General features: G+C 42.8%; 2 protein-coding genes and 1 non-coding gene across 7 annotated transcripts; 1 reads left to right on the top strand and 2 right to left on the bottom strand.

The window, feature by feature from the left end:
* Nucleotides 1-11097: 11097 nt before the first annotated feature.
* SLC1A2 (solute carrier family 1 member 2) lies at nucleotides 11098-143608 on the bottom strand. 3 transcript variants are annotated; one of them, XM_029059466.2, is made up of 11 exons: nucleotides 143071-143608; nucleotides 67499-67638; nucleotides 64709-64861; nucleotides 62540-62790; nucleotides 59666-59831; nucleotides 56457-56583; nucleotides 47736-47969; nucleotides 43792-43986; nucleotides 35519-35653; nucleotides 23904-24135; nucleotides 11098-20728 (listed from the first exon to the last, which is right to left on the bottom strand). In XM_029059466.2, exons 1-11 carry the CDS (start codon nucleotides 143085-143087, stop codon nucleotides 20654-20656), a joined length of 1725 nt encoding a protein of 574 aa, XP_028915299.1. In that variant the 5' UTR covers nucleotides 143088-143608; the 3' UTR covers nucleotides 11098-20653. The 3 variants fall into 3 exon arrangements, with proteins under 3 accessions (XP_028915299.1, XP_007656958.1, XP_007656955.1); XM_007658768.3 differs by lacking the exon at nucleotides 143071-143608 and adding an exon at nucleotides 139150-139222; XM_007658765.3 differs by lacking the exon at nucleotides 143071-143608 and adding an exon at nucleotides 96071-96153.
* Nucleotides 82891-83028, top strand: LOC114810665. Its single transcript, XR_003758360.1, has one exon. It is a non-coding gene; the product is annotated as a small nucleolar RNA SNORA7 (small nucleolar RNA).
* Nucleotides 143609-160678: 17070 nt separating the features above from the next.
* Nucleotides 160679-231380, bottom strand: PAMR1 (peptidase domain containing associated with muscle regeneration 1). Of its 3 annotated transcripts, none has more exons than XM_029061621.2 (11): nucleotides 231054-231376; nucleotides 214440-214616; nucleotides 210252-210380; nucleotides 197708-197822; nucleotides 193119-193336; nucleotides 189629-189736; nucleotides 168930-169142; nucleotides 166913-166979; nucleotides 163633-163865; nucleotides 162131-162426; nucleotides 160679-161237 (listed from the first exon to the last, which is right to left on the bottom strand). In XM_029061621.2, exons 1-11 carry the CDS (start codon nucleotides 231124-231126, stop codon nucleotides 160701-160703), a joined length of 2166 nt encoding a protein of 721 aa, XP_028917454.1. In that variant the 5' UTR covers nucleotides 231127-231376; the 3' UTR covers nucleotides 160679-160700. The 3 variants fall into 3 exon arrangements, with proteins under 3 accessions (XP_028917454.1, XP_028917457.1, XP_028917456.1); XM_029061624.2 differs by having other exon boundaries at nucleotides 214440-214630; nucleotides 231054-231153; XM_029061623.2 differs by lacking the exon at nucleotides 168930-169142 and having other exon boundaries at nucleotides 231054-231380.
* Between the last annotated feature and the right edge of the window lie 2815 nt (nucleotides 231381-234195).

Genomic DNA, 234195 nt, shown 5'->3' with positions numbered 1-234195 from the left:
TCATTAGACAAGCTTACACTTTGGCCTTTTGATTAGACCTATCATCAGGAAGGAGGGTGGGGTGGGGACAATGCAATATACATGATGTACACTGGAGATTTCTTCTTTTACTTTAATTAATATATCTAAGGACTGCCTTAAAAAAGCCTGAAAACTCTGTTGTACTCTTCTCACTGCTTAGTACAATGCTCTGCACACAGTAAGTGCTCAATAAATATGATTGATTAACTGAAGCATTTAGATTGTGAATAAAATGAATTGGTGGGAACCAAGAAGTAAATGGCACAGACTAGAATATTTCCAAAACTAAGCATTTGAAGAAAGAACTTTAAACTTTATATTTAAAGTTAACGATCTTTAGAAAATGCAGTTGATGCCGGTGATTAGTAGGCAACTAAACTTACACAAAAATGGTATGAGATGAGAACAGTAGTAGTTATGGAATAATGGAAGCCTAAGACTATTTTGGGAATTCAACAGCTGAGGGGCCAAACCAGATCTCTAAATGAATAAAGGGTTAAGTTCACGTCATTATTTTGCAGTTGATGTTTAAACACTAAACTTCCCATAACTAAACCAGAAATACAACAATGACCTAAGATCTTCAGGGAACAGGAAGTGGTGTCATAACAGTTGTAGTGTGTAGGGCATCTTCTTTCCTTCAGTACAAGTTCCCTTGTTGTAAATGACATTGTCTTTTTCCTGGCTTTGAAACTGCTTAGGTCATATTTCTTCAAATGTTGTTATTCCTTTGAAACATCCAGCCCAAGTTGTCTCCTGTTATTTTTTTTTCTTTTGCTCTCTTCCTGGGACTTGATGGCATTAACCTGGGCTTTTCCTAAGCCTTAAACTCTTCCCTTAATCCTGATTCTGGGTCTCTTCTCTTGGCAGATTCCAGTAAACAGAATCGGAGAAAGGGAAGGAGGGAGAGAGGAACTGAGGGTGGGAGGGATAAGAATGTAGGAGGTAGGGAGGGGGGGATGACAGAGGGACCCTTGCTTTCAATACCAAACCTAGGGGTGAAGGTGCTGAACCTTTTAGGAACCCAGAGAAAAGTGGGGGGGAACCCAGGGAAAACTGGGAAGCCTCCACACTGACAGGCTCCAACACTTCCCATGCAGCTTGTCCATCAGTTAGGAGAGGCACTAGGTAAGTCACTCCCCCTCCACCAAACTGACTTATCCCAGCCAAAGGCAAGAGAAATAGAAGGGAAGCTTGTCATGGCCTGTGGACACAACCTAAGCCTGACTGGCAGTTACTAGAGTCCAGCCAATTGAGGTCCTCCTTTAGGCTGATGCTCCCTCATCCTGGCAGACAGATCTCTTGGAAAGTCTACTATAGGTGGCTGCCAGCCTGAAGAATCAATGTACTTTGGTGGGGGGCTTTTTCTTCTTAATTTTGAAAATTTCTTCAGGATTCAAAGACCACTCCAATTTACCTCTTAGATCTCAGAAGGGAGTTTGGGTTGGGAGAGAAAGCTCAGTGTCTACCAAGTGTCCTTTAAACATCAGGTATTCCTTGGGCAGGGTGAAAGGGACTGGATAAAGTACTTAGTGGAGGTGACAGATTTGCTCAAGGTTTCAAGTTCTAACACCAATGGAAATAAGGAGAAGACTCCTGCTCCAGCCCTTAAATATAACACCACCTGAGAGCCTCATGCAGGAGAAATGAATATATAGAGTCCCTCTCCAAGGTTACCCAAAAAGAGAAAAATGCATCAATGGCAGGTTCATGGGTCCTGTTGACTGGGCTACAAACAGTTCCCAAAGCCTCAGTAGGGCAATGGTTCTGATCACACCAGCTTGGCAAGTGGTGGGTGTGGCTTGAGGAACCTTAGGAGGTCAAGAGGCTCTCTGACTCCAAGAGAAGAGGGGTCAGTGGCTAACAGGGAGGATGGAGGAGAGGGTGATGGGAAGGAAAACTCCCAGAATAGAATTTTCCAAGGGAATCCTGGTACTTCCCGTACGGCTGTACATTCCACAAAAGCCTTTCTCACGACACTTTGGCACTTCCCCCTTGTGATGCTGGAATCCCGTGACTTCCATTAAAACAGAGATTCAAAAAAATGTTTGGGTTCCATATCTGGTTATAATCAGCAATTCAGATCCAGTTGCAGAGTACTCTGAGGTTAGCTCTTAATTTCTCTGCCTTCCACTCCGTGTCTTTTGAAACTCCTGATGTTAGACTCTTCTCAGGGCAAGAAAGGGCAGAGAGGTGCCCTGCTACTCAAGTAGCAACAGACTTCTCCCAGGGAGTGTTTGGCTTCTTGGAAGCTGCATTAAACTCAATCATTCATTCAATCATATTTATTGCACACTTACTGTGCACAAATCACTATACTAAACTCTTGGGAGAGCATAATATAACAATAAATAGATAGACAGACACATTCCCTGCCCACAGTAAGCTCCTTCAGTCTTCTGGGTGGCCAAGTAACTCCGAGTTTACACACTTGGAAAATCTAGTTCAACAGCTAGATTCCTGAATTATTATATGATTGTGGTGTTTGTTAAGTGCTTACTATGTGTTAAGCACTGTTCTAAGTGTTGGGGTAGATACAAGTTCATCAAGTTGGACACAGTCCCTGTACCGTATGTGGCTCATAGTCTAAGTAGGAACAAGAACAGCTATTTAATCCCCATTTTACAGTTGAGGAAACTGAGGTGCCAAGAAGTCCAAGGTTACACCACAAGCAATTGGCGAAGCCAAGATTAAAACCCAGGTCCTCGGATTTCCAGACCTGTGCTCTTTCCACTAGGCCATGCAGCTTCTTGATTTGCTTAGTGGTCTAGGCCACTAGGCTATTGTTGCTATGATTATTTTGTTCACTGAAATTCATGGTGAAGCTTAAGGTGAGGAACAATAGCTAAAAGAGGAATTATATAAATGAACGCCGAGCACTGATGACATTTTTGAAGACATTTTAGAGACCTCTGTCTCTTCGCTGGGTGAACACCATATTGGCCAAATATTTAGCAGAACAGATTTGGGAGTCCAAGATTCTCTGGCTCTGCTAACTATCCCAACAGGATGCCTAGTGGCTGGTAAACTCTGCTCTGCTTTTTGCACTTTTTCAGAAGTGGGTGATGGTAAAGAACAGCAACATTTCTGACTTGCCCCACTTCCTGGGGATGCCACATGGGACATTTAGAAGCTTTGTCCATGGTAGTTTTTGCCAGTGAATTGGAATCCTGGGAATTTGGTCTGTTGGGTGGAGGAAGTCTAAAGTTGTCCCCAGATCCAAAAATGTGATTACTCTTATCTATGCTATGGTACTTCCTCTCATTATTCTGAGGGGTTGATTTGACCCAGAAATAAAAAGCTTCAGAACTGAAGGGGCTGTGTTGAATAACACAGAAAAAAATTGGGAGTTTGTTTAAGAAACAAGGGTTCCCCCAGTGATACAGGATATGGGACCAAGAAGAATTATTGGGTAAATCTGATCTCAAAGAAGTCATCATGAAAACCTAAGGGGTAAACACAATATTGACTTTTTCAATTATTATTATTATTACTACGATTATTAGTTGTAACAATAGTAATAGTAGCAATAAAAGTAGCACTATTACTACTTTTAAACTGGTAACATGAACCAGGAGGCCAGGCAACTAAATTCCAGTTTCAGTTCTCCTGCTGCTTCTGATTCCAGAATTAGTGGCTTCTTCCAGGCCACTCTGTTTCCCAGGTTCCCTTTACACATCAATCAATCAATCAATCTTTTTTCATTCATTCATTCATCAATCAATCTTTTTTCATTCATTCATTCAATCATATTTATTAAGCACTTACTGTGTTCAGAGCACTGTACTAAGCACTTGGAAGAGTACAATATAACAACAGACACGGTCCCTGCTCCCAGTGAACTTTTTCAAGAACTTACTGTGTGTAGAGCACTGTACCAAGTGCTTGGGAGAGTAAAATATAGCAGAGTTGCAAATAATAATAATAATGGCATTTGTTAAGTGATTACTGTATATTGAACACAGCTCTAAACACTGGGGTAGACAAACTAATTGCACTGGACACAGTACCTGCTCACAGTCTTAATCCCCATTTTACAGATGAGGTAACTGAGGCATTGAGGAGTTAAGTGACTTACCCAAGGTCACACAGTCGACACGTGGTAGAGCAGGATTAGAACCCAGGTTCTTCTGATTCCCAGTCTTGTGTTCTATCCATTGGGCCAATTTGTGCTAATTTTACACTAACATTGGCAAAACTCCCTGCAAGATAATGGAGAGAGAAAGAGAGAGGCAGAGAAAGAGAAAAAGAGAGAGAGAGAGTGCGTCCATTTGTGTTTGGTGGGAAGGGGGCAATTTTGGTGTTTGGGCCCTAGATGGCTATTCCTATTTGCTAAGTGATTTTCTTCGCTGCCCCAGGCACCATTCTCTCATCCATCAGCCCTAACCCCTAACCAGATTAATAGACACGACCAACTCACCTCTTCCTGCTGTTATGAACATATCTCTAATCCTGCTAAGGATATATATCAGGTCTCCAGTTTTCTTTTGTGGTCATGAATGGTTCTTTCAGTTATGAAGTGCTAACTTCCTGTTTATCCCATTAGCACAACAGGAGGTGGGGGAGGGGAGAGAGAGAGAAAGCGAGAAGAGGATAGGAAGAAGAGAGGTGGGAGAGTGGGGAGAGAGGAGAGAAAAGAGGAGAGAGGGAGAGAGGAGAGGGAGGGAGAAAGGGGAAAGGGGAGAGAAGAGGAGGAAGAGAGAAGGGAGAGCGGTAGAGAGGAGAGAGAGGAGAGGGGGAGAGAGGGGAGAGAAGGGGTGTGGGGTAGGGGAGAGAGGGGAGAGAAGGGGTGCGGTGTGGAGGGAGAAGAGAGAGGGGGGAGGGGGGAGAAATGGGGGAGGAGGGAGGCGAGAGAGAAAGAAAAACACTCACAGTGAGACTTCAGGCCTGACTGCCTGCCACTTCATTTTCAGAGATACTACTGGGGTTGTTTGCCACTCCCTCTGCAGGACATTTGAGGAAGGGCACATAGAGGAAGCAAGACATCTCCTTAAAGCAAAATATCTGGAGTCCGATCAGTCACTCAATCAATCAATCATATTTACTGGGTGCTTTCTGTGTGTAGAGCCCCGTACTAAGCGCTTGGGAGCATTCAATATAACAGAGTAGGTAGACATGTTCCCTGCTTATAAGGAGCTTTCAGTATCACTAATCTCTCACCTGTTGTCTAAAATTTCCTACTTGAGATTTCCAACCACCTACCCCCTCAATCGCCGAAAAACCTCACTAGAGATAGGATTAGGGATTATTTTTCCAAAATCGTTCAATCCATGTTTCCCCACTCTTCAAGAACGTCCATTGGTTGCCCATACTACTACTACTACTACTACTACTAACTACTACTACTACTACTACTATACTAATAGTATTTGTTAAGTGCTTACTATGTGCAGAGCACTGTTCTAAACGCTGGGGTAGATACAGGGTAATCAGATTGTCCCACGTGAGGCTCACAGTTAATCTCCATTTTTCAGATGAGGTAACTGAGGCACAGAGAAGTTAAGTGACTTGCCTACAGTCACACAGCTGACAAGTGGCAGGGCAGGGATTCAAACCCATGACCTCTGACTCCCAAGCCTGGGCTTTTTCCACTGAGCCACGCTGCTGCTCATCAACTCCACATCAAACAGAAGCTCCTTACCATAGGCGTTAAAGCACTCAATCACTCCTCCCTCTCCTACCTTCCTTCCTTGATTTACTACTACAACCCAGCCCACACACGTTGCTTCTCTAAGGCCAATCTACTCACTATCCCTCGATCTTGTCTATCTTGCCCCGACCCCTCGTCCACATCCTGTCCCTGGCCTGGAACACCCTCCCTCTTCATATCAGACAGAAAAACATTCTTCCCAACTTCAAAGCCTTTTTAAAAGCACATCTCCATGAAGCCTTTCCAAACAAAACCTTCATTTTTTCTTCTGCAGTCCCTTCTGCATCACCCTTGCATTTGGATTTTCACCCTTTATTCACCCCTTCCTCAGTCCTACAGAAGTTTTATACATATCTATAATTTAATTTATATTAATGTCTGTCTCCTCCTCCAGATAGTAAGCTTGTTTTGGGCAGCTAGCATTCAATCATACTATCTGAAGTACTTAGTACAATGCTCTGCACACAGTAAGGGCTCAATAAATTTGACTGATTGGAAAGCATTATGAAAAAATGTCAGTGATTGCTTTTTTTGTCATCAGTTGACTGTCATCAATTAGACTCTGATCTCCATGCACGACTGTGACTACATCCCACCTAATTAAATTGTATTTAGCCCAGTGCTTAAAACAGTGTTTGACACGCAGTAAGCACTTAATAATAATAATGTTGGTATTTGTTAAGCGCTTACTATGTGCAGAGCACTGTTCTAAGCGCTGGGGTAGATACAGGGTAATCAGGTTGTCCCACGTGAGGCTCACAGTCTTAATCCCCATTTTACAGATGAGGGAACTGAGGTACAGAGAAGTTAAGTGGCTTGCCTAAGGTCACACAGCTGACAAGTGGCAGAGGCGGGATTCGAACCATGACCTCTGACTCCGAAGCCCGTGCTCTTTCCACTGAGCCACACTAAGTACCATAAAAAAATTGATGAAAGCTAAAATGTCCTCAGTTGAATTTGTCCTAAACCAGCTACAGTTTTGGTTCTTGTCATCTTTTTTCAGTGCCAGTGCCCTTACTTCTTTTCTGATTGGCATAGGCTCGATTAAGCCTAATTGGTTGTGTCCATTTCCTCAAAGGTAAAAGTAGTCCTGTACCCACCAAATAGTGATGCTGATTGTTCTTAACTTTCCTCACATTTGTACTCAGGGGACCTTATCTACCTGGGCCAGTGAGAATCGAAAGTTAAGGCTTAAGGATTTCTTTCTCTACGGTGTTTGATCCAGAGTTTCCAACCTTGACTTTCCTCTTTCTAGCAGGTTTGGAAACCAGCCCAGCACATATGATTTCACAAAACATCGAAGAGATGGGGTAAGACTAGAAAATATAATGTGATGATTTTGTAAATGATAATATGCTTGTCTACAGAGCCTGCAAGGTAAAGTTTTCCTTTGGTCACAGTAAACTTTTTTTGTGATAATCCTGATAAAATTATCCAACGGGGTGAAAGGCTCCCAGTAGATGGTAACCTGCTTCTGCAATCTTTCAACTTACCAGCTGACATTCTGCCGGGGAATCACTCCAAGTAGGTACCTAGCAAAAAATAAATTGATTTATGAATGGCATTTATTGAATATTTACTGAGTGCAGAGCACTGTATAAAGCACTTAGGAGTGTACAGTACAACAGAATTGGTAGACATGTTCCCTGCCCAAAACGAGCTTGTAGTCTAAAGCGGGAGATAGACATTAATATAAAAATATAAATTCCAGATAAGTACATAAGTGCTGTGGAGTTGAGGGTGGGTTGAATTTCAAGTGCCCCAAAAGTGCAGATCCAAGTTTATAGACAAAATAGAGTGCATAGATAATGTTGGAATACCTTGCTGAGGCAGAAGAGAACCTGAATATTTTTGAGCTTTTGTTCTTTCAATGATATGAATTTGGGGCAAGTAGATAAGATCTACCCTAAGGGGATCATATATGATTGTCTCTGCCTAGGCCAAGCTAAGGAAAATTACTTTTTTGTCTCTGCATAGGACAAGTCTAACAGAGCAGGTACTGCCCAGTGTAGGCAAAATGTTTATGGAGTTGTTCTTGTCTAACAGCATCCACATTAGTGACTGGGTCAGGAGTACTTGCGTGGTAGTAGGGAAATATGGGCTCTAGAAAAAGTGGAAGGTTGAAAAAAGCTTGCTCAGGTTTCCACTTCTTGAGGTCCATTACAGTCTCAATTGGCACTCCTATTAGGGCTGAAATAGTAATAATGACTATAATTGTAATTACTGAAAATAATAATGATATAAGCAGCATGGCTTAATGGAAAAAGCAAGGGCCTTGGAGTCAGAAGACCTGGGTTCTAATCCCAGCTCCACCATTTGTCCCTGGGTGACCTTGGACAAGTCACTTAACTTCTCTGTGTCTCAGTTTCCTCATCTGTAAAATGTGGATTAAATCCTATTCCCTCCTATTTAAACTATGACCCCCCTGTGGGACAGGGACTGTGTCCAATCTGATCATTTTGAATCTACCCCATTGCTTAGGACATTACTTAGTGCACAGTAAGCATTTAACAAGTACATAATGAATTAATTATGGGAGCCACTTTAAGAACATTGATGGAGAAAGAGAGTGCATTTGAGCTCCTCCCATAGCACTCTTCCTGTAAACTCTTCCTGTAAACTGTAAGCACCTGGAGGACAGGGATAGTTTCTACCATCCTTATTGAATTATATTATCCCAAGCATTTAATACAGTGCTCTGTATACAATAAGCACTCAATACATACCACTGATTAATTTCTTCTTTCACCCCTCATCTCCTGATGTTCAGCATATCAGCTCGAATCTAGCAAATGCCTCTCTATCCTGCTCAAGAATAAGTTGAGAATTTGGTAAATGAAATTATATCTCAGGGGATAGTGGTAGAGACCCTGGGAAATTGTCCATATGAAGAGTAAAACCAATCCATCCACTCCTGTCACCTGTGATTGGAGGTGAGGAGTGGCTTAAAGAATGGAGAGGAGAAAATGACTTCTGGCTGGCTGCTCAATCAATCATTCATATATACTGACAACTTACTGCTCAAAATAATGCTTGGGATAATATAATACAAAAGAATTGGTAGAAGCAATCCCTACCCACAATACATTCCCATCTTTGTGAGGCTTCCAACTTAGCTTACTTTTCAAAAACCTATAGCAGTAGGGAGAGGCTGCTTTGCAAGTATTCTTCATTGCACTGGGTCTGCTCTTTTTAAATGGGCAGGGTAATAGGAGAAATGGGGAGAAGAAACAGTTGCTCATTATGCAGTGCTAAATAGCTGTGTTCAGGTTTGCGTTTGTTTTTTTTTGAAATCTGGGATCTGTCAGTTTAACTAGAGAGAATATATAAGTGCATGAAGGGAGAATTGAACCACATGTATGAACTTTAAAATCTGAATGGATTTCCCCTGACTTTGTTTACAAGATAGCTGATTTTCAACTTCCTGGCTAAGCTAAACACTTGAGGAATTGTTATGGGTGACCTCACTTTTTCTCTCCTCAGAATCTCTTCATGCCCCTTTTCCCTAACAATTATTTTTTCCTTTCCTTTTCATCCTGTCCAATCCAGACTCCTTTCAGCTCCTAATTCATTTCATTTTTCAATGTACTTAACTTTGCTTTTTCATCCATGGCATCCACTGGACCTGATACAATCCCAAATAATTTTTCTTCTTTATTTTAATGGTATTTTTTAACTGTTCACTACATGCCAAGAACTCTACTAAGTGCTAGGGTAGATATAAGTTAATCAGGTTGGACACAGATCATGTCTCACATGGGGCTCACAATCTTTATCCTCATTTTACAGATGAGGTAACTGAGGCACAGAGAAGTTAAATGACTTGTCCAAGGTCAAACAGCAAATAAGTGGTGTTCAGGATTAAAACCTAGGTCCTTCTGCTTTCCAGGACTGTGCTCTCTCCACTAAGACAGAAAGCAAAGTTGGGAGCCAGTCTGATCCAGGGGAGCTTCTCCATCTGCCTTGTAATTGCAAATAAAGACCACTTGATCCCCAGAGTAGTGTTAGTGAAGATGTGAGTAGCATGTGCTCCAAAAATGAGGTTTTATGCTGGGTTTTACTGGAAGTCAGTTAAAGTAGGAAAATAGAAGGGATAGCACTCAATAAATACTATTGAATGAATCTCTGTAAAAGCAGATGTTGTGCAGGTTCCACAACAGTGTGGCACACTTTGTCCTGAGAAATATTATTCTGGCAAAATCTTTCAAGACGATATGACAAACCTGCATTTTTTTAATGACTGATTTTCTCAGAGTTTGAATGACCAGTTCACCGGACCTATCAAGCAATGCAGTGAAGGGGAAGACAGAGGCAGGACTTTTCATGAAGCTGCGGAGGAAGGAACTCAGGCTGACTGTGGGGGTGTGTACAGTTTCCGATGAAATTGAAGTGTGTGTGTGTTTGTGTGTGTGCATGTATTGTATGTGAAGCTGGAGCTGCCTTCCTGACAAGGGGGCTCGAAGTCTGGGTCATCACAGCTGAGAGTCTTCCAGCTTTTTGGGAGAGTGCATGCTGTCCAGTAGTCATCAATCAATTGCATGTATTGAGAGCTTATTGTATGCAGAAAACTATACTAAATACTTGGCAGAGTACAACACAACAGGATAACAGACACATTCCCTGTCCACATTGAGATTACAGTTTAATGAGGGGAGAGGGAGACAGACATTAATATGAATAAATAAATTATGGGTATGTACCAAATGTTGTGCGGCCCTGTTGTTAGGGAGTGAGTGGTGGTGAATAAAGGGATCAAGTCAGGGAGACGCAGAAGGGAATGGAAATAGAGGAAATGAGGTCTTAGTCAGGGAAAGCCTCTTGGAGGAGAGGTGCAGTCAGTGTAATTGTTTATCTTGCCACTTATCTGCCGGGTCCACGAAAGCCCTGAAGAGAGGGAGCCGGAGCTTACAGAGAGCTGCTGATGCTGCTGTCACTACCAGACTGTGTGGGTGACCCGCCATGTGCACACATGCAGGAGGAGGTAAGGTCCTTTTCCCTTACCTCAAACCAGGAAAACAGTGTAAACCGAAGTGAAAAGCACCTGTGAAAAGCCTCATTTTTTAAAATAAATCAATAAATCTCCCAGGTCCAGAGAGAGTCCGAGGCAGAGGTGAGTCTCCAGAACGGTGAGAGCTGGGACCATTGCCTAGCCCTGCAGGGCTTTGCATAGGCCAAGGCTGGCATCAAGTGGACTGGGAAGAACCATATTGGACCTTAGTTCAAATCCCTTCACCTTGGGATTGGTACAATTGGTAGGCCATCCAGACAACTCTGTAAACTAACCAAAAGCCTCTATGCAAATCATACCTCCATTATGGACTTGTGCATTCACCCTCAAAATACCAGTTGCAGTCAAACAAAATGGATTCTTGCAACACACACACACACACACACTCTCATACACACAGTAACATCAGGCAAGAAAATTATGAATCAACATTTATTGATGATATATACATGAAAGATACAACATTTAGTGAAATATTGGATTCACTGATTATTTTCAGTATACAAAGAATGTCAGGTTTTATAGCAGTTACAGAAATCAGTCCACATAGTAAGAGAAAATTTGAAAACAAACATCTATAATAAAATGAATATATAAATTACTAAAAAGGACAGTTAGTCAAGAAGGCATTTCCTACAAAACAATATACAAGAAAAAAACCTCAGAGTTAGTTGAAGTTTCATTTTCTGCATTCATTTGTCTTTTAACATCAAGTGCTACAAATACTGTACAGTACATTACTTCAAATCATTGATTGATATTTTGAATCTAAGGAAAAGATCAATCTCAATTTTTTTTCTGCTTGTACAAGAAAGCTCCCTGAAAAGATCTCACCAAAACAATTGGCTCTGGACAGTGACGGTTCCCACCCAAGAATTTGGCAGAAACTGGAGAAGGGGAAGCGATATCTTAAAAACACCCCTGAAGAGCTCTTGAATTCCACTTCAGTGTAATGATAAGGTCCTCAATCTTACCCTCTAACGGTTAGTCTTTCTGGACAGAAGCCACGTTTTTATCAATTCCTATAGGTAGTATAGTTCTCACAGTATCTAATTCAATGATAATTTAAAGAGTGCTATTTCCAGAGGCAAATAGATATTGGAAGTCGTAAAGGCGAAACAAAATTTATACCACCAAAAATATTTTTTTGCCTTTTCCCAATACTATCATTCTTGGTTTTGTGCATCATTCTTCTCCATTCTTACACCAATGCAGCATTCTGGACTCTCTGTGCTTCTGTTTCTGCCTCCCCCCATCCCCCACCCCACCCCACCCCCAGCTGATTTGGACGATGAAAACTGCTGCAGTGTCAGCTTTGAGAGGACATGGCAAAGATGTGCTTTTGGAGGCCTGGGTTCAAGGAAGGCTTTAGTCATAGATCCAGAAATCAGTGACTTCCCTTCACCCTGCCACTAACTGGCAACTGGAGGCAGTCCAGGGAGCCAGGTGGCCTGTAAATCTCTGAGAAGTGAGCATGGCATTTCAAGTTCAATCACCTCAGAGCAAGGTTGAAGTTTTCCTTATGACCCTTGTGCTAATTTACCTAGTAACTGACTAATCTTACGTCACTACAAGTCAAACATGCCAAGTGAACAAGACACCTAGGTTAATGTCATCGTTCTACAGCTAATTAATGCTCATGGTAGTATAAGTGCCACAGTTACACTTAACAGTGCATTAGATGAGTAGTGTGATGCTTTTCACTAAGAACAAGGAAACTTGACACGTGCACACCCACACACTCCATCCATCCACATGGACTATGCTGGTTAGGTAGCTCCTTATTAAGTATTTACAAACATCTTGGCTGCATATTTAATTTTGAAAATTGTGAGTACAGGCAAGATATTTATCTATGTGTTTACATACATAGAAAATTTACATTACTAAGAGAGAGATTCATAGTAACACAACTAAAAGTGTTTTCAAAATACAAACATCTATTCCAGTTCACAGCCAAAGAAATAAAAATTATTAAATTAAAATACATCTATACATCATTTCACTGAAATTACACACAGATACCTATATTATCTACACAAAGTGCGAAGAGGCACTGTTCTTCATGCTGAAACAAAGTAAAAACTTAAGAACTTCATACTTTGACAGTACACAGAGAAAAAAATATGTGTTCAACTTCAGTTAAGAGAATACCTGATATTTCAGCTTCGAAGTAAAGTACATATAAAGAAAACCTCTGTGTCCATGTATCTTAAGGAAACTTCTGAATATCTCACGGACAAATAACCACCTTAAACACTGGCCCTATAATCAGATTCAAAAAGTGTGACTGTTGTGATAACAAAAGTCCCTTTCCTTGAAGGGTCTACTTCACAGTTTGTGATAAATTTACAATTTGTGGAAGAAAGAGTATTCACAACACAGGGTTAGATTTTACCCCAAAGTGCTTCTGGTTAAATCCCAATGGGAGAGGAGACTTACTTACCCATAATGGAATTTATGACCCAGTTTGTATCTTGTTTATTCTAGCACTCATTTCAATTTTAATTCTAAATGTGCTTAAATAAGGTGAGGCTCAACAGGTATTTTCTTAACAGCAATTAACCACAAGAACGCTCCCCTTCCCATCACTTTTCCCCCATTTATATTTCCCTAAACACAGCTATGCAGTTTGTTTTCCTTATAGACAGTTTTGAAAGTGTGGGGGGGAGTTCTGATATGTGTTTCTCAGTAAAAACAATTCCACTTCTATAACCTTGATCACATATATAAAGGCAAAGTTACACTCTTAGCCATGGATGACTGGATTCAGTGCTAAAAATAGGGATCAGAAAGCTTCTAGACTAGAGACAGTCAGTCTAAAAGAATATTTTGTCATAATATTAGGTTTTCTACAGAATTCTTTTTTCCTCTTGGTAGTTATGTTCTTTGCTTCATTAGGTACTTTATTCTGAAATTTCTCAAATGCTGCTTTATGTTACAGAAAAATGTCACTACTCTAAAAATCCTTATAAAAATTGTTTTGCTCTAGATAGAATTATTTCCCTATTGTTTGTGGTCATATAGAAAATACTATAAGAATATATCTGTGTCTGTAAATTACATATGCTAAATAGTTTCCTTCTGTTTACACTGTAGTTCTCTATGGTTTCTGAATAGGTTCAAACCCATAAAATCAGTATAAAGGTTAAATTAGTAATGACTATATATTCTCTGAGACGTATAAATACATATTGCCATGCATTCTATAAATAAAAATTTGTAGTAAGAGTACAAACTGCCTGATAGTGCAGGGGATCATTGGGGGAAAAACTGGAAAAAGGCTAGTGGAAATCTGTGGATTTTGCCTCAAAACTCATTTCCAAAAACAGTCTACTTGCTGCTCATGAGACTATATGGCCCTAAAGAGAAACCTAGAATTGTACTGCTGGCAGAAAAATCAAATTATAAACACATTTTGCAAGCTGTCTTCCCTGGCTGTAGAAAACAAATTATAAAATACAATACAAAAAATCCCAGCGAAGGTATCCTCTTGTATACAAATCTCGAGCAGACAGCCGGGGCTTTATTATGTTACCTAGAAACCCAATGTTTATTTTTTCCTGGAGGAGTTTAAAGTTATTTTAGAAAATCTGGAACCCATTGTCTGTTAAAAAAAATCAGAGTACTAAAGATCTGAAGAGCAATTCTTCTCATGCGGATGAGACAGTACCATAGAAAATCAGAAAATGTCTTCATAGGCCACTTTCCTGGAGGCCTGTATTGTTTCTTATCTCAGTGGGTATGCCCTCCTGTAGAAGCACACTCTCAGTGTTGCTTGGAGTTCTCACAGAGGGGTTCACAGCACCACAACCATCTCCATTAGGAATCATTTTTGTGGCAAACCAAAATTATGTTCCGATGTTTCTAACTCCTGAGAAAACAGGGGAGCCTGAGGGATGATTTAAAAGACCAAATCTCAGAAGAGAAGCTTGCATGGGCTGGGATTTATTGAGAAATGAGCATCACTGCAGCCTACTTCCCCTAGCTGGTTTTGCCATTAATACCTCAGCAGAACAGGACTGACTCAAGGTCCTCAAAACCATCACTAGGAAAGGAGATATGTGGTTAAAGGGGTTAAGGAGGAGGAGGAAGAGGAGGAGAGGCAGGGTAATATGCAAGGAAGATTAACATGTTAATATTATAATTATATTGAGGGTCAACCAAGAACTTTAGTGATTTCATGTTTGAGAGAGATATCCTTGATATAATTATAATTCATCTTCCTCCGGCCTTATTGCTATTTGATGCTTTACTGTCATGCCATTTAATAAACAAAGACTTCGATAGGAAAACTGCACTAGAGAAAAGTAGGGAAAATGGAAGGGATTCTTTCCTCACCCTTATCTACTCCATCTTTATTTTACCAGGGTTCTTTACTAACATATTCTTTATAGTCCGAAATACAGCCTATATTCATTAGCAGTTTAAACACAGAGTAAGGTAGTTAAAAACAATTATCCCATTGTAGCTTTAGCAGAAATAATAGTACATTTGAACAGGAAGGACATGCTGAAGGCATTACTTTACAGTACAATATTGTTTCATGAAATCACAATTGTTGCCAAAAGGTAATTATCATTATGCAAAACTCAAGCATTTTGAACTATCACTATGTGCAATTACTAGCCTATTTATGCTAATTATTTGCTTTGGGGTGAGATCAAGACATATTCCACAGTAAAGATCAAGTTAAGAGATTTGATTTAAGACAACTATTCACAGCTCTTTGAAGATATGGATGTATCTATCCTCATAGCTAGAGATACCTCCGTTTAAATGTGCAAATGTAGGTCCATTTATTTAGGTCCATATGTATGTATGTTTCTTCTTGTGTCTATATATATAGACACAAGAACAAACAGAAAGGAGAAAAAGAAAAGTTATTTACAAATAATTTAAAATAAAGTGGTGTAAATTCTGCACAAAGTCTTATCCAAGGGTTGCTTATTCTCTCTGCAAATGGCTCCTGCAATCCCCAACTGGATTAGTAATTAATGCTCTTTTGAGAAAACTCCCCAAAATGGGCATTCTGAGCAGCTCTGCATTGTGTTGCTACAACAAGAATGATGCAGTAATGCAGGTAAAGTGGAAGAGCACAGATGTCAAAATGGTTGTGCAATTTCCCCTGAGCCATATGACTCTGCTATTTGTAAAATTAGTTTAAAGGACATTCACCTTGCAAAGGATTCATCTAGAAGTGATCCCCACCTGAGGCCTAATGCCAGCTTCAAGGAAGAGCACAGCCATACCTTAATCAAATTCTGAAAAGCCTAAAAGTGAGATATATTGGATTTTTCTTCCCTTACAGAAGATGGCCCAAAAGATAAGTATTTACTTGTAATTCATCCCACATAGAGAAAAGAGAGGACTCACAATGAACACGAACACAGCATAGACATCTCTGCTAACAAGAGAAAGAGACTTTCTCTGTGTGGTCAGCCCCTGTGGTATTGCACTTAGCAATAAGGCATGTAATATTGCTTTCAGCACACAAATCCCATAGAGTCCACTGAAAGGCTGTGGAGCAGGAAAAAGTTTAGATTTTCATCTCCCCAATTCCCAAATAATGATTCTCTGACCTAAATGCCTGCACACTGTTTTTTCTTTTCAGGAAGGATTCTTCTTTCTACCCTCCAACACAAGAAAGCAAAACTCAGGACCAGTATTGTGGACCCTGAAACCTAGGGCCCAGACAGGACAGAAGAGGACAAGGAGCTTACCAAAAAGTAAAAGGTTCAAGTGATCAACTTATTTGAAGAACTCTAAATGATGAATTACAAATATGACTCAAGAAGCATTTGCCCAAGCAATCATTTCTCAAATTAGGTCATTAAGAAGTAACATGGCTTAACGGAGAATGAAGAAATGGATTCAAGCTGGCTCATATTTTCCAGGGAAATTCAGTGAAATGCAGTTGGGTCAGAGAAATTCCATACCTTAAGCAATTCCAAAATCACTAAAATCTGATGAGTTTAGTTACGTTGTGGGCCAGAAATGGAAGACACTTGTCACTCATGGGCTAGCAGTTACCTCAGATTGTGAATTCATGATCTTTTCTGACAAAGACATCTCTAAAAATCTTGCTATTCATTGTTCTTGCTTGAAATTGTTTTCTGTAAGGTCCCAAATGCCAGTTTAAAGGCATGGATTGAGTCTTAATGGGAATGGGACCACTGTAGCCGTGAAAGAAACTGTGTTTAAGTTCAGGCCTTTATTTTTGGCTTTGGAGAATTTTGTAAAAGAACAAAAATGAGGCCAAAAGAGGATACATAAGAGGAGGAGGAGAATTTTGTAAAAGAACAAAAATGAGGCCAAAAGAGGATACATAAGAGGAGGAGAGTCATCAAAGTGGGAGAAGTAAATTACATTTGAGTGTGATTTAGGAACAATTTATTCCCCAAACCAAACAATAACTACAGAGATTTGATTTCCTAAACTACAATCTGTGAAGAAGGACTTTATTGTTTATTGCTGTAGCTGAAAATATCAGAAAGCCAATAGCCTTGGCCCAGAAAAATGCCTCTAGACAACTTGTATATTGACGAAGTTAAGTGAATTATAGCATTGTACTTGTAGAAGCAACAAAATTGTGGTGCTTTCTGTACTGGCTGAGCAGATTATTTGCAAATCATTGTTAAGTAGCTATTTAGTACAATAAGAATATTTATCAGTGTTTTTGCAAACGATTGGGTGTGCCTGAGTTTTTATAATAATACACTTCCCTTTGACAAAAAACAACCCAAATCTCATCCAACATGAATGGGATTTTTGGTTTCCCAAAACTAGGCTGCAAATCTCCTACAGCTAAGCTGTTCTACAAGCATTCCAGCATTCTTGGCTTCTATTTATCCCAGAAAGTACAGGGCTTCAGACATTCCCAGGGTTTTTTGGCACCTCTACTTTAGGGCTTAGCTAAGGAGATGTAGCATCCAATGTGTGTGCCCACTGAGAAAGGTAACGACAGTTCTTTTCCCGGAAGCAGGGTAACTCAGACTCTGCTAAGGAGTTTCCTGCCCTGGAGTCTATAATTTACTCTTGGTTGGAAAAAACTACTGCATTTCCATTTACTCCATTTTCCCAGGCTACCTCAAACTTAATATTTTCTAGAAAATAATCAAATGCTTCTTCAAATCTGCCTCTATATATGAGCAAAGGTAAAGGGCAAGTGCTGGCTGTGTTTCTTCCTCAATGACTCATTGGTTCCTAAAAAGAGACCTAAGAAACAGTGAAGATCAAGTATATAACACATGATGCCAAAACACTGACACAAAGACTGACTTTTTCTGTTCATGGGCTTAGTGGATTTGGCCTATATGTAATGTAAATATATTTCTATTTATAAAATCTTATTAAAATGTCACAGGAGGGTCACAACAGTTTCACATACATTAGACTATCTAAAAAAATAACAGAAATATCATAAATGTCATATTTAGAAAAGGATATGTTAAACATTTACTTGGAAACCATTTGTCTTCTTATGGCACATACACTGGGCTAAGCAAGCCCAAAATGGGCAGAAAGGGGAAAATAATTACAACTGGGAAACTGAGAATGGGCCAGACCTGAGCTAGACCTGGACCAGACCCCATTCAGCATAGGGTAAAGTGAACAGGTAGGAGGGTTGAGAAGGGTTGGGAAGGATATGTTTCAACATTCTGTGTGGAAAAGCCCCAAAGTCATAAGACAATGAGCTCAAGGGAGGAGTGTGGGGCTCAGATTGACCTCTCAGGGAGATTCAGGGCAAAACTTTGAGTAGGAAGGTGGGATGGCATGGCAAAATCGAAGGCTCTAAATCACTTTCCCCTTCAGTGCTAAGGATTTTCCTTCTCCCTTACCTATCTACATACAGAAATACTCTGTGAGGCTTACATGGTGAAGTACAGATCTCAGCTCTGTGCCAGGCCACAGAATATATCAGCCTGGGACTTTGAACTCTTCTATTTCACCATGGGGAAGTTGACTGTCCAACTTGCAGTAGGAAGTAGAAGATGATCCACCTCAGCATTTCCTTAGCTGTCCTGATTCCTATAAACCTAGGGGTGCCATTTGCAAAATATGATCTTGCTTAATACTGCTCTTTGTCCAACAACTCCTGCTCTCCAAGATAAAAGAATGGATAGTATCCCACATTTCTTCTAAGCTGGAGCAGTTCTTGATTTGGAAGAGGAGGGTTGCAGAAAGCCAATGAAAATAAGAATGGGATAGACGTCCATAAAAATATCCCAACATCAAAAATAGCTGGAAGCTAAGATTGTACAGTCTTTCAAACTCTCCATGAACACTTCTTAATCCACAGTGTATCCTGGATCCTCACACCATCTGTACAGGGGTGCCTGAGGACTTAACTTTATCATTACTCTTAGTCACTGAAAAATTTTGAACCTAGGCCTTCTGGGGAAATACTGTGATGCTTACCAAATATAAATGAATGACAAGGACAGTTTAAAAACAAGTTTGCTCTTGTATAGGCTTACTCAAATACTCCTTTCTCTACTCTAAAGCTGTGTTAATATCATTAGAGTTCACCCAAACTTTCATATATCAAAAGGAATGCATTCCTTAAAGTCTCTAGGATTGACCATTCTCTTGCCATTCATGGTTTAAGGCTTGATGAATCGACTACATTACAGGAACGATGTATTTTCTTCTCCTTATGATAATTACCTGGTTTTTTTCGCTTCCCTGTCATAGGGGAAGGTAGGGCCAGAAAAAATTGATGTGAGCTTTAATGTAAATGTATGATAAAGAAGGTGCTTCAAATTAAGTCTCTTTCCTATCTTTGTAAATTAAACAAATACAACTTGATTATAAAGAATTGTTAAAAGTGACACAGTCAACTAAACTCCAAGAATTAAGAAAAATGGATGTGCTTGGGTCAAGGCTATTTGACAGAAAGTATCTGATTAGGGCAGAATGTCCCCCAAAATGTTTTGACTCTAAATCACAAGGCTGTTATTCATCACAGGTACTCAAAAACTTACAACCTAAGGAAAAGTCAACCTTCTGTCATTAATCACCCTGATAGAGAAAGGTCCAAACATTCGCTATATCTTCACTCACACAGCTGAACACAAAGTAAATATGAACAAATTGTCTTATTTATGAAGCATGATGAGATTTGGGTTGATTGTGTCCCTTTTACATTTCCTCAATTATTATAAACATAAAAATGTGTGTATTTCTTCTACACCAACAATGAAATTAACTTACTAAATAAAAAAATACATCTAGTTTGAATAATGCAGCATTATATACTAAACACATACACGTTACTAAACATACCTTTGAATTTCAAGAACGATTTCACGTCTTTCACAGTGACAATGAAATTCAGGGTGTCTAATAATCAACTGATTTCAGTGAGTATAACAGTTTAGTTTAATCCGAAGAAAAAACTATTTGAGACGCTTAATTTAAAGGGTAACTTAAAAGTGGATATTCAGCATCCCCAGTAGCAGATGCTTACTTTTAATCAAGCACATGTGAAAATAATATAAAGAATTTAAAGAAGAATTCTAGCTACATGATGAGAGTGGATTCTCTTGTGATTAACCAGATGAGGAAGTGAGAATACTTTAAAGAATAGTATATATTGTGTGTTTCTTTGTTGCCCTGAGTCCTTGGAGCAAGTCTCACTCACTTAGCAATGTTTTCATCTTTCCTCTGTGGAAATAGACTCTACATTCTGCATCTTGAGGGAAAGGGAAGCCTGGTGAGATTTTGCCTTTAATTCAAACCATATCCTCCAGTTGCATCCATTCAAACAGTAATACAAGGGAGATAGTTAGGGGTTATAAACCGTTATTTGGCAAAGACAATGTACCTACAGTGACTACTTTTTCATAATTCCTCTACATCTCAGGTAAGTAGGATTGCTTTTTTAAGAAGGTTTGTTTAATCTTTACATCATCTTTTACCATAGGATAGCTTCAGGGAGTTTATTAAAGATGTAGCTGGGAGTCTTTCTCCTAGTTTTCCCGCTTCCAGGGCTCTTCTTCAACAACATTGAAGTCTGCCGATTTGCCATTGGTTGCCAGTGTTACCTGAAAACAATTTATCATCAATATCCTTCATAAAGACAAAGCACTTTCCCAATAAATTTAATAGGCTTTGTGGAGAAGCACTACTTTTTGACTCAAAAAGTATTATTATTGAATGGCTTTATACTTATTTTCTTTCAATTTAATGGAGAGTCTTTTGGCTTTTAATTTGTTTTGTAAATTTGGTGAATTAGTGACTGAGGCTTTTGAGGAGGTGATCTTTCGCTTGAAAATTTAGCAATCAACCATACAACCTGCACATTTATAGGAGTGGGTGTGTGTTTCATTACACATACACACACCAGTACAAAACTGAACAATTGCAAAGAAAATGGCAGGTGAGCTACTCCACACAACCAGATTTTAAAGAAAAGCACAACCATAACTGAACAACTATTTCTATTCATGCATATCAAAGGTTCAGTTCCAATCAGACCAGTCTTGTTTAGTCAATATACCACACCTCTAAACCACAAATTGGCTCCATTCATTTGCAAGAGGAGCTGGAAGATCAAAATTCATTAAATAACAAAAGTAAAATAACCACTTCTTGATCATTCCAGTGTTCGCATAAATACCACTGAAAGCCCTATATAAGGAGGGCATATTTTCTAAGTAACAAAACAACAACTAAATTTCATATTTTCCTGGCAAAACTGAACTGGACCTTTTCCTAATAAGACAGCCTTTCAGCTATATACTGCTAATTAAATGTCAATTTTTGCCTAAGCTTACCTTCTGCTTTTATGTCCTCAAGTCATGTGAAAACTTAAACCCAGGACTGATATTCCACATGATGCAGAGACTGGATTTATGGAAGCATTGGGACACGAAGACACGACAAAATGCACCAGTATATGAAACAAATCCGACCACCTTCTTACACAGTTGGGAGGTGCATGCATTACAAGAATGTGCAACATAACAGAAACATAAAGCCATGTGACTTTCACAAATCAAGCAGATGAAATGTACTGATACAAAATTACAAAACCATCATGCGGGAACCACTAGGACACCCTCGTAAAGGTTAGTTTACTTAAAAGCGGTACATGGTTATTGCAAAGTTATGAATTAATGGTGTTAGCCAGAGTGCTTTATCTCAGGGAAAGAGAAATGACACATTAAAAACATTAGTCTGTGACAATTTTGATCAGAGATGCAGCAAAATTGCCCTTCCCTTTAGTGCAATGTGGAGAAAGAGGACTGACCCTTCAAAGGTAACTGGCTCAGAGGAAGTTGTCTGTACACAGAGTTGTCAGTCGTATGTGTCACTTAGAGATTCTGTGGATGTGGGGGATGTTTCTCTCAACATGACAGGGGACTTTCAATGAGGCTAAGGTTGCCACTTAAATGGAATTTTTTTCCTAAACCTGGGGTGAGCTAAAATCAGAAGTCTCTCTGTGGTGAAAGGAGAGGAGCTGCAACAGATTTCTAGACTTTCACTTTCAAATAAATATTTGAAAAAGAGGCTTGGACAAGGATTGGGAGCTGAAATTGTTGAGCCAAAGGACCTTATAAAGCTCTTGGGAGATTATGAGAAGGAGAATAAGTTTGTCTTCAGAGGTTTTCCTGTTGTCTTTCCTCATGTGTCAGCAACCCTAAGGGAACCACCTCCAAAAAGCAAATTAAAAAAAGAACACTCTCTTCTGGACACTGCAGAAACATTTCCCTTTCTGTTTCCTTAATAACTTCATGCCTGGGACATGATGTAATCTCCAGGCCTGCCCCATGTCTTCTCAAAGAAAGTTCTTGAGCAAGTATGAAAGCCTTTCCTCCATTTGAGTGCCATCTTCCATTGAATCATAAATGCCTTGAAGGCAGGGATCATGCCTTTTAAGTTGTCTTGTGTGCTCCCACTACTGAGCACAGGGCAGTACACGTGCTCAATAAACACTACTGATTGATCCAAATCCACCTCACCCAAGCTTTCCTCCAAATCCACTTCACCCCAAGCCTTTCTCAGAAGCTGGAAATCATTTGAAGTGGGATATGGGCCTACTGAAGGAAATGACTTTTACAAAATTCTTTAAAATGACATAGTTCAAAGCCCTGAACATGTCATGAGAGAGTAAATTCCTCAAGCCAAATTAGTGATCCGATAGCCCTTTCTGTCTTTAATTTCTACAATAATAATATCTTTAGATTATCCTATAGTATATTATTTTGTACACATTCTATATATCATATTATGAGGATGGCTTAGAAAAGGAGCAATGGAGAAATAAGAAGGGTGTTCTCAACAAAAACCTCCAATTCATTCCTCATTCTCTCCTGCCATCATCTCTGTTTGGGAACAAATGGCGGTGGCTAGAAAAGATGGACTTTTTTACTAATCTGGAAACGTCTGTGTACTTGCCAGTGCCCTGACCAGAGTTCATTAGTTTTCTTCAGGATGGACTGGGAGAAGAAATAATTCAGAAAGAATTGAACCATTGCGGGAGGAGTCTTATGGATCCTGGCTCAATATTCACTGTTGCCTGAAACCTGTCTTGGGAAGGCTTTTGCTGATTCCTGGGAAATACTTTGCAAATCAAACCCAAGATAAATCCTTTGTCACCTGCTGCGGGGCTTCATGTTTGCTTCATTCTGATCATGACATTTCTCATTGAATTACAAGTTGGTTACAATGAGCCTTCGATAGAAACAATTCAGTTTCTATTTTTATGTTCCATTAGTTAGGACGAAAGCATAAGACAGTTGGTTTGGGAGAGATGGAGAGAGAACCACAGGGTGGGGTGTTAACTCATGCCTCTCTATAGGGTATCATGTAAAAATGCCCTCACATTCACAAATACTCTGGATTTGAATTTAGTCAATTCCTTTTACTTAGCAGCAAAGAAGGTGTCTACACTAAAAAAGCACCTTCCCAGAAGTCAGCAATATGCAAGGAATACAGTGTGGAACTGTTTACTAATCCATGATACACTATAGTGAGGTAAAGCGTCTGCAACATAAATAAGATTCACGTGTTCTGATCTCAACCTTGCTTTTAACATTTAAAGTAAAAAAAATTCAGTAACAACTGAGGGTCACTTAGACTATCTGGGATTCACTGATACTTTGTCACATCAGTATTGAAAAAAACACACTTTAGAAAAATACATGCAAGTAAAAAAAAGAAAATGAACAAGCAATACTATATGCATGTCTCAATATCCATAAATGTGAACGGTACCTTGCACTCATCTACTATGACAGAGTTGTGTGCCGCATAAACACATTGATTAGAGTTGTTTTCCCTATGGTTTTTCATGTCATCAAAAATTGACTGTGTCTTGGTCATTTCGATGTCTTCTTGGCCTTTGTGATGGGCATCAATGCTGTCCAACTCTGCCTTGGATAGATGGTAGACAATGCCAGCGCCAAAGGAGTCGCCCACCACATTCACCGAGGTTCTCATTCTGTCCCTGGGGAGGAGGAAACAGGTTGCAAGAAAAAGTAATTCTGTGACCAGAAATGTTTATACTGTGAACCAAGACACAGAAAACCCCAATTTGTGAAAAGTATTTTCTTCTATTTCAAAATACTCTCTTAGAAGGGGACAGACTTTTCACTTTTGTAATGATCCAAAAAATGCAAATCCCTTGGGAGCCTTGGTCTATCTCACCTTCTTTATATCGGACAGACGGTCATTCTCCCAAACTTCAAGCACTTATTAAAAGCATATCTCCTCCAAGAGGCTTCCTCCAACTAAGCCCTCATTTCCTCTTCTCCCACTCCCTTCTCATCACCTTGGCACTTGGATTTGCACCCTTTATTCATCCCTCCCTCGGCCCACAGCACATACGTACATATGTATAATTTATTTATTAATACTAATATCTGTAGACTGTAAGCTTGCTGTGGGCAGGAAACATGTCCACCAACTCTATTATAGTGTACTCTCCCAAGCACTTAGTTCAGTGATCTGCACACAGTAAGTGCTCAATAAATATAACTGATAGATTGACCTTCTGAAATAGAAATCTTGGACAACAGTAATGGTACAGCTACCTAGAATCCTAGGATACGGTTCCCCTTTTGGAAGGGCTGGAAAAAAAGCAGCAGCTGCAGCAAGTTTCAGCTATCTTCTGCCTTGAAATTGATTCATCATCATCATCATCCCTGAGGCTACAGGGAGCCAGGGAGATCAATTCACTTTCTGGGACACACCATTCACCCACAAGGGTGAAGCAGATGCTGGACAGCTGCTTTGCTTCCCCCTCATTCAGTTAGAGAAGTGAATTTGGCAAATAATAGATGTGTTCAGTTTCCCTCACTCTAAGGAATAGTCTTTGATACTCATCCCATTCTTTCTAGACATACCACATATTGGAAATTTCTTTATGAGTAAAAACTCCAAATTCTATTCTATAATGTCTTCTATCTGTAATTTATTTTGATATTTCTCTCCCCCTGTAGACTGTAAGCTTCTCATGAGCCTGGATCAAATCTCCCAACTCTGCTTTACTTTCCCAAGAGTACAGTGAACACAATAAGTGCTCAAAAAGTACTACTGATGGAGTGACTGATCAATCTAATTCATTTCTTGATATTTTGCCCAAGTTGACATTGGTGTTCAGTAAATAATTTCTTGATGATGATGATCATAAAAATGCTTTCCATACTCAAAACACACAAAGAAACCATTCTTGCCTTGGAGGCACAAGGTATTTTCCTCATTCCTAGATCTCAGGTAAGATTAAGGGGAATCCGAGTATGGTATCCAACTTCACTTCTAATTCTTTCAAAATTTTAAGCAAGCCACTGAATTTCTTTGGAACCGCTCTGAAATAGGTGTTGTGATCATTATTTAGGTAATCAGCAAATTCAATCATATTCAGTTGTTTTTTGTAAGTGCTTGGAGAGTCTCTGGAGTGGTCTGCCTAAAATCCTTAAAAGGTCTTGTGAAACCCTCTTTGTAAAGGAAGAAGATTTGGGCAAGCCACTGCTGGAATCTTTCCACCCCAATAGTCAAATCTTTAATAGTACCTAGTGGAATGTCATGATTGAGAGTTTATAGCCTAGGGGAAAGAGCATAGGACTGGAAGTCAGAAGACCTTGGTTCATGTTGCAACTCTTCCACTGCTCTATTGTGTGTGTCTCTGAGCAGGGCAATTAACCATTTTGGGCCTCAGTTTTCTCACCTGTATTGGGGACAAAAAATACATTGTGAGACCCTTTGTGGGAAAGAGACTGTGTTCAAATATAACCTTGACTTTACTCCACAGCCTAGCACATAATAAGCACTTAATATGGGCTATAATTGTTATTATTACAGGGGATTTGAAAATTTGACAACTCTGCCATTTGGCAAAGTGCAATGAACAGGTCACGGGTTAGAAGAGAAGCAGTGAAAATCCTTATGTAGGCAGGTTAATTTAATGAAGTTATTTTCATGTGCACATGTTAGGTGCTCAATTTAATTGTCATCCATTCCTACTGGAGAAGGAATGATGAGCTGGAGCAAAGAGTTCATAATTCTGGGGCAGTTACTCTTCATAAAGTGTCATAGTCCAGTTGGGAGAATCAAGGCAAAGGAAAATTAGCACCCCATTTTCGCTTCTCTTCAAACCGTCTCAGTTTATTGTGGTTAAACTGTAATGCCTTTCTTGTCTCTGTTATGTCTCTTCAGCAATTTAGGCCAATTGCTGTTACTCCTCCCTAGGCTCTCCTCTAATCATGGCTACCTGTGGTGCAGCTAGAGTAAGTAGGTACATTGGGAAACTGCATGAATCATTTAATAACCATCACTTCAGGGCACTACACATTGCCGTCATGGAGAGGGAGAAATCTTGCAGCTATGCAGAATCTCGATGTTACACCAACAAGATAATTTATACACTAAGGGAATTTGATTCAACATGACATGTCCTGTCCTCACATTATACTGATACAAACAGCCAGTGAAGCCATTACCCTTTCTTATTCCCCCATTAAATTTTCAGCAAGGCAATGGTATAGAAGTAGGTTTTGTGAATGGCATTTGTGGACTACCAATGTATAGACCACCAACTTCAAAGGGAACTCTGCCTAAGAAAAGACCGTACAGGAAAATTGGTAGGGATGAGATTTTAGTAGGGGTTTAAGTGGGACTTCAGCTGCATATAGCTTTCAATTGTGGAATTCATTCTTCCTCATCTATTTACTCATACAAGGGCAGAACTTACTTATGCACATGCAGCTATTTATGCTCTACAACCCAGCCTGCACACTTCATCCTCTAATACTAACCTACTCTCTGTTCCTCTCTTTCATCTCTCTCCCTCTTGACTCCTTGCTCAAGACTTCCCTCCTGTATGGAACTCCCTCACCCTTCATATCTGACAGGCCACTACACTCCCAATCTCAAAGCCCTACCAAAATCACATCTCTTCCAAGAAAACTTCCTTGACTAATCTCTCTTCACCCCATTCTATTTTCCCTCCCTAATGCACTTCAGTCTATAACTCCTAACCCCACCTTTCACCGCCTAAATGCTTATGTTCTTACCTTTATAATGTGTTGCTTCCCCCTACCCAAAAATTATTTTAATGTCTGTCTTCCCTGCAAGACTGTAAATTCTGGGAAGGTATAGACCCTATCTATTGTAGCCTCCCAAGTACTTAGTACAGTGCTTTGCATAAAGTAAGCACTCAATAAATACCATTAATTGATCTGTTAGATTTAAGTGTCTTTTCATTATCATGGCAGTTTTGGTTTTTTTAAGGCAATGATCACTCTTCATTTTAGCTTCACACAGCATCTTGGGAGTCCTGTTCTCATACTGCAGTTCTCCAGCCAAAAACAAGTCACAGAAGCACTCTGGAAAAATAAACCGAATGAACAGGCTGGCCTCTGGTGAAACTTTTTTAGGAACCTTATGCGATGCTCAGATCCCTTGGTTACTTTCATCAAAGGGTCTTTAAATCCTAAGAAGAGTCACTACTGCCATCTCTGGTTGGGATGAGCTAGATGGGTGGGGAGCCAAAAAGAGGTGGAGATTAAAATACGCTAATACAGTTACAGAGGATTATTTTTAACCGAGCTACTTGAGAAGACATGTCTACCCATCTGGCTTTGCCGGGAGCAAAGGAAAATGAGAAAGCCTTGACTGAGCAACGCCTCAGCCTGAGTCACTGGTTCCAGGGCTAGTACAGCTTCCCTGAAATGAAAGGAAGTGAGAAACTATCACACTTTCTCACTTCGTCATCAAAATGTCCAATCAGGGGCGTCTGAAAGAAACAGGATAAAGAAAGCAAAGTCACACTCAGCTGAAAATGAACCTGATTTTTTGCCGAGAGATAAGACTTTTTTTTAATACAGTGGAAACATTCATCTTCCCATCTTCCCACCAGACTCGAAAATCAAGATTAGTTTTGAAAAATTTCCTAGCAAGTGCGCAGACCTCACCCACGGGGCATTTTATAGAAAGCAGAGACTTTCAGAACCTGAAATTATCTTCGAACAGTGTGCCAATTTCATCTCTTTCCTATTTCCAGTAACTAGCTAAGCCACTTTCTACTTCTCTTTCTTCTCCTTTGTTTTACACTGCTTATTCACTGAGTGGGGGCAGCATGGATGTGAAGCCATGGTTTCTACTAGTCCATTTAGCAAAGTACAGTCCACCACCAACCTAACTTGGACATTTCACTAGACCCCCTAAATTGGAGTTAAAGAGATACGTTTACAGAATTTACTAGTCTCGTCATTGAAATACCCCTAGCATAGCTTCGTCTAATGATCCTGAAAGGTTTCTGGTGGTTGGTGAAATTGAAGCATCAATAAATTGATCATTACATTGATCTGTGTGGACTTCAGTATCCACATAGATGTTCTTGCCCATCCTCTGCTGCTTGCTTTCTATCACTCCTCAACTCCACCCTACTCCACCTTAGCTGTCCCACTCACCAACTTGAACTCACACTTGATCTCATCACCTCTAGTCACTGTAAAAGCTCTACCCTCACCAACTCTGAAATCCCTCTATCTGACCACAGCCTCCTCACCTGTCTCTTCTCCCACACACCTCTTCCCCTCAAATCTTCCCTGTTTCCCTGCAGAGACCTCCGATCTTTTGTCCTCATCCAATTTTCTCAACTCATGCCCCATTTAGCCTCCGTGCCCAAACTACCTTCCCTTGATGACCAAATTGATTCCCTCAACACCACCCTCTCTACTGAAGTCAACACACTCATTTCCCTATCCCTTTGTCAATCTCATACCACTAACACTCAGCCCTGGATCACCTACACAGTCTACTTCTTTCTCTTCTGTGCATGAGCCGCAGAGTGCTGCTGGTGGAAATCTAGACATCAGGCTGATCTCGTCCACCTCAAGTTCATCCTTGCATGCTTCAATTCTGCTCTCTCCTCTGCCCAGAAAAATTATTTCTCCATCCTTATTGACACCCATGCCCATTACCCTTTCCAGTTGTTCCAAATGTTTAATTCCCTTCTCAAACCCACTGCACAGCTACCAACCCCATACCTTGTCCCTAATGATATGGTACCTACTTTACTGAAAAAATTGAAACCATCAGGCATGATTTTCCTAAAAGTTCCCCTGCTCCTCTTCAGTTCCTCCCTCATCCTGCCCCTTCTTCAACTTTCCCATCCTTCCCAGCAGTATCTCAAGAGGAGATCTGCCTTATCTCAATATCCACCCCCTCCACCAGTGCATCTGACCTCATCCCTTCGAACCTTATCAAAACATGTGCCCTCTACCTTCTTTCTTCCCTGACTGCAATCTTCAATCGTTCACACTCAAATGGCTTCTTCCCTGCTGCTTTCAAACATGCTCATGTCTCCCCTATCTTAAATAATTATGGTACTTATTAATAATAATTATGGTACTTGTTAAGAGCTTACTATGTGCCAAGCACTGTTCTAAGAGCTGTGTAGATACAAGTTAATCAGGTTGGACGCAGTTCCTATCCCACATGGGGCTCACAGTCTTAAACCCCATTTTACAGATGAAGGACCTGACACCAAGAAAAGTTATGTGACTTGCCCAAGGCCACACAGCAGCCAAGTGGCAGAGTCGGTACAAGAACCCATGTCCTTCTGACTCCCAGAACTTGCGCTCTATCCACTGAAACATGCTGCATCTCTGGTAAAAAAAACCTCCTCCCTTGACCCTACTCCTCCCTCTGGTTAGCACTCCATCTCCCTCTACCATTCTTTTCCAAACTCCTTGAGTGATTTGTGGATGTAAACACTCAAGGTGTACCCACTCTCAAGGTCCCCTCTCCATTTCTCTCTTGATCCCCTCCATTCTGCCTTTCATCTCCTTCACTTTGAGAAACCACCCTCTCAAAGATCACCAACGATCTCCTTCTTGCCAAATTCGGAGACCTCTCCTCCACCCTGATCCTCCTCGACCTCTCACCTGCCTTTGACATGGTCGACCATCCCCTTCCCCTAGAAACTTTATCCAGCCTTGACTTCATTGACTGTCCTCTTCTGGTTCTCCTTTTATCTCTCTGTATCAAACAGAAACTCATCATTGGCTTTAAAGCTCTCAGTCACCTTGTCCCTGCCTACCTCACCTCACTATTCTCCTCCTACAACCCAGCTGGCACACTTCACTCTTCTAATGCCAACCTACTCGCTGTACGTCAAAGTTGTCTATCTCACTGCTTACTTCTCACCCATGTCCCTCCTCTGCCTGGAATGCCCTTTCTTTTCATTTTCAGTCTCTTTCACAAGCTCCTTCTCTGTCTCCCACCCCACCCCAACTATGGAGGTTCCTCAAGGTTCAGGTCTAGGTCCCCTTCTATTCTCCATCTACCCTCATTCCCTTGCAGAATTTATTCATTCCCATGGATTAAACTACTACCTCTATGCATATGATTCCCAAATCTACAACTCCAGCTCTAATCTCTCTCCCTCTCTTCAGTCTTACATTTCCTCCTGCCTTCAATACATCTCTACTTCAATATCCTGTCATCACCTCAAACTTAACATGTCAAAAATAGAACTCCTACCTTCCCAACCAAACCCTGACCCTCCCTGACTTTCCCATCTTTGTAGACAGCACCACCATCCTTCTTGTCTCACAAGCCCATAATTTTGGCATTATCCTTGACACCTCTCTCTCATTCAACCCACAAATTCAATCTATCACTAAATCCTGTCATTTCAACCTTCACAACATAGCTAAAATCCATCCTTTCCTCTCCATCCAAACTGCTACTTCATTCTGCTGCCTAAATTGCTTTTCTACAGAAACATTCAGGCCACATTTCCCCACTCTTCAGGGACCTCCAGTTGTTGCCCATCTGTCTCTGTATCAAACAGAAACTCCCTCCTTATCATTGGCTTTAAAGCACTCAGTCATCTTGCTACTCTCCTACTACAACCCAGCCCACACACTTCACTCGTCTAATACCAACTATGCTTAGAATTCCTTAACTCCCATTCTCTCCTAGATCCCCTCCATTCTGGCTTCCGTCCCCTCCACTCTACTGAGACTGCTCTCTCTAAGGTCACCCATGACCTCCTTCTTGCCAAATCCAATGGCTCCTACTCCATTCTAATCCTCCTTGACCTCTCTGCTGCCTTTGACACTGTCGACCATCCCCTCCTCCTCCATACCTTATCTCACCTTGGCTTCATGGACTCCGTCCTCTCCCGGTTCTCCTCTTACCTCTCTGGCCGGTCATTCTTGGTCTCCTTTGCTGGCGCCTCCTCCCCCTCCCATCCTTTAACTGTTGGAGTTCCTCAAGGGTCAGTTCTTGGCCCTCTTCTGTTCTCCATTTACACTCACTCCCTCGGTGAACTCATTCGCTCTCACGGCTTTGACTACCATCTCTACGCAGATGACACGCAGATCTACATCTCTGCCCCTGTCCTCTCCCCCTCCCTTCAGGCTCGCATCTCCTCCTGCCTCCAGCACGTCTCCACCTGGATGTCGGCCCGCCACCTAAAAACTCAACATGAGCAAGACTGAGCTCCTCATCTTCCCTCCCAAACCCGGTCCTCTCCCAGACTTCTCTATCACCGTGGATAGCACAACCACCCTTCCCGTCTCTCGGGCCCGCAATCTCGGTGTCATCCTTGACTCGTCTCTCTCGTTCACCCCACATATCCTATCCGTTACCGAGACCTGCCAGTTTCACCTTTACAATATCGCCAAGATCCGCCCTTTCCTCTCCACCCAAACGGCTACCTTACTGTTACGGGCTCTCGTTATATCCCGGCTAGACTACTGTGTCAGCCTTCTCTCTGACCTCCCTTCCTCCTCTCTCGCCCCGCTCCGGTCTATTCTTCACTCCGCTGCCCGGCTCATCTTCCTGCAGAAACGATCTGGGCATGTCACTCCCCTTCTTAAACAACTCCAGTGGTTGCCTATCGACCTCCGCTCCAAACAAAAACTCCTCACTCTAGGCTTCAAGGCTCTACATCACCTTGCCCCTTCCTACCTCTCCTCCCTTCTCTCTTTCTACCGCCCACCCTGCACGCTCCGCTCCTCTGCCGCCCACCTCCTCACCGTCCCTCGGTCTCGCCTATCCCGCCATCGACCCCTGGGCCACATCCTCCCGCGGTCCTGGAATTCCCTCCCTCCTCACCTCCGCCAAACTGATTCTCTTCCCCTCTTCAAAACCCTACTTAAAACTCACCTCCTCCAAGAGGCCTTCCCAGACTGAGCTCCTCTTCTCCCTCTACTCCCTCTACCACCTCCCCTTCACCTCTCCGCAGCTTAACCCTCTTTTCCCCCCATTTCCCTCTGCTCCTCCCCCTCTCCCTTCCCATCCCCTCAGCACTGTACTCGTCTGCTCAACTGTATATATTTTCATTACCCTATTTATTTTGTTAATGAAATGTACATCGCCTCGATTCTATTTAGTTGCCATTGTTTTTATGAGATGTTCTTCCCCTTGACTCTTAATTGCCATCGTTCTTGTCTGTCTGTCTCCCCCGATTAGACTGTAAGCCCGTCAAACGGCAGGGACTGTCTCTATCTGCTGCCGACTTGTTCATTCCAAGCACTTAGTACAGTGCTCTGCACATAGTAAGCGCTCAATAAATACTATTGAATGAATGAATGAATGAATGAATGAATGAATGAATGAATGAATGAATGAACAACCAACTCACTGTACTTCAATTTTGTCTATCTCACTGCTGACCTCTCACCCATGTCTCTCCTCTGACCTGGAATGCACTCCCTTTTCATAACCAACAGACATTAACTCTCTCCACCTACAAAGTCTTATTGAAGGTACATCTCTTCCATAAGGCCTTCTCTGCTTAAGCCCTCATTTCCTCTTTTCCCATTCCCTTCTGCGTTTCCCTGACTTACTCCCTTTATTCACCACCCCCACCTCTAGCTCACTGGACTTAAGTACATATCTGTAATTTATTTATATCAGTGTCTCTCTCCCCCTCTAGACTGTAAGCTCATTGTGGGCAGGAAATGTGTCTATTGTTGTTTGTGCTCTCTTAAGTGCTTGTACTCACTCCTTGCACACAGTAAGTGCTCAATAAATATGACCAATTGATTAAGTGTCATTGAAGAATTTTTTTCTTATTTTAAATTGGAAAATGGGCAAAAGCTATAAAAATTAGCAAAGCTGGGTAGAGAAGCTCTATCACTTTAACCTTTTTCTATGTCATCCTGTCTCTGGCATGGTCTCTTTTTTAAAGCCCTCTATTCCAGCATCTCTTCCTCTCCTACTCCATCCTTCCCATAGCTAACAGGGCACCGAGCAAGTACTGGCTCCCTGCCCAAGTTTTTGTTTCCAACACCCCCACTGCTGGCTGGGGAGAACTTGATGCAGTTACTAATACATAACATGCCTGTCCCAGCCTCAGGCTCCTGGTACTTTTTTCTTCCTCATTCAGTTTTCTTTCTCCCCTAAAATGAATTGCCTGATCCAGCCCACATTATTCCCATCAGTACAGTTTGGAGCACCAGTATAAAAAATATATTAAATATAGAAAAACAAACTCCCTCATCTCCCTCTGCCCTTTATCTCCCAGCTGCAGATTGTTATCCCACTTTCCCATTTCTGAGCTATGATTTCATAAATATATTTAAACACACCATATCATCATTTTCCTTCTGCCAGGTCCCTTCTGACCATAGATTTCCACCCAAATGTGTACTCTGAGCCATGTATGAATAAGTACTTCCAGTAACATTAAAAAAAAATCTCTTTTCCTTAATCCATTTTCCCTGAAATTTGGGGTGAACTAGCACAAGTTCCCAAGAATTATTCACAAAGTGACTCTCGTCCATCCTCAATTGAAAAGGCATTGCTTCTCTGAAGAACATTAGGATTTATCATAAGAGCTGGAAGCATTATATGAATGGCTGAGATCCTACTTGTCTCCTAACAATCCCCATTAAGTTATTAAACAATCAGGGAACAAACTGGTTGTACAGGACATTGGCAGACTAAAAGAGGAATTTCCACTGGGCAGATTCTCACACCATAAACTCTTTATTTGGGGAGTGTCTAGGGACAGGGAGTTGGTAAATGAAAATGCAGCTGGCAAGATAGAAGAGGATCCATTTTCATTGTCTTTCCTATATAATCCTGGTTGAAGGGAGAGAGGATTGTTTTATACTGTGTCCCTTCGTTCAAGAGGTGGATTGTGAATACAGGGAAAAAGAAGTGGGATTAGGTTAGTTTGGGGCAAGAAGGCCTCTTTGAGTCTATCAGTAACAAATAGAGGCACCTGGAAGTCGAACTGCATAAAAGCAGGAAACAGACACTAAAAATCATGGATTCTTTGAAGACTAGAGATTAGAGTGGCCATTTGTCCATTTTTTTTTTTTACTGGACAGTCTGGGTTTCAGTGTGTCTGTCCCCTGTCTATCAATCAGTGGCATTTATTGAGCACTTACTGTGTGCAGATTACTGTACAAAGTGCCTGAGCCCTGTAATAAGCACTTGTCCAGTACTGATTTGGCAGTATATTTGTATTTCAGGCCCAGCCATGTTTCCTATTCCTGAGTCCTGCAGCACCAAAGTGATGCTCTAGTCTACGGAGATCTCAGAAGGAAACTCAGAAACTCAGGGAAAATGGGGAGGGTCAAGAGTCATCCATTCACATGTTCAGCAAAGGACCTTTTCATATACTCCATTCTAATGCCCTGACTTAGTAACATAACACAAGCCAGTTTTGTTGCTTTCACCTTGATGAACTAGGAAGCTGTTGTTTTTTTATCAGTTTCAAATTAGAAAATGATGCATGTTGCCCAGAATGGAAAGAAATCCCCATTAGTTGTATGCACAAGCTAAATGAATATTGGTTTTTATTTGGGGTATTTTAATAGTTATTATTTGTATATTCATTTAAATAAAAGTGTGAGGAAGAGGCAAAAGGATGTCTTGAATTTTTTAGGGCCATCAGTAGTTACCCCACTAAAGATGAAGAGGCAGAATTCTACACATATCTAAGCATTTTTAAAGCCTGGGATAATGCCATATCCTCCAACTTTAATCAACCTAGAGTCCTTCTAATCTAACTTAGGTCACTCATTTTACAGTGTAAACTCAAGGTCTCCTGTTCTCTCTGTCCCAGAGACAGAAGGGAGGGTCCTCCACCCTCCCTATAGCAGCTCTTCAAAGATATGAAGGCAATTCAGCCTTCTCACAATTAAGAATTTCTAGTTCCCTCAACATATTTTCATGTGCCTTGTTTCTCAAGTCTTTAACAAACTTTCCTGTATATTTTTTTTACCATGAAGTGGTATTACTGATAGATTAGAGATCACAGTTGCATACAAAGTTATTTTTATATAATTCATTGCTACTTTTCCTCAGAAGCAAAATTATTTTTATGCAGTAGGAAAGAGGCCAGTTGTTAGCTTACTTACAGCAGCCAATCAACAGCAACAAGCAAACTGATATCCTGAGTAGGGAGGCCCACTGCTGTAAGAATTAGAAGCATGGTGACCAGTCCAGCACTAGGTATGCTGGCAGCTCCAACGCTGGCCAGGGTGGCTGTCAAACTAGAAGAAAAAGAAATAGGATATACATAGTTGGAGAGAAACTTTTTCAACACCAGTTCATTCAATTATAAGATTTATTTTTCACTTCGTTCTTGACATTTCCCAGGCAAACATGGAGTTCTTTAGCTTTATCAAGAAATGCTGGTTTATTTGGATTCCACTCAACTCTGATTTGAATCTCTGCAATTCAAGGGTTGGCGATATAGTCACTATTAGGGGTCTCTCGTAAGTCTTACATACAAATAGTTTGGACTGAGGGAGAATGTTTTGGGAAAATCATTTGCCAAAGTTAATCTGAAAATCCAGCCCAGGCTCGAGACAAAGGACTTCCAACCCCCAACCCCTTCCTTCCCTGCCAACTCAAAAACCCATATTTAAACAACATTGAACATTAAGCATTCCTATATAGAATGTAAAAATATATTATTCAAAGAGAGAGCCAAGAAATAGCAATGCATTTTTCTTTCTGAGGTATCCAAAAAAAGTGCTTCTAAATTAACAATGCTGAGGGACAATATAAATGTTTCTTACCAATGGCTATCTTACTGTTACAGGCTCTCGTAATATCCCGGCTAGATTACTGTGTCAGCCTGCTCTCTGATCTCCCTTCCTCCTCTCTCTCCCCGCTCCAGTCTATTCTTTACTCCACTCCCCTGCTCCTCTTCCTGCAGAAACGCTCTGGGCATGTCACTCCCCTTCTTAAAAACCTCCAACCTGCCTATCAACCTCCGCACAAAACAAAAACTCACTCTAGGCTTCAAGGTTCTCCATCACCTTGTCCCCTCCTACCTCTCCTCCCTTATCTCTTTCCACTGCCCACCCCGCACGCTCCGCTCCTCTGCCGCCCACCTCCTCATCGTCCCCCATTCTCGCCTATCCCGTCATCGACCCCTGGGCCACGTCCTCCCACAGTCCTGGAATGCCCTCCCTCCCCACCTCCGCCAAACTAATTCTCTTCCCCTCTTCAAAACCCTACTTAAAGCTCACCTCCTCCAAGAGGCCTTCCCAGACTGAGCTCCCCTTTTCCCTCTGCTCCCTCTACCCCTCCCTTCACCTCTTCTCAGCTAAGCCCACTTTCCCCCTTTCCTTCTGCTCCTCCCCCTCTCCTTTCCCATCCCCTCAGCACTGAACTCCTCCGCTCAACTGTATATATTTTCATTACCCTATTTATTTTGTTAATGAGATGTACATCACCTTGATTCTATTTATTTGCTATTGTTTTAATGAGATGTTCATCCCCTTGATTCTATTTATTGCTATTGTTCTTGTCTGTCTGTCTCCCCCAATAAGACTGTAAGCCCTTCAAAGGGCAGGGACTGTCTCTATCTGTTACCGATTTGCACATTCCAAGCGCTTAGTACAGTGCTCTGCACATAGTAAGCGCTCAATAAATACTATTGAATGAATGAATTAATTAATGCCATCTAGGGTATGTTAAAGTAACCAACTGGGTATGCAAATTTTGTGGAGGAACCTCACTTTTCCCCAACTGCTATTTCTAAAAGCACCAGTGATATTTCTGAACATGATTTCCAACTAGTTTCAATGGATGCTGTTAGATTAGATCCAACCAGAGTTGCAGTAATGGTTGATTAGGTAGATCATCCAGGATTTGTGCCATGTTTGTCCATCAACTGCATTCTCCTTCCTCATTGCTGGGCTAGGAGAACACTTAGGAAGCTGATGGACCCTTCCCTCCTTTAACACAAAAGTACCTGCCCTCAATTTAGTCCACACCACCAATCTCAACTTCCTGGCCCTTCTGCCCCTATAACATTCCCACCACAAATCCCCAGCCCTGGAACATCCACACAGTTCACTTTTTTTCACTCCTGTGCCCACACAACTCAATGCACCTGATGGAAATCCAGTCGACTTCCACCATGACAAATTCACTCTAACCTCCTTGAACCCAGCAACTCTTCTATTCTTCCTTTGTTGCCTCCTGTTCCCCCAACTTTTCTAAATCTTGAAACTCTCTCCTGAAGTCCTCAGTTCTGCCACCATCTCTCTCCTTAACTCCCGATGATCCACCCAACTACTTTTAGAATGTCATACCTGATTGTTTCAATTTCCCCAAAATGTCCCATCATTTCCCCTCCATGTGCTGCACAGTCCTCATCCTTGTCCTGCTTCTCTGCTAGTTCTCAAGGGGGAAAGGGGGAGTCTCCTATAAGTCCTCTAAACCACTCCCTCCATCTGTACCCCTGACCCTATCCACTCCCACCTAACACCTTCTAAAAGCAACAGTTCACTCCTGATAGTTTCTTCCTTTTTGCCTTCTAGGACACACTCATCTCCCCCACACTTTTTCTTGAGTCCACATGTTCTTCCTGCCACTCTTCCATCTGCCTGCTCCCATTCCTATTCAAACTCTTGAAATGTGTTCTATGCACCCTCTGCAATCAATACTTTTCCATTAAATATTTTTTTGACCTGCTTCCATTAGGTTTTCAGTCTCTTCATTCCACTGAAAATAGAGAAGCAGCGTGGCTCAGTGGAAAGAGCACGGGCTTGGGAGTCAGAGGTCACGGGTTCTAATCCCGGTTCTGCAGCTAGTCAGCTGTGTGACCTTGGGCAAGTCACTTAACTTCTCTGTGCCTCAGTTACTTCATCTGTCAAATGGGGATAAAAAAACTGTGATCCTCCACGTGGGACAACTTGATCACCTTGTATCCCCCAGTAATTAGAACAGTGCTTTGCACATAGTAAGCACTTAACAAATACCACAATTTTATTTTATTTATTTTCTCTCTTAGATCTCTCCCCAACCTAATCTGACAGACCACAGCTCACCCCATCTTCAAAACCATCATAAAACCCCACCTCCTCCAAGTCTCCCCAGCTATCTCACAAAATCCAAGTCACATCAACCCATCAGCTACTTCTAGCACTTGCACATTTATTTATACCCATCCTCAGAATTTATGAACATATGAGCAATTATAGTCAACTTATTTATTCTAATTACCCCATTCATAACTATTTTATGTCTGTCTCCCCTTTTAAAGTGTAAACTTCTGTGGGCAGGGAACATATAGGATGCTTTTGTTGCCCTTAGAATCAATCATAGCTCCCACTGGATGCTCTAACACTAGCACCCACTACTGCTTATGACCATTTTCTCTAAATCTTTGGCAGAGTATAGGAATTCTCAATCTTTTCCTGATGATGAATAGTTAACTAACAGAAATGAGGGACAAGGAATGTTAACCTTCTTAAATGCCAGTGCTCTTGGCTTTTTTCTTTGCATTTGCGTAATCATTCACTTATGTGAGCTCGTTATGGGCAGGAAATATGTCTGCAAATTCTGTCGGGTCTGCTAATTCTGTTGCATTGTGCTCACCCAATTGCTTAGTAAGTGCTCCACGCATAGTAAGTGCACAATAAATGTGATTGATTGATTGATATTTAGGTGTCAGCCTTATTCTGCTGCCTTTAGACCAATTTTTTAAATGGTAATTAAAATTTAATTTGTTGCTTATCATGTTCCTGGCACTCTACGAAGCACTGGGGTAGATACAAGAAAATTGGGTTCAACAATGTCCCTGTCACCATGGTGTAGTGGATAGAGCAGGGACCTGGGAGTCAGAAGGTCATGGGTTCTAATCCACACTCTGCCACTTGTCTGCTTTGTGGCTTGGGCAAGCCACTTCACTTCTCTGTGCCTCAGTTCCCTCATCTGTAAAATGGGAAGTAAGACTGTGAGCCCCATGTGGGACAGGGACTGTGTCCAACCTAATTAGCTTGTATCCACCCCAGCACTTAGCCTGACACGAAGTAAGCACTTAACAAATGACACAATTATTACTATTAATTATTGTTCCTCTTTTAAAATAGTAATTTCTTGACTGTTTTTGCTTTCTACTGTTTCTTCTCACTGTTTCTCCAGCCTCTCACTTATCTTCCCAGTTCCTTTGCAAGCACTGCCTTCTCTCAAGAACCATTTCCCTGACCTTGAGCACTGTAGCACTCTTAACCAAAAGGACTCTAGGGTAGAGGTGGGAGGGTGCTATCACTCTCATCTTGCAGATCAGGAAACAAGGCAGGAAGAAATCAATTCTCTGGCCAACCAATAATGTATAAATATAACTTGAACATAAATTTACATGACACTCTCACAGTGTGAGTAATGCTCTATAATGAAATAAACCGAATTGCTTTGTGTAAGCACAGCATTTACAGTTCAAAAACCAACCCCAAACCCTGACTAATGAGCAATTTTACCAACTCTAAGGTCTCCACAAAATGTTGTAAACTTGCCTTGAGGTACAGGGAATAAATTTTGTTGGTGACATGAAGACTGACTAGCAATTTGGAGGCTGGAACACAACACGCAAGAGAAATTCTGAAGTTTTCATTCTGCAGAGGGTTAAACCTTTTTTTCTCTTTGTAATCGAAGTCAGATCGTTGGCAAACTTGGCATCATTAACATGTGGTTTGCATTGACCTAATTCAGAATTCCTGACTTTAAGTTGTCAGGTTTTCCATTGTAAAAGCATCAAGAGCACAGACTATAGCTCTGTTTTTGCCTCCATAGTATGAAATGCGACACTACGGGAAACAATTTGTATGTTTTCATGACTGTTATGGAACAATTATAATTTAAAATTCTGACATATGTCAAACTCATCATCAAGGGGAATCTTAATGCACGTATAGGCAGCATTGCTGAAATGTGAAGAAAATTGCAGAAAGCCTGGGTTTGGAAGCTAAATAAGGATGGTGTTTGGGCAGGGCTCTAGCTTGAAATAATCAACACAATCTTCCATTTGCTAAATAAGGGAAAAGTATCGAGGGTAACCCTAGATCTAATCAGGGGCATCTTATGTAGTTTTTCAACAGAAATCTGGAGATATGAAATACTGTAATAGTACATCCAGTGAATCACAAAATGACATCCAAGCCATTAAAGCATCTTACAATCAAATTCCTGGAAAAATGACAGCATTTGCCTTGTCACTTGACATCAACTGCTTTGCAGCAAATAAAGCAATTTTTTATTAACATTATAAAAAGTAAATAGGTTTTCCTACAAGATGCATGGCTCTAAGTCCACATCCCCCAAATTGGTTTTATGAGAACTACTCAAAGCTCACCAAAATTTTGGCCACAAAGCTAGCAATGTGGCATTAAGAGAAGACAGGTGGTTCCTCGTGCTGCCAATAATAGATACCTGTGACACACCCGAGTGATGATGGAGATTTCCACTGACAACAAAAAATGCACCTCAGTCCTGAGAATTCAGGGTTGAGAATATGCACAAAAGAATGAATTAGGGTGCTAGGGGTTTGGACATTGCCACTGCAGTTTCTCATCCCTCCCAGTTGAGTTCCCACTGAGACATGGATTGCAATGAGCAAGTAGATGGAACATGTGCAAAAAGTGATGGGATGTCAAGGCAACAAAACTCTGATGATTTACAAATCACTCCTAAACCAAGTGTATCCTATCCATCTTCTGACTGACTATCAGGGCCCACATCCTCCCTGTGTGGTTCACCACACTATTCAGCATTTCTGAAACAGATTGGCAACCTTCTCTTATCACAGGTAAGAGGTTTCACCTCTACAATATTGCCAAGATCCGCCCTTTCCTCTCCACCCAAACGGCTACCTTACTATTACGGGCTCTCGTTATATCCCGGCTAGACTACTGTGTCAGCCTTCTCTCTGACCTCCCTTCCTCCTCTCTCGCCCCGCTCCGGTCTATTCTTCACTCCGCTGCCCGGCTCATCTTCCTGCAGAAACGATCTGGGCATGTCACTCCCCTTCTTAAACAACTCCAGTGGTTGCCTATCGACCTCCGCTCCAAACAAAAACTCCTCACTCTAGGCTTTAAGGCTCTCCATCACCTTGCCCCTTCCTACCTCTCCTCCCTTCTCTCTTTCTACCGCCCACCCCGCACGCTCCGTTCCTCTGCCACCCACCTCCTCACCGTCCCTCGGTCTCGCCTATCCCGCCGTCGACCCCTGGGTCACGTCCTCCCACGGTCCTGGAACGCCCTCCCTCTTCACCTCCGCCAAACTGATTCTCTTTCCCTCTTCAAAACCCTACTTAAAAATCACCTCCTCCAAGAGGCGTTCCCAGACTGAGCTCCTCTTCCCCCTCTACTCCCTCTGCCATCCCCCCTTTACCTCTCCGCAGCTAAAGCCTCATTTTCCCCTTTTCCCTCTGCTCCTCCACCTCTCCCTTCCCATCCCCACAGCACTGTACTCGTTCGCTCAACTGTATATATTTTCGCTACCCTATTTATTCTGTTAATGAATTGTACATCGCCTTGATTCTATTTAGTTGCCATTGTTTTTACGAGATGTTCTTCCCCTTGACGCTGTTTATTCCCATTGTTCTTGTCTGTCCGTCTCCCCCGATCAGACTGTAAGCCCGTCAAACGGCAGGGACTGTCTCTATCTGTTGCCGACTTGTTCATCCCAAGCGCTTAGTACAGTGCTCTGCACATAGTAAGCGCTCAATAAATACTATTGAATGAATGAATGAATGAAAGGAATCCGTTGACATTGACACTAGTATTCTTCACAGTCTTCTTTATAAACCAACCACCCATGAGGATGATGTTCTACGAAAGAAAAATTTTCTCTGTTACAACCCCCATAATTTTATAACAGTTGGGCAGGTAGTTTCTGCTGGGGAAGGACTCATTTCAATGGAGGGCAGCAGGAGGGAAAAGGCCCTAAACCTCAAGCCACTTCCTCTGGACCATGGATATCCAATGGCTGAGGAGCTCTGGGCCAGGGGCTTCTGCTGACACTTCATCCCTCCAGGGGATAGGGCTAGTCTGCTGACCAGAGGCACTTGGACTCTAATAGCTAATCAGAAAATTTACTTTCTCTAAAAGATTATTAGGATTCCAAAAATACTTCACAGTAAAGTGTTTGATCTTGTCAGAACTGAAAACTTCTCACTCTTTTTCCATTACCAATAAATCAGAGGGCCGGAAGTAACACTGTCAATCTTGGTTCTTTTTCAAACTTCACATGTTGGGGTAGGCTAGCTACAGATACCATCTCCCTGCCCCCAAATCTCTAGGGATGAAGCTAAGGATTCTAAGTTCCTGGAGCTATCACCCCCATCAAGGGGGTAAATATGAGTTGTGGTTTCCCACCTCCTCTATCACTGGGAGACCTCCACTCTCCACAGGTACTACATCTAGTTTCTTTTGTATCCCAGTATTATTTCTGTTTCAAGAGTGACAGCCACTGGCAAGTAGGACAAGGTCTGGGATGAAGCAAGTGATCAGTGCAAAAAGAAATGCTCATGATAACTCAGTTGTAGTGGGGTATAGAGGATGGATGACATCAGCTACCAAGCAATTACTATTTGGTAAATAAGTCTGTGGAAACCCTAAACATCTTGGAAAAAGCATGATTGGATGGGCTTCCAGAGGGAAGAGGGAGCCCTCAGGATTCTTAGGAAATGTACTTGGACTGCAGCAATAGAGTGGTCCCCAGGCAAATATCTATAGATTAATCCAACACCAGAGAGATGCTGTTAAAAAATCAGGGCACTTGTTATTCTCTGGGTATTGAAGACAGAGAAAGGGAAGCAAGGGACTGTATGTACCTTCTTGGGACCCCAACCTATCCTTATAATTTAAAAATAAGAACTGCACCAGATGTTTATCTATGTAAAAGTATAGCAAAAGAACAATCTAAGAACTTCCAGTGCCTAAACTACACCACAAACTTTCCAGGCACATTTAGAAATTGCAGTAACTCCTTCACTCCACAAGGATGACATTCAGTAAATTTCTAATTCATGCCTTAATTAATATCCTAAAAACCCTATTCTAAAAAGGTCCAAAGAAGTCAGGGGAGAATTTAGGTAATGGAAAAATGTTTCAGTGTTGATGATGTGCTTCAGTTGGTAGGTAAAAGATCATAATGTAATACTCAACGCTCTTGCCATTAGCAAATGCATGTATTTGAAAGAGTTCCTCATGGTCCTTAAGTTTATTATACATATCCATTGCATCCCCTTAATGGCCTTATAATTCTTGCCAGAGAACCAACCAAAATTGCCGCTTCATTTTCTAATAATGACATAGGTAAGGATAAGCAGATGATAATAAGTTAATTCTCTCTCTTTGCCTGAAACTGCACACAAATACACTCTACCAACCTTACGGTCACGATTTGTCCACCGTCCAGTACCACTCCATTCATCTGGGCAATAAAGATGGCTGCCACAGCCTCATAAAGAGCTGTTCCGTCCATGTTAATGGTAGCTCCAACTGGGAGGACAAATCTGGTTACCCGCTTGTCAATTCCCAGGTTTTCCTCCAGGCAGCGAAAGGTGACAGGTAAGGTTCCAGCACTAGGAAACAACCATACAAAGAGAGATATGCCGTATGAGTACTTTTCAAAGGACAGGAAAGAGTTGAAATTCTCTAGTGCTTCTAACATGTCTCAAGTAATCATGTGTGCTCTGAGAAAAGTGGTCCCAGACCAGTGAAATGCAGTGACAATCCTGGGGCCTAATTCAATTATTTATTTTTTTAGCTCAGAGCTAGAGAACATCATAAAATCCTAGATCTGGAAAGCATTTTGGGCCTAGTTTGCATGATATGCTTAAAGACCATTTCCTCAGAACCCTCTCCTCTCTCCATCAGCCTTTACCCCAATTAAAACCACATTTCCAGAGTAATTTCTCCTTCAATGGCACAATGTTTTATGGTTTAGCAACACAACTGGTAACATGGTACTCCAAATTAATTGGACTTTAACAGGTTCTAATCCAAATAGTGTAAAATGTGAAACTGCTCCTACGGCTTTTACAGAGAAGGGTAAATCGAGACCAGAAGACTTGGGTTGTGCAAGCTGAGCACAGTTCTGAGGGTTAATTCCTCAGTTTTCCTGACTCTACCCAGGCTGCTGATTCATGAGCAAAAAGAAAAACAACTTTCACCATGGGGTAAAAAGGAGAGCTGCCCTAGGCCCACTGCCATTCGGGGGACTCCTGCAGCTATCTCAAGAACAAGACTCACTCTCCTTCCCTGATCTGTATCTCTGTCACTCCTGGGCAAAAATTAAACCTGGAAGCATAGGAAAGTGAGTATGAAACCAGCTACCTGGGCATATGAGAACTGTAGGAAGGTCAAAATGTCCTGGAAGGGGAGGGCAAATGTTTCTCCTTACACTTCCACTGCTTGAGAACAGCAGAAATTTCATATGACTTTGAAAATGTTTATTTAAAATGAGTCTGAACTGGGAAAAATAATTTGGAAGATATTGGATGACAGCTGACCTAATGAAAAATATGCTTCAACAAAGGCTGTTTGCTGAGGGATTGAAAAGGAACAAAATTTCCTCACTTCCATCAATAGGAGTAGGGATAAAGCTCACAGAAGATGCTCAAGAAATATCAACCAAGAGTTGACATCAATATTGAGCAACTGTCAAACTCAGAGGAGCAAATGTGTTGGTTAGGAAAAACATACTGGAGGAAGTAAGTTTCTGCCACCAAACAACCATTCATAATCCCCATTTACCTACTCTACGGGCAGCATCATTGAAGAACATTACCATTCACCAAGACCAATCCTTGATCATACAATTATCTTCAGTCTACTCAAAAGACCCTTCCCACATAGCCATTCTCTCCCTAGCTAATCAAAAGACATAAAATCAGGTAGTTAAATTCACATTATCTACCCCAGAACAGAGCTGAGGTCTAATGAATCTCCACTAATTCTGTAGTAATATACTCTCCCAAGCACTTGATACAGTCCTTTGAACATAGTAAGCACTTAATAAATACCATTTGTTCCTTTTTCCTACTTGGTTTAGATTGCCCTGAGCAGACACAGATATTGCGTGCTTCTTTCTTTTTTGTTAAGAAAAAAACAGGGGCCTGGAAGTCAGGAAACCCACTCCAAGTCTGGCCTGCTTGTTTGACTTTGGGCAAGTCACTTAAAAAAACTCCATGAACCTCATTTCACTAATATGAAAAATGGGGAGGAAATAGAGATATAGGGTGAGAAAGGACTTTGCATTAGAGTCTACAGCCAGAGATCTTATTGTGCTCATCCATTTGTCTTTGGCTTAATTAATAATATAGGCTATATCACTGTTAATATTTACTTCTACCAAAAAGGCTAGAATCTCATGGCAGGAGGCAATCAATCAATCAACCAACTATATTTACTGAAAGCTACTGTGTGCAGAGCACTATACTAAGCACTTGGAAGAGTACATCGTAACAGAGTTGGCAGACACATATCCTACCCAAATTGAGCTTTCAGTCTAGAGGGGTAGACAGACATTAATATAAATAAATTATGTATATGTACAGAAATGCTATGGCTCTGAGGGAGAGGTGAAAGGGTACAAATCCAAGTAAAAAGACAGTACAGAAAAGAGTGGAAGAAAAGGAAAAGGGCTTAGTCAGGGAAGGCTTCTTGGAGATGTGCTTTAAATTAGACTTTGAAGGTGGGTAGAATGATCATCTGTCAGATATAAAGAGGAAAGGCATTCCAGGCCATGGGCAGTATGTGGGTGAGAAGTTGGCGGTGAGATAGACAAGATCGATGTACAGTGAATAGGTTGGCATTAGAGGAGTGAAGTGTGTGGTCTGGGTTGTAGTAGTAGAGCAGAGAGGTAAGGTAGAAGAGCAAGGTGATTTAGTGCTTTAAAGCTGATAGTAAAGAGTTTCTGTTTGATATGGAGGTGGATGGGCAACCACTAGAGGTTCTTGAGGAGTGGAGAAACATGGACTGAATCTTTTTTGTAGAAAAACGATCTAGGCAACAGAGTGAAATGTGGACTGGAGTGGGAGGGACTGGAGGAAGAGAGCTGATACAGTAATCAAGGTGGGATAGGATAAGTACTTGGATTAAGGTAGTTGCAGTTTGGATAGAGGCACAATAGAAATTCATAGGGCAAAAAAGGACAAAGAGAGAGACAGAGAGACAGAGAATAAGAGAGAGACACAGAGAAAGAGTCTGCTTATTAACTTAAAATAATGACATAGTAATTGTAATTCTGAAATTTAGCTCAATAGGCCAACTTTCCTTGCCCTTTCCAACCCATCTCTTTCCACTGACTCCAAAAATATGTATGTGGAGATGGAATGAATACACAGCCCACTAAGCAATTTCTTTTTTCATCAAAACACTTGACAGAATGGGTTACTTAACTGGAGCTGTATGAAAGAACACACACTTAACAACATTAAAGGCAGCATAGTGTTGGTGCAGACTGTTTTTACCCTCTATGTGGCAATAACCCAAATCTCCAGGTCTCTGGGTGAGCAATGCACCAATGAAAGGTAGTTGGCAGAGCTAAAAAACTATCACAATCTTGAAAAACTGACCAGAGGAAGAAATTTGACAATTGGGATTTATAATTCAGCCTGGGAAATGTTCTTGAAAATTACTTCCCTTAGCCCCTGGTTGGAATATTCATGGGACTGATGGCAAGAAAGAAATAGTTACTGTCAGCGGAGATCACAGATTCCTGTGAAAACCTAGACCCCATTATAAATCCATATGTGGTCCAGGAGACCATTAAAGGTATGTCTATTAGACTCTTGCCAAGGTTTAGTCTGCAAAACTCATCAATTCTCTTTTTCACTTCAAGCCATGAAGCCCATTACAAAACTCCTTCTTTGATAATATTTTCCATGTCATTTGTGTTTTTTGCTCATAGCTGGGAAAAATTTTGTGTTAAGAAAATCATGGAATCATAATGATTAATTAGGCAAAAACCTTACCCTTCTTAGGGGAAACTCTCAAAATACAAAAATCACATTTCATTTTGAAATCCAAGTACATCTGTTTCTAGAATATTGAATTTTGTACTGTCACTTGCATTCACATATAGCATGGAAGACTAAAGCAACTATTATCTGGAACTCCAGGAATAATTTTGTTTTCTCTATCTAATTTCTTTATCTTCAAGTGGAAAAGTGTTGGAGGTCTTGACTTTCACAAGTGAGGTAGTCTGTGAAAAATACCTGCTTGACCTTTTTGTTTAAAGTATTTAAGAGGGAGTTCTATGCAGAAAAAGGAGAAGAGGCAATGGAAGGAGGAGGGGGTAAAAGAGATGACCATTAATGTCCAGTACCTGGAAGCGGTGCCCAGAGCAGTGATCCATGCCTGGAAAATGCCAGCAAGGAAGGTAAAAGGGCTTTTTCTAGTCACTACGAAGTAAAGTAAGGGCAGGAAGATGCCTCCATGGATGATGAGACCCACGATGACTGTTACCATGTACATGCCTAGTTGCCTAGCAACCACTTCTAAGTCCTTGATTGCAATGATTTTTCCACAGATGAGGCAGGCAATACCCAAGGGAGAATACCTGAAAAGCAGAAAACAGCAGCCATCACAAGTCCTTGAAATTGAACTTCCATTTACCCAGAAGCCCTCTGTGTCTTCACTACTGCATGCTTTTAGGCACAGAAAATTTGTCTTGCTGAAAGCAGCTTGCAAGACTCAGTAGTGATGATTCAGCAGAATCTATGTATATTTCTTATGAAGGCCAGTACTACTAATTGAAATTATTGAGGTTATAAAATATGTAAGTCTCTTGTGTCTGAATTATTTTTAAGATAATTAAATCAGGTCTATACTTAGGGTGGACATTTGTCTGGTTTTAAATCGGACTGTCATACTTTCAGCTGGTCTGTGTTCTCTTTCTGGTTCTGATATGGCTGGTTTCCACTCCCTTCACTCCACGGAAACTGACTAAGATCACTAATGAACTCCCTGCCAAATCCATCCATGTTCTCTAGTCCATTCTGATTCTCCTCAACCTTTCAGTTGCCTTGGACACGGTTGACCATGTCATTCTTCTCCTGGAAACATTATCTAACCTTGGTTTCACTGACACTGTTCTACCTTGGTTCTCCACCTATCTCTGGCTAGTCCTGTCTCAGTTTCTCTTGCAGGCTCCTTGTCTGCTTCCCACCCTTTAACTGGGAGTACCTCACGGCTCAGTTCTGGGTCCCCTTCAATTTTCCATTTACACCTTTTCCCTTGAAAAACTCAATTGCTCCCATGGCTTCAACTACCATTTCCACACAAATGATTCCCAAATTTACCTCTCCAGGCCTGACCTCTCTCCTCAATAGTCTTGCATTTCCTTCTGCCTTCAAAACAGCTTTACTTAATTGTCCTGCTGACCTCTCAAACTTAAACATGGCCAAAACCAAACTCTTCATCTTCCCACCCAAACTCTGTCCTCCCTTTGTCTTTCCCATCACTCTAGACAACACGACTATCCTCCCTTCTGCACAAGCCCATTACTCTGGCAATACCTTAGACTCATCTCTCATTCAACCCATATATTCAATCTGTCACCAAATCCTGTCTGTTCTACTTTCACAACATCACTAAAATTTGCCTTTTTCTCTCATTCCAAACTGTTATCATGCTCATCCATGCATTTATCTTATCTCTCATTGATTACTGCATCAGCTTCTTTGTTGGCCATCCTGTATCCTGTCTTTCCCCACTCCAGTCCTTACTTGCCTCTGCTGACCAAATCATTTTTCTAAAAAAAGTTCATTTCACATCTCGCCACTCCTCAAAAACCTCCGATAGTTGTCCATCCACCCCCACATAAAGCAGAAATCCTTTACTATTGGTTTTAAAGCATTCAATCAGTTTGTCCCTTCCTATCTTACCTCAATGATTTCCTACCACAACCCATCTCACACACTTAGATCCTCCAATGCCTACCTTCTCACTGTACTTTCACCTTGTCTTTCTCAACACCAACCCCTTGGCCACATCTTCTCTCTTTCCTGGAATTCCCTTCCCCTCCATATACAATAGATCACCACTCTCCCCACCTTCGAAGCCTTATTAAAATCCCATTTCCTCCAAGTGGCCTTTTCCAACTAGATCCTCATTTCTCCTATTTTCCCTCTCTTCTGTGTCATCCTTGCACATGGATCTCTACCCTTTATGCACTTGGTATTCACCCCCCCTCAGTCCCACAGCACTTAATGTATATTTCCATAATTTATTTTAATGGCTGTCTCTTCCTCTTGACTTTAAGTTCCATGTGAGGGAACATCTCTACCATCTCTGCTGTACTGTACTCTCCAAAGCGCTTCATAAGAGCTCTGCATACAACTGCTCAGTAAGTACCATTGATTGATTGGGTACCCTCATGTTCACTATTTATTTTCAGGGCTCATCCTCCCTCCACCTTGGTTCTTGTCCCCAAGTTACACAACTCGGAACATGGGAGGGGAATATAATGACTCTGGAGTAAGTGGGTGGGGAGCGGATGACGGGGAAATGTCCCTGTTCTTACACATGTGTAGAGTAATGAGTGGAATATCATGTGGGTCTAGGTATCTGACTTCTAGACAGTAAGCTCTTTGTGGGCAGGGAATGTGTCTGCTTGCAGCAAATTTCTTGAGAAGCAGCATGGATTTGGATTAGTTGAAAGAGCATGGCCTTGGGAGTCAGAGATAGTGGGTTCTAATCCCAGCTGTGTGACCTTGGGCAAGTCACTTAACTTCTCTGTGCCTCAGTTACCTCATCTATAAAATGGGGATTAAGACTGTCAACCCCACGTGGGACAACCCGATTACCTTGTATCTATCCCAGAGCTTAGAAAAGTGCTTGGCACATAGTAAGTACCTTACAAATCCTATCATTGGCATCAGCATCATCGTCTGTTTATTGTTGTATTGTACTCTCCCAAGTGCTTAGTACAGTGCTCTGCACACAGTAAGTGCTCAATATATATGATTAAATGAATGAATGAATATCCATGAGGACTGAAGAGACCACCCAAGTGGTTCACTTGGCTGGTGTAGTCCCCTTTATCACTGAGCGTTGCCTTGAGTAACTGGTAGTGAACTGGAGGTTCATAAGGCAAAAAGGAAAAAACCTATGACACTATCCAGTGACAATAGAAAAGAGAAGTAGTCTTCTAATAATAATAATCATGATGATGGTATTCTCTAGAATTCTCTCAAGAATAGAATGCTAGACTGAAAGTTTCATTTTGGATTGCTCAAAAGTCCATGCTACAGGGCTTAGGGAATGTTATTTAATGTCTCTGTATTTCAGTGCTTCCATTTATAAAATGAGAAAATGCTCTAGGTACCTGAACATCTTCTAGTCTTAAAGAGATTTTAACCAGAATCAATTAACTAATAGTGGCATAAAGGTATCAAGCAAAATACTCATGTTATGAATCATAGATATTCCCCATTGCACGGAACTCGGCAATTCTTTAAAACTAAGGCTTCATGTGAGAAAAGTTTTTACTATTAGAGATAGATTTTAAATGACACTAACATTAGAATATTTCCTCTAACATGCAGATTTTTGTTTGTTTGTTTTTGGACTCAAAGCATTCATTTATAATTTTCTAGGAGCTTTGCTGGAAAGTCTAGGTAATCCTAAAGAATTACACCCTTGATTTTTGTTATTTCTTAGTATTCTTATGACATGCTGCTCCACACAATGTCATAAATCATGGCAGCCATCTCACTGAGAAATGGCAAAAACTGAGGAGAACACAACTTCAGATATTTTATGTTATCTCTCTCAGCACAAAAATGCTATCCTTTCCCAAGCCACAGTGGTCTTTAAAAATTCTAGACAAACTAATAAGAATTGTCCTGGGTACCATTCACTCTTCCTTTCTTCCCCTGCAAGCAGGAGGAAATGTTTTCAGTTTCAGTACAAAGCTTGTGACTTTCATAACAAGCACAGCTCACATAAAGCCACATCTATCAGTGAAATAGCAAGTTATGTGCTGTGTGTACTGTTCTGTGCATAGATAAGTAGGTTTCTGATCAATACAGGACTCCTAGAGTATGCGAAGAACAGTATTCTTCGCTTCTCAATACAAGTGAGAGCAGTATCTTAGAAAAAATACTGTCCTGTGATCAATTGACCTTTGTTAACTAACCAAAGCAGCTCACTTCCTGTAAATTCCTTGATTCAGAGTTAGAGACCAAAATAAAAGGAAAAGCTCAGTGAAAACACAATGCTGGGGCTATTTCCGATCCGGATTTTAACATAATATTGCATGTACTGTCTAGGCAAGAGGACATAAGGGAACTTGTTTTATCCTCACTGCAATGAAAAGTGAATCAAAAGTTAGTGAGAGGCCACAGGGCTAACTTTCCCTAGATTCTGTGATGTTCCCCTCTAAATTCTGCCAGACACTTGGGGTTTGGAGGGTGCTAGGCCTGCGTTCTCCATTCAAAGTTATAAAATGGAACCACAAATCAAGAATCAAAGAGCAAAATTGAGAGGGAGTCAGCAGCCCTAACATTCAATGGGCACTTGCCTACCAACTCTGTTATACCGTACTCTCTCAAGCGTTTATACGCAGAAAGCACTCAGTAAATATGACTGATTGACAAATAGCCAGAAGGTAACAAATAGTACACTGAAATTGTAATTTTCCCAATGGTGTCCTATTGCCTTAAATTAACAGAGTTTCCAAAAATGCCTAACTGACTCCCAAAGAGGAGCTTCGCGAGAATAAGAGGAAGGTTCTTGGAACATACAGTTGTTAGAGTTTTAATGGATTACAGAAATGTTTTTACCAAGACTGAGCGCACTGCTTTTGGAAGGCAGACAGATCACAAATGGCTATTGATCTAATAGCAGTTTTAAAAAAAAGGTGAAAATTCAGTGCAACAGAATCAAAGAAATAATGACATTTTTATCACTGTGCTTTTCTTAAACCTTAATTCCAAAGTGATCAGGATAGTGGTAGGATTCTAACCCTTAATCCATTTCTTTATGGACCTTCTTCACTACTCCTATGGCCCATTCTCACAATAGTTCTTTTAAAAAACTTCTGATCAATCAATCAATCGTATTTACTGAGTGTCTTTTGTGTGCAGAGCACTATGCTAAGCAGACAGTAGAATACACTACAACAATATAACAGAGTTGGTTGACATGTTCCCTGGCCATAATGAGCTTACAGTCTGGGGGGAAAGACAGACATTAATATAAATAAATTATAGATATGTACATAAATGTTTGGGACTGAGGGAGGGGTGAATAAAGGGAGCAGATCAAGTGCACACCCAATCCACAAATTCTGGAAACTTAGCCTGTGATCCAGGATGAAGTTAATGGCTTCCCTACATTTAGACTTTATAACAATCTGTTCCTCTTGTAACCTGGACATTGTGAGAACAAGTAGGCTGGCCTGGTTCAGTACTGTATCTATTTGCCTGTGTAGGCAAATAATGCAGTTAGATCATTCAGACTAGGTGACAAGCCCATCTCCCTGTTAGAGGAATGGCACTGTGAAGCAGGACAGGTTCCTTGGAGAGAAGGGGTGACTTCTTCATTGGGACATTGGCTTCCATACACTAGCCATTTCATACAATAGCCTACATTTTATAGTATACAGGTGCAGTATAACCAAACCTAAAATCACCTTATATTAGATGACTTTTCATTTAACTCAAGTCTTAAGTTCACCTTGCTCTCCCTCAAGAGTGTCTGATTCCTGAAAAATTGGCTGCCTTTGTTTCACAATCATTTCTTTCCAGGAAGCCCCAAAGTAGAAAATTTTTATTCCTTTGCTTAGGTGATATTTGTTAAGTGATTACTATGTGCCAGGCACCTTACTAAGCACTGGAATAGATACAAGCTAATCAGGTTAGACACTGTACCTGTCCCTCAAGGGGCTCACAGGCTAAGCCAGAGAAAGGAGAATTCAAACACAATTTTAAATGAGGAAGCTGAAGCACAGAGAAGTTAAGTGACTTGCCTAAGAGAATAAGCCAACTCTCTTTCTGGGATCCAGTATCCTCCAGAGAGTCTCTCTGCTTGCAACCTAACCAATTTCCCCTCTTGTGTGAAGTTGGTCACGTCATTTAACTTCTCTGTGCCTCAGTTTCCTCATCTGTAAAATGGGGATTAAAATTATGAACCCCATGTGGGACATGAGCTAGGTCCAACCTGATTAGTTTATATCTATCCTAGCACTGAATATGGTGCCTGGCACATAACATTATTATTAATATCCGTTCCCTCCTCCCTTCTCTCCTTCTCCACCCCGTACACTCCGCTCCTCTGCCGCTCACCTCCTCCCTGTCCCCCGTTCTCGCCTGTCCCTCCATCGACCCCTGGCCCACGTCCTCCTTCTGACTTGGAATGCCCTCCCTCCTCACCTCCGCCAAACTAACTCTCTTCCTCTCTTCAAAGCCCTCTTGAGAGCTCACCTCCTCCAAGAGGCCTTCCCAGACTGATCCCCCCTTTCCCTCCGCCCCTCCTCCCCATTACCCCCTCCCTCCCTCTGCTCTACCCCCTCCCCCCAGCACTTGTGCATATTTCTACATATTATTTATTCTATTTATTTTATTAGTGATGTTTTGTTTTGCTCTGTTTTGCTTTGCTGTCCCCCGTTTAGACTGTTGAGTCCGTTGTTCGGCCGGGATTGTCTCTAAGCGTTGCCCAATTGTTCATTCAATTCATTCAACAGTATTTACTGAGTGCCTACTATGTGCAGACCACTGGACTAAGCGCTTGGAATGCACAAATCGGCAACAGATAGAAACAGTCTCTGCCCTTTGACGAGCTTACAGTCTAATCGGGGGAGACAGACGAGAACGATGGCAATAAATAGGATCAAGGGGAAGAATTGTCCATTCCAAGCGCTTAGTACAGTGCTCTGCACATAGTAAGCGCTCGATAAATCCCATTAATTAAATGAATAATCTATGATTCTATTTATCTATTTTGATGGTATTGATGCCTGACTTCTTGTTTTGTTTTGTTGTCTATTTCCCCCTTCTAGACTGTGAGCCTGTTGTTGGGTAGGGATTGTCTCTATCTGTTGCCGAATTGTCCATTCCTAGCGCTTAGTACAGTGTTGTGCTCACAGTAAGCGCTCGATAAATACGATTAATTGAATGAATGAATGATCTATGATTCTATTTATCTATTTTGATGGTATTGGTGCCTGACTCCTTGTTTTGTTTTGTTGTCTATTTCCCCCTTCTAGACTGTGAGCCTGTTGTTGGGCAGAGATTGTCTCCATCTACTGTAAATTCCAACCGCTTAGTACAGTGCTCTGCTCACAGTAAGCGCTCCCCCTCCCATCCTTTAACTGTTGGAGTTCCTCAAGGGTCAGTTCTTGGCCCTCTTCTGTTCTCCATTTACACTCACTCCCTCGGTGAACTCATTCGCTCTCACGGCTTTGACTACCATCTCTACGCAGATGACACGCAGATCTACATCTCCGCCCCTGTCCTCTCCCCCTCCCTTCAGGCTCGCATCTCCTCCTGCCTCCGGCACGTCTCCACCTGGATGTCGGCCCGCCACCTAAAAACTCAACATGAGCAAGACTGAGCTCCTCATCTTCCCTCCCAAACCCGGTCCTCTCCCAGACTTCTCTATCACCGTGGATAGCACAACCACCCTTCCCGTCTCTCGGGCCCGCAATCTCGGTGTCATCCTTGACTCGTCTCTCTCGTTCACCCCACATATCCTATCCGTTACCGAGACCTGCCAGTTTCACCTTTACAATATCGCCAAGATCCGCCCTTTCCTCTCCACCCAAACGGCTACCTTACTGTTACGGGCTCTCGTTATATCCCGGCTAGACTACTGTGTCAGCCTTCTCTCTGACCTCCCTTCCTCCTCTCTCGCCCCGCTCCGGTCTATTCTTCACTCCGCTGCCCGGCTCATCTTCCTGCAGAAACGATCTGGGCATGTCACTCCCCTTCTTAAACAACTCCAGTGGTTGCCTATCGACCTCCGCTCCAAACAAAAACTCCTCACTCTAGGCTTCAAGGCTCTACATCACCTTGCCCCTTCCTACCTCTCCTCCCTTCTCTCTTTCTACCGCCCACCCTGCACGCTCCGCTCCTCTGCCGCCCACCTCCTCACCGTCCCTCGGTCTCGCCTATCCCGCCATCGACCCCTGGGCCACGTCCTCCCGCGGTCCTGGAACGCCCTCCCTCCTCACCTCCGCCAAACTGATTCTCTTCCCCTCTTCAAAACCCTACTTAAAACTCACCTTCTCAAGAGGCCTTCCCAGACTAAGCTCCTCTTCTCCCTCTACTCCCTCTACCACCCCCCCTTTACCTCTCCGCAGCTAAACCCTCTTTTCCCCCTTTCCCTCTGCTCCTCCACCTCTCCCTTCCCATCCCCACAGCACTGTACTCGTCCGCTCAACTATATATATTTCCATTACCCTATTTATTTTGTTAATGAATTGTACATCGCCTTGATTCTATTTAGTTGCCATTGTTTTTACGAGATGTTCTTCCCCTTGACTCTATTTATCGCCATTGTTCTCATCTGTCCGTCTCCCCCGATTAGACTGTAAACCCGTCAAACGGCAGGGACCGTCTCTATCTGTTGCCGACTTGTTCATCCCAAGCGCTTAGTACAGTGCTCTGCACATAGTAAGCGCTCAATAAATACTATTGAAATAGTAAGTGCTTAACAAATATTATTGCCTTTTTTATTAATAATAATGATAATATTTATTGAGGACTTACTGTATGCAGAGCACTGTATTAAGCACTTGGGAGAGCAAAACAGAGTTGGTAAACATGTCCCCTGTCCACAAGGAGCTCAGAGTATAAAGGGGTAAATTTCATCATTGAAATCTCACAGTGTAGTATACATGCCTTGACTAATGCTGCGTGTCTGTAAAAATCACTCATCTGATGCCACACTGCATCAGACATTTGGTAAGGATTTTTTGTAGCTCTTCAACAGTATCTTAGCCTCCTAATGAGAACATGTGCAATGGCAGAAATGCCTACTATGCTACTATGTATACACATTTTTAAGCTGCAATAATGATGTAGCACTGTGTCACACTTACCACATGATCATAGTCACTAACTTCATTACAATCTCATTCAGGATGTTGAAGAATTCCACCATTAGCTTGGCTTGTTCCCCCATCTTTCCCATGGCAATGCCAAAAGCAATGAAAAAACCTATCAAGCCTGTTAAATGAAATCACATAGAAGAGCAAAGTATGAAAAGCATTTGCCTTTTCCTGTTTCATTGAAGTTCCAGAAAATGATGCCAAGATCTTGCTGTTACCTTATTAATTATGCACTAAAAATAAACACACTACATTTCAAAATGAAAATGTTTTCTCCCAGGATAATTGTATCTTCCTATTATACTTTCATAAATACATTTGATTTGAAAATAAATGTAAGTAGATATTCTAAATTAGGATCACTTCTTCCCAGATGTGACTTTCCTGAAATTATTTTCAAGATGATAAAAATCATCACAATGGTCTGAGTAAAATCCTTTCTGTAACTGAGGGATTTGGAATTATTCAGTATACTGAGGTGACTGGATGAAGGTGAGGCTATAAGGTTATACTAGGTAAATAACACTAGGATTAATTGGGAAATGTGTTAAATTCAAGAGTGGGTCAGCACTACCAAGTACTAATGAACTTCTGGATAAGGCATCTAGAGGAAAGCCCCACTGGTTTCCTACAGCTGAAGAGATGGAACAGTCAAGCAAGAGATCGATATAAAATAATAGATCCAGAAGAAGGTCATCCAGTTTCAAGATCTCTCCTCTATATGACCCTTAATCCCATTTCCCCACAGTTCACAATCCCTTCCATCAGATTTATTTGTAATTCATTGGCCCAGGTGTACAATTGAATAAGAAACTTAGCAATTGTAATTTCTGTAAGATGGGAACAGTGACACGTAATCAAACATAAGGAAGATCTTGCCAAAGTTTAGGGGGATCGTCCTAGAACTGGTTCTGAGGGAAGCTTTGGAATCCCCTATGCTGGAGGCCTTTCAAAAAAGGATCAGGATAAGTGGGAAGTCAGCTGGGCTCCTCAATACTAAATGCTGAATTCCTTTGAACAACATCCTCCAGACTTTAGGTGTCGGAAGGGAGAGTACTCACTAGCTGTTACCTATCTAAACAGCAAACTCATTTCTTCTCTGCACTTGTTTCCCCCGATCTATCTCACTGACCCTGGCCTGCCAGCCTGCCATTGTAAAAAAAACTTGCCCTTCCCCCATGGCTTTGAGGAACTCTCATCTTTCTCCTTCTGCCCCTCCCCATCTTCTATGATAGTCTCCTACAGGGTATGGGAGGGTGTAGAATTGGCCTGGCAGCAGAGGAGAAAGCAAGAGTTAGGAAAAATCCCTTCAAAACCATGAGATCAATCTATCAATCAATCCATCGTATTTACTGAGCGCTTACTTGTGTGCAGAGCACTCTACTAAGTGCTTGGGAGAATACAATATAAATGAGCTGGTAGACACATTCTTTGGCAAGGTTTAGAGAATAACCATAGACCAGAGACTTGTATGGGTCAGGGCGGGGGCAGAAAGAGAGAAAAGAGTGGGACAAAGTAAAACAAAAAAAAATCTGTTGCCAGCTGCCTACAACCAAATAGTTCACGCTGGGAATGACAGCAACGGATAACAGACATGGCCTTCTGACGCGGGGCCTCTCACAGCAATGAGTTAGAGGGGCTGGGGAATCCATAGAGATTCAAACGTGTCTTAGAAGTGGTGAAGACCTAGAGATTGGAGCTATCAAGATTCAGTGTTCATTTAAGGGAAAAGCTTTCTAGTCAAACAAACTACTGTGTCTAGTCTTGGGAGACAAGATCAGAGAGAAAATAGGGTTTCAGTTGTGACTGGTAAATGGTGAGTTTCTTGGCAATTTGGCAGTCAGTTGTTCTCCAGAGTCTTTCCCTGCATTTTAAATAATCCAACCCTTTTCCTTTCCTCTATAAACATCGCATAATTAAACCCACTCTTTTGTTTGGGGGTGTTTTATTTGCACAATTCATCTCAGACTTGGCCAGAGGGGGCTGTGGGATGTGGGGCGGTGGATTGTGTTGAAATTCTCCAACCCTGTTAAAGGTCAGGAGATTGTTCCAGAATCCACAGTGAGTATTGGGAACACAGTTTCACAGTGATTGGTTTCAAGATTGTTACATCATTATTCAGATAATAGGTGGGAAACTGAATTTTCTTTGGGGTGAATAGGAAACTGCCAAGCTTGCATTCAAATGGTGCTTCTCTGAGCTTTTCTACCAGCTCTTTCAAAATGTCTGCCTTTGGCAGTAGAGGTGATTAATGTGTCTGGAATTTTTCAATCTGCTTCAGTGGCTATCCTCAAATGCCCTCCTTCCTAAGCCCATTCCTTTCTCTGGGGTATATCTGCATCAACTGGGTTCAGTAAGTGGTAGGTGGAACTTGAGAGACGTTTAGCCACCTTCATACTGACCATAATATTCTCAAATGCAGATCACCACCCATCCAACCTCCTAGTGCAGAAGTAGACAAGTGGAGCCAGAAGAGGAACTGAGGCATGACTGAGTCTTGACTGAATGAGGAGCTTCATGACAATTTATTAGATATGAGCTATCTGAACTGGGAAAAATGGGCTTCCCAAGCAGGCTGAGAAGCAGCATGGCCTGTGGAAAAAGAGTCAGAGGACTTGGGTTCTAATCCTAGCTCTATCAGTTGGCTTCTGCATGACTTTGAAAAGTTAATTATCTTATTATCTGTGTCTCAGTTTCCTCATCTGTAAAATGGGGATTAAGACTGTGAGCTCCCCCTAGGACATGAACTGTGTCCAACCTGCTTAACTTGTATCTATCCTAGCTATCCTAGCATTTAGTATAGGGTCTGATATATAATAACTGTTTAACAAATATCATAAAAAAAGGCTTAGAGTGTTTTTTACATAGGCCTTACCCAGTGGTGAGAATCTGAACACTGTTTTTGTTATAAACCCAGGCAGAGATTTCATCTCTTGATAATAAGGTCAGTTTGGTACTGCCCTTACCACGAAAGGGGTGATAATGCTTTTTTAAGAGAAAAGAATAATAGGGATGATTGGTCCAGGGAAGGCAGAATGGGAAGAATGATGATCAGTATGAGTCTGATTCCTCTTCAATAGTATATGTTGCTTTCATCTTCCAGAAACTGTACAGTTTGATTCACGAGTTACCTCAACTCCTGAAGATAGCAAGGCCAAATCTCTGGGCTAAAAGCTGATGGCGTGAGAACCACTCCCTACCTAAGACATTCATCCCATCCTTAAACTCGAGTCCCTTCTTGATCATCATCCGGGCTTCCTCTGGGGCTTCAGTTGCTGTCTCGTTCAGCAGGGAAATGATGGAGCTGGTAGCATTAGCCTCCTCAGGCTCAGGAGCAGCCAGAACTTTCTTCGTCACTGTCTGGATCTGAGAAGGAATGACAAGAATGAGCAGAGTGAGTTTGTGTCATTTCAAATGTGCAATCCTGAAAGCCAGATATATCTTTGTTTACTGAAAAGTGGGAGAAGGACTCTACTAGGGGAACAATAAGTTTCCTTGCTGAACAATAAGGCATTTGGAATGGGTAGCTGTAATGATGATAATAGAATCTTGTGAGTTTGTTCCAGCTCTGAAAAAGGCTGAAGCTGAGCAACAACACCTTTCATTTTGTAGTGATGCAATCATTTACTTACTGCTTAGAAAACTTCTCATTCGCAAGTGTTCCCTAGGTACTGCATAAACTAAGTCTAGGACAATCAGCCCCATTTTTCAACTGGACAGATATCTTTGCTAAAAATGTTGCACTTTATATAGGCACTTGGAGACGGATTATAGGGGATAGGATATTCTTATAAGATCAAGAGGTCATACTTTCAAGTATCTAATAAGAATTAATGCTATCTCCTGCAAACTCAATGAAAACCCCTGATAAGGACATTGTCCCATGAACGGAGTCTTAAATGAATCCTAAATTTGGATAGTAAGCAGTACTACTGAATAGTGCTGACCAATTACCTTGTTTCACAAGAAAAAAAAAAAACCAAAACAACTGAAACCCTCACCTTAAGATAAATGAGTGTTACTAGGACATGATCAAGTTGCAGTTCTGGGGAAACCAGTGTAGGTTTTCCAAGTACTAGGCCAAAATTTGTGCATCAGGATAAGAGCCCTGTACAAGGCCCCGCCTAGTTCACAAGCTCCAAGCAGGCAGGGCTGGGTCAAACTGGGCTTTCTCTCAAAACCAGGCAGATTTGAATGGGCTTGGATAGTCTTCTGGCCCCAGAAGGCTCCATCACAAACTGGGGTTTTCAGGCTGGAGGAAGGGGTCGGGGAGGGGAGAGCAGAGCACACTAGCTGGGCAACTATGATCCTCGTGCAGGCCCGTGTGTGGTAGTCATAGTAGCAGCATTAATTTTGCATCTAGTTGGTACAGTGCTCGGTACTAAATTATTGGGAAGGGCAGAATAACAAAGGGATGTATTCCCTACCTAAAAGAAGTTTATAATAATAATGTTGGTATTTGTTAAGCGCTTACTATGTGCAGCGCTGTTCTAAGCACTGGGGGAGATACAGGGTAATCAGGTTGTCCCACATGAGGCACACAGTTAATCCCCATTTTACAGATGAGGTAACTGAGACATAGAGAAGTTAAGTGACTTTCCCACACTCACACATCTGACAAGTGGAAGAACCGGGAGATGAACCCATGACCTCTGATTCCAAAGCCCAGGCTCTTTCCACTGAGCCACACTGTTTCCAGGGGAGACAAACACAAAGATGTTCAGTGATTGCTTGTTTGTATGATTGTCTCTAGGGTTGCTGAAACTATAAGACCACTTGGGCAAAAAGACACAAATATATGGTTGCATCTGATTTGCCTTCTGATTTCTCCTGGACTCACTTTTGCACTGGCTTGGCACTTCAATTCCAGCTACTAAAAAGCTGTAGATTCACTTGTACTAGGAAGTGGAAAACTTCTAAATCGATTGATTCTAGAGTGATCTTTTAGTCCTTCAGATATTCTCCTCAAGGGATAAATTTGAGTACCCCAACAGCTCCCAGCAGCCAATCTGGGAATTGCAGCACTCTAGACTGTCTTCCCCTGAATTTATATATCTACAACTAAATGGGAATACTTATTTTGCCCCCCGTTCCATCAGCCTTATTGTCTTTTTAGACCCAAAAGATGTGTAAGTTCATGTTGGGAAGACTAGACCTCCCCTTTCCTCTTCTGCCGCCTTCAGAACTTTCCACCCAGCCTGGTTGCAATTAGCCACAATCCCAGAAAGCATACTACTTCAGATGAGACAATTTGGGAATTAGCTTAGAATGGGTTTGGCAGCAACTTGTGTTTAGTACAACAAACTAAGCTGTGTGGCTGCCCACTAATTTATCTTTCAGGGCAGACCTGCTCAGAAGCCAGTCAACTCTTCATGGGGATAGGTTGGCTGGCACCCTCTCAGAGCCACAGTTGCCAAAGAAACCTTGTGAAAGCCGACTGAAGAGTCAAATGAATTGACTGATAAATAAAACTGGAGAATGATTCATCTCAGAAATAGAATCTAAAAAGAAGCAGCTGCCAGAAAACAGAAAAGACTGTATCCTCTCCCTACTTGTCTATACCTCCAGAATTTAGGGATTCATGTTTCCCTAGCAACGGCTGACCTCTTAATTGTTTCACTCTTATCTACACCCTTAGTCAGCACACAGTGGCAGTGGCAAAATAGTGACAGGTGATAATCAGGCTAAAAATAAGATAGAAAAATTAACCTTTTCCCCTTCTCTCTAGACTACTGAGAGTGCATTTTCTGACTCCCTCCTTCCAGCTAGAATATTCTCAGCTGGGCAGCAGAGGTGAGAAACAGAGATGAGGAAGGGGGGCATGAGTAGATTTTATTCCACACAAGGTCTGGCCCTCCAATTCTACGCAAAAAAAAAAAACCAGCATCTAAAATTTAAAAAGATCCAAATCTAAGATCCTGACCAATGTAGTCTCTGACACTAGACGAAAGAGAATAGTTAAGGGAGAAGCCCAGACTGCTGAAGATTCAGCTCCGAGGAGCAAATTAACCATCTCTTTCTATTCCTAAAAAATATTGGGAGAAGGAAGGAGTGAGATGAGAATGCTTTGTTACCTGTTGGAAACAAGCTTGAACAAGATTTTCTGGGAACAAGTTTCGGATAAGGTCCAGAAAGGCATCCAAACTGGATACTTCATCATTCTTCTTCCCTGGTCCCAGCTGCTTCTTGAGTTTGGGGTTTCCTGGGTGAATGGCTAATACCAGAATAACCCCCAGCACAGCAGCAATGATAGTGGTAGACATATAGTAAACCATGGCTCTCGTTCCCAACCGACCACTTGCTTTAGCATCCAAGCCTGAGAGTCCTATAATGAAACATTTCAGAAGGCACAGTTAGTATCCAATCCAGCCCCCAGTGACCAGTACCTGCATAGCAGTGTGGCTCAGTGGAAAGAGCCCAGGCTTGGGAGTCAGAGGTCATGGGTTAGAATTCCGGCTCTGCCACTATAAAATGGAGATTAACTGTGAGCCTCACATGGGACAACCTGATTACCCTGTGTCTACCCCAGGGCTTAGAACAGTGCTCTGCACATAGTAAGCGCTTAACAAATACCAACATTATTATAACCATGGCATCCATCTCCAACTGGGCTCACTTCCTTTCCTACACCTACTGATGTCAGCTCTCAGCATATGGAATATTGGCTTTGGGACTGCCCTGAGATTCTTTTTCCAAATAAAGGCATTAAAGCACAATGAGATTAAGTGTCTTTTGAATCTTTAACCATAAATATTTAACTGAACTTTAAGTAAGGAGCAACTACTTACAGATAGGACTGAGAGCTCACCTCTTCCAGGAGGTCTTCCCAGACTGAGCCCCCCTTTCCCTCTGCTCCTCCTCCCCTCCCCATTCCCCCTTCTCTTGCCCTCTGCTCTTCCTCTTTCCCTTCCCCTCAGCACTGTGCATATTTGTATATATTATTTCTCTTTTTATTTTGTTATTGATGTGTATATGTCTACGATTCTATTTATCTTGATGATGTTGTTTTGTTTTGTTTTGTTCTGTTCTGCTTTGCTTTCTGTCTCCCCCATTTAGACTGTGAGCCCGTTATTGGGCAGGGATTGCCTCTATCTGTTGCCGAATTGTACATTTCAAGCACTTAGTACAGTGTTCTGCACATAGTAAGCACTCAATAAATACTAATGAATGAATGACTGATTCCTAGTCCAGGACTCTCCAGTAGACCATGTGCAAATTAAATCATCTATTTTATGAGGGAAATACAACCAAGGTATCCCATGAACCTTTTGTTTCTTCAAGACCAAATAAAGCATGCTCCTAACCAATAGTAAAGTAATATATTGCATTTAGAAGGACATTTTCCCCAAAAAAGGTCAAAGGAGAAGAGTGGTCTAGTGCACAGGACTATGCATGAAGAGACCTGGACTCTAATCCTGACCCTACCACTTGCCTGCTGTGTGACCTTGAGCAAATCACATGATTTCTCTGCAACAGTTTACTCATTTGTAAAATGGGGATTAAATATCGGTTCCTCCTCCCCCGTAGACTGTACCAAGTAATATAGGGATTGTGTCCAGTATGATTATGGTATTTCTACCCCAGCACTTAGTACAGGGCTTGGCACCTAGTAAGCCCTTGAATAAATATAAAAATAATTATATCTTTCATGTTTCATCTTCCCAACAGTCCCTTGTGAGTTGGGAAAAACTTATTTTATAATTCCCATTTGCTGAATCAGGAATTAAGTCTTGGGAAGGTTAAATCATCAGTGGCATGTATTAAGCACCCACTATGCACAGAGCACACTACTAGAAAAGCAGCAGGGCTTAATGGATAGAGCATAGGCCTGGAAGTCAGAAGGACCTGGGTTCTAATCTCAGCTCTGTCACAGGTCTGCTATGTGAGCAAATCACTTAACTTCTCTGTGCCTCATCTGTGAAATGGGGATTAAGAGTGTGAGTCCCATCTGGGACAGGGACTGTATCCAACCTGATTTATTTGTATCTATCCCTATGTTTAGAACAGTGCTTGGCACATAGTAATGCTTAACAAGTACTATGATTATGATTATTATTATGAGTATTATTACTAAACACTTGGGAGTGTGCAGTACAACAGAGTTAACAGAAACATTCCCTCCCTACAGTGAGTTTAAACTTATCTGAAGTCATATAGCTAGTCCTGGCAAAAGTAGAATTGGAAAAATAATCCCCTGCTATTATTCCAGCCCACCAACTAGATTTACACTATAGTTGACTCACCTGTGATTAAACTGGAGATGATTAAGGGGAGAATCAACATTTTTAGCATCCTCATGAGGATGTCTCCAGGGAAGGCTATTAACATGACTACATCTGGGTGAATAGGAGTTGCCAAGCGAAGAAGACCACCACACACTGCTCCCAGAATGACTCCTACGGAAGAGACCAGGAGAGGAAACAGAAACTTTCATGTCTTAGAAAAACAATGCAAATCCCAAGGAAAGTGTTGCAACATTTCCTTGACCTGTACAAAACCGTATCATGGTACAGATAAATGGAGTGAATAAGAGCCCAGTTACATAAACAAGAGTGACAACATCAAGACCTTATTCTAGCTCAAATTACTAAAGAAACCAAAGCTGGAGGCCTCAAGGAGAGAATCCTCAAGGTTCTCTGATGTGACGAAATGAGCACTCCGCATTAACATGCGTTAGCTCTGCTTGGAGCAGCATTGTCAGCTTAAAAGATCCAAGACAGTTAAATGGAAAAAAATTCTCAGGACCAGGTGCTAGCCCCCTAAAGAGATCAGTTCTGAGCACCTGGGAGTAGCTGCAGACTGAAAATTTAAGGTTGTTTCTGCCATTTTTTTAAATAGGACATCATTCCGAGATTGGAATACATCTTAGCACAATTTAATAAAGATTTCCTGATAAACACTCTTTCCATTACTTTATTTTCATACCATTTAAATATCCCCAGACTCCTTAGGCAGGACCAGAGTCTCTGTTGCTTTCAGAGGCTTGCGGGTTGGTGCCTTAGTGTGAAAAGCATTGCCAGATGTGTGGCCTTTTTTCAAATAAGCATTAGTAAACTGGAGACTAATTTCAGTCAACCCAAACTCAGATCAGAATGTCAGAACCACAAGAAAATGTCAGATTTCTTTAAGGGAATGAGACCAAACCTTGTTGAATCTACAAACTAGGTCATAGCAACCTGGCAAGTTCTAGGGAGTGTGAGTGGGAGCATGAATATTAGAAGGGCCAAGTGAAAGGCCCAAACAGTCCTCAAGAATGTTTTCTCTCCCAAAACTTAGAAGTTGGAAGTCTTCCCTAGTTCAGAGTCAATGGATGCCTCAGCATATTAAGTAAATGGCTCTGTTTTTCAGAAAGCACACTTCTAAGCGGAATGAATTATGGCCAAGTATTCATGGGATAGGATCATGTCTTAGGGGAATGTTTCCTTTGGAAGAATTCATCTTTTGCTCATTATGTACTAGAGCAAATCTAATCTTCTGAGCCACAAAAACATTAGCATATATTCCTCTCCACAGAAAAAGTAAAGAAATGCCCTGGTCCCCAGTCTTACAGAAAAACATAACCCTGTGTGTAAGCCTCTTAACCCAATATATTTCAACATTTTCTTGTGAACTGGTGACAAACCAATCAATCAATCATATTTATTGAGCACTTACTGTGTGCAGAGCACTGAACTAAGTGCTTGGGTTAGTACACTATGAAAATATAACAGTTGGTAGACATATTCCTTACCCTCTCGGGATGGCACCTGGAGAGTTTCCAGTAATCTACCAGTTTCGGCTACAAGAGGAAGAGTCAAGCAGAGTCATACCCATGCTATTCCTAGCTTGGGCAGTGGTTAGCGAGTGGAAAGCAAACTGTTATAAGTCAAAGGTCCCCTGTGCTGGGCAGCACCGGCACAGGAGAGAGTCGAGGGTGGAGACTCAGGTTTACAGTGCAGAAGGAGGCAATTGTAAGCCACTTCCAGATTTTTACCAAGAAAACTCTTTAGACACTACCAGAACACTTGCAGTTGGAGGTGGGGTGTTTTGGGAGAGAAATGTCCATGGAGTCACTATGGGTTGGAGGCAACTCAACAGCATAAGACAAGATACATTCCCTGCCCAGAACAGGCTTACAAGAACACCAGTTTCCTCATTGGTTTAGTTAAAATCAAGGTTGCAAATATCTAGCCAACTGCATGTTTATTCTGCATTTTTATTTTCCTAACAGAAAATCGCCTGGTCACCTGCAGGTTCAGCTAACTTATTCCAAGCGAGTCCCTTTCGCATGTCTCCCACTGCCATCAACACTCATTAGCTTCCAAAAGCTTCCTAAAGTTTGGTCAGTGAAGAGTTCAAGGTTATTATATTGGATCCCCACTTAGATTGTAAGTTTTGTGAGATCAAGGATAGCTACTTCCACTCTTATAATTTCCCCAGTGTCCAGACAGGGCTCTACACAGTAGGTGTCTGCTTATATTGATGATGATTATGATGATGATGATGATGATGATGGAGAAGTAAATGAAAAAGTAATCTTGTTGTCTTTTTATCTTTCTGTGAAAATCCTTCCAGACAAGAGCTGAACCCCTGAAGGAAATTAAACTGCAACATGAATTGACTAGAAATATGAAATGATTAGAAAGGGAAGGGACCAAAGATATAGAAAGGAAAATGGTGTAAATCATTAGTCAAAAGGAGAGTTCACCAAACCATAGACTAGGGTTGTAGGAATCACTCCCAAAATGTTGAAGTAGCATAGTTGAAGAGGCAGTAATGTAAATCCCTTTCACATCGACCCTGCCCATGCAGTCAACTCTAAATCCTGGCTCAAACTGAGAAGAAAGTTTGGTCTACATCATGGTTATATAGCCCACACTAAAGAGGCCAAAATATAATAATGTATTCCAGATCTAATACAGAATACACTAGACCTTTGTATAGAACATACCAAAGGCATACCCCTCCAGTAGCTTGTAGCACCAGATACATGATGATAACAGAGAAATGAATAAGCAATAAATAAGGGTTGCAGCAAAGTGTGGCCAGCTTACCAAATACTGTGAGAGAAAGTAGGAGATTTCTTCGGAGAGTGTCACAAAACCTTAAGCACAGGTTTTTGCGCTTCGGCTCCTCAGATATCAGGTGGCTTTCGAGCATTCGCACCTCAACCTGCTTAGGCATATTGTTGGCACTGAAACATAAAGAGAAACTAGAGTCAAAAGGAGAAGAAAATGGCCCCTAACCTCCCAAGAGTAGAAACAGGACTCCATAAAAGAGAGCTTAGGGTCTACTGCTGGCAATAATACAGAGGTGAAAAGCCCAGGACAGAACTTGAGAGATGAAAATCTCTTGTTTGCTCAACACTGATTTTACTATTTACCAGTCAATCATGATTTATTGAGCACTTAATATCTGCAGAGCACTGTACTAAGCTCTTGGTAGAAGACAATATAACAGAGTTGGTAGACGCATTCCCTGCCCTCAACCCATGCCTGGTCCTGGCCCTCTTCCTCAACCTGGTCCTGGTCCTCTTTCTCCCACATGACCTTCCTCCCCCACCTGATCCTGGCCCTCCTCCTCCACCCAGTACTGGCCCTCCTCACCAACCCAGTCCTGACCCGCCTCCTCCTCCTGGTCCTGGCCCTAATGGCCTTTTCTTACTTTTCTTTAGCATGCCTTAGTGTTACATGAGGCTGAAGCAGGGAAGCCATAACTGGAGAAAGGCATTGAAAGTCAAGTACCACTGTGGTGCTAAAGGATGAAGAAGCATAGTTTAGCCATTAGCACTCATTTAATGTCTAAGGTGTCTAAGTTGAGAAAGTGCCGAACACTTTAGAAAAATTATCCAGGCAGTAGAGTGGAGTATGGATAGGACAGAGGCGAGGGACAAATAGGGAGGTGATATAGTTCCCATCTACTGCCAACTTCCCTTGGAATTTTCTTGATTCCATTCTCTCTTTCAATATTTACATTCAATTTCTTACTAAATCCTGTGGATTTCTCTACACAATATTTCCTAGATCTGCCCCTTTCTCCCCATGTAATTGGTCACCACTCTGCTCCAGATATTTATCACATCTCACTAGATTATAATAGGACTGAATTTGGCAGGAAAGATGAGGAGTTCAATTTTTGATATTTTGAATTAAAACTGCTAAAATTGCTAAAAAAATACCAAATGTAAGCTCTTAGAAAATTCTTGTTTATATTCTGTGTGGTCTATGAATGATTAATTATCTCTCCTCTCCAGGCAGAAATACCCAGGAAAGCCATGCCATTTTTTTATGGTATTAGTTAAGCACTTATTATGCACCATGTTCTGTTCTAAGCACACTATTTGCTCTCAAACACCCCACTATTTTAGACTCATTCAAAACAAACTATTTCATGGTAATTACATTCTAAAGGTAATCAATCGTGATTGACTTCACCCCTGGCTAAAATATCGCAATTGTATGTGGAACCCAACAAAATGTGCTCTTCATGCAGTGGTGAATCAGAGTATAATTTGGATAACATTCTTCCTGGAAAACTAAGTCTTGGTGAATTCATGAAAAATTCACTGTTGTGAGTGACTGTCACTCCCCTGATGGAAAAATGGCTATTACTGGGATGTGACTGTGCTAATGACAGAGTCAGCTAGCACTGGGCTGGAGGCAGATGCTGGTCAACAGTAGGTGTCAGGGATAATTGGTGGAGAAGCAAAAAAAAGAAGATTCCCAGGCTGCAGCTTTAACACCTCCCCACACACTCCCTTCACAAAAGTCCTGTAAAATGAAATTTAAAAGAGAATAAAGGTGGAAAAAGCTGGATTGTTTAGAAATTTGAATATGATAATGGTTGGGATATATCTACTTCTAAATAATCTAATTAAAATAATGTATCACCTCTGTTTTTACTTTAACATCAACTAAAGGAGATTTGGAAATATGTGTTAGAAGTCCCTGAAAACCCAAATAAGTCTCTACTATTAGACATCAAAAGAAAGCCACAGGAGAGTAGTTTAAATAATTAAAAACTTGAACACATTGATCATTTACTTAACCTTCAAACTCTCAGTTGCATTATTTTAACAGTTGTCGTTTTTTAAATAAACTTTACACTCTTCTCTTTAAGAATTCCTATTTGATCCCTTTTTATTGCAAACTCTTTCCCAAGGAGCACAGGTCCTGCATGAAGCTTTATGCCTAGGCTGACCAAACATGTTATTTTAACCAGGACAGTCCTAGGTTTTCATACACTGGGCAATTTTAGGAAAGTGGACAAGTGTCCAGGTGTTGAGGTTGTCCCAGCTAAACTGTTTGTTTTCTGTAAATTATTGGACTTGCACTTCCAGGTTGAAGCTTAGCATGGCAGCAGATTTGTAGTATGGCAATCCTAATATACAAAAGGACTTCAACCTCAGGTTTCTACCTTTTCTCCTATAACATCAATGTCAGAGAAGAAAGGGAAAGGTGTGCTAGGTTAAATTGGTGACCCGACCTCTCAATGTGTGTGTGTGTGTATGTATATGTTTGTATACACCCAGTGTTTTAGACCTGAAATAGGGAATGTGTAATAGGTTGTGTTAACTTTTAAACTATTTGTGGCTCTGCTCAAGAAACCTGTTTTTTATTAACATTCGATTTGCAACTTTCTGCCAAGTGCCTCTAATAATAGGCTCATTGGATGCAGTGCTTCATTAAGAGTTCCTGCCAGCACACTCAGCCTTGTCTTATTTGACATTGATTTTGCTCTCTGCAACCTGTCTCCATGAAGTGCAAGAGAACATTTCCCTTGGAAATCTAAGAGTATCTAGTGAACTTGCTTTCTAAAAGCAAGACCTTGCAGCACAAATGACCCAACTCAATTAATGCCTTCCCAGCTTATGGGAGCCTGATGAAGTAAAACGCCTTTGGGTTGCATGTTTCTTGACCTGAATGCCAGGGGAACCAGCATTCTTGGAATCCCAAGGAAAAAATTGCCCAGTGATTAAGCAGGAGTTTCCAGGCAAGGGCAAAGTAGGGCTGGATGGCAAATGTCTGAAGGAGCCCTTGGTCTAGCTAAAATCTGTGAATCAGCAAGCACCCTGGTCCTCTGATGGAATATAATGCTCCCAGTAGCTGTAACCTTTTGACCTGGGCACTTTCCATCCTGCCTGAAGAATTTCAGGTTTCATTCCATTTTGTATAGGGCCAGTGTATTCATAATTGCAGGGTTGCTTCACATTGACCAGCTTTTCTGTTCCTCTTCCTACTTAGCTTCCAATTTGGCTATATTTCCTGGCTTTATAGGATTGCCATTTGTGAGGACCTATTAGCCTGGTAGGTAGGGGAGAATGCTGAATGTGGAAAAACTGGAAGTTTAAAGAGCAGAAGTTGCACTTTTAACTCTTCTCTTCCTCCAATTTGACCTAGTTCAGTGGTGGAACTCAAAAGAATCTGCAGCTGCTACCTTCTTCAGCCCAAGGAGTCCAGCCTCATAGCGAGCAGGACTCCAGGTAGCTGCCTCGACAAAAAGTGGCTGTCCAGGATTTGCAGGAACAGGGGGTTCTGGTCACTTGGGAGCCCATCACTCTCACCACCACTTGGGGAACACTCTTTAGAGTTCTACCAGAAGACAGAGTCTTGGCCCCCTTAGGCCCAGATCTGGATCTTTACACAACCTTTCAGATTAGAGACCCAGGCAATAGTCTCAGCAGTTTGCTAACGTTATCCTAGAAGGGCTTCATCATTTGCAAAACTTGCCCTCAGAGAAATCATCCCCTTCATCTTGGGAAAATCACCACATCTGAGTTGCCATTATGCAGGTGTAATAGCCACAATCTCCTAAGATTTAAGCCCTGGAGAAAACAAAAAGCATATATCCAAGTTAATTTCCCCATACCCTTCTGTAACACAGCAACGAGCAGCGTGGCCTTGTAGGACAAGAATAGGCCTGGGAGTCAGAGGACCTGCATCCTAAACCCAACTCTGTCAGGTCTACTGTGTGACCTTGGGTACGTCATTTCCCTTGTCCGTGTCTCAGTTACCTCATCTGTAAAATGGGGATTTCTACTGTGAGCCTCACCTGAAATCTGGACTGTGTCCTACCTGATTAGTTTATATCTATCCAAGCGCTTAGTACATTGTCTGGCACAGGCTTCTTCCCCTCTGCCTTCAAACATGCCCATGTCTCCCCCAGCCTAAAAAAACCCTCTCTTGACCCCACTTCCCCTTCCAGTTGTCCTATTTCCTTCCTGCCCTTCCTTTACAAACTCCTAGAATATGCCATCTACACATGCTGCCTTGAATTCTTTAACTCCAACTCTCTCCTGAACCCCCTCCAATCTGGCTTCCATCTCCTCCACCCCAGCGAAACTACCTTCTCAAAGGTGAACAATGACCTCCTTCTTGCCAAATCCAATGACTCTTACTCTGTCTTAATCCTCCTCGACCTCTCAGCTGCCTTTGACACTGTCGACCATCCCCTCCTCCTCCATACCTTATCTCACCTTGGCTTCACAGACTCCAACCTCTCCTGGTTCTCCTCATCTCTCTGGCTGCTCATTCTCGGTCTCCTTCATGGGCTCCTCCTCTCCCTCCCATCCACTAACTGTAGGGGTTCCTCAAGGGTCAGTTCTTGTCTCTCTTCTGTTCTCCATCTATACTCACTCCCTTGGTGAACTCATTTGTTCCCACAGCTCCAACTATCATCTCTACGCAGATGACACCTAAATCTATATCCCCTCCCCTGCTTTCTCCCCCTCCCTCCAGGCTCATAACTCCTGCCTCCAAAACATCTCCACCTGGATGTCTGCCTGCCAACTAAAACTCAACATGTCCCAAACCCTGTCCTTTCCCTGACTTACCTGTCACTGTGGACGGCACTACCATCCTTTCTGTCTCACAGGCCCGCAAACTTGGTGTCATCCTTGACTCTGCTCTCTCATTCACGCCACACATCCAATCTGTCAGCAAAACCTGCCGGTCTCACTTTCACAATATCGCCAAGATCTGTCTTTTCCTCCCCATCCAAACTGCTATCTTGCTGGTACAAGCTCTCATAATATACCAACTGGATTATTGTGTCAGCCTCCTCTCTGATCTCCCATTTTCCTATCTCTCCCCACTCCAGTCTACTCTTCATTCCGCTGCCCAGATCACCTTTCTACAGAAATGCTTTGGGGATGTCACTCTCCTCCTCAAAAATCTCCAGTAGCTGCCTATCACCCTTCGCATGAAACAAAAACTCCTCACTCTTGACTTCAAAGCTCTCCATCACCTTGCCCCCTCCTACCTCACCTCCCTTCTCTCCTTCTACAGCCCACCCCATACACTCCACTCCTCTGCCGCTAACCTCCTCGCGCCTGTCCCACCGTCGACCCCTGGCCCTATCACTAACCTGGAATGCCCTCCCTCCCCACCTCTGCCAAACTAACTCTCTTCCCCTCTTCAAAGCCCTACTGAGAGCTCACCTCCTCCAGGAGGCCTTCTCAGACTGAGCTCTCTCTTTCCCTCTGCTCCTCTTCCCTTCCCCATTCCCCCTACTTCCTCCCTCTGCGCTTCCCCTTTCCCCTCCCCACAGCACTTGTGCATTTTTGTATATATCATTTATTAGTCTACTAATTTTGTTATGTGTATATCTATGATTCTATTTATCTTGATGATATTGACTCTAGACTACTTGTTTTGTTTTTTTCTGTTTTGTTGTCTGTCTCCCCCTTTTAGACTGTGAGCCCGTTGTTGGGCAGGGACTGTCTCTATTGGTTGCTGAATTGTACATTCCAAGCGCTTAGTACAGTGCTCTGCACGTAGTAAGTGCTCAATAAATACAATTGAATGAATGAACCAATACCATTAAAAACAAGCAAAACAAAACAAAAATGGTTAAAATACAAATTGTAGTATATAGAGACCAAAAAAGACCATAAATTCCCATTATTATACTTTAAATACACTTGCAGAAAAAAAGTTTTCCTTGTGTATGTGGTCTGTCTAGTCATCTGGATTATGAAGTAAAAGGACCAAGGTCAAAACTGAACAGTTTGCATTTTCAAATAGAACCTACACCAAACTGGAGAAGCAGCATGGCCAAGAGGAAAGAGCAAGGGCCTGGGAGTCAGAGGACTTGAGTTATAATTCTGGCTCTGCCTAGTGCTTGCTGCATGACCTTGGGTAAGTCGCTCAACTTCTCTGTGCCTCAGTTCTCTCTGCTGTAAAATGGGGATTAAATACCTGTTCTCCCCCCAATTTATACTGTGATCCCCATGCGGGACAGGGACTGTGTCCTACCTAATTAACCTTCACCTACCTCCGCACTTGGTGTTTGATACATAGTAATTGCTTAACAAATACCACAAAAAAATTTTCACATAAAAAAGAGAAGCCTTCCCTGAAAAGAAGACTAAGATTTCTTTCAGGGCTGCCCACATACTTTTTATATTGAATCTTTAAGAAAACGGCCTAATGCAATTTCTTTGAAGTGTTTTTGTTTGGTTAATCAATAAAATTTGATACTGTATTTAGGATTTGGGATTGAAGACAAAGGAAAAATAAGTTTCTACAAAGTCATGTGAACTTTGAGTTAACATTGGTGTTATAAAAATCTCCTATATGCCCTTTTCAAAGTTGTGTTCACTTGAATAGAACGTGAAGAAGGTCTTTAAGGAGAAGCAGGAGGGAAAATCAGGGAGAATTCAAGCTCTTGAAGAAAAATAACTTGTCTTTCCCTAGAAAAAGAACATGTTCAAAAAAACAGCTACAAACTAATGGATGAAGTCATCAGAATGTTCATATAAAGTCTATTTGCAGCTAGCAAAGGTTCTAGTTACAACTTTAAAATAACATTAACCACCACCTCTTTCTAGAAGAGGAAAAGAACTAAAAAGAATTGCGTGAGAGTGTGGATTTAGAAGTTCTCTTACTGTTGATTTAGCCTGGAGTTGCTGGATTTACCCTCAAAGCTGCATCCCTGGATATGATGAACTCTGAACTTGATATTTGGTTACTGCGGGAAAGGGGTAAGCCAACCACAAGCTAAGACTTTGTTTGAAGAGGTCAGCAGCCTAACACACAAACGTAACATCACATAGCAGAGAACTCCTGAGCCATGAGGAGAAGAGGGTGAGGTTGAAAGATTGAAGGCCGCAAGGTGGGAGTCCTTCTAAAATAGAGATTGCATTATGGAAAGAAAATGTTCCTGAGATCCATCCACAATGGAATTTCCATTTCAGAAATAATATCTACTCAACTTCTGTCGATGGAACAGTTAGAAAATAAATTTGAGGACTTGCAAAATCTACTCCAACTGGAAAAGTTTGACCTGAAGTATATATTTGAATTTAAATCTCTGTGAATTTGGCAAATGGGAAAGGTAAATGAACACACCCATGATTCAGGTTCTCTCTGGTTTTCATTCTAATAAAGACTGTAGCCTAAAAACTGTGGGAAATGGGAGAAGAAAAAGGGGGTTGGGGAAGCAGCAAAAGACTTGAATCAAGGGTGGCACCTTCTGGAGGTGTCTTGCCGTGAAATCCAAAAAAGTATGAGCTAGTTTGCAGTGTAAACTCTGTGGGGTGTGAGTGGGAACAGAAAAGGTTGACTCATCTGAGTAGCTGACAGAATTGTCAGCCATTTGACAGAATAGGTCAGGGGGATCCACTTCATTCATTCATTCATTCAGTAGCATTTATTGAGCACTTACTATGTGCAGAGCACTTACTAAGCATTTGGAATGTACACATCGACAACAGACAGAGACAGTCCCTGCCCATTGGCGGGCTTACAGTCTAATGAGGGGAGACACACAGACAAAAACAATAGCAATGAATAGAATCAAGGGGATGTACATCTCATTAAAACAATAGCAATAAATAGAATCAAGGGGATGTACAACTCACTAACAAAATAAATAGGGTAATAAAAATATATACAAATGAGCGGACGAGCACAGTGCTGAGGGGAGGGGAAGGCAGAGGGGGCGGAGCAGAGGGAAAGCGTGGGGGCGTGGGGAGGAAGGGCTTAGCTGAGGGGAGGTGAAGGGGAGTAAGAGAGACAGTAGAGGGAGCAGAGGGAAAAGGGGAAGCTCAGTCTGGGAAGGCCTCTTGGAGGAGATGAGCTCTCAGTAGGGCTTTGAAGAAGGGAAGAGAATTAGTTTGGTGGAGGTGAGGAGGGAGGGCATTCCAGGACAGCCAGAGGACATGGCCCAGGGGTCAACGGTGGGATAGGCGAGAATGGGGGATTGTGAGGAGGTGGGCGGCAGAGGAGTGGAGCCTATGGGGTGGGCAGTAGAAAGAGAGAAGGGAGGAGAGGTAGGAGGGGGCAAGGTGATGGAGAGCCTTGTAGCCTAGAGTGAGAAGCTTTTGTTTCGTGCGGAAGTTGATAGGCAACCACTGGAGGTTTTTGAGAAGGGGAGTGAGTTGTCCAGAGTGTTTCTGCAGGAAGATTAGCTGGACAGCGGAATGAAGAAACGATGGGAGTGGGAAGAGACAGGAGAAAGGGAGATCAGAGAGAAGGCTGACACAATAATCCAGCCGGGATATTATGAGAGCCTGTATCAGTAAGATAGCAGTGTGCCTCAGTGGAAAGAGCCTGGGCTTCGGAGTCAGAGGTCATGGGTTCGACTCCCGGCTCTGCCACTTGTCAGCTGTGTGACTGTGGGCAAGTCACTTAACTTCTCTGTGCCTATTATCTCATCTGTAAAATGGGGATTAACTGTGAGCCTCACGTGGGACAACCTGATTACTCTGTATCTACCCCAGCGCTTAGAACAGCGCTCTGCACATAGTAAGCGCTTAACAAATACCAACATTATTATTATTATTAGGTGGAGAGGAAAGGGCGGATTTTGGTGATATTATAAAGGTGAGACCAGCAGGTCTTGGTGACAGATTGGATGTGTGGGGTGAATGAGAGAGCCGAGTCAAGGATGACACCAAGGTTGCGGGCTTGAGAGACGGGAAGGATGGTCGTATCATCCACAGTGATAGGGAAGTCAGGAAGAGGGCAGGGCTTGGGAGGGAAGATAAGGAGCTCAGTTTTGGACATGTTGAGTTTCAGGTGGCGGGCAGACATCCAGGTAGAGACGTCCTGGAGGCAGGAGGAGATACGAGCCTGAAGGCGGGGGGCCGGGGGAGAGGACAGGGGCAGAGATGTAGATCTGTGTGTCATCTGCATAGAGATGATAGTTGAAGCCGTGAGAGCGAATGAGTTCACCAAGGGAGTGAGTGTAGATGGAGAACAGAAGAGGGCCAAGAACTGACCCTTGAGGAACTCCTACAGTTAGAGGATGGGAGGGGGAGGAGGAGCCTGTGAAGGAGACCGAGAATGAACGGCTAGAAAGATATGAAGAGAACCAGGAGAGGACGGAGTCTGTGAAGCCAACTCTAGACTGTAAGCTCATTATGAGTGGGGAACAGGTCTACCAAATCCGCACACAGTAAGTGCTCAATAAATATTATTGATTGATAGATTGATTCCACAGATATTGCAGTGGTCAAATGTCCCCCAGCAATGACAGCTCTGGCCAAACAGCAGTGCCCCCTTGACAGATGGAACTGTGTCCGAGGAATGGTGTACTCCACTGGCTCACATCCAGGTTTAGAAAAATAACCAGATGCTGTTAGCTGTTGCTGGAGGCAAGTTAACAACTTCTCTGGATCTCCTGAGGCCATATATAATCTTTAAATCCAAGTCCTTTAATATGCCTTTCTCCAACTCAGAGTATATGTGTTTGCCCCCTTGGAAAGGAGACAGTAATTAACTTCAGCCAAGTGTTTCGTGAGCTCTCAATCCTAAAGGTAGTCTCAGAATTGGGCTGCTTGGTTGATGAAGTTTCACTTTCTTCTCCTGGAACTGGGGCACCCTGCTATTCAGATGAAGCTAACCTCCTTCTTTGTTCCCCTTAATGTTGCCTAAATGCGCCAATAAGCAATTCTCCCTGCTCCAGGCCAAAGCTGGGCCCAGAAGAGCTTGGGCCTTATGGGTACTTTGAACACCTCTGACATAGTTCTGCCATAATGGAATTAACTGTATATCTCTCTCCAAAAGTTCTGCCTTCTGATATCATTGATTGATATGGAATCTGGACAAAGATCAGCACAAAGCATGTCTTCTTTTCTCTGCCAAGATGCTTCAACATTAGATAGGCCCACCCATGAGAGCAGGGGGAAAGAAAGATAGGGTTAAAATTTCCTGCATTCTGGGACATCTATACTGAAAGTCCCATATGCTGAATACATACGGAGCATACTGCAGGCCGGATGAAGAAGCCCAAGCATGGTTACTGAGCAAGAGCAGCAGTGCAATCAATATGAGATGCCTGATATTGCCACAGCATCTTCAATTCTGGGACAATTGTATGTTTTTCTAAAGCTGTTTAAGACATAGGAAGCAAATCAGACCAGGACATTTGCTCTGCCTAGGCAGGTGATAGCATGTAAGCCTTTAACCCAAGACTTCAGGACCTAGAAACTGCAAGAAGGAGCAAGAAGGAATTAACATGCTGATAGACCCATTTTCACTTTCTTTCCTGACAGTCATGTTCCCACCGGGACACCTAGTTCAATTAGCAAGCAGATGGGCAGAGTCACAGCACACTGCCAAGTGAATACACAAAGCTATCCGAGGTCCAAGTGACCACAGAGTAATGAAAATGCTGGGCTATAGCACCACAGAAAAGCATTGTCGTCTTGTGGATAGAGCACAGGCCTGGGAGTTAGAAGGACCTGAGATCTAATCCTGACTCTGCCACTTGTCTGCTGTGTGACTTTGGGCCAGTCATTTCACTTCTCTGTGCCTCAATTTCTTCATCCATAAAATGGGGTTAAGACTCTGAGCTCAATATGGGACAGGTACTGTGTCTAACCTAATCTGCTTGTAAGTGCTGGGGTAGCCCAGCACTTAGTACAATGCCTAACACATGGTAAACACTTAACAAATACTATTATTATTATTATTATGACCCAGTAGAGGGTTGCCTAATTAGCCGCTGTAGTCTTTTTTCTCCACACTGGCCAACTATCTTTCTGGATTCCTACTAGACCTGCCTACTTCCCAGAATACCCTAAGTTGGTTTCTTCCAACAGATACATTTACCATTAATATTATAACCCCAAAAGGCAGAACCAAGACCAGAACCCAGGTATCCTGATTCCCAGTGAAGTCCTTTCCATCTGATCAACAGCAAGGCTTAGAGAACACCAGAGAGGGTTAAAGCTCTGAAGTCTTTCAAACCATCTGATCCATAATGTGGATAGAGGCCTCATCCTATAGTACACTCAGAGCTGGCAGTTACTGATTCCAAGACTTTTAGGAATGGAAAATCCTTGAATTGTAAGTCTTTCCCTGAAGCTGGGGAAGGGATAACCAATCTGCTATTTTTGACAATATTCTTTCCAATATTGCATTCAATAAGTGGATCTTGTCTTTGACTTCCTATGTTACTCAGACAGAAATTACCAATGCAAATCAGGAGTATTATCACGAGTTGGCCAACACATCTGAAAAAGCATTGAAGAAAGGGAAAGATAACTCCCCTTGTTGCCAGATGAGAGTGTGTTTCCTCACTTTCCCCTTTAAGGACATCAAAGCGAACGCCATACCTGAGACCTAAGATCATCATCCTTCAGAGAAGTTAAATTATATACTAACATTGTGAGAACATGCTAAATTTTAGGCCTAGTGAAATCTGGTTATGTTCCCCTTGAACCAAACATTTTAGCATTTTAACATTTTAGCTTGCCCTTACAATGGTATACCCTCTCTGGGAAAATATAATAATAATTGTGGTATTTGTTAAGCGCTTACTATGTGTAAGGCACTGTATTTAGCACTGGAGTGGATATAAGCAAATTGAGTTGATCACAGTCCCTGTCCCAAGTGGGGCTCACAGTCTCGATCCCCATTTTACAGATGAGAGAACTAAGGCCCAGAGAAGTGAAGTGACTTACCCATGAGGGAAAGAATTTGAATTGACAATTGGAAATACCATTAACCTTCAACAAAAAATTCCTCTGTTAAATGCTATACACTGAAAAGGTTTAGTAATTGTAGCTTCCAAATATCCTTTTACACTACATACTACACTTCTGAACTAAGTGGATTTTCTTCCTTTGAGTTTTGCATCTTTCCCTTTTTCATATATTCATTATGCAATAGACAGTTGCCTAATCAAATAATAATGGCAGTATTTCTTAAGCACTTACTACGTGCCAAGCACTGTTCATAGTTTATTCAACTATGTCAATATCATTTAATGGACTGTTAGGGGGAAAAAGCAAATGGTTCTTGTATCGTCCTTATTGAGGACTTACTGTGTGCAGAGCGTGGTACTAAGTGTTTGGGAGACTACAATACGACAATAGACACAATCCCTGCCCACAACAAACTTACAGTCTAGAGTCGGGGAGAGAGACATTAATAAATAAATAAATGGACAGAAGTGCTATGGGGCTGGGAGGGAGGATAAATAAATGGTGCATGTCAGGGTGATGCAGAAGGGAGTGGGAAAAGAGGAAAGGAGGAGTTAGTTATGGAAGGCCTCTTGGAGGAGATGTGCCTGAAATAAGACTTTCAATGTGAGGAGAGTAATTATCTGTCAGATATGAGGAGGAAGGGCAATCCAGGCCAGGGGCACAATGTGGGTGAGAGGTCTGCAGCGAGACAGACAAAATCGAGGTACCATGAGAAGATTAGTATTAGAGGAATGAAGTGAGCGGTATGGGTTGTAGTAGGGGAGTCGCAAGGTGAGGTAGGAGGGGACAAGGTGATTGAGTGCTTTAAAGCCAGTGGTGAGGAGTTTTTGTTTGATGTGGAGGTGGATGAGCAACCACTGGAGTTTCTTGAGGAGCGGGGAAACATGGTATGAACGTTTTTGAAGTAAAATGATCTGGGCAGCAGAGTGAAGAATGGACTGGAGTGGGGAGAGACAGGATTGGGGAGGTCAGCAAGGAGGCTGATACAGTAAGCAAGGTAGGGAAAGAATAAGTGCTTGGATTAATGTGGTAGTAGTTTGGATGGAGGGGAAGGGGAGGATTTTAGCGATTTTGTGAAGATGGAACCTACAGGATAGCATATATGGGTTAATAAAAGTTTCACTTAGAGAAATGATTACCTTCAATGATACTTCAAATAGTTCTGTTTATGCCAGAAAGAAGCATTTGAAAGATTTCAAATTTATAAGAAGGAACTGGGTAATACGCTATTTAACAGTTTTTCATTTTTCTCTACTATAAATATTTTAGATGTGCAGTGACTTTTTTAGACTTACATGGACTCCTTTAAGGGCTTTTTTTGATTGGCATACTTGAGAATTACACTTTTGGGTCTTATATGATCTTATGGGTCTTATATGCATTGATTGTTCTTTTCTTCTTAGACCAAACTTTGCCATAGGTAACCACAGCTTGTTTACACATTACCCTTCTCACCCAGAGACTGAAGAAGCTTTTTCAGCAAAACTATTCTAGTCATACCTGAGACAACCAAATTTTAATAGCTGCAGTGCATTCTGCTTTAGGAGGAAAAATGAAAAAATGCAATAAGGAATGAAGGCAGGAAGTATATCATTTCTCACATTGGAATTTCACCTGAACGTCAAGATTTATATACCCCTCCCTTACCAGCAACTTGTAATTTTCATGATCTAAACAATCAGGGCCTCATTTTTATAACTTATAAAGATACATCTGATTCCCTGAAATCTCTTTAGGTATTGAAGAGGGACTGACCTGGGACTCAAAGTACTACTGAATACCAATGCCTCCTCTTCCCAGCAAGGCAGCTGAATGAAAAGAGTCCCCTTAGTAGAATAATTAGTAACCTTCTCTAGAAGCTAACTGTGGGAAGGGAATGCATCTATCAACTCTGTTATATTGTACTCTACCAGGCATTCAGTAAAGTGCCCTGCATACAGTTAGTGCTCAATAAATACCACTGAATGATTGATTATGGATTTTTCCCTCAGTGGACTTTCATGTTGATGCCTGAGATTGTTTGGAGGAACCAGAGTATTGTAATCATCAGAGGAAGGAATGTGTCTAACCAACAACACATAAAAGAAAACAATTAATCAATCAGTGGTACTTATTTTACTATGTGCTGATCTTGGGAGAGTACAATACAGCAGAATTAGCAGGCATGTTCCCTGTCCATAATGAACAGAGTCTAGAGGGACAAAACAATAAGTGAGAAAATTAATAAGAAAAATTGCTGCTAAGTTTTTCAAAGTAAGAGTTCTCCTCTGAGACTGGAGACATATGTTTAACCTCCTCCAAGAAGTTTCATTTGCTCTTTTCCCCTTTCAACTTAACCCACAGACTAGTCACCCTCCCTTCTACCTGCTGCAGGGAACAATTAGCTACAAACAAGATTTATTATAGATGGCCATAACACTTTCCTTTTATCTTCTCTCCATATATTCTGATCAGTCCATCTCATAGGCCTGGCAATCAGAGACCCTTGGTTCTAAACCCAGCTCTGCCACTTCTTCATCATCAATGACATTTATTGAGCATTTATTATGTGCAGAGCACTGTATTCAGCTCTTGAGAGAATACAAACAACAGAGTTGGCAGACATGTTCCCTGCCAACAACAAGCTTACAGTCTAAAGCCACTTGCTTGGTATGTGACCTTGGGCACACTTCACTTCACTTTGAACTTCTGTTTCTTCATTTGGAAAATGGGGATTTAGTACTTTTTCTCCCTTCTCCTAAGACTGTGAGCCCTATGTGGGACAGGGATTGGGTCCCACGTGGTTTTCTTGTATTTATCTCAACACTTAGTACAGTGATTGGCATATTGCAAACTCTTAGCAAATACTACAATCATTAGTTTGGTTCTGAGACTTGATATTCAGAATATAAACCTCAGAAAAATATAAAAATTTCAATGTCGAGGGATCCTGAGCACATTTGGTATGACAGAAGCATAGGTCCGGTTATCATCTATAGGTCCTGGAAGCAGCATAGCCTAGTGGAAAGAGCTCGAACCCAGGAGTCAGAGGACTTAGATTTTAATCCTGGCTTTGTCAGTGGTCTGCTATGTGACCTTAGGCAAGTCACCTAACTTCTCTGGGCCCCAGTACCCATTCTCCCTTCTACTTAGACTATGAGCCCCTTGGGGGACACAGACTGTGTCCACCCTGATTACCTTTTATCCTCTCCAGCTCTTAGATCAGTGTACAACACATAGTCAGCACTTAAATACCATAATTAGTATTATATTAGATGTCATGGCTAGTGATTCAGTTATATGTATGAAAATTGAGAGGCAAATGAAGTTGAGATCTTGCCTTTCCTAGGAAGAAAGGGAAGGTAATAATCTATATAGTAACTAAGCTCCAAGCATGGAGAATGATCAAGCAGCTCACAGTTCATTCCAAAGAGGATCAGATTTCATCTTCTTTTCTCTGTACTGGCTGTTGCAGTGGTCCAAGAGGCAGCACTCTCCAGAGCAATGATTTAGCACATTAACCCACTGACACACCTCTCAGGGTCACACCTGGAGAGTTTCCAGTACCCTCCCAGTCTTGGCTATGGGAGGGAGAGTCAAGCAGAGGCCTAACCATTCCATTCCTAGCTTGGACAGTGGCTAGCAAGTGAAAGGCAATCTGCTACAAGTCAAAACTCACCTGTGCTGGGCAGCAGCGCCATGGAAGAGAGTCGAGGGTGGAGACTCGAGTTTACTGCGCGAAAGGCGGCAATGGTAAACCACTTCTGGATTTTTACCAAGAAAACTCTTTAGATACACTACCAGAATGTTTGCAGATGGAAGTGGGTTGTTCTGGGAGACATGTGTCCATGGAGTCCCTGTGGGTTGGAGATAACTTGGCGGCATAAGGCAAGACAAGAACTCACTGAGTAGTGAGTTTGAGTCTTCCTTAGAGAATGAAATTTAGCTTCAGCCATCTAACGGAAGCCATGAGTGTCTTTTAAAGGGGGTGCTTGAATGTGAATTGTTATCCAGATGAATCTTTGTAGTAGCTGACATTTTACAAGATTTAGCAAGTCCCCAGTGAAGGAACAAGCAGCAAGAATGCTACTCAAAGCCTTTAATAATTTTATCATCATATGAAGCAGCCACCTGGGGCACCCACTAGCAATCCAGTGGAAAGTTAAATTTTAATTGATATATATAAAAGCTTTATTCAAAAATGAGCCATTTAGTCTGATTTAAAGCTAGAGAAGCCAAAAGATGATATTTCACACTTCAAAATTTGAAGTTTGAAAATAGAAGTTTTCTCCAAATGACCTTCCACAGCAAAAACTATCTTCAGACAGCTTCAGGATGACCTAGTCTTACCCTCATCCTGTCCCAACTGTAAAGATAATAATAGTAATAATGTTGGTATTTGTTAAACACTTACTAGGTGCAGAGCACTGTTCTAAGTGCTGGGGTAGATACAGGGTAATCAGGTTGTCCCACGTGAGGCTCACAGTCTTAATCCCCATTTTACAGATGAGATAACTGAGGCACAGAGAAGTTAAGTGACTTGTCCACAGTCACACAGCTGCCAAGTAGCAGAGCCAGGATTTAAACCCATGACCTCTGACTCCCAAGCCCTTGCTCTTTCCACTGAGCTATGCTGCTTCTCTGTTGAAGTTACCCAGGGCAGATGGAAGTCACTCTGGGCAGATGAAGGGAGGTAAGCTAACATACATAACATACATAAACATACATAAAATTTAACATACATAAAATTACTCACTGTTATTTATACAGGTTAGCCAGAGGGGCATCTTTGCTTTCTGTTGGCAAAAACAACATAAATCCACCCTCTTATTACTATTCTTCACCTAAATAAACCATCTTCCTAACTCCCATCACCCCTGTCTCTATTTTCCCTGCCCTCCTTTCATCCTTTAAATATATGTTCCTGCCGGTCCTCTGCACACTCCCCACCTCTCAAGCTGGAATCCCAAACCCTGATCCCACCTTCACCTCTGCTCTCCTTTCCACCACTCAGCCATGGTGACTGCAGTCCTCAGATTCACCCAGAATCCCAAGCCATGAAATAAAGCCCAGGGTGGTGAGATGGGACTGAGGTTGTGTGAGAGAGAAGGAGAGTGGTAGCGGGTCTCTCCCAAGCCTTCCCAGGACAGGACAAACTGGGGCAATTTTTTAAAAAAGTGCATGGGGCAGATTCAGGCTTTCCAGGTGTGGAACTAGTACATCTGGAAGTGGGGAATAATGGAGTCAGGTTTGGAGTGCTGGCATGAGGTGGTGGGAGAGCAGAGATGCTATGGGGACAAAAATGTTAAGGAGGTTGGAGAAATAATAATAATAATTACGGTATTAGTTCAGCACTTGATATGAGCCAAGCACTGTACCTAGCACTGGAGGAGATGCAGGATAATTAGGTTGAATTGGTACCTGTCCCACATGAGGCTTGCAGTCTAGGTAGAAAGTAGAACTGATATTAAATCTCCATTTTATGGATGAGGAAACTGAGGTACAGAGAAGTTAAATGACTTGCTGAAGGTCTCACAGCAAATGGCAGAATATGGTTAGAATCCAGGTTCTCTGACTTCCAGGGCTGTGCTCTTTCCACTAGACCATGTTGCTCTTCAAAGTGAGGTAGCAGAAGGGAGAGTGGTGCCAGTAAGGGGGGGGGAAAGTAATTGTCTTACCTGGTGATGGGGACAGGATGATTTCCACTGGGTTTGCCTACTACTGTGCACTAAAGATGACAAGTTGCCAGAGAACCATTTAAACTTAGCTACCGGTAAGCTAAGAAGCACCCAACTGAGCAAAGAAAATCTCTTGAAGTTTAACTTAATTAAAGGGCAGAATAATGAAAAATTCACAACAGACAAAGGGAGATCACCTCACTTTTAGAGAAATGACTCTTTATAGACTATAACGGGAATTTTTAATGGTCCGGGCTACATATGTATTATATACATCTCCTTTGTGTACTCCATGAGAAGTAGCATGGCCTAGTAGAGTTAGAAGGTCCTGGGTTCAAATCCTAAGCCACTTGTCTGCTATGTTACCGTGGACAATTCACTTTTCTTTGTGCCTCAATTCCCTCATCTGTAGAATGGGGACTAAGACTGTGTGGGACAGGGACTGTGTCCAACCTGATTATTTTGTACCTACCCCAGCTTTTAGAACAGTCCCTGGCACATGGTAAGCACTTAATAATGCCACAATTATTATTATTATTAATCTTCCTTTATCTTCAAAAGGTAAGTAAAAAATACCATCCCTGAAAATCTTTTCAGTTGTATTATCAGAGGCTTTGATTGAAAGCCTTCCAGTCTGTGTGTCTATATAATACATGTATATTAAATTGTACCTTCAATTATTCATTCTTTTTCCACTCTTTGTTCATATTTGTATATGTCTTTCAGCAGGAGTGGAAGCAGCTTGTGAACAGGGAAGGTATCTCATGCATCTGCCGTACTTTCCTAAATGTTTAGTACAGTGCATTATACCCACTGGGTGCTCAATAAATATTGTTGCTACTACTACTTCTTCATAGTCTCTGGACATGTCTCTACCTAGGAAAAGTAGCATTAGTAACATTGACCTAATTGTAGATAGATCTGTGAAATATTTCTGGAACTTATTAATTAGAAATGATCTAATCTCCCACACGGTCATTCTGGATGACTTTCACCAAATCAAAATCAGTAAGATCAAAGGCTGGCACTTGAAGAGAGAGAAGTTTTCATATTCCTTCCCTGCCAAAGCAAGATGGATTGCTAAAAATAATGGGAAACATCATAGAACCCCCTTTTGTCAAAATATTTGAGGTCCCAAAGTGACTCCTGGGCCAAGGTATCTCTTCTCGCAGCCATTGCTCCCAGAAGTGCTTATTTTCCAACCTGGTGATCCTTAGATCACCTATATGCCATGTTGGAGTGGAAAAAGTTGACTAGAGGAAATCCCCAGATCAGTGTTTGTTTCACCAAACATGAAGCATTTGGGGCAGATAGAATTTACTGCATCAACTGGAATGATTCTTGTTCCTTCCTGCCAAACTGAATGGTCTTACTCTTGCGGCTCATGAATGGGAAACAAAGAAAAGGTAACCAAGGTTACATGAAAAGGGTTATGGTTGTGAAATCCAATTTTCCATGCTAGGGGGATTGCTCTCCTGAATAGCTAACTGGGTTTCCAAACAGACTGAATCAATCTAGCAGAGAAAGAGTGTGGCAAACAAGGGTAGAGATTCTTTGTATTATTCAGGTCACTGCAGAGACAGCCATTTTGCGAAACCAATGAAGAAAGTGTAAAGATGTCAAATAGTTTTGAAATAATGAAATGACCAGGCATTTTGGGGGACAAAGCCCAACTACTTGAAGCTTGTTGTCTCTACACTGTAAGCTCATTGTGCACAGGGAAGGTGTCCACAAACTCTGTTATATTGTACTATCTCAAGTGCTTAGTACAGTGCTCTGCACTCAATAAGCACTCAATAAATACAATTAATTGATTGACTGAGGTCCATGGACAAACAGTAAAAGAACGAAAAAAGAGCTTGCTAATTGAACACATACAATAAAACCCACCTGCTGAACTGAGAGACTGTTGATAACAATAATCAAATTGATCTAAAATCCTGAAATTGAAGATGAAAGAATAATCGTTCCTTGAATTTGTATAGAACTTGCTTTTCCACAGCATTCCCACTAAATTTTCTCATAATCTCCCTTTGAGGCAGGAAGATGTGGCTATTATTATTCCCAATTTACAGATGAGAAAACGAGGCACAGAGAGACTAAATATCTTGTTTGAGATCACAGAGCGGAGGTAAGAATAAAGCCTAGGACTCCTAGGTCTCTACTCTTCCTGAGGGACCACAGTGATTCTTAAAGGAGAGGCCACTTAACCTGTTTACTAGCATAACTTCTGTTGCCTAGTGAGCAAAGAATTCTTTTGAATAACCAGTCCCACAGTTGTAAATTAAATTGAACATTTGTTGGTTGGTCACAGTTAAGCTAGGATTTGGTTGTCAAAAAGAATATATCATAGTCATTCATTCATTCAATTGGATTTATTGAGCACTTAATATGTGCAGAGCACTGTATTAAACCCTTGGGAAAGTACAGTATAACAAATAGGCACATTTCCTGCCCACAACAAACTTACAGAGTGGGGGAGACAGACATCAAATAGCAAGGCTTTTCCAATCCATCTTTCCTTTGGTATTTTTTGTACTTTCCACTAAACCCCAGGGAGTCAAATACCTAGAACCTTATGAGAAAAATGTTAATACTTTAAGGACCAGTTCTAGAGGGTGCCATTTGCCCAATTGGTTGGATGTTACCTTGCTGAATAGATCCTGAGTACTACAGATTTCCTTCAGAACTCAGAGCAGTTACTCCAACAGATTCACTTTCTCCATAATGACCCTAAGAGATGTAAACTTTGGTCCTAGGGCAGATCTCCAAGACAGTACTCCTGAACCAAGTCAATCAAACTCTAAAGAAAACTGCACTGTACAGGTTAGTTATTTTTATCTCTGGACATGCATACTTCTTATTTTGGGACATGCATCCTTTTCAGCTGGGATCAAAGCCAGGTCAAAAGTAGCAAATACTATTCTTTTTATCTGGACAACTCTATAATCTTTCCAACCAGATAAATTTAGACCACCTTCTTGAGTGGATTATTCCTGCTCAGAGAACAGAGCTAGTGAGTTGAAAAGGTTGAAGCCCTTTCTGTTGGTCAGAGAGGCTGACATTAGGATTCTGCTGCAGGGAGGGGAGATCAGATTAGGGTTACATGACTCCGAAAAGATCAGTCCTGTCTGCGCAGTGAAATAAAGGTTCTGGTTAAATTAGTACTGGCAGTAAAGTTACCAGGCATAACTATGGCCTATTGAAATGAGCACTGGCCTGGGAGTCAGAAGACACAGTTTTTCCCTTAGATATCAGTTTTCTCTCCCCCTTAGACTCCAAGCCCCATATGGAACAAGGATTATGAGCCCAGGAGCCAATTTGAATACTTTTTATCTACTGTAATGCTTGGTACAAAGTGCTTAATAAATACCGTAATCATTATTATAATTAGATTCAAGCAATAAATAATTTTGTGCAGGAATATTCTGTGCAGTTCAGAATTTAGACATAAACCTGTCTCATCATGAGTTTAAGAACCTTTCCCCCACCATAATTCATCACTATTGGTCTCCAGTTGGTCTCCCCGTCCTGGGGAGGGTCCATTTGAGTCTTAGGCCTCTAAAAAGTGATAAGGAAATAAGACTATTTATTTCAAATCTGTGCTTTTCCCCCAATTCAAAGAAAATCAGCTCAGCCACAGGTTGAATGCCTAAGACCTAAAAAGCTGAAATAAGCAGGCTGGGCTTATTTCATTTATATGTCTCATGCTGATTTTAAGTTATTGCATTCTAAGCTCAAATTGCTATTTATGTTCAATATCACTTAGGCATTCAATATCCCTTAGGCTGCTACACCCCACAAAGCCTTCCTAGTTTTAAGGCTGTCACACCTAATAACTCTTACCGAAAACCGAGGCTCAAATTACAGGTTTACCATAAAACACTTCATAAAATGGACCATGTCTGCTGCTTTTCAAACAACCTCATCTTTCTTCACTTGACACAACTCTTGCTCTCAGCCTCTCTTCTCTCCAAGTTGTCTCACATGTGTGGTCTAAAATCTTGTCTTGCATTTCTCCTAGCATGTTATCTGATGGTTACCCAATGATTCCCTCAAGACAGGATGCAGCTTCATTTCTTGTCCATGTCAGCCACCCACCTGCAGAACCAACTATTCAGTCAATCAGTCAGTCGTATGTATTGAGCTCTTACTGTGTGGGGAGAGGACTGTACTAAGCTCTTGGGAGCATACAATATAACAATTATAACCAAGAGTCCCTTCCCACAACGAGCTTACAGTCTAGATGGGGAGACAGACATTAATATAAATAAATAAATTACAGTTATGTACATAACTGCTGTGGGATTGGGATGGGGGAATGAATAAAAGGAGCAAGTCAGGGCAACATAGAAAGGAGTTGAAGAAAAGGAAAAGAGAAACTAGTAAGGAACAGGCCTCTGGAGGAGGAGCTGTGCCTTCGATAACGCTTTGAATGTGGGGAGAGTAATTGTCTATTGCATATGAGGAGGGAGGGCATTCCAGGCCAGAGGCAGGATGTGGGCAAGAGGTCAGTGGAGAGATAGATGAGATCAAGGTACCGTGAGAAGGTTAGCATTAGAGGATTGAAGAGTGCGGGCTGCATTGTAGTAGGAGAGTAGTGACTATTGCAAGTGCTGGGATCGTGTGGCCTGTGTTGAAAAGGTTGGTCATTACCACTGGGGTAGGGGACCCAGGAAGCAAGCACGCCTTCCCACTCCCTCCAATGCTCCATCGCTGCATCCCAGATGAACATTCGAGACCTTTCACTTTCTCTTTTTCTCAATGTTTTCAGCTATTTTTCCAGCTGCAAGAGCTGACATCAGAATTTGGCTTGAAAGTTATGCTGGGATTTGGAGAGTCACTATTTTCTAAATGTGAGAATTCAGCAATCACCCTTGGATTATTCCTGCCATTATCAAAAAGTTTTCCCAAGTTGGACAATAAAGTAAGACACAGAGGCAAGGGGCCAAACATGGCAGGAACTTTTTTTCTTCATCCTGAAGAAAGAAAAATCCTTGTCTTGCCAAACTCACTTGACCTTTCCAAGGTACTGGGAGGGAAATAACAGCTTGTTTCAGTTGAGTCTTATTCAAGTTCCTCACTTGTTGCAGTGTATTTCACACTTACTGTAACAAGTAATGAACTTGACTTGATTTTCCTACTCCTCCCCATTATTCCAGCTACAGATCATAGTAGCAGAAGCAGTAACCATTTTTATTGAGCCTCTCCTGGGTGTGATGCACTTCATTAAGTGCTTAAGAAAATACATCGGAAACATGTGATGCATTTCCTGTCAACGGAGAACTTACACTCTAACCAGCTCAAGTGGGAAATGAACCTCTCACCTGGGAAATTCCCTTCCCATTCATAAACCCCAATTGTTTCAATCAAGGGAAGTGATTGGTGTACTTTCAGCCTTCTCTATTCACCAACCCTAACCTTAAGAGCAAGGTGACATAGGAAAAATTGTCCATGCTTCCAACCTACAGAATTCAGGTTCATAAAAGTAACATTCTATGATGTCACTGAGCTGCATCCCTTCCTACTTTCATCTAATACATCAATAAATCAATTATATTTATTGAGCACTTATTGTGTGCAAAGCACTGTACTTAACATTTTGGAAGAGTACCCTATAACAGAGTTATACACTATAACACATGGTGAGATATTAGTAATGGCCAACAAACAATTCATTTGTCATAAAAAACAGATTCAATATTCAAACGAACAACGAAGAGTATTATTCCTTTCTCTTGTTTTACTTGTTTCATTTTCAAAAGGAGTAGAATTTCTAGGATGCTGGCAGAGCTGACTTTGATAGAACAAAAGAGTGGATGAGCCTATACAGTTTGGGGATCTACCATCTTAATCTAGAGCATGACTGTTTAGCATTTGAGATAGCTATTATAAGTTTTTCAAGAGTTGTGAAATAATCCTTTGAAAGAATTCTGCCTCTCATTGCATTGTTGTTGAAGAAGCTGAAATACAGAAATTAATATCAGGTCAGAAGGGTTGAAAATCATCCCTTCAGGAGATAGTATGCCAGGCATCCCCAGGGTTAAGAACTGAAGTTTACTTAGAAACCCAGCTTGGCCTAGTGGAAAGTGCATGGGTTTGAGAGGCAGATGACCTGGGATCAATGCCCACTATGCCAATTGCTTGTCATGTGAGCTTGGGAAAGGCACTTAACTGCTTTTACCTCCATTTCCTCAACTGTAAAATGGGGATTAAATACCTGTTCTCCCTCCTTGGGACAGGGACTGCATCCAATCTAATTAACCTATACCTACTACAGTGCTTAGAACAGTGACACATAGTAAGCACTTAACAAATATCATGAAAAAAAGTAATGTAGACTTTCAAAGAAGCTAAGACAAGATATTTCCTGAATAAATTCCTCTGTTTTGTTCCATTCATTCAAATCTTCATTTTCTCCCAGAATCAAAAAATAAAGTAGGCAATGCCCCGGATCATGGGTGGAAATGAGAGAAACAATCATCAGCCTACATTTCTCATCCTCAAAGGAGAGGGTCCAGAGAGAAGAGCAGAGGAGTCTCAGACTGAGAATGGTATAAATGAACAACAAACCATTTTGGAATTGAACGTGGTAGAGTGAGAGGGGGAGGTTAACAGGAAACTGGCTCTAAATCCAGAGAAATGCTTGAGTAATTCTGGATTCTAGCAGCCATCAGTAGTAGTTACCGAGTGCCTACTGCAGGCACAAAACTATACTAAGCACTTAGAGTATAATAGAGACAAAAGGTACAATCCCTGCATAATAAAAACTTGATGCACCCATGTTCTAAATGACTAGTAAAGACTAACGAATCAGTTTCAAGATGATTTTACATAGCCCTTAGAAGCTTGGATGATCATGTCACCAGTGAGACTGCAGAACAATTACGCTGAAAACCACTTTCCCCAGAGGCTGATTACCTACGTAGAGGCCAACAGTAAGGAGTCTATAAGCAGAACTTTGGGTAGGGTGATTATATGAGGTGGCAGCTTGAGGAAATAAAGACCTATACCTAGTTCACAACAGTTAGAGCCTGACATTTCTAGGTTTTTAATGTACTTTTCCATCTCTGTGAATCAACTGGAACCAAACAGATGTTCAAAGAAATGCTTACAGAGAAAGGATGATTTGGTTTTCCTATACATCATTGGCTTTCAACAAATATCTAGAATGTACAGTTTCTGCTTACTGCAATGACACTGCCATCTGCTCTCCAGCCACAGGACAGCAGATGGGGGAGTGGGCAGGGTAAGGGTGGGATTGGGGCTGAGCTAGTTTTACATTGCTCAAAAGGAAAGGAGTCAGATATGTGACTAGATCGTAAGCTATTTCTAGGTAAATAACTTGCCTTGTGTCTCTACATAATACTCAAGTACATAATATTACACTATATGTCTCAAGTACATAATACTCAGATAAGCACTCAACAAATACCATTACTATGCTTAATATTACTACTCCTACAAAATCTCTGATGGGTAACCTCGGCATTAAATGGACCCCAAGGAATCTGAAAGTGATCTGAAAGAATAAATGCTCCTCTTAAATGCTAACATTTAAATAAATGCTAGCAAGGAGTGAGTTCAAGCACTGCGAGAACTGGGCTTATTCAATCCAACTTTGATTTCACAAGCTATTTGGAAATATCTGAAAAAGCCAGATCACAGATATATGTCATCCAAATAATAATAATAATAATTATGGTGTTTGTTAAATGCTTACTATGTGCCAGGTACTGTACTAAGCTCTGGGGAGGATGCAAGCAAATCGGGTTGGACACAGTCCCTGTCCCACATGGGACTCACAGTCTTAATCCCCATTTTACAGATGAGGTAATTTAGGCCCAGAGAAGTGAAGTGATTTGTTCAAGGTCACACAGCAGATACGTGGTGGAGCCAGAATTAGAACCCATGACCTCAGATCCATGCTCTATCCACTGTGCCATGCTACTTCCCCAAAGGTAATATCCTCCAGAATTTCTGATCAGGAACAATGAGAAGTCTGTTTCAGGGCCTTGAGGAAGATGTTAGGATTCAGCAGGAGAGGGAGGAAAGCGGAGCAATTTTACCTCTCAGATAATGCCTCATTTGTTTTGATTCATTTGTCTGGTGGAACTCCTTTATTTAGGAGGCAGGGAGTGATGGAGTGAAGCTGCAGTAGACCTTGAGGTCCCCATTGCAGAAGGAACATACATTTTCCCCACATACAGTCATGAACATGAAGAGGGAAGAGATAAAGGCACTAAACCTCAGTGAATGCTGGGATATTAAACAGATGCCAAAGGGCTTCTCAGTTAAATATGTTAACTCAGTTAAATCTGAAACCATTTCTCTAGATTATGATACTGGATTTTTCCTTCCTGCAGCCACCCGTCATCTTTAAGTCTGACCCGGAATACACTCTTAGAGAGGTAGAATCTAAAACTAAATCCTGAAAGTCTAAGTAGGAATGGTAAATGTTAGTATATTTTTTTTCCAACTCACTCATGGCCATGTGCCCATCTATGGGAATCTGTTCTGCGGATGTAAGGTTTAGGTACAGAAAGCTCTGTGACGCAGCTAGCTCTATTCTTGGCTGACAGGTGGGTTGGTTTAGCTGCTTATCGACCAATGCTTTGGAAAGGCCAAAAGAGGTCATGAACTGGAGAATTCCCATTTGGGTCTCTCTCCAGACTACCTAGAAATACATCTAAGACTTCCTCCCCAGAAAGCAGCTAGGTCCATGGGATTCCCTGCCTGCTTATATACTTTTCTTCTCTATTACTCTGCCCAGAAACAGAATTCCAATCGCACCATGGCTAGCAACATTTTATTATGCTTTTCTAAGCAAAATTCAGTTGTGTGGGTGGGGCAATGAGGGGAGAAGGGTGTTCATGTTTCTCTTAGCTCACATGCCCCTTGAAGCACCTAAGGTTTTTCACTTTTTTTTTTGGTTCTCCCTTTACACAAATGGAAGCACACAAGCCAACGGACTTCTGGCCATCCATTCCCCTAACAAGCAACTGAGCTCTACTTAGGGACAAGCAAAAATAAATTTTACCAACTTCCCAGAGACAACAGTTACTAAATCCAGGGAAATGGCAGTTCTGAGGACAGCCATCAATTCTGCTTTGGTTTTGGAGAAGGGCTAGCCATAAGCATTCTCACCATCACAGTTAATATTTATTCCCATTAGGAGCATAAGATTATATTTTGACTTAAGAATTTATCATCTTTCAGCATTTAGTCTCACTGCCAACCCAGCACTGCACAGTATGTGTTCTGAAATGAAACCACTGGAATTCCTGTCAGCCATAGTTCAGAGGAAACAGGCCCTACAGCTAAGACTTCTAGGAAGTAAAAGTCTTGCATTCTATGGATTGGGTAGGAGACCCAGTTTCTACTTCGTTGATGTGATCTTAGGTTAGGTCTCTCTCCTTTCGGCGTCACTCTCTGGAGAAAATATTGGTGACAACCTCACACATAAGGATACTAGAAAATGACTTTAAGGAATATTTTGCATCTATATATCTAATATATCTAATATATATTATGCATATATATTATATATTTTAAGGTTTTGCAGTCCTGAATTTATAAGGTTCTGTTATTACAGGCCTTGTTGATGAATAATTTATCACTATTTGTGTGGGCTGTAACCTTTCTAGCAAAGGTGCAAGATATCAAGTAAACACTACCCTGACTAAACAGCTATTTAAAAAACAAAACCGTTATCTTTCATGAGGGTCACCTGATTTGAGCATAAGGTGGAATAGCAAACAGCCCCTTCTTTCTGCATATTTTTTTCAAGACTGCCTCTGAAGTCAGGACCAGAAATAAAGCTCTTTATGTTCATTAATGATTTCATGCAAAAATCCACAACTGTATTATAGATCTGGACATAGTCTTTTTGCAGGATCAATATCCCAGTCTTTAGCCTGGATATAATGTTCAGGAGAATCCACCACACAAAGAATCAATATCTCTAAATTTCAACTCTTGTCTCTGGTTCTCTAAGGAGGTTGTCACATATTATCCTTTTCTAAGGAAATCCTTGAGAAGTAGTTTGACCTAGTGGAAAGAGCATGGACCTGGGAGTTAGAGGATCTGGGTTCTAATCACAGTTCTGTCAATTGCTTGCTGTGACCTTGGGCAAGTCACGTATATTATCTGTGCCTCAGTTCTCCTGTTCTTCCTCCTATTTAGACTGAGCCCTATGCAGGGACTGTGCCCACTTTAATTAATTTCTATCTACCTCAACATTTGAAACAGTGTTTGACACATAGTAAGTGCTTAACAAACACCATAAAAAACTTGCTCAAAGCTCAAGTGTCTCTATGGGCAGAATGGAGATGGTTTACTGAGGCTGTATTCTGAGGGTCTCCTTGAGTCTGAAATTAGGCTGCTGAGGACAGGTTTAGGAGTGGGAATTGAGGCAGGACCCCCACCCTCACCACACTTTCTCTACTCTCTTTCTTAGTTGTGCAGGGGCTTGAGTGACTGCCCCAACTGCCTTAAATGCTGCTTCTGCTCATTAATCTCTCTGAAGTTTATTCTAGAATTTTTCCAGGAAAATTGGTCTTTGCAAATGAAATCATTATTCAATCACTTGTTATAGGAATTTCTCTGAGGTAACTCTCTATTCCTTGAATTTTCCAAGCTTTTAAGCTTATGTTACTGCCATTAACTGCTACCAAAGGAAGGTGAATCCTGGGAAGTTTTCTGAATATTTCAGGCAATGAAAAATGCATTTTGGTCTTAGTTATCCTGATTTCATAAAAGATATTGCTTGAGAGTAACAGAAAAAAATATCTTCGCCATGAATTATTCAGAAAAGCATACTAGTAGAACTTGACTATGGTCCTTCTTTCATAGCTGTTTCAAGTCAAGGTCCATGTCACATTTCACTGCCTCCTTACCACTGTTAAACAGAGATGTCCTTCTGTCTTAATACTATGCCTTCGATTCCCACTCCAACTCTGCAAATCTTCCAAAATAAGTTCCCCCAATACCCCCTCATTTAAACAACCCACAAAAGTCCACAGATATCTGACCTGATCTCTGGAACTCCCTTCATTTTCTATGGTCCCTCCATACACTGGTTAGGTGGTGGTTTGGCCGTGCTTGTCTTTCATCAATGCCCCATTTGACAGTGGAGGAAGCTTTGAAGTGGATTTCTGTCAGGTGTCTAAAGTTTATTCAGTTCAGTGTTTGATGTCAAAGAAATAACAAACTGTTCCTATCGATCACTCTCCTGGCTCTAGAACTCAAGGTTGCTAAGTGTTTATTTGAGCATTGTGTAATTATGAGAGCTAAGCATCTCATCAAGATAATCTTACTCCTTTGATGTCTTTCCCTCTCCCCGACCCCTACCCTAAGAGGATCGAGACCTTCAAATTCTCAGTGAATTCCCAACCCTTAATCTGGTCATAGTCCACCTGCTGGGCTTTGGTGGATCTTTACCCTGATGCTGTCCTTCTATCTCTCCATAATCATTACCCTTTTCAAGCCCAGGATTATTGTGAGTTGACTTTTAACCTCTCTATCTGTGAGATTCAGTTATCAAAATACTTTGCCAGGCCATCAGCTTCCGTATCCAAAGAAATGTCCATATTTGACTAAAAAATAATGTTTGGATTTCTCCTGTCCCATTAAAAAAAAGTTCTATACACAACTTGGTTTACCTATTAAACTAAAATTTTTATTAACAAAATAGACTGTTACACACAAAACTAAAATCTTCAAGTTAGGGCTCAGTTCATCACTGAGAAAAATGTATATGGCATCAATAAAGTAACTATATTCCTTATGCCAGATAAGCTTTTATTTTAAGAAGTGTGTGCATTTCATCATTCTCCCATTCCCCACATCCAAGCTGTAAGGAGATTAGACTATTTTCCCTAAATAAGGGTGAGTTGAATTGTGTTTGTGCTTATGACCTTGTGATGTATGCTAGAACTCTGACACCTGGGCCTTTAACTGAATGGAAATCTAACAGAGTCCAGGCCCAGTTGTAAACGTGTGAATGTGGAGGAAAGGGACGAGGGAAGGCACATGCTCGCTAACCTATAATCTGAATTGTTCACTATGACCTTGATTTTGTACAGAAGTAGGTATTTTGAGCTTAAATATCCCAGGCTCACAGCACTTACATAGGTAGCTTTATATTCCATTATTTCCCCTATCTATAATTTATTTTAATGTTTGTCTCCCCAGGGACTGTAAGCTCCTTGTGGGCCGGGATGATATCTACCAACTTTACCTTCCCAAATGCTTAGTACAGTGTTCTGCGCAACCTCTCCCAGCCCCACATTACTTATGTACATATCTGAAATTGTATTTATTTATATTAATGTCTGCTTTCCTCTCTAGACTGTAAGGTTACTGTGGGCAGGGAATGTGTCTGTTATATTGTTATAATGCACTCTTCAAAGCTCTTAGTACAGTGCTCTGCACACAGTAAGAGATCAATAAATACGATTGACTGACTGAATAAATGACACTGATTAGTTGATTGAAATATTTGGATAACAACCCAAAATGTATTTGGGGGCCAGAATTATCCAAATAATTTTCTAGTACAGATACATTTTTAATGAACATATGACAATTTTTTTATTGTTTGTACCCTGATGATAAAAACAGGCCCTCTCTTAACAAATGAAAACTTTTTAAGAATACTAGCAGTCTCCAGGCTTATGAATAAAATTGGTGTATACTGTAAATTCCTTGGGAGTAGGAATTGTGTCTACAAACTCGATTGTGCTGCATATTCCCACAGCATATTCCCAGTACTCTTTAGGAATTCAATGTTTCTTTAGGGAATGCTCTACCCACAGTAAGCACTCAATAAATGTCACTGATTGACTGATTAAAAACTGCATCTTAAGAGAAGCAGCATGGCCCAGAGCAAGAGCACAGGTTTGGGAGTCAGAGGTCGTGGGTTCCAATCCCAGTTCTGCCACTTATCTACAGTGTGAGCTTGGGCAAATCACTTAACTTCTCTGTACCTCAGTTACCTCATTTGTAAAATGGGGATTGAGACTGTGAGCCCCATGTAGGACAGGGACTGTGTACAACTTGATTAACTTGTATCTACCCCAGCACTTAGTACAGGGCTTGGCATACAGTGCTTAGCAAATACCATTATTATTATTATTAAAACACTGAAATTTGGATCCAATTGTCTCAGAGTGTCATTTGTTCTTTTGCCAAATATTGTAAGATGAGAACTGTCTGTAATGATATTTGTCATCCACTTAACCTTCCCCATCAAGAGGAAAGGAAAACCCTACAGATACCGAACATATATTAGGAAATTGCTCTAAGATCCTCAGAAGGCAGGAATATGTAAACATTGTCCTAAACACTTTGGTATTGTTCCTATGATGCTAAGAAGAAAGGGAAGCAGTGTGGCTTAATGGAAAGAACACAGGCCTGGGAGTCAAAGGACTTGGGTTCTAATTCCACCAAGTGTCTTAACTTCTGTGGGTCTCAGTTTCCTCAATTCTAAAATGGGGATTCATACCTATTCTCTCTCCTACTTAGATTGTGACCCTCATGTGGCACAGGGATTGCGTCCAACCTGATTAACTTGTATCTATCCCAGCTCTTAGAACAGCTGACAGAGTACATGCTCAACGAATCCTACTATCATCATAATTGTTATTTTCTAATTAGTAGCAGCATCATTATTAATGCTGCTAATAATAATAAGATGTCTGTTGTAGTACAGGGAGAAATTATTCCTGAAAGAAGGGTCAAACTCAATAAGTCATCCAAAGATTTCCTCTTTCCTATAGGAAATACAAAATCTCATTCAGGAATAGCATTTAGTTCTTTGTTGCTGTTGAGAATCTTTAGCTATGTGCAGGATTTTCCAGGTATAGGCTGATACCATTGATTGAGTCTTCATGCACGTTATCAGTCCAAAGCAATAACCATTTGCCTATCTTCAAGGGTGTGTGTGCCTTAAGAGAACAGCTAACTGAACATCACAGTTCCTGCATCACTGACTGAAAGTTTCTCTCGAGCTGGAAGAGTTTGCTTATAGCTCAAAAGCACATTCCAGTTTCCAGCTCTCTCATGTAGCCTCAAACCCACTAGAATAGAAGTGAACCCTTCTGAATTAGATTCCTTTCATGGGATCCTCCACTGCTTCCCACCCACTAACTGTGGGAGTCTCTCAAGGTTCACTTCTGAGTCCCCTTCTAGTCTCCATTCACTTCCACTCACTTAGAGAACTTTGCTCCCATGGTTTTTGTTCCCACAGCTTCAACTACCATCTCTATATGGATGATTTCTTTATCTACTTCTCCCTTCTGATCTCTCTCCTTCTCTGCAAGCTCACACTTATTCCTACCTTCAAGACATTTCTACTTGAAAGTCCCGCTGACACCTCAAACTTAATATGTCCAAAACAGAACTCCTTATCTTCCACTCCTGGCCTCCCCATGACTTTCCACTATCCTTCTTGTCTCACATGCCTGTAATGTTGGTGTTATCCTCAACTCAACGTATTCAGTCTGTCATTAAATCCTGTCAGTTCAACCTTCACAACATCACTAAACTCTGCCCTTTCCTCTCCACCTAAACTGCTACCATGTTGATCCAAGCACTTTTCCTATCCTGCCTTTATTACTTTAACAGCCTCCTTACTGATCTTCCAACGTCCTGTCTCTCCCCACTCCAGTCCATACTTCACTCTGCTACCCAGATCATTTTTCTATAAAAATGTTCAGTCCACACTTTCCTGCTCTTCAAGAATCTCCAGTGGTTGCCCATCTACCTCCGCATCAAACAGAAATTCCTTATTATTGGCTGTAGATTGCCCTCTTCTACCTTACCTAGTTTGTTCTCCCACTACAACCCAGAACACACACTTAGCTCCACTAACCTTCTCACTATACCTAATTTTTTTCTATCTCACCACTGCCAATGTCCTACAATGCCCTCCCTCTTCATATACAACAGACAATTATTCTCCCCAACTTCAAAGCCTTATTGAAGGCACATCTCCAAGAGGCCTTCCCTGACTAAGACCTCATTTCCCTTTCTCCCACTTCCTTCTACATCACTTTGGTACTTGGATTTGCTCTCTCTATTCGCCTCTCAGCCCCATAACACTATATGTATGTATGTATATATCCATAATTTATTTATTCATATTAATAATAATAATGTTGGTATTTGTTAAGCGCTTACTATGTGCAGAGCACTGTTCTAAGCTCTGGGGTAGATACAGGGTAATCAGGTTGACCCACGTGAGGCTCACAGTTAATCCCCATTTTACAGATAGGTAACTGAGGCACAGAGAAGTTAAGTGACTTGCCCACAGTCACACAGCTGACAAGTGGCAGAGCCTGGATTCGAACCCATGATCTCTGATTCACAAGCCCGTGCTCTTTCCACTGAGTCATGCTGCTTCTCTAATGTCTGTTTCCCTTTCTAGACTCTAAGCTAGAGCCTAAGCTCACTGTGGGTACCAACTCTGCCATATTGTACTCTTTCACGAGCTTAATACAGTACTCTGCACAAAGTAAGTGCTCAATAAATATGATTGATTGATTCATGGGTCTATTCCCTCTCTTCCTCTATCAGATAAGCAGGGCCCTTTGTTAACCTTTATCAGTGGTGCCTGTTCCTTGTCAAAAGAACAAAAATAAATGTGAAACTCGTTCGCTCTCGTGGGGAGGCACATTAGCACTATTTTCTAATGACGCAGAATAGAAGAAAAATAAATAGGGGTAAATGAAAATAGAATAATATTTTTCATGTCTGTGTCTTCTCTAATGCTTGCAGATCAGAAGGTATTTTATGATAATAAAATATAATAAATTATCTTCACCTGGAGTGTAGCCCTAACGTTGATAACTTGATCCCTCTACTCTTCAGAGGTTGCTCTGAGATTTATGATATTTACGCACCTCCTTTGATAACATCTGTGTCCAGATTTAAAGTTGAAATCATTCCAATGGGAGACTTTCAGACAGGGCATGACCAACCACAAATTTTACAATGTGCCAGAAACACAGTGTATGTACTTATTTTAACATGTGTTCATTATATTTGCTCGCTTTGGAATGAAGCAGTAAAGCATGCTGCTAATCTCATGCCATCCCATGTGAGCTCATCAGGCCTTTTCAAAGTTTCCAGTGTTATCTCATTTTCTTATGGGATTTCACTTGTGCATTAAAAATACAACTCAATTCCCATTATGTTAAAATAATACCTGGGTGGAAATTGTGTGGTCAGGCTTGATAGTATCAGATGGAGGGCAGGAGGAGCCTGGAAACCAAAAACCTCTTTTTTTTGGTGTTTGTTAAGTATTTACTATGTTCCAGGCACTGTACTAAGCGCTGAGGTAGATGCAAGCTAATCAGGTCAGATGCAGTCTATGCCCAATGTGGGGCTCACAGCCTTAATACCCATTTTTACATTTGAAGTAACTGAGGCACAGAGAAGTGAAGTGACTGGCCCAAGGTTACACAGCAAATGCAGAGTGGGCTAGGATTAGAACCCAGGTCCTTCTGACTCCCAGCCCTGGGCTCTATTTATTCATTCATTCATTCAATAGTATTTATTGAGCGCTTACTATGTGCAGAGCACTGTACTAAGCGCTTGAAATGAACAAGTCGGCAACAGATAGAGACAGTCCCTGCCGTTTAACGGGCTTACAGTCTAATCGGGGGAGACGGACAGACAAGAACAATGGCAATAAATAGAGTCAAGGGGGATCCACTAGACCATGCTGCTTCTCTTGTTGTGGAATTCCCAAGGGAAAAGAGGGCCCTGGGGGAAAGGAATTGGACAAGAGAAGAGCCAGAATGCAGACCTTCAAGCAAGTGAACCTCACCTCTACCCTATGAACAAGCCCATCACAGATTCCTCCCCAGCCTGCAGTTCAGCCCTCTGTCATTCTCAGTGGGCCCTGCTGCTTTGCAGAAGGAAAGAAACTGAATGGCAGAGGCTGGGGGAGCAACAGAAGGCAGAGCTGATACCTAGATTGAAGAAAAGCAGCATGGCCTAGTGGACTCTGAAGTCCACTACTGGACTGGGACTCTGAAGGACCTAGGTCCTAATCTTAGCTCTGCCACTTGTCTGCTCTGTGACCTCGGCTGAGTCACTTCACTGTGCCTCAGTTACCTCATCTGTAAAATGGGGATTGACTGTGAGCCCCATGTTGGACATGGACTGTTTCCAATCTGTCTGGTATCTACTCCAGCATTTAGTACAGTGCCTGGCACATACTAAGCACTTACAAATAGCATTTACAGCTACCACATTTGAGGGTAGCCAATGCCAAAACCTCATCACAGCTATGGGACATGATGGGAGGAAGGAATGGGTGAGGAACAGGCAGGGCCAATACAGAAGGATACTGAGAATTAACATAGGACACAACCACAAAAATTAAAGCATTTGCTGCTGCTGTCCTATTTCATTAGTTACTAAAGGGCACTGCAGTGAAGATGGAAAAACCCTCTCATGCAGTTAACATTTGCTAGGGGGTTTTGCAGGGTATTAGCTGATAATAATGATGGTGTTTGTTAAGTGCATACTATGTACGAAGCACTGTTCTAAATACTGGCTGGGGTACAAGGTGATCAGGTTGTTCCATGTGGGGCTCACAGTCTTCATCCCCATTTTACAGATGAGGTAACTGAGGCCCTGAGAAGTTAAGTGACTTGCCCAAAGTCACACAGCTGACAAGCTGTGGATCTGGGATTAGAACCCACAACCTCTGATTCCCAAGCCCGGGCTCTTTCCACTGAGCCACGCTGCTTCTGCCTACTTTGCAACTAATTGTAAGATCCACTGTCTGCCTCTGCTCTCGATTAGACTGTAAGCCCGTCAAACGGCAGGGACTGTCTCTATCTGTTGCCGACTTGTTCATCCCAAGCGCTTAGTACAGTGCTCTGCACATAGTAAGCGCTCAATAAATACTATTGAATAAAGGAGAGATTATTTCAGAGGCAGGGACCACTTCATCAACTGGCATGGAAGATAAAATCAGTAGTGTGGCTCAGCTTTAAACAAGCTCCAAAAATGACAGATTCAATTGCTGTGGCAAGTCACGCTTACATTTAGCATAAAAGGTTTGTCTCTGCTACTGACTCACTGTGTGACCTTGGGCAAGTCACTTAATTTCTCTGAACCTTAATTTCCCCACCTGCAAAATAGGAGATAATAATAGCCTCCCCTCCTCCCCAACCAGGACAAATGAGATAATTGATGTTAAAGCACTTTGAAAATAAAAGTGAGGTACAAGTGTAGAGTGATACTGTTGTGTTATTACTGTCTACTGGCATTCTCCCATCCCAAGGGTGCAGCTATGGACCCTCAAGGGTTGCAGATGGTAAAGTAACCTCCCTTGGCCACCTTCCCTCTTTTTTGTTTGAAGCAGGCCCCTGATGGCAGGCAACCACTACCATTCTGCCCTCTCTTCTCCAGAAAGAGAGGCTTTGTTCTGGGAGAATCAGAACAATTGTCACCTCTGTGCCAGCAGAATCACCAGCAACAGCCCCTCACCACCCTTTCCCCAACAGTGCTGGGTGCCTCAGCAGTGTCCTATCCTTGCACTGTGCCCTGGGTGTGGACACATCCCTAATCTCCTTGAACTTGGGTCATTCATTCATTCAGTCGTATTTATTGAGCATTCACTGTGTGCAGAGCACCTGTACTAAATGTTTGGGAGAGCACAAAATAACAATAAGCAGACACATTCCCTGCCCACAGCAAATTTACAGTCTAGAGGGGGAGAACTACCTGGTTGTCCCTGCAAGGACTCTTCCATCACCACTGAGAAAAGCACCAACAATACTACCACCTTCCCCTCCCACCACTGTGTGTCCCCACTTGGCATGCCTGGGCACACCGAACTGAGGATAAAAGCTGTTCCCATGGACTCTTAGACTCTCATCCCAGAGGAGGCTTTGAGTCTATTTTCCGTATTTGCTAGTGCCTTGTTTTAGTTTCATCATTCCTGATGTGTCTGTCTCCAATCCCTTCTCCACACCTAAACTCTTAGAGGAATGAGGACCAGACCTAATTCCCACCACTGTATTCTCTCAGTACAGTGCTCTCATACAGCAACCACTACTACTATGACAACTACTACTGTTACTACTATACAGGACAACCCACCATCCCCCATCTCTTGCTCCATGTTATCATTTCAGTACTCGAGGTAATCCGAAGATCCCAAAAGTGCTCACCCACCTCAGCGGGTGACCATTATGCCAGACTTAAGGATATTCCTGCTGGCTCACCCCGCACTCAGAGCAGGTATGATCAACAGCCAACAACTGGAATGGGGAAGCCCACCATGGTGTCAATGGGCCCGGTGGCATCAGTGGGGGCAGATTGCATCATTGTTATTCCATAGGGCTTCCATGCACCAGCCTCCTAACCTCCCTGCCTCCTATATCTCCCCAATCTGGTCCATATTTCACTCTGCTGCCCGGATCATTTTTCTACATGTTCAAGCCATGTTTTCCCACTCCTCAAGGACCTCCAGTGGTTGCCCACTACCTCCGCATCAAACAGAAACTCCTTATAATAATGGGTGGTTACCCCTTAGTCACCTTACCCCCTCCTACCTTATCTCCATGATTTCCTATGAAACCTAGACCACACACTTCGATCTTCTAATGCCAACTCATTCACTGTACCTTGACCTCATCTATCTCACCCATGTCCTGCCTCTGACCTGGAACTCCCTCCCTCTTCATAACCGACAGATGGATCACTCTCCACACTTTCAAAACTTTATTAAAAGCATCTTTCCTCTTCTCCCATTCCCTTCCGCGTTACCTTTGCACTTGGAGTTGCACCCGGTATCCACCCCACCCTCTGCCCCACAACCCTCATTTACATATCCAAAATTCATTTATCCATATTAATGTCTGTCTCCCTTTCTAGACTTTAAGCTCGCTGTGGTCAGGGAACCTGTCTACCAACTCTTATGTTGTACTCACCCAAGGACTTAGTGCAGTGTTCTGCACACAGTAAGCTCTCAGTAAATACAGTTGATTGATTGACTGAGCATCATTCTCAGTAAGAAAAAGGAAAGACCTGAGAATATGTGGTTCAAACCTGGACTTCATCCAGTTAACAAACCCATTCCATCTCAATGGAGAAAGACAGAAGGGAGGGGGTAGCTGTCATCACAGACCCACAAAACTGAAAACTGACAGAGTCATTGTCCCTCAATTGTCATGTGCAGCAGTGTTGTCCTAATGGCCACGTAGATAATCTGACTCATTTTTCTTGCCTCCAAATTTGCTTTCAATGGATCCCTCTCTGAAGACACTTTTTTAATATGACACATTTTGGTTTCAACTTAAAGGAAGCTTTTCCAAGCCAAGCTTAGCTATTTTATTTGGTTTTTAAAACCTGTTTTTGAATATGTATTAATGGAAGTCTCAGCTTCTCACCCTCTCAGTTCCCTGGAGCAATTATTCAATTTGTAACATCCCTAGTAATCTGAATTTCCTTTGCAATCTGAATTTCCAGGCCCTAAACTTCCTTATTGTTATTATTTTAAAATTTAGCCACCTATGCCGCACTTAGCTCTTCCCTGGGCTTCAGCATTCTCCAATCTAATCTACCTTCCTCTGTGCTTTATTTCTACATCATCAATTACCAAAATATCAAGATATTATGATAAGGGAGAGATTAATTAAACTAAAGATAGAACTCTCCTCCCCTGAATCAGAATTTTCCTTAGTAGTAATAGTTGGTATTTACTCTATTTCCCTTATCTGTAGTTTATTTAAATGTCTGTGTCCCTCTGGTAGACTTGTAAGCTCCTTGAGGGCAGGGATCTTATCTACCACCTCGATTGTATTGTACTTTCCCAAGAACTTAGTCCAGTCCTCTGAGTACAAAAAACGCTCAATCAATACCATTGATTGATTGGTAGAGCAGAAGGCAACTCAGGTCCCTTGTGGAGGGGTTCTGAGAAAGGTAATCTATGCTCTCAGAGGTATAAAATATTTTTGACTAGGTTTTAATCATTTTTAAATGCCCACTCAAAGATGGTTTTACAGCTTAGTAAAAGATGGGCTGATAGGCTATAACCAATGTAATATTTTCCTGCCCCAGTTCACTATGCATCTTAATTCTCATTCCTAGACTAAGATAAGAAAGTGTGACTATACTGGATGTTTTTACATTTATAATAAAATATCCACCCACACCCCGACTTCCTTTCCTTGATGCTTCAGTGTTACCTAGTGGAAAGGACACAAGACTGAGAATCAGGGGACCTGAACTATAATCCTTGAATTTGCTCCTCTAGCACCAGCTTTCTCATTGTGCCTCAATCTTGTCTATCTTGCCGCTGACTCCTTTCCTCATTTTCCCTCTGACCTGGAACTCCTGCTCCATCCATAAATACAAGACCATCTTTCTCCCCATCTTTAAAGCCTTATTAAAAATCAATTAAGTCCTCTTTTCCCAGACCCTTATGCACTTGGATCTGTACCCTTTGAGCATTTGATATTCACTCCACTCTCAGCCCCACAGCACTTATGTACATAGCCATGATTTATTTATTGATAATAATTCTGTCTCCACCTCTAGAATATAAGCTTTTTGTAGACAGGGCTATGTCTGTCAACTGTTATACTACACTCTCCCAAGTGCTTAGTACAGCACTCTGCATACTATACACATTCAGTAAATACCACTGGTTGATTAGTAGACAAGTAGAGAAAAGAAACACCATTTTGAAAAGCCTCCTCCAAAACAATCAATCTTGGGGATTTGCCACACATGAAAATTCTCTGTCTATGAATTTGGAATAACTTTATGGTACTTTTGGATGAAGGAGGGCTCAAGAAAAAGCCACAGCATGACTAATTAATTTGAATACTCATCTTTCAATTCTGCAGTGTGAAAATTTCTTATATGTAAAGAGCACAAGACTGACTTCTCACAGCTTTCTCTGTCTATGTATCAAGATGACTTTTCCTAGTTTTCCTAGTCCCCTGTTGTCATCTTCTGACCATTGCCACCAATCCTTAACTAAAGTCCCCTACTGAGCTGTAGTGCTGAGTAGGTACTAAACATGGAGTTTTGTCCCAGGTAATGAGCTCAGCAAACTGATATTTGTTCTAGGTGCACCTCCTGACCCACCTCTTGAGCAAGAATGGTTAAGGGGCAGTGAATAAGTACCAAAATGTGACATTCCTCCTGGTGACCACTGAACAGTGAACCTAAAATATCAGCAGAATCCAAGCAACCAGACCTGTTTGTTTGAGAAGTCATTTTGTTTAGAGCAGTTTCATGAGGCAGATCAGGGCTTTGTTGAACTTCAAAAAATATGTTAGGGAATGGTGTTAAAGTAATTAAGTCATGTTGAATAAAACACAAACCCCTGGAAGTCTGAACATCTCAAGTTGGCTACAAGCTTCTACATGCAATGAGCTTAAACCACAAAAACTTTTCCTAGATGTGAGGATGAGCTGAGTTTCAAGTCAAAATCCTTTTTACTTTTCAACATACCCAAGTGGAATGGAAGAGGCACTGGGAAATTAGTAAAAATAAAGGAAAAATTGACAAATTCCTCCTAGTACCTACTCACCACCACGCTCTTAGGCTTCAGAACCAAGAGACTAAACTCTCTGTTATTTTCATTCTGAAGTGTTAAATAAAACCCAAGGGACGTTATCTATGAAGAGATGCAGTGGTGTGGGTAGGACTAACAGTGTGTACTACCCATTTCAGAGGTCAGACACAAAGGCAAACCATGTTTATGACTTGCTACTATACCATCCGGCATCAGTTTCAATGTCCTTGTCACTGCATACTAAGACTGATTTATTCAGTTCTTATCTCTGTGGGATGCACGCCTTCCTGCCCCAACCAGTGGTTCCTGTTTTATTGCTTGCGGGGAACTTGAAAAGTCAACTGCATTCATTTTCCATGAACTTTAACCACCTACAGTATTAAGAACTTTTTACAATTTCTTGGAAACACAAGGAAATTTTTTTTAAAAATGGGTCACTGGCCTGTAACCCTATCTATTGACTAGATTCACAGTTCGTGTCCTAAGCACTCATTCAGCTTGCCTCCTCTTACCTCACCTTGCTACTCTCCTACTACAACCCAGCTTGCACACTTCGCCCCTCAAATGCCAACCTTCTCACTCTACCTCCATCTCGTCTATCTCGCTGCCAACCTCTCAACCATGTCCTACCTCTGGCTTGGAACGCCCTCCCTCTTCATATCTGCCAGACATTTACTTTTCCCTCCTTCAAAGCCTTGCTGAAGACATATCTCCTCCGAGAGAACTCCTAAACTAAGCCCTCCTTTCCTCTTCTCCAACTCCCTTCTGTGCTTCCTTGACTTGCTCCCTTTATTCACCCTCCCTCCTAGCCCTACAACACTTACATACATATCTGCAATTTTATTTATTTATATTAATGTCTGTCCCCCTCTCTATACATGTGTCTGTTACATTGTTATATTGTACTGTCTCCAGTGCTTAGTACAGTGTTCTGCATACAGTAAGTGTTCAATAAATATGATTGACAAACTGACTAGGCTAACCAGCTCATAAATCTAGGAAAAGTAGAAAGAGAAGTCTCTGAATGCCCCTACAGTCCTCAATTCATTTTAAGCATTTTAACAAACAGCATGGCCTACTGAAAAGAGTACAAGCCTGGGAGTCAGAGGACCTGGGTTCTAATCTCTGCTCCACCACTTGTCTGCTGTGTGACCCTGGGCTAGTCACTTAGTTTCTCTGTCTCAGTTACTTCACCTGTAAAATGGGGATTAAGACGGTGAGCTCCATGTGGGACATGGACTGTGTCCAATCTTGTATCTCCCCCCAGCACTTAGTAAAGTGTCTGGCACAGAGTATTCACTTTAAAAATATCATTAGGGAAAAAAAGAAAAAGACTCTCACAAAATCCAGACCTTTGTAGGTCAGAGGGTGCAATGGGTTAGCAATTATCTGGGGAATTTGGAAAAAGTAGAATATAGATACTTCTGGCTCAACTGAGGGAAGTAGAGTCCCCAAATTACCTAGTATAGTAGCAGTTTTAGGCCTGAAGAGAAAGGTAGTCCCTGAATTGTTTATTTTGGTATGTTTTGCTTAGATCTCAGCTTCATTCCCAAGTTTTTAATCAATCAATCAATGGTATTTTTTGAGTCATTACTATACATACCGATCGTACCTATTGAGTGCTTACTGTATGCAGAGCACTGTATTAAGCTATTGGGAAAGTACAATACAACAATAAACATTAACATTCCCTGCCCACAGCAAGCTACTATTTACAGAGCACTGTGCAAAGCTCTTGGGAGGCAATAATTCAACAGAATTAGCAGACATGTTTCCTGCCCACTCCACGTTGTGATAGATAGGGCAAAGGAAAGCCAGTTTTAACAGGTGGAATTCATGTCTTGCTGACATGTTCCTAAGTGGAGAACTGTCCCAGCAAATTGAGAGATTAGAGTGCTACACTGGAGCTTGAAAAGGAGCCAAGGACTTTCCATGAGAGCTAAAGCAAAGAATATATTTGATTGCATTTTCCAATGAAAAACATATGTCTGAGGTACGTAATCCTCACTACTTTCACGTATGGAAAAATATTTAAGTACATTCCGTCCAAAGAACTCATTTGTGCTTAACCTTCAGATTCAATTTCATTATTTAAATCCTCGAATTCCAGAGAGAATTAGACACTGAGAAAGTTTCTCGAAAAACTGCAACTGTGGTATCTGGGCAATCTAAGAATTTCCAGGTGATAACATAAATATTTTATTAATAAGGACTAATGGGCCCAGAGTTCAAGGGATTTTTTTTCCTATGTTCAACTAGCATCCAGCTAAATCTTTAATACTTTAAACATGTTAACAACAATAGCAAAAGGTTTTATGTGATTCCACTGAACCACCTCAATCCTTAGTTTGTTAAACAGAGCCTTTGTTTAAGCATTCATTGAACCAGTGAAGTATCAGACCCACTGTGATATGGAAAGGTAGCTTATATGTTTGTGCAACTCACTCCACTATGAGACCCTTTAAAATCCTGATGATGATCCAGAAAATCAAAGGAGCACCCAAAGAGTCTCACTCTCCATAATTATTGGCACTAAAACTAACCTCTTTCTTTTGAATTGCTCATTTAATTGTACCCAAGCTATAAGCCACTCTTCCCCAAATTCTCCAAAGGGGAATTGATAAAGTCAAAGAACCTGAGAGTTGCCTGAATACACAGCCTACCCCTGCAAAAGAGTTTTCTCTCATTTTTAAGTATCCAAGAGAATGACTTCTGTGGGTGTTTGTCACTAACCTCCATTTAAGATCCTGTGCCTCTTCGTGGATGTGTGCATGATCAGTAATCTAAGAATAAATCATTTTTTAAGAGTTTTATTTTAAAGCCAGCTAATCTTTGCTGCTCCTTGGACTGGGCTGATCTCTTGATACGTTTCAGCTTAGATGTGTGCCAAGCTGAAAGAAGACACCAAATGCTTTCCTCAAATAATCCTCTTTCTATCAGTCCCTCTCCTTGAAGCGAGAAACATATGTAGGCCAAAAAAATGAAAAGACAAAACTTCAAAAAGATAGCAATGGAGAATTGAGTGCTTCCTTTTTGATGGTCCTAGGGCAGGGTGGTATTAATGCCTGCATGTTGCTTTGTTGTTTTCTTTTGCTTCTCAGGATATTTATAGAGCCATTAGGAAAAGAAACCACATAGTGCAACTGTTCTGCCTTTAATTGCTCCCTGAGTTTCAAGAGGCAGGATTCTCAGCAATCTCAGATTTTTCATGTGATGGGAAGCAGCACTTGATTTGAAAATTGCACACACATACACTATACAATCTTCTATGTCCCTGGAGCTGAAATAATGTGAAATGTTGAATCTAGATGAGAGTCACTCAATAGTTAACAAATTATCTATTTCCAAAGGGGATGAAGAGAAAACAACCTATGAATGTTGAAGATCCTTGAAGGAAAGTAGGTCTTGCTTCCCTAACACTTTCCCAAACACTTTGGACAGAGTTGTGCTCTGCATTCACTCGGTAAATGCCAGTGTATTTATAGCTGGAGTAGTAACTGTCAATAAGACATCACCCAAAGACAAACACATGAACAAAAATCTTACAAAAACAAGCCCTTCTGAGAAATCTTGACCTTTTATTTGTCAAATATTACTATTCTGAGTGTGAACAAGAACTATTAGATGTCAATTCCTAGGTCAAAGAAGGACTAATGATCCAGGTACCATTAAACTCTACTAAAATTCAGGCAGATTCCTTTAACCTTTTTCATCAGTGCTTTTGTTTGCCCCACTCTGACTAATAAGAGTCTAATGTGAACATAAAAGAGGAATTTCACTCTGATATCACTTTACCTGTCTAAAGGATAAAGTAAAAGAGCAACTTGCCCTAATTATAGATTAAAAATAACTATGGTACTTGTTAAGTGCTTATTGTGTGTCAAGCACTGTACTAAGCATTGGGGTAGATATAAGATAGTTGGGTTGGACAGAGTCCCTGGGACTCCCAGTTTAAGTAGGAAGGAGTAAGATTTAATCCCTATTTTATAGTTGACAAAATAGGTATTGAGGAGTTAAGTGATTTTCCCAAGATCAACAGCAGGCAAGTGGCAGGGCCAAATTAGAACCCAGGTCCTCTGACTCCCAGGTTTGTGCTCTTTCCACAATAAAGAATTAGTTACTCTGACCTTCTTCAAATTCTACCCCAGTCTGATATATTATTGGACTCCCATCACATCTGACAGAAAAGCTTCATGGAAGGAAGCAGTACTTTACCATTTCATCCACTATCTCCCTGGCCCTCATATGTACACCTGCATTTTCCCTAAACTTGCCCGTGAAGTCCAGCTAATATATGTCATTTTAAATCTTTCAACCTCATGTCCTCCTAATTCTATTTTTCATTGTCTTTGATCATTCAGACTGAATAAGGAGTCCAAGATAAGGAGGAGATACAGCCAAGAAACTGGCAAACTGGCAAAGATTAATCTAACACAATACCTTATCGGTTAAAAGGGCCATAATAGCCTGGGGCTTTTACTGCATTCCATTCCTTTGCAGCTGATGGTCTTGTAAAGGTCTATGAGGGACTTAGAGGTTCCTCTTGAACCTAGAATACTACATTGCCAGTAATTTTCGAGCTCATTAAGACTATATGATATTCATTTGGTAGACTCTCTCAGGTTCCTCCCTATCAAAGACCAGAATCCCAAACAAAAAGGTGGGAATGAGAAGAGGTTTAGTTATCCAGTAGCTATAGGAAAAGTACTGATGGAGAAAGCAAGGAAATTAAGCAGCATGTGGAAGTATTTACCTTTTTAAAGGGACTCTGATGATGAGACAGAGAATGTGTCCTGTCTCTTAAAAAAGAATAAGGCTCCTGACAGTGAGCTCCTACTCCAGCTAGCAAGAAGTGGCTGAAAAGACCTTTGAGACAATTAACCAAAGTCCTCAGTCATCAATTGAGTAACTTGATTCATCTCAATCTGGTCATTTGCTTCTGCCTAAGGGAGATTTATCACTGCAAGGGAAAAAAAAAAAACTTTGTTTCAAACAGCTATGTTCAGTTTCTGAATATTATCAAGAGGATGGAGCATAAATAAGAAAATCTTAAAATCAAATATATGTGGCTAATAAATTTTCCTCTATTTGGCCTATCATACTTTCATTTATCAACATAGGGATGAAAGTTCCACATTCCACTTGGATCAATTTTGTAAAAACCATGGTCAAGGAGGACTGCACAGTTCACTTTATTTCCTATTAACAATAATAAAAAATAATATTAATTACGGTATTTGTTAAGCCCTTACTATGTTCCAGGCACCATACTAAGCACTGGGGTGTATATAGCAAAACAGGTTGGACACAGTCCCTGTCCCATGTGGGACTCACAGTCTCTATCCCCATTTTACAGATGAGGTAACTGAGGCACAGAGAATTGAAGTGACTTGCTCAAGATCACAAAACAGATAAGTGCTGGAGCCAGGATTAGAACCCATTACCTTCTTATTAATTATTATTATTATGGTACTTGTTCAGCACTTACTATGCGCCATACACTGTTCTAAGCATTGGGGGAGATACAAGGTAGTCAAGTTGGACTCCATCTCTGTCCTACAGTGGGCTCACAGTTCTAAACCACATTTTACAGATGAGGTAACCGAGACCCAGAGAAGTGAAGCGACTTGACCAAGGTCACACAGCAGATGTGGTGGAGCAGGGATTAGAACCCATGACCTTCTGACTCCCAGGCCCCTGCTCTATCTACTAAGCCAAGAGATGTGTAGCACTGGTTGAGTAATGGAACAATTGCTACTTCTACACCAAGAATTTTACTGTTCAGCAGGGCCACTCACCATTCATGGTCTCTGCTGGCATTTCTGCACAGTTGGCTTTCCTCACTTTCGATCCTTTGCTTCCCACAGCACCACTCTCTCTTCTGTTCCTCTAAGCCCTGACCCTTGAAGCCCGACCACTAGCTTGTGTGATCAGGAACCAACTGAATACCCAGGTTTCAAATACTTACAACATCTAGTGAGTCATTGTAGGGAAGTGCAAACATGTTAGAAAAAAAATGGTATCTCCATTTGGTTTAGTACACCAGAAAAATGCTAGGCCAAAAGGTCAAAAAGTGGCTAGAGGATCCAGCTTTTGTGACCCTAAAACTGCATAGATAGGAAAAGCTAAGTGGATTAGGGTATACATAGAATTCTTCAAGAATCTGAATAGTCCACACAGAAAATAAGGCAACTCAGATATCAATGTGGCTCCTCCAACTACAGAAGGGTAAATATTCTTTTCAATATCAGGACTCACTTCTTCTTTGCCAGAAAGCAGAAGGGAGTGATAGTGATGGTAGAATATCAAAACTGCCTGTTCTCTTACTAACCACCTGGAGTCTCTAACAAGCTGAACTAGCAATACTAACTGCCCAATTCAGCAAAACAGGAGTAATTCAGACACGTTAAGCCTCGAACATCTACTTTCTTGAGTTTCCATCTTTTAAAGGGCTCATTAGAGATCTTTTACTGACAGTCTAGTCATTAAGGTTCATATCTATCGGGCCAACAAAGGCAGGTTGCCTGTTTCCTTAGTCAGTGCACATGTAACTGATTTTTATATTAACTAGCTAGACTGAGGAAAGTTAACATTTACTCGAATTTAGAGAATGTTTGATAGACAGGCACTAAATTCAAACTCTCTTTGAGTATTAATAACCTTAAGGGTTCCATGAGGAAGGGGAAGTTGGGAGGGGGAGAAGGGAGGAAGCTTCACTTCAAGGAGGCATTAGCTAAGATGGGGGTGGGGTAATAGCTGGCTAGAGAGAGCCAGCTGGTGGGAGTTTGAACCCTGGGGCAGAAAAAATGAATGAATAAAACTACAACTCTACTTGCAAGAATCCCACTGGGTGGATTTGCCACCAGTGGGACAGGTGGGAAAAATAGCCTCATTGAAATGGAAGCCAAGGATTTTTAAATGTCTTTTGGGGAAAATGTATCTGCAGCCACAGGAAGTCACAGCTAGATAGGAAAGGTTTGAGGAAGAATAAATGCAGAGTGAGCCCCTTCTTGCCACTGGAGTCCAGAAAACTACTACTGCAGAACAATAGGGGTGTTCATTCAGACTTTAGCTGATGGAATTCATTAACAGTCCATTTATGAAAAACTCTTGGAATAGTTGGGAGTCTATTAGAAAAAAAAAAGTGCCCTGGCCATTTTTCATCAATTTTACATTCTAGGCAGGAGTTGATTTGTGTGTTTATTAGTAGAATGGAGGGTGGAGTGAAGATGACTCAAAATATGTAGTCTGTAAATATGTAGTCTGTAAATCATTAAAGGCTCCTCTATATAAACATAAGCAAAATAAATGTCTTTCTACTGAACACTACCCCCTTCTGGAAAGTCAGAGACTATGCTTTATTTTGCCTTTGTTCTAGCCAACATTTTCATCAGCATTTACTGAGCTCATGTCAGGTTAAAGTACTGTTCTAGAGCATGTTCCCAAGTCCCTAAAAGCACCTGATTCCCAGGAACTGCTGGATGTCTTGGCTGGCTACCTTATTTCCTGCCCTCAAACATATGGTTAAATAATGACAACATTTGGTTCTTCAACAGCCTTCCCAACTCTCTCACTTAATACTAACAACTCCAAATATATTGAATACTTTGTGTGGCTTTGTAATCTGTAAGACCAACTCCTCAGGTAGTGAAATCCACCCCATGTAAAATTCAGGTCTTAATCTGATCTTTGGATAACGGAAGTTTATTCATTCATTCATTCATCCAATAGTATTTATTGAGCACTTACTATGTGCAGAGCACTATACTAAGCACTTGGAATGTACAAATCGGCAACAAATACAGTCTCTGCCCTTTGATGGGCTTACAGTCTAATCGGGGGAGACAGACAGACAAGAACAATAGCAATAAACAGAATCAAGGGGAAGAACATCTCATTAAAACAATAGTAAATAAATAAAATCAAGGTGATGTACATCTCATTAACAAAATAAAGGGTATTGAAGATATATACAGTTGAGTGGATGAGTACAGTACTGAGGGGATGGGAAGGGAGAGGGGGAGGAGCAGAGGGAAAGGGGGGAGAAAAGGGTTTACCTGCAGAGAGGCGAAGAGGTGCGGGGGGTAGAGGGAGAAGAGGGAAAAGGGGAGCTCAGTCTGGGAAGGCCTCTTGGAGGAGGTGAGCTTTAAGTAGAGTTTTGAAGAGGGAAAGAGAATTAGTTTGGAGGAGGTGAGGAGGCAGGGCGTTCCAGGAGCGCGGGAGGACCTGGCCCAGGGGTCGACGGCAGGATAGGTGAGAATGGGGGACCGTGAGGAGGTGGACGGCAGAGGAGCGGAGCGTGCGGGTTGGGCAGTGGAAAGAGATAAAGGAGGAGAGGAAGGAGGGGGCAAGGTGATGGAGAGCCTTGAAGCCTAGAGTGAGAAGTTTTTGTTTTGTGCGGAGGTCGATAGGCAACCACTGGAGGTTTTTAAGAAGGGGAGTGACATGCCCAAAGCGTTTCTGCAGGAAGATGAGCCAGGCAGCGGAGTGAAGAATAGACTGGAGCAGGGAGAGAGAGGAGGAAGGGAGATCAGAGAGCAGGCTGACATAGTAATCTAGCCAGGATATAACGAGAGCCTGTAACAGTAAGATAGCCGTTTGGGTGGAGAGGAATTGCAGATATTGGTGATATTATAAAGGTGAGACCGGCAGGTTTTGGTGACGGATTGGATGTGTGGGGTGAACGAGAGAGCCGAGTCAAAGATAACACCGAGGTTGTGGGCCTGAGAGACGGGAAGGATGGTCGTACCATCCACGGTGATAGGGAAGTCAGGGAGAGGACAGGGCTTGGGAGGGAAGATGAGGAGCTCAGTTTTGGTCATGTTGAGTTTCAGGTGGTGGGCAGACATCCAGGTAGAGATGTCTTGGAGGCAGGAGGAGATACGCGCCTGAAGGGAGGGGGAGAGGATAGGGCCAGAGATGTAGATCTGTGTGTCATCTGCATAGAGATGATAGTTGAAGTCATGAGAGCGAATGAGTTCACTGAGGGAGTGAGTGAATATGGAGAACAGAAGAGGGCCAAGAACTGACCCTTGAGGAACCCCAACAGTAAGAGGATGGGAGGGGGAGGAGGTGCCTGTGAATGGGACTGAGAATGACTAGCCAGAGAGATAAGAGGAGAACCAGGAGAGGACGGAGTCCGTGAAACCAAGGTGAGATAAGGTGTGGAGGAGAAGGGGATGGTCGACAGTGTCAAAGGCAGTTGAGAGGTCAAGGAGGATTAGAATAGAGTAGGAGCCATTGGATTTGGCAAAAAGGAGGTCATGGGTGACCTTAGAGAGAGCAGTGTCGATAGAGTGGAGGGGACGGAAGCCAGATCGGAGTGGGTCCAGGAGAGAATGGGAGTTAAGGAATTCTAAGCAGCTAGTGTAGATGACTCATTCTAGGATCTTGGAAAGGAAGGGTAGTAGGGAGATAGGGTGATAACTGGAGGGGGAAGTGGGGTCGAGAGAGGGATTTTTTAGGATGGGGGAGACATGGGCATGTTTGAAGGCAGAGGGGAAGAAGCCACTGGAGAGTGAGTGGTTAAAGATAGAAGTTAGGGAGGGGAGGAGGGCAGGGGTGATGGCTTTTATAAGGTGAGAGGGAATGGGGTCCAAGGCACAGGTGGAGGGAGTGGCGCTTGCGAGGAGGGAGGAGATTTCCTCTGAGGATACTGCAGGGAAGGATGGGAAAGTAGGGGAGAGGGTTGGAAGGGGCGAGGCAAGAGGGGAAGGGGTGACTTGGGGGAGCTCAGACCTGACTGTGTTAATTTTTGTGATGAAGTAGGTGGCCAGATCATTGGGGGTGAGGGATGAGGGAGGGGGAGGAACAGGGGGCCTAAGGAGAGTTAAAGGTCTGGAACACTTGGCGAGGGTGACGCGCATGGGTGTCGATGAGGGAGGAGAAGAAGTTTACCTAAACTCTGCAGAGGACTAGATGATAGAACAGCTTTAGTTCAAGATATTTGCTCTGAAGACTTCCAACTTCCTTGACCTTCCAAAGTACAGTACAGCCCAGGATGTTGAAAAAGTGAATGAAGTGATATAGGTGAAGTAAAGCTGCTAGAATGGGTCAGCATCATTCAAATCCACCACCCTGGGCTGAAGAGCCACTGTGCTTCTGGTCACTAAACATGAAACTTGAAACAACTCTTCAACTATGAAGCAGTGTGGCCTAGTGGAAGAAGCAAGCCCCTGGGAGTGGGACGATCTGTGTTCTAATTTTGACTCTGCCTCTTGTCTGGTGACCTGGGGCAGGTCACTTAACTTCTCTGGGCCTCAATTACCTTCATCTGTAAAATGGGGATTAAGATTGTGAGCTTATGTGAGATCATGCAACCAACCTGACTAGCTTGTATCTATTCCAGAACTTAATATAGTTCCTGGCACATAGTAAGCACTTAAATACCATTAAAAAAGAAAATTGTGGTCTTAATAGTTCTCTGCTGATAGGGGCTTGGGTAAACTCCAATTTCCTGATCTAAATCCCTCCTGCATAGATGTGATACTCTGCCCTTCTTGACATTCTTTTTCCTGGGTGGTGCCTGTACAGTAGTAGTAGTAGTACTAGTAGTCCTCTTCTCCCATCCCAAGGCACTATGTACACCCCATGGATCAGAGCCTTGACCCAGCAGGAAGTAACAACCATAATCGCTGTGGTATTTGTTAAGTGCTTATTATGCACCAACCAAGCACTAGAATAGGTACAAGGTAATTAAGTTGGGCACAGTTGCTGTCCCACTTGAGGCTCACATTTTATTTAGGAAGAAGGAGAAATGTTGAATTTTATAGATGAGGAAACCTAGCCAGGGTGAAGTTAAGTAACCTGCCCAAAATCACACAGCAGGTAAGCAGTGGAGCTGGGAGTAAAACACAGGTCCTCTAACTCCCAGGCCCATGCTTCTTCCACTAGGCCAAGATTAGAGATTAGACTCATGTTTGCCTCAGAAGTTTAGCCCTTCCTCTAGAAATGGTACTACTGAATATTGCTAAAGCTGTTCTCCTTTATTAAACCAGTTCTTCAGGATTTTACAAGCCTCTTGAATAGGTTAATTACATCTTGGTTTTAGCCAGGATAGTCCAAGATTATTTATAGGCAGACCCATGCAATTTTCAAAAGTAGTTGGGACAACCCTGGTTAACTGGGCAACCTAACTGCTATCATTTGGGAAATTGATCTCATCACTTGAACTGTATTGATTTCCACATCCAGGTTGCAGCATGCTCAACAAATATTCAGTGTGTCACCCAGCATCATGGGAACCTTAGTTCAAATGCCCAAGAACCCTGGGTCGACCTAGCCTTGGGAAAGCACATTACCAAGCACTTAATATAATGTTCCAAACTGAAGACATTCAATAAATACTCATACTGATTGGCTGATGTGGCAAGTCAGTCATTAAATCTTAAACCAGGTGGAAACTAAGATGAGAAGGAGGAACTAGATTAGGCCCTCCATAGCTGGTTCTCTTTCTTTTAAAGCAGTTTTGTAATCTGGAAAAGTGTGATTCTCTTCTATGCAACTAGGCCCCAATGGTTGATATTCCAACAGCAGACTTCTCCCTTCAAGTAACTGGCATGATTCTCCTTATATATCTATCACCAGGCCCCTCTCCCCATTTATATTTTCAGATTTGACCCAACCGAGGGACAGTGGACATGTCCAATCCCCTTCCCTCCCCCAACCCGCCATGTATCCTTTCCCAGTGTTTGGTAGTATGCTCTGTATACAGTAGACATTTAATAAATACTATGACTATTGGCCTTGATTGTTTTAATGGGTCAATTCTGGTTCAGAACATCAGGATACAGTGAACAAGACCCAGTATTGAGTATTTGTGGTTTCTATTGGCAAGGACCTGCCTTAAATTAATTGTGCTCTCAGCTAGTTATTTATAACTTTTTATGGTTCAAACTATCATAATACTTTCTGAACTCTAGCTAGAAAAATTCCACTCTTGATATGTTGCAATCTTCTGAATAATGTGAAACCAGCAACTCAAGAGTTTTCCTTGTAAATTTCCTTCCTACATTTAGAGCACGCTGAAACCTGCTTTGCTGGTGAGAGCTAGCCAGACCATAACCCAAGATGAAATAGCTGTGGGCAATTCTCTTGAGGAGATTTAAAAGCATAAATTCTATGTGTTACATCAGACATGTAAATAAGAATGGGCCCACAAGCCAGGAACCCAAAAGAAATTATGTTGGACCTTAGGGAAATCTGGCATTGACCAATTATTTTTTATTTTAGTGAAAATAACCCATAGCACTAATATTTTTCTTCTTTAATCTGTAGCAGCAAATGACCAAGAGGAACGTTAGAGAACATCTGTCCCTGTGTCCCATGGAGAAAATTGATACTAGATTTGGATTGCGGTACTCTTACGCGACATAAAATAGTGGCTTCTTTTTCTTTTCTCAAAAGAATAAAGCTGGCTTTCACTTAGTTGTCCTCAAGAAACAGAAGGAGTTGCTAGTATGCATAAGAAAAAACGGGGAACAGTTATTCATAATGAGGCATTTGATGCCATTATAACCACCCAGTCAGGGCAAAAAAAATGGAAGAAAAGCCACAACAGACCAGTGCTATTCTACAGGCCAAGCATGGGGCAGGATTGAAGGAAGTGGATTGCAGCACCTCTGTGCATCCCAACCCATGACAGCCGGCTAGCCAAGGGACTCCCTGGGCTGCCTGGGTCTCCAATGGGAAAGGGCATGGGAGCTCTAGGTAAGCCCAGCCAGCAACCATAGTCATTAGGAAGTAATTATGTTATCATTCAATGCCCTGTTGCATCAAGCTATATCTATTTACTCTGTCTACTAAGTCTTATCTTTACATGATCAAGGACAACCTTAGGTACAGCTCAGGCTGCAAATCTCAGCTCAACAGTCCCAGAGAAGTGGCTCTGTATGTACCAGTGGCAGCACTGGCTTAGGGAACACCTGACTTTGGGGTCCAATTGTACTAGCTGGCAGACTGGGTCCAGCCCCCCTACACTATAGGGACCTGTACTTCAGGAACCTTGGAACCTTCAGGAACTAGTCAACCATGTTGACTAGTGGAAAGAGCAAGGGCCTGGGAGTCAGAGGACCTGGATTCTAATTCTGGCTCTGTCAGTTACCTGCTGTGTGTTCTTAGGCAAGTCACTTCTCTGGGCAACTTCTTTGTGCCTCAGTTCACTCATCTGCAAAATGGGGATTCAAGACCTGCTCTTCCTCTTGACTATTCTGTTAGCCCCATCCAGGACCTGATTATCCTTTATCAACCCAAGCACTCAGTACAGGGCTTGGCATATAGTGAAGGGCTTAACAAATGCCATAATTATCATTATTAACTAACCTATTTCCTGTCTCCCAGAAGGCCAGGACCTTCACTACTTGCTTTGAGAAGTACTTTCTTTGGAGTAAGACTCAAGTCAGGTCCTGAGAAGGCCTAGGACAGCAGTCTTCCCCTTGCCCATTGGCTCCCCAGAGTCAGGAGTGATTAGGCATTCAAGCAGGAGGAAGAAGGTATGGTGAGAGGGAAGAGACAGAAAGAAGCGGGGAATGGACTGTGCTTTAAGAGAAAGACAATGAGAGACAGCAGCCTACTAAAATCATGGTCAAAGATGTGCAATGAAGACATAAGGGTCAAAAATGAAAAATTAAGAACTGCATTAAGTTTCTTTAAAACAGAATGGGCAGAAAAGAGGGTTCCCCAGTAGGGAAAAAAATATCATTCATTTTATTTAGGTCTTTCAGCCTCTTTCTCTGGGGTCAGGTATAAATCACTCAAACACTAGCAAGTAAAAGTGATGATATACTAAAGCTAAACAGTTCCTGGCTCATAGCTCATGGTTCCCTGTGTGACAGGAAAAACTTTAAAAATCAATAAGAAGCAAATTTAAATTTAAAAAATCACAGGTTTAGTCTTTTAAGGAGATATAGGTATAAAGCACTTGGTTGTCCCTTCCCCCACCCCCTGTAAAGCAGTGGTGCTGATTCCAGTTCTCTAAATTCCATAGAAATTTGTACTTAACAGCATTTGGGACAAGAACAACCCCCACACAGCCTTTTGGAAGGTCTCCAGCCTGTCTCACAAGGGAAACAGCACTCAGATTTTTTTCTACTCAAGCCACATCCTTAAAGTCACACATGCTTTTCTGTTCTTCTTCCCTTTGTCAGTACAAGCCCTTAGTACAGTGCTTTGCACACAAAAAGTTCTCAGTAAATGCAATTGAATTAGTATAATTGTATTGCAGTGGAAGAAATGGGAATGGGGAACTCTGAAACCATGAATCCCTCCCAAAGCACAAAGATTACTGCCTGTACAGAGATAACCAGCTCAGCCTGGGCAGCGCAAGTTCAGCTATTTCTTACTCACCTCTTTGATTGGGTTGTTTTTAATGATTACATGGTATGATCCTGAGATTCCCCACTCCGTTCCCTACACACCCTCTATAGGGTGTGGGTTAACCACACCACACATCAAACCAGGTCATCAGCAAGCCAAGGCCTGCTGTTCTGACACATACAGCAGAACTGCCATGCCTTTCCCCGTTCACCTGATTCAAATGGACTAGGGCACTAGACTCTCACTCAGCAAGTCTGAGCCTGCTGGCATAAAAAGATGGCTCCTTGTGCCAATTAGGGATTGGATAAGCCAAATCAACTTACCTATTGAGCAGAGCTCCCCATTCTTGCAGTTCTTTTCACTAGGCTCAGTGACTTCACCTAAGAGCCCAAAGTTTCTGATTCCTCAAGACATCCAACAAATGACACCAGTCTGAACTGCCCTTGTCCCATCCCTGTAGTTCTTTTTTCCTGTTGTGATATTTTGCTATCTAATAATTGTGGTATTTGTTACATGTTTACTATGTGCTAGGGACTGTACTAAAAACTGGGATGGATTTAAGCAAATCGGGTTGGACATAGTCCCTGTCCTACATAGGGCTCACACTCTTAATCCCCATTATACAAATGAGGTAACTGAAGCACAGAGAAGTAAAATGACTTGCCCAAGGCCACACACCAGAAAAGTGATGGAGCTGGGATTAGAACCTGTGACTTTCTGAATCCCAGGCCCCTGTTCTATCAACTACATGATGCTTTAGAGATGAACACAAAATTCATAGAAATGCCAGGAGTCAGATCAGCAGTCTAGCCAATGCAGGACTCTGAATCAGCATTGATGATAGGATGCTTGATAGAGCAGTTGCCCTCCTTGATATCTATTTGGAAAATCTGATAACAAAAGTCTCCCTTGTCTCTGGGCCTGACAGCCTCCTGCAGCATATATCCATGATAGGCAATTGGCATCTGAAGAGAAACTCTAACAACCCTCAGTGCAATTCATGGCTGATTTGGCTGCTTTAAAATAAGCCTCTAAGCAGGTGGTTCATGACAGTAGGGAGTTGGCACTAATTCTAATAGGTGTTAAGATATTCTTATTCACCAGGCTTACTACAGAGGTGATAGTGTGATATAATCAAAATAAATTTCTTCCTCTAAGACTCAGAGGCTGGTTACAGATGTGGCTGGGTTTTACCTGCTGGTGAGTTTAAAGGCATCTGAGTGAAATAAATAAAACCTGTTCTTAGTTTTTCCCAGTTTAACTCTGCCACTGACCTTCCATGAAGCTTATACTGGTCAATTACTTAAATTTTCCAGCTCTCAGTTTATCCAAATATAAAATAGGAACTCTAATACCAGCCTACCTCAGAGAGGTGATGCAAGGTACCTAAGCTTAAGAAGGCTAAAGAAAAGCAAAGTATTACTATAAGCAGCAAAAGGTTTATCTCATTCATTCTTGATTCTCAGTGGCACCGACAGCCAAGTTAGCCAAGAGAAGGCTTTTTGTGTCTGAGGAAAAAAGTGTTGAGCCCGGTCAAGAGGGAAATATCGTCCTCGACAAAGAATGGCAACACACTGTGACTATTAAAGGCCCTCCTTTTGTCTTTTTTTAAAAATATTTGTTAAGTGCGTAGTATGTGCCAGGCACTGTAATAAGCAGTGGGTAGACACAAGCTAATCAGGTTGGATTGATTAATCTGAGTAATCAGATTGAGACTGTGAGCCCCACGTGGGACAGGGACTGTGTCCAACCCAATTTCCTTGTAACCACTCCAGAACTTAGTACAGTGCCTAGCATATAGTAAGCACTTAACAAATACCATCATAATTATTATTATCAATCCCCATTTTACAAATGAGGTAACTGAGAGAAGTTAAGTGACTTGCCCAAGATCACACAGCAGACAAATATGGGAGCTGGGATAAGAACTCAGGTCATCTGACTACCAGGCTCTTTCCACAATGACATACAGCATCTAGTGTGCCTTCAATTCTGAATTGATTGCAGGCCTCCTGAGCATTATATTGACATCAGCCTTGAGCTGATTTCAAAATAAAATCTTTCAGGCCAGCAAATAGGCTTCTTCAGTTTGTAAAACTTGTATTAGTCTTGACCACAGTTTCAGGGATAAGCAGCCCAACTCGTCCTAATCCTTGTGTGTCAGCCAGTCAGTTGTATTTATTGAGCACTTATTCTGCGCAGAGCACTGTACTAATCGATTGGAAGACTACAATATAACAATAATCAGACACATTCCCTGCCCACAGCACAGTTAGAGTCAGTGTAGAGGGATTATTTCACAAGAAGAAGAGAACACAAGCATTGGAATGTACAAAACACAAGGTCCCATGAAAACCTACTAAATGCAAAAGGTGCAGAATTTATTTCAATTGTTTGATTTCCCTTAAAACCGAAGCCTGATTTCTTTCAGGCCTCAGCACGGGCTAATTGTGTTGGTTAATCAGATTAGGAATGTGGCAGAAAAACCACAGAGTTCTCATCTATTTCTGCTCTCACCTGATATACTTAACCCTCTCTCCCCAGCCCACAGGATCGGCCTCCTCATTTACTTTGGTTTTCCTACATGAATTCACTGATAATCCTCCCCTCTGTGTCGATCACCCAGATGGAACCGTTTTGAAAAGATCTCCACCACCTCCTTCTAGCACATTTCTAAATGCTGGAAATCTTGAACTAGGTATAATGCAATGACCCTCAATTATTATTGAGGAGAAATATTCCTCATGAAAAGGCAGGTTACTTGCTTGGGGAGGATGCTGAGTCACTGACACTAGAAGGACTCAGAGATTGGTCAGGTAAAGCTTTTAGTTTAATACTGAGAACAGTACCTCTGTGAATGCATTCTCTCCAGGAAGGAGAGAATGGCCCAGAAAATACTGCCCAATCTTTACCTCCTGTGTCCTAAAATTTGTAATACCATAATTTCCCCTTGACATTTAAGCCCCAGAAAGTGCTTTGACATTTATGAAGCACCAGAGAGGAAAGAGCACAAGGGACAACCCAGTCCTAATCCAAAAGGGTGACAGTGGTAAAATGGCACTCTGTAGCATCTTTTTCTTCCAAAAAGTTCAAAGCACCCCATATAAGGAACTCATCCCCAGCATAGCTCATTCCCCATGAGGAAGGGGACAACCATTTTATAGATCATGGCAGCAAGACCAACGTGCTCCCTTGAGTGTGACACTGTGCAAGGGATTAAAATGGACTCCTAGTAGGAGAAATAGTCACCTAAAGTAATCTGATGTTGGGGGTCAAGGGTTCAGGTGAATTTAAAGGAAATGATGAATAAGTTCTTCCAATATGGAACCTGGGTTCCCAACCCCATCATATCACTGAGGCAAGCTTAAAAACCAACTCGGCCTTCAACGCACAATTTGAGTGGTGCCCAAGTAGTTCTAGGGCAGGGCCCACTGAGTAATCCACTTGCCATTCTTGAGCCAAACCATTTGGCTTAAACAGATAGCCCCCACACTACCAGCTGAGCCGATTAAGGTTAGTTCCCGTATTTTTTTTTTGTTCGTCTCCCACACTCACCCTTTCCCTGTATTAATGCCAAGGTATTAGTCCCATCCAAAGCAAAAGTTAAGTAAGACACTCTCCAAATCAACCATTATTTTTCATCTAGAGTTTAAATGTGTGTTCTCCTGCCGGAAACACAAAGCAGACATTCGCCCAGAAATTGGGGTTCTGATAATAGCATTTATTTTCCTTCTTCCTTTTTTCAGATGTTTATTCTGGGACTTTTCCCAGTTCTTGAGAAATTCACTTAATCAATCCTTCAAGATCATTTTCCTCTCTCTTTCGGAGCCTATTGTTTCCCATCAGCCCTTTCAACTTCAAAAGATCACCACTGATGATAGCCCAAGAGAAAACATGTTTGGACATACCCAGTAGATCAAATTCTGCAGTGAGAAAGTCCTGACAATGATAGATACTGCATGTTAGCAGGACAGGGCTGAGGTTTTCAGGTTAATAACAAGGCCGGTAGTGATTACCTAGCTCTACAAACCCCCTACCGCCCAGCCTTCAGGAGCAGCTCTAAAATTCCAGGTTGCCTTGTTATTCCATATTGATTTAACAACCCAGGGGCATTTGGAACATAAACAGCCACTGTGGCGGTACCTCCCTTCTGCGACTGTTACTCTTGCTGCTAGTCTGAAAAAAGCTTGAGCTCAGACCTGATAACCGGGCCACTCTACCAGCTTTTTGCCGCCAGAGCTCAAAATCTATGCTCAAGAATGAGGAGGAGGAGGAGAAAGCAGCCAGTGAGCAGATCGTGTGATTCCACTGTGCCCCCTTCTGGCTAATCTAGCTGTGGCTCCTTTCTGGGTTCCATGCTCCCTTCTCAGGGAGGAAGGAGGGTGGAAAGAGGCATGGGATGGGGCCTGTTGGAATCACAGGGGAAAATCAGAAGAAAGGGAAGCGGAGGGAAAGAAAAGACCAATCATTCATAAACTACAAATGGGTTTTCTGCCTCTGACTTTAATTCACCCCCTGATGAAAATATAATAATAGAGGATAGTGAATATCTGAGAAGGCAATTTTCAAAATAGGGCCTTAAATGTGTTACATTTATGACGGTAATTTATTCAGACCACGCTGTTAAGGGTGGTTACAGTGGAAATTTCTGGGATGAAGTCTAAAAAGAAGCAAAGCCAAGTGCAAAAGATGAGGGTGGCTAGCAAATTTAAAGAGGCTGAGTCCTCTAATTAGTTCCAGGCTGTCTGCTCCCCTAGCCCAGGGCTGGATTAACCAAAGCTGCAGCTCTGAGCTAAAAAGTCTTATAAAGGCCACTAACTTGATGGTGTGATGCAGATTCCTTCATACATAGCATGAACAATAACAGGGAAGTAGCATGGCCTAGTGGAGAGAGTATGAGCCTGGTAATCAGAAAGACCTGGGTTCTAATCCCTATTCCACCACTTGTCTGCTGTGTGACCTTAGGCAAATCTTTTAACTTCTCTGTGACTCAGTTACCTCATCTGTAAAATGGGGATTAAGGTTGTGAGCCCCATGTGAGACAGGGACTGTGTCCAACCTGATTAGCTTGTATCTACCCCAGAGCTCAGAAAAGGGCTTGACACGTAGTAACTGCTTAACCAACACCATCATCTTTCTGTAGCACCATGCCTCACTAGCCAGCCCTCTCCCCATGTTCCCTAGCCCTAGCCCCCTCCCTCCTCCCTTGTGTCCCACGAGTGTCCCAACCATCAATTCTTGGTGATTCCTGCTCATGTGACCCATCCACAACCCAGGATTCAGGCCCTCACAGCGCCAGGCCAGGCTGATTGGTTCAGAGACCCAGCCAGCCACCTGCGTGGCACCCAGGCAGGCCTAGTGCAGTGAAAGCACATAAATAATAACAATAATAATAATGGTATTTGTTAAGTGCTTATTATGTGCCAGGTACTGTTCTTAACACTGGGGTAGATATGAGCTAATCAGGTTGGACACAGTCCCTGCCCCATATGGGGTTCACAGGCTTAATCCCCATTTTACAAATGAGGAAACCGGAGCACAGAGATGTTAAGTGACTTGTCTATGGCCACACAGCAGACAAGTGGCAGATCCAGGTTAGAACCCAGGTCCTTTGGATTCCCAGGCTCATGCTCTATCCACTTGGCCAGTGAAGCGAGGGGTGGCCAGAGCAGCTCGGAAGGACACTGCTTTCCTGAGCACAGCCAGACCCAGAACTTTGGTTTCTGCTCCTCCAGCGGCCTAGGCTCTGTGGCTGTTATAGTACCTACTCTCATCCCCCTCCAACCAGGGCTTCTCCCCTCCCCAGCAGACATTATAGGAACACAGGGTGAGGAGGGGAAAGCAGAGGGCAACCCAGTCATACCTCTCCTGTGGGTCCAGAATGTGCAGGCTCCTCTCTTAAGCTGCCCATCCCCTTACTGCCCCACACCAGGGCTAAGCCCCTTAAAGAGCAACATCCCCTCTACCAGTCAGCTATGGAAAAGCTTCGGACGTGGTAGGCAGAGGTGGATCAGCCCCTGGGGCTGTGCTCAACTGGGAAGATATGGGGAGGTGGTCGCAGAACTGCAGAAGAGCCAGGGCAGCACTGGAGGACCGGAGGCTTGGCTCCGAGTATGCAATCCCACACAGTCCCACTCCCCTGGCTCCTTCCTCCTTGCCCTTCGCACCCCATCACTCCCTCCCTCACCACAACCCACCCATTCCTTTCTCTTTCATCAGCCGTCTTCTCCTTTATAGATAAGAAAAATTTTAACTGCAAGCACAGCCCTGTCTGGGAATGGGATCTGCAACTCCTGCTCCCTTCCCCCTCCCTTACTGCACGTGTGCAGTGACCATCTAAAAACAGATGATTTAGGATATTTTCTTCATGTTTCAAGCAGCCATGTTGGGAGATGTTGCTAGGGGTTAGGAAGGGGTCTAGTGCTGATTCCCTTTATCTTAGAGTCCAGGGCTGAAACCCCTTTGAACCTCTGCAGCAATCCAATGCTGTTCTGCCCTGCCCTTCCTCTACCCAATCTCTTCCCTTCATTAACTTTGTCAAAGAAACGGAAAAAAAAATAGTTCAGAGGTTGAAATACAGGTGCAATAAGGAAAGACTAAAGATACCCAGGTATACAGTCTAGAGAACAAATTAAGGAGGATTTCAATGACCACTGGTAAGTGAAAGAAGACAGAAGTTGTTTTTTTCTCTTCCTCTGAATATAGGACATAATATCATAAGCTGTTCCAAACTGGGTTAAATCAACAACCCATCCAACTCAGTACTCTGTCTCCAACTTTGGTGTCGAAGGACGGTTGTCATCCTGAGCACCCAACTGCCTCATTAGAGATGTACCATCCAACATCCCTATCTTTTCCCTCTAATGATCTATTATGGACCTCTCTTCCATTAATGTAACCCAACCTTTAAGCATACTGTTATTTTCTTCCAGGACATCTAGACTGTAAGCTCCTTGTGGTCAGGTAATGTGTCTGCCAATTCTGTTACATTGTACTCTCCCAAGCATTTAGTACAGTTCTCTGCACATAGCAAGCACTCAATTGATACCACTGATTAACTGATTGAACACAACTTCCTATGGTAATGCAAATCCCCTACCACCACTGAGGAAAGCAGTGTGTTGGGTTTTTTTTTTTTGGAACCTACCACCTTCAAGCTTCAATAAATGTCCCTACCCCTACCCCCATCCAGGTATAGAGAAATTTGGAGAGCAACAATTCTATGTTCACCTTGTCCACTCCTTCCATGAATTTTTAGACTTCAATCATGCCCCACCCTCTTTCCCCTTTGTCTGGAAAGACAAGACAAAAATAATTCTAATCTTTTCAAACTATGGTGTGTCCTCTTATACCCCCAGCTCCAGAGGGACCATGACTGGGAGGATTGAGAGCACGAATGGCACTGGTCATGCCAGTAGCACTATAATTAACTCCTCTGCAAAGGTTCCGAGTCTCAGGATGGAGGCTCGTCCTTCAGCTCCAATAACCGGCACCAACGCTTCTCCTGTAATGTGTATTTCACCATCTTTTGGATGGAAAACTGTTATGGAATTTGGTTGCACTCTTCCAAAAACACATATTTGCCTGAACATGTTTATGTTCTTTTTTTTTTAATGTAAATTTGTTAACTGCTTACTATATGTCAACGACTGTTCTAAGCACTGGGGTAGATACAAGTTAATCAGATCAGACATAGTCCTGTCCCAAACAGGGCTCAGTCTAAATAGGCAGGAGTACAGGTATTTCATCTTGCTTTTGCAGTTAAGAAAACTAATGAATGAGAAATTGTGATTTGCTCTAGGTCATACAGCAGCCAAGTGGCAGAGCTGGGATTAGAACAAAGGTCTTCTGACTCCCAGGCTTGAGCTTTATCCCCTAGGCCACACTGCTTCCCAAGCATTAGGAAGCAACAGTCGAAGCAGGCATTGTTATAGCACAATTTCTCCTTAACATAAGTCTCTTCAAGAATGCAACTCCCTAGCTTTAGGAGAACCAACCCGTATCCTCAAATGGAAGAAGTTCCACTCACTGCACATCTATTTGGTCTTTCTTTACATCTTTTCCAGCTTGACGATGTCCTTAGTAAGATGCAGCATTCAGCAGACACCAATATTTGAGGTGAAAACCCCCATTAGTTTTATGGGCTTTGTTTGGCTCTGTTTAGCCTTCATCATCATCAACCCAGTGTACAGGCCACTGGACTAGCCATTGCTGCTAATGTCCCAAGTTTTGTTGGTGTTTTTTTGGCTACCATCACACAGTAAACCTGCATTTTTGAGGGAGGATGAGGGATGATGGGTTTCTATTGTATGATGGGGAGTTTAGGTTGGATATGAAGAAGTTTTTTCTCTAAAGGGTTGGGCAGCTCCACAAGGCACTACAGCAGAGGTTATAAATGGATCATGGTAATAATAACAATAATAATAATTTTGGTACTTATTGAGCACTTATTATGTGCCAAGCATTGGGTTAGATACAACTCCAACAGATAAGATGAAGCCCCTTTCCCACATGGGACTCTGGTCTGAGAGGGAGGGAAAGTGGGTATTAAATCTCCATTTTACACATGAGGAAACCAAGGCACAGAAAAGTCAAGCGATTTAATAATAATAATAATAATGTTGGTATTTGTTAAGCGCTTACTATGTGCAGAGCACTGTTCTAAGCGCTGGGGGAGATACAGGGTAATCGGGTTGTCCCACGTGAGGCTCACAGTTAATCCCCATTTTACAGATGAGGGAACTGAGGCACAGAGAAGTTAAGTGACTTGCCCACAGTCACACAGCTGAAAAGTGGCAGAGCCGGGAGTCGAACTCATGACCTCTGACTCCGAAGCCCAGGCTCTTTTCCACTGAGCCACGCTGCTTCCCAAGATTTGCCCAAGGTCAAACTGTAGGCAAGTGGTTGAGCCTATATTACAATCCAAATCTCCTGACTCCCAGTTCTGTCCTCTTTCCACTGGGCCACACTGCTTTCTTCCAGACAATAGAGCTCTGTGAGCCTGAAACTCTGGGCTCTGTGAGCTCCATGAGGTCAAAAGCTAAAGTTTTCCTTCATCCTTTCTCTGCTCTCCCAACCCCACCCCTGCCCCCATCTTCTTTGTGTAGCTATGCCTCTGGGCACACTTTAGCCCACCCTAACAGGGGCTTGACTTCCCCCCAGAAGTTCAGAGTAGGAGGGAAGAAAATGGAGGAAAGAGGAATGTGCTGTAAATGGCTCTGAGGTCATGAGTGTCGGAGGGTCCCCTCCTCTTCCCTCCCAGGACAGTGGACTGTGACTGGCTCAAGAGGCTCTGACTAGGGCTGGTGAAGATTGTGCTTCTGGAGTGATTCAGAACAAGTCCTCCTTAGACAGAGGGACTAAATGATCTCTTGAGGTTCCTTGTGACACTACAATGCTCTGAATCACTAAGAGACCTGAAGATACCCCAGGAACATGTCCCCATCATTCAGCCCACATAATTCAATAATGCAGACATTTAGGATGCTATATTTTGGGGCTTCTCAATTTTTTGATTAATCAACTTGGATCATGCAGTTAAAATTCCCAGAGATCTGAGGTTGGAATATTGGAAATCTGTTATGACTGGCTGAAATCATCAGGGGTTAAGAATCTAGCAACAGTTCTAAAATACCAAAAGTAATTAGTGTTTTCCTGTCAGCACATAATGAGTCTACTTTAATCAGTTTTCTAAGCAACAGCTTCAACTGAACAAAGCTCAAAGCATGGAAATGGCCTGTGAAACTCAGCTTTGCTATTAACTGAAAATGTATCCAAGATGTCTTTACTTCCTCCATCATTCTGAGAAAGAAGTATCTACTGACCCATCTAGAATAACTTCATTACACTTTAAAATTACTTCAGGTTGGGGTGTTTCAAACATCTTCCAGGTACCCAGAGTGTATTAAGTGACTGACCATGACAAACAAGTGACCGGCTTATTAAATGATCTATTTTCCAAATAACAACAAATGAAACCTACAAACGGGAGAAGCAACATAGCCTAGTGGGTAGAGCTCGGGCCTGGAAATCAGAAGGTCATGGGTTCTACTCCACTTGTCTGTTGTGTGACCTTGGGCAAGTCACTTAACTTCTCTGTGTCTTAGTGTCCTCATCTGTGAACCCCATGTGGGACAGGGACTGTATTCCACCCAAGTATCATATACCTACCCCAGCGATTAGAGCAGTGCCTGACACATAGTAAGCATTTAGCAAATACCATAAGTGCCTAGTACAGTGTTCTGCACACAGTAAGTGTTCAATAAATATGACTGAATGATTGGCTTGGCTTGGCTGAACCCTCATCACCCTGAGGAATCAGAAGTTACTGAAATGGCTGTTAGACATTTAGATGAAAACTTCAGTAAATGCCACAGTTGTCATTTTCTAGAGGTGCCTATGTGCTGCCAGGAGAAAAGAAGAGAGTGAGAGGTGTCTAAGTGCCATCAGCAGAGGAGTCACTGGATTAAAAGGTGCACTGAGTGAATCTTGGTCCCTGCCAATCTTGGAGGTGGACAGAGGGAATTAGGGAGTAGAAGTTCAGCCCTTAAATCTTTATCCCTCCTTCCCCCTAGTTTATGTTGTACAGCACTTAACTCCTTCTATCAACCAATGGTATTGATTGACCACTTACTGTGTGTGGAATAATGTACTAAATGTTTGAGCGCTACTAAGCACTGATAATGATACCTGAGCCTTTATTTAGCACTTTCACATTACTAACCTCAAATTTGCCCTCATGACAAGTTGCGAGGTAGGATACAGGGCCAGGTATTATTATCCCCACTTTTCAGAGGAAGAAACTGAGGTAAAGAGAGGTTAAGTGACCTGTCCAAGGTTACACAGCAGATTGGTAGCAGAGCTCAGAAATGAACTCAAGTCCTTCGGCTTCCAGAGCAGCCCTCTTCCAGACTACACCCTACTGCCTCCCGCACCCTACCCACTGCCTCTCACCCACCAAACTGCCTCTCACAGCCCTCACTGCCTTCCACACACCACACTGACTTCCACAAACACTCACACTGCCTCCCACAGCCCATACTGTCTCTCACAGACCATACTGCCTTCTGGCAGCATTGTAGATAACCCTGGAGCCCACACCAAGAGTCTTGGCCAATGAGTGGAACTCCAGCGAAATGCCCCCATGGGGTTCAGGTGCCTGAGCCTAAGTCAGCCACATAAGTGTAAGATCCTCCCAGAGTGACCCACCAGTCCGCACCACCTGTCTTCCCCTCTGGCTCTGACTAGTGTCCCCATACTGGGCAGTGTCATAAAAAGCAGGAAGAGAAAGGGGGAAATGAGCAAATGGGAGAGATCATGGAAAGGAGAATGGGGAAGGAACCAAACAATAGATCTATAGCATTTCCTGAGCACACATTCTGTGCAGCATATTGGATTAGCACTTGGGACAGTAAAATTAAGTTAGTAGGCCCAATCCCAGCCCTCAAGGAGCTTACAAAGGGGAAAGAAGAGTAGGAGGTAAGAGCACAAATGGAAAGAGGAGGTTATGTGGGAAAGATAGGAGGGAAAAGAAGGGAGGCCATCCTTTCCAATGAGACTCATAAGGTGGTCAGGCTACTATCCCATAATGCCTTAGCTGGCCCCACCCCCGGGCCCTTTCTTGCTTTTCAGTTCTCCTCACTATATGTTAGTTTCCCCATGATGACAATAAGGAGAGTAAAAGTGTTGTGGGAAAGAAGATGGTACCAATTTTAAGAAGATTTTCAATGGATTTTTTAATGGCTTTCATAAATTACTTACTATGTGCCAGAGACTGTACTAAGTGCTGGGGTAGATACAAGATAATCAGGTTAGACACTTTGTCCCACCCGCATGGGGTTCAAAGTCTTAGTAGTCCCCATTTTACAGATGAGGAAACTGAGGCACAGAGAAGAAAGTGACTTGTCCAAGGTCACCCAGCAGACAATCGGTAGAGCCAGTATTAGAAGCCAGGCTTGTGCTTTCGTCACTAGGCCATGCTGCTTCTCTTAAAAAAAAAAGGTCTATTTCATCCCTTTGCTTCCAGATTACACTTCCATCTTAATCATGAAAGATGTCCCTATTTTTGACAGTGCCCAAGGCCAACAGAAGTCTCAGTTTGGCTTGACTTGCTTTATCCATCTAGACAATCCATCACTCCATCTGAGGAAATTAGGATAGAGCCATGATAGACTCAGTTTTAGAGGACAGTTCTGATTTCATCCCTGGATCCCCAGGTACAACTTGCCCTCAGAGATTTTTGTCTCTAGGTATAGAGATCAAGACAAGGAAGTGGACTGCTCTACACACAGTAAGCACTTAATAAACAAGATCGAATGAATGACTGTCTGTTGCTTCCACCTCCCCTCAGAGGAAGGAGGAGCAGAATGGAGTTTCCACAGCAGCCTGAGGCTCAGGACCATAACCAAGAGGGACGGTGTCCTGGGCCGCAGCCCAGAATGAACAGCTGAAGGGTCAGAACAACTGTCATTTCAGGCCAACCCAGAGCTGAGGGGATTAAACTTCTCAAGGCTCTCCCTTTCCCATTTGACCACCAACCAAAGAATCTCAGTCCCAATCCAGGAAAAGGGAAGTCCAGAGGGCTGAATTACTTTAGTGGCAGGTAGATCCCTTCTTTAAATCAAACAATCAATAGTATTTATTGAGCATTTACTATGGGCAGAGCACTCTACTAATCACCTGGAAGAGTACAATACAACAAGTTGGTAAACACATTCTCTGCCAACACTGGATTTACAGGTTAGAGACAGCTTATCGTCTAGAAGTCTCCATCCTCTATCTATCCTCTCCTTTCCCTAATAATAGCAACAATGATATTTTTAAGTGCTTACTAGATTCCAAACACTGTACTAAGCACTGGGGGATGATACTAGAAAGTTGGCTCGAAGTCCCTGTCCCACAGTCAAAGGAGTGGCTCTCTCATGACTGCCAATATGCCTCGATAAAGAGCTCTGGTGGGTAGCCCAAATTTTCTCTTTCGATGTGAGCACTAAGATGCCTATTTATGTTGGCCCTGGGTTCTGATGGGTGTTTGGAACACAATGAGAGAGGGAGAAGACAATCCAACCAAACTCCACTATGCCTCCCTTCATTATAACTTAAAGGACTAAATTCCTGTATGTTATACAGTGAATATTGTGCTGAATATAGCCACAGTAGGTGACTAAATTTATTTTACACATTCGGCGTTAGGATTATCTGACTGCAAGGTGCAAATTTTTAAAGTCCAAATATATGTAAAATTCTGGGACCCTCCAAATTAACTGGACAAATCTTCCAGCATGGCTTTCTCAGTTGTTCTTTATGTGTTGCTTAAAAATTGTTCCTTCAGTTGCCTCTTTCATGTTTGCGGGAGTCCTTCCCATCCCCCAGACATAATACAAAACAGTTAATTGTTCCGTCAACCCTCTAATATTCTAGTGCTATTGCTGCTGGGCTTGCTTATTTGAACTTAGTCACCTATTAAATACAAGCTTTAGTCTTCTCCTTCCCTACCCAATTTATCTGTTATCACAGATGGCACATGACATCTGATCCCAATTGTCCTGGATTGTGAAAAAACCAAAGATAGAGATCCAAAAGAAAAAGGATAAAATGTTTTTCTTGGCATTCTCTTCGTATCTGATGCATTTAAATTCGTTTTCTATCTTTTAAGTCCCATGAAAATGGCCTCTTTTTTTTTCAATATGACTTTCCTGCTTTCATTCCTGCAAACTTGGGCTTTGTACTCATCTCCCAGTTTTCACCTAATGAAATGTTCCTATTTGAGTTTCAGAATAGCATATAGCTCTAGGTTACTTTGGTGACCATCTCTATCCTGTTTATAGTTTTCTCTTGAAGTCTTTGTCAAAATATTTTCCTTAGGAAGACAACCTTCTTGCACTTCTTCCTCTCCCAGATTTGATTTCCATTAGTATTTTGCTTCTTTTGTGGTCTGCTTGTTAAATTTAAATAGATTTTAATGAAGGGCACAAGAACACCAAAAACACATAAAGTGAGCTCCCAGCATATGCATAAAACTAAAGCTATAATATAAAACCAATGTCATTCCATCAAAGGCTAAGGTGGTGATGCTTAAATTGATAATCATGCAAATACCAAGAGATTGTCCATATTTTAAACTCTATTAATTATAAACATGGTGGTGCTTAAATTAACAGTCATGCAAATACCAAGAGATTGTCCATTCTTTAAACTAATGAAAGCAGAAAGCTCTGAAACTGAATAGAAAAACAAAAAATTTCCAGTGGGTGCTACAAAATTGACTGAAAATAGATGTGCTTTGAATATACAAAGGCAAGCCCTTGATCTAAAAAGAGAAAATGTTAGCATTTACTGCCACCTGTTGGGAAAGGGAAAAAAAATGTTTCTCTTTTTCAATTCTTGGAAATCAGGCTACCCTTATCAAGAAAGCCCATCTCCTTTGGGTGTGCATATGCTGTTAATTTGGTGACAGAGATAACCCCTTTAAAAATTCAACCTCAGTAAGGCGGATAGATGTGAAAAACAAAATGAAATCAGGCGACTGTGATCTCACAGCAACAGATAATCCCATAAATCAGTTGAATACTTAGGAGGGTACCCGATACATTATGCTTTTAAGACCCATGTACATTCTTAAATAGCCCCTGAAGCTGAATTTTGGAAGAGCGATTTGCCTTCTAAGTGACATGACAAAAGCCTTACAGTAATGGGAGCATTTTAGACCTCCAAATCAGGGCCACTTATATTAGCAAATGGAATTGGCCTCTTGTTACCATCAGAGAACTCATCCCTATGATCTGTGAGCAAAGACAGTTAAGAAAAAATAAGGTGGAATGAGGCCTATGATAAGGTGGAGACTATGCCATCCAAAAGAACTTTGATTCATAGAAAAATTTTCCTCTCAAGCGCCGAAAATTAGTTTTAATTAACCATAACATTTCTGTAGCCAAAGTCTTGGGGTTATTAGAAACTTCCACTCATGGTAAGTATTTCAGACCTGTCTGGCATCCTGAAAGATTGACCCAGGAAAATCCTAAGTAGCAACCGCTGCTCAAGGAGGATCCTCATCTTGGAAAGCCAGGGGAAAGGTGGAGATACTGACTCCCAGCTGCTAGCTTGCACACTGGTAGTAATAATACTAATAATAATAATTAGTCAATGGTGGAACTTGGGGTATTTGGGGTCCTTCTGCTTTGCCTCCGTGAGACTCCTCAGAGTTAATTCTCTTCCGTTGTCTCCCTAACCATGACTCCTTCCACTACCAAGTGGATTCTCCCCTCTCTCTCTCATCTCCACCAGTTGCCATCTCCCCTCCCCATCTGCTTCCTCCATCCTCTCCAGCCACCACAGCTCCTGCCATTGCCCCTATGACATTAAGTCATTGCCCCCACCATTTGGCACAGCTATTCACTAGTGGGCTTGTAAATGCATGTTGTAATAAAATTATCCAGGGCTAAGTAAAACCATGGTTGATAAAAGTCTCCAAGTATTTTTCTCAAGTGTAAAATTTTGCAATCTTGCACAAGATCCTGTCCTAATTCCAACATGGGAAACAACATTCTTCAGCTCAAATGCCTTTCTCAAGTTCAAATGCATTTGGTGGTTTTGTTCCTTCCTGTCCCTGTCCTGTTTTGCCATGTCTTTGCTGTTCTGTTCAACAGCTACTATCTACGGCCACAAAAGGATTGCTAGAGGTCACAGATGTATTCTGTTCACCTGAACAATTCCTTGGGATTTGACCCTGGGAAAATGGCTCAACATGAATAAAAACAGTAGATCCTCTCTAGACTCTAAGTTCCTAATGGGCAGGGAACGCACCTACCAAATCTGTTATATTGTACTCTCCCAATTGCTTAGTACAGTGCTGTACACACAGTAAGCACTCAATGAATATGATTGATTGATGTTGGGGCTGGGGCATTCTCTCCAGTAGTTATCATAAAACAAGTAGACACAATTTTAATGAAATCTTGGTTCACTTCAAATCAATTGACAAGTATGCATTCCCTCTGCCTCTTATCAATAACAATGCTGCTGGATGTAGAACTGTGTGATATTTTTAAATGCTCCTTTAATTAATTCATTTCCAAGATCTTGGCACTTAAAATGATAGAGAAATAAAGAAAAGGAGAGATTCTTATTTTGAAAACCCTTTCTATGAAACATTCTTTTCTGCTTCCATCAAGAGATTCAGGGAATAAAGAGAATGCTGATTGTGAAAGAAGGTGCTCTGTGCTTGGTTAGGTTTAGCAATCTGCCAGAAGAGTGAATCAAAAGCAAACAAAACTTGAACTTGATATTGAAAATGAAGCTTCCGCCTGCTAGTGTCGCAATTTTAAATGATCTCTGACCAAGCAACGAAAGAAAATCCAACAAAAAAGATAACCATCAAAAGGAAGATGTGTGTTGGGCTACAGGATGAAAAAATTAGAATCTGCATGAGTGTGTGTGTGAGTGTGTGTGTATTTTCTTGTGTATAATGCAGATATACCCCCCTTATATTGAGCTCCCTTACAACATATATCTTAGGCTTACATAGTAGTCTGTGGTTTAATTCTAGATTAACTGAATCTAGAGCAAACAAAATACAATTTATTTAAACGGTAAATTGCAAAGATCATTTACTACTTGTTTTATACCCTGTGTCATATGTCTTTTGTATTTCACAGATTTCCTTTGGACCTATTATTTTGGTGGAAAAAAGTGCAGAAGATTCTAAAAGATCTTGTCTAGAACTTTTGTAGGAGATTTATACCGATATATGAAATGGCTTTTCTGAATATCAGTTAATACTTATGTTGCCAAAAGCGGGATATTTTTTACAAGTGAGAGTTAAAAAACTAGAAATGAAACATCAGTAGAAGCAAAATGCAAGTGAACTGTGTTGTTATGCTTTAGGGGTTTTCCTTATATTTTGCTTTTCACACTTTCACAAAAAAAACAAACCAAAAAGATCCCTTTGACCTTTAATAGATTACTCTGAGAATCATACTTGGAGTTGGCTTACCGAATAAATGAGGGCACAAAAGTATTCATTGCAGTTGAGGTCTCAAGACATAGTCTGTTCTGTGAGAACAGACTAATTTCTATTCCCCCTTCCAGCTATCTTGCTATGCTTGCTCCTGGGACCAGAGGGGTCTTGGGTGAGAGAGAGTGTGAATGGTTCAGTGCAAATCATCACCACTACTGCAAAAGCAACTGTCCTGCTGTTGAAAGGCATATCTCTCCCCTCTTAACCACTCATGTTTAAGCAATGCTCACCTGAATGGCCAGGGCCCAGAAAAGGCACACTACTCCACTGTCAGGGACAAAGTGTGTAACGGATTCTCTCTCCAAGACACCCATCCTCATGGATGCAGTTTCACCCTCAGAAGCATCATCTTCAAATGGAAGAACAACTCTAATGACTACACTTTCGATCTCCTAGGGCAGGTGGACCATTCCACCATCTATCCATGGAGACTTTCCTTCAGTTCCTGGGGCCCCAACAGGAGACAGAATGGAAAAAATCTAATAATTATGTTGGTATTTGTTAAGCACTTACTATATGCAGAGCACTGTTCTAAGCGCTGGGGTAAATACAGGGTAATTAGGTTGTCCCACGGGAGGCTCACAGTTAATCCCCATTTTACAGATGAGGTAACTGAGGCACAGAGAAGTTAAGTGACTTGCCCACAGTCACACAGCTGACAAGTGGCAGAGCCGGAAGTCGAACCCATGACTTCTGACTCCGAAGCCCAGGCTCTTTCCACTGAGCCACGCTGCTTCTAAATCTGGGTAATACTGTACTGCTCCCCACTCCCCTCAAGACTGTATTTCTAAAGTGCTTTTCCCTGCAGCAGCTGGGCGCTCACCAAAGTAAAGTCAATAAATGACGCTAACCTTTCTCCCCTTAACTACTTATAATCGCTTTCCAATTGGAGCTACAGGCCTAAAAGCTGCTCAGTAATTCAAACCATGTCAGGGGACACAGGGAAAGGGAATCTCAGCTATCCGAGGTTGCTGTTGCTCTGCCAAAAAGATAACTCAGTGACTAGTTGGAGACTCTAGGGCACTAAATCCTTCACGTACAAGGACATCATTACAATAATGTATAGGGATGTAAAAGTCATATAGAAATGACCTGCTGGAAAACAATGACTTTCATTTGCATCTTCAGTTCAAGCCTAGCGCATTTTACTTTCGACTCCCATCCTTTTATAGCATCATAGACCCTTCACTCATAATAATTATACTGGAGGTTTTCTTCTATGGAGATTTAAATCCAAGGGGTTTAGCCAAGGTGACAGAGAATACATGGTGAAAAGATCCCAAGATGCTGTGTACGCAATATGCAAAATACCATCTTCCAAGAAAGTGACACTCTGCATCCTGATCCAGAGAAGGAAACCTGAGACATCCAAAAGGCCACCAGTGACTGAGATGGGATTGAATATGGGGGGAAACCATTAATTAGCCATTCTTTTATCCTTTCTGCTATCTCCCCTTGCCTTTAAGTTCACCATTTGCCTCTGCTCTTTCACTTCTGAAATGAAAACTCCTTGGGGACAGGGAGGAAGTCTTTCAGAAACCCCACATGCATCTTTTAATGGTAAGTGTTTAGCACTTGCTATGTACCAGGCACTGTTCTAAGCACTCGCAGCAATTACACTGCAACACTATCTAAGCCAATATGAACAGGAAGCCCTGAAGGCTCAGAAAAGTCGATGCCTGTGGACCAATATAGTTCAGCTTTGCCTAGCAGAACCTCATCCCTCCTGGATTTAGTAGTGAACTTTCTGTTTTTTAGATCGAGAAATGACTGTTGGAAGGTATGTGTAGGAATGGGGTAGGGCAAGGTGATGTAGGAAAGAAAGGTTAAGAGTGGAATTGATTATTTTTATTTTTATTTTACAGTTCAACAGAGTCCTGTGGCCCCAGAGTGGCCTGCCTAGCTTTCTCAGGACTCTTCTTCCCACAGCTAAATAAAATTTTCAGAGGAGGTCTTGAACAACTCTCTGTAAATCAGCTCTTGTCCACCTTGGTGGTTGGCAGGGCTCTGACCATGGGGAAAGGATTGGGAGCAAAGCTGGTCAAGAAGCAGGGGAATCCCCCTCACCAGGCTCGGGACTGAGGTTTGGTCAGGGTGTTTCTTTCTGCTTCTACTTTATGGCCAGTAGAGCCATTTCTGCAAAAGTTGTTTCTTTTTTTTTCCAACCCCAGCTCTCAGTTTGGGATGTAGCACATTCCCTAAGTAACGATGCTTTGTTTCTTTCTCCCATGGAAATCATCCAGGTGCCCATAACAGAATGGCACCCCAAACTCTGCTCCCCTGGGCCCAGAGGGGGCTACCTGGGGCAGAAACCCAATCTGCCTGGGGTCCTTCCCAAACCCCAGCCCTGCCCCTGCCCCTGTCTCAGCCTTTCCCGGGGAGACTCGACTAGGGAGGTTCAGCGAGGGACCGGGGTCGGGGACCGGGGGCAGGATGGGGAGAGGACAGGGTTCTTTTCCTCGGTCCCTTTTCCCCTGGAGAATCTATTGATCTGTTTACAAGGACATCTAACGAATCCGTCCTCCGAGCCTGAAAGCAGCAATGACATCTGCAGCGTGGCTCAGTGGAAAGAGCATGGGCTTTGGAGTCAGGGCTCATGAGTTCGAATCCCAGCTCTGCCACTTATCGGCTGTGTGACTGTGGGCAAGTCACTTCACTTCTCTGTGCCTCAGTTCCCTCATCTGTAAAATGGGGATTAAGACTGTGAGCCCCACGTGGGACAACCTGATTCCCCTATGTCTACCCCAGCGCTTAGAACAGTGCTCGGCACATAGTAAGCGCTTAACAAATACCAACATTATTATTATTATTATCTCCCTGAGATGAGGTGAGAAGAAGGAGAAGCAGCCTGGCTTAGTGGAAGGAGAAAGGGCTTGGGAGTCAGAGGACGTGGGTTCTAATCGTGGCTCCGCCACTTGTCTGCTGTGTGACCTGGGGCAAGCCACTTAACTTCTCTGGCCCTCGGTTGTCTCATCTGTAAAATGGGGATGGAGACCCTGAGCCCCACGTGGGACAACCCGATTACCTTGCCTCTACCCCAGCCAGCGCCTAGAACAGTGCTTGGCACATAGTAATCGATGAACAAATACCTTTATTATTATTATTATTATCTCGCCGATAATAATCTGCTCGGGGGCGGTTTGGGGGCGATGCTCGGGCTGCGGGGGAGGGGTGGCCTGGGCTCTGTTTCCCAAGAGCGTTGGGAGGCGGGGGGCGTGGAGGACCATCTGCTGGAGAGAGGAGCATCACGCTGCGGGCTGCGCCCCGCTCTGCCCGCTCCGGGACCCGAGCCCTCTCCAGGCCGCAGCCCTCCCCGGCCCCCGGCCCCCGGCCCCCGGCCCCCGGCCCCCGGCCGCCGGCTCCCAGCCCTCAGCCCCGGACAGATCACGCTAATGCCGCTCGGCAGGCCGGACGATTAGAACAGTGCTTGGCACCCAGTAAGCCCTTAACATATGCCATCATCATCATCATCCTAACGAGGAGGCTGTCCGCCCCGCGGGGTGGATACTGGCCGACTGCCGTGGCCCTCGGGCCGCCGCCTCCGCCCTCCGCCCCGGAGCCGGTCCGGGGAGTCTCCCGCTTTTCGGTTCCCACGGGGTTGGAGCCCCGCACGCCCCCCGCGCCGGGATGGCCGTCCTCTCCTCCCCCGAGCCTCCCCGGCCGGCCGCTCCCTGGGCACCCGAGCCTTTCCCCTGCCGGCTTCCCCAGCGGACCCTCCTCGCCGTCCCGCTGCCCGGGGCCTTGCTCTCCCCACGGCCGGGAACTTCCCAGCGTCTTCTCCCCGCCCACCCTCCCCCCGCTTCTTTGTCCGCCGCTTCCAAGAAGCTTCCCTTTGTCCCGCCGCCGGCAGGAGAGGGTTAAAGAGAAAAGCTTCCCCGGGAAAGCAAATCCCCTAAAGCGCTTCCTTTTCCTCCTCTGCCCCTGTCTACGCTCGGCTCGGTTCGGTTCGGCTCGACCTGCCACCCACTCCTCTCCCAGGCTGCGGGGGGGTAACGGGGTGAGGGGGATGAGGGCGAGGAGGGAGACACACCGGGAAGAGGCGCACCAGGGAAAACCACCGGGAGAGACAAGGACCAAACCGGCACCCTCCCTCTCCCCCCCCCCCACTCCCACCCACTTTCCCAAGGGAAGCGAGAAAAATCCCCCCTCACCCTTCCGGAGATGCCATGCTCTCGAAACTCCCCCTTCCTCTTCTCAAGAATCCAAGGGATATTTTTTGTATGTGCACAGTGGTACTCAAATGGGATTCTTCCCCCACACTTTAGATAAGCGCTTTTAGCGTCTAAATAGTAGCATAGGATTCCTGGGTGTATAATCCTCGGGACTCCGAATGGCAAGGATCCTTGACACTGCTTTTCGGATGGCCCCCACCTCCACCACCACCTCCTCCTCCTCCTCTACTGCTGCTGCTGCTGCTGCTGCTGCAGGGGAGATTCTTGGAGGCTGAAGTGTCTTCAGGGGAGGAGGAAGAGGAGGAAGAGGAGAAGAAAAAGGAGAAGAAAGAGAAGGAGAATGCCGCTATGCCGGCTGGCAGGAGGCTCAGCGGGATGGCAGAGTACGACAGTGGCCACCTGGGCTTTGATCCTTTGCTTTCTCTCCCTTGGAGTGCTGCTGGTGGTGATGGTGGTGGTGGTGGTGGTGGGATAAGTGTGTGTGTCTGGGTATGAGTGCGTGCGTGGATGTGTGTGTGTGTCAGTGTGCGTGTGTGTGTGTGTGTGTGCTGGGGGGGGGGAGGAGGGCTGACTTCACACTGACATGGTGTTGGCTGAGGCTGGATTGGAAGGTTTTAGCCTCCGAGCTGTGGATTTGCAGTCTCTATCCCTCTCTATTTTAGTCACCGGCTGACATCACCGCCTGTGGTTACTCCTTTAAATCCCCTTCCCTTCTCCCTCCCCCACCCCGCTTCTTGCAATAAATAAATAACGACCCCGCCGCCGCACGGCTCGGTCGGAATGATGGCCCGGTCCTTGGCGGCAGGTCGGTGGCAGATTGTCCGGGGAACGAGGGCTCCTCCTATTGTTTTCCCGCCCCAGCCACGCCACGCCTCGCACCTCTCCGCACCCCGTGCCCCGCAGCTCAACCGGGAGCCGGGGTCCCGGGCCAGGTTCCACGAAAGCAACCGGGAAATGACAGCAATCTGAAACACACGCAGGCACACACACTCACGCACACACTTATACACTCTTTTTGCCCAGCTTACTGTCTCATCCCCCCATTCCCCCCCGCGGGCGTCCCCCCTTGGGTTGTTTCTGTTGTCTGATCTCGGGGTGTTGGGCTTCTTTTGTTTGGTTTTGTGATCTCCCGCCCAGCTTGCCGGTTTAGAAATCCTATTTTTCGTTAGCGCACACGCACTCACACAAACACACGCGCGCTTCCCTTTCTTGGGGCTCCCCTTTAGCAGAATTTTCTCAGCAGTTTTTGCCCCCCAGCCCCCTTCCGTGCATGGGCTGCGGTTTCGCCTCTGGGGAGGCTGAAGTTCCGACAGTTTAAGGGCAAGATGGAGAATTGCGTGAATGGCCACTTCATTGAAGACCCCCCCTGCCCCGTTCCCTGTTCTCCCTTTCCTTCACCAGCACCAAGATCACCGTCACCCCCACTTCCCCACTCTCCAGGCCAAACAGAGACAAAAGTCAGGAGGAGGAGAAAGCGAGGGAAAGGGATTCATTCAGTAGAATTTATTGAGCCCCTTCTGAAGGGGGGTTGGAGGGGAAGGACAGTGAGAAAGATAAAGAGAGACAGAGACAGATGGAGACAGAGGGAAAGACTCTGGGGGTCCCCTCTCGTTCAGAACTGCCTGCAATATTTGATGCTTCTTGGAGTGGTGAGGGACAGCTGTCAGGCTCCGGTCTTGACAGAAGCAGCCGGACGATCCAATCGGGCTGAATCGGGGCTCCCCGGAGATTGAGGGAAACGAATCAAACCAAATGCAAAGGGACAGGAGAGGGTAAGGGGGTACCAGGGAGGAGAAAACCCGGCATAAAAGTCAGACGCAGCCAGCGATGTAAGCCGCCCTTCTTTCTGAAGCCCGAATAAATGACCGGTCTTCCATTATTAATGGGCCTGGAATTCACATTGATGAAACTCTCCAGAGAGGGAGCAGGATATAAAAGATGCCGGGTTGCGAGTTGCGGGTTGCGGGACCCTCCAGGGAGAGCTGGGGGTTGAGGGCGGGGGGTGGAAGGGAAGGGGGCACCTTCGATTAGAAAGAAGCTCCACCTGAGGCAGGGATTGAGTCTCACCTGAACTGAATATCTTGTGTCTGCCTCAGTCCTTAGTTCAGAGATTGCCTTGTCCTATTATTATTATTATAGGGCCTCACTAAGTGCACATTCAGCTCGCAGACTAGCTGGGAGAAGAGAGAGGCAGAGCCAGGAGTAAGGGGGAGGTAGGGGACTTTCTTCGGGAGTCAGGGGGAGTCAGGGGGAGTCAGCGGAGCCCGAGAAGCCAGCAGAATTCAGGGGAACCAGAGGAGACAGGGGGAGCTGGGGAGCCCGGGGGAATCAGAGGAGCCTTTGGGGAGCCAGAGGAACCCAGGGGGGAGCTAGAGGAGCATAGGGAAGTTAGAGGAGCCCAGGGGGCACCTTTTCGGGTCTGTTCTTGGCTAGAAAAATATCAACTGACCAGGGGACCCGAAATCTAGGGACTGGGCGGGAGAGGGGCTTTGGCAAAAGGGAGTCCGGGGGAAGGACTGTCAAATTGGGGGGCGGGGGCGGGCAGGAGGGGCGGAAGGGGGAATAGATGGGCTGGGGGAGAGGGGAGAGGGGTGGGAGTGACAGAGGAGCCTCTGGCTTGGACGAGGAGCGTAGAAACAGCTGTGGGGCTGCCAGGGCCTGTATTGGGGTAGGATGGTAAGTAAGGTTAGGGTTTCTTTACCCACTTCCTCCTCTCTGTCCCTCTTCCCTTTCTCCCGCTCCCCTCCCCTCCCCCGCCACACACACACTCATACACATGCACACCAGGGATAGGGTCAAAAATTGCCTGCCGGCAAAGATTCGGATATGGGGAGAGCTTCCCAGAGAGACAGGATGAAGGAAAGAGACAGGAAGAAACAAAGAATAAGAAAACGAGGAGGAGAGGAGGGGAGGATGATAGAGCGATGCCGTGAAACAAAGAAGGGGAGAGCCACACGCCCCCACCGGGACACACAAAGCAAGATAGAGATTCGGGGGAGGGGGGAGGTGTAAGACACGCCGTTGGGTGCCAGGAACCTCCGGTTGGTTAGAGTCTTCTCGTCCATCACTCTGCGCTGCACGTAGTCTACCCCTTACCTCTCTCCCTCCTCACTCCCCTCCATCCCTGAACACACCTGCACTTAGGCCCGCGCACAAACATTCACATCACACACACGTTCACACACACACACACATACATGCACACACATACACACACAGAGTTTTGTTCTGTTTTGCTTTGCTGTCTGTCTCCCCCGTTTGGATTGTGAGCCCGTTACTGGGCAGGGATTGTCTCTCTTGCTGAATTTTACATTCCAAGCGCTTAGTACAGTGCTCTGCTCATAGTAAGCGCTCAATAAACATGAATGAATGAATGAATGAATGAATGAATGAATGAATGAATGAGAGGATTGGTCCCCAGAGGACAAGGTGTCTACCCGGGTTGGAAGGGACTTAAATATTTCTGGGAGTGCTGCGGGGGGGGGGGGGGAGGGGAGGTAGCCCGTGCATGGATTTCCTTCAGAGCAGTCGCCCTTCTCCGCTTCCTCGCAGCCTTTCCTTCTAAGCCGCGGGGAGACAGGAGGATTTGTCCCTGGAGAAATAATATTGTTCGTAATAATAATAAAGCACAATTTCAAACGTGTACAGGTCTTTATTTTTTCCCAAGTGCTTTCACGCGACCGTATTTAGTCCTCACTCTTTCCCCATTTTCGAGTTGAGGACCTGAGGCCCAGAGAGGTTAAAAGTGTCTTGCCCAAGATCACACAGCAGGCTGGTGGCACAGATCCCTTGTCTCCCAGACTCGCTCTCTATGCCCTCCGCCCTGACTCTGGGCGGCACTAATCGCTCTGGTTTATGATGGGGAACTGTGGTGCTGAAGATGCAAGCAGCGCGCACGTTGCTCCCGCGGGCTAGGCTGCCCTGCCTCGGGGGGCAACCTGCAAAATTCCTCGAAGGTCGGGAAGGGACGGGACACGGTCCGCCGGCAGAGGAGCTCCGGTCGATTCGGCTCCCGGACCGAGCTCCATTCGGCCCGTCCCGCCCCACCCCGCACACCCTCACTCCGCCCCGCCCCGCTCTTCAGCGGCAGCGGCCAACCCTTGGCCGTCCGACCCCTCCTGGCCCCGGATCCCTCGCCAACCCCAGCTGGCTCCCCCGAACTCCTCTGCTTCCCCTGGGCTCCTCTAACTCCCCCGGGGTCCCCTAGCTCCTCCTGTCTCCTCTGGTTCCCCTGGATTCTTCTGGCTTCCCCGGACTCCTCTGACTCCCCTGGGCTTCTCTGGTTCCCTTGGGCTCCTCTAGCTCCCCGCTGGATTCCTCTGGCTCCCCAAGGGCTCCTCTGATTCCCCCGAGCTCCCCTAGCTCCTCCTGTCTCCTCTGGTTCCCCTGGATTCTTCTGGCTCCCCCGGCCTCCTCTGGTTCCCCTGGGCTCCTCTAACTCCCCTATGCTCCTCTAACTCACCTCCGGTTTCCTCTGGCTCCCCAAAGGCACCTCTGATTTCCCCGGGCTCCTCTAGCTCCTGTGTCCTCTGGTTCCCCTGGATTCTTATGGTTCCCCCTGAATTCCTCTGGCTCCCCCCGGGCTCCTCTGATTCCCCCGGGCTCCTCTAGCTCCCCTTGTTTCCTCTGGTTCCCCTAGAATTTGCTGGTTCCCCCGGGGTCCTGTGGCTCCCCCCGGGCTTCTGTGGTTCCTCCGGGCTCCCCTAGCTCCCTTTGTTTCCTCTGCTTCCCCTAGATTCTTCTGGTTTCCCCTGAATTCCTCTGGCTCCCCCCGGGCTCCTCTGATTGCCCCGGACTCCCCTAACTCCCCCTGTTTCCTCTGGTTTCCCTAGATTTTCTGGTTCCCCTGGGGTCCTGTGGCTCCCCGGGCTTCTGTGGTTCCCCCGGGCTCCCTAGCTCCCCTGAGCTCCAGCTCCGGACCCAGCAGTCCAGCCGTAGGGCTCTGCTGACCTCTGTTGGAGGTGCGAGGAACCAGAGCGGAGAAACAGCTGGGCGGCCGAGTCACTCCATGTCACCCCGGCCCCCCGCTTTAGGTTCAGAGACTGAAGCAGCTCCGGACTTGCCTCCGTCCCCTGCCATTCGAGAGGTCTTTTCCTTTTCTTTTCCCTCCCCCTTCCCCGCCCCCTCCAACCCGGATCAGAGATCATGGGAAATCCTGGACCTTTCCGTGGTTTCGGATCCTGGTTTTCCTCTTCTCCGGAGTTTTCCACGGATGACACTTGGTTGGGTCCTCAGATTCCCAGTCGCCCTTCTTCCCTGGAGCAAAACCCTTTGAGAAACGATAGCAGTAGGGGGGAGGGAAGGAATACGAAGGACGACGAGGTGGTAATGCCTCCACCACTCCACCTCTGTCCGAGTTCAACTCTCCTCTCTCCACCTTGCCCTCCCGTCCTCAACCCTCCCTCTCCACTCCCTACACCCAGGAATCAGGACTAAATGAAGTCAGGGAGTCCCACAGCACCCCTAGGCAGAAACACTGAGGAAGCAGCTTGGTTTGTTGGAACTAACTCTAGGAGTCAGGGGACCTGGGTTCTAATCCTAATTCTGCAGCCTAATGGAAAGGGCAAGGGCATGGGAGGTCAGAGGACCTCTTGGGTTCTAATCCCAGCTCCACCATTTTCTACTGTGTAACCCTGGGTAAATGACTTAATTTATCTGTGCTCCAGTCCATTCTGTCCCCCTGCCCTGTAAATGTGATTTGATACCTTTGCTTCTTCCTACTTAGAATTCAAGCTCCATGTGGGAGCTGATTATCTTGTATCTATCTCAGTGCTTAGTAAGTGCTTAACGAATTCCACAATTATTATTATTACTAATCTCTGTGGCTCAGTTTCCTCATCTGTAAAAATGGGGAAAGATGCCTCTTTTCCCTCCACTTTAGATTGTGATCCTCCTTAGGGCAGGGACTGTGTTATTTATACTCTGTTTACTCAGAACTTGGCACATAGTAAGCACTTAATTATTGTTATTATTATTATCAGTGATCCCCAAAATTTGAGACTTCAAATCTGTTTAGAATTTCTAAATCTTGTCTTTCTTTTAACCCAAACCCCTTCAAAAGCTAAGAGACATCAAAATAATTCTAATGAAAAATGTTTACTGCAATTTTTGCAGGTTAATATCAAGAGGTAACCTGAAAAGTGCCAAGTGGAAATTCCATAACTCTTGAAAGATAATAGCACCTAGGCCTGGACCAGAATGAGTTGAAGATTATCAGCATAATAGTTGTGGCATTTATGTCATTTATTAAAAGCTTACTATAGATACAAGATAATCACCTCCTGCCTCTTCCCACTCCAGTCCACACTTCACTCCTCTTCCCAGATCATCTTTCTACAGAAACGTTCAGGACATGTCACCCTCCCTCCTCAAAAATCTCCAGTGGTTGCCTATCCACCTCCATATCAAACAAAAACTCCTCACCATTGGCTTTAAAGCACTCCATCACCTTGCCCCTCCTACCTCACCTCACTTCTCTCCTTCTACAATCCAGCCTGCACACCACACTTGGCTCCTCTGGTGCTAACTTTCTCCACTGTGCGTCAATCTCACCTGACTCACTGCCGACACTGGCCCACATCCTACCTCTAGCCTGGAATGCCCTCCCTCCTCAAATCTGCCAATTACTCACCCCTCAAAGCCTTACTTCAAGCCTTACTGAAGGCCTATCTCGTCCAGAGACCTTCCCAGACTAAGCCCCACTTTCTTCATTTCCCATTCCCTTCTGCGTAGCACTGACTTGCTCCCTTTGCTCTTCCCCCCTCCCAGCCCCACAGCACTTATGCATGTATCTGTAATTTTAATTTGTTTGCATTGATGCTTGTTTAATTCCTATTGATGTCTCCTCTCCCCTGCCACCCCCAGACTGTGAGCTCTTTGTTGGCAGGGATTGATACTCTTTATTGTTGTATTGTACTTTCTCAAGCACTTAATACAGTGCTCTGCACATACGATTGAATCAAAGATAAGATGCTCTTTCAGTGCCAAGTTTAGATAATTTTACCCAATAGGAAATCTAGAAAATGTATTGGTACAGTAGATGCATAAGGGAGGACAAATATTAGAGCCATTTCTTGTTTATAACAGCTGTCCTTCACCAATACATAGTATTATCCCATTTCATAGAAGGATAATTTTACTCCATAGAAGTTGAAAAATTCATTTTAAAAGCCATGGTCACAGAGGCCTTGTATTCTACTAAGATCAGTTCACTAAAGGAATGGAATGGGCGAACCTGACATCAAAAGTGAAGACCTCATTAGAGCTGTAGGATCCTTCTTGAACATATAAACAGTCCAAGGTACTTTACAATTCACTGCTATTTCTTTCAGAAGGTTACTACTTCAAAGAATAAAAGCTTTAAATAAGGTAATGCTGGTGAATGTTGGAGCAGTATAGAGAATACACTAAACAAACCATATTTTCCAGGGATTGTTACTGAAATTTGTAGTTTATAATGCACACCCCTCTCCTTTTTTCACATTATATTTCTTTTTAAACTCTTTAATGCGTTCATTTCTATTTGTCTCCTGGCAGGCTTTTAATCCATGTTCACAATTTTCAAATTGAATCTTTTTGGCATGATTTTGCTTATCCTTCTCATTGGCTTATGTGATCATTTCTAATCATGGCCTTAATAAATGCTTCTTTTCACATATATAATGTCTGATATGTTTAATTCTTCTGAATACTGGTAAGTTGAATATTTTAATTTTCTTTTTCTATTTTGCACTGATTTCTCTTCTTCCTTAAAGGAGACATTGTTTAACCCAATGGTTTCATGTAGAAGCTGCTATTTTTTAAAAATTGAAAAGGTTCAAAAAGTGAGTTTCTTAATTTTTAAAATGAGAAGGAAAGTATTGGATTCCTTACCTCATCTAGCAACTACACAGAATGTTTTGAATACTCTTTAAACTTAAAAAACTCCATTACCCACATTTATTTGAATTCTTCTGTGAGAGTTACAGCATCAAAAATGGAGAATTTTCTTTTGCTGAGGTGGCTATTACTTTAAAAAAAGCTACCTAATTCCTTCCTTGGCCTGTATCATAATGACTTTAACAGAATTATATTGCTGCCAACATCCACTTCATCACTGGCATGCCTGGACTATTAAATCTTAATTCTGTGATAATTTTCACTGCCTGCCTACAGGTAAATCATACCATCCATTTCAGTCATATCAGGAGACAGTCAATCTATGCTAAATAAATATGAACCTGATAGTGGGCTTTTCCTACAATATTTGCTAAATCTGCAGAAATTCTAGTAATACTGTTGGCATTCAGTATTTCTAAGTCAAAGCTTCAGAGAAGCAGTGTGCCTAGCAGACAGAGCATGGGCCTAAGAATCAGAAAGATCTTTTTTTAAAATGGTATTTGTTAAGTGCTTACTTTATGCCAGGCACTGTACTAAGCCCTGGGGTAGGTACAAGATAATCAGGTTGAACATAGTCCCTGTCCCAGACAGGGCTCACGGTCTTAATCTCTATTTTGCAGATGAGGTAACTAAGGCACAGAAAAGTGAAGTGACTTGCCCCAGGTCACACAACAAAGTGACAGAGCCAGGATTAGAACCCAGGTCCTTCTGACACACAGGCCAATGCTGTATCCACTAGAGCATGCTGACCCATGTTCTAAACCTGGCTTCACCAGTTGTCTGCTATATGATCTTGGGCAAGTCACTTAACTACTCTGGGCCTCAGTTATTTCATCTGTAAAATGGGGATTAAAACTGTGAGCCCCATGCGGGACATGGGCTGCATCCAACCTGATTATCTTTTATCTACCTCAGTGCTTAGTACAGTGCTTGGCACATAGTCAGCACTGAACAAATACCATTAAAAAAAGAGATCTTGAAGTATAAAAGCAGTCACAGATGATTGCCCCCTTTTCCAGATGACAAAACTGAGGACTGAGGTCAGAGCATTTCAGAAAATTTTATCTTATAAGATTATTTCTAAAAAGATTTCTGGGGTGAAAAGGGTAAAGTCTTTTGACTTTTGAATCAAGATATTACCACAAATATGTGTTGCCATGTTGACTAGAGTATGTTTATCTTCCCCAAGGTGGGATAGCACAGTTCACTGGGGAAAAGATGCATATAATTCCCTAAGAATTTCAGTGATTCAGTGGGATGAGTTGATTCATCAGATATGGAATGAAAGGATATTCTCACCATCCATCTTCCTCCACATAGGTGTACTTTTTCTGATGATATTGCAGAAATTAAAATAAAAAACAGAAAAGGTAGGTACAAGTCTCTTTGAATGAGACACATGTTCTTTTTGTTTTCTTTTGTTTTTCTAGTGGACCTGGAATGCTATACCAGTGTCTTTTAGTGAACTGGTAGTGAAAATAAATAAAAAGCTATTTTTATTTTTTAAAATTGCTCTTCTGATAAGATCATATTGCTTTATTCATGCATTTTGCCATACATTACTTATGTCATCAAGTGCATTAAGGCCAATTTGGCAGTAAGGAAACCAATGGGAAAACAGAGCAGAATGAACAGCGGACCCAAAAATGCAAATGCAGACCATTGTCAACTAGCCAGAAGAATGCTCTCGTCTTTCCCTCAATTTCTTTCTCATCTGTTTGCTTTTGCTAGTAATTGGTTTTTAGCAGGCTGAGTTCAGACTCTGAAATGATTGAAGGGAGTATGTCTACTTAGGGTTTTTTGTGGTGTGTGAAGTTTGTAATCATATGGTGTTTATTTTCAATTTTTAAGCTTTGTTTTTCTTGTAATTTACCCATGAGGTTCAAGAGCAATGTTTAGTAATTGGTAATTATATCTATAATTTATTATGCCCATAATTTATTATATCTGTAATTTATTCAGTGTACCTGTAATTCATTTATTTATATTAATGTCTGTCCCTCCCTCTAGACTGTAAGCTTGTTGGGGGCAGGGGATATGTCTGTTATATTGTTGTGTTGTACTCTTCCAAGTGCTTAGTACAGTGTTCTCCACACAGTAAGCACTCAATAAATGTGACTGATTGAGTGAATGAGTAGTGTATGGCCACTATTAAAAGATATACTTCAATAGATTCTACTATGCCCCTGTACCAATCTTAGGTTAGAGATCTTTTTTGCAAATACCATAAAAGTTGTAAAGAATAGATGCAGATCTCTCTTAGATGAATGAAATGTATTTACTATACACATTTTGTTTTTTTAAAGAGGTATTCTCCTCTGGGTTGGGATGGCCACCAGGAGAGGTAAGATATCAAAAATGAAAAAAAAATCCACAACTATCATTTCTCAGGAAAAGAGCACTGGTTGTAGGTAGTCTCCTATTACCATGGCAAATCTAGGGAATTTATACCCTATCATGGCTTGAAGTACATCTCCAAGTAGTTCATGAATTCCTAATATAGCAAAAAGACCTTTTCCTATAAAGAGGAGCTTGCTAACAGTGAAGAAATGTTTTCTCATTCAAACTTATCAGATAAAAATGGTCTGGGAAAAGGAATGCCAGCCAAGCAATCAGCAAGGCACCCCCACAGGGACTACTTTCACACTGTAATGCAGAGCCTGAGAAATATGAACTTAACAAGTTAAATACATTAAATGAAAATGGTTATGTCACTTCTTTAAAAAAAAAAAAAAGCTGGCTTGCTAGAGATCAGTGACAAAGGAATTGCCTGCTATCAAATCACTGAATATTCTGACCTTAGATTCATGGATACATACTAGGCTCCATATAGCACAAGTTAAATAGGTATGCTATATGTCCCCTTGGAGTTTCTATTTATTCATATAATACAGAAAGAACTTGATGATCTGCCCCCTGTATTTCTGGTCCTCTGGTTGGTTTGAATTTGTGGAAAGAGCCTGGATTTAGGAGTCAGAGGTCGTGGGTTCTAATCCCAGCTCCACCGCCTGTCAGCTGTGTGACTTTGGGCAAGTCACTTTACTTCTTGGTGCCTCAGTTACCTCATCTGTAAAATGGGGATTAGGACTGTGAGGCTCATGTGGGACAATCTGATTAGCCTGTACCTACCCCAGTGCTTAGAACAGTGCTCTGCATATAGTAAGCGCTTAACAAATACCAACATCATTATTATTATTATTTGGAAGATTCTGGCTAAGTTAGTCCAGCCCTGTCACCTATTCCCAGTTCTAACTCCATCATTCACTGAACTTTACCTGGAGCCTCAGTTCTCTGCTCCTAGATAATTTTAAAAGAGCATTTGACAAGTTCCTCTCCTCTCTCTATGCCCTTCTGTCCTCACAAGTTACCTGTGGGGTTGGGTGCTCTCAACAAACATCTGCACACAGTTCTCCACAGCAGAAGTGGAGTCATGGTAAGTAACTCTGGTAAAGGGGCTGAGAAATTATTCCACTCTGGGAATGAGGGCATTTGAAAGATGTGCTTTTTTACACAATCCAAAAAAATGCCCAACCCAATTCATTTTCTATTCCCCATGACTCAAGTTCACTGCTGACAAAGTTCTTGTCTGCTTTTTCTTTCCCTTCTGCTACTCCTGGACCCAGGTGAACAAGGTGGTCAGTCACTTCAAGGTGGTCTGTGGCAGGGGTGGTACCTCCCAACTCACTCAAGAGTCCCTCCAACTTCACTCTGACATTGAGCTGAGCCCTGTGAGCCTGGAGTGACCCTTCTCCCATATGGGTCTGGGGCAATGGGTGAGGGGCAGAATGGCTTGGAGGGGAGGGGAGCATGATGCAGCACTCACTACATTGATAATGTGAAGTTCCCAGAACAGAGACAGTGTGGGGTACCAGAGCAGGGCCTTAAAGTACAGAGGACCAGAAAGTGAAAGAGGGCATTTACCCATATTTAAGAGGGTGGAGTTTGAGAGCCATTAGGACATCTCTTTTTGATATGGTGCTGGGAAAGATAGGAGAGTCGAAGAAGGGGCAGGAGAACAGAGGGACTGGAGAGTATCAGGGAAGATTTTAAGGAGATCATACCTGATAGTTTCAATTTTTGCAATGAAGTACATGGCCAGATCACTAGGGCAAGGGACGGGGAAGGCAGGAAAACAAGAGGTTTGAAAAGATAGTTAAACATCTGAAAAGACTGGTGAGGGCAATGGGCATGGGAGTCAATAAGGATAGAGAAATAATAGTACTGGGCAGGGGAGATGGCAGAATGAAAGCGGGTAAAGAAGAACTTGAGGTGGACAAGGTCGCCCTGATATCTGGATTTCCTCCAGCAGCACTCTGCAACGTGTGCACAGCAGCAAAGGACATGAACTGTGGAGGTGATACAGACCTGAGGATTAGTGGTTAGTGACATCACTAGGTCACATAAGGGGAGAAGTGCCATCACAGTTCCATTAGACCCCACACTTAGGAGAGAGAGGAGGAAACGAGGGGAGTCACTCTATGATGCTCCTCCTTGAAGTGAAAAGACTTAGGCAAACCATTCAGAAAGAAGGAGTAGGGAGGAAGTAGAGGGGGTTAGGTAGTTGGAGGAAGGAGATCCTTGGGCATCTTTTAGGTGAGGGGTAGCAAGCTGTGTACCTGGGAGAGCAGATGCTACCTTGTCAAGGAACTATTAAATATGGTCAAGATCTCATCTCTTGGTATCTGGGAATCTCTGGGAACTGAGGAGATGTGCGGACCTGAGGAACCACAGGAGCAGAATGGAGCACTTTGTCCATGAGTTCCCTGCAGCCAGCCCTGGAAGGAGGGTTGGTAGGTTAGTCCCTGATGACCCCTATGTCTTTGGAAAGATGTCTGGGATTCAACCACAGTGTGGTGGCAGAAATAAGGGTGCACAGACTTGGGGCTGATTAGGTTCCCCAAACCTGCATCAGAAAAATGTGAGAGCTGGATGGCTTAAGGACCCAGCCAAGGCTGATTGGGATCCAGACGCTTCTAAAGTGACCCTGGGATTCAGAACTGAGAATCCCTGGTAACAACACAAGCAAACAATTGGGGTCTCACTTCAGGCTGGCCAAATGTCTGAAGTTGGCCTAGCCTGTAACTCACTGACTTTATGCCATTGTTTTTAAAAACAGTGTCAATTTATAACTTTTTTTTGTGATTGTAGTAGAGTAGTAGTGTTAGTATTAGTATTTATTGAGCTCCACAATGAGCACAAGGCAAGGTAGTAAATGTTTGGGAAAACTAAAACAGTTGAGGAAGTCAAACTCCTTGCCTACAAGAAGCTTACCCTAGAATGGATATAGTAGCATCCAAATAAACAATTGCATGACAGTAGACCCTGAAGGTTTTGCTTCATTAGATTTAGTTTAAGATATCATAGACAATACTTCTAAGGAGCTTGTACAGGAAAGGGAGGAAGTGTTTTTAAACTATAAAACAGGATGGGATCAAAGGATTAGACTGAGGGGAGAGAATTAGAGAGAAGGTGAGATCTTGACACATTTTGGCAGGAAGAGGAAGAGAGGAGAAGCAGCCATGTGTTTTGGGAATCAGAGGACATGGGTTCTAATTCCCACTTCTCCACTGGCCTACTGGAACCTTGGGCAGATCACTTAACTTCTCTCTGCATTCAGTTTCCTATCTCTGAATGGGGATTAAATACCTGTTCTGACTAGAAAGTCGGTAATGACCGAAGTCTGTTTTCACAGCACAAGGGTTAAGGGAAAGCAAAAACTTAGTCCACTAGTTGAATGGTGAATTAATATATTTATTCCATCTCTGCTGCTTTAATAGTTAAAAATGGGTACAGCCTTTTAAAATACGTTTAATACTTTATATGGTTATCATGCTAAATGGCTTAGAGTGAATTCAAGACCCAAAGTTTCCCATTTTAACTGTGATATTTACACAGTAAAATGCTCTTATATTGGGGCAGAAACTTTTCAAGTAGTGTAACTTTAGAGTTCGGTGCGAGAGAAAAACTAGGTCATAAATTTCTATCCAATATTTCACATTATTTATTTAGCCCCCATTTTGTATAAAGCTCAACCCAAGGCTCTTTATTCTGGGACAGCTGGAGGTGAGAGGGGAGATGAGGGAAATGGTGGGATTGTGAGTTCTCAGTGCATGTTTTTCCATATGTCACAACCTTCCACCGACAGATGGTTTCTTAGCTTTGTGTATTCTCATTCATATAGGGCTCAAATTCACAGTGTTTGGGCAGATCAAAACTCTTGGCTTTAAATAAGATCATGCCTTCGAAAGGAGGTTTCTGTATTCATTAGACACTTGAAAAATCTTAATACTTGAGTTCCAAGTTGGGCCAAACTTTTTTTTCCCTCAGTTGGGCCAAACTTTTTCTCCCTTTTTTTCCCTTTTTGCCAATGATCTCAAATGTTGCCATTTACATACAAATCTCATCTTGCTTGATCCAGCTGGGATATTAGATATGTGCATTTGTGACATCCTGATTATTGCTATAGCACAAAGGCCCAGAATTAGCATTTCATTCCAGATCAAAAAGAACAAGACACTAGGCCAGGAAGAAAATTAGCCTTTTTTTTTTCTTTTAAAAATACCAGTATGCTTGAAATAGAAATGGGAATACAGAAATTAACCAATGGTGGAAATTGCTTTTTGTGTAGATATGTTTCCACCAATTTCCCCACTGTTGAATTGTCCTTTTCAGAAATTCTATAACTACAAATAAAAATCATCTTCCAGCTAAATGAGCATTGTGTGAGCTATTCTGGATGAAAATAATGAGGTTAAGAAATAATAGTTTCTCTCATGCAACTTGAGGAAGGATTCCTCACTTTCCAGATTTCACCTTTTAATTCTACCTCATGGAAATAGTGTGGTCTAGTGGAAAAGACCAAAGCTCTGGGAGTCAGAGGACCTGAGTTCTAATCCTGGTTCATCCATGTGCCAGCTGTGAACCTTGGGTAAGTCACTTAACTTCTCTGTGTCCCAGTTTCTGCATCCTTTAAAATGGAGATTTGATTATACGTTCTCCCTCCTACTTAGATTGTAACCCCCAGGTAACCTGATTACCTTCTATCTATCCACTTGCTACATAGTAAGTGCTTAATAAATTCCATAATTGTTCTTTTTATTAGAAAAGGTCCCAGGTCTAAGATGGCAAGAGAGTTCGACTAATTTAAATCTCTGAACATGGGTACAAAACCGTTGGAAGCTTCTCTAGTTCCCAGTTCCATTGAAGCATTGTTGGGGAAAACCAAGATGTCCTGGTTTGGTGAAGGTGCAGATGTCCTGGTTAAGACCAGCTAATCACTGAATTCATAAAACACAAATACATTTTTCTTTTTTATACTTTCAACATTCCCTTCATGAAATGACTTTCCAGTTTAGAATTAGAGGAGGTTAATAACAAATTCCAAAGATACTTTCCTAAAACTCAAGAGATACGGCAAGAGAGACCACAAAGAACTGTTCAAAAAACACCAACATAAATTCAAGAAATTATTTCAAAAGATCACAGAGAATTGTTGTGTCCTGGTTTGTAGCTGTCAAGAACTGGAATAAACTAAAAGGGGATATTCGACCATGTTAGGCCCAATTAGTCACTGACTTCATTCTGTCCCATTCAGTCAAATGTGCACAATCTTCCCTGAGTCAGTCATATTTTCTGGTCAGTAAAAAAAACTTTTGTGTGTGTGTTATTTTTTTCATTGCTTTTTCCTGGAAATCATTAGCTGCGTCCAGGAACAGAACACTGAATTTCCCTGGAATTGAATCATAACTCTATTTCTTTATATTGTCCATCTGAGAAAGTAATGCCCAGTTCTTCTATTCCTTCTCTTGTTGAACTTTGATTTGCCCAAATTATATCCCCAAATGCCTTTCCAAAACACTGGGGATGAACATTTGGTGAATTGGACTTCAATGCAAGTGGGCTAGGGAAGAGTGGGGGTGGCTATGAGACCATCTTCCGCTTAAATGTTGGATGTCTGGTCGGGGTATCTATCTAGCTAAACAGCCAAAAAAAGCAAGTCTCGTTGCCAGAAAAAGCAAAAGAAACCACAAAATTGCTACCAAACATTCTGAAATATCGTCCATCTTACTAACAGCCATGCAGAGATAAACTTCTGCAATCCCTGGGGCTCCTATGTCACTCAAGCCCCTCACAGGAAAGAAAATGTAAAAAGAGAGGAGACAGTGAAAGTGAAAAAATGAGCATGATTTCAGCCTTCCCCCTGTCAATGCAAGAAGGCAGGAGAGGTAGCACCATAGCAAGAAAATATTTCTCATGGCAGCCAGATTAAGAAATCCCCACATTGGACCATTGGGCCAGCAGACTTATTCATCCCACTGATGTTTCACCCAAACACCATTCCAGGGGGTTAAGATGAAGGAAAATGGGGAACAAATCTGCTGGGCATCCTGGGCCAGGCTTCCAAGTGAGGGACCACCCTCCCTCTCCACATCACACTGAGAAACCCAAGAGTGACTGGGGGGGCAGAGTTTGAAGACTCTCAGGGAAATACATTTCTATACTGGACTTAGAAGAGCACAAGCACTGGGCTCTATAGGCACCAATGTTCACACTCTGAGGCCTGATCACATACCCAGGGCCACAGAGCCAGGAACTCCAAAATGAAGAACCCCAGTCTGGGCAGAGGGCTGGAGGTGGAAGTTGTACTAGGTAGCTTCTCCAGTATAGTTTTCACCCCCATTGAAAGGCCAGTAGTAAAAGAGGATTCAGCAATATATACATTTCCCTAAACAGAATTAGTTTGAAGAATGAGTAAAAGTTATGACAGACAGAAAAGCAACATGGCCTATGACTGCTGTGTGACCTTGGGCAAGTCACTTCACTTCTCTATGCCTCAGTTACCTCATCTGTAAAATGGGGATTGAGACTATGAGCCCCCTTCGGGTCAGGGACTGTGTCCAGCACTTAGTACAGTTCCTGGCACATAGTAAGTGCTTAACAAATACCACAGTTATGATGATGGTGGTTACTATTATGTGGTTTCAGAGGCTTGAAAGTCAACCCTTATTTTACAAAATCATGCAGTATGCTCAAGAGAGAAGAATAAATCATACTGAGGAAATTCACAAATAGTGCATACTACCACCAAAACATCTGCTAAGAGATTTTCTTAATAATAATAATAGTGTTGGTATTTGTTAAGCGCTCACTATGTGCAGAGCACTGTTCTAAGTGCTGGGGTAGATACAGGGTAACCAGTTTGTCCCACATGGGGTTCACAGTCTTAATCCCCATTTTACAGATGAGGTAACTGAGGCACAGAGAAGTTAAGTGACTTGCCCACAGTCATACAGCTGATAATAACACTCTTTGGCATGTGTTGATTTTGCTGACATCCTGATCCCTGTGGAAGTCTCCATGTATCTCCTTGCTAAGTGCTTCCTAAAATCAGGGCAGCCCATCCTAGTTTTGCCACCTGTGGGCGTTGGGTCAAAACCCAGCTTTCCACCACAGTAGAGAAGGTTGATGGCTTGGGATTTATTTTTTTTTTGCTGTTACCTTTCTTTCTTTTAATAAACCCAAATCATCTTTCCCCACGTGGCCTGGTGAGCAAAGGAGGTGTCTTCCAGCTGCCCTTCTGCATCTGTCAATGGAACCAGGAGGCTGGAGCAACCGAATTATGAGATTAAGAAAGAAACAATTCTTTGAGGAGCAAAATCCCCCAATACATTTGCACACATGCACACACACACTCACACACACTTTTATATACTATTTTACAGGCATAAATTTTACTTCATGTTCTTCTCAATCCAGTCTTTGAAAGGCACCACTTTGGTGAAGGCAGTGAAGAGATCCAGGTTGCAGGTCTTGTCATAACCCCAGCTCACCAGCCCCATCAGATGCCACCGCAGCTCAGGAGAGACTTTTCCCGGCAGAGACACGGCTGCAATGCCACCCGTCTCTGCCGGACAGATGTTTGATGGAAAGGTGGTGTCCTGCCTGGCACAGAACATATTATCGGTGATGCTGACCTGGATCCCATTGTCCTCATACTGTTGCTCACAGCGCAGGGAGTCGACGATCCTCACCACCCCTGATCGCAGGGTATCGTTTTTGAGGCCTGGGTCCTTGACGTCAGTGATGATTTTCCAGCCAGTGATGGCTATTTGGGACTCCTCTGCCGAAGGGCTCAGATCTCGGGGAGCTACCAGACAGATGGGCTGAACCCGGTTGCTGATCCTGGCTTTGTCCAGGAGTTTCACCACGGCTATGTCAGAATCAAGCAAGATGGGGTCATAGTTGGAATGCACTATGATGGCAGAAATCTAGAGCAGAATCAAACAAGAAGAGAAAAAGCTTCATTCATGGGGGAACTGTGTTAGCGGATCCTGAAGTGTTTGAGAAACCTGAACAACTTTTACATATGGAAAAAAGAGCAGAGGTTCCTCTTGGATTTTTTTCGTTCTGCTCTGACTCCTGGAAAACTAGGATTGGATGGGATTTCACCATCACCCCCTGGGTCTAAGGTAGAAGACTGGCCTGAAACCATCCAAATGGATGGGCTTCTACTTTACGGAATTCCAATCTCTCTGTATTGAATTTAAGTAAGATTAACTTGGTAGGAGTGGTCAAATGACACCTATGATATACCCCCACACTCCATGGACCTGAACGCACACACCCGCTTCAAAAGATCATTTATCAAGAGTATTTTGGGGGCACCTACTTTGGGTGGCGTACCATCCCGAATAACGGGGGCTTATAGTTCAAAGGAGAGGGCAGGGCAATGATAAATTCACAAAACTCTGGGGCATGAGATGTGACAGTAAAAATAATGAAGATATATGTAAGATTCACTGCCGCTCGGATTCATTCACTCATATTTATTGAATGCTTATTGTGTGACGGCACTGTACTAAGAGTTTATTATTTATTATTAAACAGACACAATCCTTGCCCACAACTAGCTTACAGCCTAGAGGATAACTCCAGTGGATGGCACATTCAGGTAGGGGAGGGGTTATTCTAGAAAGGCTTCATGCAGGGCTGAGTTCAGTAGGACTTTAAAAAGGAAGGGAGGGATGAGGCAAACTAAGCTCATTATTAGAGATCTCAGGAAAGGACATCCATGGCCTCTTCCGGGGCCCTGTTCTAGTGTCTCCCTGCCTTCTTATCCTGCCTGACCACACCCAAACGCGAGGCCCCACTCATCCCTCACCCGTAAGTTCTGGATGGTCTTCTCATCCCGGTCTTCATCACGGTAGAATTTCCCCAGGACCACTTTGAGTTCAGCTGTTTTAATCACAGTGACCTTCCCCAGGTCGGTGACGCAGTGAGCCGCCACCACCACTGTGCGCTCATTCACCAGGGCACCACTGCAGATCAGGATCCACATTCCCTTGTGGAGGCTGCCACCACCCTGGAGTCCACTGGTCCGTCTGTAGATGGCCGCCTGCCAGGGCCATCGTATCCCTGGTGCCTTTGGCTCTGTGATGTTCTCGGTTTTTCCACAAACTGAGGAGAGAGAACCCCTGAGTCCTGGGTTGAACTATTCTCATCCATCAGAGTGGGTGGGTTATCAAGCTGTGAAAGGAACTCCACTACTCTGGGGTTAATAATCAAAACTGTGGTATTTGTTAAGTACTTACTATGTACCAAGCATTGTACTAAGCACTGGGGGAGATACAAGATAATCGGCTTCTACATGGAGCTCACAACCTAAGTAGGAGGGAAAATCCCCATTTTACAGATGAGGGAACTGAGGCACAGAGATGTTAAGTGACTTATCCAAGGTCACACAGCCAATAAGTGACAGAGTCAAAATTAGAATCCAGTTCCTCTGACTTCCAGACCCATGCTCATTCTACTAGGCCTCACTGACACGTGCATTTAGTCACACTGCCTTGCTATTAATTCCAGAACCTGACAATGATTGTCTACCAAGACTCTAGGCCTCTAGAGGCCTCTACTTTCTCAGCCACCAAATGGATAAGCTATTGCCTGGGTAGCAGGACACTGGACTGTTTAACACTTTACTACTTACAAAATCATCTGAGATCTTTAAAGGGGCAACCTACTGCATTAGCTGGATGAGCTCTTTGAAACCTCCTATTCCTTTCGTTAAAAGAGATGGAGTAATGGAAAAAGGTTTTGTTGTTTGGTTTTTTTTATGGTATTTGTTAAGTTTTTACTATGTTCCAGGCACTGTACTAAGTTTGGGGGTAGATAAAAGCTAATCAGGCTGGACACAGTCCATGCCCCACATGGAGTTCACAGACTTAATCCCCATTTTACAGATGAGATAACTGAGGCTCAGAGAAGTAAAGTGACTTGCCTCTGGTCACACATCAGACAAGTGGCAGAGCTGGGATTAGAACTCAGGTGTTTCTGACTACCAGGCCCATGCTCTATCCACTAGACCACCCTGCTGCTCTAAAGTAAAAAAAAAAACCTGCAAGAAAACTGGACCAGGTGGAAGATGAAGGGCTCAGCTAACAAACAACCAAAAGGAAAGGTTGCTGTTCACTTGCATATGCAGAGAGAAGTCCACTTGGACTGAGATACAGGATTCCTTCATCTTTGCATTTCCACTGTGGCCTTCTAAATCTTATAGAGCTGGCAACCAACAGAGTTAGGAGTAAGCCAATTCCCTAAAATGGAAACATCCTCCCCCAGGAAGTGAGGATCCCACTACACCCACACTCCTCCTCAGCTACTTACTTGGAATACAGGAAGGGGCCCGCCCACTCCATTTCCCCGTCTTTAGACACGTTCTCCTGCTGCTCCCCAGGCGGCGGTAGAATGGTGAAATGCACTCATACTGGAGCTGGGTGTGCAGGTGTTGGTAGCCAGGAGGTAGGTCCCCAAAGGGCAGGGCTGGTTTCTTGGTAGGGTAGCTCTCCAGCTTCTGTTTGCTGAATGCTGAGGAGTAGAGCTGATGTAGGGGTGTTTGCCTGGGTCATGACAGAAAAGATCCAAGGAAATAACATGACCAGAAACAGTCTTCTCAGGAACTTCAGTGCCGGCAGGAGAAGCAAAACTATTCGCACACGTGAGGGAATAGTGCCTTGGTTGGCAGAGAGAGAAAGGACATTTTCCCAACCCCCTCCACCCTTCCTTCCCTGAATCATTTAGCAGCTTGTTCTCATTCCTTGTTTTCTTGCCCTTTGGGGAATGCCAACAGTTCCCTAGGATTATCCTCACATGGGATAATAATTGGTATTATCTCCAACAGAAGGTATGATATATTAAAAAAAAAAATGAAAGCAGCGTCAGTGTAATTCGTTCTCACCAGGGATAAACTCAAACACTTTTCTCTAAATGTGAAGCAATTAGGAATTGACTCAGTCTAAACTGTCCTGATAACTTAATTTAATGATGAACAGAGATCACTGAGATAAATAGATGGGTAAAATCTGCACTGGTGTATATCATTTTAAAAACATTAAATTACAAGATTTTTGAAGCATCAGACTTGATGAAGCAAGAGTGTCAGTTGGATATTAGTAGCTCCTGCCCATGTGTCGGGAGTTTAGGGTCAATCCATATCCAATGAGATGGCCCTGGTAGACAGCTAGTCAAGGGGAGCTAATGGGAGACAAGGAAGGGATGTTGGGGAAAGGCCTAGATGTAGGGAGGTGGACCATCCTCCCCCAAGTCCCTTCATGGTGGCTTTCCACCACTGTTCCTCATTGCTGCCACCCTTGTCTTTTGAAAAGGGCTCTTGATTAGTATACTTCTACAGATCACTAAGGAATTCTACACGCATTTTAAAGGAATAGATTCATTTTACACAAAATGCTTTCTTGGCATCTATTTTTATACTTCTGTTAGAAAACAGGACTTTCACCTCCATTTTACAGTTCAGGCCTAACAACTCTATTGTTTTTACAGTGTTCTGCACGCAATAGGTGCTCAATAAATACCACTGATTGAATGACTGAGATGGAAAGATGAAACCTCAGGGAGCTTAAGCGATTTGCTCAGTAGCATACAGCAAGGCAGAGATACTGCCCAAGGCATTTCTGACACCCAGGCCAACCATTAAATCATGCTGGATCTATGTACACCCACATCTGACAGCCTTAAAAACTTGCCTTCACATGCTCTATATGTGGCATGACCCAGGTCAACTGTTTAGAAAGCCAGCATCACTCAGTGCTGCGGGCAAAGCAATCAAAGAAAAAACAAAAGGACTTTGGATCACAAAGAGCTAATAAATCCCAGTTTCTTTCTCTTCCCTGGGAGCTTGAATGAACCTTAATAAGCAAGAAGAGTAATGAAGCCTTTTCCCACCATATTTTTTCTGTAAAGAAAAATCTTCCCATCCAATATTTCAGCCTAGATTCTAGGGCCTTGAGCACCTTGAACATCTAGTCCCTGTCTCCTAACCTCTGGTTTTAAAAAAGACTGATGCTCCCAGCACCTATTTATTTCCAGTGCTAGAAACATGCTGAAATAGAGTCTGCAAACAAGCATAAGTATGTGTAGCCCATACTAGTTCTGGTTCTGGTCTAAGCAGAGCCCTGGGCCTGCAGGGACAGAGTCCAGATCAGGTTCAGTCAAGACTTGAAGGGGGCCATGTCTTACTTCAGAGTAAGGAACTGCTTTGCAAGTATACACGTAATTGCCCCTGTGGGAAGCTGGAACTCACAGTCTAGGTTTCTAGTTTCTGGGACTTGGAATACCCACAGTTCATGGGACAACTGGCATTATGAGATGTTCTTCCCCTTGACTCTATTTATTGCCATTGTTCTTGTCTGTCTGTCTCCCCCGATTAGACTGTAAGCCTGTCAAATGGCAGGGACTGTCTCTATCTGTTGCCGACTTGTTCATTCCAAGAGCTTAGTACAGTGCTCTGCACATAATAAGCGCTCAATAAATACTATTGAATGAATGAATGAATGAATCATCAATATACTATACATCCAGACTCTATACCCAAGGTCCCCTAGCTCTAAGTGGGAAATGGGAGGGAGGATGAGGTTAGGATGAGAGTCTGAGGCTTGCTCAGACCCACCAGAATATTTATTGGTTCAGCCAGATCAGGAGCTCAGGCTAAGAAGCACACCAGACCAAATCACAATGCTTCTTGGAAGCTGCAGACCCTCCCTGCTGGAAGGAAGATTTTTCTCCTTGAGCATTTCCAGTGATTGAGGCCACACCAAGTGACCCATTTCAAAAAAAGTTTCAGTTAAGACACAAGTCTAGGTGGGAAGGAAAAGAAAAAACACAGCAGAGAGGGAGAGGGTGAAAAAGACTTCCCTGAATTAAGGCTCCAACACTTAGGTACCACAAATACGGGAATCTAAGCACCACAAATATGGGGAGGATGTCTCAAGAGCAGCATCCTCAGGAGCAAAGAGGGTAAGCCTAGTGCGGAACAGGGACTAGTCCCACCTGATCATCTCATATCCACTCCAGCACTTAGTACAGTGCTTGGCACATAGTAAGCACTTAAATACCACAATTATCATTATTATTATTATTATTCCATTGGAGAAAAAGTCTGTTCTCTTCCCAGTCTGGAATGGCTGGAAAAAGAACGCCAAGCCCCAAAGGACTCAGAGTCCTGGTTTGCTTTGGCTATTCCCCCCATGGGTTCTTTGTGTCAGTCTCATCTTTGTTGCCTCTGGGTCCAACCATAATTGTCTGTTCCCACAGGCCTGGGCCATTCCAAACACATTATAGTAAACTCAGGCAGCCCCAGGTAGTTAAATGAGTCCCGTCCCCCTGGATCACAAGGGTGCCCTTGTCTCTTATGAATCACCACCCACCTATCCAAGGAATAATATCATTTAGACACCCCTCCCCCAATGTTTTCACCTAGCTGAACCCTTCCCCCAATTCCCCGAGGTAGAATGGGACTTACCCTTATCCTACTTTGCGGTGTTAAGAAAATTGTGCCGACTTCAACTGGGTTGAAGCATACAAGGGATTGGGAAGCAGAAGAGATGTGAACACATTTTTTATAAATAAAATTCCAGCATTTCAATCTCACCTTGATTGAACCTGCATTGGGAGTACTCTCTGTCTCACCAGGTCAGAGATCTTTGGTTCTCGGCAGGCTGGAAAAAATACAATGTTGCACAATCCTTCTCCATGTTCACAGCTTACATTTTACCATATCAGATACAGCTGCCAACCATTCATGCTACTGATGACAAGACCAGTTTAGGATATGAACTCATGTTTGCAGGTGCCCCTATTTGCATGCAATTGCAACTGGCAACTCAAGTTTCAGAGGACATCTCAAGCCAGCCACACAAAAGAACCAGGAACTCCTTCTCCCTGAAAGGATAGTTTCTTGGCCAGGTATACCACCTCTGGGATTTTGGAGAACAAAAGCTAACAGACTGGGATCATTCAAAACTTGAGATGCCAGTAAACTGGGTCAAAAAAGCATCATAGTACAAATGAAATTATTTCTAAACTCCTCAGTCTTTAGTTGGGGAGCATGTCCACTGAAGGACAAGCCAAAAAGGTAGCCTCAAGCAGTTGACCACCTTATACACTGGGTTTTGTGAGACTTGTATGGGCTTCACTAAGAAGATTTCTGATACTCAAATTTGATCAAAATCCATTCAAGGGAAGGGTCTTGACATATTTCAGTTCCCTCTTCAAGTTACCCAAACTGTCCTGATAAGCAATGTTATTTGTGGGTAGCAGGCAAATCTAACACTTTGCATGTGTCAGCATGGGGCAAGTATGATTTCTGAAAGGAATTTTTCAGTAGAAAAATCCATATTGGGCCCACAGGGTGGGGGGTTCCTTACAATACCAGGATGGCTTTGTGCTAACAAGACCAATGTTTTGGAGTCATTGTTGAGTCTGCTGCCCAAGGAACCCTGTTGTCAGCACATCTGCCTGATTGACAAGGAAACATCTCAGCTTTTCCCTTTCCATCCAGTCTAGATCCATCCCCTGTTCCGGTGCTAGGCCCTCAGAGGCCCCAAACAGTTCCCAGAATCCAGACACATTGGAGTAGGGGTGAGCCTAGATCATCTATCACCTCCAGAGCAGCATCTATCAATTGGGGTGGACTCTGTGCCAGTCAGAAGGCACACATGAGGGGCCCACCCAATGCTCAAACTATGCTGCCTGCCCCACCCCAATCCAACATCTTCAGTGCTACTATGCTTAATTGTGACAAAAAGGACTTGAAGCAAATCTCCGGCTGGGCTATTAGCTGGACACCAGTCAGATACCAACCAATAGCACCATGGCATAGCGACTAGAGCATGGGACTGGGAGTCAGAATGACCTTGGTTCTAATCCCAGTTTTGCCACTTGCCTGCTTTCTGACCTTGGGCAAGTCACTTAACTTCTCTGTACTTCATCTATAAAATGGGCATTAAGACTGTGAGCCCCATGTGGAACAGAGAATTGTGTCCAACCCGATTTGCTTGTATCCACTCGGGCACTTAGTACAGTTCTTGGCACATAATAAGCTCTTAATAAATACCACAATCATTATCATTAATATTATTATAATTAAGATACAGTCTCTTTCCATTTACCAGCATTAGGTTTGTCCTAAGCAGACAAGTGCTTTGTCTCTTTGTCTTCCAGCATGAGAAATCTAGAAACAATGCTGGTTTCATGTCTGATTTTCTTGACTGACTGATTATTGGCATTGGTGCTTTTTGGGGGTCTTAAATCTAGTTGTGATACTTTTACCACACACCCTCCTTTTATTGTTTGCCTGTGTTCAATACTTCCTGAGCTCCACAGAAAAATAGCAGTGGGGGAGTGAGGAGAGAGGAAAAAAATAGGACAAAAAAGGGCTTTTCTGGTCTGACAAAGGAGGGGGAACATCTCCATGAACGACTAGCTACTGGCGGCTGAGATTGGAAAACAGATTTCTGGCAGAAAGTTCCCATAAAATCTTTGTGGGAAAGAGCTGTATTGCCTTGGAGGAACAAAATCATGTTGAAGTATACACCGTATACAGCAGTAACTCCACTCCAGCAACCTCACATTCATTTATACAAGTTTTAGAAAAGTACATGTACTACCTTTAATGCAGATTGGTTGTTTCCCTGACCACTCTCCATCTAGTTGGCAGGTTCTTTGTTCATTACCACTAAGAATATATGAGTTGTTACAGAAGAAGGACATGATGGTGCCAAGTTTTGCATAGCGCCCATTCACAAGTCCACCACCTTGCACTGTTTTCCTGTATCCGTTCACTGGGACCCCTGGGTCTGAGCAGTTTTTTTCTTCCAGCACTAAGTGGTGAGGAAAGAGACATAGTTATTAAAATGTTGGAAGAGTCATTCTAAGGGTCAAGACATTTGATGCTTACACTGAGTTAAAAAACATTTTGATTCAGAATTAACCAATAGTGGTGAGTTGGGCCTTTCTCAGTGGAAAATTTCAAATAGAAATTTCATACCTTTAAATATTTTTTTTCCTTCTTTAATGATGCCTTCTTAAACCAAGGGGATTTTTTTTTTAGCCTTACCCTCAGATAAATGTGCCTATTGATTTCTCTTGCTGACAGTGGTAGCTGGACATTTTTGACTTAAATCAGAGGCTCAAATTTTACCCTCCACTCTTAGAGAACTTTTACAATGATTTTTGGTATTTTTTTTACAGTTTATCAACATTGGACAATTAAAGTTCAATTTCACACTTGCTCCTTATCAGTTGTGTGACCTTGAGCAAATCACTTTACTTCTTTGTGTCTCAGTTTCCTCATCTGTAAAGTGGGGGTGAAAACTGTGAACCCCACATGGGACAACCTGATTACCCAGTACCTACCCCAGGGCTTAGAACAGTGCTTGGCAAATAGTAAGCACTAAACAAATACCAACATTAGTATTATTATTATTATTTTCCACCACTACCATGGGATAGTTTAATAGTCACTTCTGGTCTTAACTCATCTGTGACCCCTGAAATGAAAACCCCAGTCTCAACCTAACTCCTCTTAGAATTCCTCAACCTCTGCTTCCATTTTTTTAATGCAATCCCACCTTTGGGTCTGAAATGTTTAACTCAAACTTGGGTTTTCTAAGAAGAGTAAGTAAGAGAGCACAATCAGTGTTTAAATACTGGTTATTTATGTCTTTCTGTCTAAGATGTAGATTCTAGGCAGCAGGCCTGCCTTTTTAGCTGTACCCTGAGAGGCCCCTGAAGGACACCTGGGCCTCATAGCTAAGACCACTTCCCTTTACCAGCCCATGGGCATGAGTACCTTTAGTGCTCCTCATCACCACTGACAGTTCATATATTTGAAAAAGTCCATTTGATTATGTAACAGGACTTCCAAAAGATTCCAGAATATTCCACTTGGAGCATTTTTTAAAAAGGCAATTAAAAATATGAGGAATCAAACCTTTAAGAGACATACAAGATTTCAATGTTTGAGTGAAATTCATTTAATTAATCCTTCTACCACTACCTGAGGAACCAAATGCCATCTTCAAAACAATAAAAGAAGATCACTCTCTTACCCCCCAAAGCTGGGATCCAGGCAGACAAGAGGCCCCATGCTACTGGGTCTCCAGGTCCCCGTGGTGGGAAGGGGACAGCCCCCATCCTCCACAGGAATGAAGCCTCATCTTCCCAGGAGTAAAGGGCAGAAAGAAAACCTTGCACAATGTTCAGAATATGGGGAAAATCCTGAACTCCAGCAGGGAAGCTCTGAGGACAGCAAGGAGCGTACCTCACAACCAGAAATCAACTGTTATTGTTACTGTTTCTTGATTTTAACCTGGTTTTCTCTTGAAATCTTTTCACTTTCTTTTGTGTCTGTTTTCTCTCCATTGGACTGTGAGCATCACCCTGACACCTCAACCCACCAGACCAGGGTCCATATCTGAATCAATATCTGGGTAGTCTTCCAAGTAATTAGTACATTGTTTCACACACTGTAAATGCTTAATCATTGTCAATATTGATTACTATTGAAAATTAAACTTCATCCTCAACTCTACTGCACTTATGCATGTCAGTCATTTATTTTAATGTCTGTCTCCCCCCTCTAAACTAAACTCCTTGTGGACAGGGAATGTGCCTACAAGTTCTTACATATATATAGAGAGAGAGTACTCTCCCAAGCACTAGTGCAGTGCTCTCCATCTAGTAAGTTCTCAATAAATACCATGGATTGATTGACAGAGAGTGAAATGGCATCATTGATGGTAGATTCCTCATGAAATAATTTCTTCAGTGAACACTGTTTAGGTAACATAAACCCAATCAAGTGGTGATGTGAATTTGGGTACGAACAGCTCTAACATGTTTGATTCCTTCTTAAGAATCCTCTGCAACAACAGATTTACATCAACATCTGAAGAGAACCCAAGTGTGCACATTTTTGTTTATTTTTTATGATATTTGTTAAGTGCTTACTATGTGTCAGACACTGTACTAAGCACTGGGGTAGGTACAAACACACATGAGGTAACTGAGGCACAGAGAAGTAAAGTGACTTGACCAAGGTCAAACAGCAGGCAAGTGACAAAGCTGATATTAGAAACCAGGTCCTTCTGATTCCCAGGCTTATGTTCTACTCACTAAGCTATGCTACTTCTCATATTTTCATGTGAAATGCTTGGTTCTCTTTAAGGAGTCTCAGAAAGCTGGATAGACCACTTAAGCAAGAGGTATGCTGGAAAATGCACTCAAAACTTTTACCATTTGAGGATCTGGATCAATGTTTTGTACTAGGCCAGTTCTTTGCAAGAAGGAGAGATAAAACAGCCATCAATACCTAATGATAATTTGGCCAAATATTTCTTGTAGGTGACTCTATGGCACAGCTAGTGTCAACCTTAGATCAACCTCCATAAATGACAAAGACATTCTTACCGTGGCACATCCTACAGGATGCACTGAAAATTTGATTTGAGGAACAAGTAACTTCCTTAATCTTGGGTCTTCCAATCTATATGCAAATCCTCCCATCTTGTTCCCTTCCCTCTCTTGACTAGCATGTAATAAACAACTAGCCCACCTCTTTTGAACCTCACATTTAAATGACTGCACTACCTCTAAAAGTTATAAGACATTCAGAAATAGGAAAAAAATCCTCCCCCCAAACCTACTTTAATAATTGCTGAAGAAACAAAGAGCCTCAAACTGAGCCCTTCTTGTATTGGTTCAAGTCTAAAATAACATTCCAATTCAACCCTTTGCTACAGAGTAATTGCCATCTTTGTCATGGTTTCCATACCCAAGGGTCCTTTCAGAGTATGTGTGTCCAACTGCCAACAATTCCTCTTGGAGACTTGCCACAGATTATGCACATTCATCTTTCATGATTCTCTCTAGTTAAGACTTTTAGTCAATGTTCATATTTCAAAAGGCCACGGGGCATTATTCTTTCTCTACCTTTCATCAGTTCATGTACCTGGGACAGTCACATTCAGTCTCTAGCAACGACTTTGAAAAGGATTTGAATAGCTCAAACAATTCATTCATCTTTCTGTTCGGATATCTGTCTGTAAATCTGGTAAACCTGCTTGAATCTCATCACAGCTTCTTCCTGCAAATGGATTTTGGGGCAGATTTTTTCCTTTGAATTCCTTTGTAAAACTTTCTCCATTTTGGAGTTAAGCATGTCCACAATCCCTGGATGTCTGATTCTTCTAGAGCTTTGGGCTCCCATTTCAACTGTTCTCTGTGGGATGATTTCATGTACAGGCACACTAGAATTTAGAAATCTGAATCTCTGGGCAAAATGAGCATCAAGTTCTTGGATTTTTAAGTAAATGTTTCCATGATTAAAAATAAATAGCACATTTTCTTCAGTTTCCTTATTACTTTTGGGAAGTAGTCTGACAGAAATTCTCCATAATCAGAACAACTTTGTGGTCTATTTCTTCTTCAGCAGGATCTAGGGAGAAACAACACTTTCGGGTAACTTTATGATTTTTATCAATATTAAATGTTTTTCTATCATTTCATATTGGCAAAATCCTTCACCATCATTCAGACCTACCATCAGAACACATGTGATCAAGCACCTCAGAGAGGTTCTGAAACTGCCCAAGGTAACTCCATGAGGAAGAGCTCATATCACACAATTGGATGTAGAAAGGCTAATTGATCAAAAATGCTGACTCTGGGGTCATATACCACACGTTTACATCAAACTTGTAGCATTCAAGGTTTTAATGATTGATCTATTCATGAATTCTCAAGATACTCATTTTTCCCAATGGAGAAAACAAGTGGTGAGGGATTTAATCCTCTGAGACAGGGCCAAGGGTAGCCATACCTACTGCTTCGAGGAGCCACACAAGACTACTTTTATAAATTTGAAAGGGAAGTACTACAAGGAAGAGTAATTTGTTTTGTCAAGGGGTATGCACTCTCATTGTACCAGCGCTTGTTCAGCACTTATCTTTCTACTCCTCAAAACCTTCCACTGGCTTCCCATGTTCCTCCACATCAAGCAAAACTCAGATTCAGCTTCAAGGCTCTACAAAAATTCATCCCATCTTACATATCTTCTCTCTTGGCCCACTATTCCTCAATTCATTCTCTTTGTTCTTCCCCAGCTAATTTCCTAACTATACCTCACTTTAGAACAGTGGTCTGCACATAGTAAGCACTTAACAAATACCAACATTATTATTATTATTATTTCTGTCCACTCCCTCATACTGTTTCCCAAGCTTGGAACTCCCTCCCTCCCCAAACCCAACATACCACAGCTTTCCCATTGAAAAAAATCATCTGAAATCCCAACTCTTCTAATAAGCCTTTCATGATTAATTGCCAGTATCCTGAGTCTTATAAACCCATTAGTAATCTCTAGCACTAATGTTCTGATTTATATCCCTCTTCAGCACTTATGTATATGCTAATTCAACTAATAAATTATTTATTTTGATTACTTTGCAATATTTTTATATATGTCTCTCCCATTAGTAACAGTCCTAGAAACAGTATTTATTGTTTACTGTGTGCAGAACACTGTACTAAGGGCTGAGAAAAATACACAGGTGGGAATTAGACAAGGTTTCTGGCCTTCAGGAGGCTCAATCGAAAAGGAGCTCACAATCTAAAAGTGTAATTTAAGTGTGATCTTCATGTGGGCAGGTAGTGTGTTACTTGATTGTCTAGTACAGTGCATTGTGTGTACTGGGTGCTCATAAATCCTATCGCTACCAACTCCTTTCCCTCTTAGCTTCTAAGCTATCAGTGTGCCGAATGTTAGCCCTCTGCTTGGTAAATTCTGAAATCGTGAATGGGGCAAGAGCTGGTTTTAAAGTGGTGGTTAAGAATGAACCGGGCTTGCGGACCTATTTGTGGTGGTGGACAAGGACAAAACCCATCCAGGAGCTATCAGCAATTTGTGCCCTCAGAGGGCACCACTTTGATGACCACTTTAGTGGTCAAGAGCTGCTATTGTCCCCTGCCCTCATCCCACTACCCTAAAGGAGAAGTCAGCAGAAAGTCTGCATTAAGGCTAAGGCCCTGTTCTGTGACCATACTTTGTTCCAGCACTCCAAAACTCCCTCTACTGATGTATAAGGATATACTCCCATAAGACCATACTATCTCATCACAATCCAATAGTCAATTCAACACCATTATGTTCCTCTGCATATAAATAATATATCTTTTTTCTGCATTATATCTCCAAATTGCCTATTGGATAATTCTTAGTTTTCTTGTTTGATCCTTTTACAAGACTCCTCAAAAATCATGGGCCAAACTAATTCCTTTTTTTCTTCTAAATTTTTGTTGGACCAAAGTACATCTGCCTGATCTTAAGGATCTAAATCAATTGCTTACTGTTCAGTTCTTCATCCACGCTAATACCCCCAGGGATAATTTATTAGGGTTTGTTGGAAAAGAGTAAAATAGGGAATTATTGAGGGTTTCCTGTCTCTTCTTCAGCATGTTTGTTTTCTAGCTAAATCTGAAAATTCAAGAGATGTCAGTTGATGCTTATTCCAGAAAGAAGGCTGGGGTTCAAACAAGTTTCAAGTTTCTCCACTCTGAAACCTAAAATCTTAATTGAAAGGGCCTGTGAGTTGGGGATGGGATGACTCTGGGGACTATTCTAACATTCATCCTCAGGAACTTGGTGGAACCTCAAGCTTCCTGTGCAAAACAAAAGGCGATGGATAAAATGTGATGACTCTACAATGAGAGGTAATGCCAATGTAGAAAGGTCAGCCACTGCCCCTCATCCATTTACTTCCTGCACTCATTCTGATCTTCCAGACACAATCAAGGGTATGACTGAGGAAAAAGGAACCAGCATGCTTAGTGGAAAGAGCATGGGCCTGGGAATCACAGAATCTGAATCTTAATCCCAGCTCTGCCACTTGCCTACTGTGTTACCTTGGGCAGTTCACTTGACTTCTCTGTGCATCTGTTTCCTCAACTGTAAAATGGGGATTAAATACCTGTTCTTCTTCCCTCAGACTATGAGCCCCATATGGAACAGGGACTATGTCCAATCTCATTATATCATATCTATCCCAGAACTTAGTACAATGCTTGGTACAAGTAAGCACTTAACAAATAACATTATTGTTAGTATTAATAATAATAAAAGAAAGGCAGGGGAAGAGAAGGAAGGCAAGAGGAAATGGCTCCCTACTCCTGTGAGTACAGATATGCCTTTTCAGTTCTGGAATTATGATAACTACAACACCTGTCAAGAGAAACAGCAACATGTTAAAGAATGTTGTATCATGGAACGTTTGTTCAACTTTGTATTAGAACCTTGCTCTTTCCTCTTGCTCACACTATTTGCAAATATTGTTTGTCTGTCAGCCTCCATCCCACTCGTACGAATATGAGCTCATTGAGGATAGGGAACACGTGTCATGATCCTCCTGTATTTTCCCAAATTCTTTGTTCTGTGCTTTAACCAGTAGGCCCCCAATAATCAACCAATCAGTGGTATTTTTTGAGCACTTACTATGTGCAGAGTACTGTACTAGGCACTTGGGAAAGTACAGTACCTCAGGGTTGGTAGATACAGTACCTGTCCACAAGGAATTTGGAATCTACAACTGGAGACAGGCATTAAAGTAGATTAGAGATAGGGAAAATAGAACAATAGAAGCATATTTATGTAAGAACTGTGGGGCTGGGGTGAGTATCAAAGTGGTTAAGGGCATAGTTGATGCAGAGGGGAGGATAGCTAGGGGAGATAAAAGGTTTAGTCAGGGAAGGCCTCTTAAAGGAGATGGGATTTTAGGAGAGTTTTGAAGATACATTGTCAGATATGAAGCAGGAGGGAGTTCCAGGCCCAAGGGAGAACCTGTACAAAGGGTCAGTGATGAGATAAATGAGATTGAGGTACAGAGAGTAGGTAGGTGTTAGAGGAACAAAGTGGAGGGTTGGGTTTAGTAGAAAATTAATGAAATTAGGTAGGAGGAAGAGAGCTACTGATTGTCTTAAAGCCAATAGTAAGAAGTTTCTATTTGCTGCAGAGGTGGATGGGCAACAACTGGAGGTTTCTGAAAAGTGGGGAGATAAGGACTGATGGTTTTTCAGAAAAATGATCAGGACATCAGAAAGAACTATGGACTGGAGAGGATAGAGACAGGATACAGCGAGGGACAGATGCAGTATTCAAAGTGAGAAATAATGAGTGCTTGGATCAGCATGAGAGCAGTTTGGATGGAGAGAAAAGGTTGGATTCTAGAGATACTGTAAAGATAGAATTGATAGGATTTCATGGCAGATTGAATGTGTGGGTTGATGAGAAAGATGAGTTGAGGATAATGCCAAGGTTATGGGTTTATGAGATAGGGAGAATGTTGGTGCTATCTACAAGTGACAGGAAAGAAAGGGGGAGAGCAGGATTTGGGCGGGAAGAGGAGTTCGGTTTAGGGCATGATAAGTTTGAGGTGTCAGTGGAATGTGCAAATAAAGATGTCCTGAAAGGCAGGAAGAAATATGAGACTGCAGAGAAGGAGAGAGGTGAGGACTGAAGATGTAGAGTTGGAAATCATCTACAGAGGGATGGTAGTTAAAGCCATGAGAGTTAATGAGTTCTCAAAAAGGAGAAGGTGTAGATGGAGAATAGAAAATGAGTAAATACCACCAAGATATTGATTTATTTAGACTAGTCTCTAACACTAGATTAGTGTCCACTCCAGGACCTGTTATCCAGTGGTGGGGGAAGTCATTCAAATTCTGGCTTCTACTCCATTTCCATCTGTGTATCTCTTTGGGGTCATTTCACTGTTCACTGGCACTTCTACCTCAGGGTGAGTAGGGAAAAGGTATGGAAAGCAGGGTGGTTTAGTGGAAAGAACACAGGCCTGGGAGTCAGAGGATCTGAGTTTTAATTTTGGCTTTGCCACTTGTCTGCTGTGTATCCTTGGGCACATCACTTACCTTCTCTGTGCTCAATTACTTCATCTGTAAAATCGAGATTAAGACTGTTACCCCCATGTGGGACACAGACTGTGTCCAATCTGATTAGCTTGTATGTGCCCCAGTACAGTGTTTGGTACATAGCAATTGCTTAACAAATACGATAAAAAAAAACAAACCTCAAGGTGATGAATTTCAATTCTTGTAAGAAGTCCTAATCAGTAGTTTAGTAAGAGAGAAGATTGGAGATTTAGGCTAAAATGATTGTCCATATTGGATTATTCATATATTTCAATTATCCATGCTCTCCATGCTTCCTATTAAACTTGGCATAGACTATATCCTCCAGGAAATCCTACCTGATCTTACCTGACTGATCTCTCACCTCACTGCCCTATTTTCTCTCGCTGTGTTACCTATGCACTTGAGTCCATAGACCCAAAACCCTTTGGTACTCAGCCCACCTCCACCCCGACAGCAACTGTGAACATAATCTTAGACTCTTGTTGCTTATCCTGTAATTTATTTCAATATCAGAACCCTCCACTAGAGGGCAAGATCATGTCTACCTACACTATTGTACTTTCCAAAGGCTAGTACAGTTCTCCCCACACAGTAAGCGCTCAGTAAGCGCTCAGAACCTTCGGCCTCCAGACAGATGCATAAGTAAATCTCTCCGGGCAGGAGGTTGTTCATTCCTATTTTACAGCTCTCCAGGGATGGAGGAATCCATAACCTCCCATGGAGGCTAAGTGGCTGACCAGACATTTTTTCCTTATGGGCAAATCAACCCCTGCTATAATTTAAACCCATTTCCCCTTGTTTAATCCTCTGTGAACATAGAGAACAATTGTCATCATCCTCCTATAAAGTCCCTCCTTACACTTGAAATCTGCTATTAAGTCATCTCTTCTCCAAGTTAAACAATCCCAATAGGCTTAATCTTTCTCTTAGGAGCTATTTTCCATCTCCAATTATTGTGGTCACTAACCCTTGGACTCTTACCAGATTTTCAACGTTCTTTTCACACTGTGGTGACCAAAGCTGGACACAATCGTCCAATAAGGATGATTGGGAATTGACTTCATTGGAAAAATGTCTGGATTCTAAGTTAATATGAGGGCCCCCTGAAAGGGAAAGCTGAATTCAAGAAGCAGCAGCATGACCTAGTAGAAAGAGCACTAGGGAAGCAGCGTGACCTAGTGGATAGAGCATGGGCCTGGGAATCAGAAGAACCTGGGCTCTGCCACTTCTCTGCTGTGTGACCTAGGGCAAATCACTTCTCTGTGCCTCAGCTCCCTCATCTGTAAAATGGGGATAAAGACTGTGAGCCCTATGGGGGACAGGACCTGTAACCAATATAATTAACTTATATCTTCTCCAGAGGTTAGTACAGTGCCCGGCACATAGGAAGTGCTTAACAAACACCGTAAAAAAGCATAGGCCTGGAAGTCAGAGGGCTTGGGTTCTAATCTTGGTTCCGCCTCTTGTCTGCTGCATGATCTTTGGCAAACCACAACTTCACTGGGCCTCAGTTGCCTCATCTGTAAGTGTACTCTTTCCAACCTGATTGTCTTATACCTCAGTGGAAAGAGCCCAGGCTTGGAAGTCAGAGGTCATGGGTTCAAATCCCGCATCTGCCACTTGTCAGCTGTGTGACTGTGGGCAAGTCACTTCACTTCTCTGTGCCTCAGTTACCTCATCTGTAAAATGGGGATTAACTGTGAGCCTCACATGGGACAACCTGATTACCCTGTATCTACCCTAGCGCTTAGAACAGCACATAGTAAGCGCTTAACAAATACCAACATTATTATACCTACCTTAGCACTTAGTAAAGTGCCTGGCACAGAGTAAGCACTTAAATACCCCCCAAAAAAGAAAAGAAAAAAATGCCTAAGTCCATATGTTCTAGAAGATCCAGTGTCCAATTGCCTGAAATTCTGCTAAAACATGTATGTCTGCTGCCTTTGAGGGTTAAAGAAAAAAAGTCACACCCAGGAGATTTATCCTCATCATTTGTTCTTTTTCCATAAATCAATAGTAAGCCTCCAAGTCCTCTCATTTTCATCAAGCACAATTCTCCAAAGACTACTGAGGCCTCATGGGAATTCCTTCTTAAAGTTCCAAATACCTACATGCTAGCTTGATTGACTGGGGAAAATGCTGTTTCCTCATGGCAAAGCTTCATCCCCAATTAATTCTGACTTATATTACAAATAAGGAATGTAGGGAAGTAATTGATTGCAACCCAGATCTCATCAACTCTTTCAAGGTAGAATTGATTCTACAAAGCGTGCTGGTTTGCATGATGGATAGGTGAGGAGAAGGGGTCAGGGTACCAGTTTCTAATTCTAAATGCTGCTTGAGCGATTTGTTGGGTTTCAAATCCTAAAGTTTACCGTGTGCATTGAGGTGGTTTAAATGCAGTCCTCCTTGGAGGCAGGGCTAGACTTAAGGACCTTTCACACTCCTCCTGATATATAATTCCATCGTTATTTCTTGATAAATTTTGTTAGACTGCAAGACACTCACTCAAACAAGGGGCATGGTAAAGGCAACATTTCATCTCAAGAGTTTGACTTGGATTCTGCCCAGCAGACAACACCAGGACACCAAGTCCCTAAATCCTGTATTACAGAACACTTAATATGTCCTATAATATGGGCAAACTGAGAATCATTTCTTCCAACCCACATCACAATGTACCCAGACTGACTCTTGTTGTCAGAAAAGTGTTCTGTAACCCTGCCACCACATTCTATTCAAAACACATAGTGAAAACACATGTTCTGCAGAACTGAGTGTAGATTGCCTACTTGTCCCAGGAAAGGAAAAAGCACCACAGATCCATAAAATGTAATTTTTTCCCTACTTGTCTGGGAATGCTTCTTTTTGAGATCTTAAAGTACAGGTTTGCCTTGGACCGCTTACCCTAGTCAATGAGAATAGTTGGATCCCTGAGCAGCACGACCTAGTGGATGAAGCACAGGCCTGAGAGTCAGAAGGATGTGGGTTCTAATTTCAACTCCACCACTTGTCCTTTCTGTGCCTTGGGCAAGTTGCTTAACTTGTTCGTACCTCAGTTACATCATCTGTAAAATGGGGATCAAGACTGTGAGCCTCGCATAGGACATGAATCTTGGCCAATCTGATTAGCTTGCATCTCCCCCCAGTGCTTAGTACAGTTTCTAGCACATAGTGAGCACTTAAATATCATAAAAACAAAACAAACAAAACTGTATTCCACTTGTATTCCCAAGGGTGCTAGAATGCCTGGCATGGAAGTCTTGTTATTTTGGCTTTATTAGCCTCGATCACCCAAAATCACCTCAGCAACAGAGAATGGCAGTGACTAGGCTCTGTCCCCTCCTCTCCGACGATTTCCTAGTTCAGCTTGCATTTGCATTTAGTGCCTCTGGACAAATGAAATATCTTTTTCCCACAAAGGTCTTCACCAACCAAAGATAATGAGACCAACCAGTGATGTAATTCACACTGAAAACTGAAATCTTTTCATTCCTTTCCAACCAATGGAATTCACCCCCCTGATGTTTTCCAGTCTTTTACTTCTGTGAATGAGACAGTATCTCTGTGAAATTATGCTTGGGTCACACACACTGTTATTTATTCATCCGGTGGCAATTTGGAGGCTGTGGCTTACAATTAGCTACTTGATCTTAATCAGTATTGTCCTTGGCCCCTAGAACACTGTGTCTTTTGGATACCACTTTTCCGGGATTTGAATGGCCTATTTAATCGGACAATTGGGGCTGTTTGTGCACAGGATACTGGGAATCTTAGTTAAATCCCCAAAAAGTATTGCCATTCTGCCTCCTGTCTGAAATCAATCCAGTACATCCCCAAGTTACCCTTCATCTCCAGGTGGCTGAAGATCAGAAGGATGTCCTCGGTCTTCCTCTCTATGGTTCCCTTGCCAATAAACGGATGAACCATTTAAACAGAAGGTCTTCCCTGGGACTCACTACACAATGAGCAGGAGAAGAATATCTGTAAGCTGTGTCTATACCCCAGTTTCAATAACGCAATTAAAATGTTCAGGAGGGAAAGTGCTGAAATCAGCTCCATGGCTTCCAGTGGTAACTGGGTAAATCTGCCAGCAATGAGGAGGCAGCACTGAGATGAAATACGGTCCTCTATTCCCACATATAGTTCGATTAGTTCATGTAGATACCCCTCCACTACCCAGACCCCCAAAGAGAGGGAAGTGTTGCCCTGCCACTACATGGTGTGAAATCTGCAGAAATTGTGTGGTGGCAACTAGAAATGATTCTGGCTGCTAGCAAGAAATGAGATGAAATGTTAAACAGAATGTTAAATGGCCTGAACAAAGAGGCCGAAGATCCAGTTGGAAAGTCTTCATCTAATCCTGAGGGGTGAGACTCCAAGAGCAGCTGGACCCCGGAGGCCCTTGCAATACAATGACATTTTTAAGTTGTTGGGAAAAGCCGCAAGGCTTTGGGCAAAGGCTAAATTCAACCCTGACCCTAACCCAGTCTGAATAGCTCCATGTGTCCCTGTCTATATTACATGTACTATAATTATATAGTAAAATTGTGTTATTTATTAAGCATTTACTATGTGTTAAGCACTGTTCTAAGTACTGGGGTTGATGCAAATTCATCAGGTTGGATGCAATCCCTGTCCCACACGGGGCTCACAGTTTTAGTAGGGGAGAGAACAGGGATTGAATCTTCACCATACAGAAGTGGAAACTGAAGCACAGAAAAGTTAAGTGATTTGCCCAAGGTCACACAGCAGGCAAGTGGCAGAGCTGGGATTAGAATCCAGGTCCTCTAACTCCCAGGCCAGTGCTCTTTCCACTAGATCACACTGCTTCTGGTCTTTTTTCTTATCCTCTTTTCAAATCACTCCTCTGGTCTGTAGGCTCCTTGTGGTCAGGGAACACGTCTATGAACTCTATAGCATTGTTCTGTCAAAAGCATTTAGTACAGTGCTCTGCACCCATTAAGTGCTCAATTGATTTACTGATGAGAACCAGTGTGCCTAGCAGTTAGAGCATGGGCCTGGGAGTCAGAAGAAACTGTATTCTAATTCTGGCTCTACCACTTTTCTGTGTGACCTTGGGCAAGTCACTTAACTTCTCTGTGCCTCAGTTACCTCATTTGTAAAATGGGGATTAAAACTCCGAGCTCTTTGTGGGACAGGGACTGTGTCCAACCTAATTGCCTTGTATCTACACCACCACTTAGAACAGTGCTTGGAAGATAGCAAGCACTAAAATTCCATTTTAAAAAGAATAATTGCTCTGATCTAGAGCTTTTAAAACAGAATACTCCTGTAAGAATCCTTGGCACTTAAAGCTCAGCACCATCAGTTCTTCAGCTCTGAACATGCCATGGCTCAGAACCTGATTTGTCACATGGTCCTTGGCTTGTCTGCCTGGTGTTTAGCTATTCACTTTAAGATTTAAGGATCATTTCTTCTGCTAGGGTAATCTAATGAACACATTCAAATAACTCTTGTAACAGAAAGGAGGGTCCAAGGAAACTTTGAAGGTGTTCATCTGCTGTACTGTTGGTTGTCAGCATTCACTGGCCACCCCCCCCAAAAAAACAAACAAACCAACAACCTGTCCTTTGCTGGTAAGTACTGGCTTGGTACCCTCAACTGCAATAAAGGATGTGTACTGAAGCCCAAACAGGCCCAAGTTAAGTCTAAGACCTCTGAATCCCAATGAAAAGCTACAATTTGTCATTGTTGACAGACCAAAATCACCATTTTGCCTTAGGAAAAGTCACTTGAGATAACTAAGGCCAAGCCAAATAATTCATAAGATTGTTTCTTCTCTTCCTGCAACTGGGCAGAAACCATCTGCACACCAGAATGAACCACCATCTGGCAGGGGGCGTAACCCCCCCTCTTTCCCTCAGCACAGTGGGATTAATGATCATCCCTGGGAATATTTTTTCCCTTGTTTAAAGAAGTGGAGATCTAAATGCCCCCTGCCACAGAGAGGAGGTATAGATGTGAAAGATTACATCAGAAGTCTGTTTACATCCTCTGGCACAACGCAGAAGCTGTATAAAGAGACACTGTTCCTGCATGTAAGCCCAGTACCCGCTGGGTAAAGGAGCTGTGTGAGAGACCAATCCCAAGGTCAGGGGCCTTTATGGCTGTGCTCGGAAATACCTTTTATGGCTGGGCCCTGCTTCCAGCTTATTCAGAACAGCTCTGTAAATAAGTGTACCCTTTTCCCAGCTTCCTTGCCCCCGAGGGGGCACACTGCTAGGTAAATGTATGAAACAAGGCATGCTTTACTACTTAACCAGCATAAAAATTCTAGGCACATATGTATGAGGTGACATCTAATGCTGATTTTACAAGTAATTAAGAAATCTTTGCAAGATGTGCTGTGCTCTTAGAGCAGGTTTCTGCAAATAAAAGTTATGTCCAGGTTTCCATTTGCACTGTGTATTTTGCTCATAAGCAGATTCATCTTTGACAATTAAAACAGTCGTCATTTCTCTTGGTGATTCTCAATTTCCAGCTCACTGCCCCTGGAGGCTCTTTATCCAAGCAAAGCAAAGTGAATTGAAGAGGCATTTCACTGACCACATAACATACCTACCATACCAAAACAATCTCATCATATGGCCCACTGAATAGCCACAGATAACACCTCCCTGGGTTCTCCAACCAGCCATCTGTGGTTACCTATTACAGGTCCAAACTTAGGGAGTATTTTCTGGAAGCCCCTGGCGCAGAACTGGACACAATTTCAGAGTGGGTATTCTCAGGAACACCACACATCATACCACAGCACCCTGATAAAATAACCTACAAAAAAGCACTATTGGGAAATAAAGTTGGGGGGGGTGGGGGTGGGGAGAGGGGTGGCACGGAACAGGGAAACGTGACCTGAATTATCCAGATTGCCAGACTTTACTGATTAAATGAACTGTTCAACTCCACACTGAAACTCATGACTCCTTCCACAACATGTGAAGGCTTGAATGAAAAGCAGAGGTGCTGTCATTGAATTTTAGTGTTAATATCTTGATAAGGCCAATGACTCTGCTGGAATGAAGTGCTGCCCTCCGCTTAGCAAATCTAAATTTGTGACTTCGGGTCACTGGACATTGCCCCTTTTGGCAGATCAATGGTTTTACCACAGACAGGAAGGGCCTGTGGAGCACTTCTGTCCACATCAGGTGGCTGCTTTTGGCTTGTTCCCAGGGAAGCGGATGCTACTGCACTGCAAAAGTTTAGACCCAGCCCTGGGGTTCACTCTGTATTCTCTGGAAACTGATTTATCTGATTTCAGATTTATCTGAAATGCGTCAGAGCCTCGCATTTTCAGTGAGCAACCTGAGAATGAAAGACACTTCATATATTTTAATGAGTGAATATTAAAATCAGTGAAGTAATCGGGCAGCTAGCTGACACGCAGTACTTGGCATTCCAGCATCCCATCTCGGATGCCAAAATCCAATTCCTCCTCCAGTTACTTAATTTATCATTTTGTAACAGCCCCACTTCCAGGATTTCAAAGACCACAAAGGTTTACCCAATCATAATTCCAGATGTTTAGGTTCTTTTACTAGTCTCAGCAATTTTGTTACTGCAATTATGCCTTGTTTCTAAAAATATAGCTATCTTTCCCATATGCTATGTACTCTTTTAAGCAAGGGATTTGATGGTAGTTCACTCAGAGCCCAGCAGTGGGTCTCACCAACCGATCAGCTGAAGGGTTTTCCAGAGCATCCTAGTGGCACCGTGGTGGCTCCCTTTCATTGTACATGGCCTCATCTGTAGAAACTTACGATGTTTCTGTAACCTCTTCTCTACAGATTCATTATCTTTCTTCTCCGCTGCCAAGCCACTGAATAAAGGGGCTGGGACTAACGTGGCAAGATGGACGTATCCATATGGTACGCTTGCTACTTTAAGGCAGTGCCCTTAGGCTGACCTAATGGAAAAAACATTAAATGATACCATGATCTAGGGATCCCTCACCCTGAAGATCTTAAGGTGATTTCCATTCATCACCGACCACCTAAAGTCTAATCATTACTCTTCCCCTTGACTAGAGAAAAGATTACTAACTAAGCTCACAATGCATCGTTGCTACATTCACATAAATGCTTCCGTGAAAACCCCCAGTTGTTAATGACTTCTACTGATGTGCGATACTGACTCCTATGTGGAAGCTAAAGCATAAATTGTACCTTTCAACTTAAACTATCCTCATCTCAGTTATCGAGGTAGGCCAATGGTTCTCCCACTGAGAGACCTAAAGATACGTATAGGATAAAATAAATCAGGATTTGCTATTTTATTTTAATTGGTAGGGTATTTTTTGGGTTTCTTTTTAACAACAGCATTGGAGTTTGGCAGGGGGAAGAGTGCTCACTGAGGCTGACTCTGTTGAATTGTTCTTCATTAGGATGCTGAGGAAAACTTATGTGGCTGTCCACTGGGCCAGGGAAACAAAAGTAAAATGGAAACTGGAGCAGAGCAGCCAATTCTTCTCTCCCTAGACTTTCAAAACTAAATTGTGACCATTACTAGAGAACTCGTTTTCTCGATTTGTCTTGTACAAAGGCGACAGGAAACTTCAGAAGAAAAAGGGGCCAGACTCTTCCCGTAAGGGAGGCCAGAGAGGATTGGCAAGAGAGAGTTCGTCCCCCCCAGCTGAGGAGAAGTCCGGGCTTTCAACATGCTCCTGACCCCACTTGGGCCTGCGTTCAAAGCTGCCCTGTGAGACTGCTCAGAGAGTCTTGCCAGCCCTCCTCTCCAAGACAGAGGAAGGCTTTCTGCCATAGCAAACCTTTCAACAGAAGGAAAAAAAAAAACCCAAAAGCATTCACCTTGTCCTGGGATTCATAGCCCTTTCAAAGTCTGGTTCTTACACAAGTCAGCTGTTTACACGTTTTCCTCCTCCTATAATACAGCTTAGTGGAAACAGCATCAGGCTGGAAATTTGGAGACCCGGATTCTGATCCCAAAGTTACAACCAACTTGCTGGGTGATCTTGGACAACTCACTGAATATTTCTGGGCCTCGATTCTGAGCCTGCAAATTGGAAGCAACATCTACTTCACAGGGGTAGTCAGACCAAGAGTTGGAGCTAGTATTATTTATGCTTCTGACTGTGGGTCTCTGGATAAGTCCCTTACCTTATCTATGCTTATATTTCTACAGCTGGGAAATGGATTTCTTTACAATCCTCACAAAGTTATTGTGAGAAATGACCCTCATCACTGTGAGCTCTTCAGAACTGACAACACACTAAATGTTGCTTTATGCAAATTATCTTTAGTGCTTTCAACCAATCTCAGCTATCACCTAGTGCAATTGTTTATTTGACAATTTCCAGTGATTCTGAGCTGTCTGTAAGCCTCAAAACCATCTGATTTAGTTCTGACAAGTTACATCCAGTGATATTTTCCAATCACTGCTAGACTGTTAAGAGGGACAAAGAGCAGAGTTTCTTTTCCCTTTTTTCCATTTACTGCCCTGCAAAAATGTTCAAGATGACTTTGAAAACAGAAAGGGAAATTTTTATATATAAAAATGTATCCAAACCGAATTTACTTAAAATATTTGTCTTGACACTTTCCAGCTAAGTTATCTGGTGGAAAAAAGTCTCAATAAAACCAAAATTATATAGAAGATATTTTTCTTCCTACTGGAGCCAATTAATACTTGATGTCCACTGGCAAGTATTTCACTTCAATTACAGTGCTTCTCTGCCATTAGAAGAGATTCTCAGCTGAAGACCTGGGCTTCTGACTACACAAATGTAGACTTCACAACTGTGAGCCCAAAGGTAGGGTCAATTTTCCTCGATAAGACTGGTTATGTAAACTTGAGTTGGGATGTCCCTAAGCATCTGTTTGGTGATAACAATAATAATAATAATAATAATAGTGTTTGTTAAGCTCTTACTATGTGCCAAACACTGTTCTAAGAGCTGGGGTGACAGCAACAGCAGAGGAGTGATGTCATGGAGAGTCCAGGAAGCCTGTCACCTTACCACAACAAGACTGGTCACCTTGAGAGCCAGGAGGGATCTTCCCAAGCCCCAAGACTGGATCAGTCAATAAATCAATAATATTTATTGAACTCTTACTGTGTGCAGAGCATTATACTAAATGCTTTGAAAAGAACAATAGAGTTAGTAGATATGATCTCTGTCCTCCAGGAAGTTACAAATCCAGTGGGATTTCCCCCAAGTCTTTCTGCATTTGCTAGTTTCTGTGAACAGTTCCTAGTTCACAATATTTATGTACATATCTGTAATTTATTTTGAGGTCTGTCTCCCCCTCTAGACTGTCAGCTCCCTGTGGGCAGGGAACATGTCTGCCAATTCTGTCATAGCGTACTCTCCCAAGCACTTAATACAGTGCTCTGTATACAGTAAGCATTCAATAAATATGATTGATTGATTGAGGGATGCAGCAGTGTTTTCTGGCACTTTATATTACAGCAGAGTAGACATACCAGAGGTAGAGACCTTTTTAAATGTGAAACACAGTTCTGAAGGGCCTATCCCCAATAGGAAGGTTTACCAGATAGCAGCTGTATACAGTTGAGTGCTGGTTAAAGGGCCAGTGTCCAGGAATTGCTGGATTGAGATTTCAGGATGAAATCTTACATCAGTCCTAGTAAACAGATGCCACCGACTCATATTTGTCCATTAGCAGTTGGGGTGGAGTTTGGTGCCTCTTCAAACTCTAATAAGCATTTTCATATTTAGAAGAGGTGTTGAAGTGTACAGCAGCTGAAAGGTGTCTGTGGTGTTCTGTTGGGTTTTTTTTTTTTTGTAGAAAGGAAGGACCAGTAATTTCACCTTGAAAATTCCTCTGATTAGCCTTTGAAAATATGGCGCTGCCATTGGCCAAACTAGCATGCCCCCCAATTGAATATAAAGTCACTGCTTTTCTTCAAGTCTGTCTGCTTTCCCTGTCCATTGGTCTCCAGTAAAGAAATCCAGAGACATTTCATGAAAAGATTTTAAAACTGATCTTTGGGTGATTTTTTTTTATATTTGTTAAGTGCTTACTCTGTGTCAGGCACAGCCAGGTTAGATACAAGTTAATCAGGTTGGACATAGTCCATGTCCCATGTGGGGCTCACAGTATTTATCCTCATTTAACAGGTGAGGTAACTGAGGCTCAGATAAGTTAAGTGACTTGCCCAAGGTCACAAAGCAGACTGGTGGTGCAGCCAGCATTAGAACCCAGGTTATTCATTCATTCAATCATATTTATTGAGCTCTTATTGTGTGCAGAGCACTGTGCTAAGCACTTGGGAGAGTACAGTAAAACAATGAATAGATTCTCTGTCCACAATAAGATTACAGTCTAAGGGTGGAGGGGGGGGGAGACAGGCATTAATAGAAATAAATTACATATATGTACATAAGTGCTGTGGGGCTGGGAGGGGAGAAGAACAAAGGAAGCAAGTCAGGGTGTTGCAGAAGGGCATGGGAAAAGAGGAAAGGTGGTTTAGGGAAGGCCTCTTGGAGGAGATGTACCATCAATAAGGCTTTGAAGATGGGGAGAGTAATTGATGGAATTACGGAGGGAGAGCAATCCAGGCCAGAGGTAGGATGTGGGCCAGGGGTCAGTGGAGAGATTGAGGCACAGCGAGTAGGTTAGCATTAGAGGAGCAAAGAGTGCAGGCTGGGTTGTAGTTGGAGAGTAGTGAGGTGAAGGAGGAGGGGGTGAGGTGATTGAATGCTTTGAAGCCAATGGTGAGAAGTTTTTGTTTAATGCGGAGGTGGATGGGCAACCACTGGAGTTTTTTGAGCAGTGGGGAAACATGTCCTGAATGTTTTTGTAGAAAAATGATTCGGGCAGCTGAGTGAAATATGGACTGGAGTGGGGAGAGACAGGAGGCTGCGCGATTAACAAGGAGGCTGATGCAGTAATCCAGCAGAGATAGGATGAGTGATTGTATTAACATGAGCAGTTTGGATGGAGAGGAAAGAGTGGATTTCAAACTCTATCCACTAGGCCATGCTGCTTCTCAGCATGATTATGTGCCCAAATAGAGCATACAGTTAAGTTTAAGTGCTCTTCCTCAACTGTCAAATTCTAAGGCTATTAAAATCAAATAAAGTGGCCTTTCCATACCAAAATAACCATCGTGCGGACCCCTGAATGGCCACAGATAACACCTCCCTGGGTTCCTCAAAGAGCTGTCTCCAATTGTATATTGCAGTTCCAAAAAGGCCACCAAATTAGGGAGCACTTTCTGGGAGCCACAGGAGCAGAGTTGGGCACCAATTCAGAATGGGGCTTTTCGGGAACAAGCACCACACATAAGTCATGGCCAACCAACACTCCACACACCACATTCCCCATGTCAGCGGAGGCTGTGATCCACAGTGGCCATATCCAAGCATCATACTCACAGTTCTCACAGTGTTTGCCCGTATAGCCTGCCAGGCAGGCACATCTGTAGGATCCAACTTTGTCTAGGAGGCATGTGCCGTCATGAAAACAGGGGGATGAAGAACAAGCTGCAAGAGAAAAGACAAGTCCATTCCAGAGTAGGTTTCTTTAGTTCTTGAGTGTTTCATCAAGTTCTGTAATTTTTCAAAAAAAGATAGAAAAGATCTTTATTTGCTGGAGTTTTGTGTTGTTTTTTTTTTTAAGAGAAGCAGCATGGCCTAAGGGAAAGAGTGCAAAACGGGGAGTCAGAAAGCCTGGGTTCTAATCCTAGCTCCTCCATTTGCTTGCTCAGTGACCTTGGGCAAATTAATTACTCTCTCTCTGACTCAGTTTCCTCATCACTAAAATGGGGATTATAATGCCTGCTCTTCCTTCCCCTTTGACTGTGAATCTATTGTGGGACAGGGTCAGTGTATGACCTCATTGCTTAAACCCTAGCATAGTACTTGGCAGAGAGTCATCATGATTACATTACTCTCAAGAGGTACTTAGTGAATGTTTCTGATCCTAATGATTATAAGCTTGGGCAGGAACATCTCCACAAGGAAGCATTTGGGAGGAAGAGTATGTGCAGTTTTTAACATGCTCACTTGAGGTAACTGTGAATGCCCTGAGATACTTCTGCAAGCAATTAAAAGACCTTAGCTGCCAAAAAAATCCCATTCACTGTGACAAATACACAGAGTGCAGGTGGTAATGTTTATTGATTGATATTTTTGATCAGATCCACCAATGACCCAGACATTTTCCCGCTTTCTTACAAATGTCTCTGAAGTTCACAAATTAATCTCACAGACGTGTAAACTGATACTCAAAGACCAGACTAGATTTCCTCTAAAGTCATCAGTGAAACTTCAGGAAGAGCAGGATTAGAATGAAGCCCTCCTGCTTGAACTGTGATTATAGCCAACATCTTCTTGGAACACTAAACTGGTCTCTCATTTTCCAGACCTTGGTATTTAGGGTTTCCATGTCATATGATTGGTCACTCATAGCAGGGTAAATGAAATGGAGTTGTCGGCATTTCTTAAAACAGTAATCTTGTCAGTCCTAACAGAATTCAGGACTCAGAACCCTTTTTAAGTTCACCTTGAAGGTGATCTGTCAAGATTTATAAGTTGATTAAATTCCTATTCACTTATGGCAGGGAAAGAAGGAGGGCAGCCACAAACAAGAAGCACTTTCAGTCTGTTAGATCCAACAGAAAATCAGGTGCCAGTGTGCTGTGCCTCCTGTGAACCGCTCGGGAAGTCAGTCAGTTGGTCAGTCAGGCAATCACATTTACTAAGCACGTACTCTGTGCAGAGCCCCATACTAAGAACTTGGGAGAGTATAGTATAGCAATATAACAGACACATTTCCTTTCCACAACAAGATGCTGTCAGTTTGCTCTTTGGGTTTTTCTGTAAAAAGGGCTCTCAAATGACTAAGGCCCAGCAGGTGAAGAACCAGAACCCAATTTGTTTTGTATTTATAAAGTGCTTACTATGTGCCAGGTAATGTACTAAGCACTGGGGCAGATACAAGATAATTGGGCTGGACAGAGTCTCTATCCCACATATATCTCAGACTTAAATCTTAAGAACAGAAATGTGTCCCCATGCATAGGGCTTAACTTTCACTATATTGGATCCCAGTATTTTCTCTTGCAGGTCACTCTGTAAAGGGCAACCCATTCTGCCCCATCCAAATTGGGTAAATGAAAAACAGATTGACACCTTTCAGTGGGAAAAACCTCAATGTGGTTTCCCTCCAAGGCAAGCACTGCCTTTCTTGGTCCCATTTTCCTGACAGTCCTCAGTTTTACCTTTGAAGTGCCAGTCTCAGTGCAAACATTTCCCAGGGTCTGCTTCCAAGCAGTGAGGCGGTGGAAATGAGTACTACATCCCTGAGGGGAATGGAGGGAGAGGGGACAAAATTCAGTGACAAGGTCTTGTGAACTAAATTTGCCAAAATGGTTACCTCAAAAGAGGAACTGGCAAGGAAATGGTCATGTGGAGAGGACCTTAGGGCCTCCCTGGTTAGCCTAGAAGAAGGAGAGGAAAGTCTTTAGCCCAGTATCCTGGGCTACCTTTGTCTTTCTGAGGCCCAGAGCCTTTAAGGAGGCATTTCCATTGCCTGTTCATTAAAAATTGTAGTATTTGTTAAGTACTTACAATACATCAAGCACTGTAGTAAGTGCTGGGGTAGATTCAGGATAATTAGGTCCCATATGGAGCTCACAGTTTAAGTGGAAGAGAGAAGAGAATCCCCATTATGCAGATGAGGGAAATGAGGTCCAGATAAGTTAAGTGACCTGCCCAAGATCATTCTGCAGACGTGGCGAAGCTGGGATTAGAACCCAGGGCCTCTGACTCCCAGGCCAGTACTTTTTCCATTAGGCCACACTGCTTAATTGTGAGCAGCAGTATGGCGTAGTGGATAGAGCACGGGCCTGAGAATCAGAAGGTCATGGGCTCTAATCCCAGCTCCATCACTTATCTGCAGTGTGACCCTGGGCAAGTCACTTCACTTCTTTATGCCTCAGTTACCTCATCTGTAAAATGGGGATTGAGACTGTGAATCCTATGCAAAACCACGGTCCCTGTCCTACATGGGGCTCACAGTCTCAATCCCCATTTTACAGATGAGGTAAAAGCTCAATTTAGACACAGAGCCAGACCAGGAGAGGAAGGAGGATGCAGAGATTGGGGAGTTGTACTAACACATCTGCTATCACCTTCCAGACCAGCCTTGGACAAGTTACCTGATTGATCAACTTGTTCTTATCCTCTGAAAAGTAAGGGAATATGACTAGGTAGCAGTCAGAAACAAGAGACTGACTCCAAAGGAAATACAGTCAAAAGGCCCTATACAGGGTTCATCTAGATTGTCCCCAACCCCCCGTGAAGCCCTCCAAGCAATTAGCTCTAGTCCTGTGCTCTGCTCATCCCTGGAAATGGTGTGGGTTTGAGGAAAAAACAAGCATCAATGTCAATAATAATAATAATTATTATTATGGTATTTGCTAAGCACTTACTCTGTGCCAGGCACTGTACTAAGCATAGGGGTGGATACAAGCAAGTCAGGTTGGGTAGGTTGGTTAGAATCTAGGCTCCTGACTCTCAGTCTTAGGTTATTTCCAAAACTTGAAGTAGCAAGGTCATGTTGGGGTAGCAAGGGGGTGGAGGGAGGAGTGGGTGGCACACAGGAAGCTTTTGAAGCCAGTTATAACACTGCTGGAATGGAGGGATCAGTCAATCCCAGTATAAACCAAATAAAGAAGTTAATTCTGGGGAAGCGTCACATTAACAAACCACACAATTGCATTCTCACTTCTACTTGTGTGGGTTGCTGTTGACAACACAGCATGCACAGTTTTAATGAGTATGAACAATGATAAAGATAGCTGAGAAAGAATTACCCTGATCCAAGGCGATGAAGCCCCATGTGAGTTTTCATTTTCTTTACCTGTAATTTCCTCAAAGATGGCGTGGAAACCGTCAAAGTTCTTGGAGCCATCTGACTGGAAGAGAACATGGAGAGAGTTTCCAGTGCTTCGGATGGGTGCCGGTCTTTCATTGCCACAAAAGCGTTTGATTATCCTGCTGTCTCCGTTGTCTCCATCACGGATCTCCACATAGTCATATTGGCACATATAATCGAACTCCAAGCTCAACATGACAAACCTGTGGGCACAGAGTGGGCAGAAATTAGACTAAAGCAATTAACTAATATAATTTGTTGATCAGTTACTCTGTATACAGTACTGAACTAGGATGCTGGGGAGAGTACCATAGAGTTGGTAGACATGATCTCTGCTCTCAACAAGCTGGCAGTCTATAGTGGGAGAGACAAGCATGAAAAGAAATTACAGGTAGGGGGACTAAAACAGAATTTAAGATAAAGTCATAACTTGTTGTGGGGTGGGAGGTGGAGGATAAAGGAACAAGCAGCAAATACATCTGTCAGTTATCAGAGACAGCCTCAGAACTATGTTCAGATTGGACCTGAAAACCTCATCACCCTCTAATATAATAATAATAAATAATTGTGTTATTTAAGCGCTTATTAGATGCCAGGCACTGTACTAAGCACTGGGGTGGATACAAGCTAATTGGATTGGACACAGTTCCTGTCCCACTTGGGATTCACAGTCTCAATCCCCATTTTACAGATGAGTAACTCAGGCACAGAGCAGTGAAGTGACTTGCCTGAGGTCACAAAGCAGACAACTAGCAGAGCCGGGATTACAACCCTTGACCTTCTGACTCCCAGTCCCGTGCGCTATCCACTACTCAGTGCCACTTCTCATACTCCACGCTGCTTAAGCCAGGGGAATAAAATGGTACAGCTAGGCCCTACTTGGAGGAGAGAGAAGCCCCTTTAGACTGTGACCTCCTCATGAGCAGGGAAGATGTCTATCAAGAGCAGCAGCATGGCACAGTAGATAAGAGTACAGGCCTAGGAGTCAGAAGTTAGAGAAGCAGCGTGGCTCAGTGGAAAGAGCACGGGCTTTGGAGTCAGAGGTCATGGGTTCAAATCTCGGCTCGGCCATTTGTCAGCTGTGTGACTTTGGACAAGTCACTTAACTTCTCGGTGCCTCAGTTACCTCATCTGTAAAATGGGGATGAAGACTGTGAGCCCCACGTGGGACAACCTGATTCCCCTGTGTCTACCCCAGCACTTAGAACAGTGCTCGGCACATAGTAAGCGCTTAACAAATACCACCATTATTAGAAGATCATGGAGTTTAATCCTGGCTCCACCACTTATCTGCTGTTTGACCTTCATCTAGTCACTTAACTTCTCTGTGCCTCAATTACTTTATATGTAAAAATGGGGATTAAGACTGTGAGCCCCAAGGGGGACAACCTGATTACCTTGCATCTTCCCCAGGGCTTAGAACAGCGATTGGCACAAAGTAAGCACTTAAATATCATAATTATTATTATTTTTACTGCACCCTTTGGCTGCCTTTGCCACCATCTCCACCCCCATCTGCCCCCTCCAGAAACCTCCTCGCTTGTCAGCACCTCACCGTCCCCCTCTCCAAAGTCTGCTGGCCATAGGGCAGTGGAGAAGGTGAGGGCTGCTGCCATTCCTGCCAGAAATTAGTTTTACTTTCTGCACTGCCTATGATACCATTTAGCACAATCCAGAATTCTGCCCAGAGGCCCTCCCAGAAGTTTTTCCACAACTGCCCAGGGAATCCAAAAAAGAAGTTTCCAGTTGGTCTACCAAGGGAAAGGCAGGTGAAACGCATCAGGGTTCACAGCAGCCTTTGATTGTTAGGTTTTCTTTTGAAGACAGAAGCATTCAGGCATTTGGGTAGGATTTTAATGGTGACCAGATCTCACTTGCTTAATTTAGTAACAAAATAGATCCTCCAGAGACAAGCAGGGGGAGTGGCTCACAGCCCCTCTATGGGAAAGGCTGAAACTCATCTATAATAATAATAATGTTGGTATTTGTTAAGCACTTACTATGTGCAGAGCACTGTTCTAAGCGCTGGGGTAAACACAGGGGAATCAGGTTGTCCCACGTGGGGCTCACAGTCTTAATCCCCATTTTACAGATGAGGGAACTGAGGCACAGAGAAGTTAAGTGACTTGCCCACAGTCACACAGCTGACAAGTGGCAGAGCTGGGATTCAAACTCATTAGCCCTGACTCCAAAGCCCGTGCTCTTTCCACTGCGCCACGCTGCATCTATAAATGCAAACCACAGTTTAGAAAGCACCATCCTCCTCCCTGGGCTGCAACCAGGAGCCCAGGAGTCCCCTCTTCTTTACAAGCAAAGAAAAATGGAGCTGAAAGCCCAGAGCAGAAGACAAACCTTCTGCATCAGCAAGACCTGAGTTGAACATCTTCTGGAGACCCAGGTGCAGGGAAGACACATTTGTAATCTCTAGGGTTTGGCTTTCCTGACCCAGCAGGACCTGAATCACTGATAAAATGGACATTCTGTCTCATCTTAGCACCACACATGGGTGCATCCAGCAGCTGACACTTGTGCTTTCTAGTTGCAGTGCTACAGAATGCTATGGGGGCTTAGGAGGTAGGAATGTGGCATGGGAGGGTGATAATTTTTAAGACAACTTCAAGCCTGACCTGCCGGCAATTTGGATATCTCTGTAGGGGTAACTGAGAGGAGATCCACTGGCAGAAGATTCTACCCCACCTGAACCATCCTGCAGCAAGTCCAAGCCCAGGGAGTTCAGCTCAGCTGATTCTCCTTCCAGCCTATTGTTAGCATACATCAGGGTTTGAGTTGACTCTTCTACCCTCCATAGGAGGGATCCCTAAGGTTGAGTTTCTCCAACCACCTCATCAATTGGAATCAGAATTAGCTGGAGAGGCTTTTATCTGTGGCCTTTGCCAGCTTGAAAGGGCAGCTCCCATGGAGAAGGGAGAGAAACAGCTCCACCTGATTCCTTGTCAAATCTAGTTCCTTGTTCCCATGAGATGTGGTCCTCTTTGCTGCTCCCAGTGTTCTGCTGATTTCCACCCTGGGCATCGGGAATCCCCAGAAGGCTTAGTAAACAACTGTGGGTTCGGTGGGGTTGCTCACTTAGCAGTAACAATGACCGCTCTCAACTGGAGGGCTTCCATGCCCCAGGGCTTTCTGAGAGTCCCCTTTCCTGCTCAGGTGATCTGCCTTCTCAAATCAAAAACCTGGTTCGGTTTTCAATGCCTGACAAGTCTCCTGTGTGAACCTCCACTGTGCTTTCTCCTCTTGGCCTCTCAAGGTGTTGAAATACCCATCTGCAGCTTTTAACATCTTCCTTTATTATTCCCTGGCAGGGTCAGACTCTTGCCCAGTAGGCTCATAGGCACTACCCAGCTCCCCTCTACTTGGGCCAACCTGACTCTCTGTTAATGCACAAACCAATTTAATGAGACCCCCACTCGCAGGACTCTGGGACAGGCAGATAAGACTAACAAACACTGCCATCAATCACCACAGACCTCCCAGTAATAATGGCTGGAGTTTATCGCTGAGAGATGATGAAGGGTGAACAAGGAATCTTTATCTGGCCATCTAGAGGAATGTCCTTCACTTCCTTTCGAAAGGGGAATTCCATCAACGGATCCAGCTGGGATTTGTTGTCACTACCATCCCCAGGCACATCTTTATTGGTTGTTTGGATCTGATGAGAAACTCAACCATGAGAGAAGGAAACAACTAATCCACTAGACCCCTGGGAATCATGGAGCTGTGTGCTGCTTCCTTCCTTTGGGGGGTGGAGGGGCATCCCAGGGTTTGTGCAATTACTCTCCACACAGTGGGTGCTCAATAAAGGTTGTTGCTGCTGGACTGATAGCCAAGGTGGCAGAGTAAGCTGTAAGTTTTTCAGCTTGCAAACAGAGGGAGCTGGGTAGATGAAAGCTAAGGAATGTGGATCTGAACCTTTGTTTAACCATTAAATCCATAAGAATAACTGCATTTTCTTATGTCTCTAGTTTGCAGTCACATTCTGGTAAAATATAATCTCTCTCTTTCCTTTAGTTTTTCATTTCATGGTATTTGTTAAGCGCTTCTATGTGTCAAGCGCACGTGGTAGGTAAAAGTTAATCAGTTTGGGCACTGCCCCTGTCCCATCATGGAGCTCACATCTAAATAGGAGAGAGAACAAGCAATGAATCCTTTTTACCATTAAGAGAACTGAGGCACTAAGAAGTTAAATGCCTTGCCCAAACAGTTGACAAGTGGTGGAGTCAATATTAGATCCCAGGTTCTCTAATAATGGTATTTATTATATGCTTATGTTATGTGCCAAGATCAGATCATCGGAAACAGTCCCTGCCTCAGGTGTGGCTATACTCTAAAGGGCAAAAGAACAGGTACTGAATCCCCATTTTACAGGTGAGGAAACTGAAGCACAGAGAAGTTAAGTGACTTGCCCAAGGTTATACAGCAGGCATACGGTAGAGCCAGATTACAACAAAGGTGTTCTGAACCCCCAGGCCTGTGATCTTTCCACTAGGCCGTCCTGCTTCTCTCCCACCATTGCTACCGAAACTCAGGGCTTCCTAAAATTGTCTCTGAACTCGTACCTTAGTTGGATGACGAATCCAGGTTTAGCATGAAGAGTCCATTCACAATGAGCATTTAGTGGATAACTCTCCAGCAAAATTTGGCCCTTTGGGGCCCGCAGAACTTGACCACACCCTAAAAAAGCAAAAAAGAAATTAATTCATTCAATAGTATTTATTGAGCACTTACTATGTGCAGAGCACTGTACTAAGCGCTTGGAATGTACAATTCGGCAACAGATAGAGACAATCCCTGCCCAGTGATGGGCTCACAGTCTAAATGGGGGAGACAGACAGCAAAGCAAAACAGAACAAAACAAAAACAAGAAATCATCAAGATAAATAGAATCAAGAGGCTGTACACCTCATTAACAAAATAAATAGGGTAATAAATAATTTATACAAATGAGCACAGTGCTTGGGGGGTGGGGGGTGACAGGAGAGGAGCAGAGGGAAAGGGAGGGATCAGTCTGGGAAGGCATCTTGGAGGAGTGAGCTCTCAGTAGGGCTTTGAAGAAGGGAAGAGAGTTTGGCAGACATAAGGAGGGAGGGCATTTCAGGACAGTGGTAGGACGTGAGCCAGAGGTCGATGGCCGGATAGGTGTGAATGAGGGACAGTGAGGAGGTGAGCGGCAGAGGAGCGGAGTTTACGGAGTGGGCAGTAGAAACAGAGAGGGAGGTGAGGTAGAAAGGGGCAAGGTGATGAAGAGCTTTGAAGCCAAGAGTGAGAAGTTTTTGTTTCATACAAAGGTTGAAAGGCAACCACTGGAGGTTTTGAGGAGGGGAGTGACATGCCTAAAGCGTTTCTGTAGGAAGATGATCCGGGCAGCAGAAAGAAGAATAGACTGGAGTGCAGAAAGACAGGAATGGTACAACCTGAGATGATTGAAGGCAGAGCTTGAGGATAATGGTCGGGAAAGAAGAGGACAGGTAGGACCTCCTAAACGTTGGGGAGGAATGAGCTGAACTATAACAGGAGAGAATGTTGGGCCATATACCAGACAGTAACCAACAGTATTTGTTGACCACCTACCGTGAACTAAGCACAACTAAATATGGGACACAGTCCCTGACCTCAAGGACCTTACAATCTAACTTGCAATATGCAATCCTCTACATTTTGATGTGTTATATTTCAAAAGCAGAATTCCAATGAAAAATTCTCAAACCTCTTCCTTCCTCGTATTTCCTCTCCATAAAGCAACTAACAAGTTGGCTGTGGTACTCCTAGGGAATTGAATACTCTCATCTGGCTGGATAAAATACCTTTTCAATATTTCAAGCCAAAACCTTCTTTTACCCTTATCCCAGTCTCCTCACACCTTTCCTTTTCTTATTGCCTTCAGTCACTATTGTCAGGCTGCTGTTTAGTCCAGCGGAAAGAGCACTGTTCTGGGAATGAGAAGACCTGGGCTGTAGTCTTGGTTATGCCTGTGATTGGCAAAAGTAGGTGAAAACTGAACACTTTACAATGTCCTGCACCCCTACAATGTCCTGCACCCGCCTACTCCTGCTTTCGTACTCCACACCCCAATGAGAACAGAACTGGCAAGGATGAGAATGTAGGAGTGGCACTGTGCAAGCCACTAGCACTGGAATGGATTCCTTCATGTAAGTTCTCAGTCCTGAAATCTCAGGCCCAAGATTCACCTGTTGTTCTGGGGAGGAGACTCCATCATCACTACTGGGTGTTTTAAGAATCAATCAGTTGTATTAATTGAGCATTTACTGTGTGCAGAGCACTGTAAGAAGTGCTTGGAAGAGTACAGTATAACAAAGTTGGTTGACATTTTACCTGACCACAAGGAGTTTACAGTCTAGAAGGGGAAGCATGGAGTTGAATACAAGCTAAACAGTGCAAACATAGACTTTGTTTCACATGAGGTTCAAAATAAACCAACAAGTTATCCACCGGTTTCAATTTCGTGGGGGGTTTGTCCTAGCATTTTTGACAGGAATCTTTTTCCTTCACTAGTCCATAAACTCTTTATGGGTTCAGATTGTGTCTACCAGCTCTACTGCACTGTACTCTCCCAAGTGCTTAGTACAGTGCTCAATAAATACCTTTGATTGATTTACTTTCAAAGAGAGTACTTTAGAGAAGCAGCGTGGCTCAGTGGAAAGAGTACAGGCTGGGGACTCAGAGGTCATGGGTTCAAATCCCAGCTCCGCCGCTTGTCAGCTGTGTGACTTTGGGCAAGTTACTTAACTTCTCTGTGCCTCAGTTCCCTCAACTGTAAAATGGGGTTGAAAATTGTGAGCCCCACATGGGACAACCTAATGACCTTGTATCCTCCCCAGCGCTTAGAACAGTGCTTTGCACATAGTTATGTGGCATAACACAAAGGCCACGATTATTATTCATTCATTCAATAGTATTTATTGAGCACTTACTATGTGCAGAGCACTGTACTAAGCGCTTGGAATGAACAAGTCTGCAACAGATAGAGACCGTCCCTGCCATTTGACGGGCTTACAGTCTAATCGGGAGAGACAGGCAGACAAGAACAATGGCAATAAATAGAGTCAAGGGGAAGAACATCTTGTAAAAACAATGGCAACTAAATAGAATCAAGGCAATGTACATTTCATTAACAAAATAAATAGGGTAATGAAAATATATACAGTTGAGCAGACGAGTACAGTACTTAGGGGATGGGAAGGGAGAGGGGGAGGAGCAGAGGGAAATGGGGGGAAAAGAGGGTTTAGCTGCGGAGAGGTGAAGGGGGGAGGTAGAGGGAGTAGAGGGAGAAGGGGAGCTCAGTCTAAAGGAGTAGTCTAAGAACACTCAAGATAACTGCATTAGCTGCTTGTGACAGGCTTCAACCAATTGTATTTATTGAGCACTTACTGTGTGCCAAGCACTTCCTACAGAGCTTGGGAGACATTCCCTGTCCACAGTGAGTTCATAGACTGAAGGACTGCCATGGAGAGGGGAGATAGTCTTCATCTCGTCTTATGCCATCGAGTTGTGTCTGACCCATAGTGACACCATAGACACATCTCTCCCAGAACACCCCACCTCCATCTGCAATCATTTTACAGTCATCTAATACATGTTACCAGGTTATGCTGTTGGCTGTGTGAAGCAGCATAGCTTGGTGGATAGAGCACAGGTCTGGGAATCAGAAGAACCTGGGCTTTAATAATAATGTTGGTATTTGTTAAGCTCTATGTGCAGAGCACTGTTCTAAGCACTGGGCACTGTTCTAAGCACTGGATCCCAGCTCTGCCACTTGTCTGCTGTGTGACCTTGAGTAAATCCCAATTGAACAGATCAGTTCCCTCATATGTAAAATGAGGATTTAGACTGTGAGCCCCATACGGGACAGGGATTATGCCCAACCCAATTATCTTGTATCTACCCCAATGTTTACTACAGTGCCTGGCGCATAGTAGGTGCTTAACAAATACCATAAAAAAGAAACCATTTGCCTTTAAGCAATAAGTTGTGAGGCTGTGAATGGAACTTTGGGTCAAAGAATTCTCCATTTAAAAGCTTATATTGCATCTATCTTGGTAATACAACTTTGAATAAAAAGGAAATAGGCTTAAACACCATATAACACCCCCAAGACCTTTATGCCTTTCACTAACTCTTCCCCATCACTCTCAGATCAGCCAAAAAAATTGGGTTTCATAGTTTCACTTTCCATCTCAAGCACTCATTTGCTACAGGATAGAAGAATTTATCATTGAGAAAAGGGAGACACACTTAAGTTTTTTTATTCATATTCATTTCAATTCCTGCACAGTTCATGTGCCATCTCACTCCCTCAGAACACCACATTTGGAAAACAAAATGGAGGGAGGAACAAGAAAAATCAACCCCAGGAGGGAAGCGGAGCAAGCTCTTGGAGCCTCTTATATGGCTGGCAGCTTCACAAAGGCCAAGGCAGTGAAACCAAGCTGAAAGTGCAAAGCAGGGACCAAGACCTAGTTTGTCAATGCTCCTCCGGTTGTGATCCTGCTTCCTGTTAGTTCTTTGATCAGGAAGCCTTAATTAGCCTGCAGTCTCTCTGCCTTCCAGGTCCAAGGGGAAAAAATCCCATTCACTGCTCCTCTGACAGGTCCAAACCAAGCTTTAATCAGCTCTAGGTCCATTTTCTGCAGATTCTGGTGGCCTCTGTGTCTCTTCCTGGCCCTGGTCAGCTATTCCTGTGAAACCCTAGCCTGTTAATTACCACCACCCCTATGGCTCTCGTTAGGATGCAGCAGAGATTCAACATCCACCAGCTGCTCCCTCCCACTCAAAAAGGGATGAAAATCCCAGCCCTGTGATTGGTGGCGGCCTCCACACTCCGAGAGACAAAGGAGCTGTTTCTTGGAAATGCTCTGGCTGACTAAGTAGGGGGAGGAGACACAGGAGGGAAGCATTGGATCCTCTCAAAGAGGGTTTCCTGTCCTTTAGTTTCCTTCCACTTCCTTGGAAGAAGGTGGTGGGGAAAAGTATAGGGTTTGGAGGCTTAGTGCCGGGGTGTACTAATGGCACCTTTCTAGTCAGGGCAGAGTAATGAAAAACACCTGCATGCCCAGCCAAGGAAGGAGTAGTAGCCAAACCAGGAGGTGGTCTTACTCCTACAGGAAACTCTTGGGTAAATGGCTCCAAAGAACATGCTCAGATTTGCTAAAGATCAACCGCAGCAGAAAGCCTGGGGAAGCATTGGTCAGCATCCTTTGCTCTCATAGCTTCAGTTCATGTCCTAAGTATAACTGCAGGCCTATACCAAGGCCAAAATATCCTAGGGGTCAAAAGGAAACTAGGTCTCATCAGTGAATCAGAGCGAGAGAGACCAGAAGGGGTTCCTAGCTTGACTTTCACCCCACATACATAAGCAGGCAGTTCTTGCTTCTCTCTTCCTTTTCCCTTTAGTCAGAGGAGAAAAGGTGGTTAATAATTTTAGACAATCTTCCTGTGCCTTTGCTCTCTATCTGCAAAACTTCCAAGACAAAAATGCATTCAGATGGTCTGAGTTACCTCTGAGGAAGGCTGAAGACAGCCCCAGTATTGGATCTTGTCTGGCTCTGAGGACTTCTTTCCAGAACAAATGGGGGCCTGACCTGGTCCCAGAAAGCCCAGTCACTGTACAAGAAGTGTCTCATCATTGTGCCTGGGGAAACTGGGATAGAGTTCTCCCCAGAAAGAAGAATTTTAAAAAGCAATGCTGGAAATATCACAGGTCCCAGTCCCAAAGGATCACCTGTTATTAGCAGTGGGTTCTCCAGACAGATGGCTGGTTGGACTGTGGTCCAACTGGAGTGACAGCCTTGTCCAACTAACAGCCTCCTTTAAGATCTAAGCTTAGCTAGTAGAGACATAAGTTATCTTGCCTCAGTTAGCCCAATCCATCCTGGGACAAGTTCCCTGACTCAAGTCCCACGACTGGGAGCCTATATCCAGTCCAATGCTCATTCAAATTTTGGAAACTATCTCAGCCTGCCCTGACTTCCCTAGGAAAGCAAGGTTACTCATTCACAGTGCACCAAATGCCCTTGGACTTCCACACAAGTGTGAACTCTCTCCTGTGCACATCAATGAGATGATACCACAACCCCCAGGCTTTCTGGGGATGCAGTTCTTTGATGTCCAGGGGGATTTGGCATGAGCAAGTGGAAGAAAACAGGTGAGACCAAGCTATCCCAGCCCAAGCTTGACCAGTTTTTCTATGGTCCAGACCCAGCCCATGCAGGACTCTACAGTAGCCTTCATGGACAATAATAATCATCATATTTGTTCAGTGCTTATTACATGCTAAGCACTGGGGTAGATACATTACAATTGGCTCACACACTACATCTGTACTACCTGGGGCTCACAGTGTAAGGAGGTGGGGAGAACCATGAAGAAACAGGCCTAGAGGAAGTAAATTGACTTGCCCAGGGTCACACAGCAGGTAAGTGGCAGAACCAAGATTGTAACCCAGATATCCTGACTCCCAGTCCTATGCTCTTACCTCTAGGCCATGCTTCAAGTCTCCAGTTTGCAATATCTAGTGTGTAGTGGTTAAAGTAGACTCCTGCTTCCACTCTACTATTTTCTCTAAATCCTTATCTGCATCTCAGAACAAGTTTCTCCACCTGTCTCTGCCCATGCCCTCACCAAGAGGTTAAAGACAGTGCTACTGAACTGACCTCTCTCAGTGGAATGATGAGAATCAGAGCGTATAACTAATTATGAGAAGTCCTTTGTGCATACAAGAATATTCCAAAAATGCTAAATAATAACTCGAGCATCAAAGGCCTTCATGGATACAATGCTAATTACCATTCAGTGTTTGTACTGGAAAGAATTCCTCCTGCCTTTAAGTTTTCAATATCTCCCACGCCCTAGGGAAATTTGCTTTTTTGGTCTTGTCATGTTCCATTCTGATTTACTTCACAGATAGCAAGCAAAGAGTCAACTTCATCCAGTACCTGCATGGATGGATGGCTTTCTTTCTGAGACATCAGAGAGTGCCACAGACATCTCAAATGGGAAAGACCTAGGCTACTCTATCAAGCCTAGTGGGGGCCAGTGTGAGACAGTCTTTTCAGCAACTCAGGTCATTGTGCTTCCCTAAGGGAGACTGATCCCCAGGCCAGCAGCTCTAGACATTACAAGCAGCATGGACTAGGGGCTAAAACATGGGCCTGGGGGGCAGAAGGACCTGGGTTCTAATCCTGTCTCTGCCACTTGTCTGTTGTGTCACCTTGGGCTAGTCACACTTATTTGTGCCTCAGTTACCTCATCTGTAAAATGGGGATTAACACTGAGCCCTATATGGGACAGGGACTCTGTCCAGCCTGATTGTACCTACTCCAGCAATTAGTACAGTTCCTGGCACCTAGTAAGCACTTAACACATACCTTAAAAAAAGGAAATGCTCCTGACTCTCCATCTCTAATTTGCTTTGGCTCTAGTCAACCCTAGCATTCCTGGTTCTAAACCCCTGGGATCAGCCTCAACAAATCCTCTGGCTTCTGGATGTTCTTATCCTACAAATATGTGTAGGCATTGGTTAAGCTCACCATTTCCACTTTCTTAGTCATCTTTTGGAACAAGACATATTTAGGTCTTGTAATCTCACCTCATAAATCAGGCTCCTCCTACTCTGTGTGTCTCTTCAACTCATCATTGTTCCTTAGAAAGTACCAAGTTGAGAAGTCAATACAAGGCTAGAGGCCCTTGATCCCTTACTCTGTTTTTTCAGTCTCCTCCTCTCCCTACCCTTGCCAGTTTTGCACTTCCAGAGGGCAGTTATGGGGCAAAGTCAAAGGATAGTTCTTATTTTGTGGAGGATTTCCATAGTATTAATAGTGTCCCTGCCTGGGCCCTTCTTTCCCTCCTGCCCACACATTGACCACCTAGTACAATATTCTTCAAGAGGCTGCCTTGGTCTTAATTTCATCCCAATATTTTGGGTTAATAACATAAGTTTCCTGGTAGCCACTTCCCTGCCATCCTTGTGATGGTGTACTTTGGGCCTAGAAAGGGGATTTTTAAAGGAAAATAAAGCAATCACCTTTCTCTCAATGAGTCTAAACTAGGGGAAAAGGAACCGAAAGCTGGGGAAGTAAGTTGAAATGCTAAAGATTCTCAAGTAAGAAAACTCTGACCTTATTGTTCTTCCGGTAGACAGTAATGGGGTATTCCTTCTTGGGTCTCTCCTTTCACCATCACTTTTCAGCTCAAGTGATACCAGGAGAAATATCACTGCTTTAGCTGAAAACATTTGCCAGTCCTTCCATGGTAACACAGGAGGCAATCAAGCTCTCCTTTGTGAAAGGATTGCTCAGGGCACCATCTGGTGGGTAGGTGGGTCCACTACACATACATACCCTTCAGATTGGACTTCGAAATATTCTGAAATATTTCTGAAATATTCACAGCACAAATCTGGAATTTAGAAAGGAGCAAGGAAGCAGGAATGTAACCTCCCCTACACACACACGGAGGGGAAGGGGGAGAGAGAGAGAGAGAGAGAAGAGAGGCGAGAGAGATAGATGAGGAAAGGGGGAGAAGGAGCGAGAGGAGGAGAGGGGGAGAGGGAGAGAGGGGAAAGAGAAAGGAGAGAGAAAAGGGAGACAGAGAGAGAGAGAGAGAGAGACTCATACTGATTTTAACTTCTACCCTAAGGAATTTGTTAGCACATATCATTTATGTAAATCTCTCCTCTATGGGATAGATTTTCATTCCTCAGCTTGGCAATTGGAAAACAAAGCTTAGAATAATGCCTTTCTACCTGTGCAAAACAGACTCCGGAACCATAAGGGTACTGTATGCTACCCTTGAAATATTATTCACCATAAGTTGCCTTTATGTTATATTACCAAACTCAGAATAGTTTATGGAGATCTTTTCCTTTGATAAAGTGATGGGATGGGTACCTATGAGGTAGGGGTTCAAAGCAAGAACCCACAACTCAAAGGAGGTTGTCCTCTAAAAACACTCCATCCTTGATTTTTTTTGTTTGTTCCACTTCTGCATCAGACAAAAACTCCTCACCAGTGGCTTTAAAGCAGTTAATCACCTTGCCCCCTAACGCATCTCACTGCTTTCCTACTGCAACCCTGCCCATACACATTGTTCCTCTAATTCTAACCTTCTCACTGTACCTCGATCTTGTCTATCTCATCACCGACCTCTCACTCACTTCCTACCTCAGGCCTGGAACAGCCTCCCTCCTCATATCAGACAGATAATTACTCTTCCCCACTTCAAAGCCTAATTGAAGGCACATCACCTCTAAGAAGCCTTCCCTGATTAAACCCTCCTCTCTTCTCACTCCCTTCTGCACTGCCCTGACTTGCACCCTTCATTCATCCTCCCATCCCCACAGCATATATGTATATATCTGTAATTTATTTATGTATACTAATGTCTGTCTCCCCTTCTAGATTGTGAGTTCACTGTGAGCAGGGAATGTGTCTATTATATTGTACTCTCCCAAGTGCTTAGTACAATGCTTTGCACACAGTAAGCACTCAAATATGATTGAATTAATTTTAAGGTATTTGTTAAGCACTTACTATGTACCAGACACTACACTAAGCACTGGAGTAGATATAAGCTAATCATGTTGGACACAGTTCACATCCCCCAAAGAGCTCAGTCTTAATCTCCATTTTACAGAGGACATACCTGAGGAACAGAGAAGTTAAGTGACTTGCTCCAGGTCCCACAGCAGACAGGAGGCAGAGCCAGGATTAGAAGCCGGTTATTTTAACTCCCAGGCTTGTGTCTTACCACTAAACCATGCTGCTGCTGGTAGCATAATCCTGTGGGCCTGCAAAGGTCCCAGAGAAATTCACTTAATTCTACCACTTTCCTATATGCTAAGCAGCCCAGATACAGCTGCAGCCTTGGGCTATCAAGTGAGCCCGCTAGAGCCTGATGCCAAAAGCAGAACATCAGTGTTCAAGACTTTCTTTCTATGAAGAGTGGAAGGCTGATCCAGTGCTAAAAGAATCTCATGTGGTTGCTGGATGAACCAAATGTAGTTTTTCAGGTCATAAGCCTTCCAATCTTCCTGTCTTCTTTTCAGAACACTAATCGATAGCAGTAGAGATGTAGTTCAGTTCAAGCATCTGTGGTTAAGGCACAATACAATCAGAAGGGAGAAATAGTTGTTAGGCTTCTAGTGATACCAGCTGTTCATTAAATACCAGCCACACACTTGGCCTTTTAAAAAACAGCTTTGGTTAGTAATCAGGAGGCTTTAACTGTGAAAATTGCTTAAATCCAGTTAGAACAATATAGACCCTGCAGCACTTGAGGCCAGTGTGTTTTTAGAGTCTATAATAAATTGTTTCACCTGAGTCATCAAAAAATTATTTCACATCCTTCTAAAAAGTATTCTACTGACAGGTCAGGGATTTCCAACTGGATTCAGAGTTGACCACAGAGTTGACATTTTTCAAGGTCTAGGAACAACAGCTCAGGGTAAAAGGCTTGCTGCTGTGATTTGTGATTAAAGGATAGACCATTCCTATAGGTGAAAATGAGGAAGATACTACACACTGCTAATTCACTTCTGTGATTGTCTTAGTGTTTGCAGCTGCAGAATGGAAGTAGGCTACGCTTGGAGAATTCTTATGGAAATTAGAGTACCGGCCTGGGAGTCAGAAGGACCTGAGTTCTAATCCCAGGTCTACCACTTTTCTGCCGTGTGACCTTGAGCAAGTCACTCCACTTCTCTGTGCCTCATTTATGTCATCTCTACAATGGATCTTAAGACTATGAGCCCCATGAAGGACCTGTGTTCAATCTAATTAGCTTGGATCTACCCCAGTGCTTAGAACAACACCTGGCACATAGTAAGTGCTTAACAAATACCATTAAACAAACTGACTCTTTAAAGAGAATTGAGCATTTGGGGATGAAAGCTAGAAGTTCTAGAAGGTTTAGGCAGACTTAACATAGATAGAAGGAAATGATCCCGAGAAAAAGATCAACAAACATTCCAACCGGGAATTCCCCATAGTCCCCAGGCTTCTTTTCCCTTTTTACCTAAATCCTACCCCATTATTTCCCTTCCCTGTCCCACTTCATACACAGTCAGATGGGACTAATCAGGACCTTCAATAGAACTTGAAGGTTGTGATAATGTAAATATTAAGACACTCTGCTCCTCATCCCCTCCCCATTGTCCCTACTTTCTCCCTCTGTTCTAATCCCTTCCCCTCCCCTCAGCACTTGTATATATCTGTACATATTTATTGCTGTATTTATTTTATTAATAGTGTATTTATCTATGGTTCTATTTATCTATTTTGATGGTAGTGGTGCCTGTCTACTTGTTTTGTTGTCTATCTCCCCCTTCTAGACTGTGAGTCCACTGTTGGGTAGGGATTGTCTCTGTTGCCAAATTGTACTTTCCAAGAGTTTAGTACAGTGCTCTGCACATAGTAAGTGCTCAATAAATGCGATTGAATGAATGTTCTTATATAAGACCTCAACCACAGACAAGTTTAAGTCCTCAGTCAAATGCACCATCTTCAAGGAAGATGTCAGAGTTAGGCAGAAACGTAGCAAGAATCTGAGTCAAAGCAAAATGGATATGGTCCACAAAGCATAAAGCAGGATGTTTTGGGGATTTTGAAATCCTGCTGCCTCTTTGGTGCCTTGGATTAGAAAGTCTGATTCCAGAAAAACTCCTGAAGCTTCATGGAAGACAACAGTGATCATTTCTAAGAAGGGTTAAGTGGACATTCAGATCTTTGGCCTGAAACTCTGAGGCCAGTCTTGATCCTTTTTAGCCCTGGCCCACTGCCACCTGGGATCAAGCTTTCTTCATTAATCTGAACAGGAAAAAAAAATCCCTGCTGCTGACTCTCTCCTGAGCCATTTCATATAGACAATCCATCACCCCACCCTTGGATCCTACTGACCTCTGGCCCTTTCCACCCCATTTGATGCAACTCATTGGCTTCCCTCACCTCCAGTTGCTGTCAGCCAAAGCCTTAAACATGAACAATACTCTGTCCTTGGAAACTGGGAAGATGGTTTATGGGGGCAAAACTGCTAAAGCGACAGGACTACCCTGATGACTTCAGATTAAAATAGCAAGTAAGCAAGTAGGGTTAGGAAGATATTTCATTTGAAGAATACTGAATTTGGTGCTCTCAGAATCACACAACTCAAAGACCTGTTCTCATTTACGTAATCTCATGAAACTCAGTGAGGCTGAAAGGGCCCAGTTATTACTGTACCCACTTTAGATGGAGGAACCAAGTCTAAAAGGAGGAAAATGATCCCCCAAGAGCAAAGCAAGAAACCCAAGAAGAAATCTAAGACCATTTTTAAGCCCATTCTTCTCACCCAGGTTACAGAACCAATTTTAGGTAGCTCTCGGCAGCAACCTCCAACTAGGCCACTCCCACCAATCAATGGTATTTGAGCTCTTACTATGTGCAGCACTGCACTAAGAGCTGGGGAGAATGCAATACAACAGAGTTAATAGACACATTCCCTGCCCACAAGGAGCTTACAATCTAAAGGACAGTTTACTCTCCAAAACAGTAATAACTTCAATCTGCTATTCTACCCCTGATCTATTAAATATTTTCCACCCTGAAATGTCTGCTTCACCTAGCACTGCAACACAACCATGCTGGGAACAGCTGGCAGTCACCCCACCTCACCCCATGCCAGTTAGAAAGAAATGGCAGTTTTCTATGGACACTGTAAGGTGACCTGGTCTTCTTACCTACCATTCAAGCAACTCAAATGCCCAGAACCAACAGACGGGATTTGGTTTTGTAATAGTCTCACCTTGAAAGCCCTCCAGCTATAAGCTGCACAGAACTCAGGTCACTGCCCTCCAAGGCCCAGGTCAGTCTTGTCAGAATTTATAGCAATGGAACCAGAGGTATGGGCATTGGGTAAGGTACTTAACTTCTCAGATCCTCAATTGCTTCATCTGTAAAATGAAGATTAAATCCTGCCCACCGACTACTTAGACTGTGAGCCCCATACGGGACAGTGACTGTGTCCCACCTGAATATCTTGTATCTACCCCAGAGCTTACTACAGTGCTTGGTGAATAGTAAGTACTTAAATTAACTATTATTAGGAGCTACTTACTCATGCAGTCTCCTCCATACCAGCCCCCATGGCACTCTGAGCAGTAGATCCCCTTCACATAGAAGTTGTCCAGAGCCCCTCCCCAAGAGCCATTGCGGCAGCTCTTGCAGTTCTCGAAAATGGTGCATCCTGAAATATTTCCAAAAGAAGTTTTGTTAGGTCAAACTCCAAACACATTTTGATCAATGGTTCTCAGTCAAGGAATCCCATCAGTTCTGGGGACCTTGACACAATGAAGGTGGCTGAGCAGGAAAGTTCATAAATCCAACTCATCCAAGGAAAATGCTTGGTGGTGTCTCTGGGGGCGAGTCCAAGGGCTGCAAGTAGAGAGTAGTGGAGCAAATTAAAGCTATGTATGGCATCGACAAGCTCACTATCTGCAAATCAACCCAGCCTGATTAACTTGGATCAAAAAATATTAAGCCAATTCTGGACTGACTTCAAAACTCCACACTAAATCATGCAGATTTGTCTCAGCCCAGAAGAAACAAGAGACATAACAGTAGGGTGAAGTGTGGAATGAAATCTGCAGTCCTTTATATATACTATCACAATACATCAATCAATGGTATTTAGTAAGGACTCACAGTGTACAGAGTACTGTGCTAAGCATTTGGGAAAGTACAACAGAGTTGGCTTACACAATCCCTGCCCATTAGAAGCATAATGTCTAGAAGAACCTGTCCTCTGCATTAGTTTAACACCATGGTGGCTCAGGTAAGCAGAAAAGGTTAAGATGAATTGGAGGGAGGGAAAAAGGAAGGGATGTTTGTAGGCATTTTGAAAGCTACAAACTGCTCAGGGTTGAGGGAGTGGTCATTGTATGTGGGGACAAAAGATCTGCTGGCAGTTGACTATGTTAGTCCTGCATGAATCAAAATCTTAGGAGCCAGTGGTCAACAGGCATTGGAAAATGAAGTCAGGCCTACACAAACCCATAACTGACTTAAGGCAGCTACAGTGAGGCAGGACTGGGACTATTTTAGCTGTCCCTGCTCAGGTGAACAAAGACACTCAATGAAAGACCAGACTGCACACTCAACCACTCCTCCTGCCAAAAAGTCAGGATCTTGCCACTCTTGCCTAAGAACGAAACAATGAAATGTACACTTCCACCCTGTTGTTCCCCTTCCCACAGGTGGACCTGTGGGGGCTCTATTCAAGGGGTGTTAGAATTGACACTGGGTTGCAGGTTAGGATATTTCATCCCTTCTATAACTCACGAATGTATTAGAGTAGCTACCATCTTACCTTTCCTCCAGCCCTTGGAAGAGCAACTGCACAAATATAGCCAGGGTAGGTGTGATTCTTTGCTGGTGGAAGGTTACAAAGTGGTGCAGCTCAAACATGGCCTGGTCCTAAATGGGCTTTTTGATCCCATGTCAATTAATTCAGGACCCACGGACTGACCCAAACCCAAGAAGACTTGCTGACCTTTGCCCAGTACCTAGGGGAGCTTCAGAGAATAATAATAACTGAGCAGCCAGCAGCAATTTTTATGCTATTTGTTAAGCATGTAGCAGTGTGGCTCAGTGGAAAGGGACCAGGCTTGGAAGTCAGAGGTCATGGGTTCAAAGCCCAGATCTGCCACTTGTCAGCTGTGTGACTGAGGGCAAGTCACTTAACTTCTCTGTGCCTCAGTTACCTCATCTGTAAAATGGGGATTAACTGTGAGCCTCACGTGGGACAAGCTGATTACCCTGTATCTACCCCAGCGCTTAGAACAGTGCTCTGTACATAGTAAGCGCTTAACAAATACCAACATTATTATTATTATTATTATGTGCCAGACAATATACTAGGCTCTAGGGTAGATACAAGCTAATCAGGTTGGACACAGTCCATGTCCCACATGGGCTCACAGCCCTAAACCCCATTTTACAGATGAGGTAACTGAGGCCCAAAGAAGTTAAGTGACTTACCCAAGGTCACACAGTAGACAAGTGGTGGAGCCAGGATTAGAACCCTGGTCCTCTGACTCCCAAGCATGTGCTCTATCCAATAGGCCATGCTGTGAGAAGGGGAACCACAGTGTGGAAGTGTACATTTCATTGTTTCGTTCTTAGGCAAGAGTGGCAAGTCTCCTAACTCAAACACTTGGCTTTATTTTGGCTCTTGCTATTGTAGATTGCTTCTGAGTTTGGTTCCTGCTGAATGGGGCCTGCCAGGGACCTGACAGACTGGGATCAGGAGTTCCCAGTGTCATTCAGCTCTGTCATTCAGCTCTTCTAGGATTAGGCCTGACCAGAAAATTTAAGTTCCTACAGGCAGGGACCACCCCACATACTGGCTAACAATATGTATTCATTCATTCAATCATATTTATTGAGTACTTACTGTGTGCAGAGCACTGTACTAAACAGTTGGGAGAGTACCACAATAAACAGACACATTCTCTACCCACTACAAGCTTAAAGTCTAGAGCCAGGGGGAGACAGACATTCATAGAAATAAATAAATTACAGATATGTACATAAGTGCTGTGGGGCTGGGAGGGGGGAAGAACAAAGGGAGCGAGTCAAGGGAGGCTTAGTCAGGAAAGGTCTCTTGGAGGAGATGTGCCTTCAATAAGGCTTTGAAGGGGAGAAAGTAATTGTCTGTCGGATTTGAGGAGGGAGAGTGTTCCATGCCAGAGGCACGATTTGGGTGAGGGGTTGGGGGCAAAATAGACGAGATCGAGGCACACTGAGAAGGTTAGCATTAAAAGAGCAAAGTGTGTAAAGAGCAAAGCGTGAGGACTGTAGGAGAGTAGTGAGGTGAGATAGGATGGGGAATGGTGATTGACTGCTTTGAAGCCAATGGTGAGGTGTTTTTGTTTGATGCGGAGGTAGATGGGCAACCACTGGAGTATTTTGAGGAGTGGGGGAAACCGGTCCTGAATGTTTTTGTAGAAAAATGATCCAGGCAGCAGAGGAAAGTATGGACTGGAATGGGGAGAGACAGGAGGTTGGGAGGTCAGCAAGGAAGCTGATGCTGTAATCCGGGTGGGATAGGATGAGTGGTAACGTGGTAGCAGTTTGGATGGAGAAGAAAGGGCATATAAATGCCGGCTGGAAACAAAGGACACTGAGCAAAAAACCTAGAAATCAGACTGCCCCATGGCACCCAGGAGAGGGCAGTGGTGTATAGAGACAAGAATCCGTTCTCAACAAGAGCAGGATGAAATAGAAACTGAAGTAACTAAGTTCCAATTGAAAATTCAGGAGGATAATGAGGCCCACATAAGTAGCCTGAGCAGGGAATCTTGCAAAACCATTTCTCATCCGCTTCAGATGTTCGGCCAACCTTTTCTGTGGCACTGGTTCACGAGAAGCTGCATGGCTTAGAGGCTAGAGGACCTAGGACCCAGAGGGACCTGGATTCTAATCCCGGGTCTGCCACTTACCTGCTGCAAGTTACTTCAATTCTCTGTGCCTCAGTTACCTCATTTGTAAAATGGAGAATAAGACTGTGAGCCCATTGTTGGATAGGGACTGTGTCCAACATGATAAGTTTTTATCTACCCTAGAGCTTAGCACAGTGCCTGGCACAAAATAAGTGCTTAACAAATACCACAAAGAGGTGCCCTCCCCCCATCAGTTCATTTTATAATAAGCCCCCACTCTCCCTCCTCCTCCTAGAAGCTTCTACCACTGAATCCTGCAGCTCAGCTTGAGAGCAGTACCTCCATTAGTTAACAAGAACCTGGGAGAGGAACCCAGAGGCCCCAGAGGAAGTGTATGTGGGCAGGAGAACAGCAGCTTCCCCAGAGAAACACTAGAGAGTCAGGTGGAGTTGAACAGACTCCTGCAAAATGGTGCATGTAATGTCAGATCGTTGTGGGCAGGGAATGTGTCAGTGTTATATGGTACACTCCCAAGCACTTAATACAGTGCTCTGCACCCAGTGTGCTCTCAAATATGACCGACAGTGACACAGCATGCTCAAAGCAATGCAAGCAACATCACATACGTGTCCAGTATCCATAAAGTGCCCTGCCTATTCACAGATCACTGGAACCAGAACAATTGGCTGTATTTTGAACAGCAGGTAAATTCAATTTCAAGCTGAGATCTCCCCTCCATAAATTCAATAAAGTAGGAGAGATGCTTGACACCACCACCCTTTCTTTCTCCTGCCCCAGTAACATTTTCACCCATTTTCCACCTTCCAAAGACAGGCGAAACCCTGGATGCAGTTTGGACACACCTGGATGGATCAAACAGGAGTCGCATTCATTCTCTTCATTCCTGCAGCAGGGAATGGTGTAGCCAACCACCTCTTTTTTCCCGGGGCAGACGCATTCTATCTGATCATATTCACAGCACTCTCGGCACATGATATTCCACTCAGCCCCAGGGCAGGCCTCATTAATCACGGTGTACTCTGAAACACAAAGCCTGGCAGGTAAGGGGAAACCATGTCAGCACATCAAAGTACAGATACTTTCTATGCAGTTATCTCAGTGAACAAATGACTGGGGATTTCCAAACATGGAAAAGGGGCTGAAATAAATTATTCCAAGACAGTTACAAGTCTTTTTTTTTTTTGCCAAACATCATGTAATCTTCCCTGGGGATTGCAGTAATGACTGATTACCCAGCATGCAGTATTCATAGCCTTCTTCTCAGATAATCATCACCAGAATAAACGTATACTTCAGTAGATTTGTTAAAATCCAATGGTTTTCATGGATAAAATCATTGGAAGGACTTAATTTGAAAGTGCTAATGTATTGGTTACCTAGGTCTGGGATAAAAATCAACCCACCTTTGAAAAGAAAATACAAAAGAAAAGCAAAATCATGCATAACTCTTAATGGTCCAAGCAGAAGTAACATTTTTAATAAAATGAAAGGGTGGAACTGTATCCTAACTATTGTTGTAATGGTTTAAATGGTTTGGCCAAAAGCCAGTTATGAGACAGTGCAGATTGAGAGTTTTGTGTGAGACTGTCAACAGTATTTACTGAGTGCTTACTGGGTCCAGAGCACTGTCCTAAGTGTTTGGGAGAGTACAATACAGTAGAGTTAGTAGGTATGATCTCTGGCCTCAAAGAGCTTGCAGTGTAGCAACTGTATTCTTGGATGTGGTCTGAAGGCCCTAGTGTGTATCTGATTGAGGTTCTGAACTGCTTTTCTTTTCAGACAAGCATCTGTTATATAATTCAAAACTTTTTTTCCTGTCCAAATTCACAATTTTTTATGCTGCAAATCTGTAACCAAAGATCCTAAAGCTAAGTTTCAAATGAAAGCCCTTTGGCAGACATTAGCATCCTTTCAAATTCAGAAGATTTAGCTCATCTCTTATCTAAGTTTTGATCCTGTAGATAATATGGTTCTGGTTCCCCTCAGCACCCCTCACAATACATTTTCCCCACCTAGCAGTTTAATGATTTCACTCATTTCTCCCATTAATCAATCAGTGGTATTTGAGTGCTTACTGTGTACAGAGTGTACTAAGCACATGGGAGAGTACAATAAAACAGAGTTGGTAGAAATATTTCTTGCCCACAAGGAGCTTACAGTCTAGGGGGGACACAGACATTAATATAGATAAATTACAGATATCTATCTTATCTTCCAAGCCTCTGGCAGCTGCTGGGAAAGTTGACAGAGGGGGGCACAGAGCAAGAGTGAGGGAGTGCATGAAGCAGGAGAGGAGTGAGAGAAAGAGAGGAGTGAGAGAAAGAGAGGAGTGAGAGAAAGAGAGGAGTGAGAGAAAGAGAGGAGTGAGAGAAAGAGAGGAGTGAGAGAAAGAGAGGAGTGAGAGAAAGAGGAGTGAGAGATGGCATTGTGCGTGTGTGTGTGTGTGTGTTAGCCGATTGTTGGGTAGGGATTGTCTCTGTTGCCGAATTGTACTTTCCAAGCACTTAGTACTGTGCTCTGCACACAGTAAGCACTCAATAAATATGACAATGAATGAATGGTGGGTTGGGGGAAAAGCACACAGATGGTGATATCTAAGGAGCCAAAAGCTTTTCAAACAAACCAGAACAGTGAGGTAGACATGTGTGCCAGATTCAAAAACAAAGAAAGGAAACTGCCCCAGAGAGCACTATGGGTGAATGTCAGGTTTGTGGACATCAGGTTTTCTCAGTGGGGCCTGATTATTTCCAGCCACAGGTCAGACCCATGTCCTGCCTCTGCTGACTTCTTGTCCCTTCCACTAGGAGACAGGCTTAAGAACAGGACATAGCCAGTGCTGCTGCTCCTTAGCCTTTTCTTGATAAAAGCAAAATTCATTCAGTCATATTTATTGAACACATATTGGGTGCAGAGTACTTTTCTGAGTGCTTGGGAGATTACAATATAACAATAAACAGACACATACCCTGCCCACAATGATCTTACAGTCTAGAGGAGGAAAAAGTACAGCTGGCTTCATGGAAAATGCCCCAATGTTTTTGGAGGGTCTGCCCATACTCTGAGAAAAGGTTAGTAGAATTTGGTTCCAAAATTATTGGCTTTGTCTGCATAATACACTCATTTCTGCCAGAACTTATTTTGGACAGATTATTAGACTGTGACTCATCTGATTAACCTGTACCTGCCCCAATGCTTAGCACAGTGTCTGGCACATAGTAAGAGCTTAACAAATACCATAATTATTATAGACCATGAAAGCAGGGTTTGTAAACACTCTTCTGACTACACAGTGTGACATGCTGATGAAAGAGATGGGTGTGAGAATTCATGAGGTGCTGGACCATGGATGAACATTATAGCATGAATTTTCCTGAATGTGGGATTCTTCAAGAATGCAACCTTCAAGTTATAACTAATTATATCTTTACCTAATAGAAACTTAACCAGTGAATGGTTTCTGAATAATGAAGCAGTGTTGCCTAGTGAAAAGAGCATGGGCCTGGGAGTCAGAGGACCTGAATTCTAATCCTGACTCCACTTATCTATTGTGTGATCTGGGAAAAATCACTTAACTTCTCAGTGCTTCACTTACCTCATTTGTAAAATGGGAATTAAGTCTGTGAACATCATGTGGGACATGGACTGTTTCCAACCTGATTATCTTATATCTACCCCAGTGCTTAGTACAGTATCTGGCACATAGTGAGTGCTTAAATGCCACTAAAAACAAATAAAACCATGAGTCCAACCCTGATTGATAGCCATTTCATTCACCTCAGGGCTGTAACCATAAAGGGCCATCACTCAAAATCATCTCTTAAAGGTCAAGTTCTAATCAATGGTACTCACTTGATCTACCTTTAGGAAATCATCAGAGCATTAAATCAACCTCCAAATTTGACAGGGAATGGAAAGAAATGACTGAAAATGTTGATTTTTAGGACCAGAGATGTGAGTTGATGAATGGGTAAATTAAGTGAATTTCCCCCAGGATTTCAGAGGTTATATATACTGCGATTATGTGGAAGCATATCATTTCCTCAAGAGCACATTACTGAGTTTATGGTTATTAAATGTGAGAGACTTGGATAGGGTGAACCCATTGAAATTTAAATGCAGAATAACGAGGCCAGTGACTCTAAACCTGAACCTGACCCCAGACTCCGGGAATGGAAGCTTTGGAGAAACATAACAGCAGAAACAACTGTATTATATATTAACTAGCACCTTTTTGCTAAGAGGTCAAAGCTGTTCAAATAGACCTCAATTAATTCCTTATTGTCCATAGAGGTAAGCGGGAGGATGGTCTACATTTTTCAGGAGGGAAAACTAAGAACACAAAGAAGGGAAAAACCTTGTCGAATATCATGAAGTGAACTAAAGGTCAGAGTATGCCATCAAATAAGTCCTCTGAAGTTTTTCTTGGGCTAACTGAGCTGAAAGAACATGGGCCTGGGAATCAGAAGTAACTGGGTTCTAATCCTGACTCCAACTCTTATCTTCTGTGTGACCTTGGGCAAATCACTTAACTTCTCTGTGCCTCAGTAACCTCATCTGTAAAATGGGGATTAAGAAGGTAAGCACCATAATTTATTGATTTATATTAATGTCTGTCTCCCTCTCCTCTAAACTGTAAGTTTGCTGTGGGCAGCGAATATGTTTATTATTGTGTTGTACACTCCTAAGCACTTAGTACAGTGCTATGCACACAGTAACACTCAATAAATAGGATTAAATGAATGAATGAATGTAAGACATGGACTGTATCCAATATGATTATCTTCTATCTATCCCAGTGCTTAGTACAGTGCCTGGCACATAGCAAGCACTTAAATGCCATAAGAAAAAGAAGAAAGTTTGGGGAGAAAATCCTGGCAAGAACCAGTCCCTCCATCCCAAGCTCCTCTCTCAGCAAACATGACCTATTTATAAGAACTCTTCAGTTCTGGTCTGTGTAACCATTGTGTGCCACAGTTTTTCCATTGATAAATCAGTGTTTCTCTTCACAAATTAGATTTCCAAACTGAACTTCTGTGTCTAAATGTGGCCTGGAGTCTTGGAGGAGAGGTGGAAAAAGCTTCTTCAATATTGTTGGTCCCAGAGACCAATCAGTGGTATTTACTGAGAACTCTTCCAGTGTGTAGAACATTCATTCACTCAGTCATATTTATTGAGTGCTTACTGTGTTCAGACCATTGTACTAAGTGCTTGAAAAGTACAATTCAACAATAGAGAGAGATAATCCCAGACCACAACAGGCTTGCAATCTAGAGGGCGGAGACAGCAAAACAAGTAAACAGGCATCAATATTAATAGAATTATAGATATATAGATATATACATAAGTGCTGTGGAGTCTGGGGGGGAAGTGGGAGAGCAAAGGAAGCGAGTCAAGGTGATGCAGAAGGGAGGGGGAACTGAGAAAAAGGGGGCTTAGTCACTGTCCAAAGCATTTAGAGTACAAGGCAGTAGAGTTGGCTAAATAGAGATTTAGTGGGGAAATATGCAAGGCCCTTCTTCAAAAATCCACTTGTGCATTTACCTTTTAATTTATTCTCCTGCCAGAACCTCTATTGAGAGCCTTTCCCTCCATAAAGCAGAACTAGTAATAATAGGACCAGGAAAGATTTAGCTGCCCCCAAGAGAACAAGTCCTCACATCCAGGGTCAAGTTAAAAATTAAATTACCAAAACATATCACAATCTGGGCATTATTTAATTTTTAAACTGTAACATGAAAGAATTTTAAGAGCTAAATGTGGCCTTCGCTTCTCTTAGCATAAACCCGGACAGTTCTGCATGTCATCAGTTTGCATGCCTGGGCCCAGTATTATTACATTTCCATTTTTAACACCATAGGGAAATACATAAGTTCCTCAAAAACACAGGACTCCATTTACTCATTTCAAAAACATTTCCACTCAGATCAGGTTTCACAAGCCCAGTGTTTATGAGTTTATCTGTGGGTGGTTTTATTTGCATCAAGAAGAGATTTTTGTCCCTAAGTGGCCCTGGATCCTTTAAAAACAACCACCAGGATATTTGCCTTGCTTGTAAAAACACCTCCCATGAGCCAGGAGGTCAGGCAGAAGAGGAAAAAGTGTTGATCACAGAGGGAGAAAAAAAAATCAGCAGTTCTGCAATCAGCCCTCTTCCCCTCCTCTTCTGGTACAGTCTAAACTTTAGAAACTGAAAGTCTAAGGAGCAGACAATGCTGGCAGCAGGTCCTATGGCTGGCTGGCAGGCCTGACAGTTTCACAGGCATGACATACAGCAGAGGAGAGTGGAGCGATCAGAACCTGAAAGGGTGCAGTGACATGCCTACATCTCCCTCCATGAGACAGATCCATCCCACTTTGGTCTTAGCTCTTGATTGACATTAGCACCTCTGCCATCACCCTTCTGCAATCTGATTTCCTTTTCCCCCATACCACCTTTGATTCTCTGGACCTCCTTGCCTTGCTAGGTTGCTGGGCTAACCCCTGGACAGCAGGGCTTAAGCCAAGAGGGACTTCATGGGATCTCAGCTCCAATAAAGAAGAGAACCTTTGTTGGAGAGGCCATTGGAGAGGAGCTAGATTCTGAATGACTGATGACGGAGTGCTTTTCATTTGTCTTTATCAGTAAGGCCTTGAGACCAACTCCTTGATTACTTCTAGTCTTGGCATTCTGCTGCTGAGCTTGGCTCTCAGAATCACCTTGTCACTTTATATCTTCTCTTGGACAAAGAAGGAGACCTTTTTTTATGCTACAGAAAGCAGTGCTGGATAATGGACTGGGCACCAGGACAAAACTCCTGGAGGACAAGAATTTTATCTATTTTCTCTATGGTATTCTCCCAAGTTTATAACAGTACTCTGTACACATTCAGCACTCAAAAAATACCACTGATTGATTGGACCCAATCTCTAGATGGAGGGGTAAGCCTTTGATCTAGGCAATCCCACTGTTTCCCCTCAGTCCTGTTAAAAGTGAGGGGTAATTTACTTAATTCTAGTGAAATGTGTCAGGATGTTGTGAAGACTAATGAGTATGAAGATCTTTTGCAAGAAAAATGAAACATAAATAGAAAGTGTTATTATTATTTGACTGGAGCAAAATCATCACTTCTATGCATGAGACATGCCTGGCAGAGAGCTTGAATTATACAATAATGCCTTATTCATGGGCTCTTAACACATAAGGTATTTTCAAACAGCCTGATGGCGCTTATATAATAAAAAGTCTGATACTTCACTCTAGCTTTGACATTTCTAAGTTCTTTTCCTTTCAGTACCTCAAATCTGGATAGAGTTGATAGACCATAGCTCTTCCCACATTGAAAGCTTTCATTTTTTAAAAAAATGTTATTTGTTAAGTTCTTACTAGTTGCCAGGCACTATACTAAACACTGGCATACATACAAGGTAATCGGGTTGGACATTCTCCCTGTGCCACATGGGGCTCACAGTCTTAATCCCCATTTTACAAATGAAGTAACTGAGGCATAGAGGCTTTTAGTGACTTGCCCAATGTCACACAGTGGACAAGTGATGGATCTGGGATTAGAACTCGGGTCTTCTGACTCCCATTTTGCACTAGGCCATGCTGCTTCTTATCTGGTAGCACTCGTAAAATCCCATCTCTTCCAATAAGCCATTCCCAATTTATTTCCAACTTCCTGTCATATAAACCCAGCCTCTATCTCTAGTGCTTATGAAGCTATTTATCCCCCTCCTTGGAACTTTTTTTTACATATTTATTCATATGGGCAAGAAGTTTTTTTTGTTTTATCTATTGTATCTGTAAAAATCTATATATCTGTCTCTCCTTTGAGGGCAGAGAATGCTTCAGTTCTTTGTTGTGTACTTCCCAAGCCCTTAGTACAGTACATTGCACTTAGCAAGTCCATAGTAAATACTAATATTTCTATTATGACTGCTTACAAACCAGAGCCTCTTAGGTTAGATGATCTCAGAACCTAGGCAGAAGTTTATGGTTCAGTGGCCAACATTTTCTCATTTTCATCTACAGCCTTCTATACTGACTGTGGAAGGAACTCTCCTCCTGATCTATAGGCAAAGTTATCTCCCAGCTCTCTTTAAGTTCTTTACAGCAGTCTAGAGACAGGGCAGCCTCAGAATAGTTACCTCCCACAGCCTGGCACAAAAAGGCAGGACACATTAGGACAGCCCATTGCATAATGATGCAGGACTGACTGGACCCTGGATTTTGAACAGGTGGTCTCTTTTGCAGAGAGTATGGATGGATCCAGGAGGTTACTACATACAGCACCTTTTATCTTAAAGAGCTTCTAAGCCCAAATCTTGAGCCCCCTTTCAAAGATGGAGAAACTGGAACATGAAACAGTGACAGCCACAAGGTGGGTCAAGGCAGAATCAAGAACAGAGTCTGCCTTGAATTCAACTCTGGTTCCTTGACAGCAATTATATTTAATGATCATTTACTGTGTGCACAGCAATGTACGAAGTGCTTGGGAGATAAAATCAGGATTCCTGGAAACTCAAAATGGGGGAAAAGACTGGTCCAGGTCTGGATCCACCCACCCTTACTATGTGTCAAACACTGTTCTGAGTGCTGGAGAAGATACAAGTTAGTCATGTATCTAATAATGTTGGTATTTGTTAAGTGCTTCCTATTCATTCATTCATTCAATAGTATTTATGTGCAGAGAACTGTTCTAAGCACTGAGGTAGATATAGGGTAATCTGGTTGTCCCACGTGAGGCTCACAGTCTTCATCCCCATATTACAGATGAGGTAACTGAGGCACAGAGAAGTTAAGTGACTTGCCCATAGTCACACAGCTGACAAGTGTCAGAGCCGAGATTCGAACGCATGACCTCTGACTCCCAAGCCCTAATATACATGGGGCTCACAGTCTAACTAGGAGGGTATACAGACATTGAATACCTATTTTACAGATGAGGTTCAGAGATGTTAAGTTACTTGCCCAAGGTTGCACAGCATGCAACTGGCAAAGTCAGGATTAGAACTAAGGTCCGCTGATTGCCAGGCCCATGCTCATTCCATTAAGCTATGCTGTCCCTCCACTTTAACTTATTAATGCTACTTGTGGTGCATGGGGGAGAAAATGTGTGGAAAAATAAGGAGGCTGAGAAATTGAGGTAGAAGTCAAGGCCTCTAGGGAGAAAATTGCAGGAGTCTCTGCTTTTTCTAATAAATTACAAGGTAAGCATGGGATAAACATTTATAGGATACCATCTATCTTTGTGTCATGTTGCCTTAGGCAGTAAGAAACTGAACTATCAAGGCAATAGGGAATCTGAAGAATCTAAGGGTAATTCAGGAGACCTAAAACATAGTATGAATTCAAATAACCCATACACTATCTCCCAGTTCATTTAAAGTCACATCAAATGTCTTGGGTATTCAAGAGGCTTGTTAAGAAAGAGTAAATAAAACTGTTGGCTCTGATATGCTCCATTCCACTCAGGGCAAGACTTCTCTTCTGGACCCCACACAATGTAGGTGCTGATGGAAGGAGTGATTGGCTCATATCAATTTTCCTAAGAATAAAAAAAAATCCAAATATGAATACAAGCAATAGCTGATTCAATTGCTGGAAACAACAGATTAAAAAAGCCAGATAGTGTAAAACAAATCAAAACAGGGCAAGAAGGAAGTTACAGAGCCCAGAAAAACAGCAGCATTACAACACAGAAAGTATTTTGCTGAGGCATATAAATTGGAACCAGAAATAAAGTACACTACAATCTGATTTACAACTCTGAAATAACAAAAACCCCTGCATCATTTTGACCCAAGAAGACCATGGTGTAAACAGCACAGACCACTTCCAGGTTATGGAAGCTGTGGGCAGAATCCCTGAGTTCAGCTGTAAACATCTTAATTTAAGCAAATTCCAGGGAAAGGGACAGGATCAATCTGGGGCCTAGTCAACAGATATAGAATCCTTCATGCTCAGTGTTCATCTCATCCAAATGAGCAGATACGAATACTTGTCTAGCATTCCTTTCCCTTTGCTAGGCAGCATATGCACTTTCACCCCAATGGCCTCCAAAGCTTCACCAAGTAAGGGAGGGATTCTTAACGTCTTTATGCCTCATCTTCCCCTTTGCCTCTCAGGGAACTGGAAATCAGGAGACCTGGCTCCTAGCCCTGAAACCATGATTTGTCTGCTTTGTGACCTTGGGCAAGTCATTCAACTTCTCCTTTTGAAATAGACTATGAGCATCAAGTAGGACAGGGACTGTGTCCAATCTGATCACCTTGAATCTGTTTCTTTGCTAAATACAGCACTCAGTACATAGTAATCTCTTAGTATAAATACCATTGCTGATTAGAGCATCAGACCTCAAGCTTCACAAGGACCACCCCGAAGTCCCCCTGTAGTGCCAGTCAAAGAGGAAATAGTTCACACCAGTCTTTGTCTGGTGAACCAGCAAGCCTTTGGCCTTCAGAGTTGACGAGCCAGGTGTCTTGAGGGGTTTCCTTCAAGTACTGCAAACTAGAAGTGAGTTTTGCTAGCTCAGTTTAATGGTAATTCTTCTTCCTAGAACAGATTTTGTTTGTGCTGGTAAAGGCTTTGTGTTCCTGGTTAATCGAAGCTGTTGCAATTTATTAAGTCACTCTTCTCAGACGGCAGTTTCTGCTTTTTCCATCATCAGAACCATCTGGGCAAATGGACAACTCACCCAGCTTCTTTTCTGCCAAAACCTTTTAAAGCTAACAATCCTCTCTCTTTAGCAAGGGCCTCAGAGAGTGACATGATACAAGCCTCAGGAGAAACTATTATTCTACAGGAAGGTTAATTTCAGAGTGGTGGTCAGAAATAGTACCTAATGTGAAATGCAAATATAACAGAGCTTCTCTGGACCAGTTTCATTCCTTTGAGGAAGCTGAGGAAAAGCCCCTGCCTCCCAGACAACTCAGTAATTTGAAGTTTAGCACTTTACGGAGACCATAAACTATGCCTCACTAGGAAGAGCTATTGCTCTAAGCCACTAAGTGAATTCTCAAGCAGTTCTGGGTTGGGGTATCTCAAGGGGATGAGGGCTGATGAAAGGAACCCTGGATTGTGTGGTGTTGAGCCTCAAGTAGTGCTTTATTACACTAGACTGGTGCCAGTGTTAGGAATACTGGCACTTCCCCCATTATCATTGCCAATCTGTTTTTTATACTGTACTTTTCCAAGCACTTAGTACAGTGCTCTGCACACCGAAAGTGCTCAATAAATACAATTGAATTAAGGAATGAATGAATGAAAGCCTGGTCCCACTGCCCCACTACCATATCACCCCTCTCCTTACTGTGGAATACTTGCGGTGGGTGTGTGGAAGGGGTGGAAGGGAAGAAGGGCCTAGGAGTTAGAAGAACTTGGGTTCTAATGCCAGCTCCACCATTTGCCTGATGTTTGACCTTGGGCAAATCATATCACTTCTCTGTTTCTCAGTTAACTCATCTGTAAAAAGGGGATTAAGACTGGGAGCCTTGTGTGTGACATGGACTGTGTCAAGCCTGATTTGCTTATGTCTACTCCAGCACTTAGTACAGTGTCTGACACATAGTAAGCACTTAAATGCAACAAAAAAAAGGGGTCAGCTGGAGGATGAGTAAGGAGGGAGGACCACTGAGGAGAAGCAGGTGCTGCACTGCTACAGTAAACAATTGACCCCCAACATAGTGTGTGCAACACATAATATGGCTAGTCATCCAGTTTTATGCTGGACAATCCAGTTTTCAGCTGATCTGTCCCCTGTCTAGTATGGCTATTTGGCCCTGGACATTTTCATGCCTGGTATTTTTATTTTTAAATGTGCAGTGTCTAAGAACTGCTTCTGAACACTTCTGAGTTGCTGTCATCAGTAGTTAATGTGTCATTTATTTAGTCTCACAAAGAACTTTTCTGAGATAATCAAGTAGAACACGGTCCCTGTCCCTCATGGGATTCACAATTTAGGTAGGAAAGAGTAGTATTTAACCTTCATTTTACAGATGAGGAAACTGAAGCCCAGAAAAGTGAAGGGACTTGCCCAAGGTCACACAGCAGGCAAGTGACAGAGCCAGGATTAGAACACAGGTCCTCTGACTCCCTCGCTCATTATCAATCATTGATTTTTTTGTTGTTGTTTTGGTATTTGTTAAGCACTTGCTTACTATGTGTCAGGCACTGCATTAAGCACTGCGGTATCTGCAAGCAAATCAAGTTGGACACAGTCCATGTCCCACACGGGGCTCCCAGTCTTAATCTCCATTTTACAGATTAGATAAATGAGACCCAGAGAAGTTAAGTGATTGCCTAAGGTCACACAGCAGACAAGTGGTGGAGCCAGGATTAGAACCCAGGTCTTTCTAACTTCCAAGCCCATATACTATCCACTAGGCCAAGCTGCTTCTCATTGATTCATCAGTCTATTGATAAATTGAACTCTGAAAGCAAGAGCACTTTGATCCTCCCAACAACATTAAGTGCAGTAAATGCTGCACAGTTGCTATCTTGACACCTTCCTGCTTCCTTCATCCAACCCTCTCATATAAAAAACAACGACCGTCCAAGCAGAGGTCTTCCATAGACTTGGGCCGCAATTCTAAACTTCATCAGAGAGGCAGTGTGGCTCAGTGGAAAGAGGACAGGCTTTGGAGCCAGATGTCATGGGTTCTAATCCTTGTCAGCTATGTGACTTTGGGCAAGTCACTTAACTTCTGTGTGCCTCAGTTACCTCATCTGTAAAATGGGGATTAAGACTGTGAGCCTCACATGGGACAACCTGATTACCTTGTATCACCCCCAGGGCTTAGAACAATGCTTGGCATGTAGCAAGAGCTTAACAAATATCGTTATTATTATTATTACCAGAATGTAAAAGAGCTGAGGGATAGGCTGCTCAGAGCCACCTAAAGGTGCCGCTACATCAGGATTGAAAGAAGTCCTGTGGGTCCCCAAGTCTAACTTTGTCCCCTCAAGAGCAAACTGTGCACTTTTCTCTATGTACAAATTCCCCTCCCCACTGGTACCTATTCCTTACCACTTCCCAGTATCAGCCACTGAATGGGAAAGAGGTGGGAGCATCCTCACTGCTACAGAAATTCCAGGCCCCAGGGTGATTGGACAAGTGGAGTGTGCCCCTGTATATTAACCTCATGTCCTTCCCATCCTGGGTCCACCCTCTCAGCTTCTCGGCTGGTTGAAATGCAGAAGTACAGAAGAAGTGTAGAGGAGAGGCCAAGAAAGCAATGCTTGGGGTCAGCAAAACGGCTTGACCAGGACCCACCGGCCAAGATAAACACATATCATTGGCTGGGCTAGATTCCTGCCTGGTTAAGCTATTCCTCATGCTGCAGTTTTATTTTTCGGGGTCCGAGGTTTCAGTCCTTAGTTCCTGACTCCATTTCCTTCTCCTATATATCTAGGCCAAAATGTTAGGCTTTCTAATGAATTTCTTAAAGAGGCATCACACTTCAAGGCAATGTTGCTACTACCCTCAAACTATGCTCTTGGCTGTTCACTCCTGGATCTTAGTACTAAATAATAATGCTGGTATTTGTCAAGCACTTACTATGTGCAGAGCACTGTTCTAAGCACTGGGGTAGATACAGGGTCATCAGGTTGTCCCACGTGAGGCTCACAGTTAATCCCCATTTTACAGATGAGTTAACTGAGGCACAGAGAAGTTAAGTGACTTGCCCACAGTCACACAGCTGACAAGTGGCAGAGCTGGGAGTCGAACTCATGACCTCTGACTCCGAAGCCCAGGCCCTTTCCACTGAGCCACGCTGCCTCCCCATTACTGAATGTGGGTAATGTAAACAATGGATTTTCCCAGTCCTTTACTGGAAAATCAATGTGGGGGAAGTTTAGTGACTGTGCCCTTCATGTACTGAATCTGTGACAGGCTTGCAACATTTCTCAGTCCAACTCTACATATTCAGTTCGGTTTGCCTCCTCATTCATCACTCCTTCTCTTCAATTATTGGTGTGTGGCACTTTTCCAAACTTCACACACCCTAAGGAAAATGCTTTGTCCAACTAGAAGCTAAACAGCAGTTGGTTCTCCCCTTAGCTCTTTAACATTCCCATTTTTTCCAGTGGTGGAAGTCAACCATAATTTGGGGGGCCCCTGCAGAGCTGGTTTCATCAGTGAGAAACATAGTTGCTCACCTTACCGTCTCCTTTTGGTCCCACTATCAGAAGGGAGGGGATAGAACAAAGTGAAGGATGACCTTTCTCTGGACTTCTCCCATCCATACACCCTTCTATTTGGTTTTCTCGGCTCCCAAATTTAAGTAGCGGCCAATTGCTCCTGTGAGTGACACAAGCACATGTACACACGAGGGACTCTGGCCCAGTCTTACAAACACACACACACACCTCTACCCCTGCAGCAGTGTCAACGGTGACAGTAGGAGCAGAATAGCCTCAAATCCCACCAAAGCTCAGGCCCAAGCCAAAGGACCAACTTTCCCCTCAAGACCAATCCTAAAGCCTCACTGTACTACTGTTAATCCTTCATACATCGGTGAAAGATTTGCCCAGTAATAAGGCCATGAGCTCCCAGAACTACTTTCCAGGGGTTGATGAGGCCCCCTCCCCTCTATTTCCATTACAGTACTGTAAACCTATCTCCTTGCATGTGTTACTTCCCATTGTAAAGGGACAGTGTTGCCCACAGTACTGTTCTCTAGGCTTCTCCTGTCCTGCTGATGTCTGTTTCTCCCCATCTGCAGTCATGTTCATTTGCCATGAGCTAATATCAATGTAGGAAGCAGCACTTGGAAAGTTACTCATATTAAGGGGCAATCCCAAGTGTAAAATCTTGGAAATGAGGTTTTCCTATTAAGCAGAACATCATCGACAGAGCTAAACTCTTCAGGGAAGCTTGTAGAGTGTGGTGTTTCTCAGCTGGGCATGTTGCTTCAACTGTATTTGCATTTAGCTGTCCTGTGAAGCTTGTATTCTGACATTAATAAATGCTAAATTGCTGTCCCTTTCCTCTAAATTATAATATTTAAATTTAATATTTTTTAAAAAATAAAGCCAATCTATTTCCATGTTCTTGTTCATGCCACATTTAATGTTCTAACCAAAAGTGGATTAACTCCTCTAAAGAAATGCTTTCCTATTCCACACCAAACTCATTTAGATCTTAATGTTCAACAATTAAGTTTTACTCCAGTTACGTTAGCAGGTCCAGCTGCCAAATGAAAAAACTCTCCAGGCAATTTTTCCAGAGCAATGTGCAGAGGAAATTCTTGGTTCAGAAACAAATGACTCTCTCAGATCATTGTCTGATCATAAATTGGAGTTTGGGATTGTTATTTTAAATTTTATCTGTTTGAACCCCCTGTCTTCTCATGCCATAAAGATATCAAAAAATCCCTTCCCATACTGAAACGCTGGAACAAACAACTCTAGACATTTCTGTGGATCCTGTGTGCTGTCCAAATTAGTAGTAGACTCCAAGTTAACCCCCACAGTTCTGTTTGGTTTGGTGGTCAGATGCATAGAAATAGCGTGGCAGGAAGCAGTCTTCTGGCGTGCAGTTTACCAGGGATAGGGAGCTGCCACTTGAGGCCTGAAAGACATCTGTCTAGGCTCATCTCATAATAAAACCTTCAGATTAGGTCATCCCCACAGCCAGAGCTGCCTCATGTCTTGAAACTAATCTTCTCTCTTTATAAACACAACCATCCCAATAATCCAAAGAGAGTTTATTCAACCACCCTGCTTCTCCCACCTCCTGCACCCTTGGCCGGTGATCAGGTGCAGGGAGAGAGGGTATCCTTTAAATCTATTTTTTTGATATCTGGAAGAAACTTGAGTCAAAGAAGAGATTCAAATGACCAAACTGGCTAATACAGAGTTTGGGGATTCCTGGAAGATCCTGCTGATCCATGTTTCCTCTGGTCAAACATTAACAGGGATAATTGAGAATTTACTCACTGAAATCTTTTTAGTTACAGTCCCAAACCCTGCTGAATGATGCTGTATTTATTAGTCCCTCCACTTGTTTCTCTGGAATATTTGATCCTCAAATAACTTCCAAATACACTAACACTGAGAATACATTGAGAAGCAGCATGACCCAGTGGAGAGAATCCATACTGGGAGTCAGAAGGGCCTGGGTTCTAATCCCAACTCTGCTAATTGCTTGCTCTATGACCTTGGGCAAGTCACTTTATGTCTCCGTCCCTCAGTTTCTTCAACTGTAAAATGGGGATACCTGTTCTCCCTCCTACTTAGAGCGTGAGCTGCATGTGGGACAGGAACTGTGTCTGACCTAATTAACTTGTACCTACCCCAGCACTTAGAACAGTATTTGACCCAGAGTAAGGCACCTAACATATAATATTTTTAAAAAATATAGCAGCATGGCCTACTCTAAGGAACACAGGCCTGGGAGACAGAAGGACCTGGGTTTTAATCCTCCTACCACTTGTCTGCAGTGTGACCTTAGACAAGTCACTTCACTACTCTGTACTTTAGTTATCTCATCTGTAAAATAGGGATTAAGACTGTGAGCCCCAGGTGGGACATGGATGGTGTCTAACCTGATTAGTTGGTATCTAATCCAGGCTTAATACTGTGCCTGGTGCATAGTAAGTGCTTAAATGCCATAACAACACCAAAAAAAAATCTCCCTCATAAAGCCACCTTCCAAGTGGCGTGTGTGTGGCTAAGACAAGTTTGGGTAGGCTACTCTGCCAAATCGGGAAGAACTTAACGTATGAGACTTCATTCTAAAGAGGCATATAAGAGTAGACATTCCAAGATCCATCCCCAACTTCCTTCCAGTTTCCTGGCATTATAAAGATTCCAGATCAAATCTGACTCTCATCTGCTCCTTTATTTAGCAGATTGCAGGGACTCCCAGGCCCAAAGTGCCATATGTCAAAGAGAGCTTAGTGTGCTGCCTGCCCCTGTCTTCAGAATATAACATGACAACAACACATTAGAAGCTTTGGTTTGCACTACACAAAGCAGCTGGAACTGTCTAAAAGCAAACACTGAACTTCTCCAGCCCTTCCGTTCCAGCGAAGCTTCTAACTTTAAGGCAAAATATTATTCATACAAGTCACCGCTTGGAAACAAACTAGAATTTTCTTTCCTTGATCCTTTCCTTCATTTCTCTGCCTGTGTCTGAGCGAGATAATATCTTCCACAAAATAGAAACAGGAACCCAGACTTGAGGAATCCTCTGCTTAACCATCAAAATGCTTTTAGGCAAAACACTTCAAGTTGTTCCACTTTCCTGGGAGGCAACAAGAATTGCCCCCGTGTTTTCCATCTTGGAATACAAATAACCCAGTAAGGAGTTTCCAGGAATTAGCAGCAGAAAGAAAAGTGAAAGCTCTCCACTTCAGGGATTCCCATCTCATCTCCAGAACTCTGTTCACCAGAGCACAGCACAAGCTAAAATACCAATCCCACAGGGGACAGTAGGCGCTTCTGAGATCATTTCTGCTACTTACAGTACCTCTGGGCAAGGAGGAGATGAGAAGGAGCTGCAGGAACATGAATCCTAACTGGATCCAGGAGGCCAGCTCCATCCTGCCGGGCGCCCCTACACGGAGCGACTATTCAAGTAGGAAAAGCGAGCAAGCGGCTTTTACTGGGACATCACCAAGACCCCGGGTTTCCAGGCAGCTCAGATTTCAGACCTCAGCATTCTCCCATCCTCAGCAGAAGGGAACTACCTTCAGCCAGCGTAACGTCAGCCTAAACTTCTCTCAGCTGCTGCCTTAACCCTTTCTGGGCTCCAGGAAGCACTTCACTTTAGAACTGGGGGAGGAGGAGTGATGGGGGGAGACCCAACCAGAAAGGAAAATCAGGGGAAAGAAAACAAAACTCTGGCAAGATGTCCTGATTCCTTCTCATCAGGGGTGACATTACTCAGTGTCTGAGCCAGGCAACAGTGCACCGCAAGTGAGAATGAGGATACCTTTACCATAGCACCTTGGGCACATGCTGAAGAATGTAGTTGATTTTCCTCTCCCTTCCCACCACGCCCCCTCAACCCAGTCTTGACCTTGCAGTAACACTGGGGAAATGAGCTGCTCTCTGAGACATGTGTTTGTGATAACACACATTCTCTAGCAGTGACTGAATAATTACAGCTTAATTACAAACTGGGTCCTTGGTTGTGGGGTCAGGGGGAGAAGGAGTGTCGGGAAAAGAAATGCCTTGCTTCATGACTTCTTCTTTCCTCTTTCCCTTGCCTCAGGTGGCCATCAGCACTCTAGGGTGACTTGGACATCTCTCTCTGGACCAGTAAAATGCTAGAGCTACCAATAGACTTCCAACTGGCCCAGAGATGATGACTGAGCCCTACTGGGGGACTTGGGGTTTGAGGTTCTTGGAAAGTCTCTACTGTCAAGATCACATTGGGAACCAATGGGCTTACATATTGATTCAGATACTATCTTTCACTCTGCCCAAGTATGGAAGCAAAGCCCACAGGATCCAACCTCCAATCCTAAAATCTGAGCTAGAGAAAACATATAGAGTAATAATAATAATAATGTTGGTATTTGTTAAGCGCTTACTATGTGCAGAGCACTGTTCTAAGCGCTGGGGTATACAGGGTAATCAGGTTGTCCTACATGAGGCTCACAGTCTTAATCCCCATTTTACAGATGTGGTAAATCTGTAACTGAGGCACAGAGAAGTTAAGTGACTTGCCCACAGTCACACAGCTGACAAGTGGCAGTGCCGGGATTCAAATCCATGACCTCTGACTCCCAAGCCCGGCTCTTTCCACTGAGCTACGCTGCTTCTCTGAGTACAGGCCTGGGAATCAGAAGGACCTGGGTTCTAATCCTGGCTCTGCCATTTGTCTGCTGGGTGACCTTGGACAAGTCACTTCACTTCTCTATGCCTCAGTTCTCCATATGTAAAATGGGAATTAAGACTGTAAGCTCTATGTGGCCTAGGGACTGTGTCCAACCCAATTATATTGTATCTACCCTAGTGCTTACAACAGTGCCTGGATATAGTAAGTGCTCAACAAATATCATTATTATTATTATTACATCTTTCAGCTAATTGGCTCCTCAGAAGTGGACAAGGCTCTCCTCCTTTAGCATCTTCCAACCCCTGCCCAGGGAAGTGGAAAGACTGAGTTATTTAGAAAGAAGCTTAAAAAATATTTTTAAAATTACACTTCAAAAGAACAGATCATTTTGCTCTAAAGAACTCAAAAAACTTTACAGGCCCATTATCATCAGGATTTACAGAAAACTGACTACATGCAGAGCAGGGCTGTGTCAAGGCATTTTGGTTCTCTAATAAGGGACTTGGCTAGGAGCTGAACTATGGGTTAAGAATTGGAAGTTTGAAAGAGAAGAGAGGTGCCCCCAACTAAATACTTGACCTATATGGTAGAGCTGGCCCTGCTAGAGAGAACTGTACTAACAGATTAGGAACATGATGATGAGGATAGTGAAACTGATGTCAGATTCTTCTAAATCCTCTAAATTTGGAAGGGGCTAAAGAAAAGGAAACCAAAATCATAGGTACTCTATTATTATTGATTGATAAAACTAGTGCCTGCTGATAAGTGGGAATCACAGAGTCTGCAGGGAAAAATGATTCTAATTTCCATGGGCCTTGCAGAGCTCTTATAGGCATCATGGCAGAAGGTTCATTTCCTCTGACAACATGGAAATGTAAAACTCAGGAATGTGTACAGGGGTGACAGGGAGAGAGAAAGGTGAGGCTGCGGAGTCGAGAAACAGTCATTCCATCAAAATGACTAACATGTGGCAAAAGTGACCTGCCCACACTGAGTCACTCCAGTACTAATGAATCCCAACTGCTCACCTACAGAGCAAGCAGCAAATGTGTCTGGCTCCCTTTCCCTCTAGCATCACTGGGGGCAGGGGAATGGGTTGGTAAGTCTGTGGTTCTTACTCCTCCCACATTTTTCTCTCACTATGTAATCAGTTCTTTATAGGTGGAAAAAAAAGGATTGCTGAAAGCGCCAAGACATCTTTCCTCATTCCTGAGAGTATCTCTGAGGAAGTTGACCGAGGAGCACGTTACTGACCTTTTCAATGAAATTATATAAATGTGGATATTAAAACTGCACAGGTCGTTGGATTTCTGAGCTTTAAATGCTTGCCACATAAAAGCAGTGGGGTAATGGTGGTAGCCTTTGGGTCTCAGAGCCCCAGAATGAGAGAACTGCCCCATTATTTCATAGAGTGAAGTAATAAGGAAAGGTAAATTAGCATCAAGATTCTCTGTGACCCAGATTCACTTGGAGAAAATCACTGGACCATCTACCCTACTTTTTCATTCTTATAACTAGAGCATTTCTTCTGCCTTATGCCTTCTGCTTCACAAAGGCTATGGGTGCATGTAATTTGTGTAGGGATTCGGGCTCCTCTGATGAAAGGACCTGGCTAATAGCAAATAACTTCTAATTTGTTAATATACAACTCCTAATCTAGAAGCTGTCATCAGAAAAACAAAGACCTGGTTATACTGTATCTGCTGGAGGTTGACTCTTCTTTCCTACTCCACGTGATTCACTGCTCCTTTAGGATATGTCATCAACCAATCAATTAATCAGTAGTATTTATTGAGTATTTATTGTGTGCAGAACACTTTACTAA

Source organism: Ornithorhynchus anatinus, chromosome 3, assembly GCF_004115215.2.
Source record: "Ornithorhynchus anatinus isolate Pmale09 chromosome 3, mOrnAna1.pri.v4, whole genome shotgun sequence".
Taxonomy (NCBI): Eukaryota; Metazoa; Chordata; class Mammalia; order Monotremata; family Ornithorhynchidae; genus Ornithorhynchus; species Ornithorhynchus anatinus.
Note: the sequence above shows the minus strand (reverse complement) of the source record. Positions and strands in the feature narration are given on the sequence as shown.

What these genes read in the sequence shown, in the direction of transcription:
- SLC1A2 (XM_007658765.3), bottom strand. Translation starts at nt 96,093, where the DNA reads ATGAAGGGAGTTCCAGAGATCAG. An exon ending in TTCAAGCTTGTTTCCAACAG is followed by an intron (nt 59,832 to 62,539) that starts GTAACAAAGCAT and finishes ATTCCTTCTCAG; the next exon opens with ATCCAGACAGTGACGAAGAA. An exon ending in GGATGGGATGAATGTCTTAG is followed by an intron (nt 56,584 to 59,665) that starts GTAGGGAGTGGT and finishes TTCATTTAACAG; the next exon opens with GCTTGATAGGTTTTTTCATT.
- PAMR1 (XM_029061621.2), bottom strand. Translation starts at nt 231,126, where the DNA reads ATGGAGCTGGCCTCCTGGATCCAGTTAGGATTCATGTTCCTGCAGCTC. An exon ending in GGATTCGTCATCCAACTAAG is followed by an intron (nt 193,337 to 197,707) that starts GTACGAGTTCAG and finishes CTGTGCCCACAG; the next exon opens with GTTTGTCATGTTGAGCTTGG. An exon ending in AGACCATCCAGAACTTACGG is followed by an intron (nt 161,238 to 162,130) that starts GTGAGGGATGAG and finishes ATTCTGCTCTAG; the next exon opens with ATTTCTGCCATCATAGTGCA.